Source organism: Melopsittacus undulatus, chromosome 1 (assembly GCF_012275295.1).
Source record: "Melopsittacus undulatus isolate bMelUnd1 chromosome 1, bMelUnd1.mat.Z, whole genome shotgun sequence".
NCBI lineage: Eukaryota > Metazoa > Chordata > Aves > Psittaciformes > Psittaculidae > Melopsittacus > Melopsittacus undulatus.
The window spans coordinates 122,536,793-122,780,585 of record NC_047527.1 but is presented as its reverse complement, the minus strand read 5'-3'; the positions used below and the strand labels follow the sequence as shown (position 1 = coordinate 122,780,585).

At 39.3% G+C, this 243,793-nt stretch overlaps 3 protein-coding genes and 1 non-coding gene across 4 annotated transcripts; 2 read left to right on the top strand and 2 right to left on the bottom strand.

Annotated features, from left to right (window-relative positions):
• Positions 1–22,271: 22,271 nt before the first annotated feature.
• On the top strand, positions 22,272–49,747 carry SGCE (sarcoglycan epsilon). Its single transcript, XM_034070199.1, is given in 12 exon segments — positions 22,272–22,381; positions 22,383–22,507; positions 29,799–29,903; positions 36,561–36,718; positions 39,338–39,410; positions 40,078–40,276; positions 40,896–41,058; positions 43,359–43,570; positions 44,318–44,344; positions 45,048–45,236; positions 46,862–46,905; positions 49,439–49,747. Coding segments are annotated over 12 exon segments (1,422 nt in total). The 3' UTR covers positions 49,456–49,747.
• Positions 49,748–51,728: 1,981 nt separating this feature from the next.
• On the bottom strand, positions 51,729–82,782 carry CASD1 (CAS1 domain containing 1). Its single transcript, XM_034070188.1, has 18 exons — positions 82,462–82,782; positions 74,203–74,299; positions 73,399–73,519; positions 71,826–71,870; positions 69,826–69,888; positions 68,443–68,487; positions 67,440–67,563; positions 65,748–65,962; positions 64,354–64,779; positions 63,846–63,935; positions 63,132–63,251; positions 62,034–62,190; positions 60,493–60,572; positions 59,502–59,603; positions 58,006–58,146; positions 57,333–57,410; positions 56,279–56,371; positions 51,729–55,240 (listed from the first exon to the last, which is right to left on the bottom strand). The coding sequence occupies exons 1-18, from the start codon at positions 82,592–82,594 to the stop codon at positions 54,974–54,976; spliced, it is 2,397 nt and encodes a 798-aa protein (XP_033926079.1). The 5' UTR covers positions 82,595–82,782; the 3' UTR covers positions 51,729–54,973.
• Positions 82,783–90,545: 7,763 nt separating this feature from the next.
• TRNAN-GUU (transfer RNA asparagine (anticodon GUU)) lies at positions 90,546–90,619 on the top strand. Its single transcript has one exon. It is a non-coding gene; the product is annotated as a tRNA-Asn (tRNA).
• Positions 90,620–95,507: 4,888 nt separating this feature from the next.
• On the bottom strand, positions 95,508–134,826 carry COL1A2 (collagen type I alpha 2 chain). The gene is made up of 52 exons (XM_034062147.1): positions 134,606–134,826; positions 132,460–132,470; positions 131,805–131,822; positions 131,097–131,132; positions 129,392–129,475; positions 127,609–127,665; positions 125,296–125,340; positions 125,139–125,192; positions 124,782–124,835; positions 124,341–124,394; positions 123,780–123,833; positions 123,435–123,488; positions 121,736–121,780; positions 121,472–121,525; positions 121,321–121,365; positions 118,843–118,896; positions 117,184–117,282; positions 117,054–117,098; positions 116,847–116,945; positions 116,261–116,314; positions 116,054–116,161; positions 115,148–115,201; positions 114,945–115,043; positions 114,030–114,083; positions 113,551–113,649; positions 112,724–112,777; positions 112,008–112,061; positions 111,839–111,892; positions 111,685–111,738; positions 110,835–110,879; positions 109,675–109,773; positions 108,877–108,984; positions 107,488–107,541; positions 107,086–107,139; positions 106,477–106,530; positions 106,315–106,368; positions 106,115–106,222; positions 105,092–105,145; positions 104,945–104,998; positions 104,637–104,798; positions 103,217–103,324; positions 102,690–102,797; positions 100,969–101,022; positions 100,759–100,866; positions 100,515–100,568; positions 100,067–100,174; positions 99,386–99,439; positions 99,144–99,251; positions 98,448–98,694; positions 97,835–98,025; positions 96,528–96,770; positions 95,508–95,931 (listed from the first exon to the last, which is right to left on the bottom strand). Exons 1-52 carry the CDS (start codon positions 134,673–134,675, stop codon positions 95,785–95,787), a joined length of 4,092 nt encoding a protein of 1,363 aa, XP_033918038.1. The 5' UTR covers positions 134,676–134,826; the 3' UTR covers positions 95,508–95,784.
• Positions 134,827–243,793: the final 108,967 nt, after the last annotated feature.

Genomic DNA, 243,793 nt, shown 5'->3' with positions numbered 1-243,793 from the left:
ACACATTGCAACCTTTAAAGAAACAATTAAAATAATACTGGTTTACACAAGATGACATAAAAAAGTATGCAAAATTTGCTGGCAGACCTGTCTGGGAAGGTCATTAAAATAATTCTACTTTAATGCTTCTACCCTTCATTGGGAATCAGGCTTTTTTGTTTTATTTATTTATTTAAAATGACTACTGTTATTCTTGCAGATAAAAACCTGCCCCAGCTTACTGATGTTAGGCATGAATGTCACAGTAACAACCTTCTTTTAAAGGACTCTTGCAGCATTCTGAGCAGTGCCTTTTCTAACCTAGTTTTCATTTTACAAGCCACAATCTAGTTTTCGCTTTACAATCTTTTCATCTCCTAATGAAGTTCAAATAGTAAAACTGACAATTAAACATATCAGAAAGTAAGCATAGAATAAACAGATTTTTAGGTATTCTAAATTAGTTGATGCTTGTATTTCCTCAAAGAAAAGTTTAGATACTGAGAATGCATTCCTTCCTTGGATGGGCAGGGAAAAAAAATGTGCATCTGCTAGTTTTGCCTCCCGCTTGGACAGTGCACTTTACAAAAGCGTGCATTTTATATTAGTATTGTTCTACCGAGATTTTCAGCAATAAGAACTATATAGTTAACCCTGACTTGTACCACATGAAACTAAGATAAATTCCATCAGTTTAAGAAGAGTGTGGCTGTACATTCAACAGCCAGGATTACACGAGTTCTTCTCTAACCTAGTAGAAATATAGGCTCTCTGGGGGAAAAAGATGCCTGCTGCTTCAGTGAAAGCTTTCCTAAAGCACCTTCATTTGTATAATAAATAGTGAGAACTAAGGGTCCAATGTAGAGAAGACCACAACATATAATCATAGCTGCTAGAGAAAGCCACTGTAAATTTGATGGGATTTCAGGCCAGTTTAGTTAGCAGCACAAAACATTTATTTCGGTGAGCATGACAGCAACATTTACAAAAAATGAGTGTGTCATGCAGGTCTGTAGATTAGTCAAATTAAAATGAATTAACCAACTTAAAGTTTAAGTACAATTTTCAAATGAAGACAAGCCCACTGTCTTGGAGCACTGCCCACAATTATCACACTTGGACATTTTGTTCAGAGCAGACATAACATTTCTGATAATATACAGCATGTAGGATAAAGCTGCAGCAGTTTGTCATGGGTGGGCTGATCCTCGCCCACTTGAGTTAGACAGGTTTTGGAGGACTTGTGAGAACAGCAGAGATCTTCTCTCATGATTAATAAGCACGCAGCATTGTTCAATCTCCCAGGAAACGATGCTTTTTGATTTGGGCACGCTGTGATGAAATGGCAGTTGGATCAGCCCTGTCCTTTGTTCCACTGTCTTCTATCAGATGTTTATCTGCTGTTCTTATATGATTATCATTACCTGCTCACTGCACCATCTAGACCTTCATGACAAGCAACAGCCCCGATGCCTTTTTCTCCAAAAGGATAAATGCTTGAGATTTATGATTCATCAGTGGTAACAGCCTTCAGTTTCTCCTCTAGTAGTCATCCTGCGCAGCGTCTGTGGTCAGCAATTAGGGATCTAGATCAGAGAACAGTAGGGAACACAGTGTTAAGCAGCCTACTAATATTAACATTTGGTGGCTTGTTATATTTCACATCCACAAAGACCCTAGACCATAGGAAAGAGAAGGAAAGGTCTTTCCCAGCATGACTTCAGTTTGGTCAGCTGGTCACAGGAATAAAGAATTCTGCTGATGTTCTTCATGCCTGAAAGTTGAGGCAGCATACTGCAGAGAGCAAATTTAAGAACCAGGTAAACACTTGTCTCAGTCAAGCAGTAAGAAGTGAAGAAACTCTTCTAGGCATTAGAAATACAGAAATATTCTTCACTTGTGTTTACCTTTAAACACCACGCAGGGCAGTAATTTAACACAAAGCCATTTTAAAGCACACGGTAGGAAATATGATACTAGAATTCAGGAACATAGTGAGCACTAGTTTAGACGGTTAAATTGCACACCTCTTGCTTGCGGGGTTTCTGTGCACATGGCTAAGAATGCCAAAACAAGGTCACCCAAACCCAGAGCGTAACAGCTTATCAACCTCATATATTCCCTAAGTGCGCCTCATCTGCCACCCATCTTCCTCCTGTATTAGCTATTCTTTGATACTGGCAGTAATACAATTGGGTTTTTATCTCGTAAACCAAACAAAATACTTCTTAAATGCAGGAAAAGCCTTTTAACAGACTTTTTAATGCATCTTATTTTATTTTAGCTTCATCCACAAGCTAAGAAAAAATATTTTAACATTTGAGTCCTCATTTTCAAATAGTCATTGCCTTCAGTGTTTATAACATATTCATTACTGGTAAGAGACAGAAATGGGATTTCTTAATTTAATCACTGGATTAAATCGCTAATCACATATGTTTGATATATTATACAGTGCAGAAATAAGAACAGCTTTTCTCCCTATGGAACTATTATTTCAACTAACTGGGGGGGGGGGAATGTTTTTCCAAACACTGTAATATGCTCTATATATGCACTTTATTTTGTTCTCTCTTTATGTTTGTGAAATAGAGATCAAAATAATTACAAAGGTGCATATTAAATACTTAAGCTCAAAACCACTGGAAAATCAGATGATGGTAAAAAGTTTAAGAGAAAATGTACTTCTTTAAACCATACCTTGCCATTTGCCCTCTTAGAATTCAAACTTGACTCATATTACATTAAAACTACCAAGGTAACAGTCAAATTTAACTCTCTGTACAGAATACACTTCTGATCTTTTCTGTGCATCAGCATTTACAGAAAACTGGAACTTCGCTGCAACATCAGTGGGATTTGTTTTGCTCCCCTTTTGGAGGTCCTCTTTTCGTTAACAGGTATCACAGACCTAAGAAAGGGCAGACACTGCTCTATCCTCTCCACATTTTTTCTCTACAAGAATGAAACACAGTATCCCATCTCAGTATTTCAGGAAGATAATCCCAATGACTATGTCAACCAAATAACAGCCAGTTTAGCATATCATCTCATTGGACTTCAGCATGACTTTACCCATTACCTAACATCACTCTTGAGGGAGTCTACTCCCTCGCACAGAATCACAATAAACAACCCCCATTACAGCTAATACTGAGTCATGGTAAGATACACTCAATGTTGTGCAAAACCCGGGACAGGTCAATTCTGAACAAAATGCTAGCACCTGGAATGCCATCCCCAAGGCTGTTTCCTGCAGGATCATTCAGTAGCCTCTAAAATGCTGCACTCAGTAGGTGGCTCTATCCACACATGTAATCAACTCATCTCCCCGCGGCCACTGCTCTCTCCTCATCTTCCATGGACTATGAGTATTTAGATTTAACAGGGTTTCCCTTTCTATCATTCAGAAAGTCTACAAACAGAAGAGTATAGTGGTTTTCCCTTTTAATACAGCTAATATAAACCCTACAGGTATACAAAGCAGACTTGGAGCCCTTCCAGATGTCTTTTTTTCCTCTCTCTCCTTCAAAACATAATGAGCTGTATGTAGTACCTCCCATTAAACACCGAAGAAGTAAATCTTTGCCCACTGGTAAAAAGCAAGATTATTATTTGACTGTTTCAAGACTCATCAGTTCTCATTCTCTGGTTCCCATGGAAACAATCCCCAGTGAAGTTTGAGAGGGGCTCTGTGCGCAGCAGAAATGCTGATAATAATGGAGAGAATTAAGTTTCTGCAGGGGAAAATCTTAAGTCATTTTCAACTGTTATGCAGGCTCTGGATGGCAAATCATCGGCTAGTTTCATTTTTGCCAATAAGAAAGTAGAAATGAGTAGTTTGCCATGTTGATTTTTAGTTCATGAGATTTTGGGGGGAAAAAGAGTACTGGAATAAGGAAGTTGTTTTCTCTGAACAGAGACCAATGTAATCAGCATAAAATAAAGAGTACCCTACTAGGCTGATATTAATCTAGTAATAAACAATGTTTTCTGAGAGATTTTGTGTCTAAATTTACAGATGAAATTCTGTCAGCAGAGCTACATCTACAGTCTCCCTTGAAACAGTGAGAATGTTTCACTGAACCTGTACTACAAATTAATTTGATAGATCAAGAAGTAATATATTACAGGTGGAAGTGGCCCAGCATCCTCAACAGAAAAACACAGAGGTAAGGGATACAGTAAAAAAAAATAGGAAAACAAGTATTCACTTCAATACAAAATTTTCTAAAATGTATGAGCACTCTATTAAATTCTGATCCCTAATGAATGAAAAGCAATAGGCTCGATAAGGACAATACTTCACCAAAAAAATCTTATGCTTAAAATTAAATCTATTTATCTTCTGTAGAAAGTTACATAGATTTAAAACAAGGTGGATGATTGAAAGAAGCAGCTATAATGATGAACAATAATGCAGAGACATGATTATCAGGTAAAGTATTACATAAATTATGATTAGCAACTATTTTCTATCTTTCTTACTTTTACAGATTTGGAAATAGAGGACACAAAGAGACAGAAAAAGGAGTTAGGTCCCTAAAATGGGGCCCTAACTCAGTTAAGGCTACACTCAACAGAGGACTGAAAACACCTACATAACTGAATAGCAATTCCAAACCCATAAACCAGGCAGCTGCATGCACCTGCTCCAGGGGCACCTCCCACTTACACAAGGAAGTTTTGTAAGATTTCTGCTGCTGTGCAAGCAGCAAATGAAGCATCTCAGCAGCTGTGTCACTTGTCTGTGCTACCTGAAGACCTAGAGCCCCCAGGTATTACCCTGACCCCAAGGAGCCCAATACCTGTCTTGAGAACATACCCAGCCTACAGCAGGAGCTCAGAGTGCTTCACAAAGAATCGGAACATTTTTGTCTAAAACACAACCAGAGAGGAAGAAATTGTTGCAAGTTTTCATTTTCACACCCTATCCTGCTGGTTACACCATTCACTGGAAAAAAACAGGAGGCACCTGGGTGAAAGGCCTCTTCATCAAGAGGAGGTTCCTCTCCTGCCTCCTCTCCACCTCCTGTCTCAAAACCATGCTGAAATACCAAGCTGGAAGGTAGACTAAGCATGGGGTCGGGAACAGAAGACATGAAGTCCCCTGCGTAGTTAGAGCTGTCATGTGGATTACACTAATAAGACTGCATCCCTCACCCTAGTTTTGCAGTTGCATTTAAAGTGCACGAACAGGTCTGGAAGCTGGAATCCAGAAGTGATCCCTCCCTGCCGGGAGAGCCAGGCCAGAAGTCATTCTCCTCTGGGCCCCAGGGCTCCTGCATTCCTCCCAGCCTACTCACACAGCCTTGGCAACACTGCTCCCTCTCCAGCTCCAGCCTCCTGCCGGGGCAGTCTGCTCTGCTGGGCACTCACCCAGGTCCTGGGACATGCAACTTCAACATGCAACTGCCCAAGAGAGCAGCAAGCCCACATAAACTTCTCAAATTAATGCTTATAAATCACTGATTCATGTATGAGGGGTATGAGAAAGAACCACCATGGGTTTCCTGGGTTTTTCTGTAGTTTTGTTTTTCATAAAATACACAGAATGATAAAAGCATGGACCAGAACTCAGAGAACAAGCCTTTCATGCACTGGCAGGAGAGGCAGTGTGCCAAGGGAAGGAGGTGCCTATTGCCCACGAGAAGCTAAATGCCAAAGCTGCAGAAGGAGGCAGGATCTCAGAGCCGTCCCTGTTCTCATTAATTGGCTCAGAGTGGCTTCCTGCTGAGTGCCGACTCTTTCAGATCACCCTTCTCCATATGCAACATCTATCACTCCAACTGTTTAACAGAGGTAATTAGGGTGCCAAACACTTGAAAGTTATGCACAGGAGTCTATTTTCCATTTCTTCATTCTGTTTCATGTAGCCTTCAGCCTCTGCAGACCACTGCTTTCTGTCTGTTAAAAACAGATAGAAAACAAGCTTTCTGCTGCAGAGGGGTAGCAAGGATAAATATACTGACCATTCTGATGCTCATTACTACAGTAATGAGGGTTGTAGCACAGGATAAACCTCAGAGACAAATTTTCTGTCTGAAATCTTACCTATGCAGGCAGTAAACCTGAGAAGTGTAGTATGCAGCAATACCAAACGATTAGAATATTGAGGTGGTTAAAAAAGACTGACCAACCAACATCTGTGGGAGGAAAATATCCCTACAGGCTATGCTAAAATCACAAGCTTTCTGCACAAAAGCAATAAGCAGCAAAACCACCCTCAAAATTCTGGCCCAGTTCTGCTGCCTACATGAAGGAAAGACAGCAATAGCTTAGGCCGGTACTTATCCCTTCACAGCGGTGCAGCACAAGCAAGGAAGGGGAAATCGTAAAGAACTGGCACAACCAAAATGAGATACAATTTTTCATCTCCTTGGTTTGGGAGGGGAGGAAGCAGATGAACAGTTGCAGAAGTGAAAATCTTTGGCATAAACCAAAATGGGGCTCAGACTTCGACCCTACTGCCTGGAGAGACACATGTCTGCTTCATGAAAGCTGAGATTTCAAAATCTGGCTTTAAGACAAACCAAGATGGAATTTTCCAAGCTAATGGGTTCCAAACATGACTTTTGGAAAATAAGCAAAATGCTTAATTTTCCATCAAGTAATGATCCTGTACAACACAGGATAAGAACACAGAATTTAGACTTCAGTATCAGAATTTTCTATTTTTGTCAATGCAACTTCAGTCAAATCAACATGACTTGATAAACATTCTAAAATAACTGCTTTTTTGATGAAATAGTCTGTGGAGTTTTTGTTCTTACGTACTCACAAGTAAAATTAATGATAAAAACAAAACCACAAAAAAGCAGGAACTGAACACAAAGATCAAGTCAGAAATTAAGTATACTAACAACAAAAAAACAAACCCAAAAGACAGAATTGTGAAGATACAAGAATTAATGTAGGATGAAGAGGCTCTGTACCTTATAATGCCTCAGGTGAAAAAGTATATCTATCCAGTGTTATACAGGGTTTCAAATTGGTAGTCCTTGCCATTTAAAGTACATTGACATGGACAAGATTAGTGGACTCTGCATAAAGCCTTAATCCTTCCGAAAGCCAAGAGCAAACACACTACAGTTTATCAAATTAAATAGTTACTTTCTGATGCTTTTGCTGAGCTGCCTTTGCTTTATCACTGTGCCACAGGCGCATCATTTCAGCACAGATTGATAGCAGAGCCTCCCTCGTGTAGATAACAGAAGTCACAGGCTGAAACCCAGAGATAGTAGATCTAGAGTTTCCTAACCTCCCCTTCCTTCAGGCACAGAAATACATTTGGGAAGCTGCCCATTTTTTAACTGACTCACATAAATTGTTTTGTATGTAGAAAAATATGAAAAATATGATATATGGATAAAAATTAGCTCAATCTGGGATAACCCAGAATTTTCTAACATTCACCATTATGAATGGTTAAGAGCTGCAGAGGTGTTCGGCAGAAGCCCTGGTTTGGAAGCCTAAGGTTGCCATCTTTTGGAATTGCATGTGAAGTGTGCAGCTCTCAAGCAGTGCCATTGCATGAGGTTAGGAAATGGCAGTAGCTTAGTGAAAGAAAGTTTTGATCAGACAAACCATACACATTGCTAAAAAGTTTTTACCTCAAAGTGTTTTAATCAGTAGTAGCATCCTACTTCAGAAGAAATGTCCACACTTTTCCTGTCATCAGTACTTACAACACCTAGGTAAGTTCAATACTGGTTCTACAGCTCAGTGTGAAGGATCCCAAATCAACCTATGCATGGAAATGCAACATTATCTACTTTTTGAAGGGAGCATACATCATGGTTTTCCATTTTCATCTCCATCCAGTTCTCCCACTTGTCCCCATCCTCTAATTCATCTCATCATCATCCTGGAGGCAAGCTGGCCCACTGCTGCTTACTTGGGAGTTTTCCCATCTCCCACTTGGTATAGGGCTCCTGCTACCACTCTTACTCTCTTGTATGTCCCATCCCACACTCCAGTCTTTCCTGACTGTGCAGCTTGTGTTGCTCTTACAGAAGGTGCCATCTTCACTCTCCCTCATCCAGTGTGCAGCAGATGGGATAACAGGCAGCCTGTTTCCTCTTATGGCCAAGAATCCCTTTTTCCAGCTCAGGAGCCATAAACTGTGAGCAGATTAACTAAACTATTTTCCAGAATCATGAGATTCAGTTCTGCTCCTCAATTTCAACCACAGTTGTTCCTAAACCCAATGAAATTTTGATTTGAAGATACTATGTGAAGGTCATATGCACAACTCCAGTGATGGAAATAATGTCTGTATAAAGGAATTCCATCATTTCAGATACTCAGAACTGGACACAGCCTAAGCATCCTGCTCTAGATGACCCTGCTCTAAACCAGGGTCTAAACTTCCCATCAGTTCACAGTGCCACGTATTTGCTTTCCAAGCATATGTCTCCATGTTTTTTCCCCCTCAAAGGCACTGCTCTGAAACATCCACAAACTTACAGTCCTCTCCAACCTTCAATTCACTCTGAAAAGCCCTTTTGTTATGATGTCTGCAAAACTTGATGGTTCATGGGTTGTTGATGTGTTGTGACCCAGGCACTCTCACTACCCTTTTTAATCTTTCTGTGCTTCTGCAGTCTTCTGTCATCTTGTTTTATACTTTGGGTATAAACTCTTGGAACAGGACTGTCTTTTTGCTCTATGATTATATAACCTCAAGCACTTTATGCATACATATGTACTACAGTAAAAGCAAACAGCAGTAAAACTGATCTGATGCAAGTTTAAGAAAGTACATTATCACTCTTATTTTTAAGTACATTAACACTCTTGTTTTATCACTTTTTTTTTTTTTGTTCAAGTAGGTTTTCATTATGGAAGACATTAATTTCACTTAAGTTTAGACGTTTAACTGCCAGAGACCTCACGGAAAGTCAGATAAGTATCATCAGCAAGGCATTCATCTCACTTATCTCAAGAGACTTATCTCAGCCTAGTATGATGAATCTCTCTCTCTCATTTGTTACAAAAGGAGCATAAAGACATAAAATCTAGCCAGCTGAGATTATGCAAAAGAACAACCTTTTGACTAGACATGACCCATCAGTAAGCATGTAGCTTTGACAATTTTTATTTAGATGGCCTGGACAAAATCCTATCTTTTATTTTTCCCCAAAGGATGGCATAGAAAAAGGTCAGACCTCTTATAATATATCACTGATGCAATTTAGCTACAAGTTTATGTTTTACTATTTGCAGTCTTTCTTCAGAGAAGCGGAGAGGAGATTCCAGTGTGCATCTACTTGTTGTTGTGCATTGACCCTGCTTTTTGGGAAAACAACCATTTTTCTCATCACAGACTGTAAAGCTGCCATGAAACAGAAAAAGCAACTCAACTGAGCTATTTAAGTTTCAGTTAAACATGTTTAAGATCTGGCTTAGGCATTCCTAAAAGATACTTAAATACTTTGTAACTTAGACAATATTGGAACAGCACCAGTAACCTAAAATTCTGTTGAGGACTGAGAGAGTACTACTAGAGTAACTCCAAAAGTTCTGGTAATGAAGTTTTCCTGTAAATGGCATTCAGTATTCTGACATTTATATTTGGGTGAGGAAACAGTCTGTTAGAAGTAATAATGGGTAACTGTTGTGATACAGAAAATACGGAACTCTAATGGTCTGTGATTAACAACTTATACAGCCATGCAGTTAATATCCTGCCTTTTCAATATAACAAAGTTACACAATGACAGTGAGAAAAACGAGTTTTTTTCCCAACAAGCTGACCAAAGCTGTGCAGTGTCGTGCACAATTGGCAACTAATATTGAGTAAAAGAGATTGAGAGAACTTTTTGTTTCTTTGTTGTGAAACTCAGTCATGCAGAGAGAGAACAAGTGTTTACTATTCTCTCAGAAAAAAAGAAGCATCTGTGATGATTGCCAAGAAGGACTTGCTCACTTAATGATGTGCAAAATTTTGATCAAAGGCTGGAAATACTTTAAGTTGCATTTGAATTTCAGTAGGAACAGTAATAAAACCCATTTGTGGATATACAGTGGTCATCTCCAGGGCTACTCAAAGGAGACAGAACTCATTCTGGAGCTTGCTATGCTTTGTAAGTTTATCATAATGTAACTGCACCACTGACAAAGATTAGAGCTCATAATTATTTTTTGAATGGGTGGAGGAGGGGGAAGGAGGCAGGTGGGATTTAGTTTCAGTTTCAGCAACTTTAACTCATATCTAAGCATGATGTTACTCATTATATAGTCTTAGTGATCCTAATATTGAAGTAGTTACAAAAAGTAGCATTCTTCATAAATAAATGTAGAGGCAAAAAAGCCCCAAACCAACAAACAGGCTTTCAAACATAAATATCAATTCAAGATTTAATGGCATCTTAAAATCAAAGGACAACTTTGCTGGCAGGACACTGCTCAAGATTATTCTAAAGAATCTCATTTTTAAAAAAATTTATGTACTTTTTATTGATATGAACTCATCAAGCTAAAGCTTTTCTGAACTGTTTCAAGGCTGAGTTCAAGTTAAAGACATTAAAAAGAAGATGGTGATACAAAGTCTTCAGTCACTGGCAAAGATGATAGAATAGAATCATAGAATCACTTAGGTTGGAAAAGACCTTTAAGACCATCGAGTCCAACATTACCCTAGCACTGCCAAGTCCACCACTAAACCATGCCCCCAAGTGCCACAGTTGCATGTCTTTTAAGTACCTCCAGGGATGGTGACTTCACCACTTCTCTGGGCAGCCTATTCCAATGCTTCACAAACCTTTTGGTGAACAAACTTTTCCTAATATCCAATCTAAACCTCCCTTTGGGTAACTTAGGGACACTTCCTCTCATCCTATTGCTTGTTATTTGTAAAAAGATACTGGCACCCCCCTCACTACAACCTCCTTTCAGGTAGTTATAGAGAGTGATACGGTCTCCCTTCATCCTCCTCTTGTGCAGGCTAAAAAACCCCAGTTCCCTCAGCTGCTCCTCATAAGATGTGTGCTCTAGAAAATGCTAAATGTTCTCATGAATAATGGCTCACTGAACTCAAGGTAGGCAGCTGAAGCAAAACCGAATATAGCTTCCTTGGTTTTGTTTCTTTAGTAATTACAGATCAGTGAGATCTTTTAGAGATCTGTATTCTGTGAATGCTCCTATTCCAACATTTGAAGCTTTAAGACAAAGCTCAGCCATACTGTGGCAGTCACACTACCATCACTTGAAGTTAGGTGTTACTATTACTCAGTCTGTGAATATGTGAGCTCTTGCTGCAAGCTAGGGCCTGTATTGTCATACTTAGGCAAATATGCTACATTTTCTGCTTGAACAAAATCTATGCACTTGGTCTGTACAAACCAAACACTTTTGTTACATGATTATTGAAGGTTCTTTGTACCTAGATCCAAAGCATAAGCAATAGAGAAAGGTACAGAAACGCCAGTTAAAAGCCATCATTTCCTATGCCACACCTACTTAAATATCAGATCTTCAGTCTGGCAATTCCAATGAGAACATTCAGCTCTGTTCAACTATACTTTCCACCTGACTATGTTTATAATCTCACAGCAGTGTCCCCATTCAAAAACATTCTTCTGTGCTTTTACAGCTCCAGCATCCTCCTGTTTTTCAGAACAACACATCTATCATTTGTAATTGTTCCTCTCTCCCACCACTCTGAGTATTTTGCCAAGTTCTACTGATTCCCACTTTATAACATGTCCTTGAAAAATAAGCAAGTCCTTTCATGCCTTGTGGTTGGAACCTTTCTCTGAGCTCTGACAGTCTTTATTCTCAAGTTCCTAAGCTACTGCTAACTCCTCTGTTGCTTTTTCTAATTCCTACTTGGTACTCCCACAGCTGCTATAAACCCTTCCCACAAAAGCATTCACTCTCACAAACCATGAATCACCTCACTAGCTTCCTCCATTCTAGCAAGCAAATATTTCCAGTTTTGCTTATCCTATTCTTTCTGATACTGCCAATTTGCCTTTCGATCCTATATTCAATTGTCTTCACACTTCCAACCTGACTCCATTCTGGCACTAGTAATGCAAAGTCACTTCCTCCCCCCTGCAGCAAACTTCCAATATCTCCTTCCCAAAATATATCAATACCAAACATATAATTATTCTACATAAATTCTTCTAGGAATATTTTTTTCCCAAGAAAAGTTGGGTTTGAGTATTCCTTAACCAAACAACAGGAACTTCCACACACAGCTTTCTACACAGCCTGTGTGACAGGTTCACATTAGAACTTCACAGTGAATTAAATACTGTAATTTCTAGCTTAATGCAGCTGATCTACTACATAAAGGTCCTCCTACACAGTAAGTTCTCTCATGCAGAGATTTTGTCTTTGTTCTGACAATTTACTGAGAACATGTACGTCCTTAGTTCATATAATATAGGATGTCTATTCCTTGTAAAAGCAAAATAACTCCCTGCCTTTTCCTTCCTTCCAAAAATACAAACTATCCTCCCTCTCCCTGCACCCCCCCAAAGAAAAGCTAATCAACAAACCTCTAATTAAACTGAAGGACTTAGCTTGCCTGGTGGCAGGATATTACAGCTCAGGGGATAGTACATGCTTAAAATGAAATGTTAGTTTCACAGGGAAAACATTCACATTTCTTCTTCAGATTGACAATGTGAAGTGGTGTAGCCTTTATAAAATCGTGTCTCCACAACAAAATAAAAACTGATCTTCCTGTATTCTAACTAAGCTTCTAGTTTCAAATTAAACTTGTGCCTTACTGGAAAACAAAACCAAAAAACTAAAACAAACCAACAACAGTCTTCTGTATATGATACTGCCCCAAACCTCCCATGATTGGGAAGGCTGGCAAGGCTCTGACAAGTTTAAAATACAAGGTTGACAAGAGTGTTCCCCTGCATTATGGCAAAAAAACCACCCCAGAATCTTTCAGCAATTGCCTACTTGTGGCAGGCATTCATTAAAGGTCAGAGTTAGCACAGTGTTCACAAAAGGTCTCTCCTCAACAAGACAGCACAATGACAAGCCCAAGAAACTTCAGTCTTGCTGTGAAATCTTGATGTGGCAAGATGGTTTGGTTACCTCTAAGAGAAGGGGGAACAGAGAGGGGGACCAAGAGCAAGGAATAAAAAAGCACCAAGCAAACAAGCTTTTAAAAGCAGCCTGGAGGGAAGTCATTCACAGATAGGAAAGGCAGGCTGGGGTGTCAGACTGTGATCTGGGAAACATTTTATAGAGGAAAAAAACCAAACAAATAAACAAAAAATGAAGGAAAAAAGCAGCTTCTCCTTCTCTCCTCTGCCTTTGGAATTTTGCAAACTGGAGGCAGGTATACCATCACCAATTCAAAAGTCACCTGGGCTGGCCTCTGAAGTATGGTGAGAGAGAGACACCCCAAATCACATCCTGACTGTGACCAAGTAACTGTGAAGGGTCAAACACTACCAGGTGTATGCATGTCTGTAACACTGACCTGTAGGCACACTGAAGATGGTCAGCATGGTCCAACCCAGCCTGAATGCTGAGGTGCTTATTGTGCAGACTCCAGTTGCATTGCCTGCCCCAGAGTGGGTATTCAGTCGGTTACACAGAAGCAAGATTTAAACCCAGAAGCACCTAAGAATTCATCACACAGTAGAATGTAGCTAGAATGTAGTAAGTTTTTACAGTACCATGTTGATTTCCCTTCAGTGGACAGCATTAACATACTACAAATCAGAGAAATGCACAGACAAATGCAATAATGTTCCTTTAAAATGAAAGCAGAGTAGTGGCAAGAAAAAGCAAGAGAGATTTCAAACAGACAAGCAGAGAGGTCTAAATACTGTTCTGCACTCTTTGCAAATCTATACATGAAAGAGCAAAACAATTTCTGCAGGAACATGTTGAAGAGAGCATGGTATATTTAATACATTTTAGGAAATACAGTGCATGCATTATCTTTCAGAGTTAAAGAAGGAAGAGATTGACAAAGAACCTATAATTAAAAATTAGAACATTATTCTGAAACTTTCTGTACTAAAATTTTATGCACAAAATAAAGTGGAGTTTTAAATATTTGAAGAGAAGCAACTGAGAGATTTAATGGTAAAAGTTCTAATCAGATGGGAGAGGAAGATATGTGTGTGCTAAACACAGATTTAAAACAAATTTCAAAATAATTCAGAGCTACTGTGGGAAATGGAGGTCTTACTGTACAGTTAAAACATGCAAAATATTCAGAATGTCAGCAAAACCAACCTCTAATACTAAATCAAGAAGCTTTATATCTATCATCTGTGTTTGGCATGGAATTTGTTTTGCAGGAGGAAATGGCACCGATCAAGATTTCCTTGTGCAGAACAACACTTCTGAATAATGAAGCTCAACCTCACTTAAAATCCAGGTTTGCTAACAATGCAAAACTATGGAAATGACAGATCATGACCATAATTTGACTTATAAGTCTGTAATAATGCTGTGCTAAAGTTCAGTCTCTTGAAAATTACTTCAAAACAAGAGACAGCTATGGTCTACTGGAAAATAATATGATAATGCTTACAAGAATTCTTATAGAAATCTGAGGAATCCATTACAGACCTTGTTTGGAATTACTGCATGACAAGACTGTCAGGTAGGTACTAATGATGTTTTGTGCTCAGATTTATTAGCCTGATGTTGTTGCAATAACATACAATACTCAGCTTTTTGCACTAAAAAAAATCTAGAAAGATTATAATAATATGGTTTGCATAATCCAAAACATCTGCATGTGTATGAAGGCAAAAACAGACGGCTGCAACCAACCTGTCCAAGATGGGCAAGTAAAAATATTGAAATGTGAATGCCCAGGAAAAGACTAATACATTAACTGTTTGGGTCCCCAAATTTGAAATTACCTAACTTTCCAGGGTGCTAGATTCTAAATTACTACTAAAGTCAATAAGAGTATTGAAGCACAAGACCCTGTGTAGGCTGTTCCTTCTTAGATTCTATCTTCTCTGATCATCTGCTGTCAGCTGGCTTGTCCTCCACCTCTCCAGATGAAATCCTGCATTTCAATAACTCTTTATTATTTTCCCCTCATAAAATCACAGAATAGTTAAGGTTGGAAAGGACCTTAAGATCATCTAGTTCCAAAACCCCTGCCACGGGCAGGAACACCTCACACTAAACCATATCACCCAAGGCTCTGTCCAGCCTGGCCTTGAACACCGTCAGAGATGGGGCATTCACAACCTCCCTGGGCAACCCATTCCAGTGCCTCACCACCCTAACAGTAAAGAACTTCCTCCTTATATCCAATCTAAACTTCCCCTGTTTAAGTTTTAACCCATTACCCTTCTCCTGTCACTACAGTCTCTAATGAAGAGTCCCTCTCCAGCATCCTTATAGGCCCCCTTCAGATACTGGAAGGCTGCTATGAGGTCTCCATGCAGCCTTCTCTTCTCCAGGCTGAACAGCCCCAACTTTCTCAGCCTGTCTTCATATGGGAGGTGCTCCAGTCCCCTGATCATCCTTGTGGTCCTCCTCTGCACTTGTTCCAAAAGTTCCATGTCCTTTTTATATTGAGGACACCAGAACTGCACACAATACTCCAAGTGAGGTTTCATGAGAGCAGAGTAGAGGGGCAGAATCACCTCCTTTGACCTGCTGGTCACACTCCTTTTGATGCAGCCCAGGATACAGTTGGCTTTCTGGGCTGCGAGCGCACACTGAAGCTGGCTCATGTTCATTTTCTCATTGACCAACACCCCCAAGTCCTTCTCCGCAGGGCTGCTCTGAATCTATTCTCTGTCCAACCTGTAGCTGTGCCTGGGATTGCTCCGACCCAGGTGTAGGACCTTGCACATGATCTGTGATATTTCATAAGCTGAGAGGTTTGGCAAGTCTTAGTTACCTACTTTGCCAGTCAGACATCACCACAACACAGTGATACATGATTAGTTTCTCCTAAATGAGATAGGGCTTATTTGCCGAAAGATATAAGCACTCCATGTGCAAAGATATGGCAGTTAACCAACAGTCACCTGAGCACAGTCTTGTCTGCATGTGGCATTTCTCCTGAAAACTAAACACATCTGGCTCCTATGGTGCTTATTCTCTGGGGAATAAATGTTAATGTTTGCTGCTCTCAAGTCAATAAACATCTCATAAACCCACATCTATACAAGACACAAGAGAAGTCTGAGATCCTGGCTATGAAGTGCACACTCATCAAAACTAGTTCAGATATGTTTAGATAAGGCACGCCTTTGGATCTCAGTTTAGACAGAAGCATATTCAACAGTCCTGAAACTACAGCCTCCACATTTTTCTTGCTATATACCTGATTATTGTGCTATGTGGCATGCTCTTTATTTTTTTAGTCTGTCTTAACTGCAACCCTTAAACAGCTACTTTTGACCTGGGTCTCTCCACATAAAGTAATACCTCACACAAACACACTGGAGAGCACATGATACTTATTTAAAATAAAACATGAAAGTATTTCACTGTTCCTCAAAGCAAAGCTTGTTCTGGAACAGAAAGAAAACTTGTTCTTTAGTCTCTGAAAATCTTGGCCTTTTTTCCTAGCATCACTTTAAATTTCATGCCTTCAGGCTGAAAGCATTCAATTTTTCATCAAAACATTTTCTTAAATGTGCACATAACACATCTGTCACAAGTATTTGCTCTGCTCCTTTGAGGTGTTTCTGAAACACCCACACTCTTGGCAAGAACTGACTCCAGGTACAAATCCAACACCCTTCTTTATTCATCATCTAGGATGTACTATTAACTTGCTTTTTTTCAAACTTGTTGCCTTAAGCCCTGGGTGTTGACAACCCCTTCTGAGGAGCCACATCTTGTTCAGTGTTGGCCCGTGTTTCCACTTCTCTGGGCTGAGAATTCATAATGAAGCTGGATCTGTGTGTTGCATAACCTGGCCAAGAGTTCTGGTTAGGTGTGTTCCATTAGCCAATTTATTCATAGACTCCATCTTGACATGGAAGCTACTTCTCCGAAGCACTGATGATTTATTGCATCAAACACAACAAAGGATTTAAGTTCACAGACATATAAGTCTCACTGATGTACGACAATGCACATGAAACTCCTAAATAGAACATTGAACATTCAGTCTAGATTACATATCCAAGGGGCTAAATTACATTTGCTACAAGTGCTGGTTCTAGGATAATGTCAGCCCTTTGCATTAAATTTTGTAATAAATTATTTGGTCAAGGGAGAAGAGATGGATGTTCATGCAATGAAAAAATAAAATAAAATAAATCTTATTGCCAAATATTAGGATTTACTCACTCAACTTGCATGTGCCAATGTGCTCATCTAGCCCATTGTTTTCTCTAATAATTCTTTTTGAGCTACTTCTGTGCACCCAGGGAGTGCATCATTATGCTGCTGCACTCCACGGCCTATGCTCTGCTAAAAAGAGGGGAAAAATAATAAAATTAAATAATTCAAAGTATAAATATTCTCATTTCCGCAAGCAGGAATCCGAAGTACAGAGGACCTTATTCATTACAATATCCACAAAAGGTACATAGCTTTGGGCAGCCACATGTTAGCAGAATTTAGAAGCTCTAATTTTTCAGCCATTAACTCTGCAAACTGTATTTCACATATGCTTTTGAACAGACACCCACTCTTACCTTCCCAGGTGGGGGAGGTTTGCCTTGATGTGGATTACAAGAAAAGCTGAAACAAGGAACTCTTGTGGATAACTTCAGAATTGATGAACAATGAAAATCAGAGAGTTAGTTCAGAATTTTTAACTAATTTAGTCATCAGACTAACTTCTCTATGTAGAATTTACAAGAAATTATGCCAAGTTAAAACCTAGAGATTTAGAAATGGCAGAATTCCCTGGAAGATGAAATAAAAAATAATTTAGTGATACTTACAGTGGACTAAGTAGTCTAATCCGAGAAAGACAGGCAGACATTTTAAGAGATTCAGACAATGGTTCTGGTATTCTGGTACTATTTTTTGCCCAATGACAAATATGTAAATTATTTATCCTCTGTGCCATTCTACAAAAAAAAAAAAATGCAGCCTTTCTCAAACAGAGCAAGGAGAGAAAAATCAAACTTGGTCACTGTCTAGTGGCATTTGTACTTTTCCAGAATAGCAGCTAGAAGTACAGAAATATTAATTCTTTGAACCAACATGTTCTCTAAAAGCACTGACTACAGGAAAAAAAGTGTGACAGAAATCACAGTCAATACTTCTCTTTTAAACTAAGGTATGAGCCATCAGTGATCACTCAGAAGCAAGTATGTCTGAAATATAAGTCTCTCATAAAAGTACACCTCAATACTGTTTCACACTTTGATGCCCAAAAGTACCCTGAAGAGGGAGGCAAACATGGCCCATGTGTACATATGAAGAGAGTGCAAGCTCTCCTATAATGTTGACAAGAACCAGTGTTTCAGGTGCAGTAGTGCATGTCTAAAAAGCCACAAGAACTCTCAGACATGCGAAACCATACTCTCTATAATAAGGCTGAAGTATCAACATAGAAGGCTACTGACTATACAAGTGTTGGTTCAGCAAACTGAAGTCACCTGTGGTCTGTTTTAACTTAGAGTGCATTTCTAATTTCTTCCAAGTTCTTGTTTTTTTAATTTGTTCTTATTTATCACTTCCATATTTGGCCATATATAACCTTCTTTCTCCAAAGACATGGTATTTTCCAAAATACATGCCAATTTCGAGAGAAAAGTACTACATTACATAATTCAATCTTCTGAGCTCCTCCTAACCATTTAAAATTCCAGGAAAAGGATAAAATACATGGGCTAAATCAGTTAAAAACACAGCTCATAAAAATCTATCTCTGTTCAACTCTAGAAGTTAATTTTGAATACTGTGCTTTGTTTTACTAAGCATCTGTTGGGTGTTTATAAAAATTCTTAAACCCCTCATTTTTGAAGATTTTTTTGTTGTATATAGTGTCCTGTAGCACAGTTGCACATAAAACATGTAGTTAAACATTGCATTAAAAACTAGTAATATATTGCAGGCACAAATTACCAGCATATGTACTAATATGCCAGAAGTCTTCCAGTAAACATGAGAAAGACAAAAGTACAAAATAAAAATGTAAGAATCCTTGGAATGTAATGAAAGGTGTTGTTATGAACTCCTAAGGTCTTGCAAACTGGAACACGAATTGTAGTTGTTCTTTTTATGTCTTACATAATAACCTGGCATACTAGTCATTACCCTTACTAAAGCTATATACAGATACACAAATATTTTCCCTGCAAGAGTGCCTAAAAATCAAAAAGGAAGAAAAAACACCAATTGTGCTTCCTTCTTTTAAACAAAAAATCATGTGGGCTCATCTCTGAAGCACTGAACTGCAAGCACTGAGTAGCTATAAAGATCAAGCTGGACACACCTGTACGCTAAAAGACAAATGTACAAATGGATTAGGTTGTATTGCTTCTGCATGAGTGTGTGAAGAATAAAATAAAACTTCAAACCCAGTCTGCAGAATGCATGGGGAAACAGCAACTGTCATTGCATCCCTAGAAAAATTAGGGGTTTATACTCTGGATTTAAAAAGTTTTAGCTAAAAATTACTGCCAGCTCTTCTACTCACTTTCTGTAAAAATGTCTCATCACTACATTCCTTTCCATTAATTTCTGTTACAGTCTGTTAAATTATAGCATAAAGAGAAAGAAATACTTATAGAGGGAGTATTTCTAACCAATATCAAGTCAGTGGTGGCTGACTTAAACAAGTTGCTTTGCCCATATAATTTTATTTTATGAATGCAAGGGTAGAATTTTTAAGAAGTGCATAGCATTACCCAAAGTTTCTCAGGTAAATCAAAGTCTGTCGTGCAGGGCTGGGTCAGTTCTGTATGCTTTGGAATCCCAGCCTCAAGATATGACTAACAAAAAAAAGACATAGACCCTCACTCATGTGCAATGGCTGCTGTGAAGGAAGCAGTGGAACAAGCCAGGCTTTTGTGGCACTTCTCTATGGATCAGTAACATGTCTTCTCAGGCAGTGCATCTCACAAGCACACTTTAGACAAATGTAGCCTTCTTTCTACACAGAGGTGGCAGAGCACTGAACACTGGTACACTGCTGATACTGTATTAAAAAATGATGGTGGCAGTTTTAGAGTGTCTATAGAAATAACATCTCAACATGACATTACTTGGAAAGAAAATGGTAATTAATAAGCTGGTAACAGATGCTCACTCAAGACACTTCACTAGCATAAAAATTGTTGGAAAACTACCAGCATTCTCACTTGTTAGTCTAAACATTACCATCACAGGATGAGCTAGCTACCTGAGATCATTATGGCACAGCTGCCCCTCAGTGGCTTTGTATGCTTCCATAAGGGAAGGAATCAAAAACTCACATATAACTTCAGAGTGGAAGTAGGCCTACACAAAATTATAAAGTGTCATGAAACAGAAGAGTAATTCTAGACAGAGGTAAATGAAAGAGTGTGATTTCTGCTCCTAAATATCTATGTAGTCAAATTAAAATGTGTATATATTCTGAAAGTCACAGTGGAAAGAGAATAAAAAAAAATCCTTTATCTGGGATAAGGAGCTGGCTAAAACTCCAGGGTATTCTGCACCTTAATATCTGGCAGAACTGTGCTGAAGAGCCTCTTACTACGTAAAGTTCCCTTTCTTGAGATGGATTATTGGAAATTTAGAGCTGTAACAAGCCTAAAGCCAGACAAGGTAAAGTCTTCTACAGTGTCTTTTTTCCCCCTCCTTATAAAGAGTTCAACATGGTCAATATAATTTGAGCAAGACAGATTATATTTCTTCCTTTCAAACCTCAAAACCAATCGTTATTTTTCGCAAATGCATTTGGTTCACAAGAGTGGAAACGCTTATGAAATTTCATGAGAATCAAAATCCGTATGCAGAACAAAAAAGGGAAGGTAATTTCCACAGATAACAGAAGACTAAATGCAATTTGCAAATATCAAACATGACAATCCACAAGAAGCAGAAAATAAAAGGAGCAACATCTATTTGTTGAGCTGGGGCTTTATTTGTGGAAGATAAAAGATCTTCAACTGCATTCTATGCAATTAGAAGCAAGTATTTCACAGAAACTCTCCATGCAAGTCTTGTCCCTATTTAAAAGGTACTTCTACACTAAGCCATACAGCAAAACTCACAAATTATTGATTAAAAAAACTACCCTCCCATGCATAACTAAGAAATATCAAGTTTAAATAATGTGCTAATCAAACTTACTAAATAATGAATAATACAGGCATGGGTCTAGATGTGGTTTTATATGTATTTCTAGTACAGAGATTACTCTGATATGTAACATACACAAAACTGAGAGGGTGTAGCTCCCTAAAATAAATTGCTGTATTTACAGAGCGCTGTGTCCTACTGAAGTGGTTATATATGACATACACATTCACCCACACACAAAATACATCACTTTTGCCAAGAACTGCTTTTGACAATATTCTTCCTTCCAACGTAGAGCTTTGCTTCCACAATGGGAAAATACTGTCAGCTTTTAGGCTGTGCTACAGACATGAAATGGCAGTTAAAAAACAGCAATTAGTCCAGAAACCATAATGTGTGAAGTGAGACAGCACAGGATGATCAGACTTGACTTAGGAGATTTGGTACAACCTTTAACAGGGGACACAAAGCTGCAAGACAGCAATGTGAGTGACAAACCTCCACACTCACTTGGAGCCTGGATCTTTGGACCCTTGGTCATCCCCTCCCCAGCTCTGACAGATGCAGCTGCTGAACACTGACAAGCAAACCACTCTGGACTTACATGAAGGATAGCGATATAGAATTAAAAAGGGATAAGATGTTCAGAAAACTGATGTTGCAATGACCTTAACCATGATGTCCCTGAGGTGCACACCACGCCTGCCTGCACCAGCCAAGCTTCCAAGGTATCCTGCCCTGCCGCTTGTGTCCTGGCTTCAAGGGAGGGAGCCGGGCTGCAAGAAGCGAGCAGCAAGGTATCACAGCTGCTGCCTCCCCTTCCCCATCGGGGGCGCCAACAGCGCCTCGCTTCACCTCGACTTCCGTCCCCGCCACATCTACACCGCTGGCCTGAGGCGAGAGCAGCGGGACCCGCCTCTTCGCACAGATAGTGCCAGGGTAGGGAAGGCCCCGAACCCTGCCACAGACCCACAAGCCAGCCTGTTCCCACCCCTAGGGGAAAAGGGTCCTACCGACCCCGCTCTACAAGAACCCTCCACCGAGCTACCCAGCTCCCCCGCACCCATCCTGCTCCCCCCAACATGGCCGCCGTACCCAGGGCGTGGAGGGAGACTCCTCCCGACATGCCCCGCGGGGCAGCGGCGCTGCCTGGAGACCGTCGGCGGGGCGGGGCGGGGAGGATGCTCCGGCCGCCGCGGGGTGAGGCGGCAGCAGGGCAGGGTGCGGCGCTGCGCGGTCCGGAGGATGTGGCGGCAGCGCTGGCGGCAGCAGCGGCAGGAGGAGCGGGGAGCGATGCGGTACTGCGCGCCGGGGCCCTGGCCGCACGGCGGGGGCGCGCTCACCACCCTCCTGCTGACAGGTCGGTCACCGCGGCGTTTCACCGCGGCAAGTGGCCACGGGCCTCGCCGGCAGCAGCCGGCCTGCTCCGCGGTGTCCCTCTCTCCTGCAGGCTGCGTGTCTCCTCCCGGTGGCGGCGCTCCCTCCCCGCCTTGCCCTCAGATTGCGGCTCGCTGTGCCCCCTTTTCCGCCCACGCCGTGTCTGCTGTCGGTGCGGGGTTCGAGCCGCCCCAGCATCCCCCTCTCCGCTACCGCGGCTCCGGTGGCTTCCCGGCGAGGCGTAGAACACCCATAGGCGGTGCGGGGATGTCGGCCTGCTCCCCCTTCGCCTCTGCCCCTGCAGAGAGGACCGCTGCGGTTGCCCTTCCCAGGGCGGTGCGGCGGGGGAAGCGCCCCGAATCCAGCTGGGGGCCGTGAGCTGAGAGAGCCCGGCCGGGGCGGGTGACGAGGAAGGCCTCGCGGTGTGTGAACGGGTTTGACGGCGGGGCGCGGAGCGAGACCTGGCTGAGAGCCGCGGGATGGCGGGGCCGGCTCCGCGCCCGGGGCAGGGCAGAGCCGGGCGGCAGCCGCTGCTGCTCTCCTCCTTTCTCTCGACTTGACAGGGGTGGTGCGCGTCCCACAGGGCAGGGCTGTTTTGGGAATGGGGGGATTTTTCATATCCCCTCCGAAAATTATTTCCCCGTTTGACCACTTGCTCCAGTTCTGTCAGAATTAAGACCAAAGAAAATCCTCCTCCTTAATGCATATAAACAACAGATGTCATGCAGTGGGTAGGTTTCACACCCCACAAGGTTCTTCACAGTGAAGTACTACTAACGGGAAAGGCTTCATAGCAGTCCATCCACAGGGATGCCTTTCTGAGGCTGTTGTTGCTACCCCAGGAACAAGTTAACAGCAAGAAATGTATTTCTTTAGGTTATTTTGTGGTCTGAGAGTTTGGTGGTGTGTCGTCTGAAAGCCAGCAGTTTGCTCAGTATCTTCTCAAACAATGTCTAGGTATACTTGTAATACTCCTTAAGTGCATAGCCTTATTTGTCATAGGTTACATATATGGTAATAAGATAGTGATTCAGAAGTGACATTAGGCATTGGGTACACTAAAGATGCAGTTAGCGCCTAAGTGTTAAGTTGCTCAGTGTGAGGATAAAGGTTTGCATTTGTTAGATGCAGTATACTGCTTTGTCCTTATGTGGAAATTCTTCCTGCCTGTTCTGCCTCCCTCTCCTATATATGTCTGTTGAGACCAGTTGTGGGATAGCAGCCGAGAAGGAACTAGGGCAGTCAAGAGTTTGTACTAATCTGATCCAGATTAAAGAATAAAATATATTGTCAACAGTACTTGCTTGAGTGTAAATAGTTATAGGAGGGAAAAGCTAGCTCTGAAGGGGGCCTACAGGGATGCTGGGGAGGGACTATTCATTAGGGACTGTAGTGATAGGACAAGGGGTAGTGGGTTGAAACTTAAACAGCAGCAGTTTAGGCTGGATATAAGGAAGAAATTCTTCACTGTTAAGTTGGTGAGGTACTGGAATGGGTTGCCCAGGGAAGTTGTGAATGCTCCATCTCTGGCAGTGTTCAAGGCCAGGTTGGATGAAGCCTTGGGTGATATGGTTTAGTGTGAGGTGTCCCTGCCCATGGCAGGGGGGTTGGAACTAGATGATCTTAAGGTCCTTTCCAATCCTAACTATTCTATGATTCTATTCTATTAGCATACTTTTAATTAGCATACTAACAGAGTAGCATACAGAAGCACATTATTTATAGGTGGTATAGCTTACATGGAGGCATTTTAGAGGTCCTAAAGCCAGACATTAAGAAATCAGCTTTACAGCAGAAATCTATCTTCTAGACATAACTTCCAGCATGTAAAAAGAGGCTTATTTTTGCTCCTTAGGTTTTCAGAGTTGTTAGAAATCCATTAACATACTTCAGGAGTTACAGTCACCAAAGTTAAACCCTTTCTCTAGAAGAAAGATTGTTTCCAATGAAACTAAGAAAAAAACCTCTCAAACCTAAACAAGAGTATCTATTTTGGTACAGCTTTTGGACTTTTCTCAATTAGGTATTGATATATTTACAGCAGACACTATCATTGTAGAGTTCCTTTTTTTTTTTTGGCAGAGCTCTAGAGATAAGGAGGGAGTTGCTAATTTGTAATACTTCCAAAGGAATTTGCAAGAAACAGAAGAGCCAAGAAACCAGAGAACACATATTAGTTTCCCTCCTAATCAGTTCAAATGCTTTTTAAGCAAGCAGTAGCAAGAAATAGTAGATCACCTAAGAAGTGCTCTAGCTTGAGAAGAGTTTTATGTGACTATCTTGCTGTAACGTTTTCAGTGTGACACAGGGTACTACAGTCTGAGAGCTGAAGGTGTGGATTTCAGTATTCACTGACAAGTGTTTCTGTATTGGAATTAGCATGAACATGTTACATAGATCAAAAGTATACATTGTTTTGTTAACAGTGTAGTTATGGTGCTCATTCCCTAATACTGAAAAGAAAATGTTGTTTATGTAAACGTTGTCTTAATGCTGTTACTGTTGCAACACAAACCACCAAAATGCCTTTTAAATGCAGCTTTTAGTGGCAGTCTAAGCCATGAAGGTGAGACTTTAGAAAAAACAATCTAGTGATCAGACAGAAATCTCAGTGCCTTGAAATATATGACTTCTGAATTCCTTTAGTCTTTGAAATCAGTTGCCACCTCAGAAATTTGGAATATAATTACAGGGGTACTCTGATAATTCATATCAAGAGATTACAGAAATATAGGGGGCATCACAGAATAGCAGGTTTACAGGGTGACTTGGGCGTATCCTTTCTTTACACAGGGTGAGCTTGAGCTGGATTGCAGGAACTAGCACTCTTTTCCTCACCTTTTCATGGAGAAGCTAATCTAATTTGGTTCTCTTCTCAGGCCTGCAGTAGAAGGGAGAATGGTGGTGGGTAAATGTTGCTATTAATAACACATGAGGTTTTTTGTTCTCCCAGTACTTAATTTGCAGCATTCCTAGGAAAGCAAATGGTGAAGTTTCACAGTAAGACTGACAAAATGCCTTATTCAGTTACTTGTCTTAAATGATCTCAGAGAAATATTCAGATGTTACAATAGCCAATGGGTAGCACAGAAACAGGTAGAAAAACATTACCTACTGAACAAATATGAGTAAGTATAGAGTATAGAAACATTTCTCAATTTGGTTTTAACTTTTAGCTGGTTATAATAAATGAAGTGCAGAGGAACCTCAGCAATCCACAGTGGAGAACTAACATGAATTATTTCTTACCTAGTAGCTATCATTGAAGAGGATTTAATCTTTTAGAAAATACCTAATTTTTATGTGAATTTCCACTGAGAGGATTCACTTTAATTCATAGTAAATTTCTACAGTTATGGTTACTTAAGTACTGCATATTAGGTAAGAGGAAGGGGTATGGAGGTTGCAAAAGGAGGGAGAGTAGGTGGTGGTACAGCTTCTGCCTCCTCAAGTTGATGATGTGACCAGTGAGGCAGGTATCTCAGTGCTGATACCAGTTAGTGGATCCTCAGTAACAGTGGGTGCAAGCTCTGGTTTCAGCTGTGGGCTAAGCACATTGATGCAGATGGTTCCCTCTTGATAGATGTTTTGTTTCAACTTGGTGGCATCTGGTTCTAATAGTTCTGCTCTGCAGTTATCAGTAGCCCATCAGAAATCTGTGCTTCAAGCTCAGGATGCAGGAAGGAATCTGAGCCAGATGGGATATGTGGTAGAGGAGTGCAAGGGTATTTTTTTGGAGCAGGGTTGTACATTAAGAGAGTAAGGGATAGTGGAAGAATGGTCCAAGGTCCTGGTCTGTGTCATAAAAGTAACAAGCATGTGTTTAGGTCAGGTGCCAGGTGGAGGTATAGGTGTGAGAGAGAAGGGAAATACTGGATTTTGGGAGCTGGAGCTGTGTGCTGCATTAGTAGTGGAAGAGACAAGCTTGAGAGTCTACTTCAAAGAAGCTATTAGGAGGATAGGTAAAGGGTGCAGGATGGTATATGGATGTTAGAGGGCAATAAGGGAATGGGGAAAGTGAAATTGGTTCTTAATCTGTGGGTCCTTTTTTTGATTGTGAGGTGGCAGAAATTGTGAGTATCTTCTCTGTTAAATATTTTGTTAAAAATTAATGCTTAAAACCTTTTTACATAAAACCTATGCCATACAGTTAGGGAAAAATAATATTAAATGATATAAATATGATGTATAGTTATAATGAAAATATAATTAAAGAAAAATATAAAGGAAAATAAATCTACTAATTAAAGAAAAATATAATTAAATAAAAACAAACAACCAGCAACACTGTAGCTGTACTTCATCTGGGCACCTTTAAGTCCCTGGCACAGTGCTATGAGTTGCTCCTGCTGTTATAAGCAGCAATGGGTGCTTCAGTAACTGCAGTTACATGTGTAACAAGCTGAGGAGCCTGACACTATTAAGATTTTTTTTCAGCATGAGAACAAGGCTGATCAAATGAATTCTAAACTGTCGCTTTGATAAAATGCATAGTTTGGTTCCCTGTATTCTGTAGTATAAGGCCTTTCTTGTCATTCTTTAATCATATTCACAGATCTTCCCTGAGCTTTCTTCATGTCACTGTGCTTTTTGAAGGCTCATTGTAAGTACTAGACGGCATTTGAACAGTGATCATATCTGTGTCAAGCACAAAAATAAAATCTCCCTTCTCCTTGATGTTGCTGTTTGCGTATCAGCCATTCTAACCCGTCTTCTGCTGAAAGCTTCTGTTCAAGCAGTTATTACCTGATGTGTGTCTCTATTTTTTTATCAAAGTCTAGCATCCCTGAGATGAATGCTCTGTAGTGTGCATATGGCACACTGCCTTTGTTGCTGGATATGCGACTACATTTTATTCTGTTGAAGTTCATATCACTGATCACCTTTTTACCAAACAATGCAGACTGTTCTATGTTAGCAGCATGTCATTTCCATTATCTATCAATCTCCTAGCTTTTGTTTTTACCTGCAGATTTTATCAGTATATATTATGCATCCAGGTAATTATATACATATGCACATACATATATGTGTCTGATTGCATAAGGTCATTGCTAGAACCTTGTGAGGCCCTTTAGAAATCTCCTATAATAAATTAACTATCCAGTAGTCCGGTACTCTTGCTTGAGACTGCGAGTCAATGGGCAGTGTGCCTCTGGATTGTTTCGTTTCACACATGTTATTTGAAATTAAATAAATGGTGGCATATATTTATATGAAAACATTACACTGTAAACTCTAAGATGTGAAAACAAGAATACTGGTTGCTTTTCCAGTTCCCCTGTGAAATGCAGTGTGTAGGATAGAGGTGGACAGGTAACCTCGTTAATCCCCACAGCTAAACCTAGTACAACTTGTGAACCCAAATCAAAGACATTGATCATTTATATTAAAAAATATATTTTGGAACTTTTTTTTCCCTTTTTTTAAAATGCCATTTAAATATGCTAGAATGATTTTGTATCTAGTTTCTCGGTGCAAGTGATGCACCGTGTTTCAAAGGGTAACATGTCATGCTGCTTATCTTCATTAGAAAAAATTGTGGGCTCATGAAAAGTGTCTGAAAACATGTATTAAATCCTTGTTGACTGTGATAATACTCTTCTCCATTTAATTCAGTAATCAACTTCTCTACTAATTGTTTTGTTTGGTGCTGGTTTGTAGCTGACAGCCTTCTGATTGCACAGCTCATTCTGTTGGAATATTGGAACAACGTTATTTTACCTTTTGGGAATTTCTTGATTCTTCCAAGAATTACAGAAAATTTACACTAATGGTCACAAGTAGTACGTAGTTGGATAATCCGTAGGATGGTATGATATTAAGACTTGCAATGTATGCATATCAATTAATCAGGGAGAAAGTTGTCCATCTCACAAGGCAGACATGAATCACTGGATGTGAATAGAACTTTTTGTCATGTCGTATCCTTTGTGTGTATTGAAAATGTAAAGAAACTTAAATATTAATAATTTATAAACATTATGGTGTTGGTATGGTAATTTGAACACACAATTTTTTTATTACATTTCATCCTCAATTCGATTTTGTATTTTTTTGTGTATATTACCATTAACAAATGGCTCACTCATACATAGATTATTTGTGTATCTTGACTATTGCTTAAGCCAGATCTGTTGGGCTTCCTAAATTCTGTTCGGAGAATGCAGTATCAGTAATGTAGTAGCTGACTGGTGCAACTATGCCAGCAGAAGTTTCCACAGATGTTTACATTTCTAATATAAGCAATATTTGCATACTTTGAGTGTTTCCAGTAAGTGTTTATTTCTTCCTGCAAACTGGTGTATCTGTAGGCTAGTACTGCTATTTGATGTTTCAGTGTTTATATTTTTACCAGGAAGATGCTACTGATAACATCTTTTAAGTGGGGTTTGACATGAGTTCTCACTCCCAAACTATTTCAGAAGAAAGGCTATTTATTATGGCTACTTTCCTTTTCCCAGCATCTGACTGCAGTTCCTCCCCTGTGCACTTTCAGTTGGCATGTAACTATACAAACAGCTAATATGTACATTAGTCATCACAGAAGAAAGGGAATAAAAGAACAAAAAGTGGGAAGTAAGGAGTTTTGCTACTGATGAAATGGAGTCATTCTGTCAGCTCCACAGCTGCTTTCTGTCTCCTGTAATCATTTGCTCCTCACCACATTTAAACCTTCTGGCACCTTCAGCTGCACTTCAGCTGTTTTCAGGCTGAGTTCTGGCTGTGTGGGTTGAAGACAAACATTTTTAACTGGATCTTTTTTCAAAATTGGTGTTTGGTTATGCCTGCAAGGCAGTCCATCCCATGTGTCTTTAGATGAACAAAGCATCTTTATATAAACAAAATGGTGCTCTTGGTTATATTACTTTCCATACTTTGGCCAAAATATACTATGCCAGTGAAAGTAACTTTAGCTATCTCTTTGGCTGTATATGCGATTTTTGCCAGTGCAAATATATTTATCAGAAAACGCTTTTCTTCATCTTTAGTATCAGTATAATTATGTCAGCAGAAGTGTCTGCAGAGGTTGAAGCATTTCAAGTGAACTTGGCTTATTTCGAAAAGTGAGTGTCAAAAAGTGACTGTCAGGAAGATTATAAGATGTTTGTATATACAAATGAAGCCCTACCATTTTTTTTTTAATCTGAGGTTCTAAACTCTGACTTAAACCAAACCCTGGTTTAGAAAGCATCTGGTCCCATCTGATATTTTCTTTGTGGGAGTCTGTTGATCTGACTAATTTGTTTTTGCATTTGTTTTATTCTGAAAAGCGTTTTTGTTAAGCTCTGCTGATGGCAATAGCGGAACAGTTAACTGGACGACTAAGCAAGCCCACAGTTATATTATCAGCAGAATAAAGGCTGTTGAGAAGAATGGTGAGTTTAGGTTGCAAATTTAAATCCCATGTTGGTTCAGTCAAATCTGCTTTTAATATTAATCTTGCTTTTTCAGTCATGTCCTTGTTTTAGGAATAGATTGGTGTTAGTTCGAGGTAAGTCATTTGGGAATTTTTACGTTTCTTCAGTCTTTTAAACATTCACAGACCTCTGTGTCTTTGTGAGTCTTCCCCAGCTTTTCCTGTTCCTATAACTTTGCTTGAAATACTGGCTGTGTGTATACCTAATATTGCACATTTTCTTATCATGGCTGGTTGCTTGGAGGTATCTCTGCAGTTTGCATAATACAATAACTTGTCTGTAACCATAAAAAAAATTTTTAATGTATCTATGTAAAAAGACTGTTTTACCGTCATTTGTGCAAGTACACGTAGAATATTGTAGCTAGTTACACTAGCTGAGAAAAGGCTTTGCACTGATTGCCCATCCAGGCAGGCTATCTGGACTGGTCCCCAAATGAAGTTATTTCTGGGATTGTGCTTCATCTGCTAAAACTCAATGGGGAGAGAGCCCATTGAAATTGCAAGAAAAAAATTCCAGGTGGATTTTTTTTTTCTGAAGATCATCAATATACAGGCTTCAGCTAACATGGCAAATCTGAAATTTCTGCAAACTGGGATCACCTGTATCTGATAACAGGTTCTGGGCTGGAGGCTGATATAGTCGTGGCTGAATTCCTGGCTCTGCCCATGTTCAAGACCTACAGGAAGAACAACTGGGACAGTTTCTGTACATGTGTCAAAAAGAGTGATGTGTGTTTTCCAGCCTTCAGTTGCCACTTAATGTACCTCCTTTCCAGTCTCTGGAACTTCAGTCTTTCTGCATCAATATATCCTATGATCTACAGAAAGTCCTCCAAGTGATCTGAAAACAAGAAAGAAGAATGTGCTGTCAAGTAGCTGGTAACTTTTTTCTTTTTTCCTCTTTTCCCTAGCAGGGATCTGTTGTGATCTTATATAGTGAAGATTTTTAATTTACCACGGTTAGTTTTTGGCCAGGCAATTCACATCTCGCAGTCTGCTGTATTAGTATCTAGAAGCTGGTAAGTATATTCCTTTTCATCCCCAGATCACCTAAATTGGTTACATGTTCATCTCCAGTCTCAGGCAGTGCTATGAAAATAATTGAGGGATTTAAAAGCTTTTGAGGAAAATAACATTTCACTCACTTCATTATTGAAAAGCAGAGATTACTGTAGTGGGCTGAAGACTTGTCATTTTCCTTCTGACTTTGAAGTAACTTCATAGGGAAAAAAGAAGAGGGCTTCTCTGACAAGGAGGGTGAGAACTTTTGTATTCTTAATCTCGCAGCTGGTGTCATGACAATGTGTTTGTCGTGATAAGATAAAATAGGTTTGTGGGGTTTTTACTCCTGAGAGGCATTTTTAGACTTTCACCAAGATTGCTGTTTTCTACCTACGTTAAATCCTTATTCGTATGCTTATTTCAGCAACAGGGAACATCTCATTACTAGGAATAGGCATTTAGTAGTGGCAGTAGTTCCTCTAACACACAATAAAAATGTGTTACGTTTTTTTCTTTTGGTAACTGCTGATTCTCTTATTTTCCCTCCTTTCTAAAAATATTGCTTATGGAGAAAATAGATATTACTTTTTTTCACCCTTCCTCCTGTTTGAAATAGATTTTCATAGTAGAGTCAAAGCATTAGAAATGGAAAAATGGATTTTTCTAGATATGTGTCACATTTTCAGCCAGCCGCCATGGTTTTTTGTCAGCTTTTCCACTTTGAACTGTTATAAATTACTTTTTTAGCTTTGCATGAAAGTATTTTAAAGGAAATTAATTAGTTTCCATGCTCTACTTATAGCTTATTCACAGAAGTGAGTACAAAAGTTTTTTGGGTCATCAATTAACTCATTTTAATTATACAAATTGAGTAGTTATGTTACGGTACTTAAGTCTACATAACTAAAATTAGAGTAACTGTGTTATTAACCACACAATATTGTAATAAACTGTTTAAATTTTAGGATCCATTTTAATTTTTGTCTTTGAGGTAAAATTATTAGAAATATATTCTGTTCAGTACTGTGTTAAAAGTAGTTTCCAAAAGTGGGAAAAAGTAACTGCTGTGGAATCTGATCAATAATATATTCAGAACTTGAGATTATTAATTCTGCAATAGCAGGCTTGAAGACTGGGAAGTATGTAACTAAATGTGGAGGTCTATGTTACAGATGTCTGCGTCTCCTCGTAGCTGCCTCTGCAGTCGGTGGAGATCTAGTCAGTGTAGTCAGGAATCTAGGATATGACTCATCTCATTTACAGAAGAAATTAAATTAATCAAGCCCTTGAAGTGTCTGTTTCTTCTCCACTGACTATAAAAGGAGCCTGACTAACTCAGCAGTGGATGTTGTTTCTGTAGGCATCTAAAATTAGGTGAGATAGATTCCACACAGTGCGTGGTGCGAGGGATGGAATGTCTGTGATTAATGCCTAATTAGCAGTAGCTTTTTAAGCAAATCTTGAATAAGAAGGTTGGTATAATAAGGCTGGAGAAATTATACAAGGATTGGATGAGGTTGATCCACGTTTCAAATGTATCTTGCTTATTGAAATTAGCACTTTTATCTTCTAGGAGGCAAGAGTTTGTTCCTGTGAGTTTCTTATGATGACTCTGAGGTCTTTCTTGGAGTTGCTCTTCTCTGTGACAGTACCCCTTTATTTTATGGCCTATAATCTTTGCAGATATGATTTATCATCAAGTTTCTTTCAGTTTAGCAAGCAAGGCAGGTAGCTGTGTGTCTCTTTATTTACTGCTTGTGTAATCCTCATCTCATTGACAAAATTTATCAACAATGATTGATTCTTTCAGGGCATTAGCTTAAAATGCAGTAGGGATATGGAATAGTAATATCACCTACAATCAGTCCTGTTGAGACATGATGAGAAATACCTATTAGATCAGTATTCTCCATTTGCATTTAAAATTTGAAACTTGTTGATAAAGTTTCTTATCCATTTGATATATCCTAATGATTTTTTAATTCTTCTAATTCATTAGATGTGTATATAATACTTGTCAAGTGTGTTATAGCTAAATAAGATTTGCCTTTATGAACTAAATTTGTACCTACATAAAGAACAGCATATTGTTTTTACATATGCTGGTTGTTCCAAATTAGATTGCTTTGAGCTTTTTAATTCTGAGTCTTGTAAAATGTTTCTTCATTTTTTTGTTTGGCATCAGTGACACCTGACTGGCCTATATTACTCATGTCCTTCTGTTTTATCCTACAATAGAAGTAATGAGCTTTCTAACCAGATTATTAGATGCATGTTATCTGAACGTGCTGGGCTAAGAAAGTCTAGCTTTAAGAACTAGAAATCCTCAACTGAAGTGAATTGCTTTGTCTCCCACTGCACAAGAATTGAAAAATCTGACATTTCTGTTCAGTGAGGAATCAGTAGCATTGATTGGTGAGGTTCCTCTGTATTCCTCATTTTTGTGTAAAGTATCAAGAAAACACGTTTGTATCATTCACTTAATGTATTTTTATTCATGTAATATTACAAATAAACCAACTATAACATTACAATAGCTCTCATTGGTGTTTTTTTTTCATTGCCTTAAAAATAAAAACTTCTGAAATCCTAACATAGCCAATTTTGTTTATTTCAGTCCTGTTGGGCAAAGAGAGGGCTTGCTCTGCATTCTGTTCTTAAATCTCTGCAACCTTTTAAAAGCCTTATTAACAGGTATCTAATATTTGTTGCTTTCCTTCTCCCAGATACCCGCATTGCTGTTGAAATATGCATGCTGTATTATCTCGAGCATGTCTCATTTTTGCTTTTTTCTGTCTCTTCTCTTTCCTTCTGCTTTTCAGTGTACACGATTCTGTCTAAGGTGCACTCTGATCGGAATGTATACCCTTCTGCTGGAGTTCTTTTTGTTCATGTTTTGGAGAGAGAGTACTTTAAGGGGGAATTTCCTCCTTACCCAAAGCCTGGTATGGGATGCTAAGATCTTCCATATTATATAAAAATGGAGTGGGGTTGGGGGTTAAGTTTTAAAAATTTCAAATCTATTTAGCATACCTTATGGTTCAGCATATAATGTACAAAAAAATAAGTTTTTAGTTTCTATTGAAATACATTAAAATGAAAGTGTTTGGTCCTACAAGTTTAAAATGTTCTGGTTTGTCATCATCATTTGTGAAAAGATGCATATAATGTGTATAGTGAAAAATGTACTTAATTTGGGAAGGCAAAATAACAAATTCTATAACTAAGATTAGGAGGTATACCTTCCCTTCACTTTTGCATTATATATAAAATTGTGGAAGTTTAATAATTATGTCTCTTAAAAATGTTATTTATTTGGTCACTATTTGAGACTTAGTGTGTATCAGGCTATAGGAAGCAGCACTTTGCAAATGTATGGTAATTTTGAGACAAAATAGAAGATTAAATCAAGTATGTGATTATGCAATGATGTTTTCTTTAATTTAAAACAAATATATCTTTGGATTCAGCTGCCTTATATTTAAGAACAGTTTAAGGTTAGTAAGCAGTGTGATTTCCTAGGTATGGTTTTTTAATGTATACTAAGGTAAAGCTAAAGGATTGATCATTGGCAGGTTAGAATATGTATAAGCAATTTAGGGGGTGGGAACAGCGTTCTGCCTCACATGCTTATCAACAATGAAAAGGAATAATAAAAATGAAATTCTTTAATAAGCTTTTAAATTTATTTAGAATCACAGAATAGTTAGGGTTGGAAAGGACCTTAAGATCATCAAGTTCCAATCCCCCTGCCATGGGCAGGGACACCTCACACTAAACCATATCACCCAAGGCTTCATCCAGCCTGGTCTTGAACACTGCCAGAGATGGAGCATTCACAACCTCCCTGGGCAACCCATTCCAGTACCTCATCACTCTTACAGGAAAGAATTTCTTCCTTAGATCCAATTTGAGAGTACTATTTTCAAAACTCACTATTTTTTTTTTAAGAAAAGAAAAGCTTCTGTTAGCATTGGTTAAATTTTGTTATGGATAAACTCAAATGTTTGAAAAACTTCATCTCCTTGAAAACTGGAAGTTTTTCCTAACACTTACTCTGGAGTCTTCAGTTCATGTAACAGCAACTGGCAGATTGAAGTTTGCCTCTGTCCCAGTTTTCTCACAGTTTTTTCATGTGGATATAAGGAACCTGGAAGTTTTACTGATGGATTGTCTTTTGAATCTTTAGAGCCCCAGGCTGTCTCAACATCCATGGGATTCAAAGGCTGTATGAATCTGATTTCAGATACTGCTGAATTTTCTGTACCCATAGAAGAATGTGATCCTATCAGAAATTCACTGTAAGGCCAAATGTTACCATGGTTCTTTTATTTTTGTCAGCTGTGCTGGATCATTAATGTGGCCTGCTTTGGTGAAGGGTAAACCAGAATATGTCCCAGGTGGTTTTCACAGTTCCCCAAATCATTTGTACTGCTGGAAATTTTAATTATGAATGAAATAGGGTAGGTTGCTGGGATGTCCCATTAGAACTGCAAGGGAAGTTGTATGGCACCCTGGTGATGGTTTTATGTGGTGGTCCCTCTTACCCACAGCCCAGTGTGTAAACATGTACCTGAAAACTAGTTACCCTTTGGCAGCAGGTCACAGTCTCTTTGCTCCTCTCTAGAGGTGACAGACATTCCTTTCTTCATTGGGCTCAATTTCTGCCTTCTGTGCCAGCCTGCCTGTTACGTTCTCTTGTCAGTTGACCTATGATGGCTGCTGTTTCCTTTTCTAAGCTAATTTGGAGGAGCACAGACACTTGCACTGCGCAGGCTCAGAACGCATTTGCTGAATTCTGTGCCTCAGCTGGACAGTGCTTATGCCTCAATGGTGAGGATCTGGTAGCACTTAGGCATGTTTGACTTCACTTCCAAAGCTAAAATAAACTGAAGACATAGCCAGACATTTGTAAGAATATCGTTAAGAACCACAAGACCTGTTGTACTAGTTTGATCCAAGGGGCTTTTAGAGGTTGCATCTGGACCATTGTATTTAGTAGCCATCAGTGGATCAATTTTGCAGGTCCTTTTTTGAATTTATTTCTTCTCTGAAGAAAAACTGCTGTCAGGCTGTTAGTGCTGAAGACCTGTGTGTATGTCCTGATGCTAACGGAAGCTTTTGGGCACTGATGATTACACAACTGCTTTTTACATTAAGCCCTCCCAGGTACGTTGGGTCCCTGGAGCCATCATTAAAAACATAAATAAAAGAAAGTTTGGGCAGTTAAAGTACTGAGACCTTTGGGCTTTTGTCAGTAAGGAGGGTAGATGCTTCAATTCTAGGTGAGAACTGAACTCTGAAAATCAGACCTACTAGTTAATAAAAATGAGCATTAAGTTAGCCAAGACTATGAAGTACCAGTACATTCATCTCTGCAGTTGGTTACACTTCTCAGATATTAATTTCATATTACTAACAAGTGCTAAGTAGGAGTTCACAAATTTCTGACATGGTAAATGTTAGTAATTTTCTTTCCTTTTTTTTTAATTCTTTTTTTTTGTTTTGGAAAGGTTTAGAAAACATAGGATAAGACTTTCTAGTGGAAACATCAAAATCAAAGCATATTGCATTTTCTATTAAATATTCTAATACATCTTTTTTTATCTAGGTGAAATAAGTAATGATCCTATAACATTTAATACCAATTTAATGGGTTACCCTGACAGACCTGGATGGCTACGCTATATACAGAGGACACCATACAGTGATGGAGTGCTGTATGGCTCACCAACTGTAGAAAATGTGGGCAAACCAACCATCATTGAGGTATTTTCTTTCAAAATTTCAACCAGATGTATTTTGGTTTAGAGTGTAAGGTTCAGAAGTGCCAACAAGTGTTGCCTCTTAGTTTTGATAAGCTAATTACAATAATTGAAAAAATATAGAGCAGGGACTTGTGATGTTAACATTTTCTTTTAAATACCATTATTAGTGGGTACCAATAGGTGCCATTACTGAGAGGAAGCCAAGTTGTGTGACATTTCATGTTTTAAGGTATAACTAGCAAATAGCAATGACCAGTTAAGCTTAATATTCCTAAATGCAATACCTTTTGATTCATAGAATGGTTTGAGTAGGAAGGGCCTTTAAAGAGCACCTGATTGCAGCTCCCTGCCATGGGCAGCAGCACCTTCCACTAGACCAGGTTGCTCAAAGACCTAACCAACCTGGCCTTGAGTGCTGCCAGGGATGGGGTGGACACAGCTTCTCTGGACAACCTGTTGTTCAGCACCCTCACAGTAAAGAACTTCTTCCTTATATCTAATCTAAACCTTGATTCTTGCCCTTCACTTTCTAAGAGGCAGTTCATTTCAGTAAATTCTGAATATATTAAAGTTTTATACAAAATACAGGGCAAAAAACTTTGCAAACCACTGTGCTTGAAGAGTAATAGAATTCTGAACTTTGTAACATTCTATCCTAAATATCGTTTAGACTTTTCCCCAGTGAAAAAATAGTATTCAGTCAATAAGCAGGTGTTTGTTTGTTCTTTCAGTAAATGATTTTCTAATCAAATATTCCCTTGTTCATTATTCATGTTTACTGACAAATTTTAATTAGCACTTACAGGTATGTACTTCTGTTCTTAAAATCATAACGATAACAAAACCTGCTATTTTATTTTTTACTATTAGCTATCCCTGTATTTAAAAGCACTGATTATTAATTGAGCAGCAATTGCAAGAGATAAGGAACTGCATTTTCTGCCATGTATGTTAAAGCAGACGAATCAGACACTGTATGGTTCACAGTGTTAAGGAGAAACCTGCACATTAACTTTCTTTAGCCATTTTGCTGCTTCAGCAATACATTTGTCTTAAACCCTTCATGAGTTTGTGGGGATTTTTTCCTAAATGGCCTTTGATATATTTTTTTTCCTCAAGAATGACATCTCTAAATGTTGAGTTATACTGTAGGTAATGTCACCTATGCTTAATTTTATATACATGATTCAGTTTTGATTTCAGCAGGGCTAATCACATCTGTATAATTAATCATGTGCAGAAGTACTTGCAGACTCTGCTTAGAGAAAACTATTATTTAAAATTGCCCTTTTTTAAATGGCATTTGGTTTCAGATTCTAAGATCTTTAGAACTCCATTCCAAGCGTGACCCAAAGTCTATATTTGAACTAAATTTTGCCTAGCATCTAAATTAATTCTTTGTGGTCCCACTCTTGGATGTGGCTTTTGAATTTTTTTAATTAATTGTATAGTATGTGAGGAGGGCAGATTGCATTTGATCCGCTTCCTTATAGGAATGGTTGTAAATTCCTAGCCTAATTCCTAAGGTGATGTTATGGGTAGGTCAGTTAATTGGAGGAAGCCTCATAATTAGAAAAGCCTAAGATGATGCATAGCACTGCAGTAGAGCAGGTAATGTTCCTGAGCACAGGCTTTTTTGAGATCTGCATGAAGTTGGTTTGTGTCTGCCTCTGTACTGAATATTCATTCACTCTCCACCACTGTCACTAGGTACGTGTGCATGGGCCACAGTGGCAACTTTTGGAGTGCAGATGCCAAGGGGGTACTGCTGCATTCCTGTATAGAGCTTGTACAACCAGAGAGTTAGGTTTTCTAAGTAGTAAGGTTTAAACTTCTGTTGAAACAAGCTTTTGAAAAATTAATAGAATCCAGGATTGGAAAAAAATATTTTTAAATAATTTTCAGGAATTTATTTTCTATTAATTTTATAAGAAAAATGTTACATTATGTAAGATGTAATTGTGTGATGTAAGCTTTTCTTTCTACACTTAAAATGAATCTGCAGAAGATATTCCAGGGCATTTTTCCTTTTCATTTAAATTTCTTAGAAGATTTAAACATCTATAACAATAAACATCTATTTTTGTTTGGAGCAACATAGTTCTGTCACTGGCCACTTCTCTGCCTCTCCTTTGTCCTTGGAATAAATGAACTAAAGCCTAAAATAAGGCAGAAAGTTAAGTCTCTTTCAGTTTGTTTTATGAAGGGTTTACCACCTTTCAGGGAAATCATAGAATAATTAGGGTTGGAAAGGACCTTAAGATCATCTAGTTTCAGCATTGCTGTTTATGATTGCTTTTAAAGACAGCGGAAAAGAAAGAATACATGTGTATATCAGAATACATTATCTTCACATTTATGCCTTGCATAACTGTATTTGGCTATAGACTGAGAAAATTCCAGTGTCCTGACTTGAAGGTAGTACTGCATCAAATAAATTGATCTTACCTCTCAAATTCTATATTAATGAATGAATGAATGCTTATACATTTCAGTATAAGGGGGCAAAGCATTTAAAAGGTGGTATTTCTAAATTATCAATGTATTTTTCATTGATGTTTCATTTAGCTGATTTTCATACCTGTATTGTTGTTTTGCAATTGTATCTTTTCCACTCTAGATCACTGCATATAACAGGCGTACCTTTGAGACAGCAAGGCATAATTTGATCATTAATATAATGTCAGCAGAAGGTATGTACAGAAGACAGCTTGTTGTGTTTTGAACTGAATGAGTGAATCCATCTCATGGGCTCATGTTCTTTTAAGATAAAAAATCCTGTGAAATAGTTGTTTTGTGTTCAAGCCAAATGTGGGGCACAAAAGGGGAGTAAAGGGTTTCCCCTGTTTTGATTCAATTTGTTACTTTTATCCAGATTATTTCTGTCAGGTAGGACTGTTATTCCTCAGTCAGTATTGAAGTCCATTTGCCTTTTATAAATTTGATTCTCCCCCTTTCATCATGTTTCTATATTTACAGTCTGGAGTATTGCAGGTTGGACTCCATTGTTGCTGCAGATCAATTTTGACCCCCCAGTTAGCATGAGTAATAATAGTAATGCTATTAAAAATAGTAATGTTACCTGTGTAATAAAGATTTGCCAGCTGAGACTCCTCCTCTAGCCTGCTCCTTCATCTCGCAGGTGTTTTAGAAATAGCCAATGGTTTTTACCTTATGTAATAGCTAATTGTAGTGTTTAATTAACTGCAATCACATCAGGTTCAGAATGAGCTAGTTCAAATAGAAGATTTTTGGAAACATTAATCAGTCTTAAGATGGTATTATGTTAATCATGACTTCAAATTCTTTGTTATGGAGCCTTTGTTTAAGGCAAAACTCTTCCTTTTTCATCACAACTAGATTTTCCTTTACCATATCAAGCGGAGTTCTTCATACGGAATATGAATGTAGAAGAAATGTTAGCAAGTGAAGTTCTTGGTGACTTTCTTGGAGCAGTGAAAAATGTATGGCAGCCAGAACGTTTGAATGCCATAAACATTACTTCAGCCCTCGACAGAGGAGGGAGAGTTCCACTTCCCATTAATGACATGAAAGAGGGGTAAGCACATGTGTCAATGTAATGCTTTTCCTTTACTCTTTTTTTTTCTTTTCTTTTGTTTTTTCGTACTGAAAAGCTTAATATTTCTACCAGGTTTTCTAGAAACTTTGCAATTACTGTTTTATGCTTTGGAATTAGATACGAAAAATTTACTGATGTTCTGAGCCCCTGATATATCATGGGTTTATTGTGTTAGATACCATTTCAGCAGTTCCTATATATTGATTTTACAATCCAAGGAATACTAATAAATTCCATTAATTATCAAACAGTTGGTAGTAAATATGCTTATTTCTAATTCCAGTCTTATTTCTGAGCAGTTGTTTGGCATGCTTTTCAAAACAAAGGTGTGATAAAGCATAGATTACAAAGAGAGATTTCTAAGAGCATTTAACGTGTAACAGTGTCATTTGTAGCTGTGCTCTTACCTAGTGAAATTTAGTTACGTGTTTCAGGAGCACTGTGGAAAGTGCTAAGCTGAGGTATTGGAGGAATTTTGGTCACTGAGTGTAAACTGCAGGAATGCACTATTTCCAGTTGTGATTTGTAACAATGAACAACTCCTCTGGGGAGTTGTGAGAGGTATCCTGACAGCTTGTCCTTTCATCTCTCTCTGCAGTGTGTATGTTATGGTTGGGGCAGATGTTCCATTCTCCTCATGCTTACGAGAAGTGGAAAACCCACAAAATCAGCTGAGATGCAGTCAAGAAATGGAGCCTGTAATAACCTGTGATAAAAAATTTCGTACTCAATTCCATATTGACTGGTGTAAAATCTCTCTGGTGAGTTATTTTATTATTGCATGAAAATTATATTTATAGGAGTGCAATATTTTATGTGACTATAATTAAGGTAAGAGTTTTGCCAGCCTGGCCAGAAAACCCTGCCAAATTATTCTTCATTATGACTGACATTATTTTCAATCTAGCAGACACTCTTGAAATAGTGACAGGATTCTGCTATGTAGGCTAAATTCTATTAGACTTGAGCACCAGTGCAACTGCCATATTAGTTTTCGCTAATAGTGATTTATATAAATGGCCAGAGAACGCTAGAGTTTACAGAAGTGAATCATTTAGGTAGGTGTAGTTCATTAATTCAGTGTGCTAATACTGTAGTTACACTTGCATTGCTAAAAAGTGTGTGTCTATATGTGTATATATATATATATATTGTTTTCTCAAATACTGAGTCTACAGCACTGACCACTTAAATAGCATTTCTATGCTGTTAAAAAAATCTCTCTGAAATATTGTCTAAATGTGTTTAATGTTAAAAATGAAGCAGGAAAAGGAAAGAAAATACTGTTGACTAATGAAATCAAAATAAATGGTGACATTCTTCTTGGTCAAATACAAGAAAAATGATAACGGAACACTAGGCTATTTGCCATGGGAGGAGTATAACACCCAGAGAGGCTTTTTAAGGTTATTTTCCTTTAGTTCTGGTGAGGAAGATCAAAACATTTTACAGTATTGGAAGAGAACATTGCAGATAAGTTTGAGCAAAGATGGGGAAAGTACATAAAGTAGACTTAGATGATTGCTGAGCTGCTTCAGACATTACCCAAGAGGAACCTGAAAGGGAGGCTTTTGTACAACTGAAAAAACATACTGAGTATGAGAAAAAGTATTTATACATAAAATTTATCAGATAACTTCCAGCCCTTTCTTTTCTATTCACTTTTAAATAGGAAAGCTGCTAGAAAGTTGGAAAATACTTGTTAAAAAAAAAATCAATTTTTTTGCTGTTTACTGGTTTTCTGTTGGGAAATTGCAAAAGGTACCTGTAGACTCAGCAGTACTTCCCAGCACCTGAAAAGTAATAGAAGGCAGTCAGTCTTTGTCAGGAGCAAACTGTGTCAAGTCTTTGATTTCCTCCTACAAGAGAGAAGTAGGACAGAGGTGCAGCAGCAGATGTAGCTTCTTTTTGATGAGGTTTTTTGATACTGTCTCATAAGCAAACTCAGGAACATGGCCTAGCTTCATGCTAGGATCTAGTGGAGATCTGGTTGCGTAGCCATAATCATAGTAGAATTATTAGGAATTCCTTGCCATTCTTCATTAGTATGGAATGCACTTATTAGATGGAATGCACTTATTACATTTGTAGCCCCCATGAAACTGGAAGGATTTGCAGGTACGTTAAAGGACAGGACAGAATTCAGAAAGGTCCTCAGAAATTGGAGAAACAGCCATAGATAACAGAAACAGACTCTCGGAGAACCATCGTTTTCTGCAGCAGCCTATAACCCATTCTTCTTGAACTTGTTACTTGTTTAGGTGCCATGTCATACTGACATGAAGATAACAAGAAAATGAAGGTAGAAAATTGAAAAGTCATGTATGAAAGGCAGTAAATTAAATGCCCAAATATGGGAAATTCAGTAGCAAAAAAAAAGGGTTGTATTTCTAGGAACATTAGATATAAAAAATAAATCAAAAATTATTTGTGACCCCAAATGCAGCTTCCTTTGGAAGTTAGTTTAATTAGGAGGTAGAAAAACCTTGGAACTCTGGCTCTTCCATTGTGGTGCTTCCTGCATCAGGTGGGTGGGTGAGGCAATGGAGCTGCTCAGTCCTCAGCACTCAGTTCAGGCCTCTTCCTTCTTTTGAGCTCTGGATGTGAGGGAAGGAGGAAGAAAATCATAGGTACTCCACTCTTCATCTCTACCACCTTCATACAAAAGAGGGCAGTATTGTTATTAAGGAAGACTAGTCAGAATGGTTGAAGTAATCAAAAAGAAATCCATATCAAATAATCAATTTACAATAAAAATGTTTACTGAATTTTTACTCAAGTACTATTTGTAGTTTATCTTTAAAACCAGCATATTTGGTAGGCAAAAAATAAAGTAGTAATATTACAGTGTTACTGCATTGGTGAGAAGCTTTCAGCAAAATGTAAGCTTTTATTGTTTAAAAAGAAATTGTTGGATGAAATTGTATAGAATTTGTCCAGTGTGTAATACAGATTCTTTTTTATTGGATGGTTGGTTAAACACTGTCTGCTTTTACCTTCTCTTACTTTGTTACCTAATTGCATTTTTTTTTCCTTCTTTTTTTTTTCTCCTGGTTATCAGGTTGACAATACAAAGCAAGTTTCCACCTTTCAGGAAGTGATTCGTGGAGAAGGGATATTGCCTGATGGTGGAGAATACAAGCCACCTTCTGATACACTGAAAAGCAGAGACTATTACTCGGATTTCCTAATTACACTGGCAGTGCCCTCGGCAATAGCACTGGTGCTTTTCCTAATACTGGCCTATATCATGTGCTGCCGACGGGAAGGAGTGTGAGTACTTTAACAGACTAATAAGTAATTATGGATTTTTCTAAGGTTATAATGCACAGAAGTTTGTTAGAAGAATTCCATTCAGTTCATTAAAAACATTTAAAACAGGCCAAGAGATACCTACCTGAAATACTGAACTATTCCTCATCTAAACACGTACAGTAATTTCCACGAGAGTGGATATAGGGCCTTTAGTTGTTTAGTTGAAAGGGTTAAAAATCTCAACATACACACAAAACTCCCCAGAATCGTGCACAACTCTCCAAAATGCCCCAAACAAATAAAATACTAATAAAGGATTGTTGGTTCAGGACAATATTAAGTAATTTCTAAAATGCTAACTTCTATAAAATAGATTTGGTTGAGGAAATGAACTGAATTTAGACATATTCTAAAAGAAAAACACATAAAAGGAAAGCAGCAAATAACGTAATTCTTGCCATTTCTTACACAAACTACAATTTCATTTTGTCACACAATTTATTTTAGCCAGAAGCTTGTTCTTTAACTTGCATTTTCATTTCTCTGTGTATACGTCTGTGTGTGTCTGTCTGTCACCAGTATTGCATCTCTCTATGTATGTTCATCAAGGCCTCACCATAAACCCAGCTGCAAATGCTGCCAAGTTGCATTTAGCAATAACCTTGTCAGCATTTCTATATCATGTACTATTTTCATCATCAGACAGATTTAATGTTCCAACTATCAATGCTATTATTTAATTCATAAATTTTGTTTTGTTTTTAGGGAAAAGAGAAACATGCAAACACCAGAGTAAGTGTCTTCTTTCCTGTTATTTTTCTTTTACCATTTAATTTCCATTCTCAGTAGCTTGTCATGCTTCATACATGTGTGTCATAATCTTCTTCCATTCTCTCTAATCCATGGTTTAATTCATAAATGTGAAAGCTGCTTTTAAAACAGTCTTGGCAAGAGTAGAAGACCAGAATAAAAAGGGTTTGAAATTAACTGTCAATTCAAAAGTAAATAGTGCTGTTAGAATAAATATGATAATACATAATTTATACTTCTGGTCATTGGACTTCCCAGCCTATATCTTAAAGGCAGTGGACAGGAGGACAAATAGCCTGGAAGGTATCCAGTGCCTATACTATGAAGTGTTTTAAAACTAATCTATGAGTTACAAATCTACCACAATAATCAGGAGTTAACCAAAACTTATTTTAACTGCAGCAAATAAATGGAACATTAGCCATAAATTGCACAGTCTTGGATTCTATAAAAATACCTATCCAGACAGTGAAATCTAATGGAATAATTACTGCTTTAAAAATTAAATAAATCCAATATTGATTAAATTAACTGTGTAAGGGTTTACTGTAATTGCTGCACTAGAGAGTCTGTAGCATGCATCAAAGTCCTTGTATTTTTAACAAAAATAATAATTGTAAAAGTCTGTCCATTTTGATAGAGCACTTACAATATGTATTTAATGTTTTATTTCCTTTTGACATAGCATCCAGTTGGTCCACCATAGTGCTATACAGAAATCAACCAAAGAGCTTCGTGACATGTCTAAAAATAGAGAGATAGCATGGCCTCTTTCCACGCTTCCAGTGTTCCACCCAGTTACTGGTGAGATTGTACCCCCCCTTCACACAGACAGCTATGATAACACCAGTATGCCACTGATGCAAACACAGCAGTAAGTATTTAGGGTTATTTTATTCCTTAATACTATGTTCCATGATTTAACTATGGATTCCAGTGCTTGTCATCTGAAATGTGTTTATTATGGAAGTATCAGTAATGACTCTCTAGTTCAAGATTGCTCTGATATTTGCATTTCAAGCAGAAAGAAAGGCCTTCTGTTATAAAATTAAACAGCTGGGTTTCAGTCTGCAGACTTGGCAAGAAGTTTTGTGTGGAACAGTTATATTTCTGCATATTTTGGAGGAAAACTACTTTTGACAGAGGAATCAATTAAAACTGTTTTATTTTAGACACTGCTTCTTAACCCGTGTCTCTGTAGTCCTAGTATAAAACTACCACTGGGTTGGTGGTAGTTTCATACCTGAAAATGGATCCAGACTTTGTAAGTAGTTAGTCATGTACCTGTCACCCAGGATTTATGTTTGCAATGTTAGCATTGAACAGAAGAGCATATTCCATTACACAGATAATAAATACAGACTTGCCAGTGAAAACGCTCAGAGCTCTCAGCTGTTTCCATCGTTGCCAGCCTTTCTCCAAGACAGAAACCAGAAACACTCATTTCAATTCCTTAAAGTCCATTTATCAGCAACTGAAGAGAACTATTGAGACAGACCCCCTAGAGCTCTGCATGTGCTCTAATCCAGACAGGTTGGTGGTGCTGTAATTAAAAAAAAAAGAATTTCTAGAAAGGTTTGGTTTGGAAAGGAAATGTTTGGTGTTTGGATTTGAGCAGATGTGAGGCAATAGTCTCAGATGTAGTTGGCGTTGCTTTCCAGTGCTGTGCTATGGCACCAGCTCTGGTCGGTAGCTCCTCAGCTGGCAGGCCTGCACAGCCTCAGTGATACTTGTCCAGTGCCAGCACTAACTTAGTGCTAGTTTACACGTGCTTGCCCTGAATTCTCTTCATAATATAGGTGCGTGCTAGAAGAATATTTTCCTCTCCCTGTCCCAAAGCTAAATGCTACGGGAAGGGGAAGTACAGCTGTGTAAATGATCCTTTGTACCACTGCTGTGAAGTGCTCTACCCTGTCTTTTACAGTTTCCTCTCTATTCAGAATGGCAATTTTTTTATGACCGGGATTCCAAAGGCTTTCTTGAGTAAAGTATTTATCTGCTTCACCCATAATTCCTACCCCTAATTCCTTTCTGTACAAACAATATCTGGTAGCTGTTAAAATAGACACTTCGGCGGGACACAAAAATGTAACTTTGCCTTGATGAGTGAAGTGGTCCAGTGTGTAAAACTAGCTGACCATTCATTCATTCCACAGGTAGTAATTAAGTTGCAAATACTCTCACCTTTTCTGTGACCATCACTTACAGAAAACAACCTTTGCATAATGTCAGAAACCTGCAGTGACTCATTACCTCTATTTCACCAAGTCTGAGCCTTTGAACCTAGTTGTCAAGTGGAATAATAGGAACTACCCCATAACACTAGTTCTTTTGCTGTCATTGACTTGGCTGGCCTTTTGACAACTCTCTTTAGGTAGTGAAAATGAGTTATTGCTTCATAAACAAAAAATGAAGTTTAAATACTAAACTTTCATGTATAATATACTTCAGACTTTGTGCAGAAGCATTAAAGATATTCAATTGTGTTTTTTTCTGTAGGAACCTGCCACATCAGACTCAGATTCCACAGCAGCAGAGTGCAGGTCAGTACTGAGAAAATACTGTAATTATTCAGTGTCTGGTATGAAAGAATCACAAATGCATACAGTGTATGGACAATGGAAACCATTTTCAAATACAGTAAAGTGTAACAGCATTGTCATTCCAGTTGTTGGGTTTTTTTTGATACATCAGGAAAAATTCTGGGATGTGATTGATGGAACAAGTAGGGGAAATGGTACATTAGGGCTCAGCATGAGACCCTGGAATCTAATATGGTTAAGTTAGAAACCTCCTCTTATAAGTAATTTTCTATTAAAACATGAAGCTACAACCAGGTTCCCAAATGCAGTTACACTGCTCAGATTCTCTAGAACTTGATAGGAAGTCAGAAATTCTAATCCTTGCCAATACTAGTTAAGCTCTGAAGAAGGAGCTCTTTATTGTTGTTATTAAGCATAAAGAGTCGATACTGGTGAACCTGTGGTGAGGCATATATCCATGCTGGAGGTTTCCCTGTCTTAGTCATCGCTTTTACAGCATTTCTCCAAATCCTGATGACTGAGATTGTGAATGATCCTATCAGAGTATTGACTAGGGCTGATTGCTCTTTGTAGCTGGTGTATCAGGTATGAGAAGAAGCAAAGCCAAAGCCATGTAAAAGGGGATAAGAATCATACAAGGAAAATATAGAGGCCAAAGTGTAAGTTTTAGTATTGAAAGAGGTATTTAGGCAAAACTCGAGCAATATTTACATACTGAGCATAATACAGGAACTACAGCTCCAAGAGGAAGACTTGTTTTAACTTAGGAGTTACATAAACAGCTCTTTCTTTTCATTCAAAATCCTTCTTCTTCATTACTGCTTTCGGGGATTAAAGGAGAATTTCGTATGACAACATTTCAAAGATTTGAGGCAAGTATATAATAGATGTGTCTGCCCATGTGGGGTTTATTTTGTGGTTATCTGGAAATTAGAAACACATTTATAACAACCAAACCTGACTGCAGTTCTGCTAGCTTTGCTATTTGTATGCTTTATTATTACATGTGCTGGAAATGGTGGATGACGCTGGCAGTCAAAGCCTCCAGCAGTGGTTTGGGTTGACATTTAGCACAGCTCTTAACACTCGCTACTGCAGGCATTTAGAAGGCAGAATAAGAAAGTTGCACAGTTCAGCTCTAATGTTACAACTGGGTTTGTACAAGAATTCCATTCTGTCTTGCAGTAGGAAAGGTGTGAAATCAGCAGGTAGTGCTGTTTATGCTGACAGCAGTGAGATGTTTTAAGAGGTGTGAAGTACAAGCTAGCATGGGGTTATCACAATTCGCACTGAAGAACTGCTGTAAAAATAGGTCTTCAAAACCCTGCTGTGTCTGTATTTTCTGTAGTACGTTATTTTGGTAGAATCCACCTGTTCTTTCACATTCATCACAGCTGCTGCCTGAGACAAGCTCTCAGAAACTGGGGCAGATGGGGAATGTATTTGGGACAATGTTTCCTCCTTTTAGTTTACAGTGATAACTTCCTTTGTAACTCAGGTGCAGATGAGCACTTCCATGCCATGATGGCATGTTCCACTTGTAGTTTGTCTTCTAAAGGGTGTCTATGACTAGTGTGTCAGCAAGTTAGAGTTTTAGAAAGTTACAATTTAAAACAAAATTCAGGTGCTCCTAAGATTATTTTTTTTAGTAGCATCAGTACAAACATAGCCATCAGTTTTACTGATCTGTTCAAATAAGAAACTTACAAAACTGAAACACTTCAGGCCAAAAAAACCCTGTAGAATTAGACATTCATTGTTTAATTTTCTTCCTTTCCTACAGAAAATTCCCAATAATATACTCAGGATTATTAACATACTAATAGTCACCACTATGAATAAGAAGGTATTTCTATCTTAAAGCTTCAGTAGACCATATTTAGTCATTTGAAGAGCAAACCATCTCTAATAACCACTGTTGTCTTCAGGGACTATCTGAATCCCCGATAAGAAACACTTTTTTTCACTTCATATAAAACTGTAGACTTAATAGCTGACATACTCTCACAAAGTTAAAACCGAATTGGGAAATGATTGTATGAAAGATGATGACTCACAGCTAACGTTCCTATTGCACTGCTGAATATTGTTGCTGGTCTCCAGTATGAACAGGTACATTAAGTTTTATGATTGTCTTTCTGTCAATTAGCAAAATTCATGAGGACTATTTTAAGGGAATTAAATGAAAAAATTCATAGCATATTCCTACAATGCAAAAGACTTAAAGAGTGCATGTGCACTGTGCACTGCGTTTTCCATTTGGAGCTACAGAGTCCCTTGTGAAGTCCGCTAGATGCCAAATAGAAAGAAAAATTCCAAGTTAACAGATCTGTCCCTTCCCAGAAGAGTGCAAACAAAGCTTTTTCATGTCTGTGTTGTCTTTTGGTCCAGGTTATACTTGTGTTTCTCCAATGTGGTTGTTGATAAGGGACTAATAAATACTATTTATGTGCTGTGTGACCAGTGAGCAGTTCAGTATTGTTGAAGCACCATCTGCTACTAATGGATTACATAAAATCTTATCTACTTGCAGGTAAATGGTATTCCTGAGGAAAGAAAACTAACAGAAGCAATGAATTTGTAATTGGAGAAGGCAGCACATTGTCTTACTTTCTTATTTGTTCTGATTGATGCATGAGTTTTTCTGGTGTACATTGTGCATGCCCACAGTATTGAGATGATTTCAGTGCCAGAGAGTACAATCACTTCCACACAACTAATGTACTGTATCCTTTTGTACTTTGGATGTTTTTGACAATTTGTAAACACTGATAACTTTTTATATTTGTTACATTCAGAAAAGAATCTTTCAAATATATGTATTAATAAATATCAGACTTTATTTTGTCTTATGAGCTCTCCTGAAAGATTTAACAGGGAAAGCAAAGCTTTGAAATAAGCACCAGGTTTGAAGGATTGCAGGTTCTGTTGGATGGGATGATATAATTGCCTTACATTTGCACACAAAAAGCACTCGTGTGTAAGCATGAAAACTTGTGCGTTATGCTGAGGCTCAGAATTGTATTCCAGATTTTTAGAAATCATCAAAATTTAATGAGCAAAATTATTTTTGGAGGAAAAAAGAAAATACCTAACAAAAAACCCCAAACAAAACCCTAAAACTATTCCTGTTGAAAACTGGATTTCTGTTCCTTTACCAGATCTTTACCCTATTTGAAAGCAATAAAATATTTAAAATCTGTCCATTCATTCATTTGGTTATGTTAGAAAAGACTGTTACAAACTACTGTAGGCAGAAATTAATGACTGCAGCCAAGCAAGAGAAACTTTTGTTTACGGACTTTCAACTTTTTAAACATACCCTTTACATTTCTGTGGGTGTGATGTTGCTGATGCCCCGATGCAATTTATTTTTTAGATCATCTTTCACATTCTTTATTCTTTCTGGAGCAAAAAGAGTTGTGGGGGAACGAGTGATCCAATAAACCGGGGTTATTTTCTAGCATCTTAAAAAGGAGTTGATTAAACACACACCTTCCTGGAGGTGCTGGTTTTGAGAGGCATTTGTCTGTGCAGCCAAAAGCTTAATAATCCCAGTAAAAGGATCTGAACCAAGGTTGCCTCATTTTTCAGTAGCAGGTGATAATTTATCTCCTGACGCTTTTCTGTGTATTTTAAGTGTATTTTACTGATGCTTCTTTAAATCCTCAAATACAGCATAGCACAGGACTTCAGGGTCTCCAGCTCACACCAACTTGGGGTTTGAACTTGCAGCACTGTACTGGTTTGAGCTGACACTGTCTTTTCTCTGCAGTGCTCTCTCTTTCAGAAGCTGTATGTTCATCAGGACATTGCCATGTTATGGTTGTGACCCCATTTATTCAAAACACAAAACCTTATGTTAATTTTTAAGCAAACAATGATGTGTTAATAGGCTTAGACCTGAACGCAACACCTCAGTGGGTAGTTAAAACAAGTCCTGAGCTGCTTTTTACCTTTTCAGACACATTTTGTGCGATGAGTATGACTATTGCAGCAAGGTGTAGTCAGCACTCCAAACATTGTAGGCACTTGTCTATTGTCAAGCCTTAAAAATCAAGAGTTTACAAGGCTGCCCTAAATGCCAAGCATGACCTACAGAATGTGTTAACAAATGCTCTTAGCCACAGACATAATGCTGATGGTTGTTATGCTACAAGAGGTAGCTCAGCTACAGCTGCAGAAGTTGAAAACCAAGTTAGTTATTGAAACAGTCAGAATAAAGAGCCATTCCTACTCACCTCCAAAGCAGCATGCATCATGCCCACCTACCTCATCCAGAAGGGACCAGGGAAGGGGTTTCATCATTCACCCAGCCTCTTAAGAAAGCCCCCCTTTTTCCAGCAGCTGGAATTGGTGAAAAGTGAACTGGGGACCTGCACACTGAGATATACAGCAAATGTACAGCTTTTATCCCTGCTGTGAGGAATCTGAGTCCAATAAACATTTGTTTTTCCCTTGGTTCGATTAGTTTCTATGACTATTTTCAATCCATGAACTGTCAGTGCTTTCAAACAGAAATGAATGGAATGGATTTTAAATAATGATTTTTAATGCAATGTAAGATGAAACTTTGTAAATAGTATTGGGTCTAGAGCATAACAACTTCTGATAACTTGAGGACGATGTGACAATCAGTTACCTACCAGTTGAGCTGCTCCCATCTTACCTGTAGTAATATGTAACAGTGCCAATATATTTAAGGAAATTTCTGAAGCTGTTATGTCCATGTATAAGGAATCAGTGTGTGCCGGGCGGGCTCCACCTGTTCTGAAAAGAATCTCCTGGTGTAGGTGACTTGGGTATTAAGCACACCTGAACTATTTCATGATTGAAAAGTTCATTTATTTGAGGTAAGTTTAATAACAAAATATTTATTTTTACTTTTTAAAACAATTACTATGGAAGCATAGATTTATAAAGCTGGCTAAAGACACTTAATGGTTAAAGAATTAGTAACAGTTAAAAGTGCTGATGGTTAAACCAGTACATTCCCATCCTCTTTTAATGATGTACGATGACTGTATGAAACTGATATTGTGCTGATGAAGTGACAGTTGCAACCAAATCAAATAGAAAGCACTACAGATGTCTTTGTAAATATATGAAATGTAAAATCTAATAAATAGAAAAACATGAAGTAGTGATGTTGTTGCCGCCTCGTTATTTTACATGATGATGCCTGAACAACTTTGTGGCACAGCTGTTAAAAGTCTGGACAGTGATAGTGGTGGTAGGTGTCCAGGAGTTGAGGTGGAACAAACTGGGGCAATGGTGGAAGCAGAGAGAGTATTTGCACCACTTGGCTCAGGTGCCCATGTGAGTTGTTATTTTCCTGATCATACAAGGAGCTGTATCCTTTGCTTAAGGAGCCCCTTGTTCTATGTAGTGTGGGACTCAAGTAGCTAAATTAAAAGATACATTTTTTAAGATAAATCTTAAGGATGGGTTTCTTTACATTGCCAGACTGAAGAAAAGCTGAGTCCATTCGTCTGCTTTCATGCAGAGTGCTGCATCAGCTTCCAGCTTGTAATCCAGCAGGAAAAAGTACCCGACCCCTCCACTGCAGCATTCTGCTGCTGTCCCCCGAACTCCAGGGGCAGTTTTGGCTACTGGAGCTGGAATTTCATCAGATCCAGGACACTGTGATTTACTGCAGAAGAATCTTTCTTCCTGCACTGTGTTAGCTGAAATAATTTGTGATATAAGCAAATATCTGCCCTTCAGTTGAAGTAATTGAATCTAAAATACCACTCTGGGGAAACCACAGTACTAATCTGTAATTTAAGGCAGGCAGGAGAATGAACTGTAGCCCAGCTGGAGTCAAGCGATAGAGTCTGTACTTAATTGAGGCTGCTCCCGTTACAAAAATAAGCATCCACAGCACGTTTATTTAATGTTTAAATTACTTCATATTTTTACATGACCTGAAAAGAAAATATATTTACCCCACATACAGTAATAGTAAACAAGTGCATTATTTCAAACATTAAAAATAAATCTTTTAACCAAGTCTGTACAGAAGATAAATAAAATTATATCTACAATACTTAAGTTGTGAAGAACAAAACAGAAAGTCTCTCTCAAACTCACAGTTTCCCCGTTGCTCCTAATACTGGCATAGATGGAGGTTACGTATCCTGCCCCCACTGCAGCTTTTGCCAGCACCATTTCTTGCAGCCAGTTAAGTAGGTTGACTTTCCAAGTGTTGAAAGTTATGCATGCGAAGAACAAATAGCTGAGTCTCTTTCCCATAGCTTCAAACTAGCTGGCAGTAAAACTGCTGTATTTGGGGGAAGCAAATGATTTCTTTTTTTATGATGAGCTGGTCAATCTTTAAAAGAAACTGTTCCCAATCAAAAAATTTGAAGCTATTCTTTTCACACTTTTTTAACACCCATTGGTAGCTGAAAGTTTGAATTCAGTTTTTAAACTGGGCTAAGATCAAAGCCATGTACATGACATGGTGAGACATTGGTACAGGTTGCCCAGAGAAGCTGTGGCTGCCCTGTCCCTGGCAGTGTTCGAGACCAGGTTGGACAGGGCTTGGAGCAACCTGGTCTAGTGGAAGGTGTCCCTGCCCATGGCGGGGGTGGAACTAGGTGATCCTTTCCAACCCAAACCTGTTCTATGATAGTACATAAGGTACAAATTAGGATTCATATTGTTTATAATCATACGTAATTGCACAAATGCTTAGAACATAATATTGTGTTTGTGTTTTTGACTGATAACAAGTGATCAGTAGAAGAATAAAATGAAAAAGCAACCAGAGGTCAAGCTGTGACATGAACCAAAACCACAAACACTAAAGAAACGACCATAACTTCACTAAGTGGAACATAAATTGCAGCTTGTCACTGCCACACTGAAGGGCCATTCTTTCAGTTTTAGTTTTTATGCTAAAGCAAAGAATTTGTAAGAAAGATGGACACTCTTAAAAGGGGTGGGGAAAAGGTTCTTCCAAATAGCTCCAGTCTCATTTCATTTGTAATTCAGAGGCTCAGCCATCTGCATGCAACAAGATGACCACAGTCCCTCTTCCTCATGGTATCAAGAGACTGACTTGCATTCTTGAAAGTTAAAATACTATTACAGGATAAAATATGGCACCAGTTCCCCAATGAGACCTAGTTCAAGGTCACCCACAACTCAGGGGTTCAAAGATCACCATTCCCCTGTTCTCCCTTAAGATCTGTTGGAGTGGTTATGACGGGATTCTCTCTGACCAGAAAACAATGGAAAAAATTCTCCATCTTGAACCGAGTCTCTGAAAACTATTTATCTGTTTGTTCACTGGGATTTTATAAAGAACTGCACACAGTTAAAGGAGTTAGTGGAAAATGTATAAAAACGAACAATTTTAGGGGAAAAAATCACCTCATAATTCACCGTATTTGCTGAAAACATCTCAAATTTAAAAAAAACAAAAAGAAACCCCCATAAACTGTTACGTAAACTTGTATATAATCTTAAATTGCTGAACTGGTGATGACTTTTTATTCCTGCGTATAAAGGGTTTCACATAACATACACTATCTCCACCCAAGATACTTATTTCTACATTACCATTTCGTTCAGAAAAATGCCCTGGTTTACCAGTAACTTCATGTTTCACATCAGCTAAAGGTGTCTGTTACCGAAGCATCACACATTTTCTCTTCTTTATTCCTTGAGAATGATTCCGGCATGTGTCACACATGAGGGCGGTTCTCCAGTAACATCCACTCTTTGTTTGGCTGACCCACGTTAAAGGTAATTCCATGATATGCCCATAGTATTGCTCAACCATTTAACTTCACTTCTTCGTGTCACGTTTAAACATGTATGTAAACAGGAACGTAGATCCAGTAGAAAAGACTCATTTTCACATGCAATTCTGTACAGTGCATTCTTGGTTCTCAGATTGTTTGAGAAGGCTGTTTCCACACAAAATATGTACACTTGCACTATATACATTTATTTTCCACACACTTAATTTAAATGTCTTCTTGTATCTCCAGTTGAGAATGTTTGTTCAGGCAGACACAAAACAAACCTGAATAAAGTTTCCAAGAATCTTTTCAAGTCAATGTCTTGACTGATCTTGCATTGCTGAGAAGAGGTGTAGTCCAGAGAAAAATCCAGCTACACATAGCAACCTTTTCAGCAGAGTTGAGTTGTCTTTAGGAACCACAATCTGTGCCAGATCATTGGTGATCTGAGAAATTTCATGTGCCACACACACAAATATGAAAGTGCTGACAAGAACATTAAACATTGGATATCCAGGAATGAGCACCAAGATCCCCTTTGTGTCTGCTGCCAGCCAAATATGGTATTGACAAATGAAAAGCTGAAAGAAAAAAAGAGTGTGCTTAATAATACTTGTATGTTTTCTTACATAAAAACATGACTATTATTATCACATCAACTGACACACTATACTACTGCTTAAGTCAGATTAAACATACTTTGAGAAGCTGTTTTCCACATGCCTTTCTTTGCTCTTAAGACAAAACTATTAGTCTCTCACAGTACATAGTAAAATGGGTTTGCCTAGTCCTTAACCAAATACAGCACAGGGCAGCATCACCTACACTATGTCAGGAGAGATGATGAATACAACTCTGCTCAGCTACTCTGGCAAGGAACTGAACTCATATGCTTGCAAATAGAAGACAATACTGCAACTGCTGATGAATGTAACAGCTCCTAGAGTTGGTCATGGTCAGCACCTTCAAGTTCACTGGGAATCACAACAGTGAAAATGTCATCCTTTAAAAAACAATTCAAAGTCATGTACTACATAAATATAATACACAACAAGTTTGTCCTGTAAATTCATTTCCCTTTGTAAAATGTATTTTAGTAAATACAATAAAATGAAACATTTAATATTAGGCAACAAATCAAATGGAAAGCAAGGTAATTCCTACTGTTTCAAAATACACGCTCAATGGAACAAGATAACATTTGCACTAAGGGTTTTACTTGTAATGTTACATTTGTTTATTAATGCAGGAAAGCGTTAAGTGTACTTGTATTAGTAAGTGTACTTGTATTAGTCAGATCCATGATGATTCCTCAACTGGCTTAAACTTTTATCTACCAACTGCATACACACCACATCTTACTCCGGCATTAAATCCCCATTCTCACAACCCTAAACTCCCCTCTACAAACATAAGAAATAGCTTTGCTACAGTGAGATATTTCAGCTATGATTTTTAAATGTAGACAGAAGCCACAGTGCAGGAAGAGGTCAAACACAGCAGCATGGTATTAAATAAGCCAATAAAAGTTTTCACTATTTATGTGTTATACCATAGTTAATAAAACCACCTTACATTTCTAAGTTTCAATTTACCGTAGTTCTGATTGTTCTACTCACCTCTAGAGAAATTTTGCCAAACCAGGCAAAGAAAGAACTATACACAGATCGGACGTAGCCAGGGATGTTCCTGATGAGGATGAAAGCTAAAATCTATTTTTAAAGAATTAAAAGAAGAAAAAGTGTCTGTGGATGACAAGCAGGTTACAGACACACACACACACACAAAATGTTTATCCCTTTTCACTGTGTAAAATGAAGTGCATCATGCATTAAATTGTCTTTAAAATCTGATAGGTATAGAAACCAAACAAAAATCCATGCCGTTTATACTTAAAGTCAGTCTTGAAACTGCAAATCTCACACATACATTCTTATAGCACAGCAAATCATATTTACATTTTCAGTACAATCACAGTCTTGATGTTGATAGGTATTACTATACACCTACAAAGCATGGTCACAAAACATGCCAGCCCAAAATTAAGGTGGTCACAAATCTGAGTTAACCCTCAATTTTTAAAGAGAGTGTGTCAAGACGGACAAATCCATATTAAAAATAATTAAGCCATACATGCTGCCCCCTCAAGAGGGCAGGACACAGTGCTAAGCAAAGGGAACAGAGAGGGAAGAGAGTCAGATGGCTGTGGTATAGTGGGGCAGGAGTCAAGGTAAGAAGAAAATCTAAGTTTCAGAAAACCACACTCATGCCCCTGTGGCCAACCTCTTCCCTGCCTAAAAGCAACAAAAGAGTCCCATAGGTGTTTCCTACACTAATACCTCACACTTTTTCTTCCCCACAGCTGTCTTTCCACTGCTATGCAATTACTCAGAAGTTTGGTCTGGACTTAAACAGTGCCTATGCAAGCTACACTAAGGACATCAAGGTTAATCAAAAGCGTAATAACAGTATATGATTTCAGCGCTTAGAGGCAATGAAAACCAGCAAGCAACACAGTTAAACCCTTTTTCACTTGCAGACATTTGAATGAAGCTCAGTATCTGACATTCCATGCTAAAGTGAAAATATACTTAAAAACAACTTCTAAAAGAGCTCAAACAGTAACAGAGTAGATTCTATCACTGTAAGGAAAAGGACTGTAATTATAATTACCTGTACCACAGAAACAGAAGGATGTAGCTCATTGCACTCTGTCTTGTTTTTACAGCTACTAGCCCAAATAGAGTAGGCCTAAAAGACACAAACATCAGTCTGGGCAGCAATTCTATGCCATGTTTAAAAATTAAGCAAGAGGCAAGCTATTTTGAAATGTTTCAGCACTAAGTAGTTGGTTCACTAATACGTGAGACAGTAATATAAAAAACTACATTTTGCTTAGTAGGAAAAGGCAAAATATTAATATTAGAAAATATTTTTATAGAAAAAAATACATTGCACATCATTTTGTGTTTCTCCCAAATTTTTCTTTGTAAGTGACAAATACTGAACTTAGTCATACCCTAAAATACAGGCATACTGTTGACAATTTTTTTATCACAAATAGACAAGCAATCAAGAGTGGAGGTAAGTGCTGCATCATCTACCATATCACTTTTATGGTCCAATTTTCTTGTAACCTTTGCAATGAACTGAAAAGAGTGATGACGTTTTCATCTGCAGCTGACTGAAAGGAAAACTATTTCAGTGAGTAAATAGGTCAGGCTGTGCAAAAAAACCACATCAAGATCTGACTTTTTAAATCAATGTATTTTCTAAAGAAGAACTTCAGAAAACCTGTTGTTTAGAGGTTTACAAACCTGACCATGCTAGTTGAACTGGTACGTACCAAAAAGGATAGAACTGAAATAAATAATAAAACATTTGAAACTCTGTTGGAGAAAAGAGGATCTCCTTTTCCTTCTGATATCATCTGACGCTTCTGCAATGCCAGATAAATAAAAGCGAACAGCATCCCATGAAAAACCACCTGTAAAAGACAAACAGACTGCAGTGAATAGTTCATGGCTTTTACAAGGACTTCAGGTACAAACTCCTAACAGAAATGCTACAGGATAAATGATACGTAATACCAAAGCTTAGGTTTCAAAAGATCCTTTGCCAGATTTACTGAAGCAACCAAAAATGGGCTTTCTAAAATAGGTCGTCATAAACTGCATTTTTAACTCAAAAACTACAAACAGAAGTACTGCTACTAATGCTTCACAGAGCATTAAAGACACGACAATGAAATTTCAAGCTTTCAAGTACCTACTATGCCCTCTGCAATCTATGCTAGCATTGAAAAGAGCTTTCTCTGGGGAAAAACCACAAGTCTCTGGCCTTCTCCCAAGTTGGCAGGTGAAAACATCCAAGAAGCATTACAAGTGCTTTCCTGTCTCACAGATGCAGTTCTTCAGAGTGTTTTACGATCTTATGCCAAGTTCTCATTAGCTAGCTACACAACACTGTTTCAGGCCCATGTGGTGCTTGTCTTCTCTATTTTTATTTTTCTTGAGACTTCCTCTTGATGCTGCTGCACCACAGAATACACACTGATCACAACAGCAAAGCTCCAGGGCTGAAACATCTTAACGCAGTGTGCGCTGCTGATGGGAGCAGCCAGGGACGTGACAAAAGTGTGTGCTCCACAAATGAAGAATGCCAGAGGAGAAGTGTGCAAGCAATTCCAGTAAGGATAAGGTTAGCAGATAAATGCTCCCATCTTAGGAACTCCACTTACTTTACCAAGAAGGCAAAAAAGAAGACCAGTGTCTCCCTGTTCTGTCCTCCCATATTTTAGGGTCACTAACTGGAAACAAAGTACTTTTTCACTGGAAAACCATTTTAAAATATCATAGAATCACAGAATGGTTTGGGTTGGAAAGATCACATAGCTCCAACCCCTTGCAATGGGCTAGAGATCTTTCACTGCACAAGAATAGTCTGGTTTGGGCATCAAGACCCTGATTTTAAAAGTGTTTTGAAGGTTACCTTAAAAAACACCATATCCTTAATTGATACAACTTGCAAAAAATACTATTAGGAAAGCCTTGTATCCCAATAGCCTGAAGTGCTACAGGTGTTACATTTTCACAGTCAGATTTTTGCGAAAAGCCAAATCTAGGTCACTTTATGACTTTTAAAAGCAGGATCCAACAGCAAATAAATCAACATCCCTCTTTTAAGCAAGGCTTTGACAGACATTTGCGGAAGATGGATGCAGCTTAGCCTTCTGTTAAACAATCCACTGGGACAAACTCCTGCTTTCCCTCACCTCTCCATCCCCCTAGATTAAAAAATACATGTAAAACAGCAGTTTAACTTTATACAAATGTTACATACATAGCGATCCAACTTCCACCTAAACCACCATTCATAGACATTCCCATTCAGTTCAAAACACATGGACAGTGGCCAAAAGGAAAATATCTTCTCGAATGCACCCTGTAAAAATAAACAGGGCAAAAGCATTAACACTGATGTTACCTATATTTACTACATTTAAATCTATATGCTTTCTTTTAGTATTACCACGTATGTGTTTCACTAGCTGACCGACATTACTGAAGTAACAGGCTTCTTAAAAGGTACTTCCCCCAAAAAAGAAAAAAACCCAACCAACCAAAACCAGAAATACTTCTTCAGATGAGAAAGAGTTTCAGTTTTGCTTCCTATAAAGGTCTTCCCATGAAGACCTTCCATTTTGTCCTTGCAGGCTTAAAGGGAGAGATCGACTGATGTGCTGGAGTAACAACTGCATACTGTACCAAAGACTACAGTTCAACAGGCTTAAAAAAAAATGAGGGATTAAAACCACACTACCCCCCCTGTAACATCGTGGAGTGACGAACTCTGTCTTTATTTCTGTCAGCTACACTTGCGGCATGCAGTAAATCACTAAATTGATTTAGCATGAGAAGCAGTCTTTTGACAAGCTATTAAAGCCAAAACCCAGTCTCTAAGAGACACAGATCTTCATATCACCAGATCACCATGTGTTTCACCATATGCTAGCAAATGCCAGTAACTTTAAGCACATGAAAAAAAAACCAACCCACCCCAAACCCAAAGCATAGACCTTTGTATTTATTACGTTTGTAGTAGTATACTGAAAACATGTCAAGCATTACAAATGAGTAAGATAGATACAAAACTGTGGTTCTTCCAGCATCCGCACCAATTCAAATATGAAAAGAAACAGACAGGTTCCATATTTTTTTCTTCTATCTTTATGATAGAGGATCAAATATACAAGATATGAGCACATTAAAGAGATGGGATAGGCAATATACTCTAAGGTTATTAAGTACAAAAATAGTAAAAATTTACAAACCTGAGAATATGACAGAAAATATATACATGTCAGTAAGCAAATCAGTTTCAGCAGTAAACCAAAGTGCCACAAGCAGTTTCCTGATGAAGAAATAAATTAATCAGTATATAGTCATCAATTTTTCAACGGCAAACCCCAGGACACATTAAATAATCAATGTTCAAATATTACATGCAATATTTTAGCACTAACCTCATTTACATATTAAATTTTGCTTAAATGTTGCAATTAAAAACCTATTAATCCTACATTAAGTCTCGTGTCTCAAACGGACAACATACATACAGAAAGGAGAGAATTTGGATGTTCAACCAGAAACACTATTTTAAGGCATGCTTGCACAAACACTGCACAGCAATCCTTCTTCCAGGATAATGTAAATAAATAAATAAATAAAACAAAATGCCCGACAGCTTTTGTAATGTGAGATAAGTAGAGCATACATTATTAAACTCTGAGGTACCAGCTGTATTCCAAAGCTCAACTGCAGGTCATTAGGGCCAAGTATCTTGTGAAAGGAAGTCTGAAAAACTGCTCCTCAAAGCTATTGACTGATATTAAGCTCTATCAAGCCTCAACATTGCAAGAGGGATCATCTCTCCCTCTCTCACCATATAAATTGGCAGCTGTAAATTGGGATATAAACAAGTGAAAGTTGTCACTGAAAGATTTTCTAGTTTTGCGAGACGCTGTTAATCTGAAGTACACAACAGTAATTTGTATTTGGAACAGAAGCGCCTTTGTAGAAAATAAACCCAAAACATTAAAGCTATTTGCCTTTGAAGTATCTTGCAAAACTACTCTCTCATTATATATTCACATCTATTCCTAGCATGCACTTATTGTATTTTATTGTCATACCTGCAGACTATAAAATTTGGATATTACTCCTCCAACACAGAAGGAGGACCTAAGCCTCTGAAGGTTTTATTTCTAATTTAGGTGAATTAAATAAGCATTTACCAATTGATGGCAGCTTTTCAATGACTGCAATGCATAAAATAAACCAGGATTTCACTTTGATTTTTACTCAAAATACCCATATCACAAGTCAGACTGCTCATAGTTCACTTAATCTAAGATAACAAACCCCACATTCTTATTTGGCAGGATGTGGCAGAATTGGTGCTCAAGATGGATGAGACATATTGATGATGCAGAGTGGGAAATTCTAAACTCTCACTGCTCATGCTGTACCCATCAGTACATTACAGCAACAATGGACAGCTCAGCTAACATGGACAGGGTAACCTATGCTTTTAGCTTGCATTCAGTATCAAACACATTTCTGATGTTCAAAACCTATTAAAAAGTATTCTAATATGACTGTAGTTTGTCAGAGTTTATTTATCAGCTGTTATATTTTCCAACTGACACATAGTTCATCTATGACAAACTGTACTTCTGTGAATAGCTGGATTAGCATGTTTTGACTATGTTACAAAGAGACTGAGATCCAACAATACCATTTTTTCTATGGTTATCGTTGCAATAACATGCAAATGTTTTATAGCAGAAATAAATAAAAAAAATAATCTTACCATTTGCTTTTTTCTGGACTATCTGAGGCCATATAGCTAAGGTAGCATAAATGATCATAAACCAGACAGTGACTAATGGCACAAAATAGTAGAATTGGTAAGGTCGGTCCATCACTATGCACAGGACCACAACCAAGAAATTGAGACGAAATAAAACCTGGAGAGTGTCAGAGGAGAGAAGACAGAATATATAAGCTGAGAGGCAAAGCTGAGAGAGATGGGGGACATGTTTTTTTAGCACTGTATGAATATACCTATGTGTTTTACATCTCACATGCTGATTATATTTCAGCTGAAATGTGGCTAAATATCTCAGGCAATATCAACAATGCAAGGTAAGACTGCAGCTGACTATGTAGTAGTGGACCTCCTGTGCTACACTGGCTCACTTGGGTAGAGAGAGCAGTGAAAACAAGGTAAACCAGAACTGATTATTCTCCAGGCTGGGGACTGAGTATTCCAGTTGCTGGATGTGTTTAAAGCCTCTGTGCTTTCACTCCCACAGCTGCCCATCTAGAGCTGCTAACACATGGGGAATGCCACTATCAGTGCTGCAGTCAGGCTACAGACATATTTTTTATGAGCACAATGACCCAAGTTACATGACAATATAACACTTAAAAGAAATAAAAGATATATTTTTTAAAATAATTTTAAACTGCTACAGCACACACTGGGAAAGAAACCTCAAAAGTAGATTATATTCTTCAGTATCATTATGGTATAAATATTCATTTCCTTTATTAACAAATGCAGGCTCCAACACAGCATGCCTGGATCATTGCTTATATATTGTTATATATTGCAAATTGCTACTGCAATGAAAACTCTATTGCTATATACTGGAAAAAAATTGTCTTTTGATATTTTAAAGCTTACATCCTTACATTTTAAGTATCAATTTATATACTACATGTTAGTATGAGATATACATTACCAATTAAACAGGTCAGTTTACACAGCAACAATAACAGTTTTCAATGTGAAAACCTTGGTTAAGTAATCTGACATCAAATTATTTAGGGAGTAAAGATACACTATGGGTATTTTGCTACCTGAACAAATTTCTTTACAAAAGCAGTAAATAGATATTCTTACCTGACAAACTCTGTATACTCCAAAGTCCCCTTTTATCCAAAAATATGAGAAGTGTCCATAACCTGTTTGGAACAGATATGCAGCAACCAAAACTCGAATATGCATGTACACAGGCAAAAACTGTTGAGAAAAACAAAGTACCTTTTATAAGTGTCCACTTAAATGCTTTCGGCTTTCCATTTACCCCCTCTATTTAATGCTTTTTCTACATTGCAGTAAATCAGATTTAACTAAGAAAAGAAACATTATCCCACATTTCCCTATTTCTTACTAGGCTCTGTTGGTGCCCTAACCTCTTCAATGTTAAAACGAATTTGTACATTTATTGCTTTACACTATCCACATTCTATGTCAAGCTAAGTAAGACTCTTAGAAGGGCTCTTTGAAAGCTTACCTTCAGCAGGTTCACGTTCACAACATAAAAAGGAAGTGTTGCCAGCAATTAAAAATAAATCAACGTAATATTCTACATTATTTAGGGTATACTTTTTCTCTGGTCAAGTAATGCACAAAGTGCTCGTATCAATGAAATCTACACTTACATAGAAAGAAAAATGAATCCTGCTGATAGTGTTTTAAAAACTACAGGAACAGCAGCATTAGTTACTCATTCTATTGAATTTTAATACACATTTGCACTGTCTTTCTTTTGAAGTAACATACACAAATTGCATTCCAATTAAAAAAAAAAAAAGAGAAATTCAAATCACTTACAGTGCTTGCTCCAGAGATATGATAAATCAAAATAACAAGTTGCATCCAGCCCTTCCATTCATCAGTCTGCTCTCTATTTAACACTTTAGTCTAATGCAAAACAAAACAAGAGTGTTGCTATTCCAAAAAGTACAAGGAACATCTACAAAATGAGGAGAGAAAGTTCAAAACAATAAACCACTTTATGGTTAAATAGGTCTCAACTTGAAAGTCTTTTGTCTAGTGAACACCCATCTATCAGATTTTAATGTGATATATACTCTCTTGTATCTGAGCTATGCTCAGTCCCAATTTAACTTTGTGACAATGGCTAAAAGCACTCGTATCCATTTGCTTTCAAAAAGCTTTTGCATCTAATTCCATGCAACCGTTACACTGCTTGTGAATGCATTTTTCTGCAGATGAGTTATACTGACTTTGAAAATTTAACTTTCAGTATTTAGCATTTAGTTATTTATACTCAAACTTGGAAACAATGTTATAAGCCGAATGTCAACATGATCATTACCTCTTTAGTATTTTCAGTATAAAACACCCCCAAAACCAAGATATAGACGATTGGTATGAAGAAAGATGAATGTGTATAAAATTTATTTTCCTTCATGAAAAGATTTGCTCTGTCACATAGATAAAAATAGGTCATGATTAGACCAAGTTTGCAGAAGGAGTGTAAGAGTATCTCTAAAGTAGAAACATTAGGAGTGCTGATGGCAGGTTTCTTCTCCTCTCCACTTTCCAAATCAGTGCATGATTTGCTCTTCCGATAATTATTCCGATGAATTAAACTGATAATTAAATATCCAATAATGGACAAAGTAAAGAAACAGAAAGCTAACTTCTGTATCAGAGTGAGAGGAGGCTGAGGCTGGCAGCAGGAGCCATCAATGGGCTTCATTATCTTATTGCAGTAGACATTCATAAGAATCATCGCATTCTGTCAAAGAAATAAGCAGTTTTGTCAATTAATCGCTAATAAAAACATTAACATTTTCATTGTATCTTCATTCTAGGTCTAGAAGACCTGGCATAAAACATATGCAATTCTCCCCTATCATTACACACGTAAAATTTCACTATACCCCCATATACCTAGTTGTATTCAACAGTACAGTCAAAACACCTCTTCCAAAGGAAACCCCTGAGCTTCTTCAGTGAAGAAAGAATATCTAATCCTAATCCTTACAATAACAGGGTTCTCTCTACTGGGTGTAAAGCTATAAAGAGCTAAATGGAGTACAGATGAAAAACAGCTCACAAACATGGGCACTAAAGGGGCACAGTAATGAAACTCTAAAACATGGCAATGAGACTTAAACCTATGGTGAGATGGTATGTAGTTCATCCAATACTTTAAATAAACAGAAATCTGTGAAGGAGTGGGACTAGAAGTGACCCAGTGAGAAAACACTTTCACCAGAACACACTGACAAGGCCCAGACATGCTCACTATGTGCATATAGACATTTGTAAGTTAAAGATAAAATAAAGTCAGTTCCAGTCTACACAATCAGGAAAATGCATGTTTTGTGTTTTCTTATCTTTTTTATACTTCTTACTGAACAAAATTATGTGGGCACATAGGTGAAAAATTAAGACTTAGTACTGCTTTACAAATAATTCTCACCCTGATATATGCAGATGAAGGCCTGAAGTTTGCAGGCAGGATCTAGCCAATTAACAGCTATTCTGAAATAACTACACACTAACACCTTTTCTATTGTGGGGGTTTTTAACATTGTATGCAACTGACTGCCCTTACACCTACTGGGAAATTCTGAACAAAATTTCCTGAAGAATGTGGTCCTCATTCTATTCATATTGCCTGCTATTTCAGAACATTCACTTAAAATCTCATTTTACTTTTACTACTTTTCAATGTTGATAGGTAATAAAAGCACTTACTGTATCTCTGCTTGATTCAGGGAGATGCAGGCCATCTGTAGACTTCATGATAGTTTCTTGTGCTATCAATTTTGATACACTGAACACTTTAACTTTAGCTTTGGAATTTCTGGAGCTGCTGTTCAGAATACGAACAGCTGCTTCATTATAAGCATCTATTTTCTCATTAGTGATCATTTTTCGACTTTCGCTCAGCATATCTTCGTAAACAGGATCTGAATTTGAAAGGACAAAGAATGAGCACATTAGCCTTCTACTTGACAAAAACATTTGCTTAGCTCAAGTTCCACAGGCATTTAGACAGTCACAACTGTTTAATGGCACAGAAAAAAATGTACAGCAAAGAATGGGAGACTGTTACAGTAACTAGTTGTTTACAATGAAATGTTATTATTGCCAGTCCCCAGTCATGCATATGTACTTAGAGATTAGAAAGCTTTGGCCATACATGAATGCCTGTTAATTTTCCCAAACCCATGAAAAGCATATAATGCTGGAGTGCAGAGCTGCTTATGCCTTTGGAGAAGGCATAAGCAGACTCCAAAGCCAAGAGAACAGAAGACAGGCAGCAGAATAGACACATGGAAGAAATAAATAAATCTCTCAAACCCTTCAGTTACTGCTGAAGAAGCCAGCTTCTCCTTTCAAAAACCAGAACACCACTTAACTGGCTGCAGGCTTCAGAAATTATGTAGAGCTTAACACAAAACTATACAGTGTTCTGGATCAAAAGGTCAGCTGGAGATCAATAAATTGCTATGAAAAGCTGCTGATGTTATTACTCTGGTGAAACACGCTCTATGAACTGTAAGGTGATTTACTTCAGCTACCTCATGCCTACTTTTGGACAATCAATGTCTAGGCAACTCTCTGTATGGACACCTCTTCTTACTTATTCCATTAAAGAGCTCAGAGATGACTTAAATGGACTGCCTCTTTATCAACAGAATGGTGGGCCATGCCTGACAGCTAAATGCTTCTATTATAAACAAACACGGTTTTGAAAGGAATGCAAGAATTCTAACTGAGATTATTATAATCTAAAATGCTATGTTTTATAACAGATAAACCAGAAGCACATTCTATCTATGAGCTCACTGTTCAAAATCAGGAATATATTTTGATTTTACTGAAAAAAAGCAGAATAATGTAATCTTGGTGCCCATAATAAAAATTTCAGACTCATTGTGAACCATGATTTCTGGCCCTTAACTCATCAGTGCTCAGAAGCAAGTTTCATGCTAGGGACTTAAACTGTACCTGTTCTCAAGAGTATGTTCATTCCAGACAGAGGATACACTTGCTGAATGTCTCTTACTATTTATGTAATCTGATAATTTAATAGAACACAAAGACAGGAGTACAGCTGGTTTATGCACTGTGTTCTTGACTCCCAGGAGGCAGGTATGGAGCACAGCCCAAGGAGGACAGACCTACCATACTGAGCCTGAGAGTAAGCTAAAAAAAATCAGAGTTCAGAAGGCAAAACATTTTCCTGGGTGAGTTTTAAATCTCCATTACTATGAACAGCTAATTAGGTTCCTGCTAGTTAAGGCTACAAAGCCAGACTGGACTTCAACCAACGCCCTTTTTACTCTGCAAGTAAGCCGTATGGACTAAGTCTCCCATATCCTACAAGACAATGATTCAACAGATGTGACAGTACAAATTACCTACTGTTCATTACTTTACCTTGTAAGACCCAGTAAACATCACTAGTTTTCGCTAATTTTTCCAAAAGAGGTGCAACTGAAGTGATATTGATTTTATACTGTGCAAGGGCTTCATTGCTGCCATTATGAATCTTGATAGACCACTGGAGAAATAGAGAAAGAGATTCAGTACCTGTATGTCTGAGGACCCTTAATTAACTGATTCCTTTGTTCTTTAGTAGCTATTTTTCATTATTTTTATAAAGCTAGATTATTTTTCTTACTCTTCACTTTTGAAGTGCTAAATATTTCTTCTGGACTAAGCAGCTGTTTAGACAGATAATTACATTTAAAGAGACCATTCAAATGCAGGGTATATAATATTCAACTTAATGTATATTTGTTTTTCATAAATCAAATGAGCAGTCATTCAACTCTAGACTCCCAGTACCAGCCAACTTTTAGAATAGATGACTTAGGGGAGCTGTTGAGATCTGTCCCTGGAAGTTTTAAAGAATTGGTTGACTCTTAGTAAGTGCAATGTAGGTATAACTGATCCTGCCTTGTGTCACACTGATGGGTTAGGAGACCTCTTAAGTCCATGTCAGCCTTGTTTTCTGTGATGCTGCAGCCCATATAAGTGTAAAAGAATTATGTATGCTCAAAAAGAGCATCCCAGATTGGACCATGCCTCAAAGCAGTATTCTGTGACTGGAAAGTGTCTGTCAAAATTTATTCTCAGTGAGCAAGTACTTGCATTTAACTTTTTAAAAACGAACAATGTTACATTGTTAGCTAGGTTCAAGCTAATCAATGTTATCAACCAGTATTGCTGCCAAAAAGCAAGTACTGTACATTGCACAGCTATAATAAAATATACCTGATATTTTAGAACTACTTGTTGTAACAGCAAATTCACTGAGAGTATATTTTTATTATAAAATGAGCTTAAAAACTTTATTATGTAATCAACTTGACAGCATTAAAGTCATCCTAATAGCACTTTCTTATTTATTAAAATGCCCGATATATGTGTAACTTACCGTGGCAGCTCCTGCTACAATTATATGAGGTTTTGCCACAGAACTCTAAGACACAAAGTAAAAAGGAATTAGTTTTAAAATAGTCACAAATTATTATTATACTCAGCAGGTTAATTAAGACTCATCTCTTAATTAACTGTGACTCAACTTGTCCATCAGTTGATTGTTATAAAAGAATAGATTACAGATACGACAGAGAACATCAACTTGTGATAAACTAGAATTTTCACATAACAAAATGTGCAAAAGGGCAAAGGATCACTAACCACTCACAATCATTATCAATTTAGCAGCAAAATTAACTTCAAAAGCTATCTAAACAATATCTCCTACTGTCAAATAAACTGTAGATCATACTATTCAAGTACTTTTTCTCTCAGTATCTTGCACCATTGTCAAACATCTGTTTGTGCTGTTGTACTGATTGAGGTGACCAGTTATTGCTCCAGAGATCTGAAAGTTAAGTCTAGGACAAGAAACAGAATACGTCCTCAAACAAAGGAGTATAAGGGAACAACAGCGCTGATCACCTTAGTACGAGTTTTGCCTTGGCATTTAGCAGCTCTTCATTTTTTGTAGTAATCACAGAAAAAGAAAAATGAAATTATAAGTCCAGCCATCTTGATAGCAGCTGTTGCGCAAGAATGACCAACAGAGTAGCAAAAGAATCACTGGGGACCATTATAAAAGAGCTCTAGGCTATTTAAACGTCAACAAAGGAAGAAACAAGAAAAATTTACTTGCCAATCTGTAAACATATTACTTGTTATCAGAATTACATGCATAATTTTATGCTGAATAACATGAGAAGCTGAATTATAACTGAAACATAAAATAACTAGTACATAATTTTAAGGAAATATTAAGGAAAGATAAATGAAGGCATTTTTGACTTTCCAAATTGCCTTTGTCCTTCAATTTGGACCTTTGAAATTAACATACAAAATCATAAAATATCTTGAGTTGGAAGGGACCCACAAGGATCAGAAATGTTTGGTCACATAAGGACAGAGCCATCATAGACAAATAAGCAGTGAAATGCCAGATCTGAATAAAATTCTTTCAGCTATTAATGGGATGAATCCACTTGCCCAGGAAGTAGGGTTTTACTGGTTTGGTTTGGGTTTTTTTTGGGCCAAGTGAAGCCATCTTGGGAGACTAGGAGATGCCCAGAAACATATACACTAGTAAACATCCCCTTTTCACTATTTTGATGTCAAATTTCAGATGTCTAGGACGTAACTGACTGAATGTATGCGATATGCTACAGCTGCTGGACTCCTGGTAATAATAGCTGTGTTTGTAAAAAAAAACCAAAACGAGAAGGTACTAGTCCTCAGACCATTGCTGTATCTTCCTGAACCACAGTTTTTTAAGACAAACCTCAGTCCAAGATTTGATACGTTGTCTCATAGAGCCATTAACTTCTGGATACCACAGGAAATCCTGTAAAACAAATGCAGGTGTACTCTGTAAGCTTAAAGACAAGCAGTAGAACAATTGCAAATATTAAAAAAACACAAACTAATTGCCATCAATTCAACTGTGAAGGAAAAATCATTTCGCCTAGTCAGATTTCCTATATAGTTAGCATGAAAAGTCAGACATCCCCCTCTAGCATGCAAAACAAAAAGCAAAGGGAAAAAAAAACACAGGGGAGGAGAGGCAAGGAATGGGATGATGACAAAAAAAAACCCACAAACCACAAAACTTTGCTCCCATATAAAAAAAAAGAATTTTTCATTTGTAGTTCAAGAGTTGGGATTTCACCAAGAAAATTATTTTCAGTTTCTGCCAAATGGGATGTCCTTGGACTTCTAACATGATCAGGGATAAAACCAAGCTCACAACTGTAACGTATTTGTTAGAACTTGCCTTTTGCTCAATTTCGCACAGTTTTTACTAACAAGTTTTCTTTGTTCCAGAACTTACTATAATTGACAGCATGAAATAATAATTTTTGAACAGAAAGGAAACTTAACAATTTGCTTTACACTTCAGAAATTATCAGCTGACACTTTTTAGATGTCAGGAGTAGTGCCCAACCTTCACCTTGATGGACAGGCAAAACTGATCTCCCCGCTTGTTCCCAGTGGTTTTCTCTTTTCTTGGTCAAGTATTTTCCACATTTAGATTATTGAGTCACAGCCATTGGGATTGTGAAAATTCAGCTACCATGCCAATAATGTCAACAGCAATACAGAATCAAAACGAGGAAGCAGCAGACTAGGAATATATTCATAAATATCCAGATATCTCCCAAAAGCCCAAGCCTGACAAACTCAAATCTTGCTGGTTAGATACCTGTCAAGGCTTAAGGAGCTTTGAAGATGTAGTTACGTGTCAGCCTAAGCCAACATAAATCACACTGCATCAGGCCCTTTGTCCTGGTTTGTGTTCTGCCCCCTCTTTCTAGCATTCAGGTAACCATATTATGAGACACATCAAGACCTGACCTAAAAGGAAACCTATTAGGTAAGTTTTGGGCTGAACTGCTTCCTAAAACAGCAGACTCCACACCTGTACCAGGGTTAGTCACACCACGAACACAGGAGCATGCTCTGAAGGGCAGCAGTGGGACAGCAGAGGCCTAAGTTGCAACAAACTCACACCCTAAAATGTTATTCCGTACCCTAAATCTTAACCACATACACAAACACATACTGAAAGCTCACTTGCAGACAACTCAGCAAATACACTGCTTCTTTGGTTTTCATGAATAGAGAATGAGTTGTCTCCAGGGCATAAACAAAAACATGACTAGCAGAATCCCAGTGCGGCTGACAGCTGTCATGGGAAGCAAAGAAAGCTATTGAGGACACCGCTTTCATTGCCAAGGCAGAGAACAGAATCCTTCACAAAACCTACCCTCAAGTACTCTGTTTGTTTTCTCTTAAAATATCCACATTATAATTAACATTGTGGTTATTTCTCCATGTAAAAACAGTGGAAGGAATACTTGATGGGATAGCACAGAGAACTCTACAGCAGTTATGACAATTAACACTCCAAGTAAGTTAGGCGCAGATATATATTGTTACAGCAGTGGAAGAGTAAACTTCCTGGCAAAAGCTATTCTTGGGAAGGCCAAATTATAATATCTGACAAAAAGAAAAATTATAAATGCTTCCATGGCTTACACGAAACTAACACAGAAGTACTGAAAGCCAAAATATCTCAAACCATCTTATTCAAAATATAGTATGTTAAGATACTCTCTGATATATTTTGTGGAAAATTTATAGTGTTGATGGTCTAAAGCTTCTTTTGATTTTAACAGCACTTGTGAAAATTTGAAAGATCCAGTTCTGACTGTAACTTGGAATACACTGTATGAAATAATATGATGATGACATGCAATTTCACACTAGATAAAAACTTACCACTTTAATTGAAGCAGATTTATCTTCAAATGGGATATTTCCATGCTGTCAAAAAACCAAAACAACGAAACCAAAGTGAGATTAAACTCTTGGAATGAAAAAGAAAAAAAAATATTTACATTTGTATGTTAAATTGCTCTCACCCCGAGGTTTATTTATCCTCAGCAGAAAGGATTTTTCTTGTATAAACTTGTCAGTATACTCATGAAAAATATTTATGTTACTTTCTTGATAAAACAAGGTACTGGAGTGAAGGGTTATTTTTCCTGTAAGAAATCTATCCAACAAAGTCTGAAATGTTTTGTATTCACTCTGTTAAAAAGGCATAAAATATTTATCTATATTTAGCCTCCCAAAATGAGAAACAGACTTTTTTTTTCCTCTTTCTTTTCTTACACTGCCTTTCCTCTAGCCTTCCTTTTCAGCTGCCCAACTTCTTTACACAAAACAATCAACACAGTTTTAATTAAAAAATAAAACCATTTCAGGCAGAAATAAAGTCTGGAATGCATTATTAAATTTGCTGAGTGTTATTGTAAGAAATCAGAAAGGAAGCAGTAAGATGCTGCATATACATTTGTCCTTTAAAATCTTACTAAAATACAAAACTAGTTTCAGTCCTGATCCAGAAGAACATGTGCATTTCTCTTCCACAAACTGAGATCTTGATTTCCTAAATACTTGACAAAATGTATGCCTCAACTCAAAATACATTATAGCACTCTTATCATCTCACCATCACTTTTGGGCAGCAGCTGTGACCTAACCAACAGATGAGGAAGACTGAAATTATTCGGTCAATCAAACATCCTGTTTTGACAATAAGTGACTGCATGCTGTCTGCTGGACAAGGTACCAGCTTGCACTTCTAAATGACAGCATTACTAAATGACAAATCTGATGTCCAGTTAAAAGTGAACTGTATCTTTTCCCTTACATATGTGCTTAAATCCATGAAGGCATATGCCTAAGCATGATACAGCAATAAAAATCAATTTCTGTTCAACAAATGATACAGCTAAATCCTTTCTTACTGCTTCCACCAAACAAGCTTACATTCTTCACCTTATAAAATTCAGACACCTCTTCAGCAGTGATTAAAAGGAAGGCAAGACCAAAAGTTTTTTTTAGTTTCAGCTTCAAGTTAGACTTGGAAATCTGTCATTGCCCTAAGGATTTTTATGAACAGATTAGATCAGCAATTCACTGACATTTACAATGACAAATGATAACCCATGAATTACCACTATTTAAAAACACACACACAAGCAATCATTTTTTCATCAAGAAGCCAAATATGAAGCATAAGTTGTGATGGGACAAGTCGGTTTCATTAATTTATTCCCTCACTGCCACAAATTTTCACTCAAGCTTCCTAGTTCACTTATCATCTGTACCAAACAATTATCTTGGTCTAATCTTGTTCTCTTCCAAAAGGCCTTTTTGAGGGTCTTCTTCCTGATGGCTAGGCCAACAAATGGTATAATTTCCTGTTTGGTTGGGGTTTTTTTAATTCAGAGGTAATTCAGGAAGACAGAAACAAAGACATCATCAAAACAAACTACTGCCTCACCTTATTTCCTTCTTCTTTGACTTGAGGATTTATGAGTTTTATAAATGCATAGAACAGCTGTCGAATTCTAGAATCTCCTATAAACACAACATGTTTGTCTACGAGGCAATTTTTTGCTTCACTGTAAAACAAAATAGCAACATTCATGTTACAGGAAATTTATATTTTAGGAAAAAGTCTTTAGAAAATCTACAGAGCAATACAGATCATTCTAAGCATTACATCCAGCTCTAAGGAATGGTAAATCTTTTTTTTTAAAGTGTGCTGAATTAATAAAAAGTTTAGCACAATTTGCATAGAAATGAAAATGAACTCTCCTGCTAATAGGCAAACAGTAAAGCAGGCTTTTCTACTCTGTGATGCTACAAACACAGTGGGTTCCAAATGGTAATAAAAGGATAATTCTAAAAAATAAAAGTCTCCTACTAGTAGGTGAAAAAAAGTGAATGGTGATTTTATGTAGGATTTTTTCACTCCTGATTCTACACATCAGATCAGCATTTTCCCTTTCAGCAATCTGAAAATGACACATGAAGCTAGGCAGGCTCTCCATAACATGTATCAGTACTAACATCACCAACATTTACTTGCATTCTTATATAAAAATCTAACTATGGTAAACACTGTAGACACAGAGGTGATCTACAAGGAAAAAGGCTTTCTTCTGACAAATGCTGCACATTTTTGAAAGCCTAGAGAATCAGCTATAAAGAGAAAAATATATGACACCACGCTCACTACAGCTGCAGTCAAACAGTGACTCTTCTTTCCAAGCAGAAAACTGGAAGACATGAGTTTTCTTACCTATTTTTATACTTATGCATCATACAACTGTGGGGTTGCCATACTTTTTCTCCAAGAAATCTCCCACTGGACAGAAGATACTCACACGTATCGGCACCTTTAAAATGTTATGTCAAGATCAGATTTCAGACACACGAAAGTTAAAACATAGCCCCACTGCCATTAAAAACAATCATAATTTGTCAATATTTGAACCATAGGACTTGAAACAATCAATAGCAGCAATAAAACCAAACTCATTGTAAAAACTTGTTGCACAAGTTTCTGCAAATTGTCTTCTCACTTATCACACCACACTTCTCTGTAAATCATGTTTCTATCCACAAAAGGTTAGTGATCCCATTTCTGTTGTCAGAAAGATGTGGTGACCTGGAACGGCATTTCCAACAACAGGTGCCAATCCACTGTGCTATCTACTATCCAGAATACGCTAATATGAAATTAAAGAATACAGTAGTTCAATATCATAATCTTCTACACAGGATCACCATATACAGCATCTCTTACAGAACATGAATGTCAACATAAGATTTTCAAGAAAGCCTATTCTATCTCCTCGTTCAAGACATAGCAGTCACGTCAGAAGAGGTGACATTACATGCTGGGTTAATATGCAAAACAAAACCCATTTACACCAGAATTTGCTGATCATTCTCAACTGCAGGTACCTTTTCTAGTCAAGAAGTTTTACAGTAATTCGGATTAATCACTTTACAGGTGGTGGTGTTCCAGGTCATTTTAAGTTCATATAAATAAAATACTTCAGTTACGATATCAGTGACTGTTATCTCCCAGCAAACTCCATGTTAGATTCTATTGGCTTATAAATGAATACAGCTGAACACGGTTCACTGCAAAAGAAGTTGCCCACCAACATTTTTGTCATACTTGTCATCACACAAACAGAGGAACAGTTGTGAATGAAAAGGCAGGTACCTGTGCTAGCTTGTTCAGGAACAATGTACCACAGCCCACACTTGATGCATTCTGTGAAACCTTGACTTCCTTAAACTCAACTAAGAACTGCTCTTTTACTCCACCAAAACTTGCACTAATCCTAAAGAACAGGGCATTTTCCACCTGCCCTTTTCAGGGCTGCTGAAAGCCATGTACTGTAATGAGACAGACTTTCTGCTTCAACTACTATGAGGAAATCTGAAGTATTACCCAGAACTGTAAATTAGATGAGGTGAACAGAATGAGATGCAATACCATGAGGTGTGTAAGAATGGGAATTTACAAGGTACCGCTGCCTCTACCAAGACCCAGGCTCACAGTCCTCAAAGATCCTCAAAGATCAGTACAACAGTAAAAAGCTTTTAGTAAAAAGAGACACAGCCATGGTATCACTTCCCTTGTGCTGAAACAAAGGCTCCCAAAAGACCACAGTCAAATCTATCAATAAATAAAGATATAAAAAGTGCATCAGGTAAAGAAAGACTTTGTGTAACATTCTGATAAGAAAATATATCCTAAGTTATGGTCCTAAGATCACAGTGAAAGCTAATTAATTATTACAGGCACTGAAGCAACTCTTCTTTTTGGCTGCTTGGTTTTCAGATTTTTTGAGTTGGACATAAGATAATCGGGAAAATTACTATTTCCGTAGTTTTCCAAAGTGCCCCTGCCATGGCGGTAGGTTGGGAACTAGAAGAGCTTTAAGGACCCCTCCAACCCAACCCATTCTATGATTCTATGACACAGAAGTTCAGACAATGCAGCTCACATATGTTGCTTGAAAAACACTATAAAATTAGCCTGGAAGAAAGAAGTGGCAGCTGAAGACACTGTCTAGCCCTACCTTCCTCTCTGAAATTCCTCCTACCTGTTTTCATGAAAATCTGAAAAAGGCAATATAGAACAGACTGTATTGTAACTGACACTCCTTGGCTCACTTTTCCACCCAAACCCAGCAGTAGTAACACAATCAAGTTATTATTTACACCCATCTAAGGCTACTCATTCCAAAATGTGACTTTAACAACCAAACTTGCTTTCTCTCCTGCAACTTTAATTACTTTTCACTGCTATTGCATTTTGACTTTTAAAAAAGCTGGAATAACATGAAGAATTACAACAGTCTCGAAAAAGGTCATTGCTCTGGGCTTGGGTTGGCTGTCTGTGAGCAACCCACATGACATACTCCTAATATGCAAGATAAACTGTTTTTTATTAAAATTGTCATCCCTTACTCCTACGTCTGTTTTTGGAGGCAGATTTTGACACATGGAAGAAAAATGTGTTAAAAATTTAAATAAAATATATACATAGTGATAAACTCCTATTTTTATCATCAGTAAGAGTCTACCAATCACCCCAGGGTAGTTCAGGAATTCTCTCAAATTGGCTGAACCTTTCAAGCAAATGCTTGAGACACCACAAATCAGATCAACACTTGTACTGTTCATGTCAAACTGATTGTTACACAGCAGCAATGAGATTTGGCAAATGGCCAGTTGCAGAAGGCCACTTGCTTCTGAACATTTAAAGAAGCTCTCATGGAAGTATGCTGAGACCACAGATGAATGGTGAACTCCAGGGGTTTCCAGAAAGGTAGTCTCTGTAACTCTCCTGTTTTTCAACCAGCATAGATCACTCCAGGTCAGCAACATCATCTTTCTTTTTCCAGTCTGTGCCTGTTTCATTGTTCAGTTACGTACCATTTCTGAACAGATTACAGATCTTCCAGAAGCAGTTTTTCAATGCCTTTCTGCTCTTCTTGCAACTACTGCTACTTACAAGAAAGCTGCTGATACTGCTGCCAAGATTTCTGCAGAAATAATGCAGAACGCAGCAGACGGCATGGAAAGCGGACTCTTTACTTTTTAAATGTGTTGGCATTGTTCAGATTTGCTGGACAGGCATCTTTCTAGTAGGAATAATAAATTCAAAATTACCGTATTTTCCTTTATTCTTAATAATTTAAAATAAAATCCTTTTTCAATACTCTGGCTTTCAAGAAACGTAATTTCCTCAATCCTCAAACATACACACTTATGTCAAGTATCATTCTGAGTAAACTGCATAAAAATCAAATTGTCAGAAATAATAAAAAGCGTCAAACTCATTTTGCTTGTGATCAGATTATGAGACTATGTGACTTACAATTATTACAGCTACTGCTACAAAGCCCTCCACCACGCAGATGATGAAGAGTAATGTAAGACTGAACTATGTAAAAGAAAATCCTCTACTAACTCAAATCCCTCTGAAATCCATTAATTTGCTGAGGAAGTTGAATAACAAAGTAAGAACAGTCATGCACAGTCAGACCATGACCTAGGTCATTCTAGCCTGATAATTCTGCCTTCAACAGGGGCCAAAAGCAGATGCCTGGGGACTAGTAAGAAGAGGGCAAGTAAACACTAAGTTCTTGTCTAATATTCTTCCATGTTCAGTCCAGGGACTTCCTGAGCTGGATGTGGTTTCTCATATTTTGCAGAAACTTCCACAGATTTTTTCTGACAAAGTCATGCAGCCTTCTCTTTGATTTTTTAGCATCCGCAGCATTCTTCTACAAGAGGTTTTCATACCCACAGCTGCTGCTTGAAGAATCACTTGCATTTATTTTAAATATGGTTTTGACTGCATTTACTTGGTTCACCCTAGTTCTTCCGTACAGAAAGTTCACACTCACATCTATCATGATTTTTAGATCACTACCAATCCTTCCCCAGTCTAGTTTTCAAGACTGAAGAATTGTGTTTTACTAATTCTTCATAGGAGTGTATGTTCCATATCTTGAGTTCATAACCCAAGCTTGGCAGCTCTGAACTCCATGGCACTCCCATCATGATTACCAACAAATAAAACAATCCTCCATTCTACAATACGTTTACAGAAATAACATTCCAAATATCACACACGGCACACATCGTAAACATAAAGGTAATATTATAGGTGAAGGAATTTTACCTTCTTTCCCAACTCCAGCTACTGAGTATCTTACTATTTCCCTGAGCAGTATCAGAAAGCTCCTGAAACTCATCAGGAGCATTACTGATGTCTGATATCTTAAGTCTTTTGTCTTTCTTTAAACATAATAGTAGCAGGTTTTTGGGGGCAGGAAATGAGGGAGGAGAATAAAACAAGACTGAAACAGCAGCCCAAGTCTTACTTAGAAGATTAAATACACAGCAGCCAAAGAACCACTCTCATTTTAATATACCGCTCCTTCTTCTTAACCCTTAATGAGATCTTAAAAGAAGAAAAAAGGGAAAAAAAAACAAACTACCACAACAAAATATAACCCAGTACCTGAGGAAATCTATTCTATACACAAGTGCTATTCTAAACACAAAACACAGAACATTCTTCTTAAGTTCTCTTTTCATGTTTTGTGTAAATAATCCTACCAACATATTACCTTTTATTTTCATCACTTTACACTTAGATACACTATGATATAGTTATACACAAAGACCATACTTCCTCTATTTTTATTATGTTCATTATTCTAATTTATCATTCTTCAAAATCGTGGGTTTCCACTGAAATTCTGAAATCTCAGTCTCTTCATTCAGTGGGAGAACAGCCTGTGCTTCACAATGCTTTCTCTAAAAGGCACACCATTTCGAAGAAATAGTGACTCAATTGTTCTCTATTTTTCAAAATAAAAATGTAGTTTTAAACAGGATCTATCAGTGCTGATTTTAAGAATGTAAAATTTTAAATAAAAACTCATTTCCAGCAAGGTTTGAGACTTTACTTTTTGAAATGTGATAACTGGAAAACACACAGCATTAACTTCACTGGGTAGCTCATAAACATTTAGTCCAGTTAACTCCTCACTGAGTATGCAGTTTAAAGGCAGTCTTTAACGTCTCCTAATTAATTTTAAGTTTTGCAAAGCATGTAGGCAACCCTTAAATATGACAGTCTCCCTGAACATGAATTTGACCTTCCACAACCCCAGTTCAGGATTTCTCCATACAAGTAACTTTTATACAAGCAGGTTTTATTGGGAAGCGCACTAATCCATTCCCACCTCCAACATGTATTTGCATGACTGAGGCCAAAATTAGCTGAAACTTTTATATGTGAAGACAGGCAAAACAAGGGAGTTCTAATTAAAGTCTCAATCACCCAAAAGCTCCCAAAGGAAGCCAAGACAAAACCAACCACTTTATAAAACATATGCATATTCTAAACATTAATTGATGCCTTTTGAACTTTTCAATATTGCAGTTGAAGAAGAAAAATAGATGGCAATCTGGAATTCTAAACTGGGTGGGATAAACTAGGCTAACTACCAAAAAGTTAAATCATCTAACTGCCACTCATTTGAAACCTTATAAGTACAGATACTCTGAAAACATAGAACATCTATATATTAAAACTCTCATTCCTATCCAAGGATAGTATGAAAAAAGGTACAAAAGCAGCAGCCTTTATGTGCCTTTATCACTTTCAGAATGTCTTCCTCACAAAAAACCAAACCCCAAAGCAACAAAGCAAAGAAAAACAAACCTCAAACCAAACAAAAAAACAAACCCAAACCCAAGCCCCACAAAAATGCTAAAAGCAACTGCTCTCACTCATGTAGTCTCTGCATACCCATGCTGGTCCCACAGAAAGAAGGATTCACTGATGAACTTTCTTCACATGTACCATTCTCTGCCTGGTTATATACGTTCTCTCTGGCGTTTTACTTCTGGCTGAATTGTCCAAGGGAAAAAACTGCAGTAAGACAGGCTAGAACATCATCAGTGTGCTTCTGTGGTATAAGCCTGATTTTGTAAATAATAAAGCACATGAAATAACAGAGTAGTTTGACTTAATACATTATTTTTCTGCAAAGACAGCTGTGGTCTTTGCCACCTTTTATATGCCTTACGGGACACCAGGATCTTGTATGTGCCATTAGACATGCCTAACTCTATGAATGACATGCCTATTTTCAATCTCATTTTCTCCATTATTCAAGCAGTTGCTGTTTCAACTAATGAAAAATTTCAGTTATCATGTTTAAAGATCCAATTTTTGGTGGAAGGGGAAAACCCCACACAACCCACAAAACAGATTTCAGCCCTTTTTGTTCATCTGCAGCTCTCTTTTATTTTGTCCAGATTCCTGGACATCTGTGAATGAGAGACAGTACCCACATGGGTGGTTAATTCATTGTTAAATTTCTTGTTTGCCCCACTGTGGAGGAACACATGTCCACCTGAGAGAGTCTGTCTTGTCTGCTCTCCTATTCCTGACAGCAGCTAAGGACAGATATTCAAAGACAAAGCACAAAAGCATGACAAATAGAGAGCAATTCATTCCCTGGAATTGCAGGGGTTTCATAGCCTGGCAACGTCAAGCCACAAGTGCAGCACATTTACATCCCCATCTGATCCACATTCTGCAAATCAGAATAACCCTTTTCATGGTATTTTTGGTATAAAATCTTGGCAACATGTTTCAAAATGCCTTGCATGAGGAATAACAGTGGTTTCTTCTGATAATTTTAAAAGTACTGAATGTTAATTTAATTTTCAGTTGATACTTTCTGTGTTATGGCACAATCACTATGAATTTATCTTCCCCGAATAATTCATAATATTTGAAATCTTCTGGGTTTTTTTGTATAATTGCCAAAAATACACTGACATTTATAGAATTTCAGATATTTGAGGTCACTGAAGGGTTGTAGAATGATCTCTCAAGCACCTCTCCTTTTTTGTTTCCTGAAAACTTTTGCCTGTTATAAATACCCCACTCTCCTTTTCTAAACCATTTGTCTTTTGAATGTTATTCAAAGCAGCTGAAGATGGTAACTGTGTTCACTCCTACTCTATGTCCTATCTTTTAAAGGGTTACAGGAAAGCCTGTTACTCTGTAACAGCTTACAGAAACTAAAAGCCTTAGGCAAAGGAACTTGTTGAAAGCGTTGTGAAAATCCATATATACCATATCAGCTTACATAAAGGCCTGCAGCTTCTCAGTTTTGCAATTTGTGACTCACCCCTCTCATTAAATCTCCCATAATATATAGCATTTATGCGTATTATGGCTTCCTTGTAATCTGCTTGATGTGGCAATCCCAACTTTCTTACACCACTGTCGCAATCCCTCTTTAAAAAGAATCACATTTGTCACCATTCTTCCATCTAGTTTTGTCACTGTGCCTTAAGGAATACAGCACAACAGGCAAATTCAACTACTTCATGCTTGACCTCCTCTAGAATTCGGTAAACGCTTCCATATCTTGCAACTTAGCACTAGTCAGTTTATCAGACTTACTGACATGCCAGTCAGGGATGAGTCTAGAGAACTGTCTCCATAAAGATCCCTACCCCCTTTCCCATTTCCACAATAAATCTCTGCAGCCTTGTCTTCTGTGGACTCTGGCAGCAAGTGTTAGAACACCAGTTGTCCTACAGTAAACACATCCGCAGTGATCTGTCTTTGGACCAACTTTCTGATTCACCCAAAAAGACATACCACATTTTTTAGCATTAATCAGAAGGAAGCAAGAAAGTATTTCTTTTAAGCAGTTCCACTGCATTTACAGATCATGGCAAGGTTCACAGCTTCAGGGTCAAAACAACCCGAAGAAAGAGGGTTAGCAAAGCTCCCAGCACGCCTGTTACTAACATGCACCCATATGTAGCCCTGTCACGTTCTCCAGCTGCGGTCTCCAGATCCTGGTTACTGGCTCGGCCACACAATCACACGTGAAACCAAACGACTCTTTATTTTGCTTCATACACCAAAGAGTCTGGATTTCGTTATGAACGGTTCAAACAATAAAATAAGATATACCGAGCCTTACACCAATTTTAATCATTGAGTGCCATGTCAAGGCCGTTAATGATCCTGTAGGGAAACAAGTGACAGGGCAGTCACCCCCTGGCCGCCGGCAAGGCCCCAGGTATGGAGCTACGCTCACAGTCAGAGCCCAGCGCCACCACCGACCCCGCCAGTCATGCACGCCCGAGCCGCGGACACTCGCCCGGCCGGCGGGAAGCCCTGCAGGCTGGGCCCCGCAGTGGGGGCACCGCTCTCCTCCCGCCGCCGGCTCCCCTTCGCCTCCGTTCCCAGGCTCGCCTCCCTCAGCAGCCGCACCAAGCTGCACCCCCCGCCGCAGCCCGCGGGGCAGCGTTACGAGCGTCCGCCCCACCGCCCCTCGGCGCCGCTGCGGCTATCCCGGGCAGGCGAGACACCGCCGTCCTGCCTGCACGGCCGCAGTCCCCGGGCTCCACCGGGGCTCCGCCTCCCGCTGCCCGCCAGCCGCGGCCCCCCGCGGAGCTCCCGCGGCCGCCGCCTCACCTCGGTAGCGGCGAGAGGCAGCGTGGCAGGCGGTGAGGAGCAGGACGGCGCCCAGCGCCAGCACCTTGGCGCTCCTCACGCTGAAGTAGTAGTTGATCTCCCGCTTGCCCCCGGTGTAGGCCAGCGCCGCCATCTTGGTTCCTCCATGACAACAGTGTGCGATGGAACGGGCGGGCGCTGCGGGGCAGCACTGGGTCCCCGCTGGCGGCGAAGGGAGACCCCGCCGCTACTGCCGGCTGCCACCGTCCCCACCGGAGCGGCGGACAGCAGCCCCACCGCCCGCTGCTGGGGCGGAGCCGCCGCACTCCTCCTGGCGCAGCTTCTTCCCCTCGCCCTCCAGCGGGCGGCTCCAGCGCTCAGCTTCCCGCCCCGCGGCGGATAGCCCCGGGCCAGCGGCTGAGGGGCGGTGGCGAGGCGGGCATCTCTTCTCGCCAGGGGCCATTGGAACTGCGCTCCATAAGGAGTATCGAGGTGAGGGGTTATACCTGACCCGGTACGTGGCTGCTAGCACTGGGCACTGCTGGCTTTTCTCCAAGTGATGCCGAAATGTTACCGAAGGGAAATCCTGTTCCTCCACAGGGAGTTACTCGAGTCGTAACTGGGGAAAGGTGCAGAGCAGCAAATCTGCTCTGCGAGACCTAGCCCTTATGGTGGTTATGGTGAGAAGCTGCCCATCTGACCCTCGGGCCTGGAACAGGGCAGATGGCCACACTAACCACACTGCCATAAAATAAGGTGACCGTATATAAACCATATATACACAAACATAAAACTCGGAAAAGGTGTTCAGTGTGTATTCGCATAAACATGGGAAACAAGCAGTGAGCAGTCGTCTCTGGTTTTTGTTTCACCATTCTCCAATTTCCCTGTCACCCAGAAAAAACACTGTTCTGAATGTTCTGCAAATCACTGAATTTGATTATTCATTGAATAATACATGAAAAAATAAACACGGGGGGAAAAAGTGAAACTTTTGAAACAAAACAAGTTTAAACACTACAACCAAAGTTTTATTTTCAAATACCTGAAAACCATAAGAACTTAAGGCATTATGCAAACACAATGTAATGTAAACACAAAACTTGGGTTCTTCTACTGTGTGCGGTTACTAAATATTCTATGTATACCCCATTTCCACCCAGCCAATGTTTTTACTATCATCCGATATACAATCTGTACTTTTCAATTCAGTCTTTTAATTAATTTACTTTCTCAGCAGTGTTTCTAAATAATAAAAACACTTTAGAGTTTTAAAGTGTTCAGGTGTATTCTTTCAGGGAGAGAAGGAAAAAGGTACCAGGTAAACTCCCCAGTGCAGATTTGGAGTTACTGGGTCATTATTTTTCTAATTCCCCCCCATCAAACCAAAACAATGACAAGACCAACAGAAACACCACCCCCTCCCCCCCAGTATGGTCCTAATATGGATATTTTTACCCTATAAATGAAAAATCCCCATTAATGTCTTATTTTTTTGGTCACACATCATTCAAAAAGTCAGGAATTTTCAAAGCCTTCTTACTGTGAACAAACTTTATTATTTGTTAAAATATTCCTGTTGGTGCTTAGCTTGTTTTGTCCTCATTTCACGTGTTCAAGTGACAGCTACAAGTTTTTACACTTTAAGAAACAACTTAAATATTAGCGGCTTCTCTAACTGAAAGTATTCATGGCAATATATTTTGGAGCTTTTTGCACTGTTGCTCATTTATGATTCTGAGCAGTCTTATGAAATGTGAATTTCCTGCAGTCGTTGGAGACCACAGACACTCTTCTTCATTTGCTTTTATAACATGGATACATGAATGAGTAAAACTTCTTGTCTGACCAAAACATATTTACTTCATCCTGGCTCATTCTGCAATATAGATGTGTTAAGTTTGCAGGCTGTGTTGCAAGTTCGCAAGGTGAATTTATGGCTGTGAGTCTAGCACTTCAAAACTTACCCTAATTAATTCTGTTACTATAAGCTGTGTAGATGCAGAAAGCATGGAGTTCAGCTGGATCTCCCAGAGTGTTGACTCAGTTCCTCAGTTAGGTGCAGTGCTTGAACAGAGAAATATAACTTTTCCTCTCAGAAAGAATTCAGCTCTCTAGTGCAAGGTCTCTCTGAAGAATTTCAGGGGTCATAATTTGAATCAGCTTCTTCCAATGAAAGAACAGCAGAAATTAAAAAGTTAACAAAAACAACCATATTACAGATATCTCAGAAAATTACAACATCCAGAAATATTCACTCCATCTCACAGCCTTCATAAGGCTCTTTTAAATCTGCTGCCTACCACTGGAAGTCCCTGGGAAATCCTCATTTGCCAAGAAGCACTAACATTTGCCTTCAGTGATGCTTGAAAATGATGTGTTGGTTACATGTCTGTTATTTTAGGACTGTTCAAATGCAAACTGTTGCAGGTTGAATATCTTAGTAAGAACAATCCATCTGTGTATATTAAATATTTACATGGATATAAGACATCTGCTTTTGCTTCATCGCCCCTTTGGAGACATTGCTCAGGTGTTCAGCAAGAGAGATCTCTCTCAATTCAGTCAGAAGCTTTTGGCTGAAGTGCCATGAGTTAGGAAGTGTTCTGCATGCAAGCAGTCTTGCTTCTTACAGGTACCTCCTTGTTTTTCACAGGCTAATTGGATTTGGCACCATGTAACTAAGTAACTCACACCAAAGTCACTATATATAACAGAGCTGATATAAAAGGCTAATTAGGGATTGCAAAGTATCCTATGAAACCAACTCCAGACATGAACTCCTATTAGCTAGAAGTAGCTCTGTAAATTATGTGCCTAACCTGTTTTCCTGTCTGCTGATAAACTCAGAGTGCTGGAAGTAAACCAGAAGTCTGCCAGCTCTTCTGATCTGTCAAACCTCAGCTTTTGGTTTGCAAATGCTAAAACTTCCCATTAGCTTTCTGCTTGCACTGCTGGAAGCACAAAAGGCTGTCAGTGGGAAGAGAATACCTACAGCAGCCACCGAGAGAAGACCCAGCAAAAAGAGAAGCAGTTCCTTTGGGAGGCAGAGGAGATAAAACACTACTGTGTGCATGGGATAACATCCATGAATATTAACATCTGTGAATATTAAGAATGAAAAGCATCAGGAGGCATTTCATGTTTGTTTTCTACAGACATAGCCTTGGCTTAACTGAATTCACTGTTTTCATAAGAGTGTGGTATTATATATGGTCAGTAATAACAGAAGCTAAAAAGATTATTGCGGGGTTTGGCTGCACTACTTCCCCTATGTGTCAATGCAATAAAGCAGTCAGGAAAGGTGGGGTTCATCTCACGTAACTCCACCACTTAGAGGAAACCAAGACATTTTAAACTAATCATTGATCTGCCTCTGTAGAACTGGTGCAAGTAAGGTGCCAGTAATTTACTCATTAAGTTAGAATTAATGTGGATGACTTACCATCAGGAATGGTGACTCTGTTGAATTTAGATATTAAGTTTAAATTGAACAGATGCTACTTACACAGGTCTAATTTAGGTGAGATAATTCTTCCTCTGCTGCTTCTTCACTTTGTTTGTCAAGCTCAGTGTAAACAGAAGGAGAGCTTTGTGCTGTGGATCAAACCTGTCTCACATATACAAGTATGCTGATCAGTTTAGTTCACAGTAGATCCCCTTCTCTTGACTTTCCTGCTTTCAGCATAACAGTCACATGTAGCTTAGATTTAGTTAGACTTACTGTCTTCGGTCAAAGGCGCATGGCAATCCCAAGGACTGAGAATGTAGAAACAGATAAAGTGACTACTACAGTATAAAGTCAGAGAAATTATATTTAAACAGTATCAGTCAAATGAATACTAGGACATTCTTATGCTATATTTTCCCTTTAGAATTTTTATATCTGTATAGAAATGGGATTATTTTTGCACAAGTATATCTAGCAAGGAATATAGGCTAATCTTCCTTTTTTTTTTTTTAGAAAGAGCTGGAATTAAAATTATAGCTTACTTCTAACTGTAAATTCAGTAAAGAAAATGTTCATATATTTATAAGGAACATACTACTTGTTATACACTAGCTGGAATATCCCCTACTTTACCTTAGAGGTTAAGTGTTAAACAATTAATCAGTAGCAACAGCCATATCCCAAACCATTATCACGTCCTAATTTAATTTCTGCAGCATTGTCAGCTTGCTGTGGTCATATTCTAATTCCAGAAGTAAAGCTGTGTCTCCAACAGATTCCTGGGAAGAGTAATATTCTCAGTACTGCAGCTTTTGCTCCAACAGCTTTTGTGTACTTGCCAAATGATGGCATCTAGCATTTTAATTGCAGAGTTTTCAGCTTTACAGGGACAATCAACCCATAAGCATGAAGTTTCCCTGTGGTATGTGCATACATGGTAGCCATCTATTGCAAATACTTGCTTGCATTAATGAAGAGGTTGTACAGAGAGTAAGAAGATTTATTCTCAGTGGACCTATTCAATCAAGCAGCATACCCTGAGTACTGTCTCAGTCAAATAATGAAACTAAAATGCCACCAAACCCATAAGATCTTAGGAATTCTGACACAAATTGCTGCTTTTGCAGATTTCTAATTTTGTAACAGTTATAAAAATGGTTTCTCAATAGTCTGTACTAAAATCAATCTCATATTAAATGAAGTAGTTTTGAAATCTCATCTACAAAGGCTATATTTAACTTCATCAGTACTAGATAAATACATCTGTGGTTCTATAACACGAGTCTTAATAGTGTTTCCATTTCAGGTTTCTGTGGATCTAAAATAGAGGTGGATTGAAGGAACAGAGACAGGGAAGGGAAATAACCAGATTGCAAATGTTTAAGTCATCTGTGCTCTTCCATTAAGGACAGTGGAAAGGTTGCATCTTTCTGCATCATGGGGTATAGTCAACATGGTGCAGGTAATGCAGTCTTCAGTCCAGAGTGGGTCTCTGCATGGCTCATTGGTGAAAATCTATTGGTTTTGCTTAGATTCTTATCCTCAAAGTTTCATATTCATCAATGTAAAGGGTTAAAAATTTTCCATTTAAGTGAGTTTCTTAGTTTGCAGGTACTATTTTTTTTCTATTTCCCACCTCTCTTTCTTTGAGTCTTCGTTGAGAGAAAATGGCAGTCACTGTTAGCTCGTTGTTAAATTGAGTTACTCATTTCATCAACATCTATTTTCATATTGTTCCTCTTCCTGATTCCCCCTTATGTTCCCAGATGTGTCTCTTTAAAATTCAGAATACTTTATGGGACAGTCTTTGAAAACCTGCACAGCCACTGTCCAAGCTATGTCATAGAATCATAAAATAGTTATGGTTGGAAAGGACCTTAAGGTCATTAGAAGTCTTCTCCAATATGTATTTCATCCTGTAATTACCATGTCCTTTTTAAAACAGAGGGGAAAAAAAAATAGAAATACAATTTCCATTTTTATCAGTGTAATATCTAGAAAAAGTCATTAACTCTAATCATCATTAACATTGTGTGCTGTCAATTAGTAGTCTATCTGATACTGGTCCATTAAAAAATACTTAGACTTGAGTTCAGAAAGTCCTACATCAATGTCTCAGGCAGCTTATGTTTCGTGTGCAGCTAAAACATATCCTGCATCAATGGTCACCTTTGTCCACTGAGGATGTTAGGTAGGTGTACTCTGATAAAAAAGCCAGATACCTGTATGAGTAAGAGTTTCTTTTCATTTATTCATTACCCTATTTTCATTTATTAATTACCCTGACCTGAAGCTAAGAAGCAAGGAAGTTCCAGGAAGAACTTTACAGAAAACACTAATTAGGGACTATAGCAAATGAACTAAAACAATGTAATAGAAGACTGAATGAAATACATGGGCAGTAACTAAATGAAATACATGGGCAGGATAGTTTTTATAGATGTAATAGAATGAAAAACAACTTAGTACTGATTCTTTCTAAATTTTAAAATGTTAAAGAACATTAGCTAAAGGAATGTTTAAAAAAACCCCACAGGTAGATGGTCCAACTGCTCAGGAAGGATTCAGTGCATCTTGAAGTGCAACCACCCAAACAAGCGTGAGATTCATCCCAGAGGAGCAATGCCTGAGTGCACATCCTTTCTAGGGGTTAATATCAAATCACTAATATAAAGCTCAATTACTACAGATTTAACATGAAAATATAACTGAATATTCATCCTGTCTATAGGCCAGCTAGATCCAGTCTTTAGTCTAATTTTTATACTTTGTGCTACTGAAACAAACATGCTTTTTCCTGTGATGCCATCTGGAAATAGTTAGGTCTAAATATGTAGTATTTAAAACATGATTTATAAGATAATAGAACACTTATTAAAAGCTCTTTAAAAGTCTTTTCACACACATACTTGCCTGCTAGCACTGCTTGGACAGGCTTTACTCTTGTTTCAACTCTAGGAGGAATCTTTTCATTGTGTGCTTGCATAGAACCTACTCTTTCAGCTTTGTTCATGACTTGTGGCTGTTGATGATTTTCAGTTTTCAAAGCCTGAAGTCTGTAATGGGGTCATCAATCAATATAGAGCAAAACACAGCAAAGAAAAAAGTAAAGGAAAACAGGCAGAACCTTGATTGTGATCAAAAGAGCATCACAAAGAGGCTCAGATAATGAGAAAAGTTGGATTTCCTTGCAAAACAGTGTTCACAAGAATAAAAGCAGTATAAGGAAGGAGTGACATTTTGAGAGTTGAAGATAGGTAAAAAAATAGAACAAAAAGGCATAGCTTTTCTGTTAGAAATTAAGGTGATTAGTGAAGCAGCCATTACTCCCTGCAGTAATGCTGGAACAGTGGGATAGGATAGTCCTTGATGTCACGATAGACGTTTGGCTAAATAAAGAATAAGTACAACATAAGTATGAATGATTAATGAAATGACATCTCGTACTGCCTATGAGAAACTGGAAGAATGTTCCACTGTGTTTCAGACCCCAAAGCTGACTGACATGTTTATGCTTATGTATGATTGCACCATGTTTTTGTGCACTTTGGTGTTTCAGAAAGTCTCCAAAATAGGAAATGAAATATTAAATATACCCAAGTCAATTGGCAAATACTTGACTAGGCTATTTAATGCTGCTAGGGAGAGGATGCACTGCAATTCCTTCATCTGGCCACTGAGAATACCCCAGCTCTGCAGAGCAATTTTTAAGCTGTCCTCAATTCAGCAGCCTTCCCTTCATTTTCTCAGCTGCTGTTGCTTCTCCAGCAGTATTTCAGGCAGGGAAACTGGGTGATTGTAAAAGCAGCACATATTTCACTGTGGAACCAGCTATGAACAAACTATGGAATTTAAAACTTAAAAGCAAATATAAAAATGGGAAAGTGTGAATAATTTATGGGACAAAAGCTAAAATGGAAGAGTCAAAGCATGAGAAACTTTATTTGTGCATGAAAAATTGTAGGTGACCATTAGGGGTGCCTGTGCAAAAATGTACTTTTTGGAAATTATTAAATGTCAACTCTGATTTTTTTTCAGGCAACTGATACTTATATACTTGGTTCTATAATATTGTTTCAGGAGTGAAACCCAAGCTATATTAGAAATAGAATAAGACAGGTTTTATAAAGATATCTCCAGAAGGTCATTTCTCACTGAAATGGATATAACTCTGGCTCTTTCGAGTTATGCTAATTTCCCAACTTTCTTTAGATGAGTTTGAAATTAGGTGGAACCGGACATGCTTGACTGAGCGAGGAAACTGTCCTTTTCTGTTGATTTTGGAAAAATACCCCTATCTGTTGATTTCAATAGTGAGAGATCAAGCCTTTGGAGGAGGGCTTTTTTCTCTATACAGGGAAAATCTGCCCTATTTCTCCAATAATAACAGCATTATTTATTTTCTATTGTAAATTCTTACTGGAGTTTGCAGGGTGCTGTTGAGTATTTCTTGCATTTGAGCACTGAATTACTTAGATCTCATATGGCATGACCAACTACAGAGAAACATTGCATTTTAAGTTCTTTTCAGCTTGAAAGATATGGCAGGATTTAGTGCAGAGTATCTCAGGTACTCAGAATCGATGTTTTTAGGAAGGTAATTTTATTTGAGGGAGGAAAATTGGTTTTATTACAAATAAGTTGGAAGTAGGGAGTCTCTGTGGCGCAATCGGTTAGCGCGTTTGGCTGTTAACCAAAAGGTTGGTGGTTCGAGCCCACCCGGAGACGGTTGTTCCCTTTCCTCTGTGCATGGCAGGGGGGTTGGAACTAGATGGTCTTTAAAGTCATTTCCAACCCAAATGATTCTATGGAACTTTGGAAAACAATTTCTCTGTTAGCCTCAGGCTCACTGGAACATGAGTTTGCTGAAGTATCAGCAATGAGTTAACAGACTGAAACATTTCCATGCATTATTATTTAAAGATGAAATTGCATAGAGGTAGTTCAATTTAAGAAGAATATCACCGAGTGTTCTTAGGGTTCACACTGTTTTGCCATTTATTTTTGTCTATATGGTGCTCTGTTGTGTTTCTGTGAGCTCTAATGGGTCTATGTAATTTTATGATGTTGAAATGTAAACAAAGATATGCAAACTGCCAACATGGGCTACTGTGCACCTCAAGCTTAGCAAAGATTTGTTATTTAGGAATGAACAGATAGCTGAGTAGTTGTGCCATTTGAAGAAATGTTGTGTTATGAGCCTGGTGAGTTGGAATCTGCAGGACAGCTGTTATTGTTTGTTTCCAGCTTTAAATTTCCTGTGTATGGCACACTTTAATAATTGCTTCTAATTACAAGCATATGGATCTTTGATGTGATGTTCTGCTTATGCTTTAAAAACACTTGCACTGAGAGGCTTAACTGAAAGAATATGACTTTCTCTAGAGCTTAAAACCAGAACAAAACTATATGCAGTGAAATCACTGAAGCCCATGTCATTCAGCAGTTGTCTCTTGTTATCAGTTTAAGTCAACCCTTCTGTCATAGGTTAAGCCCACAGTCTCACAAGGAAAACAGATACAACTCTCTATCCACTGCCCATCTGCCAGTTTTCGCAGTGTGTGGAAGAATTTAATCTTTTTGAGATCTTTTCCTTTCTATAGTGCTGGAGCATAAGGATCTAAATACTAAAAAAGAGGCAATCAAAATGCTATTTTCAAAGCTGAAAGCAAAACCCCTAAGCATACTATCAACATGGAAGCAGAGAATTAGCTGATAAAGAGGTGAGACAAGATCAGAATACATATATGTATAATATATATATGGCCTTGATCTAAGGGAAAAAGAGTACCTAATACAACCAGAAGAGATCTTTACTCTTGTCTATTGGCTTCTGCAAATAAGCCTTAAAAACACCTCCTGTTTTTCAGAAGTGGCTCTATGCCCTCAAGGTGGCAGAAGAGTGCAAAGCAACTTGAAAACGGAAAAGAAATCCCAGCCGTTTTTCAACACAGTGGATCACACCAGATAATCAGTTTAAATTTGTTGGTTTTAGTATCATAGAATCAAAGAACGGTTTGGGTTGGAAGGCACCTTAAACATCATCTGGTTCCACCACCACCACCACCCCCCCGCCATGGGGACCAAGTTGCTCAAAGCCCTGTCCAACCTGGCCTTGAACACTGCCAGGGATGAGGCAGCCACACCTTCTCTAGGCAAGATAATGCTATCATGAGTTTCAGAGCTTCAGACAGTAAAAAGTACTAAATAGTACTGCATGCCTAAAATGACAGAAGTCCATCTAACAGTGGTGTCTTTGCACAGAGGTGGTTGCAGCAGACTGACAGGTGAGTTAAGGACAACATGTTAAAGAACATTTGGTTCATTAGCAAGCTCTTAATCAGATGGATTTGCATCTGTTCTTTCTGATTCATAGAACCTGACAGCTAAAAGTCTAAATCATTGTTGTCTTTTCTACTCTGAGTGAGACTGCAGTTTGCTGCCAGGAGCTGTCCTGGTTTGAATGGGTGTTCTGATAAACTAATGTTTTCAGGATGAGCTGTAATACCCATCCCTTGGTCAGCAGGTCAGAAGATCTGGATAGTAACCATGACAGTGAATTCAGGAAAAAAACCCAACCAAAACTAGAAAAGCTCTCTCCAGGAGCCGGTAATGAGTGGTTAAGTCAATAGGTGGTGCACTATGCGTGTGGAGAGCTGCTTTTGCTGGTCCCCTAAGGGTCTTGAGGATTTGCATTCTAGAAAACTTGGTTCATTTCACCCGACCAACCCATTTCAGTAGCTTGAAAGCAGTAAGAGAAAATAAAATACATGTTTTTAAGACGGTGTTGGTAATTATTGAATTAGTTACATGTATTTCAAATGTTTGTGTTCAAAATGGCATTCAGATGTTTCATTTGTTTTGATACTTATATTTGGCTTAATGAGAACCATCATTTGACGATTGGTTGGAGAGTACATTCAAGCATGGAATCACGTTTAGGAAATTTTGCTCAGGTAATACCTGTAGTCAGTCACCTGTCTTCCAGGAAAGGACAAATTTCTTCTAGCCTAAGAATACTGACATACAGTCATTTCTGTGGAAAATCTTAGTTTATGCACCACCGACTGCTTTATCTGAACTTGCTATTATCTCAATGTTTGAAACGCCTTCCAGATTTCTTCTTGTTCTGAATGCAAACTTTAATCTATTTTCAACCCTGTTGTTTAAACTAATTTATGTTAATTTAAACTGGTTGCATTATTGATGATAAATAGCTGGTCATAATTAAATTCTCCAGAGATAATCTTTTTACGGAGGCAGACTACTCTCAAAGATAATTAAGCTCACTTTACCAGAAGTTATTCAACATTTTATATTCCTGAAATTACATGATATGAAGGCTCCTTGCCCAGTCTGCTATTCATCTCAGTTATTTTCAGCTGTGATCCTGGAGAGAAAACAGTTTCTTGAATATTGTACATATTGTGCAGTAAGTTCTGATGTGCTTCAAACCTGCAAACCGCACTGAGTATCTTCTTGGTGCTAGTAAGTTTAGAAGTTGCGAGGTAGGTGCTATGTATTTTTTGTGGTTTTGTTTCCAAATGAGTCCACTTCTGTGGTGAAGGTGTGAAAACAGAGAAGAATGTGGAAGTTACCAATGGCCTGGTAGAAAGAAAACATTCTCTGCCTCGCAGGACATGCTGTGGAACAGATGGCAGAGCACAAAGGAGAAATCAGATGACAAAAGAGTAGCTTCCTTTCTAAGCTTCATGTGTTACTTTAACTGTTTTATCTTTTCATTCCCAAGCAGCAATGGTCCTCCTCCCAGTCCTAGCAATAACCTTCATATGTCAGTTGATTACACAGTCTGAGGGATGTAGTTTTATATTTTCAGTCATGTAAGAACTTGCTGGCTTGTAAATATTCTACATGAGAAAACAAACTTTTAATACCTTAGTATACTTTCTTTTTAGAACATCAAAGATTGTATTTTTTAAAAAACTAAGACAATGATAAAAACATTAATGCTTTAAGAATCACCATGGTCCAATGAATAAATGCAGGTATTTACCTGCAGTATATTCTACTCAAGAAAAAATGGGGTTTGTCATGGCAATTCCCCTTTTACTAATTCAGCACACAGCTGTGCGCACACAGCAGCTGCATGTAGGGACATGTTTTTATGTTTGCTCCTTTTTTCTTTATACAGTTCATTGCAAGCATGAATGAAAACCTTTCTTTGGAAACAGTTTTTAGTGTTTATACCTTCTTGCACCATTTGGAGCTGCCTTCAGAATCTCAGCTGCTGACTTTTGATGTAACCTTTGGAGTGGTGCTTTCTTCAGGTTACAGGGACCTCCTGGATATTTTCCTCATGCTTCCATTTGGGGGATCCTGCTGACTAAGCCTGTCTTGCTTCTTCCCTTACCTGCTTTTGCTGTTATCTTCATGGTCCTCCATGTGTTCTCCAAGCACCTTCATTGATTCCAGAAACATGGCTGTTGAAACTGCAGTTCATTCAGGGTTTTCAGAAATGCACAGTGTTACAGCAGTCTCTTAACAGGCCTCAGGTTAAGAACAGTCTTTCCTTCTCATGGCGTTTTTGTGGTCGTAAATTATTAAGGTTAGGAACAGCAGATAGTTCCATGTCTCATACAGAATTGATGGAACTGCAAGAGACTAACAAATCCTGATCTTCCTGACAAGGTAACTAAATTTAGAGATTCCTTGCATAGACCTCTGCACATTATTTCAAGAGCACACAGGCACAGTTCTGCTGATTACAGCACAGCAAGCACAGCTCTGTTAACAGCCAGCAGCTTCCTGTCTTCAAATAAGCTTAATTTTTCTTTCTATGCTTAAAGGAGATGATCCTTATTTCAGCCATTAATCCTGCTTAGCATTTTGAAAAAAAGGAAGGGATTATTTCTGCTCCTGAACTTCTCATACTATGAGGCATGGAGTTATTGAGTTCCTTGTGGACTTTTCAAAAGGTGGGTTTGAAACAAAGAGTCAAATAGACAATCACACCTTTAAGGCAGTTGTAGGCAGTCTTCCAGTACTTTAAGCAAATTTTTACAGCAATGGGCCAAGATAGATGCAGTAATGTAAATGTATTGTAAATTCTGGGTATAAATAAATATCTGCATCTAAGCAAGTAACTTTACTCATTAAATAGTTTCTTTTGGAACATTGGACATGCTTTATTTCTTTTTTTTTCACAATTTATTTAAACATCTCACATATACAAAATACATTTTCTTTTTTTTCTTGAGAAATGCTTTTTTTTAACCCATTGTAGGAGATGGAAATGAGATTCAAAAATGGAAACACCTGATTTTGGAGGAAGAGGGCAAAGTTGAGGAAAAATTATCCACATGCTTAAGCTGTGGGTGAGACAGGACATTCTAAGCTTTGAGACAGACTTCAAAAAAACAGAGAAGTGATACTTCAAATGCTACTAGCACCATCAAAGTTCAAGTATTGAAAAGATAGTCTGTAATAATGCAATTAGCACCACTGTATTTTGGGTGGAACTGAAAGTACCTCAGATCACACGGAGAAGTGCCTACAAAAGATATGGATCACACTTGATTTAGTGTATGAGGTAGTTTAAACCTTTGGAAGTCATGGTTTTAAACTTCCTCTGTGGAAGATATTCAAAGGCCACAAGTGGTGCAAACTTTCATGATTTTTTTATTTTGGTTTTTTTTTAATTTACAAAGGTTGACATTTCCCAAAGCAAGGTGTTAAATCTTGAAAGACTTCCAAGTCCTTTTGGGGCTGTATTAAATTTCATTGCACAATGCTCCAATCAATTCTTCTCCTTCTCTTTCGCCCAGAGTTTAAGCAAGTAGATGAACAGAAGAAATGGAAGGAGTCAGCTTTCATTATAAAAAGAAATGACAAGAGAATAATTTGGAAGAGGCTTTAAGTTAATTTTAGTTCATTCATTTGAAACAGACTGGGCCAATGTCCAAACCGAATTCTTGGTCAGCGCCGCCAATATCCAAAGGTGCAATGTCAAGGATGGGCAAGCGGGATGGCTTATTTGTTCTGTATTCAATGATTGTTTTGCCCCACTGGTTGTTCTTTCTCTGCAAGAGAAGATTCATTGCAATTGTTATTGTATTAGTATTGTATAGTATTGAGAATTGCTTCATCTGAATGGATAATTTCTGAAAGAACTTCATACTAGTTTTGCTGCCATTGTTTGCAAACTAGATACCCATATCCAAGTATTTAGAGCACTGATACAGAGAAAATGTTTACTTTAATCTTCTGAACTCATATTTGTGATGGTCTGCATGAACTACCATATTATTCATTGGTGTTAAATACTCAGAAAAACCTGCCTCAGTTTTTCAAGACTTAAAGATCCTGCCCCTCCTTCAGCTTGTGCACTATTTTCTTATCAATCTTCAGCTTACACAGAATTTGGGTCTAGTCCATCTGAAAAGCTTTTTCTTTTTTGCCACACTGCACAGTAGAAGGCACGATTTGTTTGTACCCCAGTCCTTCCCACTTTTTAACTATCTGGCATAGCTGTTTTTTTCAGATATTTATCTTCACTGGGTAAAATTTTGTTGGTCTGATTGATGCTCTAATTCAAATAAATCAAAGCCCGACTCTGTCCCCAGCTATGTGCTTAAGTGTGGGCAATCATAGTGTCCATGGTTTCTACATTACTTACAGAGCAGCCATCCTCAAGAACACTGAAAGTGAATCTGCTGTTGCCTTCAGCTCGTAGTTCAACATCATTGGATCCCTGCAGTATGACAGCCTTTTTAAGGTTGCCAGTTTCCTCATCCATATAAGCAATGCTGTTCTTGCAGTGGTAGGTGATGTTCTGGGAGGCATGGTTGGCCAGCAGACGCATGAAGGCAAGTTGCGTGGCCATATCCTTTGAGGTCACTCCTTCACCATTGTATTCAAACTGAAAAACAGAAAGGAACCCAGTCAGTGATACTGCTGTGGAACACTGGATGGCTGTAATGGAAGTATGTGATATTTGCTCTAGGAACATTAAAAAATAATCACGTAAGTCTGCAATTGCTTGTCTATTGCAACTCCAAGAGCTAAAGTGCATCAAATAAAACTAGCAGGAACAGGCTGAAAACCAGAGACGAGTGGACATTACTGTAGAACTCTGTTCTGAGATAGGGTGTTAACAGTTTTCAAAGATAAGATCAGACAAGGTCGAGGAAGAGAAAATACTGTTTCCATAGAAGTACGGACAATGCCTGTCTCAAGAAAAAACTGAATTTCTGTTTCTAGTCAAATAGAATAGTGTCTATTATGAAAGTTTGCTTCATTCTTGTACAGCATCTACTTTTAGCCACTGTAAGAAACAGGACCCTAGACTTTTTGACCCAGTGAAATCAATCTTACATTCTTCTGTGAAAGATCTTGGACACTGATTTCATCAGAAGATCAAGTCAATTTAATTTAAGAATTCTGTTATTAGATCTCTTTAGCTTTAAAGTAGTTACTTAGTTGCGATTGACTGGTGTGTCTAATGTACCTAATGTGCAAGTAATGTATTTCTTGTTTTTAATTACACTGGCAATTCTGAGGGATATGGTGGGATACACTCAGCATCTGTGATGTGTAATATAATTGTCTCTTCAGGAAGTGTCGTATATAAAAAAATATCTCAACTAAAAGAATAAGCAAAGATGGTTTTTCTTTTTCAGACAGTTTCTGTGCTGTCTTTATGCTAATGTACCATATTCCAGTCCAGGCTTCCCTTAGCAATTAGTCATGCCATATTGATCATTTGCAGACAACAAGAAAAAAAACAGATACTGAGAAATCTTTTTAACAAACTGTGACCCAAATCAGAACTGGAACTCTGCTCCCTTGGGATAAAAGGTAGTTCCCTTTTTCATATTTCCCCTCTAAAAGTTTAATTTATATGTTTTCTTTCTGAGAGTCAGTGAACCAGGAATTCTTCAGACAGCACTGTAGGAAACAATCATCCTCCCATCCATCACTTACTTGGCTGCCACCATTGATAGTTTCACCAAACCATACATGCTTCCTGTCCTTGGGATTCTTGTTGATGTACCAGTTCTTGGCAGGAATATTGTCAGGGTTGGCATGGATACAAGTCTCGCCAGTGGCAAAGTCACAGTATGCTCTAATGGCATCTGCAGAGCAGCCTTGGTTAGGATCAATCCAGTAGAAGCCTGGCATGGAGGAAAGAAGCGCAAACAATAGGTTGCTCAGTTTAGTGTTTGCATTCAGTTTATATTCACTTGTTTGCTATAGTAACTCAGAGAGGTCAAATATCACAACTAGATACAATATTAAGGTGATAACTGGGATAAATGCATATTTTAGACTGTTAATGTCTAAGAAACTGTATTTGAAAGCTAAGGTTAAATATTTTTATATTATTTTGAAAAAATATTGCAATAATCATGCAACAATAGCTATAAAGAGCTTTTCAGAATGTCCTTGTGTCTATTTTCAGTAGAAGCAAAGAAAACTTCTTTGTGGGTCCTTTAGTATTTTCATTGGGTGGCCAAGGATACCGTTCATCAAAGAGAGCTAGTCAGCTGGAAGGAATCCCTGAGCCAGAATGGGCAAGCATCAGGCAAGAACATACCACTGCTCCATTCTGGGTGACTGAGCCTTAGGTCACGGCAGGTGCGAGCTGGGTTCTTTCTGGAGCCTTCTGGGGTCAGCAGGGTCTCAATTTGATTGTTCAATGTTTTCAGAGTGGCATCAACTTCATAATCCTTGGGTCTGAGAGCAGGCTGATCAGCCCGGTAGTATTCTGCATCAAAGCCAACCTCATATCCACCACCATTGGGACCAGGAGGACCAGGGGGACCAGGAGGACCAGGAGGACCCTACAGTTTTTTCAAAAGCAAAAGCCAAGAAGCATTCTATCAGACATATTTTGTCAATTAAATGCTTCCACACCTGAATAGTCCTACTTAACTCCTAGCACCATTAGCTCAAATCTGAGCACATATGGATTTGCCCCATGGTGGCTACAGTGGGTTCAGGCAGTGAAAGATGCACAGTGCAGGACTACAACATCTTATTTGTGTATCTGCTCTCTGGCTATAACAAACAAAAAAGGTCTAAGCCTATTAAGGAAAAGTTTGATGCTAAAAAGCAAAAGACGTTTGGAACTTGATGGTTTGATTGTTTGCTTTTTTTTTAATTTTTAATAATAATTTTGGTTTTAAACAAATAAACCCACATCTTATCCTAAACTGCTAAGTTTTTGAAGTGATTTTCTTGTAAATGTAACATAAATGTGTTAAATCAATAAAAAATACATTATACTTACAGCAGGGCCTTGGCTACCATGAGAGCCGCGTGCACCAGCAGGGCCAATAGGTCCAGGGAGACCATTGCGACCATCTTTACCAGGAGGACCAGAAGGACCAGGTGGACCCTGAAAGGAAACTTGAACAGTTTAATGGCAGTAGAAAACCCTACAGACAGAGCTTCATAAAAATGGCAGTGCACATAAACAATTGCACAAAAGGAATGAGAGAGTTGTTTGAATATGCTTTTAAATTCACATACCCTTGGGCCAGCTGGGCCATTGTTACCAGGAGGACCTTGATCACCATGTTGGCCCTATTGGGAAAGACAGAAGCATAGTAATTAAAAAAAATGCAGTGGCACACATTTGTTTTTGAATGATTCAAAAAGGAGCTGTAGTTTACATGTGTATTTGTGGTCAGAGAATGGGAATCTAGGTCTAATGGCGTTTATTAGTGGAGTTGAGGTATAAAAAGCCTGTTTGGGGAGGGGAGGAGAGAGAACGTAAAGAGGTATTTAAGGTGATAATGTATAAAACACTTTTGTATTGTTTCTTCAGACTTTCAGAGAAAGCTTTAAAATAGAAGTCAAAGATCCTAAAGGGGATACCAGAATTTATGGGGAAGAAAATCTACATATTACTTCTCTGTGATGCACAGGCTTTACAGTTTCTGGCCAAAATAAGAAATAATATTGAAAGAAAGGCAGAGCTTTTTGAATTCTGTGCTAGCCAATTGTAGTTGATCTTCAGGGCAACTAATGGATAGTAAACCAAACTATCAATGGCAATATCAAAATTTCATGTTAAAGAGTGTCTAAAGAGAATCTTAGAGCCTTTGAAAGATGATGCTGAGTGAAGTAAGTGGTATCAAACTGCTGGGTTGTGCATATTTCCTTTTTTTTTGCTCTTTATATTAAAAATCTTGAAAAGCATTTACTTACAGCAAGACCAGGAAGACCCTGCAATCCATTGTGTCCCTTCAAGCCAGGTAGACCTCTATGCCCCTTATCACCAGGTTCACCTTTCTCACCACGTGGACCTTGTGGGCCCTAGGAAAGGATATAGGTGTCAGAGGAATAAAACAGAGCTTCAAGCACATACTACTGTCAAAGCAAGGATTAAGGATGAGCATTCTATGTTATGCCTAGGTCTTCCCCTCATGTATATATATGTACATCCTGTTAACACACCCAGGAAGAGTGTCAATCCCAAAAGCTTTGGGAACAGTCCCATAAATGAATGCCGATTGAGATTCTAGGTCTGTAGATATTTACAGCTCCTTAAGCACTACTTTTTTGGGCCCATATCTTGAGCATAGTTGTGAGTCCTTAGTTAATAAAGCATGTTTTCTTGCATCAGTGTGGTAATGGATTTAGAAATCAGACTTACAGCAAGACCTCTTGGACCAAAAGCACCAGCAGGACCGACAGCGCCAGCGGGACCCTGAAACAGGAATAGAGAATTATGTCACTGCTCTATACTACACCCAATACAGGTTCCATGCTAACACATCTCTGCAGAAAGCAAAGTAATTACCCACATATTGTAGAGGTTTGGTGTATAATGTATACATATATAATAGACAAAGGTTAGTCCTAGGTCAATCAAAAAAATTAAGGTCACATCAACTTACAGGTTCACCACGGTTGCCAGGCTTTCCAGAAGGACCAACTTGGCCATGAGGACCAGGAGCACCCACAGAACCACTGGGACCAGGGTTACCAGGAGCACCACGCTCGCCCTAGGAACAAAGAAATGGAAAAGGAGAGACAGTGTGTTACTGCTGATTGACATGTTGGAATATTTCTTCCATGATTATGAAATAAAGAAAAGACCAAGTTACCTTGAAACCAGGAGCACCATCACGGCCTGGAGGACCATCATTTCCAGGATTGCCCTATTAAAATACCATGAAAAAATACTGAAGTCAATCAACAACCTTCATCTCACAGAGAACTGTGTGTCAGTCTAACCGTCCCAGTGAGAATAAGATGATATTAAGATGGGATAGCATAAATCTTGAAGATAGCTAACTCCTCCTTATAGATGCCAGTCTCAAATCCCTTAAATAATATTAATGTTCTTAGAAAAATATGATGGTATTCAAATATTTCAGGTTTTACAAGTTCAGTATGGAAGAAAATTACTGTGTTTTGCTATATTTCTCTAAAGCAAAAGGTCAGGACAATAGTGATCTTCATCTAGCTTGCACTCTTGTAAAACTGAGACCTACCTTCTGGGTGAAAAATGCCAGTGGTGAGAAAAGGATTTAAACAGTCACAGCCAACCTACTTTGTTGTGGTACTTCATAAGCTTAAATGGCATCCTTTGTGAATGTTAATTTCACTTCAACCATTTCACTGTCTACACTATCAAACCTCTTCCTCCAGAAAATTCCCACAGAACAGAAAGTTTGTTTCTTTTTAATTACTATTTTCTGATCTCTTTGAAATCCTGTAAGTCTCAGGACTTGCAGGAGTCCTCCATAAAGAGTGCTTCAGGTTATCAAATAAGCTTCTTTGATAAGGCTCAGAGAAAGCCTGATACAGTTATCCTAACAGGAGACAAGACAGTGTGTTAATGTTTAACTGTTTGTAAAGTGCAAGTCATGTATAACCACTATTTGGATGCCCTTATTCAAGGTGAACTACTACCTTGGATGGTTCAATTGGATAGATAAATTTATTTGCTGCTCTACGAAGAGCTAAGAGCAGGGCGCTGTTCTCCAAGTAATAAACCATGAGGCAGGGCATTAGATAGAGCCATTTGTTTTGCTCCAGTGTTCCCACATTCCCCCTTCAGCACAGCACAGGTCTTCCACTGTGTCTTAACCTGTAAGGATCTCTGCAGTTCAGCAGTGCCTGCCACACAGGCATGTTTTTAGCCTGAAGACATTACATCTTGTGGTGAGGAAATGCACACTGAGAAACACTATGTAGCTCACCCACAGTGTTAAAGCATCTGTTTTGTTAGCACTCCAAAACAGTGCTAAGTGTTGCACAAATTCAATAACTGAATTGAAACATTTTGTGTAATATTTATATGCCCTTTGAGTGGGCCTTAAATTAAAAACCATTTTGTTTTCAATACCACAATCCACTGTGACTACAAATGTGACTACAATTTTTATATTTACCTGAAAGACATGTATGTTGTATCTAACACGATGTTTAAGAAAATTTGCTGGAAACAAGCTTCCCTGAATTATTATTCGCTATAACCAAAACCTTATCCTCTGGGATGTACTTGTTTTTTCTCCAGCTCCAACAAAGAGTTAATCTAATCATCCTTACTGGCAATTAAGTAAAAATTCAAAAGATTCTGACAGTGACTCCAGGAACTATTTCAGACACAATTTGTTCCTTGAAGAATTTTCCTGGTAGCTGGGGACAGGGAGGGGAATCCATCTCTATAATAATCCTGCTATAACTTTCCCTGAAGACACCACAAAGTACAGGTTTGCTAGCAGAACAGCCTCCAGTTGCATCCATATTTAGTGTGTATTTGTCTTTGGCTCAGAATAAAACAAAAGCAATCCTGAAAAGGAAATAAGACATTGCTTACATCACGACCAGCTTCACCAGGAGCACCATTTGGACCAGGAGAACCCACAGGACCAGAGGGACCACGGGCACCAGGGGGACCAGAAACACCCAGGGGACCAGGTTCACCCTAATAAGGAACAGTGGAAAAAAAATGTGACATTATAACACAACATAAATCAGTCTTACAGAACTTTTGGCCTCTAAGAGAAACATTTATCTGCAATCAATTCTGAAAAAGTGAAAAAGAACCAGGACAAAAGATACCTAAATACACCAAATATTATCTTCATTCTCAATTTTCTACCTTTTCTTTCAGAAACCTCTGATGTCATTTTAAACATATGCTCATCTGCTGACACAAATCTTGTCTGTCTTCAGCAATCAATAATTTCTTCCACTGCCTTGTTAAATCCATATCCTCTGTCTGTAGCGGCAATGGAAACAGCAGAATCTACATCTCCTTTTCTCTGGCTTCCCATAAGAGGACACCTCAACTTTTTTCTTTACATGTGTCTGTTTAAAGCAGTTAACTAGTTGTATACTCACCATTGCTCCAGAGATGCCTGGAAGACCACGTTCTCCCCGAGAGCCTGGCAGACCAAGAATACCAGGAGCACCAAGAATACCCTGAGGACCTGGGGTACCAGGAGGACCCTATGACATGAAGAGAATATTATTTATGTTAATAGAGAAAAAATAGTTTTTATTGCCCTGCATATTTCTTATTTCCATGGATCTCAGTGTGTGTCAGTGATAGTTCCTGCATGGAAGAAGTTGATACCAAACCATAAGACTTTAAACTCCAAGGCTAAAGGTCCATAACAAGGTAACACCAGTTCTACTCCCCATACAACTATTTCCAGTGAAAACGCTGTTTTTGAACAACACTATACACATACTTTTTCCTTTCCTATTCAGTAACAAGGGGTAATGTATGAAAATTGGAATATTCAGCAAGAGAAGATGACTGTGAGGGAACCTCATAGAGATTAATCATCTGAGACTGATCATGAGACAGCCTTATAAGATATCTAGGTGGTATCTGACATCTCCAAACAGCCCTTAGAGCTCCCTAATGACCATTTGAAAGGTAAAGTTTAAGTGACTTTTCCTTGCAATTTGAGCACCAAATGTAATCAGGCTGAGTAATCAGCCTAACACATCGCCCTAAATTATTATCCTAACTTTCAGACCTATTGATTAAGTTTTCATAATTCAAACTGAATTAGAATGTCAAAAAATAGATTACTTTATGCTGGAATTCAAAGGCAAATTTTCAATTGCCACCTACAATATTTTAACATCTGTGTATGACAATGACACTGAGGATTTCATTCTTAGCTGCAACTTCTGCAGATCCCAGAAGAACTTTCTATAATCTCTTATTGAAAATTAATAGAGTGGTAATTCACGCAAGTCCATACTTCCCTAAAACAGGAATGTGTCTGACTTTTCAAACACCAGTACTTCTGGATGTGCAAGCTTGAATACACTAAAAACTAATTAATTATTTGCATGATTATAAGCCAGAAAACTGGGGCCAGACAACTTTAACTTTATGATTTCCACAAATTAAAGCTTCTGATGCAGAAATGACTTGAGATTGCTCTAAATGGATGTTCACATGTTTCTTGTTTTGCTCAATTCAGAACTGGAGATTCAGTTTCCCTTTCACAGACTAAGTAGTAATTTCTTCTGTAGTTATTAGCCTTGATGTTTCCATTTGGGCTACTTGCTGGGAAAGATGCAACAGATTAAAACCTGACCCACAGATCAGGTTCACTTTTTATGGCATGCTTGTCAAACATGTCTATAAACAATTTCTTGAGCCTCAAGGGGAGCTTCTATTTAAAAGTTTTGCTACGTTTGTGGATAAAAGAGAATTCATGAATACCAGAAGCATCTTAGAAGCCATAACACTTATAAGAGACTCATTTTTAACAAGGTGTGATACTCAGTAACTTACAGCAGCACCAGCCTCTCCAGATGGACCTTTCTCACCAGCAAAACCAGGTGGGCCAGCAATACCTTGTTCACCAGTACGGCCGACTGGACCAACATCACCACGTAGACCTCTAGCACCATCTTTGCCAGCTGGGCCAGGAGGACCAGGAGGACCAGTGATGCCCTAGGATTGAGCATGGATATGATATCACTACAATATAGACCCATTAACTGGGGAAAGCAATTTTTTTTAATGTTTATTACCATATTATCCCTAACCATGCAACTTGTGACTTATCTCTCATTAGAACATCTTTATTAGTTACTCACAGCGGGACCAGGAGGACCAACTCTTCCAGCAGCACCAGGGAAACCAGTCATACCCTAAAAATAACAGTTAAAAGGAAGATTTGATTTAAAGGAAACAATGACCTCATGAAAAGCAACAATATCAGTGCCGAAAGCCTGAAGACTTACAGGAGGACCAGCATCACCGCGAGGGCCAGCAGGACCAGCAGCTCCAGCGGGACCCTATGTATGAAGGATTGAAAAGACAGATGAACCAGCCCTAGTGTTAATTTCCCCTATTTAGAATAAGGCCTCAGACTCACTCTCATGAAAGTTAAAGGCAATTTTACTTCTTACTTTAACAAAAGGACTGGGACCAAAACCACAGTTCCTGTCCTGATATTATGGTAGTAAATTCTCACTGACATTTTATATCAGTATTCTAATGTCTGACAAGAGCTGCATAAGGCATTTATGATTCAAGTAAATTCGCCTTGCAGATGTTACATACATCTAAATAGATCTGAAAGTTAAAATGCAAAAGACATACAAAGGCAAAGAGCATCAAGTCCTCTGCACTGCAGGACTAATACAGCTATGTAGTGCAAAGGCCTCTATTCTCTATGGGAATCATACAATAAGAACCCCAAGCCATGTTATCCTGCAACACTTTGAAGTATCTGAAATACCAAGGCCTGACTTTCTGCATCATTGCAACTAGCTCTCCAGTAACAGGCTGCATGCATGTGAAGTAGAACCTTTGTTCTACAAAGGTGTTAGCACATGAAGAGCCTGTGTGCAAGTGGGTGCACAGAAAATTTGCCCATATATTTGAGGATGACTGGATCTGAAAAAAATCAGGGTGTCACACCACTTCATGTCTTTGAGAGGAAGGTATCAACATCCTCAGCTCAAAATTTACCCACAACCATCCCCTGAATGGTCCAAGACAGACTGATTTTGCTGATCTTCAAGACAAGTTGAAAATAACTATTTTTCTCTTCATTTCAGTTCCTGACTCATGATCTGAGCCCACATAAATAGACTGACAAAGTTTATACAATGTGTGAAGATCAGCATGCTGAATTTCCTCACAGACCAGTTTCTGTTTCATCTTTTAATTACCTTTTCAAAATTCAAGGCTTTTACACTAGCATATTACTTGCCTAGTACAGTTAATGACTATGCATTTCATAAAGACAGTTCACTTACTGGTGGTCCAGAGGCACCAATTGGGCCAATAGCACCTGTTGGTCCACTTTCACCCTTAGGTCCTTTAGGCCCACGCTCGCCTTTAGCACCAGGCTGACCAGCTGCACCCTATGGGCAGAATAACACACAGAATGAGAAGTTGCAGAGGAAATAGAGGAATGGCCTGGCATCAATAAGAGTAAAGTGCAAACAATACTCACAGGAGGTCCAGCAAATCCATTAGGTCCTGCGGGACCAGGCTCACCACGTTCACCCTAAAAAGAGAACAAAGAAGAGAGCACTGGTTGGAAAGGGCTTTAAAAAGTAATTTTTCTGAACATCATGTCTTTGATGCAGGAATAGCTGTAGGAACTGTGACTTACAGGGATACCACGGGCACCAGCAGGACCAGCTGGACCAGCAGGACCTCCTTCACCCTAAAAGAGATGGAAGAAAACATTATGACACTGTGGAGGAAGTCCTCACTGCAGTCAGGACAGCAGTGGTCTTGTGGTACAGACACATATAGTGAGTATTTCCCAATGGAGAGGGTGTTACTGAAAATGCTTCCGATTTCACCCACCCTGTATTAATAATTTCTAGTGATGCTCGGACAGAATAAAAGAATTATTCTGAGCTAATGCGTGGTTGTACGTGACTGTATCAAAACTACTTCTCACAGTGTAAGGACTGTGGAGATTAGCCTCAATTGGGAAGAATTCAGACAAAACCTAAATCAGAATCATCTCCCCCACTGCCACATAGATGTGCACCCCTTCCCTGCCCTTTCAGGCAAAGGTTTGATGCTATGGCAAACATCACTGAATAATTCTATAGTCCCAATAACTCTTGCATCCAAAATCTGGAAAGCTTGTAGAATGCCTGCATGCTAGAAAGATGGAATTACTTTTCTGGAACTCTCATCTTAAATATACATGAGTGGATAAACTGTATAAAGACGAGGTACTTTTTCATTCAAAGAGTAGACTTACCCGTTCACCAGCACCACCAGCAGGGCCAGGAGCACCAATAGCACCAGGGAGACCCTATAGATCAAGAGACAGGACACCATTTCTAACAACATGTAATTATGATTTTGTGCTGCTCTGCTGGCTGCCTTTAGAATCAGCTGTCTGGGCTGAGGACAATGTCACACTGAACAACTGTCATTTCTCTGCTTGTGTTAACAAAAAGTGATCACTTTTCTCTCTCTCCCCCCAAATTCAAACATCCCTGTACAAGGAGAAACAAAATCATATTCCATTGTATCAAAAGTGAGCAGACATAAAGAGAAATGTAATACAATGGGAAATTTAAGTCCTGAACATCCCTTTCAGTCACTTAAGTTCGGAGGTGTAGCAAGGCAAACTCAAGCAAAACCAAAAGATACTTACACGGGCACCATCTCTTCCAGTTGCACCAGTATCACCTCTCAGACCTGGGGGACCCTAGGATACACAGAGGAGGAAAAAAAGCCTTATATTGGTAACAAACACAAAAGTTTGCATGAAAGAAGTCTTGAACTGTTTGTTGAGTACCCATGTATCGCTTACATATAATATGAGACGCTTATCATGCTACATTTTTTTTTGAGAATGGACTTCACTGTTTAATTCTTATTGCTGAGCATATACTGACTTGCAAAATGAGAATTTGCAAACAGAGGGGCCTGACATGCTTTCCAGAATTACAAGCATGCTTCCTTCATGGGAAACCTACTTAGCTTCCCCCAGGTAGCAAGCATTTTGAATGCAACAAAAAACTCAAACCCAAGATGATGTATGTTCCAAGTTATGAATGTAAATTCCCACTCAAAAGCCCTTTTCTTTTGGTTAAGAAATAACCATTAGCAAAAATCCTTTTGAGTATTCATGTTACGCTTTCTATTTGAAGCAGGAAAACTACTGTTAAAAATGATGTTGTACGAGTGGTCACATAAAATGTGTAACAAGAAATTATATCCAGGCTATGACTAGCATCAAGAAATCAGACCAGCACTCTGTTCCATCTCTTTTTTTTTTAACACATCCTACTCTTCTGCATTTATCTGCATGTCAGTAAAACAGTGTTTTATGAAAAGTTGCAAACAATTTCCATTTTAATTTCCTTACAACTCCATTTATGCCATGGATTTTTTCAGTCAACACAAATAAAGCAGTTCTAGAAATATCAGTTTAAATAATGAACAGAATATGGGATGAGATGTACATACCAAGATAAAAATCAATTTTATAGATAATGGATTAAGCAGATGTAGCAACAAACTTGCAAACAGACTTCACAGCTTTGTATAAGGGTTTACATTGGCTAATACGATAGAAAACTGATATAATCATGAAAATTTTGTAACTTGTATTTACTTGTTTCATAGTCAAGTTTCATACTTGTTTACTTGCATCATAGTCACTGCACCTACAGCAGTCACAGATCTGATCAGAGACTTGGTCCTTCATGATCAGCAGGCCCATGCCTACTATAAAGCCTGAACTCAAAGACAGCTTTAGTATTTCTTTGGTAAAGATAAGCTCATTGTTAACCAATCCTGTAAGGAAGTAGCTGCCACTTAAACCAACTCCAAATGCTGAGCAAAGGTCAAGCTACAACCTTAGAAAAGACTGTCAGTCTGTTAGACCAACAAACTCTCTACTTACTGACTACTAAGTAATACAATTTCATAGTAAATAAAAGTTGCATTGGGGTAACCTGCAGGGTTTTTAAGCTAATGAAATTCAAGCATCTTCCAAACCTGTGCCTGCAGTAACAAATCAGGTTGCCCACTTTACCTTTTCACCCTTGCCTCCTGGAACACCAGCAACACCTCTCTCTCCAGGGATTCCACCAGGGCCAGCAGGACCAGGACCACCAGCAGCACCGGCATTGCCAGGCTCACCCTAGCAGCAACAGTATATTATATAAATCAGTCAAATCATCCATGTAATTTGGAACAAACTTCTGTCATTACTACTTGGCTCATCATTCTGCTTGCCTGTAAACAGTGAGAGAAGCAGTATTTTGTCTTAAGCTATTATACTTATTTTTTCAGCTAGTGAAGATAGCAGGCACAAAAACTCTCTCTGATTCTGGAGGCTCCTGAGGTTTTAGGGTGTCCCATAATCCAAACTAAACTTCTGTAGGACTACCCATGAAAATCTTTAAAACTAAGACTAATTTAGCTAGCATCAGCCAACATTATTTTATTAGATGACTGCTCATTATTGATCTAATATTTTGGGGAAAATATTGCTTACAAGACACAAGAACTTCTTGTGTATAAGTAGAGGTGGATACACACAGAAGTCAGCATGAATTTTGGCCAAAATCTTGGACCCTATCTCAAAACAGAATAGTATACCCAGCTGACAAGCTGTATTCAAACAGAGTCCAAACTGGAATTCCCCTCCTATCATCTATAGTGTTAAACATAAGAACCTTTAGTATTAGTGTGGACTAGCTGGTATGGGGCTTTGCCACTTGAAGAAATGACCCAGGAGCTATGGTATATAGGTAGCTACCTATTACCAGTTACCATTTATGCTCTTAGGAATTCAACAGTAAGGCAATGGCAGCTGGAAAAGACATACCTTGTTACCATCAGGGCCTGGTGGGCCAGCGGGACCACGGCTTCCAATGGGACCAGCAGGACCAACAGCACCGCTTTCACCAGGAGGACCACGTTCACCCTGCAGGAGACAGTCTGATTTGAGTTCTTCCTTGAACTGTCCTGAGGCTTAGAGGTTTAAAAGCACTGACTAATAGCAATGACAGTGGAATACATTTTTATCTGAACAAACCATTAAGAACTGTATTAGAATTGTGCAGATATTAACTGAACTGGTTATAATAATTGGCTCTGGCTTTAGACACAAACATAGCAAAGTGAAGAATTAAAGTCTTGCAGGGTGATAACAGTATTAAAGTACAAGTACTTCCTGAACATGGATTTTAGCTGCTGTGCTCACTCTGGTAACACTGTCTTGCATTCTATTGTCAAATGGAGTGTCTGATACCAGTTAGAAGGCAGATAACAGATTTTAGTGAAATTAGAGCCATAGTAATTGGCAAATTATTTTTACAGTGGCAAATGCCTGGTGAATACTGGAGAAAAAAGGTGACAGCTAGAGCCTGCTAATGTGACCTATATATTATAATAGGTATAAGGACAAATTCTGAAACAGTGGCCATCTGTAGACATGGAAGTAGCCAGAAATGGGCTTAAATGCACAATGGGTCTATCAAAGATAGAAATATCAGTTTAGATGTCCTTGTTTAGGCTGGGATAGAGTTTATTTTCTTTCTTAACTAAAGACATACCAAATTATCCCAGTGTGATAAAGCTGGACAAGAGTGAATAATCCGATAAGGCATAATGCATATTTTTAGTTATGATGGAGAATCTGGGAATTTGTTTGAGAATCTAAAATGTAGTCAAAGAACTGACTCAAAGAGAGATAGAACACTGCTAAAAACCACAAATGATGCAGGAGGCTCATTTAAAGTGTAGTGATCTCCCCAATTAATAGATCTTTCAATTATTGTTACATACATCTTGTTAATGACAGAGGCAGAAAAGGAAGAAATGTATTTATGAAATATGCAGGTTATCACAAAGGTGCAAGCTCTTGTCATCTGGAAGAAGGGTTGGCATATTTGTTTATCTTGAGAAACATGGAAAAGTACATAGCTACTATTATCATGGAACACATTAAGAAAGTCTGTACTAGATTTTAAATGAGTTACTCACTCTTGGGCCAGCAGGACCAGGGACACCAAATTCACCATGAAGACCCTAGAAGAGAGCAGACATACTGACAAAGCTTATTTCTAAAGCAAACTTCTCAGCTTAAATTGTGCTTTGTTTCCTAGCAGTAAATAGAAATACTTCTCAAATTGCAGTAGCATATTGAAAGGTCTTCAGACTAAACCCAGTCTTTTAGATACACAGAAATAAACCCTTTTCATATAGCTGCACAATATTTCAAAGCACACATGAGATAATTTCTCATCTGAAGAAGGAGTTAGCTATTAAATTTCAAGCTCATTTTTCAGGTTCATGCAATGTAAACTCTTGTACAGGGACACAAAGAGATCTAACTATAAAGGTTAAAGGTGGTTATGACACATAAGATTCACAATTTGCAGATTACATCACACTAAACAGAACTTAGAGCCTAACTTGCCACAAAACTACCTCAGTTGTACACCATTGTCAATTCACTGAACTCAGGTGAGGTGCAAAAGCATACAACTGGAGCAACACAGTTAAATTGAACCTTGAAGATTTCAAAAGAAATTTGAAGTAAAACATTTTTCATGTACTATCTTGTCTTTCAGAGGAGGAGGCATATTTTAGACCTGAAAAGCAAAGGACTGGCTTTGCTCAGTTTCACATCAGAACTTGGAAAAAAAAAGTATGTTGCAAATTCCAATGGACCTTGATAATTTCTGGCTAGCTTTAACAAAAGGGACTATTAAATTTTGCATACAACATGGATTGCTTTGGTAAATGGATACAACAGGCACATATGCAATTGTAAACATAATGCTTATGCAATGCCTGCCCCTACTTGCGGAATGCTGTATCTGTCACTCACCCTTTCGCCTGGTTTACCAGCTTCACCTGCTGGACCTGAGGGACCTGGCAGACCCTAAGTGTGAAGAAACAAGAATAAAGTAAAGTTAAAGCAGAAGCTCTTAAGATGCTTTGTAAACCATAGATAAGATTGAGCAGAGCACATAGTAACTTACCTGGAAGCCAGGAGGGCCAGCGGGACCTTGTTCACCCTTTCCACCTTGGTTGCCCTGGGTGGAATGAAAACGAAGGGATTAACTTGGAAGGAAAACAGATTGTAAAATTGGAAGTCTAATTAATGAAAAGTAACTCACAGATTGGATCTGTGCAGAAGCTGTTACTTACAGTGACTCCAGGAGGACCTTGAGCACCATTGTTTCCCTCTGGACCAGGAGCACCCTAAATGTGTTCAAGTAGAAAGCTGTTATCAAAGTTTTGATTTGTTACTAATAACATCTCTCTAAAGTGATTCTGTGCTGAAACTAAAGGTTTCTGGCTGTGTATTTTTAACATAACCATTTAATTGTAAGAGCTTCACTGTCAAAGGGTACTCAAGATGCTTATAATTTTAAATTCTGGAATTTTTTTTCATTATTGCACCATGTTTGTCCTTAGGGGAACTTCTTTTGGAATTCCGTATTATAGGAACCTTGCTGATAGCATTATTCCTACAACAGACCAATTAATTGGTCCCTTAAATGGAAAAATTGGTAACTATCAACTGTGAGTAAGAAGTTGGAAATTTCAGTTGGAAACAGGATGAATTAGAAACCATACACTGCCCTTACAAATCTGCACAGGGAACGTTATTTTTAACTCTTCATAGGAAGCTAATACCCCATAACTTATTACCCAATTAATACCCAAGAAAGGTAGTTTTCATTTATCCTTAAGTAATTGTTCCAACTGATAGGAAGCTAGACAAATGCATTCCCAAGTCCTTTTCTATTTCATCATCTATTCATGCTCACAGAAGACAATGCTATCTTATTACAGACAGAGGTTTTGAAAATTTACTATTTTCTCTCTGGAGGTTGGCAGATAAAAACATATCCACATACCCTTGGGCCAGCAAGACCAACATTGCCTTTCTCACCAGGTTTGCCAGGTTCACCCTGAAGTTGAAAGCAAAAGATACAAAAGTTAACCAAGACTTCATGTTAGATTCAGTTTAAACTACTGAAGAGACACTGATCCACTCCTTGCCAGGACATTTATTGCAATATTTCTTTAACCCTAATTAAAACACAAGTTCCACAAGTTCCATCTGCCTTTTGGAATAGCTCAGTTTTCAAAACTCCATTCCTTTATTTTTTGATATCATAACTGATGACACTCTGCACAGTACACCATGCAGTACACTATATATGCGTCTGTATGTATGTACATGTATAGCAATACCACAAATCCAGGAGATTATTATTGTTATATGTGGCCTCTGTGTGACACGTCAAGAGCCCCACTGCACAGATAGCCTTTCTTCTAAATTAAGTGAGCTTTGGATTGTGCTCCATACATAACAGTACTCTGGAACTAAACTTAAACTTGGTGGCCGACCTTTACAGAACTTTTACTGAAGTGTATATACAGAAATGATAAAACAGGCATGCAGAAATTATAATACAGATATATATTATTCTAATAATTTCAATGTCAAAATATTCCTAAACTAATTAAATTGGTTGTCATTTGTTGTTTCATTGTTAATCATATTGTAGAAAACTGGCAAATAATGTAAAACAGAACTCTTGAATGCCATCCAGAATGCAGTATAGGAGGACACAAGGGGATGTGTTTGATTGTTACAGCTGGGGACCTATAGATTAGTCTGGAAATAGTAAGTGAAAGTAATCGAAATAGTAATAGACAGTTTTTGTATTGTACTCACAGTGGGACCTTTTGGTCCAGGGAATCCAATGTTGCCAGGCTCACCTCTGTTACCAGCTGGACCAATTGGTCCAACCCTACCATCTGCGCCAGGGAAACCCTAGGAAAAGAAATGATACTATTAAATGGTTGGGGTATTTTAATTAGAGTTCAGTCTAAGGAGAAAGGTGTACTGACAGGAAGCAAATGCCATTTAACTTTTAAACACTGTCTATACATTGCATCCTCATGCAGTTCTCCATTTTTGTCCTTTTTGTAGAACTGTGTATTTCTTCTTCCAGAACACAGGCTTGATTTGAGACCACAGAAATGAATGAAAAGTTTCTCACTGATCTTGTGAGTAATACAATGGTAAAACCTTGCTGGTTTTACAAAGGGTTGTGTTAGAGCTCACTGCTGAGATCTCTGCTTTTTAAAATCTCATTTTATGTCGATGTTTTACATGCAATGGGGAAACAGAATGAAAACCAAAGTACTTACAACAGGACCTTCCTTGCCAGCAGGGCCTGGGCTTCCAGGCTGACCTGGGAGACCCTGAGAAAGGAAAAGTTTCATGTTTTCAGAAGGAAAACAACTCACTCAACAATTAACCAAGTTTTTTTTTCTACATTTGTGCATATACACACACAGACATCAAGTTATCAATATACGCTGTGGAAACAGGGCTCTACATCTCATCAAGTTTACATCTAATCAAGTTTAATTTGGTAGTGTGCTCTGCCATGCCAGTTGAAAATCAGTGTAGGTAAATGCCTTTTTCACTCAGATAAAGTAATTTAGGCTGTACTTTAGCAGAGAATGTGCTTAAATGTTTGTAGATGCCCAATAGTTCACATGTGCATTGAAAACTTTTGCTTCATGAGATGGGGTAGAAGAGAAAGAGTAGATTAAAGAGGATAAAGGGCAATGGCATGGACATAATCTGATTGCAGCCAGCATCACTAAAATTGGGTCATTGTTTTCAGTGAAATAATTTGCAAAATAAAGCTGAAATAATAGAGATCTGCCATCTCACATCATTTTAGTAGGGTTTGCTTTTTTTTTAATTAGTTAAAGAGGACACACACATACTTCAGCTGCGATCTCAGTGATCATACCCTGTAAACAATCACAAGTGGAACCCCTCTCAGAAGTCAACGCAGTATCCAGTACAAGGGATCACTGCTCCATGACAATGCAATCAAATGCCACCACACACAAAAAACTTATTTCAAAAAACATTTTGATGCCTCTTAATCTTTCGTCATGGATGCTTTTTCAATAGAGTGGTGGAAGTGCCCTGTCTTCAGCACAGGCTGAATTTTTACAGTTGGATTTCTGAATAATTTTGCCCCTAAATTGTAAGTAGTTTTCTTTTTGCACAGTTCAAACTTACATCACATAGTTCAAACTTACTCTTGGCCCCATAAGACCAGGCTCACCAGGACGGCCAGCATCACCATTAGGACCCTTAGCACCAACAGGACCACTAGCACCACGGTTACCAGCAGGTCCCTACCAAAATAAATACATGAAATTAGGCAGGGGTAACAAAAAGCATCACACATTGTGTATAAAAGAAGATGATTTAGAAACAGTGACCCAGACAAAAATCTTACCATAACACCAGCTCTGCCATCAGCTCCAGGGAGACCACGAGATCCAGGCACACCCTGCAAGTGAACACAAAACAAATCTAGAAAGGGAAAGAAATAAATCTGTTCCTGTGGAGTGTATAGTGCTTACTAAACTTCAGCCTTCCAAGCAGGTTCATTGAATTTGAAGTAAGTGCAGGCCTAGGCACACACACCTCAGTGTAAAGGTATATTGTGAAAAAATACACTTGCTTTAGATTTCTCCAAGTTCTAATCTGCTTGTATCAGAGCATTTTCAGTGTTCACTGTAATCTAATAATGGCCCTAGCAAGCAGCTAAGATCCCACAACCTGGCCCACAGAGTCTCATGTTCACTTTTCTGTAGAGAGTTACTGCATTCTCTATGACTCTGTAAACCCCACCTGAGGTGCAACACTGAATCTTTATCACTACAAAAAAAAAATCTGGTGGAAACACTGCCATTTTCCCTATTATTTTCCTGTGAATTCTTTCCATGTATGAAACCTCATGCCTCCTGAAGTTCATGGAGTGGTTTCCTCACCAACTGAAAAGGTTGCTAGGCACACTTGAATTGAAATATTTTGCCTCACATTATGTGTGAGCCAATTATCTATTTTCAGCTGTTAAACCCATCACAAAGCTTTAAGAGTAATCAAAGATTATTCAAAGATAATACAGTGGATAAATCAAAGCAACCTCTAATTACTTCAAGGATAAGATAGTAAACATTGTTAATACAAAGCAAAAATAGATTTGGTCCCAAGTAATCCAAATGCTCAAAACTGCAAATGATCTTTGCTTAACACCATTAACATAAATTAAATTACTCTTAACTACTTAATTTGCCTTTGTGACTGTAGCTTTATTTCCTTTTTGCTTCTACTTCTGGAACATAAAAAGAAAACCTACTCTTAGACCAGCAGGGCCCGGGGGACCAGCAGAGCCAGGTTCACCATTGCTGCCTCTCTTGCCTTCCTCACCACTAGGACCAGGAGGGCCAGCGGGTCCAGCAGCACCCTATTTCAGGCAAAGAGTAAAAGAAGAAATCAGATGCTTTGTTACAGATATTATCAGGCTTTTTCATTGAAAAAAACCTTCACATGTTGCCATACTTACAGGCTCACCCTTGTTACCACTTTCTCCCTTGGGACCAGCAGGGCCTGGTTCACCCTAGAGTCCAAAACAAAAAGATCATAGAATTAAGCATAATTTCAAAAAAATCTCTCTTCTACCTCGACAGCTTTTCATGAATCCAACAACTTCTTAATCATCTAATGCCATGTCTTCTACTGTCATACATGGTCAGTGAACATAAACTGTATTTTTAGCTTAATAGACATGAAAAAAGGCATGTTAAAAGATGCTTAGAAATGACAGTAATTCACATGTTCAGGGTTAGTCCCTATACTGAGGATACCCATTGAGGGCCTATTTGTGAGACCACTGTCACATCTCTCTTGATACTACCAACATGGACAGAGCTTAACAAACCTTGCACTCAAAGTGACTGCAAAGTGAACCTCTTCAGTCTCAGCATTTGAAGCAAGCAGCAAGGCACAGAAATGAACTACAATGTTTAATTATAGTGGAGCAAGAAAAAATGCCGGCATTTAATAGAAAAATATATCCAGAGGAAATCTTTTACAATAGAGGACACTGACCAATTTTCCAATGAAGACTTGCAATACACAAAGTAACTTACCACAAGTCCTCTAGCTCCACTAGGACCAGCAGGGCCAGGAGGACCAGGAATACCACGGGGACCAGGCAGACCAGGAGCTCCAGCAACACCGGGAAGACCCTGTCCAGCAGAGGGAAAAAGGGGATTATTAGCCCATTATCTTTGCTATTGCATTAACTGAATTAGATTTTTTTTAGAGCAAACAAATGTGAGTATGGCTGTACTTACAGCTGCACCTTTAGCCCCTGGGAGACCATTAGCACCAGGGTTCCCCTGTTAAGAAAGATAACAGTAATGGTTATTTCAGAGTCTCAAGTGCACCCATCCAACAATAGATGAAGTCTGGCAAGTTACTCACTGGAGGGCCAACAGGACCACTAGAGCCAGGAAGTCCAATCTCTCCTCTTGGGCCAGCAGGACCAGTAGGACCAACGTGACCAGCAGGTCCGATTTCACCCTGTTTGTGAGAATGACAGAGCCTTCTGTCAGTACACACAATATTAGGGGTGTTAAGGCAATAGTGGAACAATCCTGTATTATCCTGACATTAAGAAGATAATCATATACATGTATATGTATTCCCACCTCAGAGGCCAGGAAATCAAGAGGCTGAGAGCTTTTATTGGATTTTAAAGTCACTGAAGCCGAGATGTCTAGCTAGGCTCCAACAAGGCTGATGGCTAACACAGGAACAACAAACGCTCAGCTTATCTGAAAAGCTTCATTATTGCCAAGGTTTACAAAGAAGGTTGATCTAGAAAATCAGAATTAAGATTCTGGTCTTATCTGCAGCCATGTGCCTCCAGCATTGGCCTGCGATGCCTCATAGTGTAGGAGACCTAACTGACCATTGTCCTGAATCTTAGATGCATTGCACTAATGCAAAATCCAAAATGATGCCTGATCAGATAGCTATAGGATGGTGTTCACAGTGCAGTAGATTACAGGAAAAGGCTCTTGGTTTTACTCTTGGAAGCTTGTATTCACTACATCTACTACAAAACTCCTGAATATTATGAAAACTTTTCTTCTGCAATTCTCTAAGTAGTCAGGATTCATCCTATATGTGTAGGCAGCCTTCTCTTGAAATTACATGCTGTAACAACACTCACACCTGCATCAGAGAAAACATCATGCTTTCCAAAAGTCTTGCCTTTTGACAAGAATAACCAGAATGAGATCTCAATTTTCTCATCTTCCCTGCAGTTAATATTAGGAGATCTAGCAAATAACACTATTTTCTTCTACAGGTGGATCAAGGCAAGAGTTTCATCTGCTGTTACATGGAATTCATGTACCTGTGTTAGCGTGAAAAACTGTATCACACTAACTCTACGTGCATTTAGCTCTGAGTTTCCTGGCAAATGGCCAGTGAAATTTGCAAATGCAGTATATAGAATACTCTCACCCCAAATCCTCTGTCCTTCCCCAGACAAAGAAGAATTCAAAATAATGAGACTCTTACCCAGGTAAAAATGCTAAGATCCAGGCAATAAACTGAATTACCTAAGTCACATTCTGTAAGAGCAAAAACAGAATTGCCCTAAACCTGAAAAGTTTCAATGCAATTTCTTCACTTGCAATTTCAAGAACATGGGTTTGAAGGAACCCGATACTCAGCTGCAGCTTCTCGGTCCTCCACTACTTTTCTAAAGTGATGTAAACTGCTACTTTGCTTATTTATTATGATCCATGTCACCCTTCGAAGGTGTATACAACTGCACCACATAGGAAGCAGTAAGAAAAAAGAAGAGGTTATGTGTCTTCCTGAGCCTGCCTGAAGATAATGTTCAGCTGTGAAATAACTGCTGTATTGTAAATTGGCATTCATAGCAGGTCTTCTCCAGGGAGAAGGGAGTGAAGGGATCCCTTCTGCAGGGATTCATCCTCATCCTGATCTGCAACTAATAAGGGAGCATTCCCCTTACAGAGAGGGTGTGTTTTTGCTACCTAGCAATACTAGTTATTATATTTCATCTTCACTACCAAATGTACCAGTAGAATCAGATGTTCATACCTTAGCACCAGGACCACCTGGGAAGCCTGGAGGACCAGCAGCACCAATAGGACCCTAGGAAATTAAAAGGAAGCAGTTAGGTAAAGGCATTCACTGATGACAAACATCTTGCTTGCTGAAGCAAGCATTAAAGATACATTTCCACACATTACCCTCTCAGAATATCAGCTGCCTTTTGCAGCTCCAAACTGACAAATTTGGTTCACTACAAACAGTTAAGAACAGTTTTAAAAAAGTGTGAGTTGAACCACAATTTGTAAAACTTTGCCTGGAGGCCAAACACCTGAGTAAGAATAAACAGAATGGGCAGAGGCAGACAAGGTGTCTTGCTGTACAGTCCCACAATGAATGAAGGGGAGCACTACATCCTGCAGATAGAAGCCTTAGGTGGCTGTTTCCAGCACATTTACTGTGCAGGAGTAACTGTGTATGCTTTCAGATCAGTAGTCGCTCTGGACTACTGGCCACACACAAGAGCCCTGGATTGATGGCAGACTTTGTCCTTCTTCACCCGTGGGCAGAGGGTTGGTAAGATCTCTGCACTACTTTACAAGCCAGTGCTTTGCACAACTTGTATTTAGGTCAGTAATAGGAATTGGATCAGGCTTAACAGCAACTTAGGGCAGGAACTGATTCTAACATGCAAATGGATTAGAAATCTTGATTCATGCCTAGATCATACATTTTGAGGTAGTGAACACACACAACTCCAGTGCTTGTTTGTTATATTGTGTGGGGTTGAGCTTTTTTTAATGTCAAGGGGAATGAATGGCATGTCAGCTTGAACAGAGACTTCTACTGATCCTGCTATATCTAGCTATTGCTGTGAGATATGTAATTATGATGGGACAAGCTTCTAATGTACAGAACCCAGACATCACAAGAGAAGATACACTGGTGGATTCATAGCCTTTGTTATTCTTTAATGTATACAAAGGGATAGTTTTACTCAATTATTAATGAATTATTCAACTCATTCACAGCCATTGGGGATAGGTATCTACTTCTTTGTAAGCTAACATATTTCAATTATAAATACTATTATAAAACTGCTGTGCAAATCCAAGAGAATTTAATGGGTCAGCTGCTACAGCAAAGAGGAATTGGCTTCCAACATTCTATAATCTACTCTTATGAACTGAGTAGCTGGAATTCTCACTGGTTTTGCATAAACAGAGAAAAAAAAGATCAAATGCCCTTTAAGATATGTATGTAAATATATACTACTAGAATTTCCACTGCAGTGACTTTTTTATGTTTTAAATTCCCAGTGGCAAGGAGAATAAAACATTATTTGTTTTATTTTTTTAAAAAGAGTGATAGTAAATGCTATGCAGAATGTTTACAGCATCATAACCTAAGTATGTGTAAAATAACTTTAGCCTGCCATAGGCACTGGGACCCAATGCAACCCCCTGCTCCTGCCCATTCCCAGCAACACCTCTGCAATCAACAGCTCCTGAACATTTTTCCTATAGTAACTCAGTTGCCTTCAAGATAGCTAAAAGGCTTTGGTTCTACTACAAACTGTAACATCAGATCTCAGCTGTAAGGTCTCTGTTTGCCTGCAATTTAAATGCCCAACCACGTATTTTTTAAATATCCCATATGGGAGAAATGAAGTGAAATTAGTATCTATGCTAATATTCTACTGCAGTAAAGTATAACCGATGTTTCAAGTGACAAGGAATTAGCAAAGTTAACAGAACCAAGCACAGCTTCATCACTCATTTAAATTTTGAAAGCAGGAAGAAAAAACTATTCTGGGCTATTGCTGACTTTTATTTTTTTAAGCTCCAAAAATATACCCTTGTACACACATTTATTTCACTGAAACAAATGAAATTTACTGAAGTCAGTGATATCCTATGGTGACAATAATTCCTATTAAAGGGACAAATCTGCATTGGATTAGCACTTATTCATATAGTTACTGTTTACTACTCAGATGAGGACAGTTGGATCTTACTGGCCTTCAACACTAGCTCACCTAATTCAGGTATCAGGTGGTGAATGAAACAGGTTAGCTTCTGTTAGTCAGACAGGACAACGCAGCAAGTGCAAAGCTGAGTCCCGGACTGCTTATAATAGTTTCAGGGTGTATATGATTATAGTCATCTGCAACATGTGCATGGTATATATCTGCTAAAAGGCATAAAGTTTTGGGATAAGAACTGTTCTGTTAGACTGTTGGAAATCAGAATTCTGATCACTGTTTCCCTATGAACTCACCAGTGCGAATGACAAAATATTTGGTTCCCTTGATACAGATGCCTTTTCTATAAATCCTGAAGCTCTCAGGATGTTGTCTGCAAAAGGTTTATGTTTTATCAGTTCTTTTTGGATGAAGCAACAAAGAACTGTGTTAAGAATGTCCACACAGTCAACTTCTCAGAAGCCTGAGAAATACTCTTATCAACAGAAAGAGACATGAGGCCTAATGGAACCAGACTGTCAAAGATCAAGAATGAAACTTACAGCAGGTCCAGTGGGGCCAGCGCTTCCATCACTTCCACGAGCACCCTGTCAGGAGAGAACATCATCAAAGAGTTTGAAGAGAGATTTGAAGATCAGAGAATGCCACAGTAAGTGGCTGGTCATGATGTCAGGCAGACGGAAAGCTACTTACAGCTGGTCCAGGGGCTCCTATTCTTCCTCTCTCACCAGGGAGACCACGAGCACCCTGAAAGAAAAATTAAATTGACTCATTTAATCCATTCACTGAACAGAGATATATAGATTTGCAGCCAGGCAATTCCGTTCTAAAAATACACATGCTATTACATTACAGTATCTAGCTATCTAGAGTGTCACTGATGGCAAAACCTCATCAAATGCTGGCTGAACCATATCTATCAGATTATCATTTTCCGCAGCAGCAGTAAATACTTACAGGTTGTCCTGGGGTACCATTTTCACCAGGGGCACCAGGTTCTCCCTATGAAAAAGAAAGTTTGCAGGCTTGAATTTCTTAAAGGATGCTTTGAACAGACAGCACAACACCATCTAGAGACATTCAACTGCTGGATACTATGTTTTCTGTAGTACCTGAACCACAGTATAAAATGACTGTACACCAAATCCTGAGGATGAAGAGACTGTGACTGTCCCTGCACATACTGGAACATGACCAGCTAGAATCTTCTTAGAAGAGGAGGGCCAGAGCAAGTCACTTCACCTACCTATCTTAGCTTCCTTTACCCCCTTTCTTTATTCTCATATTTACTCTGTAGCACACACTTAGAGATAGGGCCTGGATAGTCAACTACCAATTCAGACCAATCAGCAGCTGTTTTTTAACTAGAGCAGAAGCACATTAATGCTTTACTTTGCCTTAGGTTAGGGTGACAAAGTTTCTGTTAAATGGCTGGAAATTAGGATCTGCCTCAGGTATTTTTAATGTAGGACCAATTATACTGAAGTATAACTGACAGCCATTAAAACATGACTCCTGTCCCTTTAGTACTAAGTGCTCTGAACAAGACTGCAGTTTGTCTAGGCTGGTCTATAGTACAAGATTAGTCTTAAGGCCCTTGAATCCTGAACATATCTGAATACATGTAGTCTTAAATGCTGCAAACAGCACAAGTGTTTGCCTTCATCACTGCTTTCAGCATAGTTACGTTGTGAGTGACCTTCATTGATTATGCTTGTGTTTTGCAGCCAGATTAGCACTCCTACTAATAACAGCTCTTTACTTGTTTTATCTGCCCTTAAACTCCAATACTGGCAGGCTGAACATTTGCTGTCTCTTGACCAAACTTTTTCTGAAGGTTAACAACTTGCAGTGATATTGCAGAATGTTATGTTACAATTAATAACTCTATAAGCAAGTAGTGCTAAGCTCTTAGAAAGAAACAAGAGGGAGGATTAGTATTTGAGATTCTCATTGTTATATCAAAAGCTCTTGAATATAAATCTCCTGTGAATAAGTCAGCAGCATTAAAATTTCCTACAACCCAGTACTGTGGTAGTTTTTAAGAAAACTGCCATTAGTCACTGACAAGGAATGGGAGAAGAAACCAAGAGAGGAAGAGTTTGATAGAGAGGTTTCTAGACCATATTTAGAAACATTTTTTAATGATAGTCTTCAAATGTGCACTAATCCAAAGAAGGTAAAATGGGAAAGAGACTGTGAAGATCAAATAGCTTTAACTCAGAAGAGCACTGCACCCATCCAAATTTTTAGCAGACTGGAGCAGGTCTCTCACATGGCAGAATTTTGTAGAAAAATTAGATATTTTCATTGTAGTGTGCCTTAAACCACCACCAAAATGCAAAACACAATCCATAAAAAGAGATAGCAAAATCAGTCATAAGCACTGCTGGGTAGTCAACCATTAGGAGCTCAGTTCTGCAGCTCTTACTCAACAGGAAGTACAAGCTTTAATAAAGACTCAAGAATAAGGCCCCAGGAATGATTTCTCATGTTAAAGTGCCCATATTTGCTATACATACACCCACTGACATCTAGATTATTGCAGCTGGGCAATATTTAATGATAACATGGAAGAATGATTGGAGGGGACTTTACATGTCTTTTGCTAGGAAAAGCTACAAATGCAGCCTACATTTTCAGATGTCATCTTTACCTTGGTGCCAGGAGTACCAGGTTGTCCCTTTTGACCATCCAGACCATTGTGTCCCTATATTAAGTAGAAAAATAGATATTAATATATATTTTCCCACAAATAACTACACATAAACTCCTAGTCTTGTAAGGCAAAGCCTTCTTACCATACAAAATTATTTTCTAATATAATCTTAAGATTTTAAAAAACCCCAAAATCATATAATCATAGAATCAACCTTTCATATCAGGAGATAGTAAAATCTTCAAAGAGGTTCACACACACTTAACTTTGAGGGTATTTCCAGGGTTTTCAGCATGCTGAAGTGCTGTCAATCATAACTAAGCAGGGAAATTATGCACATACCCTAATTCCCTTAAAGCCAGGCAGACCAGGAGTTCCAGGGAAACCACGAGCACCCTAAAAACACACAATGAATGTATGATTGTCTCTCATATAATGCAGTTAAAGAGAAAGGAAAAGACTAAGTCTTTCAATAAAATTAATTGGTAGATCTGGGCTGTGATACTTCAAATGAGGAACACAGTCCATTCCCTAACCTCCCAGGGCCAGACTTGTTCCAAGACTAACAGTAATCAACTTGATTTTCCTGTTCTGACTCTCAGAAATTTCATGTATTAACATGTGATAGCACAGCTGTTTAAGCTTTCTATACCAAGGTCCCTCCTCATCTGTGCCTATGTAACTCATCACTATGTCAATTCTGTTACTAATTACACTAGCTTCACTTGGGGAGGGGGAACACAAAACAAATACAGAACTATATGATATTCCCAAAGGTACAAACTGAATTTTGATTAATCCATATAAGAAATATTACTAGATAGTTAATGGTGCAATTCAGGAATGCTGTTAGGTTTCACTGATAGAACTGTTTTGCATTGTCTACAGTAGACTGCTACATACCTGAGGGCCAGCAACACCCCTCTCACCAGGTCTTCCAGGTTTGCCAGGGTGGCCCTACAAAAAGGCAGTAAAAATACACTAAGAAGGAAAGCTTATTTAATAAAATAACAACATAAGCCATTCTTAAAAAGAAAAGACATTGTCTAAGTTTCTCACATTTTCGATAATTACAGACAGCTTGTTAGCTTTCATGTTTCCTTCTCCCTGTACTCAGGAAGTTAAATAATTTATTTGAAGAAGTTTTAAAATTATCCATTTTTCTGTACATCTCCAACATACAGCAACTCTTTTGTTGTAAAATAATTCTTTCAAGGAGTTATTCATTCTATTCAAAACAATGTAAACAATTATGGCAAATTGAATGCTTTGCTTAACAATGACTTAATGTTAGAGTTGAATCACAGCCCCAAAAGAAATGAGAAACATTCAGTAACCACTTACATCTTCACCAGCCTTTCCTGGAGGACCAGGGGGACCACGAGGACCCTGGGGACCCTGTTAAAAATACACTGAGGATTACTTCATGCATCAGTTTTTCAGATAAGTTTTTTCACTGGTTTCTGACTTGAGCTGGGGCACAGGTGGAGCATAATTGACTTTGCACTTTATGATTCTAGTCTGAAGGAATCTGAATCTGAGTGTTCAGCTCTGCTTCTGTAACAGGACCAACCAGGATTATCCAATTGAAACATTCAAGGATGTGAATATGGATAGGAGAAAGGGGCTTAAGCATTACAAGCCTACTTTGTTGTCCTATTTCTGATTCTAACATTGTCTGTATGTGAAACCTGTACTTACTGTTTGACCAGGTTCACCAGGCTCACCAGGAACACCTTGAAAACCAGGAGGACCCTACAGAAGGAGAGAGATTTTGTTAGTGTTTGAACAAGCTATTTGTAGTTTTCCAGATATATCAATGTTTATTAATCTGTAGGAGAGCTGAGAATATACTTACAGGGGGTCCAGACGCTCCAGGTGGGCCTCTAGGTCCCATTAAACCCTAGGAGAGAAAAATTGCAGAACACTTTTTTTAAAAAATCACCATTATAGAAACTCATCTATAACCAATTCCTGTTACTCCTAGAATGTTAGCAAGCCTTACAGTTTTCAGTGTGCAATGTCCAAATCAAATTAGAGGAAGTTTAGAGTTCTGCATGAATTTGCACAGGCAGTCCAAGTGCAAATAGATCTTATAATGGATGAATTAGCACAGAGGTGATTAGAAACTACCATTATGGCTGGGAACCCTGTGATCTATTCTAGCTTGTCAGTAAGACTGGTTCATTCTTCTGTGTGCCTTCTCCCTTCCCATAAACTAAATGCAGAGTTTAAAGATGAGGGTCATAACAACAGATTAAGAAAGACTATATTTTTGGCCTGTCAATTTTATCATAATTTTCAAGAAGAGATGTTAGAGAAAAAAGATTAAAATTGTAGAGATGTAAAAGGGAAAAATGAAGATATATAAATGGCAGCATTACCATGAATTGGCAGCTTCACACACAACTTTGGAAAGAACAACTCTTTGACATATTGTGTAATCATCTGTTTCAAATAATGATCCATTTCTATTTAAATATTTCATAGAATCATAGAATAGTTAGGGTTGGAAAGGACCTCAAGATCATCTAGTTCCAACCCCCCTGCCATGGGCAGGGACATCTCACACTAAACCGTATCACCCAAGGCTTCATCCAACCTGGTCTTGAACACCACCAGGGATGGAGCATTCACAACCTCCCTGGGCAGCCCATTCCAGTACCTCACCACCCTAACAGTAAAGAATTTCTTCCTTATATCCAATCTAAACCTCTGCTGTTTATTCTCTTCATTTCACCTACAAAGTCAGTCACTAACATACTCTTCTTGACTGAATTCAGAATTTTCATACATCTTGAAAAAAGGATCAAAAAAATCTCTCATAAAGAAAATTTCCATGGGTTACCGCACTTTCTTAATAGTTGTCTTAAGCTTTACTAAGCAAGCAACTTTTAGTGAAATTTAATTTAGGCTCCTATTGTCCAAATGAATGTTTTATGAGATGTGACAACAGAAATTGCTATAAAAATATGCAGTAATTCTAGGAAAAATAACTAATTCTGAACAGTCTGAATCACATGTGCTGCATAAGCCCTGTGAATCTCTTCACAAATTATATTCCGTAATGATTTTCCCCTCCTTTTCTAAATTCCCAATATCCCATATTTTCTTTATGAAATTTAAAAATTCCTCACAGTAGGTAGACTCTATTGCTGTTCCTACCAGGTGAACCCTAACTGATTCAGAAATTGAAACTTAGGAACTGTGACACCCCAAATAAATCTTCATCTACATTTTCATATTGTCAGACACTGAGAGCAGAACTTGATTAAAGATACTCCCATTTTCCTATATTTAGTATATAAGTGGATGACAAAACATATTCAAAAATTCATTTAATATTACAATATTTTTGAGAAGGGAAACAAGCACTTGACCCAGAATAAACCTGACCAGCCTTCATCTTGCTGCTCACCCATCAGGTGCATTGCCTATGATGTTGGTAAGTGTGGTGAATTTAACCCATATTCTGCTGTCTATGCACACTGAAAATATCTGCTAACATCAGAAAGGGTTAGAAATCCATATAGAGGGGCAATAGACTTCTTAAATATCCATGTGAACATAGCATGCAGTAACTGATAGAGATTTCTCCAGAGAAATTGCTTTGTTGCAACTACGGACATTCGGTTTTGGAGAACCAAATGTGGTGGCCAGTTTTCTACCGAGCCTGTGCAATCCAAGGATATCAAAAGGGTTTAACAGCCATGTGAGAAAAATGGTCATCAACCTGAGGTGAGCTATTGAGTTATTTACTAGACCGATGTCTGCTTTAGACAGCAGCTTTATAATTTACCTCATTCATAAAACACTATCTGTCTCATGGGTAAAGTAATACTGTATCAAAGTACATGTTATCTGACATCAGATTATAAGATTCACTCATTCATAAAAGTGTGGTCAACAGACAGAATTAAAGCACAAGGCCCGTAAGTGCTATATTAAAATTAAATATACAGTCCCAAGACCACATTTCAAGTCCTAGGGCTATATTTCAAACAGTTTACATTGTCCTACCTCAAAGAATCCATTCACAGTTTGACTCGATATATGATCAAAACGCTAATTTTAATACTGTGCTTTACATTCTTACAGCTGGATTAGACTCAAAGGAAAATAGCAAATGTGTGATCTATGCAGGTTATCAAGTGCTAAATCATATACCTACCATAGGTCCAGGGCCAAAATCAGCTGCTTTAGATGGATCATATTGAGCAGCGAAGTTCTGTAGGTGATAAAAAGTTTGAAATTAACATACTACAAATTTTACTTTTAAATGTTGATAATTATCATGCTACATTTAACTACCATCAGTCTTGCTATACAGTATGTTGAAGTAGCACATGTAAAACTCAGTAAACTGTGGAGACAGTGTTCTCACAGGAGAATGGATATTTGGTACATGAGCTCTGAATAACTCCGAGGGATACAGCAAGGCCGTGGGAGGCCCGAGGAAGCTTAAGCAAGCAAGAAAAGAAGAAGCTGTAATTTACTGAGTGATGAGAACTGTGGACTGTTGGCAAGCATTTGAGGTCAAGTTCTCACACCTGTGCTTAACCAATTATATGTGAGTCACTAAGGGTCTTCAAGACAAGTATCCAATCATGATACGCCAAATTGCTGTAGGTGTGTGTAAGCAATAGTATATAAGGAGTTAATGCTTTGCAATAAATGGCTTTTTGTCTGATCATATTGGTCTCTGACTGAGTCCGTTCCACGGCAGTAAACCTGGTCCTATAATTTCTACATTATAGATTTCTACTCATTTTCAAGTTTCCAGAAAAAATGGGATTTTACTAGGAAGGCCCTTTCACGCAGTGGCCTCAAATATCCATGCACTACTGACAGAGAGGCATTGCAATAGTGTAAACTGGAAATTAAGAATGTAAACTCAGTACTCATCTAAAATTGAAAACTTTCTTGAAACCCTCAAATCATTCTACCTAATTTCCAATGAGGAAAGTTGTGTGTATTTTTTCACTGCATTGCTTAAGTGAAATCCTTGTACCAGCCCTGATGGGCTACTGGAAGAGGTGGGGCTTCCACTTTCAAAAAGGTCTGAGGAGCACGCAGCCTCAGAAACTCTGCACTGGATATTTGATCTTCTATTCATGTAAGTTTTGTAGCCAAATATGCATCTAGTACATTTTCTCTCTCCACTAAAATGGAAAAAAGTACTATACAACAGACAAAAATCCTTTTATCATTTTATTAGCATATTAAAACTAGAAATCAGTGAAAGCAGTTTGGGGTCTGCTAATAGGAAAATAAGTTGTTATTCATATTGAAGGCAAGAGAGTACTCTTCCATGCAGGAGGATTTACTAAACTTGAACAATAAGACACTGCCTATGTCTTCATGCTCCCTGTGTGAGCTAATGGCAAGCAAAGAGTTAAAGCCAGCATTCTGCAGAGAATACATGATAGACACTTCTCCAAAAAGTGTGTATGCAACACAGTCCACTTAGGTTTTGCAGCACGAATACAGATAGAAAAATTCTAAAGGAGGATATGCTAATATCCTGAAGGACTTTCAAGTATGAACTTTCAGCTTAAGGGTAGTCTTCAGCCTGTTCCAATACAGTTGCTGTCTCTTGAACCTGCAAAGTGCTGTTTCTTTTCTCTATCTGCTTAACAGCACAGGTTTCACTTACTTGATTTCTAATCCATACACATCATAGCTGTATAAATTTAATGATAATTAACATGGTTGATCTGCTCCTGTGCATAAGTCCCTGGTGAATACAGAACACAGATTTGCCAAGGCAAATATACATTCCAAGGAGACTGGGACCATTGGAACTGGGACCATCAATTTTTTACCGACCATGAGAGAATGTTTCCTCTACTTTCCTCCAATGCAATTTCAGTGTTTTCCAGAAGATGTACATTTACTCATAATCACAAAGCACGAATTATCGGTTTCAGTAATAGAAAGTTTGGATGCCTTACTCCGCCAAGACCTGGAGGACCAGGGGGGCCTGGAGGACCTGGTAGACCATCTTCACCATCCCTGCCTGGTGGACCTGGTGGACCCTAGAGTCAAAAAAAAGGATTATAAAGCCAGTATTAGAAGTGGCTAAAGAAATATTTGAAGTGATAAATTCATTAACAGCCAGGCACCTACAGCACATACTACAGCAGTACTATATAAGCACTTTCAATAGTGAGAAAATGAACATAGCTTGAATTTACATTGTCTTGTCACATCTCAAATCAGGTATTAACTGGAGTTTCGTATTTGAGATTCATGGGGGCAATACAGAATCTATGCTACCAAAGCGTAATCTCCAAATTGGGAAATCTCACTTTAAGCAATCAAATTTTGGACCCATAAACCCCAAGTAACCCACATGGACCCAAACAGCCTATCAGATTCTGCTAGCAAGAGTCTAAAATTTGCTATACCGGTATGAACTAACATTCATCCAGAGTAAGTCGAGAACTAGTTTCTAATGAGTATATGCTATTTGCTGGTAAAATTGCAAATTCAGTGACAGTAAAGCAGTGCTCTTTGGTATATTTTTGATGCTATCACTCTACTACCACTGTCGGAATTTCTTTTACAATAACCTGATATTATATGCATTCAACAATATTTGTCCATACATTCTTTCATCCTTGAAGCCCAAAGATATTCAAGTTTTGCCATTGTGACAATGGAGGCGAGGTATTTTACTTGGTCTGTATTTTGGACCCAGTTCAGTGCTAGATAAAATCCATAATAAAAGTCTTATGGATTTCTAAAGGAGCAAGATCAGCCTTGCTGCCTTCAGGACAAGCCATGTATCTCATTTCATGAAACAAATTTAGCTAGTGATAGACTAAAGCAAATACCCAGTTGACCACATGGATACACCCTTCCAAATAGCTCCCATTATGTTTGTCAGCATATTATGACCTAACAAATCTTGAAAAGCTACCTGTCACTACTATGACATTTTCATTTTCAAGGTACAAAAATGACACATGATAATTACACACTGCCCAGATAAGGATGTGAATTTCAGAATACCACTTAAAAAAAGCAGCAACAATGCAGAAGCAAATCAGAAAAGCAGCCATCAGCAACATGAATGAACATTACAATGAAATTATTAAACTGTCCTTATTTATGGTTACTTTACAGTAGCCTATAACAGTCCAGTATCTGCTTTGACTAACAGAAGGTAGATGACAAACACCTAACTGCCAAGAAAAGAGCTTTTTCAAGCCATCTTAGGAGGCACAGAAAATGAATTATTCTTGAAGCTAGCTTTGTATATTCAGGTTTGATGTAGAGAGCTTATCCACATACCATACTGTTCAAAGACCACATCTTTATGTGTCAACTTTCCTTTCTGCATTTTCATGCACTATTTCCACTGTGGGCAGTGGAAAAAAGTTTTTTAAATCACTTCTTGGAGTTATAGGCTGCTGTGTGAATTCAACCAATCTGCTCAGCCACAATGACCACAACAGTTTAGTGAGGTATTGCCAGGGCAGAATTTGGTACATAGGTAACTTCGTTTCTTTGTAATGAAATTGTACAGGGAAGCTTTTACGGGTACATTTATTTACTCTCACATCAATGCCTAAACTCAGTTTTTTCCTACTGGTCTTCCAACAACTGCTGTTCAAAGATCACAAAGAAATGAATGTCAATCTAATTCCTTACCCTTTCTCCCTGTGGCCCTTTGTCTCCTCTAGGGCCCTGCCAGAAGAAAATAAAACTTAATGAGTTACCACAGAAATTTTCCAGGACAACACAGGGAAACAGATACATTAAAAATAATTAGTGTAGATGGAAAAAGGAAAGCTGACTGCACATACAGGTCCAACTGCCTCTTTCCACAGGCAGTATATTCTTTTTCCACAGTAAGCTACTGGAAATATGCAAGTCACTGTCATTACTACATCAGTTAGAAGTATCACTGCACAGTCCACAGAAGTACTTGCAAAGTTGGTTTTAGTCTCTAATGAGTAATTTGCTCTAATTTAACAGCAAATTTCAGATATAAAATAGAATTTGCTTAGATTTTTAGACCTGTATGGATATTGCTTGTGTTCCATTAATGTAAATTTTTCCAATGGAACTCTAGTTGAACAAGAATGTCACTTTGAAGCAGTTCAGTTCTTGGTAGGCTTAGTTCTGCTCTTGGGTAAAGCAGCTTAAATCCAATATTTGAATTTATTCTGGTGTTAAGATGCTGAGCCTATTGTTCCCTCCTTTTTACTTCATACTCATCTCAGTTCTACTGCTACAGATAACACTGAAAATAAAGTAGTCAGTTTTCCTTTCATCCCATATTCAACCAAATATTAATCTGCCTAAGAATATCTGGTATCATCTCCATTCCCACACAAGAAAAATAAATATGCTTACCTTCCGCCCTGCAGCTCCCTGGAAAAAATAAAGAAGATAGTTAAAAAAGGATACAGTTTCTCTCAATATTTTAAACTAAAATAACATATAAATTTGCACTCATCTTCTTACATATTTTTTCTCTGTATGGTATATTTCAGTATACCCTGTGGTTTTAAATTACTTCTTATAATAGTTTAGGAGTAATTTAGCTAGGAGTTTATCATCTAGCAAAGATACATGTAACTTCATTAGAACATTCTGTTGAAGACTGACAATTTTATATGTATTACAGCCTATAAAACTGGCATTAAAAAAAAGTCACACCTGAGTTCTTTCATAATCCTTCTGTGCAATGAAATTTAGACTGTACGACTGGCTTTAAAGTAGAGCTATCTCCAATCCAAACCGTCAGGTATAATGTCCAAACACCACTGCTCTGTTACTTTCTCCTCATGGTCTTTACACCTATGAAGGCAGTCTCTTAAAAAGGCCGTCCCACTTGAAAAATTGGGGTGGGTACCTTTCCAGGCAGTCCCTTCAGGATTTAATTGGTATCTTTCCATGACCATCTTGGGCATTAACCTTAATAAATAACACTGCCACGAAAGAGAAGTCTAGCTTGTTAGTTGAAGATGAGTGCACATAGCAGATAGAAGAAAATAGTTATACTGACCTCACTCACATCTGGAAAGAGAAGGGAAAGAAAAAAAAAAGATAATTAGAGCATTTACTCAGTTATTTTTGCAAGTTTTACATTTCAATGCTTTTAAGTCAAATGGCAAATTTACATTTATTAATGCAAGGAACATATTCTTGATGTATTTCTCATTTTAAGGTAATTATCTTACACTGTAAAGACTCACAGGTGAGATTGCCAAACTCAAAACAGACTTATTAATGAAATTAGAACAAGTAATATGTTTGATATGGTAAAAAGCCAGACACCTTCTCTAAGCCTGCCCTAAATATGCTTGAATGTACCTCCATGGAAAAAAAATGCACATATGTATTTTCACATGTCTGCGTGCAACAAATGAATGAAGCCAGACAGGTTGACATGCTAAGATAATACATTGTAGAAGTAATATTAAATTTTAATGTAAATGGCTCCATCTCACTTTTTATGGGGCATGGTCCTATCCAAACATACCCATTTCTACAATTTCCTGTAAAACGTCAACATGTGTAACAAAGCAGTTTGAAGGCATTAAACACCAAATAGGAAATAACTTTCTTTCTGCATGCTATTTACTATGAAGTATGCTCTTGTTAATCAGCTGGAGGTTCTGATTTTAAAAAATCTGTTTTCTAAATTTCAAGCAATCTGTTGCTTGAATGAAATTTATATTAAAAATCTATCTTTGCACTGAAACCATGGTATGAATGTCTCACACCACACTTTGTGTGCCAGCAATTCGACTACTAGCTAACAGGTTTTCGGGTGTTTTTCCACAAAGCGTCACTTTGGCTATGTATGATCACACTAAATTCAGATGATTCATGCAGTCCAGCAGACAGGTAACAACACCTGAAGTGCTGAACGCCACAAAGCATTGAAATACCACGGCAGAACACCGATCGCCTCTACTAGCTCCACTTTAAAACCACTACTGCCCCCAGGTGATGGTGACACTGGTGACTACAAGGTCTTATTTCGGGAGAACAGGGGTTGGTGGGTGCGGGGTAATGCCCACGCGAACCGCTTCGTCTCCTCAGCCGTTGCTACCGCTGCCAGTCAGGTGGGGATGGACGAATGTCCCCGGGGGGGGAGCGGCTGCGGTGTGCCGGGGCAGGCCTCAGTCCGGCCGCCCCTTCCGAACGGCCTCAACACGGCCGGCGTGGCACTAAGGGCATCTTCTCGGGAGCCCCCAGGAGAGGGCAGCGCGGGCTGCGCCCTCCCTCCTCCGCCCGGGAACGCAGCCAAACTCCAGGTCAGAGTTAGTCTCTCGGAGGAAGAGCGGCGAGGGGATGCTGCCGGCAGGGAAGACGGGGAACGCTTCGGTTCACCGATCAAACTGACGGAGCGCGGTTCTCCCCCTCCGCAGTGTGTGTGGAGAGCTGCGCTTCCCCTTCATGGAGGAACGGGGACTAAATCCTCTTCCCTGCACTATTCCTTCCCTGCCTCCCTCCTCCTGCCTCATACAGTCTTTTCCTCTCCGGATACCCCCGGGAGGCCGGGCTCAATGTGCGGGAGCCACCAGGGGACTCCCCGACGGCTTTCCCCGCCCGAGCCGGAGGGCGAGCAACCAGGGATCCCGTTGCGCCGCCAGGCGGCGCCGCTGTGAGCGGCGGACCGCAGCGGGGCGGCGGCGGCCGCGGTGGGCGAGGGCCCCGCACCGAGCCTCCCGGCATCCCGCGGAGGAAAGCGGCAAGGCACCTCTCTCCCTCTCCACCCGGCTCCCCGCTTCCGGAGCCGTGCCTCAAGTCTCACAAAAGCGTAGTCTGGAAGCAGCCAGGGCTTTTCCACTCGCCGCACACTCTCCTCCTAGCCCTTAAGCAGCTGCGCTTGGATTACGGCTTTGCATTCTCCTTTGGATACAAGCCCATCTGTCTTTTTGGGGCTTGGGTGAGGATGGGGGTCCTCGTTGGCCTTTTGCCACCTTTTTCTATTTCTGAGGGAAAAATAGCTGGATTCTGATCCGGGACAGAAATGGTGGCAGTTGTAAGAGTTGATCTCTACAGCTTGGGAAGCGGCAGCAACCCGCAGGCGTGGAAAGAGGTCTGGATAGAGCGCAGAGGGTCAGCCCCTCCTGACCCCCCTGTCAGGGACAGCCATCCCCTGACACCCCCCATGCCACGAGCAAGCTGAAAGCACTTACGTTGGCCTGTTGCTAGGTATGAAGTTACTGCAAGCAGCAACACAATCCGCGTATCCACAAAGCTGAGCATGTCTAGTTGCAAGACATGCAGACTCCTTGTGGTGCAGAGCCCCCGGGTCGGTGGTTAGCTATTACCTACGGGGCGCAGGCATACAGTCTTGAGTAACTCCAACCCTAGCGGAAACCTGCTGCCCGGGATGCTAAATTAATCAAGACCCGTTCCGCCCTATTTATACCGCAGGAGGGTCCCGGGGCCGCGAGTCACCGGCGCCCGCGCAGCCAATGGGAGCGCGGGGCCTGCGCGGCTCCCAGGCCGTCACGTGCCCCGTGTCTCCGGCCCGGCGCGGCAGCCTTGGCAGTGGAGGGGATGGGGCGGAGGGGAGGATGGTGGGGGGGGAGAGGCGGCGACCGTAAATTGGTTCCATGCTTTGAGGACGTGGACACTTTGAGGCTTTCGGGAGGAAAATCTGACTCCTTGTCCCGTTTTTTTATTTAAGGGATTTTTTTTCCAGCGTTCCCCGCCCCTCGCCCGGCTTTTCAGGGCTGCGCGGCCTCGAGCCTCGCCGGGCAGCCGGTTGGCAGCGGCCGGGAGGGCGCTCCGACGGCTTTCAAAGCAGGAGCTGTCCAGGGCCTGCGGACCCAACCGTTTCCCTTCCGATGGCGGCGGAGAAGCGCCCTAGGGAACCGGGAGGGAGCTGGGTCCTTTGCTCAGGCTCTCCGCTCAACCGAAGGCAAAAAGACACTCTCGGCCTCCCCGGAGGTGCCGAGGCGCCTCCAGCACCGGGGGTGGGCAGCCTGTCACCCCGGCCCCTCGCATTTCCCGGTGGGAACCAGCGGCCCGTGGGAAGCAGCAGAACCCTCATCGACTGTTCGCAGCCCGGGGGTTCGCTCTCCCTAGGGAAGTCTCTCCCGCCGGAGCAGAGAGTGTTTTCTCTCTACTGCGCTGCCGCTGGGATAGCGTGAAGGTGTGAGGGGCAGCCCGGGGAGTCCCGGCAGCCGGCTGCCCCGCGACCTCCCGGCCCGTTCAGCAGAGCCCCTCTCCGGCGCAGGGAGGAGGAAGGGCACTCATGGCAACTCCCTGTCCCTCCTGCCACCCGCGCACCCCGCCAAGGGGAAAGCTGGAGGGGTTGCTTGCCACGTCTGTCTGGCAACCGGCTTCCCCGTCTCGGGCGGGGGGGGAGTGTGGGGGTGTGGGCCAGGCGCCGGCCGCCCCACGGCACTCAGGGAAGCCGAGGGACGATGCAAGCAGCTGCCCACACCGGGCCCCTGACGCCCGGCAGGCAAGGCGCTCCTTGCGGTGTGCAGCGGGACCCCATCCTTAGCCCCAGGGAGCCTCTGTTCCAGGGACTGGGGTCGGGGGCCGCAGTCACTTGGGGTCGCCCATCTCTGCCCCGCCGGCCTCTGCCCCAAGGCGGCTGAGCGGAGCTGACGTGGTCCCACCGCCCGGGCCAAGCAGCGCCCGCGGCCAACCCGCATCCCCGCCCAGGGGCTCCTCCCGGGCAGGCGGGAGGCCCCCTCCCGGGCCCCCTCTGCTCGCTGAAGGGAGTCCCGGGCAGAGGGAACGGAGAAGACAAATGGGAGCCCCGCCTCAGAGCGGGCCCCCCTCCCCGGGGCGGAAACGGCGAGGAGGGCTCCGCGGAAAGCGGGGCTCGCTCCCCTTCCCTCCCCCAGCTGCGGGGTGTGGGTCTCCGGGCAGGTGGATCCTGCGCGCACACAGCAGTGAGCCCCTGTGAACCTCCGCTGTGCCGGCGGGGGAGCCGCGGCGGAGGCAACGGGAGAGCTCCCGGCAGTGGGGCCGGGGGAGAGCCGACCGCTGCCCACCCCTGGGGGAAGGGGGTCCTCTCTGCCGCTGCCTGTCTTTGGGGAGGTGCGGGGGGTGTATCCAGTCCTCGCTTATAGGGTGTCCCCGTGGGGGGCCGTGTACAGGAAGTATGGAAAAGGTGGGACAGGGGTGTTCCTCTGACGGGAAACCCCACGGACGTGGTGTCCCAAGAGCACTGCCAGCATCAGGCACTGCTGAATGCAGCAGCCCTGTGCCACGCTTTCACGCGTGGCTGGGAGAGCCAGCCTACTAGCCTGTACATCCTGCTTGAAGCCACCTCCCTGTACGGGATCTTCCTTCACTGTGAAGAATGCACATGCAATGGGTAATGTGCATGACCAACACACGGAATTAAACTGCATGTGGAACTAAATCTGCACTTTAGATAAGATAACCCCCAGCATTATGAAAAGACCAGTTTGGATGGGGCTTTGAGCTACCCAATCTAGTGGAAGGTGTCCCTGCCCGTGGCAGGGGGTTGGAACTGGATGAGTTTTAAGGTCTCTTCCAAACCAAACTGTTCCATGACTCTATGGAAAGGTGGTCCAACAAAATATGTCTGACCAAAAAACAGGACCCCAATGGATGATGACACATTGAAACATGGTAATAAAAGTATACAGCATAAACAGTACAAAAGTACTCTCCCAGATTATCTTTCATGTGAATTGTATCAATTTAAATAAAGGGGGATTTAAAATTAATCTGGACAGCAAAGTTAACTACTTTAAAGTTTATACCAGCATACACCTAAAATAGCTCAGTGACCTTCAAACAAGTTGAAATAATAATTAAACTTAGACCCAAAGCAGTAAAGCTCAAGTTTGAGTGTTTCCTGACAGCTCCACTTCCAGTGAGTAGTGTGGGTTGTTTTGGGGTTTTTTTAAACCTCTCCCTTGAAATCAATCATTTGACTCTATAGCCAGAGTTTTTCCTTGTTTTGTCAAATGAATTTTGACTCTGCTGCCTCAGCAGACCGTTTATTGATTGGTAATAATAGTAACTAGATTCTTTTTAGTCTTTTCTAACTGAATACATACAATGTCAGAGAACCATTGCTTGCCTACTTTTATGCATATTTTCAAGAAAAGATAGTCCTTTTCTAATAACAGAGTACTCTGATGGTGCAAGAATGTGGACACATGTATCCTGACCAAACCAAACTCAATCACCATTCCCCTTCACCCTCCCATACGTTTTAAGACAGGAAAGATAAGGAAATCCCCCAGAGAAGGATGCCATCTCTCCCCAAAGATGAGGATTTTCATTTACCACATGTACCATAAAGAAAGGGGCTGAGGGAGACACACAGCCAGAAGCTGAGCAACACATGAAAAGTATTGAGATGACACGGAACTACAGCTCCTAGGCTTCAAAAGAGATACAGGATTGGTGCCTATGGTAGAAAAAAGAGAAAGAGTTACGGAATAATAATTCATTGTCCTGGGTCTTCTTCCATGTCTATGGGTCTTTTTTCAATAAACCATCTTGAAAGAAACATAACTGAAGTTCTCTAGGACCATCAGCTTTAACAAAACAGTCTTTGACCTTTGGGACCTATGGAGCCCTTGGCCATTTTCTTCACTAACATTCATCCTTGGTCTCCATATTTTCAGGAAAGATGAGGAAGGAGAAGGAGGAAACTCTTTTCCCTCTAACATCAGCACTAATTCAAGCAACACCAACAGATTTTAGGTTAAGTGACAAAGGCCTATTAAGTTGATCTTCCTGCAAAGTATCTGTGTCATACAGATACCATCACAGCTTCTGTTGTGAAGGTAAGCTACATTGCTCATCTGCTACATTGCTCATCTGCTCTACCTAAGCATACAAAAGTAATCTTAGAAACTGGGGGAAAAATGAAAGGATTTCCAAAACAAGGGAGTGCTTAGTGAATTTGGTTCTATGGGGTGACCTCAGATTTTTTGTTTTTCCTCAAAAAACAATTACTGCAAATGGTTGCTATTAGGCAAATATCTTTACTAGTGCAGGGACTCCTAATTTAACAGAAGTAACTTGGCAGCTTTTGGAGCCGTTAGAATGCCAGAAGTGATTTGATCATCCAGCTTTAACAAGGAAACATCTAAGAACTCTTTCTCTTTGGATCATATCTATTTAAAGGAACTATTTCACACTGAAGCCAATAATGCCTGTGGCACAATTTAAACTAAAACTGATGATGATCAAAAATAACCTCTAGAAAACTCGCTGTTAGGGCAAGCTTTGAAAGAGATGAGCTTCCAGGTGATGTTGAAGCAGATTTTCTTCTTTTTAGGCTGTCTGTAAACCTCACGCCCCATGGTAGATAACTGGGTATGGTGCGCTCTTAGGTCCCAGTTCTTCTGAGGCTGGTAGGAATAGGAAAGCCACAGTATTTATGGTTGGAGCAAATAGTCATTGATTTCTTTACACCTATTCCAACACAAAGCTTCACACGTTTGTTCAGATAATGAATGCATGCCTAGCCACATAGTAGTAAAGGATGAGCAGCAAAGCTGCATACGGGAAATAGTTTCCTAGTGGGACACCTTTGAGTACTGGAGCTGGCTGAGAGGCACAGTCTGGCTTTAGTCTTTCTTTTGTAGGATATATGGATATAGGAGTGTCTATACAGCATAATTCAATTAAGCACTAGCACTTGGATAGATTATACTAGATGACTGTTGAATAGACATATTGGCTTCATTTGAGCTAGCTTTGATAAAACTGTTTATGATTCTGCACTTCACATATTTGTTTGGTTATAGACAGTATCTTGCTCTGAGTAACAAGGAGACAAGTACCTTGTCAGTGGAGAAAATACAGAAACAGGACAGTGTATCCCCCTCAGCACAATTCAGTGTTTCAGGTTTGTTGGTTTCTTCCTGACTCCTTAGTTAAAAAAGAAAAAAAAAAACCCAACTAAAAAAGCTGTGCAATATACTCTTATAGGAAAATCCTGAGGAAAGACGGACAAGTCACCGCAAGAAACCTGCTCTGCACATGGGGCTGAAGGTCCAGTTATGCTAAGCTCCTGTGGTCAGGACACTGTTCCCATGTAGGACTAAAGGTATACAGAGATCTAAGAGAATGGTACAGGTACGTAAAGAGTCACGACTTGGCTGGTCCATGGATCCTTATTTAGAGGGAGTCTGTAGAGTGCCAGTAAATGGTATGGAAGCAGGAATATTTTCTTTCTGCAAAGAGCTCATAACCATTGACTTTTAATACTTCTTTTGTATTTTAAGACTTTTTTTTTTCAGAATCAATTAAAGTGGCTTTTAAGAAGTAGTCCAGCAAATTGACTTTTAAGGAGAAACAAACAGGTTCTATGTGAACAGCCATGGCAGCTGCTTCCTTTAGTTTCTGTTCCCCAGTGGCTGTCTACACTTGAAATAAATCATCGTTCATTATTCTGAAGAGGTGTAATGGTCATGGATTCTCAAAAAAGAGCAACTGATAGGCTCAGCAGCCCATGGGGGATTGTTGTTGAAGGAAACAACAGGCAAATTTAATGGAAATTTTTTCTCAATTATACATAAGTAAAGACAAAAAGAGGATGGCTCAAGGCTGCTTCACTGAAGCTGGGGTACCTAGCTGTCCTTCTCAAAAGTGGTAAACTTCTGCAGCGGAGTTAGCTTTCTGGGTGATGTTTACATATTCAAAGTACTGTTTCTCATCTCCCTCACCCTCCCCCCTCCCCCCCCCCCCCCCCCCCCCCCCCCCGTTTTTGTTCCTTAAAGTTACATATTTAGGAATTGAAGAGGTCAAAACAAAGGTTTAGTTCACATATTGATGGAAGGCTCAGTTGGTTGTTACTGGAGCCCAACCAACTTACCAAGCTTGAGCAAATTCAGGACACACAGGCTACATTTCAGATCATTATCAACTCAACCTGATGCTCTGTGACACTGAAAATTATCCAGTGAAATAATGCAATTATTAAGATGCTATCTTACTTTACACCTGAAAGCTTATTTTAAAACTAATTTTTTAAGACCATTTGGACTTCACTTCTGTTCCCTTTGGTAAACCTGTAAGTCTGCATGCCTGTCATAAGTAACACTGCACTGCCTCTGACTTGTTCTTACGCAGATGATAGAACAGAAGCTCACATCAAGTTCAGTAATAGCAGAGCCGGAGCAATATTCACTACAGTCTTATATCTCATAAGTATTTCAGTAATATCACAGAATTTTTAACCTCTTTCAGGTTTAACCATCTAATTAGTGTTTTTTTGTTCCATTCTTTCGCCAACCTTAGAATTTTGACTGAAGGCATACAAGATTCTCAACAAAACACAAGGCAAGATAAAACCAAGGCAGGTGGTCCTTTAAAAATTATCATCCATCTCAGTAAATTCTACTAAAAGCAAATGAAAATAATGCTGGGGAGAACACTTTCTTTTTACAAACACAAAAATGAATGGATGTGTGTAGGCTCTAAATAAGTTGGTAATTCTCTGATGTGGCAGTGAAGTCTGGTATACCAAACGTGTACCACAGTTCATCAGCTGAAATAAAGATCCAGTAATAGTATTAAAAAGGTTCCATTGCATCTTTATGGCATAGCAGTGTGAAGGGACAGCAACAGAGCCTCAGCTTCTGGGGATTTTCAGAATTTTTCTTATGAGAAAGAAAAAAATGAAAATGCAGTGAACATCACCTGTAGCAGGTCTGTATAAATCCATTCCTTTGCATTCTCAACAGGCTTAGGAGTGATAGGGTTAAGGACTCAGAAGTACATGAATCAAATAAGCCCAGAAAAATGTAAGAGGTAGTGATCAATGGGATTACTGAAAATAAGCAAACATGATCATGGGTTGTATTTGTTTTGTGTGCAAATGTATTTGCACAGGAGGTTGTGGAAGGTATCATATAAAGCTTTAGTTATTACTTGATACAGTTATTATAGCAATCAAAATCACACAGGCAATATTAGAGGAGACTGCTAAATCACAGGTATGTTGCCTTGAAATTAAGTACTGAAAAAGTTTGCTGCGCAGTTAGAATAATAAAATCCCCAAACCACCAGAGGAAACCACAACTAGCACTATTTACAGCAGGTGGGAAAATAATCAGTCCTCTTGTTATCTTCAGGTTGTGAGTTTCAAGAGCGTAATAACGAATGGTAGTTTTCCATATCAAGCAATAATTTCCATCTACAACAGAGTACATAACTGATGATCTAATGGAAATAAATTTCTCTCAATGAAGGAAGCACCTTCAACCTGAGCCTTCAATATATACACAAAGAAAGCAGCAGTGCAAGTAAAGGCTTGTTTCAGATGGTGCACATCACTAAAGTTAGCTTCTGAAGCAGCAAAATTCCCACAGGCAGTGGGTGTAGTTTTCAAACGCATTTAAATCCTACTTTGAAAAATGAGGCAGCATGCAGATGTTAGACTCAGAAACAACATTGCCTTGTCAGTTCAGGCTTTTCCATCACTTTGAAACGTTTTACCCCTTGTCATCCTGCAGATTCAAAACCCCTTCTGCACAGGCCTGAAATGCTTTCATCTACAGCAGCTATGGATGGCTGTCTGTTCTGCTTCATGTTTAGTTATAACCATTCTGGAGGGAGGATGCAGAGGAAATCATCTGTGTGCTGATTACTTTCGGATGTCCTTCCCACAACTTTCTACTCCCCATTCACTGAAAAGACAAACAAGATCTGCTGCAGACTAGGAAAAAATCTTAGCACATCTGAGTACAAGGACTCACAGTATATGCTCATGTCACACAGAGGCAAATGTGAAATCTCAGTAGATGCACTCACTCGTGTAAGGCTTGGCTGAGTGCAGTATCTTGCTGTGTCCTCGAGTTTTCTGTAGACCACAGTCTTCCCATTTTTAAGAGGTAGAATAAATGAATGGTATGCTGTATGGTGTGGTTTCTCCCTACAAGCATTTTTAAAGCTGAATGTGCTTTCTTAAAAGCATTTTAAACAGTTTAATAGGTCATTATTCATTGCAATAGCATGTAGTTTTGTAAAAAAACCCCATGTGTTTCCATAAGTAGTGAAACCAATAGACCTTACTGGCAGATGTGGCATACATCCTAAAACCCTCAGCTCCTCTGTTCTTCCAGGTTATCCTCTCACACCCTGTATTATCTGCTCTCTCTCACCAGGATCAGCTCCCTCCTGTGCAACTGTCAGCTGGGAAAAAAACAGTCCATGGTGGGGCTAGTCCCAAGCAGGTCAGCATATCTGTACTGGTTAACCTGCTGGTAAGCTAAACAGGACAGGCTCTGACTCCCAGTGCAGCCTTTCCCCTCAGAGTTGCTGATGTTAGTCTTCCCCTCTTCCTGCCTGCCAGTTTCATGAAACTGGAAGAATCTTAGAATCAATGTGGATTCTTCCACCAGTTCCACTGAAGTGGACTACAAGGCTAGGAGTTATGAGGGCAAATAGAGAAAATGCAAGTGTCCCCTGCTGAGGTCTTTCATGCCTTCAGAGCAAAATATGTTTTGCTGAATGTTGTCGGCACTCTTCAGCACAAAATACCTTCTCAGTATTAATTTTCCTTGTTAGTAGGAAATGGTAGCTCTCCATTCTCACTCTACAAAGTTTTCCAGTCTTTGAAAATGGTCACTAATCCTTTGACTTGGTATATTCCTGCACAGTCCTGTGAGAGGATAAGCACCCTTGTTGTGATACTGTACTCCACTTTTTCACAGGGTGATGTTTTCACATATCAAATTTTAAAGACAGATCTGAAGCATTAAGCAATAGATACGTGGACTCCTTGAAACTGCACAGGGTAAATTGGCAGCTGAGAGTTGAGGCTCATTGGTGCTGCACCATAAGAAGCTACTGGCAGTGAGAATATATTAATAAAATTCACTTCTTATTTTTAAAAATGTCTTCTATGATCACAGTCAGAGACAAAGCCCTGCATTAGTGTCCTATGGCCTGACCTGAGAAGGCAACTCTCAGAATCCACAGTACTTGTAAAAGAAAAAGCCACAATACTGGATGGAAGATGGGTTCTTTAAACAGATAGGTCAGTCGTATCCATTTGTTTCCTGTAACTGGTATCAGTATTGAGCCTGTGTATGTAAAATAATTTTTATTTCCAGTATAATTTGCAGACTCAAAAAGTTCACTCTTCTTGATCTTTCTTGGGAAAAGTGTGTAGTTTATATTATGCCTTAAACTGCTGCCAAACATTAAATGGAAAACTAATGTACTTGACAGGTATACCTATGGGTCTCAGAGAAAGTACTTCTGGTGACAGAGTCTGTGTGTTCCTCCTCCAGAATTGGTTTATTCATCTCAGTTTAAATTCTCTTAGGAATTATTGCTTGAAGCTATCTGCATTCAAATAGAGAATATGAAAGTGCTACAGAAGTTCTAGTTCATTATTTCTGTAATAAATACTCATGCTTTTATCTCTTAATTTTCAGTGTTTGTGCTTTGAGACACTTTGTGCTCCCACTGGTATTCAAACTCTAGTTCTTCACTCTCAGCATCAGCTGTGTCAAAGCTCCCAAGACCTTTGAAATCTTTGTGCATATACAGGCACATCAGTACTCAGTCTGGCAAGTTCTAATATTCAGAACTCTAAGAATTTAGTACTTATAGCTTAGGTAGATGAATGGTTCAAAATTCAAGCCTTATCATATATTCTGCATTATCATCTCAGGACAAGATTTGCTTGTTTATATGCAAACTCCAACCTTACTCTACAGATACTTGACCATCCCAGGAGTCTGGGTGGTAACAAAGGGAAAAGCAAAATGCAGCAGAGAATGTGTATCTTAGCTTGTACAGGGGTCCTCCTTTTTTCTTTGCTTTGGGTTAATTTAATTTTCCGTAGCTGCTTCCAAATCAATAACTTACGCAGCAACTCAGTATTGCCACATTCCAGATGATTTCTGACCAGAGTTGCCCAGCTGAACTTTTATTGCTTTGTTTCCAGACTCTCATTTTTCTCAGCTCTTTCCAAGTTGCTGAAACTGCTGCCCCTCTTGAGGAAAAAGCTCTACTGAAGGGGAGCACACACGTTTGCTGTCCCCTTTTTATGCACAAATATGAGTTTCGGATAAAAGGAATTACATTCTTCATGTTTGTGCAGTATCAACTGCAAAGACTGCGTTTGAACAGTGAATTTTGTCATACAACTCATAGTATCTTAGGATTTTCTTAAACAGCAATAGGGAAGCAGTGGGCTTTCTTCTATTTTAAGTCATCAGAGAAAGTGTGTGGAAACTGAACTATTCTGCCTGATGAGCACAAGTTAATTTGATCATGGGTTAACTTGGCTCATGAAAAATTCTCATGATTCACAAATTTGACTTAAAGAAAATTGGTAACCTAAAGAATAGTGTAGTGTTTCCTTTCATCCCCCTTTGAGGAAATACAGAAGGAAAGAGTTCAACAGGAATAGAAGACTCACAATTAGAAAAAAAACCTCAACTTCTTTAGTTAAAAAAAATATGATTATTTCATCCTAGGAGGTGTTTGATTTGCATTTGCTAATCATATCTAGAACAAAAATATTTCTCATCTACCATTGGAGATATGCTGAATTATAGAAAGATTTTATGTAATAAATGGGTAATAAATCCATCATATATCAGGTATCTGATCTGATAGTGCATTCAAGGGAATCAGGGCTACAAAATGTAAGCTAGTCTTTTTTCCCTTGTGAGCCTCTGTCTCTGCAGCCTTCATGCATTGTATTGACTTCTTCCAACAACAGCTAAGACAATGAGGAGAAAAGAGATTTGAGGGCAATGCTTTAGGCTTTTACCAAGAAACCTTGCTCAGTAACTAACATGGAAGAATGGACGTTATAATTTGAGCAATAGTTTTTTTCTTTCTAACCCAAAGTACTTGGGTAATGCCTGGGAAGTATTAAGATTCTAGAATTTCATTTAGTCAAGAAGAAAACTTTTTGTAAATTCATTTCTACACTGTTACACTTCAGTTCTGAAAATGTAAGTGTGCTCTCTTTCTTCCAAGTAAGTTTTTATCAAGAATAGTATCTCAAGAATAGAGGAAAGGTATACTTTGACCTCAAACATGCCAGTTTCTGATGAGTTTTGTATCACAAGCCTCAAAGCAAACTTCTTATCATAAAAAGGTTGCCAAAAAGAAGAGCACTTTTCAAGGGATATCCCGTATTCAGTGAGTGCAATTCTGTCTTGTAATTGCCAGCCTTTGTTCCTGGGCTTATTGATGGGAATATCCAAAGACAGTGAGGTGGGAAACCCTCTTTTCCAGGATGGGCAGTGAAGATGCCAGACAAGCATTAGCCTATGAAAACTATCAGGACACTAAAAGGAGGTAGCAAGTATCTGTGGTAAAAACAGGAACATGTGAGAATAAACAACCATCTCCAGCTACATCCTGGTCTTAATTTGCTTCTCTAGACTGATGACTGGAAAATATTTTTACATAATAGTCCTTACCCCTAATATCTTCATTGTTTCCACACAATTAACCTATTTTTCTACACATACAGTCCTCTTTCTACCAATATTATTTCCACAGTTCTGTTTTCTTTGAGTAAAAAACCCAACAAACTAAACCTATACTTCTAGCTTCTAGGTTATTTGCTTCTATACAGAACTGCATCTGACATTTACAAAGTTGTTTGTTAAAAATAAAACCATCCCAATTTTTACATGAATTTCAGGCTCTCAGTTCTTATTCCACCAAAGTAACAATTGCTTCTAAACTAAGGTAAGAACAGGAGCAGGAACAGGGCTCACTTATTAGAGATCCAGAACTAAATAATGATTGCATTTACACCTGGGGGAAACTATCACAGCACATGAGAGAATTTCACTGGTGCAGAGCTCACACCACTGAAAATGGCAGAACTTTGGCCTCATTCTTGATATCCTTGCCAAAATCAGACTGAGAAAAGTGAAGATTACGTTCACATTCACTCCCTGCAGTATAAGTTTCACAGTTTTCTTCTCTGTTTTTTTAACTAATTTTGTGTTTTATCATCCATGATCTAACTTACCAGTTAACTCACATTTCATTGAGAAATTTAACTAATGAATTACAAGCTAAACATGTTGGGTACACTAATATTCAGTTTTAAGGTCATTGATATAATCAACAGACTCAAACAGGTTGGTTAGAGTCCCTATTTGCCAATTTAGCAGAACTCAGAATCTCATCATTTCAAGAGGCCTTTAAGATTCCAGATGATTTCTTTATTTTCTGCAACAAAGGGAACATTTGCATACAAGTTATATAAAAAGGCAGCATGATGGCATTTGCCACAGAACCAGCAGTCAAGCATTTATCATCACCTGAAGCCACTAGTTAACTTCTGACAATTTACCTCCTGGGTCCTTGTTTCTCCCCCTGCATAAGAGCCTTCATTTACATTACTTACAGATGTGTGATGTGTGCTAATAGTTTCATGCTGGCACAGGTCTTTGAAGATACAAAGTTCAGTGATGGTGCTAAATATGCTTTTTTCAGTCAGCCCTGCCTTAATTTCAACTGACACAGAAATGTTAGTGTCTTGGCACAAGCAGGCCCTGTGGCTGAGCTCTAGTTCCAGTTTGAATCTGTTGTGTTGTATCTATTCACTCAGCTCTAGCTACACCTGGGCATTACACGTCTCCAAGTACTTAATACTTCAAGAACTATCTTTCAGTCATTACCTGTACAATTCTATTAGACTGCTTACCACTGTGGGATGTGATCCTTGAATATTTATACTTCCATCAAGGAAAATGTCAGGCCTTACTTTTTACAGAGTTTTAATGATAAGTAAGGTTGGGAAATTACATTCTTTCTACAGTAATTCAATAGTGGATATAATTCAGCTTTTCAGTCTTCTTCACACTAGGAAGGTGACTGCAGGGGCTGTCTGGCCATTAAAATGCCCCTTGGAGGATGCCATCTTGATAACCAGCTCTATGTTAGTCTGTTCTAAAGAAATTTTGGAAGAAAATTTGTGGACGATTATGGTTCTGAGGACCTGAGAAACTAGCTTTGAACCACAGCAAGCTGATTGTGCTTTAGCTATTTTCTTACGTATACAATTCTTAATGAGTTTACCAGAAATGGATTATATATTGTTGCTTGCAGAAACTTTACCTATCAAGTAAGGGTGTGAAAGAAGCAGAGCAAACAGGAAGCCCTTGTCTTCAAGCTGTAATTTAAACAATATGTGTGTTTACAGAGAGCCAGCTAACAACTATTTCGCTATATGATCATGCTGGTCAGGGATTTGCAGAAGTCTCTTGGGTAGGCAGAATGTAAACACATCTTGCATTTCAACACAGGGATAGAAGACAAAGCACATGAAAAAGATGCAGAGAGGACCTAGAGCAGTTGCAGCCAAGGTCAGGAGATGGCTTAAGGTCATCTTTCTGTCTTCCAAGTATGCCTCTATGTATATGTGATATAATCTGTTCTGAAGGTTCTGTCCTACTCGCATTACCACCTTTCAAAAAAAGCAGCACTTTAGAAGTGTCCATAGTTCCTGGACTTGCCCCACAATAAACAAATGTTCCAGGACTTGTCCCATAATTAGCTGACCTAGGTATGTTTTCTGCATTGTGCATGAATGTATAATAAGCTGGGGTCTGCACGTTGGGGAAAGCAGCTAGGCTCACTCAGGTGGCACTCAGGAAAAGAGACAGAAGGCGAGGAGCTTTATGAAATGCCTGCTGTTCATCTGATACCAAACATCTGCCTCTGCCTTGATGGGCTGGGAGCTTTGAGAGAAGCAGGAGCAGTGTGCTGTGTGGGAAAGACTGCAGTGGGCATGAGAGGAGCTATACTAGAAGACAGAGCTGGCTTTGCAGGGAGTGGGTGCAAGCATTGTAGTGAAATGGGCATCATTTTACAGTTCATTTCTGGGTTGTTCTCTGTGAGCTACTTAACCCAAGTAGGTCTAAACAGCTAATAATAGAGCAGGTCCTGGAGGTGAAGTGGGTTGACTTGCTTCAGCCTATACAGAAGATTCTTCACTTTGTTTTCTGTAGGATCGTGTGTTTCACTACTATGAGGTATTAGAATAGTTTTACTGTGCTTTGTGCCCTTTGATGACAGATGAAGCACACTCAGTTTCTTGGAATATAATACTCTGTAGTTGCACTAATTGGCAAAAGAAACACCGAGCCCTGTCAGTCTTCACAAGTCTTTCTACACACTGTAAACACAAAGATGTGAACTGCTGTGTACGGATGGTTTAACAAATGACTTGGCACCAGCTGAGCTGTGATCAGTGTCACTGAGCATGATGAAGAAATCTATGACAAACGAGAAAATGAGATTACTTTATCTCTGTTTCCTTAAGGGATAAGGTTAATTGTATTAGCTTGCAGATTACTGCAAGTTTCCATGAATGAGTGTGTGCATATAGGCAATAACACAAACAGTTGATATGTAAACAGATCTTGAACCACTAATTTGAATGTGTGTATGCATCTATATCTGTTTACATCTAAAATGCTGTAATTGTGGAAGTTTGTTGTGCTCCTTATAACAGGGAGCATCTGAATCTGTACTTCATGGAACTGTTTGGTAAGTAAAAACATGTTAATTTAAACAAAATTAGTGTTTTGCTTTGGTATCGATAACCAGAAAACTCTCCCTGTTACACTGTAAGTTTTCTGTTGATGTTTATGTGGTGTGGTCAACCTTTTTTTCTGGTTGAAGGCTACTTTTTGATGGATTGTTCCCAAAATTGTTTAAGAAAAAAAGGGAAAAAAAATAAAAATCTGGAATGGTAGGAGTCCTTCACGGTCAGTACTGCATCATTCCGTGTCCCTCTGAGAGTGTAATAAGGAAATCTAGGAAAGAGCCCATGTTCCTCCCTCATGTGTCATATAACAGCCATCACCCAACGTGGTGACTTTGGACTGAGCTCCCTGTGCTTAAGGAACTGAGGAGCTGCCTTTTCCCCCCAGCAGATTAGGTAGAGTGAAACTTTTGACAAGTTGCCTGGTGTTTTAAAGATTCTAAAGAGGCAGAGACATCATGAGTCAGAATAGACCTAAGGAATGTTTTCCAACCCAAATAGTTTATTTAAGAAAAGTGCAGTCTGAAGAATGGGGGCAGGGAGGAAGACGGGACTGAAGCTCAGACATTCTTATGATTTCAGCTGAAGTTTCTTGGGTCCTGGGGAGGAGTTATTTTTCTTAACCCTCTCATTAGAAGTTAAGTATCTGAATAGCTACAGGCAGTGCCACGGACAATCAGTGCATCTTTAGCTTACTACAACAACAAAGTCTATATTTTTGTGGAGAGTAACAGGAGGAGAATAAAGACAGAATAACTGATATCAGTTTTCTAAAAAGGAACAGAAAAGCTACCGTCATTTGCACTAGTTTGAGTCTGCTGTAACTAGTAAGTTATACAAAATTTCTTCAGTGTTACTAGTTTGAGAATCAAAATTAGCTACATCTTTAGATATTCCTTTACATTGGATGCTCTATATATTAGTAGATTAATACTGTACTACTCCATGAATTCTGCACTGAAAACTCAGCATGTAAATCACAGCAAATAGGTAACATCTGATGATGTGTACTCCTGCCAGCTACTTACATATTTACAGCAGTGTATACACAGTGGTATATTGGCACAGTTTTGAGTTTCTTTTTTTGGCTTTCTGTCCCCTTCTTCCTCCTATCCCCCACCATTAAAAAAACTCACCCAGAACAGCCTTGTCTGGCTTTTGTTTCCACTGTGCTCTAGGGAGCTGCTGCAAAACTATTTTGTGGTTTGCCTTGATGCAGTGCAGCTGTTAGGAAGTACAGTATCTCTCCAGCCCTCGGAATGCTCTTTATAGCTGCAGCCTTTCCCCTCCTCCTTCCTCTTTCTAAAACTGCTTGCAATTCCATGATTTCAGTGTGCAGGCAGAGCAAGTTCATGCTAAGTATTCTTATGCTGAAGTGTGCTAAGAGAGGAGAGGGAGAAAAGCTACTATTAATCTCTTGGTGCCATGAGAAAGGAAGTCATCAGTGACTGCAACTAACTGTATGTAAACCACTCTTTTCTTTCATGCAGCCCTTCAGAAGAAGAGAATGGGTGTTAGGGAAAGCCTGAGCTGGCTTGGTCAGCAGTATGCTTGGGCTTAACTGAAAAGTAGGGTGCTTAAAGTAAGACATAAGTTACCTGATTTATTAGAACCCACTTTTGACAATAAAACCTTTCAATTTTCTTCCTCCTGTAACTCTCATTAGTACTGTACAGCATTTCACAGACACTTAGCTTGCAGCATATAAGCATAGACCCCAAAGTTGAAAGCTCAGTGAAGGGCACACCCTTTGGTCGGCATAATGACCATTTATCTTTCACAAAATCCACATGACTCATAGTTTTTTAACCAGACATGTGAAAGAACTAAATATATCTGTTACTCTGAGATATATATGAAAGGCAGCTGGGAAGGACTGGTTCTACCGTAGTGTCTATGTGGCTGTGGCATCTAGTAGTCCTCTCTTATTTAAACACAACGGCCAGTGAAACTTCCATTTCAGCCTTCAGTGGCAATTTATTCAATATAATTGCTTTACGTGCACTGCACTTCTTGGATGTTTAATCGCCTGATTCCAGGACCTGCAACTAAAGAAGTATACAAAGTATCTTTAAAATTAGGATTAAATTATGAAATTGTGAAGTGCCTTGGTTTATGTTTTCTGACAGCCATCAGTCTGACTGAAACTCGTTGGCAGTGACTTTGGGGTAGGGTCACTCCTAGATTTTAACCTTTTTAACTTCCATGCCTTCCTGTTCCTGGAAAGGTCTAACCTCTGTGTGCCAGTTGGACATAGTCCAGATGACCACCTCAATCATCTTGTACATGTGAAAAAAAAAACCCATGTATTTTATATAGTAAAATATCAGAAATGCTTAATTCTGCAGAAAAATGGGTTCTGCACTTTGATAAGGCTGGACATAGCTTTATTTCACAAAGACTGTCTTGTAATACAGCTGAGGGTTTATTGATGAGACGTAAGTTGTTGCAAAATGCTTTGGAAAACTGCTTGAGTGGGTGTCCTCTTTTAATTGCATATCAGATAATACTGCTTCCTTTTCACTCCTTATTAGTCTGGAGTAAATACAGTTGGATTGTAATTACCACAAAACAGGCTGAAAAACTTCCTGAGAATGCTTCAACTTCTAAAAAAGAGCATGGTCAGAAACACTTGTCTGTGGCACATGCACCTGGTGGTACAGATGCTGAAGAGAAATAAGCCTTGGAAAGATTGTTCTGATTCCTGTCAGTATGACCTTGGAGTGCTTTGGCAGGTAGTCTGTAAGAAAAGGGGCTTGGAAATACAAAGTTGGGGAAGGAAAGAATATGAGGAGAAGCTTTCATAAGAAAGCCTACCAATCCTAACAGGACTGTAGGAAAATTTACTCCTGCGTCTGTGAACTGGAGCTCTGATGTGGAGAGCTTATGGCTGAGCCACGTTTGCTTCTATCTTAAGGAGAGGGCTGGAGAGCAACAATATTTGTTCCAGCTAGTTAGCCATGTGGCAGTGCTGCTGTTGCTGCAATAGGATTCCTTCATCATTACGTTTCTTCATTTGGGCTCCATGGGAAGTTCACCTCTAAGATTCTATGCTGAAAATTATGAGGTCTAAGAAAAAAAGGAGAAAAGCCTTCTGCTCTGCCCCCTTGTAGTCTGAACATGAAATATTTGCAGTAGCCACACAGTTCCCATTAAGCAGGCAGGAGACTGTTGCTTTGATTTAAGCATAAAGCAGTCATTGCCCATCCCCAGAATAGTCTGTAAGCACTATGAAGCTGTGTATGCAGTACCCAGAAGACACACAGCCAGCTCTGCGGGTGTGTTTGACCTGGGAAATGAAGTTCCCTTAGGGCCTGAGGAGAGCTGTGTTCTGGGGAAGATTCACAGCTCACAACACGACGAGTGGGGGTTTCCTGCGCTGGCTCACAGGAGAAAGGCTGGAAAAAAGCCTGATTTATTTTCTTTTTTTTTTTTTTTCCTCTCCCATGTGGTAGTGGAATTCATTGACTGAAATCACATCCTGGACTTCATCTCCTACGGCTGTCTCCTCGGGATTGAGTAGTTTGTCCTTTTCTGACATGGGAGCTGCTGATGAATGTGCAGACTGACCCTAGCCATTCCTTCTTATTCCTGGGACCTTTAGACTATGCTGGTTAAATAGAACTCTGTTGTTACTCTGCAATATAGCTCAACTTCTGTTTCAAAACTTCCCTGAACTCCTTATGCAATTAGGTATCTACGTGAATTGCATCATCATAGAATCATAGAATAGTTAGGGTTGGAAAGGATGTTAAGATCATCTAGTTCCAGTCCTATCTAGTAGAGCATATATTCTTTGTATAGTTGCAGGTATCTATCCTGCTGAGGATATAAGGCAAGCACAAAGTCAGAACTTCATACTGTGCAGCTTTGGAATCTACAATATAGATATCTATATTAGAAGTAGTCCTAAAAGCTTCATTTAGATGAAGAAAACAGGCGATCTAAGGATATAACTCACCTGATGTACTTTTTAGACTCTTAGTTTTGGATGAGATGGAAAGTATGAAAGTATTCATCTTTGTTTCTGACTGTAAAGGGAACATGGTAGGGGGGAGTCACTGTGGGAGTGGTAAGCTCAGCTACATTTGGTCTTCATTTGCTCAGATAAATCCCACCCCATTTGGGTTAAGAAAATGCTCCTTTCACACGTTTGTCTAAATTAACTGCAAAAGCTGGCAGAATTCCAGCAAAACAGCAGAAACAATGAAACAATTCTCTTTTTTAAAAAAAAATAATTATTTCTGCTTTTCACTTTACCCCATACTGTCCCAAATAAAATAAAAGGTTTTGTTTAGTTGCAGAGAGCTTAGATATGAGCTCTGTTGTGCCTCTTGCCCACAGACCCAGACAACAGACAACATCTCATTTTATCTACTAGTGTAGATGTTGCTACAGCCAACTGGTAGGAAATATTGGGCATAGGAATATGGCATAAATCTTGCCCCTCTTCTGAAAGTAAGCATATCACATTCTGCTTTAATTAGAAGCCTATATGAAACTGGGATTTTGAGGCCAAAGCTGCTCTCTATATGATGGCACTTTGGTCATCTTTAGTATAATTTCATCATTCTTGCATGCAAATATATGATCGATTGCTGAAGCAGGTACCAGAAGCCAGGATTTGGCTGATGATCCCATATCACAGCTTGAGTTTTGTACTGCATTTTTAAGTGAAGACTGACTTCTGTACCTTGAACTGAGCTAGTATTACTGAAGTAGTGGAGACAAGGTGTTTTTAATGTAACCTTTTTAATTGGTGCCTATCTGGCATTTAGACACAAATATGCATATGAATGAAACCCTTCAAGAATGTGAGTACTGAGTCTCTTACTTCAGCTGAGTGTGTAGGAGGTCCAGCAGCTGCACCTCTGGCTCCTAAATTAGTTTTATTTGGAGAAAACCTGTCAACAGGAGGATGCTCTTGTGCTTATTCACCTGGACATGTTTTTTTATTCTGGGTCTCTAGGACATCAGTGCTTAGTTTGAATTTTAAGAGTTTTGGTAGATCTCACGTTTCATTTCCCTGTGCCTCAGTTCCTCAAGGATTAATTGTGAACAGCAGCAGGTCTTTGTCCATAACCATAGTGTGAAAATAAATTCAATACAATTGTTGTGAAGCACTGAGAGACTGAAAATTGGAGAACATTTTTCTAGTCGAAATTCCTTCATGGAAGTTATATAGAATGCTATATTTTCCATATTTCAGGCTATATAAAACAAGGAAATATGCAAAAGTTAGGCTATATATTTAGCCTATATACTTGTGCTGGCTTTCTTTCCATTAATTCTTAGTTTCAAAAATCCTTTTCATATGAAATCTGAGGTTCCTCAAAAAGAAGTTGTAATATAAAAAGTGTTTAGTTTCTCTCTGAATAGAATTATGGACAATGGAGGCAGTGCATCACTAAAACCCAAGGAAAGGGGACAAGAATCTACAAACCCACTTAATTATTGTGAGATAAAATTCTGAAGCAACCTAAGAGATGATTTTCTCTACTTTCTTTATATACATGCTGTACCATGAGAGCTTACCTACTTAAATGGGAAAGTATAGTTTGTTCTGGTATAGTAGATCATTTACTAGGGAGTTTGCCACTTACTAATTTTTATATGAAATGCTTTTCTCACATGCATGAATACATATCACACAGATATACGCATATGCAAGCACATGCATAAACACATCACATGGTATCCTCATCTATTTATAAATATGTGAATAATGCTCTTAAATAAAAAGCAATCTGTTAGAAACATGAACTGTTTTCTGAATACAACCACGGTTAAGGTCTCTTTTTTGGCATTACAAAGAAGTTCATATACAGTTATAGGACTGAAGCCTATGGCTAAGGTATAGACTTTATTTTCCTACACAGAAGAGTTGATCAGTTACAGTGAAAAGGAAGAAAACTCTAGAAATGCATGTCTCTAGAAACATAGTGCCACATTACTAGCTGACTTAGCTGTAGCTCTGTCAGTGGAACTGCATCCATATACCCCAGTCAAGTCCCAGACCCAGACTCACTTCACTGCTGCTCTTTGAATCCATGCCAGAGCGAGGTATAACTTAAACCAGAAACAGATGTAGGTTACTGTAGCTGAGCTGCAGAATACATACAGGCTCCATACGTGTTAATTTTCCATGTATTTGTAACAGGGTTGCTGAAATAACTCTAAAATCTTGTAGATAATAGACTCTGAATGGTGACAAGGGTTTCTCCTTTGTTTGCTGCAAATTATCTTTCAGTTCTGCCCTCCCTGTTTAGATTGCACTACATTTATTTTGAATTGCTTTCAGCCTTTTCTGCTAAGCATCATGGGAGCCCAGGCTTAAGTGATTGCAAATGTTTCTGTGGTAATCGTTTCCATTAGAGTCGCCAGCTGGATTGTCCCTGTTAACTGGCCGAAACTTCTGCCCTTTGCTTTTCAGAGAATAAACCCACAGTGGGCTAAATGTTTTTTGTTTGTGTAAGTTCGGTCCTAAAAGCATAGGGTGCAGGTATAAAAGAGTGCATAAAGTGAGCGTTCCTTGAAGCAGGGATGCACCATAGTAAAAATTCTTTCTCAGTGCACTGTGGTTTTGGAAGGCAGAGCAGGAGAGAAATGAGGCTTCCAGAGAAAACAGAGTAATGCGCCAAACCAAGCAAAATACTTAGAGTGAGCAAAGCAAAGCAAAAGTCCTTTAACAGTTTGTAGCAAGAAACCGTGTTTTCTTTTCCAGCCTCCCACCCCAGGAGCTTTGTCTTAACATCAAACAAAAAACATAACAGGAATAAACAGATTGCTGGGGATTCATTGGTTGTGCAAAAAAAAAAAGGCTACTCCAAAGCTAAAATGATGTCTACTTTTGGATGTGATTTAAATCTTTTTTATGAAAGGTTCACTCCTGTTGTTCACTTAAAAATCAAGACTAGGTCATTGTACGTTTTCTTGCCTTAACTCTGAAACCTGATTATGTGTTTAGCTTGTTTATGAATGTACTATCAGATTGTGTTTTTTTCAAAAGAAAGAATCTCTATTTAATAAGAAGAGGGTGCAGTTGCATCATTTGCTCTGTGAATTGCAGGAGTGAGAAGAACGTTTAGGAAGATTCAGAGGTCTATTTTTTTTTCCCTGTGATGTTTATGCAGTCTGAAATGAAGGTGGAGAAAGAGAGTCCAGTTTTCCCACTGCAACAATTTCCATGGATACATTTCCAGCTGACTAAGTCCTCACAGTCCACAGTGTCTTCTGCAGCTTTCATTCTAAAATCTTGAAAGACATATTAATTCCATTTCTCCTCATTATTACAGAAGAGAGAAGAGTTTGTCCATGGACAAAGCTTGCAACCGAGATCTCCAGCCTCTCAAGTTACCAACTGATCCTTTAAGTTAAAAGTCACCTCCTGGGCAGGATACCAGCAAAGGGCTCATCTTGCCACGTATGTTGCATCTCTGTGGATCATAGGATTGTGAAGAAGCTGTGTTGGCTCCCTGTGCTTGTGGGAGTGTAACAGTATCATTGACAGTTTGCAGATTGGTTTTGTATCAGAAAAAAGCATTAATCTCTCCATGTTAATTGCCAAAGAAATGGGGAATGGCTCTGAGTTTCAGAAAAATCATTGGAAGAATGTACCATTCTGCAGAGATAACACGTAAAGTGTGTGTTGTGGGAAGGCTGAGATATTTCTGTATTTCCCCCTTACTGGGACTAACCTCATCGTGGGGCTTCCACCCTGACGCATGGGTCCAGGAGCCCCATTTCAGCTCAGCCTTAGACCATCAGCAACTTGTGTCTTGCATGGATTTGGACCCACAATGTAGCCTTGCCTCTGGCCTCTCTCCTGCTGCTTATAAGTGGACACCCCACAAGGAACCCAGACCTGATTCTGTCCATGTGATTGACCCTGTTACCAACACTTGACTCTGCCTGCTGTTTTGCCGTCAGCCACTTTTACCATTCTGGAAACTGTTATTAAACAAACTTTAAATGATTTCCAATTTTTATTTTAATGTGTGAGAAAAAGACTAAGAAAAGCCGGAGTGGCCGGTTTGTGGGACATTTCGGGCTTGAACTCAGGAGGCTTGTCATGTTATGTTATCTCAAAATATTTTACTTTAGTTGGCTAAGGGAGAGAAGAGGTTTCTGTAAGCAGAAAAAGTGGTCATAACTTATTTAGGGAAAGGAAAATTAATTTGCTGACATACTGCATCTCAGATGGGATCTAGAAACAAACACACACACACAAGACTCCTGTGGTACCCTGCACTGGAAAGAAACCATCATTTGTGTTCTGGTGAAATTCAGCACTGACCAACTGTATTCTCATTAGTTAAATTGCACTGTATTTCTGCTCATTATGGAACCTGTGTCATCCTGTTACATTTATCCCTGTGTTTTGTGCAGTTAACTTGAGTATCCTACTTCAGTGAGAAGTACAGAAAGTCCTAATGAAGTCAAGTACTTTAGAAGAATATTGTTAAATCTACTTAGCATCTTGCTAATTTTGAGACTATTCTGAAATCATTGGAAAAAATCAGAAATGCAAGAAATAATATTTTTTTTTGACAGTGAGAAAAGTAACGATTTGTTTTCTTAGCACACATTCTCCCTGGTCATCAGTTGCTCTAAAACTGACATGAAAAATAATTTAAGAAAGATGGATTTTGGGTGAGTTAATTTTGCATACCAACTTGCAGCTGATCATTGAAGACTTCATTGGGTCTGGGTGACAAGAGGAAGTGTGCATGAAAAGTTGTTAAGCATGAGCTACTAGAATTGAATTGACAAGTCCTCAGGTAGTGCAGTTCAATGCTGACAGCTAAGTAAAGCTGTATCAGCTGAGCCCTTCACAACCTCTAAGGCACTCCACCTTCAGAGCAAAACTAAAGACTCTGGAATGAAGAATCCTCTTCATTGGTGAGGAGTCACTCCAGGCAAATCTCCATTCATACTGAAATAAATATTCACGATGCTTCACAGTACACCTGACTACTCAGTCACAAGCAGCTTCACATTATGAATTCATGGCATTGCATAGCTTCCAGCTGTGAAAAGTAAATACAAACATGGGACCCCCCTCATCTACATTTTGTAGCCATAAGAGCAGCAGTCACATGTTAGAGATGGAGTTTGTTCAAGGCCTTTCTCATTAACCTGGAAATTGTAGCCAACTGAATGCCCCAGCCTGAGAGATATGCCTCAATGTATAAACAAAACACTATGGAAAAAATGCACATGTTGCAGTCTGCCTTAGTTTAGCTTAGTGTCATTTTATTTAAACAAAAAGATTTCATTCTCATTTGCAAGTCCTCATGCTGCTATTAACTTCTCTACCTTAGATAGGGTGAAAGAAAAATATGTAAGCTGCTTTTAATGTTGTTACTACTAGTTTGCCCTAGAAGGAAAAAGACCAAGCTAGAAACTAGACAAAAACATTTTAGCCTGGCAACTTAAGGGTGAACTATGATATCAGCAGTAGCCAGATTCAGGCTTCCTTAGATAAACTGTGTCTCCAAGAAAGCAGAGCAGGTGCGACCACTCTGCCTCCCTCCAAGAGTTCTGAGCTTACTTTGCCTCCAGTCTGGGGCTGGTGTTTTTGTCAAACATGAAAATCACCAAGTCCCAGCTCCAGCTCCAGTAATGACCCTGGCACCAGCAGTGAAGGGACTTCCCCCCTCGGCAGACTAGGGCTGTGCCCAGAGGAAGAGGTGCTGAGAGGACAGCAGTGCTCTTGACCCTATGGCCAGGAGCTGGGATGGAAAGGTCTGAATTAACATGGACCAAAGCAGATTTTACACTCTAAAAGGCAGGTCTAGATTGGCGGCTCTTATTCAGAGAGAATAAGAACTTTCAGGGGCTGGCCCACAGTGAATTTTTGCTGAAATCTGCCTATTTATCTTTCTTTGCATGAAGAGGTTGCCATATACTAGTTTCCATAGTAGACAGCTCTATGACAGATGTAACTCAGCTGGCAAGTATATAAGCTGAAACTGTCCAAGGCTTTTCTCAGCTGCATGGTTCCAAAAGGTTGATATGTATTGAAGTGGTATTTTGGGTCTAGAAGGCTTTTACACCTGACTCCAGCCCTTTCTTTAGAAAATGCTGTCCTCTTCTCATGCACACAGAATGCAGAATAGGTTTGGCCCATGGCAGAGAAATTAAACCCTATGGATCTCACATGAGATTTTGTGTGTTTTTGTTTTAAAACTCATTTACTGAAATCACCAAGTGATAAACCCACTGTAAAAGCCTTTATCCAAAAAGCAGTGTAAATTATATTAAGACTGTATCACACATTACCAACCCAACTGTAGTTATTTAGGGTAGGATGCATATCACTTTGTGTATTGTTGAATCTCCAGGGAGATTCTAAACCTCTATCAGGACAGAGATACAACATTTTCTCCTCCCTATGAAGTATGTATTCAGTAGCTGACCTCTCAGAACTGAAGAAGTAACTCAGTGGTAGCTCTAATGGACTGGTTTTTCAAGTCCTGGAATGGTCATTAGCTTCTTATAGCAAAAATGGGTCTTCAAAGGAGAAGGCTGGAATCAAAGTATCTGCTGCTGGAGGCTTGCTGTAGGATCATGGTTGCTGCTAACCCCTTATTCGTCCAGGTGATACTCACTATATTAAGTAGGACCCATGACTCTGTTCCTCTTCTGTGCATTTCATGTGAACATGTGTCCCCCAGTTAGCCAAAGTCCCTAGTGATTTAGGCATGTATATCTGCAGTATTGTCATAATTTATTGAACATAGTCCTATTCAGGACTTCTGTCATGAACACCTCTGATAAAAATTTACACTGTGATTGAGTAAAATATTTCTGTGTGTAGACTGCAACTGTGCAGTTACATGAACCAGCTGTAAAGTAATTATGAAACCTGTTGTATTGTTAAGCCATTAGTTTAGTCTTCAACTTAATCAAGCTAAAAAACAAGTGTTTGCATAATTTGAGATCTGATTTCCTGACATTCTTTGTTTACTATACAAAAAATATCTAGAAGAAGTTTATGGTATGGATATTTGGGAGCAGGTAAAATAAATGGATGAATAGATAGAGAAGTTTTCACCCTGTACTGGGACATGGCTTGTGTCTAGTCTATCTAATTCAGCAGTGAGTATTCAAATGTCTGGGTACAACACTGCTCCAGTGAAGCGGGAGGATAATTTGGCCTCAAAGACACAGGAACACTCCAAGACAACATCCCTACATTCAAAAAACTTTCAGGATTTTGTATAACCTGCATCATACTAACTTCCACTAGTTTTGTATTCATTACAGGCACAGATCATCACCGTGTTTCTGTTGTGTGTCATGCTGCCAGATGTGTTCTTCAGAACATGAGAAGCTATTTTAATGCATTAGTAATCCTTATGCTTAGTGGAGCATATACCTTTAAATCTAATTGATGTAATGTTTGAAGCAGGTAAACTACATACAGATTGTGCAGTAAGTTCAAAATATGCAGGTAAGTTAGAATATTGGGTGAGTTCTGCTGAAATTGGAAATTGGGAATTATTTTGTATGGAAGTGAAAAGAAACAACTAACAGGGAAAGTTATCAGTGTGTCCTTGTCAAGTATGGGTGGATCAATACTTCCCATGGTATGCCTTTACAGAACTAACTTAAATAAATGCATCAGCTGTGTTTTCTCCTTGCTAATAGCAGCTGGTTCCTCAACTGACATAAAGTTAAGCACTACAGGTGAAAGTCAAATCCTAGATTTTGTGGCATGCTATGAGTAAAAGGATTTAAGCATCTGTAATAGAATTATCCAGTGCTGTCATTCAGGACTCAAGCTAACAGAGTTCATTCCACCATTCCTCACAAGTCTCTTCAGGGTATGAACAATTTCTGTGAAACTCATGATACACTTTAGCTTTGTCTTTGAAAGATGACTTCAGTGATAACATGGCATTTTGATCCTTATTTGATTATGGAGTCTGAGGACTCCATGGACTCTATTACATGCCCATGGCAAAGCTTCTGGACTGAAATCCTGGGCCCTAGTGAAGCCAGTTGTTTACCCCTAAATATAGCCGAACCTTGCCTCTTCCAGCTTGGACCCTCTCTGCTAACAGGTACAGTGCTGGAGAGTAAATTCCCTGAGCATTAGCAGAAGGGAGAGCAAAAGGCTTTTCTGCTTATGTAAAAATTTCTCTGTATGCTGCCATGCCAGTGTACCTAACAGGTGGATGTGGTGCAGACTGCCTCTTCAACACTTTAATTCTTTGATCCAATTTCCCAAACTAACAAGGTTTAAGCAATTGTAGTGTCTTTCTGCTCCCATCCTAATAATACTTCAATTTTCTGACCATTTTTAGCTACATATGAGAGGTGGTTAGAGGCCTTGGAAATGTCACAATTTTATACATTTCATGCAATAGGATGTTGAGTGGAAGAGAGAAACCTGAGTTAGAGCTTCTTCACTCTGCTCTGGAAAAGCAGCACTTGATAGCACAGTTATGCTATTGGACACCAGGTAATTTTGCAGAGGCAGAGCAAACCAGGCTTCATTTCTTTTGCTGCTCATGAAGTTGCTTGGTTTTAATTCTCATTTTTGTCTTTTCTTTACTTTTTTTTCCTTTTCTTCAATCACCTGACCTGCGAGTTAAAGCTGCCCTTGGGAGGCCAAGGGCACAGGCTAGAACCAGCTCTGTAACTTCTAATTCACAGCATTACTTTCAGCATGAAATCTCCCAGTAGCTGCCTCTCTGACCTTTTTCATCAATTTGGCCAAAACTGACCCAGAAACAGAGCAAAAACCTGGTTCTTTGATCTCTGCTATCTCAGTGCAATTATTAATGTCCTTTATCTTCCTCACTGTGTAGGTAAGAAGCTGGAAAGCAGTAAAGAGCTGTGAGTTTTTTGTATCCCAATGTTTTTAAACCTCCAGTGAAAAGTAGGAAGTGTGAACAAATGCATTGCTAACAATAGGCTATTACGAGGGGAACACTGAAAATTATCTGAAGCAATATTGTAGTAGCAAATCAAAATTTCAGTTACCTATAGAAAATTGCAGCCAGTCTAAAACAATCTGGCTAAGAGATGTGTCAAGTGTCCAAATATATTTCTGATAAGAAAAGAATAATGTGTCCTTTTTACCAGTTTGAATCTGAACATTTTCTCCACAGTTTTACTTCTTGATTTTTATTTTTTTTGTATTTGGGTGCTTGACTCCGTAGCCTTAAAATAACCTTTTAATTTAGGTGTGTAATATTTTATTTCATAGTATATTTAATTTCCTTATTAAGGACAAAAAATATTATCATTTGGTTAAACTGTTTCAGAAAGACTGGTCAGATGGTGGTTTACATGTGCTAAACTTTATGTACACAAACATACCATCCCTTTTTCCGGTCTGAACTGTAGGTGCTTTTAAGCACCTACTTCAGGAGAGGCTTTAGTGGGGTTATACAGATCCCACAGTATCACCGGGTCCAACAAAAATAGTTCAGGCTGAATGAACCAGTCATTGACATGATGGGCTTTTAAAGCTATCTACACAGAGCTCTAACCACATAAAAGACTAGAAACCACCAACATAGCAACCTGTGGAGTTCACTAAAGAGACAGATGTTGTTTCATAAAAACAAATACTTCCTCCAGCATGGCATCTAAATCCTAAAGTTCTCTTTCAGAGGGGGGGTATTAATGTAACAGAGTTGGATGGCAACCGGCTGCTATCCTTCCATGACGCTTCAGTCACTTCATGCCACTTTGATTTTTACTGTAATATAGACATTAGGGGTACAGTTGTGAAGTTCATAGCAGTGTTCATCATGTACACAGGAATGTCTTTACAAAGGGATTAGACATCAGAGGGACTTGTGCACACATTTCATTTCTGATTTCACACAATTATGTAATTTATATAGTAAATAATGTGTAAATTATTCAGTTCTCTCCATCCTGGAAAATGAGATACTGCCTCTGTTCCCCACACCAGGAACCAGGAATGTTCAGGCTGTTCAATAAGGCACTGAGGTTAGGCAAAAGAGACGATCCTATGTACCAGTACAGGCTGGGGGTTGACCTGCTGGAAAGGAGTGAAGGGGAAAGGGACCTGGGGGTCCTGGTGGATAGGAGGATGACCATGAGCCAGCAATGTGCCCTTGTGGCCAAGAAGGCAAATGGCATCCTAGGGTTCATTAGAAAGGATGTGGTTAGTAGGGCAAGAGAGGTTCTCCTCCACCTCTACTCTGCCTTGGTGAGGCCGCATCTGGAATATTGCGTCCAGTTCTGGGCCCCTCTGTTCAAGAAGGACAGGGAATTGCTTGAAAGAGTCCAGCGCAGAGTCACAAAGATGATGAAGGGAGTGGAACACCTCCCTTATGAGGAGAGGCTGAGGGAGCTGGGTCTCTTTAGCTTGGAGGAGAGGAGACTGAGGGGTGACCTCATCAGTGTTTACAAATATGTAAAGGGTGGGTGTCAGGATGATGGAGCTAGGCTTTTTTCAGTGATGTCCAGTGATAGGACAAGGGGCAATGGGTGTAAACTGGAGCATAGGAGGTTCCACGTTAACATCAGGAAGAACTTCTTTACTGTAAGAGTGACAGAGCACTGGAACAGGTTGCCCAGGGAGGTTGTGGAGTCTCCTACATTGGAGATATTCAAGGCCCACCTGGACAAGTTCCTGTGTGATGTACTCTAGGTTACCCTGCTCTTGCAGGGGGGTTGGACTAGATGATCTTTGAGGTCACTTCCAACCCTTGGGATTCTGTGATTCTGTGACTGAACATCAGTAATTAGCTGAGGAAAGTCCACAATTGCATTTACTTTCTAGGTGATCTAAGACTCATCTGTGTGGTTTTCTTCAGGATTTCTTTGAACTTTTGCAAACTATTGGAAAAATAGTACTTGGATACGTTAATGCCCGACTTTAAAATGTCCATATCAACTTACTCCTGTTTACATAAGACATGGCTTTTGGGAAAACCTTGCTTATTTATTTCATTTTCTCTGAATTCTGGTATTAATTTTTCCTTATTGCTCCCAACATGAGCTTTTTATGAGCACTTTCAAGTCTCTGTATATTTTTCTGCATGTTTTGACATCTCAGAACAAGTATGGATCTTAATAGTTCTTAATAATCAAGCAAAGGATGCCAGCCCTGATAAAGCAAGGGATGTTTTTTACAGCAGGCACTTCAGTGGGTTCTTCTGTCCTCAGACTCATCATGTCTGAAATAGAAAGAGCCATGAACACCCGCTGTGTTATTTTCTGAGAACACCTGCAGCAAAGTGCTATGTGGGAGCTCAAAAACAGGCATGCTGGGCTCTAAGGAAGGAGCAACTGAGCAACCTTAACTAAACTCTTCCAGAAACTCTTCTAAGGCAGGCACACAGCTGCCCTAATAGCAATCCTAATGGTTAGCATTTGACCAAACTATGTGCCAAACACAAGCTGTATTAGTAGAAAATACGGTACGGCTTTAGCTATGTATCAAATAACCTAAACTAGAGATGTTTATCACAGTACAGTTACACCACATTAGAGCACTGCACCAATTTTATTCCAGCTGTAAGTTAAATACATGTAAGAAGGCACATGAATAAAAGGTTTTCTCTAATTAATACTTTACTACTTTTCAGAGATGAGCAAACAAATTGGGTGCCCATGTTTGTGCTGGGTTTGCTACAGGGGGAGCATCCATACAGGTAGTCACTGTTTGGCCTTGCCAACGCAGTCCCTGCAACAGCTTTTCTTAGTTCATAGAACTGCAAATACACTTCAGTGTTTATAAATGCAGGGGTTTGGGGGTTTAGTGCATTGAAAAACTACCGAATGGGCTCAAACCCAGCTAAGGTATCTCATACAGGTGGCTCAAAGCCCCCCTCCAAACCTCTAGACAAAAAAAGCTTGAGTTTTCATAAGGTGGGTGTTCAGAATGGGAGCATAGTGCTACCAAAGTCAGCTGAGAATGACATTTATGTCTACATGGGAATTGCAACATCATCCACACATGCCTGAATTAGTTCTAGTACCAGAAGCCATGGGAACCTGAAGCTTTACATTAGGGTAGGAGCAACATTGGTTGCTGTCTTTCTGTTAGGCTTTGACAGCTGACCCAGCTCAGGTATTTGTACATAGGATTGCTCTACATGGTGTTGATATACCCGCAGTCTCTCTGTGCCTCAGTTCTTCCCTAATTCACAGAGAAGCAGATTGGCCTTTGGATACAGAAATCAGGAATTCCTCATTTCTGAAATGGAATTATGCAATTTATTTCAAACAGTGAGGTAAACAGTGAGGTCTGAAGTGTGTAATATCACATATCAAGCCCGGCTGAGATGTGAGGGACAGAAGGGCAGAAATCAGCAGGCATTAGGGATGAGCTTTGTGCCTTAAGTGACTTCTGCGGTGCATTTCACTTCTGCAGCGACTGGAAAGTGCCGTGCTGGGATATGCTCCTGCTGATGTGGCACCAGAATTTCCAAGTTTGTCAAGCAGAAGGTATTCTTGTTACCTCCGCCTCCTTTTGTGTGCTGCAGCCCTACAGACGTGGCAGCTTCCCGAACCGCTTCCCAATTATACGGTATGCATGCTGTATATCCCTGGTGAGGGTCAGGACAAGAAGAGAGTCAACAATTCCAAATTAAGAGCCACACAGCACAAAAAAATAAAAAAGGGAAAAAGTGATCAGTCTGTAGTAAAAACGAAAGCATTCAGTTTTTCAGCTTTCCACAGAAGAGTTTGGTAGTGGCACAGCCTGATAACACTGCGAGTTGCTAGGTCTCAGGACCTGAGCTTTATCTGTTGTGTTGCAGTTCCTCAGTAATGTAAAATATTTATTGTTAAGATTTTACTAAAGTTAGAAAGATGGAAATATTTGCAAGGGAAATCTTCATCCTCTTTTGCCTGCCCCTTCTGAAAGGGGGAAGCTGGAATGCAAGATGACTCAGTCCCTGGGACTTTTAATTTTAAGTGTCTAGAGCTGCTGTGAGTGAGGCCAGGCCATGCTGCACCCGGAGCCTCGCAGGGTTTTATTACCCCCCTTCCACGTCATCCTGCAGTTCTCAAATCCCTGGAAGAACTATTCAAGCAGAGCAGGGGGAAGGGAATCCTCTGCTTTTTGACCTGCAAGTTTTCTTGTGCTCCATTAAAACATTTTCATCTTTAACCCAGAAGCGTTTGTTTTGCCAAAATTCATTCCGAGTGTATTTCTCCTTCCCCTGGGTTTGGAACACCAAGAAGTGAGCATTTTCCTTTTCACCATGGAAAAGGGTATTTTGCCCCTCTCCTCTGTGTCTGTTCTGTGAGTTAGAAGTAAGTTCTACCACCTCTGAAGCTTTCCATTCTTAAATGCAAAGGTACTTGGTTGTAAAAAGCATGCTAAGGCACTAGCAGGATTTCTGAAAAACCACAAAGTAACATAAAGCTAGAGGACACTTCTCAGTTCTATGCCTCCGATAGGATATAGTTTGTCACGGAGCTAGCAGAGTAAATCACTAGCAATTTGCAGCTCGGTGTAAAGTGCTTCCATTTCTTTTAGAAAAGCACACAGGCATGAGCTATATTCTCCTTGGCAGCACTAGGAAGAGTAGTTTCAATGAATGGCAAATGTCTGAACTTCCCTGCTCTCCCCACCCACCCAGAAGTTTTGCTGCTCCTTGCCACAACATATACCCTGTATGTGGCATTATTTTTTAACTCAATCTGAGCTGATTCACATAGCTGTGCAACAAAAGGGGGAAAAATGATCTGGAAAACACATGCTGGATGGAGGCAGGGCTTCAAACAGTCTGTGCGGAGCAAGATAAAAGGAATCTCATGGAGAAACTCTGCTGGGAGAAGCTGGCTTGTTTCACTTTGTGACGTGTCAGGAAAATACAAACGATAGACCATATTCAGGCGAAGCACAAAGCCTGTGCAAAATCACGGAATAGCCTTTCTTAAACTGCCCCCTGGATCTTGAGGAGGAGACGCACCAGAGCTCAGGATCGCACAAATTAAGGAGGAATCTGTAGTGTTTTCTAATACAAGTGCCTTAAAATAATGAGATTTTAGACAATGAGTTCACCAATGAGAAATGGTAAAATAAGAATTCAAGAATGCTGTGAATCTTTCTACTTTTTAAAAGTTTGGAAAATGTCAATTTTACATTGCTTGAAAACTTTTTCATATTGCTTTTCAATTGTTTCTGATAGTTTTGGTGATCAGCATTTATACTAGAAACTCCCTTTTACTTAAAAAGTATATAAAAAAGCTTTAAATAAACTACTAAATCATCAATATTTAGTATAATACATGGGGTATGTGTGTGATTAACAACAATTTTATTTAATTCTTAAGTAAAAACATACTGAAAGGTTCACAAATAACCAACATTAGAGGAAAACTGATTGATCTTCAGGGAAATGTTCTGATTTGCAAGACCTTAATTAAAAAGATAAAAAGGATGAAAGATATTGAAAAACTCATTCCATCCCCAGCAAGTACCCACTTCACAGAATCATGGGAATGTTTGCTGATTGGGATCTTTGGAAGTCAATTAATTCAGCTTCCTTCTTGAAACTGAGGAGTTTCAAGCACTGTGTCAGGTCAGCTGTGAGTGAAAAGGTAATTCATCTCCTGGGGCTGTTACCCTTTTTTGTCTCTGTGACAAGATTTCTCATTAGGCCTTTCCCGAAGAAAGGGCAAATGAACAGAGAGCTAAGACATTAAGAAGAATTTTGCAAGAACATCTGCACAAAATAGGGGATGAAATGAATTAGTCTCCCTCATGACTAAGCCACTGGGGGCATTCCCTGTTTCCTGCTGTGATATCAGAAGCTCCCATCTACATTACAGCTTTAGCCTACATTACATCACTGCACTTATGGTTTTAGGGAGGGGGAATCACACTTGTTCATGAGAAATCACTGAAGGAAGAATTTGTAAAGAATGAAGCAAACCAGCAGCTGGAGACACGTTTTAGAACTCAGATTGAGATAAGTCTTTCAGTGGGACTGCCTTAGAAAATATCATCAAATATCTTCCATTATAGATGACTGATTCAGGGCATTTCATTATTGTCTGAAGAACTATATATGAGTTGTGCTCCACACAGTATTCTCAGTACTTATTTAAACATCTGAAACACCTGAATGTGACACCACAGTGAGGGTGGGTGGTGAAAGACTTTCAGATTGGGATTCAGAATGATCTTGAAAAACTGGAGAAAAGGAGCAAAACAACACAGTGCATTTCAATAAAAACAAACTCAAGCAAATTAAGTTTAGGAGGGAAAAGGAAGAGATGTACAAATAGACAGTGAATAGGAGGGTGATAACACTCCAGAGATGGATCTGGGGAATATGGAGAAAGCTAAACTGAATGTGAATCAATGGTACAGCCTCTCTCCAGCATTGCCTCTGTCATTTAGAAGTATGTTAATAAGAACATCGTATGTAAGCAGTTACATTGCATTTTTCAACACTGATGAAGTCTCAGTATTTTTTACTCTTGGAAAGCATGTGGGACAAATTGAAGAGACCAAAAGAGAGTGAAAGATTGAATAGACATATAATCCATATTTTCCAGCATGTGAAAGGTTGCTACATTTCATTTGAGGCAAGCAGGTAACTTTCTTATTCTTTAAATGCCAAAAGACTTGGATTAGCTGATAGAAAACTTCCCCGTAATGCTACTGACCTACTGACACTTTTCAGAGATGGCAGAAATAACTTCCTTAGAAGTCTTAAAAATGCATCAAATATGTGTCAGAACTTGTCTGGAGATATTTACCCCTGCTTAGAGATAGATTAAGCTGACTTACTGACTTCTCAGCCCTGCATTTCTAATATAGTTAATAGACTCAGTTTCTTGGGCTTGCTGTTAAAAATCTAATTTCAATGTCTGCCTACAGAGCCCAGCTTTGCAAAGCCTTGTCAGGAGATGGGAACTTTCGTGACAATAGCAATGCTGGTGACCAAGGACTAAAAATCTGGCAAAGATCAGTGACTCTCAGAACCACCTGTCCGAAAGGATATCTTTTGCACATCAAAAGATGTGGTATGCATTTTCTGATATGAAACCTCTGATTTTGCTTCAAGTCTGTCTAAAACTTTCCTGCCAAGTATTGCATTGGACACGAGCAAAATTTCTGCATCCCTCTTTATGTCCAGGCCAAGCTGGCTATGGCTACAGTGCTAAATTACACAGTGCCTGAGGGCCTTCCTGGGCAGTATAAATGATCTATACTGTCAGAATGGTCCCTGGGCTGCTTTTGGCACATTCCAGTTCACAGTCTGCCAAACAATTCTGTAGTACTGTGCCTACTCCAGCCCCCAAATTGTCTTTGTATGCAGCCTAGCAGTGAGAAAAGGTTTGCTGGCCTAGGTGTGTGCCAGTACCTGAGTGCTTGATTCTGGGCACAAAACATTTCTGGGCATGTCTGGTGTACCAGTATAGAGGTGGACACTTTGTCTTCATTATGAGTCTGAAGTTGCATCCTCATTTATGTTTCTAAAAAGGGCAAAAAGAACATTTTCACTGCATAGATGTTGAGATTTTTTAAGAGATGATAAAATACAAGTTTGAAGTCATACAGTTTGAATATGAGAAAGAATATATTTTACTAGGTTTCAGGAATTATTAAACCACTTCCTCAAGAGAGGTCTGTGCCTATCACCAGGATTTCCTTTCAAATCCAGATTAGTGTTGTCAGTCACAGAAGAAGGAAATATTATTTTCTTACAGATTAGAATTTGTAAAGTTCCTGTTCCATGTAATATACTCTCATGGCAGTGAAATCCAAGTGATTTTAATATTAATTTATTGGTAAAGGTTTTACTTAACAAAGAAATGTCATAGATCTCATGTCTAGAATAAACTCTAAATGACTAAGCAGAAGAGCTAAATCAAAATTGCTTTCCTTATAATTGACATTATTGTTCTGCTGAGAGTTACTTGCCTTTGGTTTGCACTTTGTCAGTGTGCTGAATTAAAGCATCCCTGAAATGGAAAGGAATTAGTCTTAGGGTAATGTAGTCTAGAAGCAGGGTCATGTGAACCTCATGAGGTTCAACAAGGTCAAGTGCAAGCCTCTGTGTCAATACAGGCTGGGTGATGAAGGGATTGAGAGCAGCCAAGAATGACATCTTGGGTGTATTGGTGGATGAAAAGCTGCACATGAGCCAGCAGTGTGTGCTCACAGCCCAGAAAGCCAACCGTATCCTGAGCTGCATCAAAAGGAGCATGACCAGCAGGTCAAAGGAGATGATCCTGCCCCTCTACTCTGCTCCTGTGAGACCCCACTTGGAGTACCGCCTTCAGCTCTTGAGTCCTCAGCACAGGAAAAGGTCCAGAAGTCAGAGCATCTCTCCTATGTGGAAAGGCTGAGAGAGTTGGTCTTGTTCACCCTGAAGAAGAGAAGGCTCAGGGGAGACCTTATTGTGGCCTTTCAATATATAAAGGGGACTTAAAGATGGGGACAAACTTTTTAGCAGGTCCCATTTTAATAGGACAAGGGGAGATGGTTTTATATTAAAGGAAGGCAGATATAGACTGTAGGTAAGGAAGAATTTTTTTTACGATGAGTATGGTGAAACACTGGAACAGGTTGTCCAGAGGGGTGATAGACGCCCATCCCTGGAGACATTCAAGGCCAGGCTGGATGTGGTTCTGGGCAGCCTGGTCTAGTTGAAGATGTTTGTGCTCATTGCAGGATACTTGAACTGAGTGTTCTTTAAAGGTCCCTTTCCACCCAAACTATTCTATGATTCTATGATCTTTTCTGGTCAAAGTGAAATCCACTTTGCTACTCCAAGCAAAGACCCACTGGCACAGAATGATGGGAGATGACAATGTTATACTTGCTATTAGTTAACTGTGATGGTGCCTTCCTCCAAAATACCCACCTATCTATACATACGTGCAGATGAAGCCTGATGCCTTCTTAGCTGAAAGCTTCCAGTTGGCCCAAGAAATCAAAGTGGAGTTGACTGCCTTACAAACTTTTAGCAAGGCCTGCCTGTTCTTGCATCCACACTAGCATCTCACATTTATTTTTCTTGTCAAGGTAACTGTCTGCTTGTAATGCTAAGTTATGTAGCTTGAGTAAAATCATAAAATCAATTTATTTTAGTGGCCAGAAATATTAGCATTGTAATAGCAGGAAGAAACCTAAGTCTCTTCCATGGCCATAATTTACATTTCCTTCTTTCTCAGATTAGAGTGAAGCAAATGGCAAAATTCTTTTTTGATGCATAATTGAATTCATATTAGAGGTAACCTTATGGATAGAACCATCTCAGGCACCTAAGATATAAATGTTTGTATTTAACCCCCCTTTATTGTCTGGGGGCAGTTTTAGGGCCCAGTTCATTTTGCCTTTGACTGCAGTGATGTTTTTGTCCGTTTCTCCAAGTATTTTGAGGGAGATAAAGTAGCAGCTCAAATGTAGGAGTCTCCATACTGTGACTGGCTCCCATAGATACACCATGGCTGGAGAAAACCAAATGTTAATGTATGGTTTGTAAGCACCAGAGTCTCCCAAAGCTTCTCCTGAAAGGCCCCTTCTTTCATGTGTCCATACTAATGATATGCTCAGCATGTGGCGTGACAGAAAAAACCCACCATTGATGGAAGACTGAACCAACCACTTGATGTGTGTGCCACGTTTTCTAATCGTGGTCCTCCCTGATGGATGCTTGGTAGCACCAGCTTGTCACCCATAGGCAAAATTTCACTATTAGGAATATTTCTGGCAGCAATATGAAAGTATAGATGGGGGGCACAAGCTGTGCTGTGGTGAACTAGTGAACAAAGCAAAGAGTTAAAATCTGCATATATTTAAGACAAAAGTGGTTTAACATCTTTACTGACGTTATCAGAAACTCCATGGGTTTTTGGCCAGGGGATAGCCAATGAAAGTCTGTTTTGTGCAGAAGGTGCTGGCATCTGAAAATCAGACTTCTTGAGGCAGTCTAGGACTTCTGGAAGGGCATCTTCTGCATAGGCTGTAACACCAACTTTTCTCCCCTTGTCATGGACTGGAAGGCTGGAAGACACAGGAACCATGGAGGCAGACATTTTGATGTGGACATCAATGTCAGGGGAAGAAAGAAAATCTGAATAGAGGAATGATAGGATTCCCTCAAATGACATAGAAGAATAGGCCTGAATAGGTCTGAGTTTTATCCTCTGAAAAGGTAGGGTTGGTGGGGTGCCTAAGGAGGAGGAAGGTCTTAGAGATTTGCTGTCTTTCAAAGACAGCAGTACTTAGCACTAATACATTATTTTGTTCAGAAGGGATTAGAGTAACTTACAAATACAATACATGGCAGCTTTGTATGGGCATCAAATACACCACTGCAGAGGGGATTGCTCTTTTGCACCCCAGTGTAGCAAACACAATTGTTCTGTCAAACCCTATGTGCATTAGGAGCTGTTTTGATTCTACCCTGCAAAGTGTTTTTCATCTGAAGCTCATGGAAGTTGTTCATACTGTGACTGAGAACCATTGTCTCCACGTCACTCAGGGGAAACTGAGGCATTAAGAAGCACAATGATTTGCTTTAGATAGCTCAACATGTCAGTTACACATACAGCAGCATGAAAATTACTTTGTGGTAGAGTTTTAGGTTTGTAGAGTAAGTGAGCTTTTGTTTATATTCATGCTATTTTATATAAATATGAATAGATTGCTCAGAATCTGCTTTCACCTCTTCCCCTACAAGGAATATAAGTGAATATTTTTCCTTTTCTTTGTATCAGAAGGTTTCCTGGAGATTGAAGAGAGACAACAGCAGGCATTTTATTTCTCTAGCTCATCACACGTTTATATAACCAGAGTGAAATCTGTTTTCTGTTAGCAGAGAGAGGAGGCAGAGTAAGGGTTTTTCATTTTTTTCTTCTTTCTCTTTTTTTTTCTTATATTAACAGACCCAGAAATTGTCTGGAAACTGTGCCAAAACAATAGTATAAAACGAATGCATCTGGAAGTCATTAGAGAAGCTTGGAGTGGGCAGTGATTAAAGCAGGATGGAATTTCTAGGGTTTTTTTTTTTCCTTTACAGTTTCTAAGCCAATCAAATGCAACTTTAAATTCAGTGAAAACCCCCCACTTTTTAAACCTTATGAATATGCAAGAAAAAAAATTCTCCCTCCATTTCCTTCCTGGAGGCAATTCTAACTATTGTTTCTGTAATACCCCCCAGCACAGCTCTCTTCACTATCTGGGAGACTTCAAATAGCTTTATGTTCTGCTTTTTTTTTCCTCATAGTAGTCACTGGAAAATTCTAGCTTCTTACTTAAAAAAAATCCAACAGCTAGAACCTTGTACTGGCATTGAAAAATAAAGGGCTATAATTTGGATTTAAAGCCAAATCCCTGCAGAGGATTACAAGAATAAGATTATGAATGAAGAACTGTCTTTTATTCAACTTCTTTTGCTGCCAGATCTGTCTGTGTGTAGCCATTTTCCTCCTGTAGCCATCAGTACTGTGGGCCAGGCAGTTGCAGTCTCCTCCCAATAGCTCTTGCCAATTTATGCCTTGAATGCAGCAGTCATAGCCAGCTAAATAATGCCTAGGTCCTCCTTTCCTAACTACTCCAAACCCCCCATAGGACCTCCTTCTGCTTAGCATAACTGGTGATGCAAAGGTCTGAAAACATAATCTTTATTATTCTGCTAAAGTCCAAGTTGTTTTCATTCCATCTCCAACTGTCTGCAGCAGGAAATCAAATCTGCTGTAAAGTCAGAATCAGCTGCAGTCAAAAATTTGAGAACCCACTTGTCTCAGCTGATTTTAAAGATAAATGGCATCATACAGAAACATCCATTGATCACATTTCATCACCACAAAAAGGGTGATATCTGCTAAATTAATAGCCACTGTTGCTGGTACCTGCCAAGACGATAAGGAAGTGGTCTCTCTCTTTACATTTTCATACACAGTGTTTGCACTGCATTCCACTGTTGAGGATGTCATGCTTGCAAGCTTGTGATGCTCCACTTTGTAAAAGAGAGGTGGTATTTGTGCACTGCTCTTGGGTCTAAAAGTTGAAAACCAGTTCAAAACTGGAAAGACTGGTATATTGACTGGTGTTAGCAGTGGTTGTCTTCTGCCGTCAGAGTGCCCTGTGGACTTGACCAGACATTGAGTCCCTTATTCTGCAATTGTCTGTGGTCAGGCAAGCACCTAGCTAAGTACAAAGCTATTGTGAAGATTCCTTAGTTTACACTTGGATGAGGCTTACACAAAATGAAGTGTTGCACATGTGGAAATATAAGTATTATAGCTATGACAGTTCTATGACTCTAAAACATCTGCTGCCTGAAATGACTGCAGAACTTTAATCATGAGCAAATAAATACAGGTCTAACTCTGCAACTGAAATGCATCAGTCACCAAAAAAAATTTATTATGGAATAATCCATTTTCCTGTACTCTGTAGCACCATAAAGATATGGTAAGAAAATAAAAGATCATATGCAGACATCCCATATCTGCCATTTCACCGGCAGGCACCCTAGAGAGTGAAGAAGAAATGGAGGCTATGGCCTGTACCTGCAGCAACCCATAGAGTCCACGGGGATGAGCTGTGAAGGTTGTCTGAGTACAGGTGACCATTTTCCATGGCTTCTTGAACTGACTTTTCAGCTTGTTTCTCCTCAAGGATTATGGGAAAATCATATACAGGGATTTTGCCTGGCATTTCTGTTAGAGAAATATATAGGTTTTCTACCTCCTACTGCCTTAACACAAATCGCTAAGGCACAGCTAACAGGAATTAGCCTGTTTTTATTTGGCCTTGGGATCTCCATATGCATGTATACATTTAGTCTAAATATATACAATCAATGCTCTCCATTTAACAATCCCCAACATCTTTTCTTATTTGAACTTTGGAGCTGCTTATGATATGGTTTCATTTTTGACCCTTAGTATTTTCTTTCAGCAGTTCTCATTTTTATCCAGAAACAGTGATGGGACCAATGGGTCATCTCTCAAGCTATTGCTTCCTGCTGTGAACACCATTAAATGTTGACCATCTGGGACTGAGGAGATTTTTCTCTAGGCCAGGTGCAGATGCAGCATGAAAATCAACACAGACTGCAATAGCACTGAGAAAACTTTTGTAAGAGATTGTTTCCTCTATGTTTTTCTTAATTTGCTAACAAAGAGTACAAAACAAGTGAAAGAATCCAAATGGGAGACATGAAAGGTATGACAGTGTGACAGCCTGAAAACAAAGGGAGGAAATTTGAGTAACACTGACAGCATGGGACTGACTCCAGATGTCTTTTTTACATGGCAGAGTATTGGAGTCCTCTCTCCCATGAGTAACTCCACTGAAATCAGTAAAGCTACTTACATGAGTAGAGCATGAAACATTAGCCCTTCAGGCAGAGATGAGGTTAATCTGTGAACAGGGGCAGCATTTTGGGTGCTCAGTCCCTGTTTCAGACAAATGAGCTGTAGTCAGATTTGGAGCAAAATAGGGATGCAAGAAGAAATATGTGTGACTGAAAGTGTGATCATGAACAGTGGAGCCTGGAGGCTTTGTGAAGGTGCAAGGCAAGATTAATTTCTGCATGCTCCAATAACAGACTGCAGAAACCATTGAAGAATTAGGAACAGGAAGAATTCTTCCTATACAGACTCATGGAGTATCATAATACAGTGACTTTCTTTTTCCAATCCTTCTTCTCTCATGACATCTCTGTTGTTAAATATAGAAGTGAAATTCCCTGTGAAATTTATGTATTTCTGTCAGCATACCCAAAGAAGATAGAGCAAACATGTAATTAATATTAATGGTGGCCCCAGGAAGCTTATTAGCATACTGCTTATTTATTCCCCGATTCTTCATGGTTTGACCTTTGCCAAAGTAGATCGAATATGTTCTGAGTAAATAAAAACATCTTGCAAGCAGCTTTGTGTGAGTTACCTTGATGGTATCACACTGACCTTTGTAATCAGGTATTGGTTATCATATAAACAAATAATTACCCACACATGATTACTCCTACATTTGAGTTATCCAGCTCCTCAGGGACAGACATGAATACCACAAGTAACAGTGGCCATTTGCCAACAGAATCATCAGTCCTACCACCATTTCAGAAATTAATCACCCTAGGTTACCAAATCTTTTGCAGAAGTGAGATTTTCCTGTCAGGAATGAGGCAGGCAGGGTGTAAGGACTGTTTTTCCAGTGCTGAGGAATCAGGGGGTTTCAATCTTCAAGCCTGTCAAGTGAGGATGTTTGACAAGGTGAGTTATTGTTTCCCTCTCAATGTCACTGAAGAACCTGGGAAATGGGGGGGGGGAGAAAGGGAAGAAATTGCTACAAGAATAGATGTACACTACAGACTAATTCTGTGGAGTTGGATGCTTAGCTGTGATGTGGGATACACAGATCCAAATTCTTGCTCAGGGTAAAAGAAAGACTTAGGTGTTGGAATTCAGCACCCCAAATTCTTGGTTTTATCTGTTAAATCACCCCTTTTCAGAAGGAAATGGCAGAATGGGGAACCAGCTGGTGGACAGCCACTAATATTCCCTGCTGTCACAGGGTACAGAAAATAAGGAAAAAAGGGGGAAAGAAAATCAAGGTGTTGCGACAAAGTGATAGAAATTGTTCTTATTCTGTGCATGTTTCTATTACAAAGGACCCCCTAAATTTCTGAGCAAAAATGTTTTTACAGAAAGACGTTGGGAGAGATTATTTACAGTATGAAATAAGATGCTGGATGCACAAGAGAAAGTATCTCTTCCTAGGTACTGGTAAGGCACCGCGTGGATAGTTAAAATGAAATTAATTACAGAAAAGTCATGCAAAATCAACATTTGTCATGTAAAGAAGGTGAAGGGAAGTGGAATGGGCAAAAATGAATACTTGGGCTTCCATATACTGGGAAAAAAATTCCCTAAGAGATTTCTAAAGAATCTTTAAGTTAGAGAACTTTGTTTAAAACCACAAGGTGTCACAGAGCTTCTAATTTGAACCTCAAAGATGACCTCAAAGACCTGAGATCAGTGCAGTAGGAGGAGAAAGAGAAAATGAGCTGGAAAATTATTTTTTAAGACCCTAAAAAATGGTAAAATGGTCTCCAACTGTATAAATGAAAGAGCAGCAGGAAAGAAGAAATGGGTCAGTAAGCAGTGAGAAAGAAGTGAAAGATGAAAGAGAATCTAGTTAAGTACTTTGATTTATTCTTCATTACGAAGGATATGGTTGTTTGTTTCCTGAGAATTCAGAAAAATTTTATGTTGATACTAAAACAAAAAACAAAGCAAAAACACCCCCCAGAAAAGTCCAAATGAATACAATCCAGGCTACATGTACTGTTCGTCTTTCTGGGCCTACCTTGTCATGACACCTAATCTCATACTGAAACTTCCCAGATCTATAGAGACCATGCTGTAAAAGTGATTGTTGCCGTATTTTCTCTGAATTGAATGTAACCCAGCACTTGGTAAGGGGAAATATTCACAGTGCATATTTTAGGAACTTTGGAGAAAGAGAATAAAGATCATTTTTTTATCTGCTATAGAAAACTGTGGAGTGCATTTCTGTGATCATGTTGGTAACTGAGTGGCTAGTGGGACACAAACTTACTTCAGTGTAGTTAATGTAGGCACCTGCACTCTCTGATGAAGAATATTTGCTGAGACTGACCTTACTGATCATATCAGACCTATATCCTGGAATAAGCATTGCTGGCAAAGGTACAGGAGCAGTGAGATACAAATAAGTGCACCTGATAAAACATAACCTGGGTCTGTTAACAAAGTTTTGAGACTTCTGCCCAAAAGTCAGGCACTTAATATAAAGGAGGCATAGAAACAGAAAGCACAACAGAAACCTTATCCTTTCACATAATCTTATCACAGCCCTGAAGGTCCCCACTTGTTTAAAACAAACCACCCCAAACCACAGAACCTGGTTTCAAATGTGGACTTTAGCACCTAGTCTGTGAGCAATTCTGATGAACAGGTGTAAGAAGAGGCCTTGTCACTAATAATTTGTTTCCTCTATGGCAATGTTCTCTCTTTGAAGGTAGCTTTTTGTTTAGTTTCAAGCAATATCTTCCTGTCTTGATAGTAAATGTAGTCTGTTCTTTTTGGAGACGACCTGCTGTTGTTCACACTACGCAATATATATACAAGATATCTTGGATAAGTCTTGGTGGTCAAAACAAAGGGCATGCCTTGTTCAGAGTATTGCAAATGATCATGGTAGCGTGCTGATTTTGGCTCACTCATTTCCTATTCCACCCTAACATTTGTAAATCAAACTCCTATTTTCAGATTTCCAAATACTGTTCCAAAGTTATGCGATTCCTTTAATTATGGCTTGAAGTAGAGGCAAATGCGTTCCAAGAAACCAACAATTACCTGCACCGTGTTATTACAGTGAGACTTATGGAGACCTGCAGCTTTTGTGAAACTGTATAACATAGAAGAAGAATCTGTTGAGGACGGATCCAGCAACATTGCAATAAAGAAGTCTGAAAATACTATGGAGTCTTCTTTCAGTATCATAGTTGGTATAAGAGAATTACAGCGCAGATAGAACTGCTGCTTGAAAGCCTCACAAGGTGAATAAGGAGAATTTTTCATCAGTGAAAAAAATCTGAGTCATAAATTTATTTATTTTTAAGACTATAATATACATATTTGTCAGCAATATTGCTTTTGTCATACTGAAAGTTATCTTCAGCACAGATACTGCAGACAAAAGCCCCTGAAAATTCAATAGGACATACTTTCCTTAACAGGATCATGTGGAGTGGGTGTTCTGCAGATGTTGCTGGAATAGACATCTATTACACTGCAATTTATGTTTTGGCAACTGTGCTTGTTGAACCTGTTGATCCCTCCCTGTCCTGTATTTTCTTATATAAATTCAGCACATTTGCTGGTTTGCTGATCTGGGTAGAGTTCATTTCTCCAAAGTTAAATGTTAGCAGCAAAGGAATTTATATCTGAAATAAGCATCCTTGTCTGATAAGGAAAAGAGATCTAGTCAGTTATCCGGGGGTGTTATTCTGACATTGCACTACAGCATGATATCAGTACATTATCACTCTGAATCAAAGTATGAACTATGACAGGATTATACAGTGGTTTTGAAATTGTCTACATGTTGGCAAGACAGTAAAGTGAACGGGATAGCTGGCAAAACCAGCAACAACAAAAAAGCTAGAAAAATCTTACAGTGTTCATCCCAGAACATCAGAGAAGGAATCTAGACAGGAAAGCTCCTTAAGCAAAAGTTGTAGAGACAGAAGAAAGAAAGATATATCAACAGGTTGCCATGTTAGCTGAGGTGGTTCTAGCTTGTTTTTTTGCCTTTTTAGCACACTTATTCACTTTGCTGAGTAGATGTAACTATTAATATATTTTTAAACCCCAGCTGATTTTTAATATTGGCCTAAATAACAAAAAGCTACGGACACAAGACTAGGTTTCTAAATCAGCAGAAGTATGAAGAAAGGAATTTTGTTTAGGGACTATTTCCTGAAGGTACCTACTGTAACAGTTCTACTGTTGTAGATTCGCCATGATAGAAGTGATCTTTCTTCTGTAGCACTTCAAATGTGCTCCAAGACATTTAGACTTAGGCTGTAGATCCGTGTAGATCACACCTTCTCTCATCCCCATGGACAGATGGGTCTGCTGACCTAGTGGAGCACATTTTAAAGACATTAGGTTTGGCACATGGCTGGGAGCTTTCTGCTGCTGGCTGGCAAAACTGCCTCATTAATCCTCCTTAAAAAGAAGTATGGACATTGTCAGAATTTGCTGACAGACATCTGGGAGTTTTGAATTTGATTATTAGCATCCTGCTGTGTGGATTGGCTTCCTTCCTTTGTCAGACTGCAGTAAAGAGTGGTGGAAACACGGCTGTGCATTTACCATACCTGAGTGCTGCAAAGGAGAGGAGAGTTGTGGCTCTGTGCCAGTAACAAATGGAAATATGGCACACATTAAATGTCTTTGATGGCAAGCCTATGGCTGAGACACATGCATTTCCTGAGGTTTATGTACTTTGTCTAGTGCCCTAAATATCCTTACAGATCATTGTCCTGGACACCAGGCAATCGCTGTACACCAAAGAGCATGAACTCACTCAGAAAACCATGGAAAAGAACATCCAGCAGCCAGTGGGAGAATGTTTTTTAAAAAATAGGTGCTCTACCTTTCACCTATCAGCTCTGATCATTGAGAGGAGCTGGCGGGGAGGTTTACAAAAATATCATAGAATCATAGAATAGTTAGGGTTGGAAAGGACCTTAAGATCATCCAGTTCCAACCCCCTGTCACAGGCAGGGACACCTCACACTAAACTATACCACCCAAGGCTTCATCCAACCTGGTCTTGAACACCGCCAAGGATGGAGCATTCACAACCTCCCTGGACAACCCATTCCAGTGCCTCACCACCCTCACAGTAAAGAATTTCTTCCTTATATCCAATCTAAACTTCTGCTGTTTAAGTTTCAACCCATTACCTCTTGTCCTGTCACTACAGTTCCTAAGGAATAGTCCCTCTCCAGCATCCCTGTAGGCCCCCTTCAGATACTGGAAGGCTGCTATGAGGTCTCCATGCAGCCTTCTCTTCTCCAGGCTGAACAGCCCCAACTTTCTCAGCCTGTCTTCATATGGGAGGTGCTCCAGTCCCTGATCATCCTCGTGGCCCTCCTCTGGACTTGTTCTAACAGTTCCATGTCCTTTTTATGTTGAGGACACCAAAACTGCACACAGTACTCCAAGTGAGGTCTCATGAGAGCAGAGTAGGGGGGCAGGATCACCTCCTTTGACCTGCTGGTCACTTGAAATACATGCTTTGGAACTACAGTCCATTAAGCCGCTGTGTGTTATATTCAAGGAATTGATAGAGATACTGACTTTGTAGCACATTATCTTTTTTTCTTATCTTTCACATGTATTTAACTCCTCACTGAACAACTCTATATAGGTAAAAGACTGTGTTAGTTCTCCCCCTGCTAACATCCCTCTTTCTCCATAGGTAGCAGTTATGCTTTACTTCAATTGTCTAATTGGTGAATTTACATTTCTCAGCCTGTATTTATCCTGGCATTTCCTGGTCTATTGCAGGTCTGAAAGGGGATTAAGACTGCAGAAGATCCCATGATTTTTGAGTTCTGCCACCTGGCCTAGTAGAAGATATTAACTCCTCTCTACACCTTGCATCATAGATGGATACATAACAATGCTTTCGGTTCTAAGGAATCACAATAAAGCTGTCAGTCTCTTTTAAAATTTTGAAGAGTAAAAACACTGGAAAAAAAACTTAAAGAGAAAGAAATATCAAGGATATCTTGAATTCCCTCCATCCCACCTGATTGACATGAGATTTTTTTAGGAACATTCACATTTCTCGCAAGACTAACTGTAATTCCTTCAGGAGACTTACAGTAGTTGTGTAACTGAATTCTGTGAACACTTTGCAAAGCTTTAAGTTTTATTCTGCAGCTTCCTCAAGATTAATAGTATTTAGGTTTATTCTTGTTCTCTCATGCCCAATTAATGGTCATTGTTTCTAAGAATAAAAATATACCTGCCATTTGCACACCAATCACAACACAAAGTTTATCGTTCATCAGTTTAAATTTAAATTTTAAAAATTAAGAGGAAGGGAACTTGTCGATACTACCACTCAATTATTTTTTTTTTTTCTGTGAATAAAAGGTAATTGAATAATGGTATCCTGCTGTCAGGTGAGATGAAGCCCTTTCCTGCAATACTATTTATCTCAGGCTACAGGGTTGCTGGTGAGGGACTATTCATTAGGGACTGTAGTGATAGGACAAGGGGTAACAGGTTGAAACTTAAACAGCAGAAGTTTAGATTGAATATAAGGAAGAAATTCTTTACTGTTAGGGTGGTGAGGTGCATCCTTAGTTACAATAATACTGCTGTTATGCTACTTAATGATAAATAAAAGCAGTTGATATTTGTTTAATGAACCTTAGAGAGAAAATGGTAAAAGAAATGCTAAGGATAGTTAACAGTAGAATCTGTTTTAGGTGACAGTAGTCATCTGAGAAGTCATATTATTTTCTTTAATGACAGGAAAAGATTCAAACATTAAAATTCTGACAGTTTGAAAATATATATTTTTATATTTACAGCTACCTGCAGCCTGACAACAGAAGCTTTTTTTTTTGCTATTATAAGGTGGGAAACATTTTAATTCCTATCTGAAAGCTGAGGAAAGAGAACTTGTTTGTCAGCTTGTCCCCTATGCATTAGCTTAAATATTCTAAGTTATAAGAAAATTACATTAGAGATCATATTTTAGTGCCTAATTCATTCAAAGTGTTCATTATTATGTTTCCATTATAGTGTCATAATTTACAGTCCAATCCTGTACACTTTGCTATTCCACTTCACTACAAGAATGATTAACCTTTTCTTTTCTCTGATACCTCTGCATTTTATGTGCATGTAATGGCTCCCAAATATACAGTAGATTTCCTGTCACTACTTTTCCTAAAGGTACCAAAATCCTGTCTACTGTTAAGCTTTTGCTGCTGTAAAGCACTCCCACATCTGCTGATATTAGTGCTCAGTGATTTTCTTCTACTACTTCAGTCACATTAAGTAAGTTCTCACAGGAAGAAGTGATGGTAACATTACACCAAAGGCAATACTTTTACTGCTTCAAGGAGACTAAAATTTGCCAGGCTTCCTGCAGAGTGACTGAGTTGCACTCTAGTATGAATTGCAGTCACAGTTTAGCTGGCTAATTTAAGTCCATCTAAAATCTAAGTTAAGACATTAGCACTTCACTGTTTGTATTGACTTGCTACTTAGTATAATTGATCCATGATAAATATAACTCAAACCACCAGTGAAAATCATATTTTTAAATGTTTTCAGTCTCACTTATTTTCAATGAAATTAGGAATGATAAAGAAGTATGATCTGTCCTACTCTAAATCCACAGAGAAATACATTTTTCATTAGGATTTTCTTCATCAAATAACAATTCTTTAGAGTACTAGTACTGCAAATGAAATAAAATTGAATTAAACTACTTCTGTTTACCTTTTCCCCTTCCCTGGAAGTAACTGCTGTGTCACTGTATGTGTCAAGCACAGGAGAAAACTGAAAACTAATAAAAAGGCAGAAACTCAGCTATAGGACAGGCTGTGAACACAGATATGAGGAGGCTTGTAAGCATTATGCAATTAGATACTTTTTCAGGACATGAATATATCCTCTATGTCAATTTTCCTGTAGATCTCAAACCAGCGTGTTCTGTACTGCGATACTTTTCATTGTGCAGGGATCTTCCATGAATAAATACAATTCAATATATATATAAAATAGCAAGGACTGATGTCCGCACAAAATATGGTAGTACTGGGGCATATTCTCATACTGTGGAACTATGCCAGAGCAGCAGAGGACAAAAAGGAGTCTACAAAAATATGACCTTAACAGAAAGAAGTTGCAAGGAGCTTCTCTGTTAGGTGCTAGGAGTGTGACTGTGAAGCTCTGCACAAGGCATCCCATGGTCTGAAGAGAAGGGAAATGAGTTGATCAGTTGGTGTTTGCATTAAGAATGAATGAGCGAGATACCTCCTCTTAGTGCTCCTTGCACAAAACTGCTGTCAGAGACGCTGTGGGAGTGTGGATGCAGTTCACTCTTGTTGCTTTCGAAAACTTTTTTTCTCCCAGAGTGACTTCCCCTCTTGCAGCATGGGAGGGACCACTGAGTTCACTGTTAGATAGACAGAGGAGTTTATGTTTGTCAGCTACAATCTTGCATTTTTCAGGAACGCTAAAATTCATTTGAAGCAAAGTATGAAAGAAATGAAACCTAGAGGCAACTGTGCAAATCTCTATGTTTAAAACTTCTCCGCATCCTCTCTGTAGACCAGTGTTCCCACATTTGCTTCATTTTATATGAAACGGATGAAATTCATATGTTGCTCCTCCAGTTAGGTAAGTATTTCCATAAATGCAACAGTAATTAAATTCAGCTATTGGCAGAAATGTAGAAAGTGAAATGATGCCAAAATACCTGACTTTGCTGTACTGTAAGTTTAGCCTTTCACAAAGGAATAGAGTTTGAAAGCCTATGCAATAGCTTCATATTTCACATCTTTAAAAGCACTTTAATTTTAACCTGAGAAGATCATTTGCCTCCTGTTTTATGTACATTCATTGTGCGTATCAGTGCTCCCTATAGCAGTTCCAGAACTGGCTGTCTTCAGTGCTAGCCTAGCATACACTATGGCTTGTTTAGTATAGAAGTTACTGAAGTGCCTGTAAAGCAAACACAACCACAAAATCAAACAGTTGAATTTAGAGATATAACCTTTGCCTAAGGCAAACAGACCTACATGGAAAATATTTCCTAAGTGCTTTGCTGAAGCAAGGCAATGATCTGTGGGATGAAGATGACAGGGAACTATCTGAAACTAAAAAAATGCAAGCTGAGGTAAGAGAAGTGATGTGGCTGTTGGTAACAACAGCTATTTAGGATCAACCAGAGGAGGTCAAGCCTCAGGCTCAGCATGCCAAAGAAAGTTCTTCTAAATCATAGAGTGGGAACTGCAAATAGATGCTGGTCAGTCTGCTCAGATCTCACTGGACCGCAGTGCAAGGCACAGCAATTAAGTTGGCAAAAAAGTGTCAGTGGGGTGGAGCTCCCTCTTGTTCAAACCTTTCTTCTTCCATGTTTGGGTAAAGGGCCTGTTTCACTCACTTAAACCATCTCCATATATACATTGCTTAGCTCATGCAACAAGGTGGAACTATTCATGTGTATGCAGTGCCTGTATCATACCAGTCTCCAGTGACAGGAAACGAGACAGAAGAACTGATTTTTCCTTCAACATGAGCAAGGGTGGGCATTATGTCCCTGGACTCTGATTATAAGGATATAGGACTTAATATGCCATCCTTGAACTTTACTTATAGATTATATATGAAAATTACTTCCCTTTTCTTTTTATGGCACATAATCCAGTACGTGCTGTCAATCAGAATTACCTTTGCCTGAAGTGCTAAAAGCAAACAACTGAGAAATATGGTTTTTATGGGAGCGTGTCCTAAGCATTTACACAGTCCTATAAATACATTCATGTCCATACCTATAATTATGTGGATGCATGTCTGGTTTGTGCTGGTCCCTACTGAACGGACTATAGAATGGTTCCTTTTCTGCAGGTGACAGTGTTTAAAGATGTCAGGAAAAGAAATGCATCTTTGATAGCAAACACAACCATCACAGGACAAATTGTGAACTTGTTTCTTGTACTTGCAAAATCAATTGACTAGGCAAGAAACAGGAAGGTCGTGAAGTCTAAATAAACTGTTCAGGGCTGAAATAATGACTGCACCAAAAACAGGTCAATTGATGGTCCAGATTTCCTGTGCTGTAATACCGTCTAGAATCAGAGTAGAACATTAAATTACAAATCGTTTTGCTGTTAATTATTGCAATTTACGACATTTTGAGTATGTGGTTAGTCTTTTCCTTCCAAGGCTCCCCACATGCTCCTTCCTTAGCCATTCATATTTTCTTTTCATCATTCCCTAGAAAGAGGCACATAGCAGAGATTGCTGAGAGCTACTTTGGGGCAAGCTACAATGGCAAGCGAATTGCAGAGGGAGCAAGTGCCACATGCACTCCCCTCTGAGCTCCAACAGTCTCTGCACTGCAGTTTCTACTGCGAAAATGTTGCTGAATGCAAATAGTTTTGACTTTCATAGAAAAGAGCTTTCAGATGAGAAGAGGACTGGAGGGAAATCTTGGTTACAACCACCTTCCCTCCTGAACCCGGTCAGTTCCACCTTCATGATATCTGCTCCAGTTTCTGTTGTTTCAGGCCTGTAGCAGGACAAAGTATTTTAGAGTTTCCTCCTTACTAGACTGCTGGATTTGGCATTTATTCAAAGGGTAAGGGCCCACCCTCAGCCTGCTGGGACCTTTCCCAATGAAAACACCTCTCTGCTGCAAGCCTGTAGTCACTTGCAAGTGAGTAGATGGCTGAGGAAGCAGGGGGAGAAAGGAATTCCTCCAGATTTTCCCTGTTACAGCTTTAAATTAAACTACACCTGTAGTGTGGTTTGTAGAAGCTCCACTTCTTCAAATATTTGTGTTTCATGCAGTTAAAGGGCTGTGTGTCTGTGGAAGTAGTTTGCCACAACAGCAGCATGCAGTCTTTCTTTTTGCACCTTTTATTAACAGAAAAATCATTACTCTCTTCGTGGTCCTCATCAGAGGCAGAAATGTGTGGATGAGAAGCTAATCCAGAAGCAGGAGCTGTATGGCCAGCACGTTCCTCCAGGGCACAATGTGGCTGAGGATAAGGCACCAACAGGGCTCCAGCTAGAAAAATAGGAAAGAAACAAACAAATCTGGCAGAGTTCTGCAGACAGAATTTGGAGCTATTTTCCCAGCTACACACATCAGTATTTCTCCCCTACTTCCAGGCTATCTTGTTCCTGGGGTCTGGGATGCTCAGCAGAGGCCATGGCCATGCCGGTGCTGGCATCTGGCCCACTGCTAGAACCATGCCTGAAGGGAAGCGGGGATCGCCGAGAGGAGTTGTCTTGCCTCACGCAGCTTTTCCTGCATTTCTTTCCTTGTCCTTAGAAAGGGGTGAGGAAAAGTGGTGCAGCTCAGTAACTGCCTAGCTGGGCTCCTCCCTCTGTCCGTCCTCCCCCTCTTTTTTTGGTGTACAGCCCACTGACGACGTGGACACCGTGTGGAGGAGAGCCAGGGCAAGGGACACAGAAAAGCACATCCTATGTCAGACCTTTTCTCCCTTTTCACAAAGCTGTCTCAGCTCTAGTGGTTCTTCTCACAGTTCTGCATTTACCAGGGAAAGACAGAGAATTTAAGGAATAAAGCTGCAAATGAGCATTTTGACACTAAAGATGTAGTGATTTCCCCCACCTTCAGCCTCAAATAATACCAGCTTGACTGTGTGGCAGCACCATTTCACATTTCTCCTTCAGCCCCTAATCTCTTAGACAATATCTTTGGAAAACTCAGGTCATATCTCAGTGCTGATAAACCTTGCTTATTAATTGAGACACAGCATGATATAGTTCAGTTTACCCAAGGTGAGAGATGCCCCGGGGAATCAGCCTGGCCCTTAACCATAAACACACACAAATCTCCATGAAAGTTTTCATGTAGAGGTCATTTTGCAGTAAAAGCCTGTTTAATTGTTACTGTCTGTTCTTTTGGCTTAGTCTCACCACCAAAGAATGTATGTACTGCATGCTGAAGTGGGAAATGCTTGTAACGTGCATAGGAATCTGAGAGTGTTAGAAATTGCAGTTGGAAAATCAGAGTATGGGTGGGAGTGGGCTGTGGATGACTGTAGGGCATGAATTGGAGAGGAGAGGATTATGCCATGAGTTTATTGGTGTGGTGTGGAAGCACAACACTGCCCTTGAGCCTGATGAAGCTTTATCAGAACGGAGGTTATTATCTTCTGGATGTTTGGTGAAATATTTAAGGGATTTAAGAAGGTGCCAAGAAAGAAGAACAGTGTAATTGTTTGGCAAGTATCACAGAGAGGATTGATAATGTGCCATCAGATGCAGGGGCCTTTTGGTGTTACTCTGGGAGTATCATCAGGCTCTGGGGAAAAAAGGTGATTTCCAAATAACACCATCACTATCCCATGTCACAGGTCTTTGCAGGTGGGATAAGCTGCCTCAGGGAGCACTCATATATGAAGAGGCTGATGCCCTTTCCACTACAGAAGCAGGACACTCGTACCAAATGGGACAGCCCTTGAAGAGGTCCTACCCACCTTAGGCTTCTAAAGAGGAGGAGGAAGTTTGGATGAAAATCCTTGGCAGCTGATAAATACAGACTATAACTAAATAAATGACTGAAGAAAGCAAGAAAGTGAGAGAGCACATAATAGAGATAGCAGAGCTCAAACTGAGAAGAGTAGGCAGTGGAGGGGAAGGGAAGAGAAAATGCTGGAAAAATGCAGAGGCCAGTATTGGGGGAGTCAGCTACATTACAGAGCTGCTCCTGGGAAGTCAGCCAGAGTATCTCTGTAGGAGTCTTCATCTCTCTGACTGTAAAACAGTGCTAAGGCCTCACACAGTATCCAGTTAATGAGCTTAACTGATGGGTAAGGGGAACATTGACCCTGATACCATCAGATATCATCAAATCAGTTCCTCTAGACTGTTAGAATGGAAGTTACTAAATGAAGATTCAGAGGTCTCAAACTCCTTCCCTGGAAAGCGTGACGGCTTCCATTAACCCCAAATTATCCCTATCATTTTGTAAAACTGGTGAAATGATACAGAGTTTGTGGGCATCTGAGTTACACACTGCAAATAGAGCTTGTAGCTTGAAGACCTTTGCTTTAATTACCAGTATGAGTTTTGGGGCAAGCCAGGATACATAAGCAGATTAAGTCTAGATTCAAGAATAGGGCACCAAATTTACTGGGCTTAACTTTTCTTAACTTATAAAAAGAGGGACATATTCATAAAGCATTTTGGTATCTCTAGCATACTGCTGCAAAATATAAATATTACTGTTAGAGTGAGTTTTAAGTTAATCCTTTGCCACAAATCAGAAAATAGTAATTTGCCTTTTATTTATTTTATGTATAGTGAAACTTCTGCTGATTTTCAACCTATCAGCTGATTAATGGATTTTTTTTTAATTTATTTATAAATACTGTTCACTTATTTCAGAATCACAGAATCACAGACTGGTTAGGGTTGGAAAGGACCTTAAGGTCATCTAGTTCCAACCCCCCTCCCATGGGCAGGGACTCCTTACCCTAGACCCTGTTGCCCAAGGCTCTGTCCAACCTGGCCTTTTAAAACCATATCATCACAAGGTAGTCCATCTGCTAGGACCAGCAAAAAATGAACAGATTTGGATGGTCAAGAATAACCTTTAGCAACGTACAATTAAGAGAAGGAAGGTGTGACACACAGCTCATCAGCAAAGGAGGATAATGAGCTGACAGAAAGCATGAGGAGTGTGCAGAGAAGAGCACTCTTCTGCTGAAGAGGGTATCAGGTAATGTGAGAGGAAATAATCAAAGGAATAGTGACGCAGGCAGAGGAAGAAACAGGTCAGAGCTTCAGAGTTGAAACATAAAAAAATACCATATGTAATATGATCAAAACCATCATCTGATCTCCTAGATGTAGGTTATTCTTAGTGACTGCTTTTCATGAAGACAGATCATACAAGGGGTGGCAGGGTATGTCCTGTAGTCTCCAATTCTCCAGAGGCAGAGACATGATACAGACTAAGTGCAGAGGGACCTCCCTGTCTGTGAGGAAATACCAGCTGTCATTGATACATATCCTGTTCAAGATGCCCAGCACCTTTGGAGAGGTGTGCAATGCAGGCATCCCAGCTGGGATCACTGTGCTGACTGTCAGCAAGGCTAGGGATGCTGTGGCAAAATGCTGCAGCTCCTTCCAGGAGAGGCTTTCCTCTGTGGCACTCACGTCAAACTCATCCACATTGGCCACAGCCTGCACCAGACGAAATCCAAAGCTTTGGAGCCAGTTCTCGTAGCTGGTGCCCAGTCTTCCTCCCTTTCAGACGGAGCACCAGCGTGTCCAGGGGGCTGGTTTCACACAGGAAGGACGCAGGCAGATGGGGAGGCAGGGAAGCAGGGGAGGGACAGTCTGCAGGGACTGACAGCAGTGCTCACCCTGTGCTGAGGTCTTGATGGAAAGAAAAGTATTTCACTTCATTCCCTGAATCCCCTCAGTCCCAAGGAAGCAAAGGAGGGGATCTGTTGCTTTCATAGCCTTTTTTTTTTTTTTTTACTGATAACATCAGCCTGATCCTTGTATGATTTACAGCTTCTGGCTCCCTTACTGCCAGTAGCAAGGCAGCAGGCTTCTTTCCACCTCTTTCCAGGCTCCTCCTACTTGACATTTTTCCTTTAATTTTGACAGTGACCCATTTAGCTTTGACAGGACTCACTTTGGTATATCCAGAAAACTTCAGGAAGGGTTGACTTAGGAATCCTATTCTTTATTAACCCTTTAAAGACATTTAAAGTGTCTGCAATATATAATTCAACTGAGATCAAGCATGGATTTGAATGGAAAATGTGTCTGATCATTGTAAGAACTATAGTTTTAAAAAATAACAATATTTTCTAATTTCTTACATGGCAAAAAAATGGTGATATCAGAAAAAATGTGTTTTAAACTTTGAGTGGGACCTTTGCAAATAAATCTGACTTGAAAACATGAAACAAAGACTGTTTGTACAATAAATTAGGCTCAATGGATTTTTTCCATGAATTCCAGGTTTTAATTTTAAAAGTAAGATGGGGAACTGCTTCTTTCTTTAATAAACCCTTACTTTGTACAACACAGCCTCAAATGTATTCATCTGAGAGTGGAAAAAAACCTTCCAACATACCATTACTTTCCAAAGCTCTCTTTTTATATTCTCTTTTTCATCTAGTCTTTCTTCAGTATAACAACCACTCTGTATTACAGGGTGTATCCAAATTCAGAGAAAAGCTTCTGGCCAGTTGTTTTTGAGAAACTTTCCAAAGGACTCTGCTGCTCTGTCCTGGAGACTGAGAGTGCCACGTTGCTCCCTAGTTCTAAAGGCTGAGAAAACCATCACGGTTACTTCTGCAGTTCTTGATGTGGTTCTGAGTGGTAACTTCCGATGGCCAGCATTGTTTTTTTTCCCCTTGGCTGCAAGGGCATGCCATACTTGTACTTGCTGTGTAAACTGCAGAGTGCTCCAAAGCATAAAACTGGATCGCAGGGACCATCTAGTGTTCTCAGCTTGCACCTGCCATGGCAGCAGCGCCTTTTATCTGCATAATGAAATTGTCAATATTCGGCAGTCTGATAGCTAAGACATCTTCATTTCTTCTCTTTTTTTTTTCCTTTTTTTTTGGGGGGGGGGGGATTAAAAGTATTTCAGAGGAAGAAATCCAATACTGCTTGAATGCTATAGGTCAGTGCAGGCAGTTTTCAGATGTTCTGTTTGATAAAATGACAAAGGTATTTTTGAATGGTCTTTTTAGGTGTTCTGCTCCAAAGAAAATGAAAGCTGTGATTTTCACCATATTCACAGAGAATCTGTCACTACTTTTCAGCTGGTATTTTTTTTTTTTTTTAAAGCAAAGTGGAAAAGCTGTGGAATGTGGCAAGAACAGAAGAATTTGACTTCAGAAGGTCCAAAGTTTCCATCTTCAGTAAATGTATCTTCAAGCCTCTCTGAGACCATCCAGTGGCTGCAGTGCAGCTGCCCGTGCTCCTCTCTGCACTAGTTGCTTGGGGGGCAGCAGCTGAGATGCCTGGACAGGAGGATCCTGTCACCAGGTAGCTGAGCTGAGGTCAGCGGGAGAGACATGGGGTTGCTCAGACATTTCAGAGTGACAAAGTGGAGAATTAGAATGCTCTCAGAGCAGCCAAGGGATGGAGGAGAGAGAGGATTTCCAACTGGCTGGAGGAGAGATGGAGGGGAGCATAGCACAGCTGCTAGCTGGGCTCCAGCTGAGCTCACAGAAGGCAAAATGAGGGTGAGAATTGGAGCTATGAGGTATGGCTGAGGATGTCAAAGCTGTGCTTGCCACCTACCTCATTCCTGCCCACACATCTGTAACAGGAACCCTTGGCTAGGATACAAGCATCTACTGCTCCCTTTTTTGCAGCCAGAAATTTGGCCCATATGAGGGTTAGGCTTCTGCAACGCATAGCAGGTGTGGGAGAACAGCTCTTCTAAGGATGTGGTCAGCATTTATAGTTTGATCTCAGGAAGAAGTAGTGTCTCTTTCCTTGTTTGGATACTTCTGATTATATCTGGAATTTGAAAGGTAAATGGGACAGAAGTGCTAACATGCCAGAGTCCCAGGGCTATTTCATCCCACTTGAAAAGAAAAATAAAAGAGGTGGAAATCTAGGTGTAGACTGTGCAGATAAGAAACTCCTTAAAAGAACATCTAACACAATGGAGGGAAGAAGGGAGGAAAAAGAGGAACATACTCCCCACAAGTCTGATGGATGGGGATTCTGCTGCACGGAATGTAACTGGGTGATTTTTGCTCTGAAACAAGAAGCCTTTGCATGATCATAACAGTTTGTGAAAGTGTTTTGATTCACCAGATGGTTCAGCTTGCCAAAAAAGGAAGAAAGAGCTGGCAAAATATCTGAAAAAAGATAAAATAATCATTCATTACTTCAAAGTGAAATGCATTTCGAACTGTACATCAAGATTTCAATTTAAAGGGGTTTAAAAAATGTCAAAAACCTAAATCAAAAATTTCATTTCATAGCAATCCGAACATTTGTCCAAATTAAGAGGAATTCTATGTAGTATTTTTAATTTTATATATCTGTCCCTGCACTTTGTCTTCCAAGAGTAGATGTAAGCCCTGCTCATATGCTGATTCACTGGTAGAATGAAAACCTGCACATACCCTACCGACTCACAGCTGATGGGGAGGACTAAGGCAGTCAGAAATCTGCCATTTACTCTAAAAGAGTCACTAATTTATTACCAGGACAGTAAGGCATAACTTCTGTCCTGTATGGGATGGAACAAACAGTGTGAGGGATAGTTTTAAGCAATATTTTTCTAAAGGGTTAAAATCATGCAAAAGTGTTCAAAATCGGTTGGTTTTGGTTTTTTTTCAGTTTTGTGAAATAGAACTTTTTTAACCCTTCAACATACCAGTACCAGTTAACCAAGAAACTTACTCTAATTAATTAAGATTAAGAGACAGCTTTCATTCCAAGTCAAAATGTTTATGTTCCATGATCATCTTTATACCAGGGTAATGTATTGTACTATGCTTAGCAGCAAATGCATTAAGATGTGATATAGTGTTATTGCTGTGCTTTAACACACACAACTTTCCTACTAGCACAGCTGCTTTTGGGATGTATGTATGCCCTGGTTTCAGCTGTAACAGGTTTTTTTTTCTTCCCAGTAGCTGGTGCAGTGCTGTATTTTGTCTTCAGTCTGAGAACAATGCTGATAACATGCTGATATTTTAGCTGTTGCTCAGTAGTGCTTTGATCAAGGACTTTTCAGTCTCTCATGCTCTGCCAGTGAGGAGGGGCACAAGAAGTCGGGAGGGAAGAGAGACAGACACCTGACCCAAACTAGCCAAAGGGATATTCCATACCACAGCATATCATGCCCAGTATATAAACTTGGCAGTTGTCTGGAAGGGATCGATCACTGCTCAGGTTGGGCTGGGTATCAGTCAGCAGGTGGTGAGCAATTGTATTGTGCATCACTTGTGTTTTCTGAGCTTTAATTTCTTCTCTTGTTTCCTACTGTCATTGATTTGTTGGTACTCTTTTTGTATCACTATATTTTACTTTATTTTAGTTATTGACCTGTTCATATCTCAACCCATAGGGTTTACATTCTTCTGATTCTCCTCCCCATCCTGCCCTGGGGAAGGCAGAAGAGGGAGGAAGGCAAACAGCTGTATGGTGCTGAATTACCAGCTGGATCAAAACCATGACAATGTACTTCAAGATTGCATTTTAAAAACAAATGCAATGTTTTGTAGCTGTGACAGCTTATGGCTTAAGGTACTTTCAAAGGCAAGTCTGTCTCTTTTCAAGAAGAAAAAACTGTCACACGCACATAAAGGACTTTACTAATGTTTGGGTTTCTGCTATTTCCCATAAATATGGTAATTTTCCTCCTTTTCATAATGTAAAATTTTGATAAATGTGAATGAAGTATGCGGTTTTCTTTTGCATATGAAGAATGTTAACAAAAATAAATTACAAAGCATCAATCTCATAGGTAATGGACTAGTGAAAATCATATGAATTAAATAAGGAACTTATTATGGCAGAAATCACAGTCTGAAATATTTTCCTGTTTACCTCCAGGCATGAGTAACTTAGTACAAACCACTGGAGCTCTTCCAGGTTTTAACATGTGTGATGAAGATCCAGGTGTCATCTTGCATCAAGATAGAAACACACAGTTATAAACATTTTCAGTAATGAAAAATACAGGTTACTCTTTTGTTGTAAAAATACCTAGACTTCCTCTGTGACTAGTGAGGGTTCTTTGCAAAACAAGGATAGTGCTGCACTTTAAATCTTTTGTGGATAAATCATTAGTGATAATTGTTTAATAAATAAATAAAAACTAATCCATTAAAATTATACAGCTTCAAATCTTGTGCAGTCTTTACTGCATATGAACATCATATAAATTAATGAAAAAAGTGTGAAAATGTGTGATACACAAAACAATATTTCTGCAGTAACACCACACTATTCATATTTAGTATGTTAGAAAAAAATGAAGTCATCATTGAACTAACTAACACATCTTTTGCTGAAAATTCAGGAATCCTATATGGAATTGTGTGTAAGAGATCAAACACTTGGTGCTGTTATGGTTTCTTCATTTTGAAAGAACTGTCAAGTCAGCTGCTTTGACTAATAAAGGACATGATTTAAGGAAATCATTTAGGCCATAATCTGATGGCTTTAGAGCTTAAATGTCAGTGTAAAATGAATATTGTGAAAGAACAGACTGACTGAACATATTGAAGTTTCAGCTGTCATTGCAGCCCTTTCAAAGGCCAGAGTAACCTTGAACTGTACAAATTTAGCTTTCCTGGCAAATACAATGATTTCTACCTTTGATTCAGTTCCATCTTACATGGCTGCTGGAAGGATTCCCCTTCCTGACATGCAGAGATGTACAGAAAATACATACCTGCACGGCTTCACTAGTATTAATCCTGCCTATGGCATTCCCAACAGCAGTCCTACCAGAGACTGTGTAGTTATCAGAAGCACCACATGGTGTCTGTAGTGCAAAAGAAAAGAAGTCATATGAAATATAACTATTTTTTTAAAAGAGGATTTTCTTGAAAACCTGACCACACTTGCACAGTGGGAAAGAGGGAGGAAGCATAGTGATTACAAGTACTGAAAAAAGTAAGACATTTGCTGCTTTCCAATAAGTACTTTAAAGGAAAAAGTCAGGGTCTGAGAACTTGGAAGCATGGGAAGATAAGGCTGGGAGGGAATCTCAAAGGGTTACCAAGTTCTGCAGCTGTCTCCATGTCATTTCTTGACAAAGTTTAGAGAAAAATGCATGAGAAATGAGACAAGGCACAGAACTAAGATTTTGAATCATAGGATCATTTAGGTTGGAAAGCACCTTTAGGATCATTGAGTCCTACCATTACCTTAGCACTGCAAAGTCCACCATTAAACCATGTCCATAAATGTTGCTCCTATAGGTCTTTTATACACTTCCAGGAATGATGACTCCACCACTTCCCAGGACCAATGTTTCACAATGTTCCAATGTTTAATAAGCCTTTCAGAGAAGAAATAATTCCCAATATCTAAACTAAACTTCCCCTGGCACAATCTGAGGCTATATCCTCTTGCCCTATCACTTGTGACTTGGGAGACCTATACCCACCTCACTGCAGCCTCATTTCAAGTAGCTATAGAGAGCAATAAGGCCCCCCTTGAGATTCCTTTCCTCCAGGCTGAAAAATCCCAGTTCCCTCAGCTGCTCCTAATAAGCCAATGAGAGAGAGACCAGCTGTCATGTTGCATTTCATGATTTAGACAAATGTGCTGAGGGAATTGCTTCCAGTTGCTCAATGCAATTGACCTGAAACCAAAAAACCTGTAAACAAGATTAAAGTCATAGTATTTCAGGAAAGTTTCTATTGGTGAAATCACAGTTATATAAAGGAAGCCTCTTTGCATAACTAAGAAATCATACTTTTATTAAGTAATTAGATTTGGCTTCTGTGAGCAGAGTTGCAGTTTGGGGTTTCAGTTAGTTTCCATTGATTTTGTTTATTGACATGAACAGACATATATATGTGAAATAAGTTTTTCTGTAAAGGACCATGGGTACAGGGCTGACAATGGGGCCCATGAATGGATGTGCTAGCCTGTGGCCAAGCACACTAGCCCTTTGCCCGGCAGAGCAAAACTCATCAGTACTTCCCTTTACCAAGCATGCAGTGTGTTTCTGTAACACAGAGAAGAGATTTCAATCCATCGCCTCCTTTCCCCTATGGTCCTGCTCTTCCCCCATCTACGGAGGGAGGTCACTATTTCTTGATCCTTTCCTTCCAGAGCCCACCCTTGTCTTCCAGTACCAACTCAGGACACTGGGTAAATTGCCATCAAGCTGCCCCTGCACAGCTTCTCCTGTTTCCTGCCTTCGTTTATGAAAGCTCTTGCAACAGCATCGCTGCTGCAGTTCCCTGCATCTTGCCTCCCTCTGCCTTGGCTGCAGCTCTGGTGCTTCACGCTGCTGTCCTCAGCATATGCTCTCTGTTGCACTGACCAGTACTGATGTGAAGTGAGCACTTATTTGCACTAACCCAGGAGACGGGTAGAGAGAGATAGTGGTGTAGATACAGATGCAGAGATACAGAGATGATAGAAATAGAAGAGTGTGTTTCTGGTTGTGTACGTTGGTTTTTCCTTGTTGTTTCTGAGAGGTGGTTATGCTCACTTTCTATCAGAACTGGGCAGAGGCAGTGGCATTTTCTGCTCTTGTATGTGAAAAACATATGTGCTTTGTTCCCTAAAAGAAGAGTTTGTTCAGACAGACACAAACATTTCCTCATTTCAGATAGGAAGCCAGACGCGGCTGTCTTCTGCAGCCTACATCAACATCTCCAGTAACAAACTTGGTGACTGTCCCTTTCCCTGCAGATAGACAATGCAAGAAATAAGCCTATGTGAGACAGACCAGTGGGCATTCCACATTTCAAGGATCTGGACAAATGCGCTGGGGGGATTTGTTGACAATCTGTCAATCTCTGCTGTCTCTACAGTACCTGTATGCGAAATTTAGCTGAGGTTACTAAACCTGTTCTATACAACTGAGTCAGTTCCTTGTTTTTCTTGAGTGTTGCAGGGAAAAGCTGCTCAGACCACGCGGTTTAAACTGAATTGGGATCAAAACACTTTATTGACCTATCAAGAACATGGAATTAGGCAGCAGCCAGTGAACTGATGCACTGAAGTAGCAATACAAGAGGTAAGCCCCAAACTAGACACGACTGTTAATAAACACAAGAAAATGTCTACACATCCTGTGTAACAAATGCAGATTTCTGAAACTCTTTTTTCTTCCCAAGAAGAAGACCTCACCATAAGCAGCATAGTAGCAACTGCCACTTGGTGTATTGGTAAGGAATGGTGAGGAAATCCTGTATGTGCTCTATGTTTCATGCAGAGGGAACCAAAACCCTGTCCTTTCTTTCTTTCACCTCTGGGATCGCCACACTCCAATGACTGTATGGGGTATAAAAGCCTTTATTGATACAGTCTGGACAAAGGCATTAATGTAGAGAGACAGCCAGCAGCAGTGCCCAGTGTGTGGCCGCTGTGGGCAGGGACATCCCCCTGGGCCTCCTAGGCACAGGCACTGCCTCAGGGCCAGCACCCCAAAGGCCTTTCTCCAGGGCATGCAGGGCCAAGGGGCAGCAGCAGCAGCAGGGCTGCGGTGGGCAAGGCTGCGGGGGCCCCGTCACCCCTGTGCCAGCACCCGGCAACGCAGCATCACAGTGCTCTGGGGCACTATAAAGCCCAGTGCCCTCTGCCAGTGCTTTGGAGCTCCAGTGCCAGGCACTGGAAGGGTTGTGGCTCCCAGGCTAGATCAGGACAGTGGCATTTTGCTCTTCTTGGGAGCCCCTGAGATGGCTCCAGGTGGAGGCAGAACAGGCAGTGCCAGCATCCCCTTGTCCCCTCAGAGGCATAACCAGCCCATGGATCGGGAGCAGGTCTTGTTCACGTGCTCAGGGAGTAGCCGCCAGCGCTGGGGTCAGGAAGGAATTTTCCCCCAGGGCAGATTGGCACCAGTCCCCAGGGGTTTTTTGCCTTCCTCTGAGCACTGAGCATGACCACTTGTCAGGGCTCCTCTGGTCCTGGTGCTCTGCGTTATTGCCTGGTGCTCATGCACCACGAAGCTGGCCTCTCCTGTCCTGCAGCTGGGCGGAGGAAGGCTTTTTTGCCCCCAGATGGACTAGCAAATGTCCCCTGGTTTTTTGTCACCTCCGCAGCCGAGCACAGCCCCTCCATGGGGCTCCTTTGGGCTATTGTAGCCCTAATGCAGCTGCTCGTGCTCCATGCAGGTGGCCCTCGTGCCCTGCATCCGGGGGGAGGAAGCCTTCTGCACTCCCAGGGTGGCCCCAGCGTGGCCTTGGGACTTGCTGCTTCTCTCTGTAGCATTGAGCACCCCCCTTGCCAGGTCTTCCCCAGCCCATTCTGGCTGGGTTCTTTCTTGCACTGCTCTTGCACCACCACAGCACCGCTCCTGCCCCGGCTTTGTTCTTTTGTCAGGCTGCAAGGGAGGTTTTCTCAAGCTAGACTGAAGGATGGGTCAGCTGCTGCTGGCTATGCATGGGCATTGGGTTAGTGCTTGTGGGTATCAGCTCTGCAAGATCTAGAAAAAGAAAACATTATCTAGACTAAATGAAAATTAACTGAAATAAAATAAGGTTAATAAAATAGTCTCATTTATAAATAAATAAAATGTTCTTTACACCTGTAACCTGATTTGTGTCTGATTTATGTCTTTGAAAGTGGTTTTGGTGCTGAAAACCTCTTGGCATTTCAGGTAAATAATGGTCACATAATTACACAACACATCGTGCATGCAGGGAATGGAATGGAACGGAATGGAATAGAATGGAACGGAATTGAACAGAACTTCTATGAGATGTTATGCATATAGTTCTGCATGACAAGCTCTGATGTAGGTCTGAGGGGCCACTTCCAGTGCAGGTCCCAGGGGAGGGTGGTCCGAGGCTTTGAGGCCCATGAACAGCCTCTGGACCCTGACAGAAGTGCACCTGCAGTTCTCATATACTCTCCTTTAGACCTGGACGAGGTGCCACTGGAGAGAGAGGATCAGGCCAGATGGAGTCCTGATGGAGTGTGGCTGTACTCAGGCTCTTGTGTTTGGTTCTGTTTGTCCAAATACAACAACTCGGGCATTTTTAAAAGCTAGTATCTGGGGGAGGGCTGGGGTTGGGAGTGGGGGGAAATCATAAGGAAATGAGCAGATATTGCCCTTGTACAAAAGATTTGCAACCACAGTCCAGGAGCACATCTGGTTTCAGGCTGAGGCCTTGATCTTTGAGCCTCGCTGCTGTCAGGGATGTGCTCTTTTGCTATCCTGTGAAACCCAAATAAACCAGATGAACACAGAAGAGTTTCACAAACCAGTTCACACGTGTTTTTCACAACTCTGCTCCAATGCTCAAATTACCCTGATTCAATCAACATCTCTCACCCCCATCAGAAGGCAGAGGCCTCCTTCCCACAAAGTGACAGAGCCAATGCCTGTGTTGGGACATGGTTACCCATTCAGTCCTTTCCGCTAGTGCAGGGCTGGGAAGAAGCGTCATCCAGTATTTCCTCAGCAGGAAGTAGGGAGAAAAAAAATGGAAGTCTAAAGAGACCTACAGTGATCATCAAGTCCAACTGCTCAACCACATTGGGGCTGGCCAGAAGATGAAGCATGTTATGGAAGGTGTTGTCCAAATGCTTCTGAAGCACTGATAATCGTAGGGCATTGGTCAGCTCTCTAGGAAGCCTGTTGCAGTTCCTGGCCACTCTCTAGGTAAAGAAATGCTTCCTAATTGTCATTAGCAAATCCTCTGGGCATGGCAGCAGCCAATATACCTCACCCTGGAAGGTATATTGGCTCTGATGGGAGTCTGACTTAGTTGTAAGCATCTACTACTAGGGCTTACTTGGAGTTCACTCCAGAAAAGCCTGCAATTTTTGACAGTAAGAGCGAAGACCATCTGGTTTATACATAGTAGTGGTCTATCAGGCTGTTTGTGCCCAATGATACCACAGTACTGAACAGGCAGAAATGTCAAAGACAAAGCCTCCTGCAGACTCCCCTCACTGCCTCTGAGAATAAGTATGCTGGGGACACCCTTCTGCTTCTAGAAAGCCATGGTGCTCTCAATGGACTCAGCTCAGCAGAGATGCATGTCTCTGTTTAACTCTGTATTTTAAAGTCACACACTGCCTGCTCAAAATTCAGCTGTTCTAAAAGCTTGCTTTTAGAGGCTGGGAGACACAGGTCTGGTTGTAGGATGGGAGAAGGGAAGGAAATCCACCAGGCGCAGAATGCACTGTGGAAGGCCACCCTGCTCCTTGAGCAGCAGATAATATGGCAGGTCAGCTCTGAGGGTTTGAGGCCCTCTTGGTGGCTCTCTCTGCTCAGAACTGAGGCTCCTGGATGCAGTGTTTCCCCTCCCTCTGGTGTTGAAGGCTCCTCTCTGGAGCCACTCACCTTGGCAAATGAGCTTTTCTTTCACTTCTATCCTAATGATGATGGACATTTAATGCCCATCTCAGTTACCTTCTACTTTGAGAGAGGCATATTCTGCTCTTTATCAGAATCATATGTGGAATACATTCCATCCATTCTAACTGCTCTCCCCACCTACTGTATTGCAGATTATTACTGGTACATTTCAAAGGTTTGATTTTGTCCTCCATGTCTAGGGTGTATCTAGATATTTAAAATCTCCATTAATGACAACATCTACATTAGGGATGTTTCTGTAAGAGCTTATGAAACCTTCATGTATGTTCATCAACATTATGAAGTGACTCTATTTTCCTCTTTAATTATCACTGAAAAGTGTTAAGCAGAATGCAATACCATCTAAATCAAAGCATTTCAATGTATGTTTGACTTTAAGTGCAAAGTCTCTTTTTGCCTTGCCTCTACGTTCTGAACAAGCTATATCCTTTTGTTCACATAAGCTGTCCCACCAAGTTTTTATTATAAGAGCAATGACAAGCCATGGCCATGTGCAAGAAAAGGCACAAACAAATAAACTCACATGAAAGAAGAAATGGCTAAAACTGGCTGAAGGCCAGCTACAAAATGTATATCTTGAGTCCCACATTAGAGTGACTCAGTCTCTGTTCCAAGTCATGGTTTGGCATCCAGACTCTCCACTATGTTGCTGGCTTGTGTTGGCACTTTAACCATGTTTACACACTTGCACCATTTAACAGTACTCTTGGTATAACTGATCTTCGGGAAGGAATTTATTCCTTGTTTGGAAATACACTTGTCCTAAATGAACAAATTATTTTAATAGATAGTTTGCACATTAAGACCTGTGCAAGACTATTTAAGATGCGCAATCATTTAAAAAATAAGTAAGGAATAAAAGGGAAGTGGAACCTGATCCTCTCATCCTTAATTCCTGTAAATAGCGTGTGTATCCTTTCTGATCCACGATAAGACATCTGCAGGATCTGCAGATTTGCAGCAGGATTTTTTGTCCTCCATGAATAATAATAAAATTATTACTTTTATTAGTGAGCTGATGGTTGAACAATTTTCTTGCTGATTGCTTTTAAGATACACATTTTCTTAATGCTCTTCTGTCTTTTAGGGGTTCCTCTCTGATACCTGGAACATAAAGATTCAAGACTTATTATCAAAATTTTGCTAAAAATAGATTATTTAATCAGCCACCCACATTGTATTCACAACTGAAAGCTTGATTTTGGAGTGGCATGAAGATATTAATGAGGAGAATTATAATAAAAAAAGAAAGCACTGAAGATAAATCTAAACTAAAACTATCCAGAGAAATCAAGGTACTAAGTTCTTTCTGTTAAATCCTCTACCTTTACAAGGCAACTTCTACTCTTTGAAGTTTTGTTCAGAGTTGAAATAAAAGAGAGGGCCAGCATTGTTAACCACGACTTTCCTGGCTTCAGCAGTAGTAGTCATTTTTCTCCTTCTTAGTAGCTGGTGCAGTGCTGTGGTTTTGACTTTCAGCCTGGGAACAGCGCTGATAACACTAACGTTTTTAGTTGTTGCTCAGTAATGCTTACTCTAACCAAGGACTTTCTGAGTCTCATGCTCTGCCAGGAAGGAGGGGCAGCCAGGAGGAAGCAGAGACAGGACACCTGACCCAACTAACCAAAGAGGTATTCCATACCCCAGCACATCATGCCCAGTATATAAACTGGGGGCAGTTACCCAGAAGGGTTAGATCACTGCTCTGTCAGGCTGGGTATCAGCCGGAGGGTGGTGAGCGGTTGTATTATCTTCCTTGTTATTTCCTTTATCATTATTATTGGTGGTGGTAGCAGTAGTGGTTTGTGTTACACCTTAGTACTGGACTGTTCTTATCTCAACTCGTGGGAGTTACATTCTTTTGATGCTCCTCCCCATTACTCCAGGAGTGGGGGGGAGGAAGGGAGGGGGGAGTGAGAGAGTGGCTGAATGATTCTGAATTACCAGCTGGGCTTAAACCAGAGCACAATAAGTACCAAGCCATTGGCTGACTGCAGCACTTGCTGGGGACAGGAGCTGTGTGTAGTAGTGACTTCCAAGCTCTGCAGGTTTTGAAGAAGCACTGCAATCACCTGGAGGTGTGTGAATATGTCATTGACATCTTTGAGAGATGTTAGCACATCGCATAGCTTTCAATTACATCAGTGTGCAGTGCTTATTGTAGTTTATCACAGTTTATTGTACAGTTTTACCCATAGGCTACAGTGACAAATTCCACATTGCAGCATTTGAGCTAAACAGATTTAAAGACTTTCCTTCGCTGAACCTCACAAAAATATTACCCAGCAAGTCCCACCAGTTTTGACTTTAGAAATCCAGAATAATCACAGAGTGGGACTCACACTCTAAAAGTACCACTAAGGCCAGAGATAAGCTTCTTTTAGTATCTGTGGTGGCCATGGATCCAGCCCTCACTGCTCCAAAGCAGCCTACCAAAGGTTCATCAACAGATCTCCCTGCTGATGTCCTCACCATCTTCACCATAGCTGTCCTTAACATATAAGAGGTGAAACACAGAGGTACAGTGCCTGTCTTTTTCCTGTTGCAGTGAATTGCCACAGTGAAAACAACTGTCCTAGTATTAATGGTGACTTCTGGGAAGCAAAAAATACACAAAAATTGTTCAGTCATAAAAATCTGTCCTCTTTGCCCTTGGTGAAGTCCTATGGGCACACATCAGATGTGCAACTGGTACCATCTGCTGAGAATAGGTTGGCCTGGCAGCAGCAGGATGCATGGAGATGATTCCTATAATGGTTATGGCATGAAGTGAATGGGCTTGACTACTTTAAAACTAGTTTCATATGCTTGTTTATGTCTGAACTGAGGCTCTGGAAGACTGAAGACTATTGAGCAAGCACTATTGTTTTATGTCTTTGTATACCCTACACTACATTAAGAATAGTGCTTTCCCATAAATTCATATGCTTCCACATTGTTGAATTAAATGAAATTTTATATAAAACAGCACAGTTGCAAAATAGTAGCAGAAGTTTTCCAAGTTTCATATTTTATTAACATTTCTCTCACATTTCTGCTTGGATGGTATCACTCTATTTTCTAAAGGCAGATATATAGAATCACAGAATCATAGAATGGTTTGGGTTGGAAAGGACCTCAAGATCATCTAGTTCCAACCCCCCTACCATAGGCAGGGACATCTCCCACTAAACCATGTCACCCAAGGCTCTGTCCAACCCGGCCTTGAACAGTGCCAGGGATGAAGCATTCACTACTTCTTTAGGCAACCCATTCCAGTGCCACACCACCCTCACAGTAAAGAACTTCTTCCTTATATCTAGCCTGAACTTCCTCTGTTTAAGTTTAAATCCATTACCTCTTGTCCTGTCATTACAGTCCTTAATGAAGAGTCTCTCTCCAACATCCTTATAGGCCCCCTTCAGGTACCAGAAGGCTGTTATGAGGTCTATATGTACTCCAGGAGCTTTGGTTGAGACAGTCTTCACAAAGCTTGAATGGAAAGAGATCACACTCTGCTGGCAGTAATCTTTCCAGGATTTTAAAGTAATGCTGTGAGGACCAAAGTGCTTTCAAAATTAGAAGGCCTGTTCAAAATTAATTGCTCACTGGCACCATTATCATGTTTCAAAACTTGTTTATAACTAATTTTTAAATTTGTAAATTGGACTAATTTTAAAGTAAAATATATATTTAAAACACTTTGCATTTAATATGCATGGCTGATGCGTACAGTTTTACTTATAATGACAGATCTCTCAAGATTTTAGGGGAATACAATGCAGTCAGAAAGACTCCTGTTAGTGTTACAATGCTCAAAAACTGACTCACTCAAGAAATTTAACTCCAAAGTGACTGGAGTGTAACTCATGTAGTTTTATGAGACCTTTAACATTTAACTGCCTTCCCGAGGCTGAGAAGATACTAAGGTGCTCTGTTCTTTCGGAGTCACAATAAACTAAAAATAGAGCCACCGGCACTAAAGAATGCTTCAGATTAAAGGTTTGCTCAATTAAAAAGAGAATTAGTCCAATAATTTAAACTCTGTGAGCCAATCTAAAAATGAGTACACTAGGAAGAGTTCAAGGTAATCCAGTTAGCAGTTTGTTCTGCTATAACTCATAACTGATTCCATTTGTTTTAGCTGCACACATTCCATGTATTCACAATCTTTTCCAGTTCCTAGTAAATCTAAACTGTTTTTCCAGAGATTGCTTTCTCAACTGTGCATTGGTCTGTGCTCCATCTTTCTTCAGCCTGAGCTCATACTTGGATATGGGAGCATTTCAGTGATGCTGTCATAGAAGTGTTAATCCCAAACCCTACTGAAGAACTCACATTTTGCCTCAGGAACCTCACACTCTTCCCTGTCTTTGTCATTGCAATCTGTATGAACCCTGACAACCAGCTTTAGCCTGAGATGCTTTGGAAGGCATCTCAAGGAGCATGTCCACCAGTTTTGTCCACAGACATCACAAATTTACCTACAAGTGTCTGAAAAGTGAATCTTCTGCCACCATTGGCTGTGTGTTCCTATCATCAGTGATCATGTGCCTCAAAAGGGTGTTTTCATTGCAAAAGGCTCATAAGCCTTTTTGGGGAGGGGAGGAATTTTTGCCTGCTCTCCATCTTGTTGTTTTTCTTTCCAGAAGATACACTTTTCCCCAGAAGCCTTTGAAGGTAAATGAGCTGGGGATGGAACTATTCTACAGTGCATCTTTGTGTCTCCTGAGGCCTTCCAGTTCAGCATTTTGGCCATGAGATGGTGATTTGTCCCTCAGGATGAAAAGGTGCCATCTCCAGATACATATGTGTGTATTGCTTCCTTACAAAAACCTTAACTGACCATCTGAGATCTTGTGCAGTAAACTGGAGGATCCCACCTTGTAATCCCTCATTGTGGATTTCAAACTCTGTTCTGGTTTCCTGGTGGGTTTTTTTATGTCTGGAATGTATCACTTACTTAAAATCTGCTTCAGATTAGTTACCATGTCATACCCCTTTAAACACCCTCAATTCCCAAATTATCACTTTCCTTCCAACTTTTCATGTTTGCAGATGAAACTATTGAGATCAGTTTATAGCAGCTGCAATTAATGCCGGACATAAAAAACCCCAACCATAGATATAATCATTCATTGTAATACATGATATTAAATGACAAAATATCACTCTGCTATGAAATAAATATTCAAAAGAAAGGTCTGTGATTTGAAATTAAAATTGATATTTTGCTCTTGAATTTTTAATCTTTCCTAAATTTTGCTTATTTTTTCAGTCTTCTCAATGCAGCAGCACGGGGAACTTGTCAGACTCTAGGTTGCGCTGCTGCATTTAAATATTTCTGAAGTTTTTGTGTTTTGTTCTAGGATGTCTTAAGTCTCATTTTGAGTTGATGACTTTTCCTTGCCCTAAAAGCATAACAGAATAAATTTTATTCATAATTAAAATGTTAACTTCTCAGGCCATCTTCAAGTTCAAATCTATGTCCCAGGAAACTTCACAGTAGACATATGCCATCTAGTTAAATGAACTCCTGATATTGCATGACAGAAATACCAACACATCTATTCTGTTTAACGATGCATAGTTGTTCTTTGAAATATTTGTAGTATTTGTGTTTGCTCCAGGTTTTCCCCCCCCGAGATTATTTATATTATAAACACCACTAACTTATATTGGTTTCCTGGGTAATTGCCATGTGTTTTGATGTGAGCTTTCTCTACTGTTGCCACAGAAATGTTTTCCTTCTCAACACAAGTCCCAGACAAGTTCTGTGAGAAGCAAATAAGTGGCACTGGCTTGATTTAATAAGATGCTTATTGGGCACTTGATTTCAACGAGTACTGCAAGCCATTACCTCTCTGGAAGCATGAAAAAGCAGTTTCCATAGGGCAGACTTTGGCTTGTTTAGGAGGCTGTTTGACAGAGTCTCTAGTGAGGCAGTCCTGAGGGCAAAGGACTCCAGGAAGGCTGGACATTCTCCAAGACGGAAATCTTCAAGGCACAGGAGTAGGCTGTCCCCATGTTCCCAATGAGGCCAATTGAATGAAGTTCAACAAGACTAAAGGTCTAGTCTTGTACTAGGGCCACAATAACCCCATGCAACACTACAGGCTTGGGGAAGAGTGGCTGGAAAGCAGACCCATGCTCATTGAAAAAGGACCTGGGGTGCTGATTGATGGCTGCTGATCATGAGCAGCTTGTACCCAGGCAACCAAGGCCAACAGCATCCTGTCCTGTATCAGCAATAGTGTGGCCAGCAGGGCCAGGACAGTGTTCAACCCTCTGTATTTGACACTGATGGGGCTGCACCTCAAATCCTGTGTTCAATTCTGAGCCCCTCACTACAAGATAGACACAGAGGTGCTGGAGCGGGTCCTGAGAAGGGCAACAAAACCAGTGAAGGGTCTGGAGCACAGGTGTATTGGAGAGCGGCTGAGGGAACTGGGGGTGTTTAGCCTGGACAAAAGGAGGCTGAGGGGAGACCTTATCACTCTCTACCTGAAAGGAGGTTGTAGTGAGGTGAGGATCAGTCTTTCTCCCTGGTAACAAGCAGCAGAGCAAGAGGACATGGCATCCAGTTGTGCCAGGGGAGGTTTAGATTGGATATTAGGAAAAATTTCTTCACTGAAAGACCCATCAAGTAGTAGAACAGTCTGCCTGGGGATATGGTTGTCATCATCACAGGAGGTGTGCTGCTTAAGGACATGGTTTAATGGTGGACTTTGCAGTGCAAGGTTAACAGTTGGATTTGATGATCTTAAAGGTCTTTTCCAACCTAAATGATTCTATAATTCTATGATTATACTTTGATCTGCCACTAGCTGAAATACATAAGACATTTTAATATGAAAGGAACAAATTATGCAGGTTGAGAGATGTTAGACAAGTTAATTGCATCCTTCAGCTCGTAAAATACATGTAGGTCCTAATTAAGCAAACAACCTTCTTTTTGGAGGTTATGTTGTGAGGGCTGCTCTCACGTGATGTTTTCAGTTGACTGCTAAAATGATTTGAAATCTTTCATATGAGTAGTTGAAGCTCACCCCATTTTCATGTGCAGATCTCACTGCTAAATATAAGGGCAACTGAAGTATCTGAGGTGACAACAGTTTTCACAATGATATTCAAATATGGATATTTAATAAGGCCTCAGGCATACTTAACAAGAATCACAGCAGAAGCAAGGATGTACTATCTTTCTTTCCAGAGGATAGTGATACCATCTAGAAGAGACCCCATGCAGTGAGAGTGCCTCACCTATGTGTTTAACTAACTCTGGAAGGTGACCTTGTTAAACATTAGCTTTTCCTCCACAGTCTCAGTTGTCACTTTCCTTTCCTGACATGTTTAAACAAAATTTATGCGCTAAGTCTTTTTGCACTGGAAGTTGCTGTTACTTAGCTCTCATTAGAAATGTAATGGAAGTTGAATATGTTTTATTGATTTCTGTAAGTCTCCTGTGCATAGCATATTTAATGCTCCATACCATACCAATCTGAGTTTTATCATACACTGAGGTAAACCAAAAATCACAAAAGCTCTGTATTGCTTCTATCTCCAGCAATGTATGCACAGACCATTCTTGAGGAATTCTGCTGTCCAGTGTGATTCACTTGATCTTCCTATAGGACAAGATGAAACCAAGAGACACTAATTATGCCTGTTGCTGAGAAAATCATAGGGCTTGTTAAAATGAAGGTTTCAATGCAGGAATCATCAATTCTACCTTCTGATATGCAATCAGCAGAACAAGGGTGATATATTTAAAAACATATTTTATATGTGAATGAATAAATTAATTACTGTGATGACAGTGATTTAAGGCAAAAGCTTTTGAGATTTCCTTAACTACAGCTAATAAATAGATGGTGTCTTGCTGCCTTTTCTTCTCTTTTCATTTTTACTGCCAAAAGCTTATGCTCTACTTTGAGCTATCAGCTGAGGTCTCATCCCAACACAGCTGTGTTGCCACACTGGATATTTTGGGTTTGATATGTATTTGCAAAATCAAGTAATTGCTTTGAAGGAAGCATGCAGCAGTCTCACACTCACCTTCTCCTCATCCTTTCCATCTAGAGTCAGAACACAATTTTTAGGAACTATGAGCCCAGACGTTTCACTGAACTCAGATCCTGGGTACACTGACAAAGCATCTGACAAAATGCTCTCAAAGCTCAGGACTGGAAGCATTTGCGATTTACAGGATAAGCTATGAGGCTGTCATGTCTCTGATGAACTGACTCTATGGAACTTAGGGGGAAGAAGTGCCCCAGCCCCCTGAGCCCTGTTCTCTCTCCAGCCTCCTATCTGCTACTTGCCCTGGGGGATTTTATTTTAGATCTGTAAAGCCAGAATTAAAAATTTGTCTGTGGTTGCAGGATAGAAAAGGAACTTTTAAATGGTCTTCACTGCTGTTGCTTACATCCACTTTACAGTAGTCACCTTTTCTTAAATGGTGAACAATCTAAGCAGGTGGAAAAACATCTTCAGAATCAATGAATCACCTCAAACATCTGTGATCTTCTCCTCTGTGTTTTTGACTTTTTCACTAACACAGAGGAACCTGAAGTTATTCATTTGTAAAAAACAACTTATTAAAATGTAACACTGCAAATGAAATTTGCCACTCAGGAGAAAATTGAAAATAAATGAAACTAAGTATAGAGTGACATAAAACTGTGATGTAACTTTTGAGCCATTAAAACCAGCTGTCTGAAAGTGCTTACACTGTTAAATATCTTCCTTTTTGGTACTAATTTCCCACAGAGATAATGAGGTATAAGACCCTTTAGGGACACTTACATACTGGGATGGGCTCACAGAAGGATGGTGACCAGCAGGATGAGGGAAATGATCATCCTGCTCTGCTTAGCATGGTGGGCTACGTCCGTGTCTGGCTTTGGACACCCAGTTCAAGAGGAAGTGGTGAAGAAGCAGAAGCCTCCAGCAGGTCACTACTGAGATCGTCACAGGCTGAGAGCCCATGACCTGCAAGGAGAAGCTGGAGAAGATGGGCTTCTTTGGTCTGATGAAGAGGAGACAAACTGGTAACTCAATAGCCATCTACAACTACTGGAAATAGTCCTGCTTCAAGCAGAAGTTTGAACTAGATAAAATTCTCTTCAATCAATACTTCTGTGATTCTATGTCTATATTCACATACACCCTTGTGCTGCCATAGCTTCACCAAACCTAGCTGGAATGGTTGTGAATGCAAAACACTTGACTGTAATGCATGCATGTTTTCACAAGCTGGCTTTTAATATCAGATTTTCATAGAATCTGAATTTTTAATCACAAAATACATTTTGCAGCAAAATTCTGTGTCTATTTTGTTCTAAACTCAATGCAGAATAAAAAGTGAGTTTGAAAAGCTGATATGGAATGAAATCAACATCCTCTGATTAAAGTTCATCCTTCTGCCTTAGTAGTAGCTCTAGAATACTGGATTTCAGTATTTGACTGCTGTATTAATGTCTGTGTTTTATTCCCTCTTTCCTTTGCATCATATTACTTAGTCTGCAAGATTTTTGTAGTAAACGTTACTGGTTTACAAATCATGAAGCAAATTTATGTTGCTATAGAGATGTTTGCTACAATGGTATTACCTTGCTATGTATTAAGACAATAGAATATTGTACTCCCTGAGAGAGAGACACATAAAAATCTTGACAAATGCAAAGTGCGGTGCAATATGAATATTTAAACAGAGGGATAAAACACACAAAATATCCAGCAACTTCTGTTAGAGAAAAAATTTAGACACATAAAGTGTTACAGTGAACGTACAAAAGCCCATATTATTGTAGATGTTATTTGAAAAGTTTTGTATGACATACATTGATATTATGGTCATGGTTGTGTGAAAGAAAAAAGTGAAAAAAAAGGAAAATTCAATAGATTTATCAATAACCAGCATTTGCAGTGAGGCTCAGAATTTAGGGAGTCTCTACAGGGGGGTGAGCACCTATCCATAAAAAAAAACTTGATGCTGAAAAACTTGGATATTCTAAACTGCATGATTAGGGACATGTGATGAAATGTCAGGTAGCTATATGGAATCAAAGACCTAGCGCTGATACAGCAAAGGGTAGAGGGGACAAAACCCATCTTCCTTTAATCTAAATCTGCTCCAAGATAAGCAGTTCCTCACAGCTGAGATTGTCAGCTTCAGTTGTCACCATGTCTATAATATCCTGACCTGCTTAAAGACTTGTTCTAGAAAGGAGAGCACAGTGGCAGTGTTAGGAAGCCTTACCCAAATCATCGTGCCAATATGCCGCACCATCCTGCCTCACTGAATTTATCAGGCTCACCCAAATGTTAGAAGAGTAAAATCTCCAGAACATGCACACATCTGTGGAGCAGAAAATCCTGTTTTCATTTTCCTGGAGTGCAGCATTTGGAATAAAACTATGTTTTACCAGGTCACTGTTATGGCTTTTGGACCATCACAGAACATGTGAACTTGGGAAATATTCCTCTATTTTTGAAAACTGGGTTTTTTGCAGCACAAGACATAATCAGTTTAAAAATTAGCTTCACATGAACTGTCCCTTTCCGAAGGAGTAGAAAAAAAACCAACAAACAAAACAAAACCAACCTGATAATATTTTAGGTACAAATAGGTACATATAATTTTAACTATAATTATGTATTTGTGTGGATCCTCCAAAACACAAAATTATTGGCTTTCTCAGTGACCACAGTCAGGAACAAAAGTCATTTTCACAGTCACCCCTGAGGAATCTCAGGTATCTGGCTCTTCATCATACCCTTTTACCTGCTAGCTGAGGTGATTTAGGCTGGGAAGCACCAGAGCAACACCCCCTGTAAATTATAGTGAAGGTTGGAGCCAGAAAGCTCTTGTCCCCAGAGTGTAGCAGTCTCCCTGTTAGTGATGGTTTATTGCCTTCCCTATTCACCAGACTAGTTCTGTTCAGTAGGTCTGTAAAAAGGTCTGTGTGAAAGGACATAATTTCTTGATAAAAGTCAAGAAGCATGGGGTCAGTCCACAAGCTCTTCAAGGTGAGGCCTTGGTCATACAGTGGAATGGTGATTCTGGCTGGGGACATGCCTCTTACTGTAGTACAAATAATGAAAATACAAAACGTATGGTGCTGCCCAAATGGAGAGAGGAAGCACAATACAGATGCATTTTCACTTTCCAGATGAATGAGCTCTCTGTGCAAGAATCTCTCAGTGCAAAAATCCAAACTGGGTATGGATCCTACTTTTCTTCCTGGGATCTTTGGGGTTATTGGGAGCTCATCATACACATAACCAATGTAATTGCATAGCATATATCCCCTGCTTCTAGTAATGCCATGTAAAAAAAAATGGTTGGCATTGCTTTAAGTAATGATCAGCTTAGGTTCTCTTCCATATAACTGCACATGAAGCAAATAGCTGAATGGTAAATTGGCTCCTGTTCAAAAGTTTCCTAGCAACAAAACTGGTAATGCAGCAAGCATCACATCAAGCTGTACACTGCCAGTATCTGAAATAGTGAGTTATACATGAAAAAGCTCTCTTTATATAACAGATACTTGCTCTAGGACTGAATGATGCCTGCAGGACTACTCTGTGAAAGTGAAGTCAGGAATTAAAAAAGCTATGGCCCTCAGCACTCTCTTATTGCATTGTTATCCTCTCTAGTGAATAGTTTGCAATTTTGGGATAAGAAAATAGGGGAAATTCAAACCATGAGGGGTGACAGCTGTTTGGTCCTTTGTTAATGTTTTTGCTGTGAAGAGGTTTAGCCATATTGTTAATGGGGCCTGAAGGACAAGTAAGTGTTATGAATATCTCTTTAAGGTCTAGCAAATACCATGCCAAGAAATTACCATTAAATCATGACCACAATGAATGCTCTGTGGTGCTGACTCAAATATAATAACTAAATAACTAACTAACTAACTAACTAAATCAGCTTTACTTGGGTGCTCCAAATGAGCATTTTTGCCTCCCAACCAGCAGCACTCTAGGAACAGGACTACTTGTGGGTTTTAGTTTATACAACATCAGCCCAAGAGGGGCACTCTGGTCTAGGCTTGGCATGTGTTTGAGTCACCTAGCTGCTTTGGAAGTGCAGATTGCAAGAGGTTCCCCTATAGTCACCTCCTGCCTCCTTCCAGCATTTTTCCCCAGCTGCAGGTTGCCTTCTGCTCCTCTGTGTGTAGCTATGAGCTCATGTGCCTGCTTGGCTCTCTGAAATACAATCCATACATTTTCCTTCTATTTAAACAGTATCACAGGAAAGTTCATTTAAAGGAGGTGGCCATAAAGAGAGGTGAGTGGATGTAATTGAGCAGACAGTAAGGGTCTGGGAACAAGTGCCTTCAAATAAAGCAGGAAGGGTCTTAAACTGGCTGTGCAACTGCAAAGTGCACCCGAGCGGGAGTTGACCTGTCTCCATGAGCAGGAGCAGGATGTCTCCTGCAGACGGCAGTGGGAATGTTTTACCCTTGCTGTCTGCCCCTCATGGACTCCAGAGCTGTGTTCACCAGGCCTCACTCTGCAGCAGTGGAGGCTGGCTGCTGCCCAGGGGGCTTGCTATGTGGTCACCCTGTCAACCCCACAGCTCTTCCTCTTAATGTCTAGTTTTTAGCTCACCTCACCAACATCAGTTGATCATCAACAGACAGTACTTTAGGAAAACCAGACCTGAAGCAGTCCTGTGAAATGAGAAGGGAGTTCCCATGGCTATTAATCACCTTTTCTGACCACCTCACATAACTACTTTGGAGAAGTCACAGAACTTTGTGATTTAACTTTCAATATTATGCAGTGCCTCCTGCTTTTCCTTGTTTCATGTTTGAGATTAATTTTATATTGAATTTCCCAATGTATTATTCACCTTCTAAACCTCAGAGCAATCATGTTTCATTTTATTAATCTCCATCCAACACTATTCATCACCCTTGAGCCAAGCATTTTGAGTTTCATAATGATTCCACCATAAATAAATCAGTTCTTTAGTCATGCTGAAGTCATGTTTTGTTCCTGTCATGTTTTGCTGTACTTCAACAAAGTAGGTGCACTTCTTTGTACCCTTATCTTTCTTGAGGTATTTTGTTTTCAGCATTCTCTGCTCAAGTTGTTAGGAAAGCTGGGCATGTTCAGGCTGGAGAAGAGGAGGCTCTGGGAAGAGCTCTCTACTACCTCAAGGGACCCACAAAAAGTCTGAAGAGGGACTTTTTACAAGGTCAGGTAGAGATAGGACAAGAAGGAATGGCTTTAAACTGAAAGAGGGCAGATTAAATCAGACATTAGGAAAAAATTCTTTACTATGAGAGTGGTGAGGCACTGGCACAGGGTGCCCAGAGAAGCTGTGCCTGCCGTGTCCCTGGCAGTGTTCAAGGCAAGGTTGGATGGGGCTTTGAGCAACCTGGTCTAGCGGAAGTTGTCTCTGCCTGTGGCAGGGGTTGGAACTAGGTGGTCTTTTCCATGATTCTATGATTCTATGTTTTAACAATACCATTTAGGAAGGAGAAGATGATTTTGCAAACTATTTTAATGGCAAGGGAAAAGAACCAAAAAGTTTCAGTGAAACAGAAAAACAATGGTGGGACTTTGGGTTACTTATTAAGGGAGGAAGATGCTGAGGCCTGGGGATTCTGTGTGTGTGTTGGATATGTCAAGGACTTTCTAGCTATTCATTATGCAGGACAAGCAGGGACACTAAGGCAACAGTTTTTTTGTGCCTCATATGTGGATACCTCTCTCCTTGCTGATAAAGACATTGATTTGATGCTTAATCACACAAGTAATTAACATTGTCCACTCATGCTCAAGAAAACGACATGTTTTCTTGACATGACATATAGCACGACATGTTGCCCGGGTGACTTGTCTCCTGGTGAGACTCCTCAATGAAAGGGGAGTCCTGGTCTTCCATCTTGTAGCCCAGTCCTCCATACTGTTCTCCTTTGTGTAACCAGATGGGCTAAGCACTCCCATAGAAAGTTGAGAGATTTGTAATGACTTTAGAAATAAACAACTGTGTTCGCTAACTTTCAATTTCAGATGGTGAGTTTGTGGGTGCAATGAGCTTTGGCCTCAGGGTTTCTATGAAAATTGTGTTATATGAGCTAGAAACCTAGATCCAGACATCAGCAAAAATATCAGGGTTTCTAGCTGCAGCAGAAATAGTCCTGCCCAATCAAGGAAAAAAATAACAATCAGAAATGCAACTGCTTCCTAAAAATGGCATAATGAAATCGCAGCATCAAAGAAAAACCCTTTAGCAGCTTTAAATGCTACTGAGCGCTGAAACGGCAATTCCTAGCTGACAGTGATACTGATTTGGAAATATAAGCACATTGTAAACCAAAGGATTTTGACTATGGAATGAAAGTCAGCTGTATTCTAATGGCATTTTGTCCCTTATTCTTCAAATCAACTAGCATTCACACATGTGCCCTGAGGACACAGCAAGCAATTTCAGACTTCAAATCTCTGCAAATTTTGCACACACAGGGAAAGAGGGGTCATGCTTTAAGCCATTCATATTGAAAATGTTGAATACACACGCAGCATCTAATACTACAGTTATTAGGTTTGGGAAGGCTCAGGTATTTAACATTGGAAAATATGGGTCTTGTGAATGTCTCTGATTCTGCAGCAGTTTATTTTATTTTTGTGTCAATACACATAAATAGTAAGAAAATATAAAAATTCCTATATTTTTCAGGGTCCCTCCTACATGTTCAACAAGAATGGTCACAGTGAAGGTCTGGCCTCACCAGGAGGATGAAATAAGCTGGTGGGCATAGTGCATTTTGGGGAAAGGTGGGAAGGGTTAGGTCAGTCAGTGATCTTTAGGTGTTTGCTGAGGTAGACTGAAATCAGGGCACATTCCCAAGACAGACCTATGAGCTTGCTCTGTGTTGCAACTACTACCACCAGTACTCTTACTACTCTCACCTCCTTCCATATCTGAAACTTTCTCAGATAGTGTCTGGGCTACAGGTATCTGTGGTGCAGCTCCATGATATCTACCAGTGAAGAGAAGAAAATACAGTTCCGTCTTGCAGCCCAGGGGAAAAAACAGCTTTTCAAGTCTGTGGTTCACATGCATGTAAATATTACTTAGAAGACAGAGTTGCATTGTCCAGTGATTCTATAGCTAAACTTGAAAACTAATCAAAATCCAAAAAGTCACTGTTGTCCCTGTTGAGGTCAAATAAAGAGGGGTGGTGGTAGCGGAGTGAGTGTAAAGTCAAGCCACTAAAAATTCAGGAGTACTCTGTAATCCAAGCACAGGATGGCAATGTCCAGACATGGCACTCACACTGAGGACAACATCAGCTTTTGCACAGTAATGAAATTGTGATTACACATTAAACACACCAAAGGTGACTTGAAGTGTAAGGATATGAAATGGCTGCTAAAAAGAGGATTTGCCACTTAGCAGTGTTTGAGGTTCATCATCAGAAAAAAGAAAATAAAAATCTAAAACCTATTCTTGAGGTGAACATCTTTCAGTTCAATAAAGCTGGGTTTAAGCCAAATCATTGGTTTGAACATATCAAAACCTGTTTCAATTTTAATGGCTTTTAAAGGGTAGCTTTTATACAATCATCCACTGTTCTGCATAAACAAGTCATTCTCAAATGGAAAGTAAAACATTTCCTTTGAGAAAGGGTCAATACATTGTAGTCTGACATTTTCTTAGGTCACAAGTTTCTTGTGAACTATTTAGGTTTTGGTAAATGTACATTTTGCTATGAAAAAAACCCTAGTTGATAAATTGCTAGTCACATCCAGAGACAATTATATAACCATCATATCAAAACATGACATGTTAACATTTTATGAAAGAAATTAAAAGCCAGAGGCAAACAGACAGTATCAGATTGTAATGTAGGAATATTAGCATTAGAAGGCAGGGTGGGACCCTTTTCGACATATTGATGAAGATCAGGGTATGTTAGTCATATACTAGATCCATAGAGATGGAATGCGGACTGATATTCAAGCCTCTATAACCTGCCAGATACAAGATTCACTCTCATCTTAGAAAAGACTTCATGGCTGATTAAATTTAAGCTGCAGTGCAGAGGGTTAGCAGGTGAAGAGGGCTGGTGAACTGGAAGAAGAGAATGTATGAAGCTAAATGCCACAGCTTCTTACCTACCCTGACAGATGGGATCAGATTTGTAATTTTGAGGATAAACATCAAGGGTGAAAAGCTGTCAATAAAATGATCATCTGGATATTGTATAATCTATAATGAAGTTATTTTCAGGGCCATTGCTCAGGAGGAAATTGCATCCATTTGATAACACACCATCTTAGTTCACTTTATTATATATACATGCTGTATTTTACCATATTTACACTTATGTATTGAAGCTACATATATTTGAAATGAATGCTGACTTCAAAGAAGTACATAGAATCATAGAATAGTTAGGGTTGGAAAGGACCTTAAGATCATCTAGTTCCAACCCCCCTGCCGTGGGCAGGGACACCTACCTCCCACTAAACCATGTCACCCAAGGCTCTGTCCAACCCGGCCTTGAACACCGCCAGGGATGGAGCATTCACAGCTTCCCTGCAGTGAGGTCTAAATGATTTCAAAATAATCAATAAGCTGAAATGAAAGCCTTAGAACTTACTGTAATGGATAAAGAAGTCCTCCACATATTATACCTCCTCTGACAATTATCTTCAACTTTCTTCTAGGAGGACTGAATCCGCAATTCAATTCACTTACAGTGGTAATTCAATTTAGTTTCTGTGGCATTTCAGAAAACTGAAAACTAAAAAATAAAAAGACGGATTCAATATATTAACACAAATTTGGCACAAACGTATCTGGAAAATCACCGTGTTTGTTTTACACCATCTTGTTCTTTAAATATTGTTTGCAGTTCAGCATGGTGTGAGTAGCAACACTCCATTCCCCTTTCTATCTCTTTATGTTTTCTTTCTTCTCCTCACTGAAAAAGAAAAAAGTGAGGTGAAAGGCAGCAGCAGATCTTTTCCCTTCACAATTTCGGAGAATTTCAAGTTTCATGTAGGTTTTGGTTTGGTTTGGGGTTTTTTTTTTTTTGCCTTTTTTGGGTTTTGTTTGTTTATTTGTTTGCATTTTTTTGAAATAGAAATATTAAACACAAACTAAAATTCTGTCTACTGGTCCTGGGAAGATGCCTTCATGTTCTAATTAGTTTCAACTGAATGGTCCTATCATAGCATAAGGTTATTTCTTTAGAAACATTAATACTTGATAGTACCTGTTTAAGGCTTTCCTAATACATTAATAGCTAATTCATTAGGTTAATTTTCTGCCTCCATTCTGCCTTTGTTGTTTAATCTTTTCTGGCCTAAGAAAACAAAAATATAATTGACATTTTGTAAACTGTGCTTTTAAGGTGAATGATATTTTTATTAAATACCCCCTTGACCATCTGTTTTCCAGTTCATAGAACACAGCTGTCTCTGAATGTGCATGTAAATACCATTAGCACTTAAAGGAACTATTATGTACGTCAGAGAAAAATACATTCTTTCCTGCATTTTTTTTTCTGAGCATTACTGCTATATTTTGTTGAAAATGCAGAAATCTGTAATATGCAAAAGGTTTTCCTAGACAAGTGAGTGTCCCATCTTCCAACCAATGTTTTACTATTTCGAATTTCAGCATTTCATCATCTAGTCAAGACACTTTGTGACATTAACAATACAGACATCTTTGCAGAGAATTTGGCACTTCAAAACGAGCGTGTTTATACTGTGTTCAGGACCTCATTAGGACAATGATGCCTACAGAGCTGAATTAAAACAGAAATCATTGCCACGTTCAAGAGATGGTCTCATCAGGACAGAACTCTGTCCACCCTTGGCCCCTAAAGTGCTATGGGTAAGATGCAATAAGACAGCTATACAAACAAAATGATCTAAAATGATAACAATGAATGAACCTGAGGAAGTGACTCCCTGAATTATTTGAAAAGTTACTAAAGTAGAATGATCTTTCAGAGTAACCTTGTTTATTTCTTCTGTTGTGAATACCTCATTTTCTGTACTTTTTCAAAAATACCTATTTTCCTTACTGATATCGTTCTGTAGTGGCATTTGGCTCTGCATATCCTTGCTGTCACCATATTGTCTGGCTGAACCAGCTGCTGGCAGCAGTTGAACCCATCTGGCAAGTTCCAGCAGATGCAGAAGATTATTCACTCCAGAGGATACATAGAGCATGTGTGACCTCCAGAGTCACACATGGGATTTAAAAGGCTGGGCTTGCCTTTCAGAAATATGTTGCATACAGAAGGAGGTTTTCACAGGAAAGCCCCTGAGGGATGCAAAGTTTGATATAAGGAACAGCAACAACAAAGAGACTATCAGATTTACTATGTCTTCCAGAATTAAGAAAACACATATAGGATACAGGTGGTGAATTAACGAAACTCTCCCAAGAGGCAGAATTCCCACAGGAACACTGGATCTAAATCAAGACAGGTTTGTCTCATTAATTCTTATTAGTGGCTTGTTACAGACAGTGATTGAAGAGGAAAATATTAATGCTAACAATGGTTGAATTTGCAGTAGATGTAATTGAAAGTTGATGCTGCTTAGGGAACTGGTTCATGCGCTAAAACAAGACTATCTTTAAATCAGGTGAGATAATTTCTTCTGGTAGACTTTAGCTCTTTTACAACTTAACTGAGTAATTCTAATTAAAAGGGTGCTTCTTTTGCTGAAAGAAAGCATTCTTTGTCTACTGACTTGAAATTACATCATTATTTCCCCTTGGCTAATCTGACTGTTCTTTAACTAATTTGTATGTCCATTTATTCCTGCACCTTTTTTGTAGAATCTTTTGAACCTGGTGGCCACTGTCAACTATCTGTGGCATCAGGATAGATTACTGTCACTGAATTAGGTTATCCAAAAGTAGAGTGAAATATGGTAGGAGTGTATAACAGCTAGCAGCAAATAAGACCAAAAGAACTTGGATTTAGGGGTTTCTTGGTGAAACAGTAAAGCTAGTCAGAATCACAGAAGAAGACTTCATAGAAATCTCCTTTAATTTCAGAGATAATGTTTTATTTAACTATTTTCTATAAAACATGCAGTATCATGAGAAAAGTGAACATTTAACCATATTTTCATGATGTAAGTTCAGGAAATTCAACTTCAATAGTGGTTGGTGCTAAAATCTCCTCAGCTGTTGAACAAAGAGCATAGAAAATACTGATGGTCATCAGCTCTCAGAGGCTTCTTCCTTGCACAGCTGATTAGAGATCAGAAACAGAACTAGAACCCGATTTGGATTCAGGGAGTTTCCTCTTATCCTCAACCCTTTACACTCAAAGACAGGATCTGAAGGTCTATTTCGAGCTCTTTTCTCATTTTTCAAGCTTGAAAAGATGATAGCTGAATCTGGGCCCACTGGAACTCTGCCCACTTCATGGTTTAATTGCCTCACATGTAATTAGTTCCTTCTGAAACCCTTGTCTATTTTTAAAAATAGTTAAGAGTATGATCCAACTCCTTTTAAATACAGTTATATGAATCAAACTATATTAACAAATTAACTTCACTGTGTAGGAGAGCTGTGGTTTACATATTGTGATTCTTTTCCCTTTCTCAGAAGATACAACTGATTACTTTTCAATTGCATGGCATGCTTTATTTTGGGATTTTCTTTTTCCTGTGTCAGTCACATTCTCTTGGTCTACCAGCAGAGCGTGCTGGCTCACAAGACCAGTATTTTTCAAGTCAAGGAAGGGCTGAAAGAAGTTTTGAAACAGAAAAGATATTTTTTTGGGGGGGGGAAAGCCTGTCTTTAAGATGGTGCATTTTTTTTTCCCCACTTTCTTACCTCCGATGGCCTTAGTAATTCTATTTTTATGAGTCACCCAGACTGACTGGATGATGATAAAACTCAGAGTTGATCACTGTAACTTTTAAATCTGAATTTAAGTTTTAGCTGAAATGGAAATGAAATAAGCCTGAGATATTTGGAACTCACTCCAAGCACTTCTCAAGTTTTGTTCCCTAGAAGCATTTTATTCCAAAGATTCTAAATTCTGCTTCAGAACTATTTGGAAATGACCCATTTGTTCTTTATTCCACGATGTGATGATACATGTTTACAGTTCAAACACAAACCACTAATAATTTTGGTTTCTAATGCTAATTGAAATCAGTTACTTCCTGCTTTCAGATAGCCACCTCTTGGCTGAGTTTCACCTTACATCTCTGTGGCAGCCTTAGGACTTCATGTGGTAAGGCAGACCTCTGTAGAGAGCTCTAAAGTGCAGCAAAGCACAGCTAGCATTGCTGTATGTGAGATTTGTGAGGCTGGGCAGCAGCTAGTTAGAGATGTTACCTTGGTGACAAACCTGCAGCTGGAAATATTGTACACTGACTAGCCAGTGCAGAACTGGATGCAGGGACAACCTCCAGCTACAACAGCAACAAGGTAGAAATCATACCTGCCTTGCACTATAAGCTGAGGGTTTTATTCTGCTTTATGGGGGTTCTTTCAGCATAGCTCGAAGTTTGAAAGTGCTTCCTAAGTTTAGAGCTTTCTAAATGTATCCATGGAAGTTTCCTAATATTTTCTGGAACCAGTAAATGAGAATAGCACCTGCAGACAATTCTGATTTTATGGAGCTGTTTTCTCTTGACTGTTTCTACCTACCTGGGTACTGGAATCTTCTTGGTCCTAGGTGGAAAGGGTGTGGGGTTGTCTTCTCCAGCTAAGCAGCTTCAACCTTAACTACCAATGCTTTCTCCTCTACTGCTTCTAAGCAACAACTTACTCCAAACTATAGTCAGCAGAGCTACAGCCCACACAATGCACACACCCACACACCAATATGAGAAGCTTGCTTGAGGGTTTTCAAAACATGGAACAGAAAGCAAACTGACTTGGGAAAGAATTTGAATTGCATATTACCTGAGCTTATTGACTGATTCAAGCAATTTTCTCTTCCTGAATATCTGAACACGGGCTGTGAATAATAAATTTCAGAGTACCAGCTCAAGATGAATAATTAAACTTTTAAATATCTGAAAATAGAATTGAAGTATCAAAGACACTTTTCACAAGCATGTACGAACCAATGAACTTCTTTAGGCTCTGTGTTATCATTGAACAAGCAGCCCAGATGTTAGCAGTTGACATCTGCTTACATGGGACAAGACTTCTTCCATCTAACTCAATAACAGTGGCACCCCAGGGTTTTTTAATCATTAGGTATTGTAAGTCACACTCATGTGTATGTTACACAGGGGCCAAAGTTAAGTTTCAATTTCTAAAGCAGCTTGCCCTTGATCCAACAGGCCCTTTGCCTGACCATAGATTGACCTTAGCACAAGCACTGAGTCAAGCTACTTTATACAAACAGCTACATTAATATAAGAATGGTCAGCCTTATTTTATCTGAAGATTGCGCCTGGCACATTCTGGGCTGCTTTTGCTATGAGCTTTCCCAGATTCTCTACTAAACTCATTTGTTCTTGGGCAATATTCAGTTCTGCATATCACCAGTACACTTTCGAAGTTGTTAAATGATTATGCAAGCAGGAAGACGTAAATTAGTAACCAGAAGTTCCCTTAAGGTTATGCAAAGTGCAAAATGTTAAGGAATACCAAAGGACAGTTTGCTAGTTGCCATTCCTTAGCTGCAGCTGGTGATATAACCAGAACATTACTAGCTTAATCGTGACCCTCTGACTCAGGAATCAGTTAGGTAGCAGAAAGAATGCCTAGATGACACAGCTGCTCCCCATCCTAACTTATTTATTAGATTGATATTGACTGATTCATCAGAAGTAGGTTTGCTAACTCACAATTTCTGTATGAAAGCTAAGACATCATACACAAAATTACCTCTAAGGGTCATACAAAAACCATGAACAAACCCATGTGGAACTCATGGACTGGATGTGTTCCAAACTTACCTTGGAATATCTAGAGCTTGGATGGGCTGAAATCCCCTTTACACATACATGTTTCTCTCTATCAACTATAGAGGTGAATAGGTTTATAACTTAAGTATCCTGACTAGGTGCATATAGTTGTGAGGACTGAATAAAGATAGAATCTAGGTGGTCTTCCCCTTCCAAATGCAAAGCATTCACTGGCATTTCTGCATGGGGGTTAGCTAAGAGATGTATTATAACTCAATTTCAAACACCACCAGTACTGTATTACTCATGTGTGTCTGTATAACTTTTGTCTAATGTTCAGGCTAACTCGAAAGCAATAACCAGATTAAGAACAGCACCTTTAATGATATGTTATGAACATTTGAAAATATGAATATTTGTTAGAACATCGCACATAACAGAATCTGTCAGCACCCTGAGGGCACCAATAGGCCTTAATGGCTCTGACCAGGGACGTCCACCAGGGACATCCACCCTTACTTTCTGCTCACTGCTCCAAGAACTCCTTTTAGGTGTACCTGGAGCCCTTACATTAGGTTAGCTAAGGGTCCCTCAGTACAAGTATTTTATCTTTGTAGTGAGGGAAATTTCACCACTTCTTCAGCAACCTCTTCCAATGTTTAATTGCTTTCATGCTGAAGAATATTTTTTCCTTATATCTCACATGAGAGAACAGTAGAACAGTAGTATCCAAACTCTAAATAAATTGACATTTTAGCAGTTCATGTTTGCTTGTTACTAGGTGTTCTACAATGGCTGCAGCTGTGTAGTTTAGATGTTGAACCAGGAGCATAAAGGATGAAATCCTGACTCATGTGGGATCAATCCTCTGTATTTTCCCCCTTTGCCCCCTGCAACTGGAGCTTTCATTTCCTACAGCAAAGATATTTGCTGTTCAAGATGTGCCTAAGCTTCTGGGGAGGAAACCATTAACAAATGTTACATTACATTTCTGTAGGAAAACACTAAAGAAAGCCATCAGGCTATAGCCACTGCTACTATGGCTCATCATCCTTGTCAAGTGATGGAGAGCAGGTGAAAACAAGTTCAGTCTTTCCATCTGGGTACTGCTTACAACAAACCCTGTTTGAAACAACACTTATTCTTCAGAACCTGGGAACACACATGAAAACGCATTATTATTGCTTAGGTGACTGAGAAGTTATTTGTATTCACCCCTTGTTTTGCAATTGTTCTCTTCCTTTTATTTTTGTTGTGTCTTTTGATTTTATTTTTATTTTAAATGAGTGCTAACATCACACAAAAGAAATCACTTCTGACAATTTTTTCACACTACTCATGTCACACTGTGCTGATTTTATGTGCTAAACCCAAAATCGGTGTAATTAGTCAGACCTTACTTTTTGGCACATTTCCTGGTAGACTAGGTTAAAAGCATCCACTTAGTACAGCCTAATTCACAAAACTTGAAGTGTTGCAGACAGTGATCTCAAGACATCTTCCTTTTCCATATCTCAAACTATTTAACTAATGCCTATTGAACAGATTAGAAAAGAGAAAGAATCTCTTGTTTGCTTTCATTTATAGAATTCTTTTTTGCCATAGTACTTTAGATCCATTTGGTAGTCAGAGAGATTATTTAAAGACAAACCTTTGTTTAAAATGATAATGTTAAAAAGATTTGCTATAGTTGCCAACTATGAAGTAACTCACAAGCCATTTTGTCTCTTCAAATCAAAAGATAATTAAATAAAAAGGGTGTTCCAGAATCAGATCTTTCCTATACTCAGCCTATGAGTGAAGCAAGTAGAAATACATAAACTGACAAGAATTCAGTTAACCCACTGAATTTTTAAATATATCCTAGGGGAAGAATTGATTCAGTCAGCAGCTCTACATTCGAAGGAGCTCTGCAGTCGAAGTCTGTTTTAGAGCATCAGAGTTCCTTCTTGTTTGGAAACCAGTAAAAAAAATGCAGTGGTGCTGAGAGATATTAGTTATTTAGCTTAAATAAGTTTTGAATAGTTTGAGTTACTCAGAGTTATAATATTGTGTGTTTTAGTATGCTATTCACTTAACTTACTGCTTAGCATGAGTAGCTAGGTTTGCTGATGTCTGAGGCTGCAAGCTGTCACCTTCACCTGGATATGTTGCTTTTGGCTGGAAAAAAGTTTTCTTAGTGATTTTCCTAGAAGATGGTACAGTGCTGTGTTTTGTCTTTAGTGTGAGAAGGATGCTGATAACACACTGATGTTTTAGTAGTTGCTAAGTAATGTCTATCTTTGATCTAGGACATTTTTAGTGTCCTGTGTTCTGCTGACAAGCTAGTGCACAAGAAGCACAAACCAGAAGATGGGGAGGCTACCACCATCAGCAGAAGCTGTAACTCAACAAGGTAAGAACAGTTAAATGCCTGCCTGTATGGAGATGGAGAAAGAATTCAATGAGGTGTTAGAAGACCCCAGACCAAAAAATCACCATTGGACTAAAAGGACACGTGAGGGGTGGATGCATAAATCATAAGGATATAATTGCTCAGAGATTTCTTTCTTTGGGGTCCCTCTCTGGAGTCACCCAGCTTGAGATATCCCTTTTGCTGTACCACTCAATTATTAAATTTTCTTTTCCTGGAATCAAATGCCTGAGGCTCTGCTGCAGAATCAAGCCTAAAGGAGGAGGAAGCACACCTGGGATTGTGTGTTTGAGTGACAATTCGAAAGGGGCACACATCAGCTCATTGGTGCTGCCTACTATGAACAGACTTTGGTCCTAGCAGTTTAAGTTTTGGATGGTGTGCATGTGACTCCAGAATGGTGTGTGAAAAAAGAAATGCAAAACCTAAAGAAGGGATGAACGTAACCAACCAGTGTACTCATGCTGACGTGAAATAGAGTAGAGGACGAATTAACTCAAAAGGGAGCAGTATAGATAGTAACACTAAGGGCACAACAATCCTCAGAAAATGTGTTTTTTTGACAGGAGTGTGATAGCAATGGTTGGAAAACTTCACAGCTGGTAACAAGAAGCAAGCAGGTTCTAGATGGGAGGTCTTGGAAGGTAGTGTAGAAGCCTTTACATGGTCTCACTTTAAAACATCAGTGAGTGTGAAACTGCAACATAGAGATAGCCCCCATGAGTGTGAAAATAGGCAAAGCAAGCAGGCTGCCACTAAGAAGCTAATTCTAAGCATGAGCTTTATCAAAGAGTACGGATCTTTGCAAACTTCTGTGATATCTAGCAGATTTGTCCACTTGAAGCTGTTAATCAATGAATACTGAGCTACAGTTTAGCTGGAAAGCTGAAACAGAAAATGTCGATTGTAAGATATGTAAATTTAGTTCTCTTTTGTCTGTCTCCTTTCTCCCAAAGTGATAGTTTTGTGCAAAATTTTCAGTAAACCTATCCATTTTTGTCTATAAGGAAGAGCTCAGATGATTTCTTCTGTTCAGTCCCTCCTATTTTATCTTTCTTACTATGTTGATTCAGCCACATTGTTCTGCTGTTTTTCCCTTTCTGTCTTAAAAATTTTGTTCTTCTCTTCCTTAGCCCCACTAGCCACTTTCTTCTTAGCTTAGTATTGCTGTGCCCAAGACTATTCAAACCTCACACCATTTCCCTGTTTTTTTTATGTCCTATAAAAATCTTTCCTATTTATACAGCACTTGTATGAGACAAGATTTCTCCAAGCCTACTCTGAGTCTGAAAATATCAAAAGGGCAATATAAAAAAAAATGGTAATTTTAAAAGAATAAGTGAAATATTACCCACCTTGTTACTCTTTAGTTTGGATGGCTGAAAGATCTGTCAGATTCACCTAAAATCCTTTGGCAGGAATCCCAAAGAACAGCCTCCCAGTCCGAAGTCTCGTGGCTTTTGTGGGAAAGAATCAGTGAAACCAAAATAGGACTGTTGATATCAGTGCCATAAATACACAGCAGTAATGTGCACATACTGAACGCTGGGCATGCCAACCCTTGATGTCTTAAATCTGAGCTTTCTAGCAGTGCACTGTGGGGAAGTTATGGATAGCTCCTCTTACAGAGCAAAGGTAGGGTTGGGAGCATTCCTCTGAGAAGGTTGTTTTGTGAGGCTTCTGAAGTATTTTTAAGGCGTGAATGGGTTATCTTTGGAAACAACTGGATTCTCTCAGGTGGCAGATTGAAAAGATAATATTCTCCTACGGAACAGAGGCTAGCATAAATCTGGCAGGCAGCAAAGATGTGTTCTCCCACCTGGAAAGGCCCATATCTCCCCCTCTAGAAGCCAGCACAGAGGGTCCTTACTCAACATTTGTTCTCTAAAGTGGCCAAATCGCTTCAAAGCCCAGTTTCTCTACAAACATTACAACTTTGCACAAACTGAAAGAGCATTTACAGCTTGGCCAGTAATGAGTTTGACTGAATGTATATATGCAATGTTCATCTACAGATTTTCCTCAAAATGCTGATGCTACAAAATTCCAAATACTTGCAAGTCCTATTAGCAGTATTGCCTTTGAATTAAAAAAAAAAAAAGTCTCAAAAGTGCTTGCTACGCAATCTGGGGGCAATTTTTCTGGAGAAAATGAACATCTTTGGACACAAAACTGAATTCTGATGGGTAGAGTCAGGACAGTCTTGGGAAATAAGAATTGTATCCATAAATGAAACATTAGAACATTGAAAATGAGAATGATGCCTCACTTTGATGAGTGATCTTGTGGCTTTTATAGGTAATCAGTTTTCCTACCTTTCCACCAATTCCATTTCTTTGAATTCAAAACAGGACTGAAGCTTTTTCTCTCTCAATTTCTCTGCTCAACAAGCACGAAAAATACAAGAAGCAGTGGTCTGCTGTTCTGGGATGTGAGCTCGCCAGCATACAAATTAGCTGAGAAATGAAACAGCCAATGTGCAACACTAAAGGCCTTTAGCTGACGTTAGTTGCCAGGTAAGTGTTAATTCTTTTAAGAGAAAGCATACCCAGAATAATTAGTGACAGAGCCTGGCTATGTGAATGGATCCTTTCCTCCTTCATCGTTTTTAGTTTGCTAGGAATTGGCATACTTTATAAAAAGACAAGGCTGGGAACTGCATTACTAATACATTAAGGATAAAGAAGGCAGCCCTTTATCTGTTAACTTATGTCTTTCAGTTGTACCTGTGCTGATTTTGGCTAGTGGAGATTTGATTTTCTTCCCTGTAGCTAGTATGGGACTGTGTTTTGGATTTGTGCTGAAGATACTGTTGATAAATGAAGGATATTTTATTTACTGCTGAGCAGTCCTTACGCAGAGTCAAGGCCTTTTATGCTCCTCATATCTCATCAGTGCGTATGTTGGGAGTGCAAAAGAAGTTGGAGGGGACACAGCCAGGACAGCTGACACCAGCTGACACAAAGGATATGCCACACAGCCTCATGCTCAGCATATAAACCTGGAGGAAGAAGGAGGAAGGGGGGACGTTCAGAATTTCAGCACTTGCCTTCCTAGGTAATCATTACATGTGATGGAGCCCTGCTTTCCTAGAGATGGCTGAACACCTGCCTTCCTATAGGAGGTAATGAATGAATTCCTTGTTTTGCTTTGCTTGTATGTGCAACTTTTGCTTTACCTATTCAACTGTCTTCATCTCAACCTACAAGTTTTCTCACTTTTACCCTTCTGATTCTCTCCCCCATCCCAACAGGGACTGAGGAAGCAGCTGTGTGGGGCTTACTTGCCAGCTGAGATTAAACCACTAGAGTATCTCCACCATTATGGAATAGATGGCCTAGTTTTCCTTCATACTCAAGATGCTAATAATGAATAGAAGTCTCTTGATACGAGGAGTTCACAATATGAACAATATGAATATCAAAATATGTAAGAGAGATTGACAAAACGAATGTTATTATTTTCTCCATTTCATCAGAAGGATGTAAAGTGTCTCCTCAAAAATGGCACCCACATCATTTGCAGCCTGTATTGAGATCAACTAAATTTGAAGCTCCCCATGTTCCAGCAGATGCAAGCTATAGCCTCTCCCCAAAGGCAGGTGCCAGTTGTGTCACCACAATATGGGAAAACAAAGAAGCTTTTTCAGATGAAATTACAAGAGCTTATTTTTTTCTAAATCAGGTATCTGAAACCAAGATGCCAATACTGCAAATAGTTCAGAAATATGTCTGTAATAAGTATATTACGTACTTGAAAAATAGATGAGGCTGGAATTTTTCTTGATACTTATCTCTGTTACATTATTACTTCCAGTTTTAAATGTTCGTAGTGGACTTCTTCCCAATACACAAGCTGTCAAGCAGCCAAAACCATACTTATCAATAAGTGGCAACATTCTGTGCCACGTTTCTTCCTAATTTAATGTCTCCTTGACTCCACATGCTCTATCCAGTTTACATGAGCTCTTGCATAACTTCACAAAACAGCTACACATTCCTTGCTTCATTCTCTTGGGCTGATAGTTTTCTTATTTTTCAGTAATCATTGAGGCTAAATTATGACAACTTGTTTGGTTTATTTTAGGTTACTGGTTTTTTCATATGTACTTGTTTGGTTTTCTCTTCAGTGGTCAGACCTTGCCACTCTATTGTAAAGGAAATAGGAAAACACACATATTTCTCCCTCCTTCCTAGAAACTTGATTCCAGCTACTTTGTAATTATAAAGTTTTTTGGTAGGAAGATGCTAGAAATACTGTAAGTTATTAGCAGTGGAAAGACATGACCTTCAAGTAACAGATAAGGATATTTCACAGTATTCTTTGAAATGAAAATACTGAGTATTCAACGGGAAACTGCAATGCCCAGATTCCTACCAAAAAGTAATGTGACCATTTCCAGATTTATTTTCACTCCACTACCAAGCAACTGTCATATCTTGTACTGCATCCTGTTAAATTTATATTTAAGACTGTAAACAGCAATTTCACATTTGGAATACCTTGGGTATTAGATGAACTTTAGATTAAATGGCAGCAGCAGCAATATAGGTAAGATTGGAGACACAGTGCATGCTTATTGGACTGGCGCACTGGGAATCTTTCCCCAGGATGCCCCCATCAACACAGTGCAATCATATCTCAGAGGTCAGTTAATAAAAGCCTTCAGTCTTAATTAAAGGGGGGCAGGTCTGGCGTCCTTCAGTCTTATAAATGTAGACTTTAATGAACTCTCTTGGAGGAATGAATACGCTTCTGAGAACACTTTGTCTTCAGTATGTAAGGAAGGATATTCCGAGGCACTACATTTTGGACTTCATAATGACAGGTGAGAAAGTTACAATAACTACACTGATGAGAGCTACACAGCATAATAATTACCCATCTGAAAATAAGCAGCACATTCTCAGTAGCTGAGGAGAGATCCACTAAATGTGCCCTACTCTTAATTTTTATTAGCACATTCTGGGAAAGATTTATTTTGAATCTTACTTCAAGAGGCTTATAGGTGAAAATGAGTGTCTGGAATCACACAGGGAATATACTGCAACACAGAATCAAGTTAGATACCAAGTTTAGTACTACTCAAAGCTCCCAAACTATATTTTGGAGTGTAACGGAAGACTGATGATTCTTGACTACTGGTGCTCTGTGATAGGCAACCTATACTTCAATCTGCCAGATAGGAAAATTAGTCCTGCAAACCCCTGTTTTTATTAGTATCTAAGATGAGAACAGTCAGAAGGAGGAAGTTCTGTCCCTCTTACACAGCTACCTTTGTTTAGCCATTTCTTGGTTTAGTGATTAACACTGCAGTTCTTTTATCTCCCACTTTCCCTGCTATTGATCAGTTCTTGTGAAGTTTTGTGGGTTGAGAATTAGGCTCTGGCAGTGAAACAGCTCCTCAACTAATTCAGATTTTCCTATTTATTCTCAGCAGCTATAACTGATGTCTGATAGTGAGTAACATTGACTAATCTGAGCCTATACAGGCTCAGTCTTAGACCATTGCCAACCATTATGTCTGTATTACAGTATTTGCTGTGCACAAGGAAAGGTTAGAGACTGGAATTCCTCATCACTGTTAAGAGACATTTAGGATAACACATGGTACATATCTACAGGCCATACATAGTGTATATGAATATGACTAGGGAACAGTTGTGTTTTGTCCATCACAATATATGAGCTAAGTAGCCTCAAATAAAAATAGCAGGCGTCAGGCACAAAACAGAGTTTTTCACAGAAGGTATAAACTGTGGATCACTTCATGAATTCCACACATTGACTGAATTAAAACCAAGACATAATCATGGAGGAGCAACCTGCCAATGACAGTTAAATTCAATGATATAATTTCTACTTTAGAAATCATGTTTGCAGGGAGGCTATATCAGTGAAGTATCACTGCAGGGTTGCTTTGTTTTTACTGTCTTCCCTGGGTATCAAATTCGACTACATTCCAAGTTTTTATTAATTTCATTTATTTTCATTTCTGCATGGAAATATTTTGAGAAGTAAGTTTTAAAGAAGCATCAATGCCTTTATTATAATTATTAATAAGAGCTAAAGTTGCAGAACACCCTTCAAGTAAGCTCTTCAGTCACCTTTCCTTTCATTACAGGATTTATACAAGGAGTTTGTGAAAAAATGAGGGTTTTTAGATTGAAAAGATGGTCAATTATCATGTCAATGGCCATGTTGTAATATGATGTTCAAGGAATATCAAAATTATTTACTCTAAATTCTTTATTATGTATTTGAATAAAAAAGAATATTTGTTTATTGTAATTGTGCAGCTATCTATGAATGGTAATGTCTTTGCTTCTTTGGTGGATGTAACAAAAAACAAGGCAGATTTTTCTGTAGTTTTTGATTCTGATCTGTTATTCATGGTTTACAGTCAGGCAGCAGAAGTCAGAAATTATCGTCTATTTTTGCTCTTATTATTAAGCACAATGCAAAGATCAACAGCCAGCTTTTATTGACTGAATGATTCAAGAGTCTAAATATTATAAGCAGATGTTAGCTTTTGTTCAAGACAAGGGTTAGGGTTAGGGTTTGTTCAAGACAAAAGGTAAAGACCTCTTTTTAACATTTGAGATAATGAAGAGTGAGTTAATGTCTTTCTGAAGTGTGGGGATTTTATTCTTGAGTTATCCTTATAAGTTGATTTAATTGACCTTTACCTTTAGGAGAAACTTACGCTTCAAGCATTTCCAGTAGTGGCTGGAATTGCTTGCTCTAAAACCACCATCTAAAATGGGTACATGTAAAAGGACTGAAACTTTAAAAGAAAGATTTTAATTCCCTTAAGATGGCTCTGTTTCAGTCTTTCTGTCTTTAATAATGTTTTAGTGGCACTAGATTGTCTAACTGTGTTAGACTTTTTACAAGAGTCATGTCAATAAAGTAAAAATTGCAAGCTATTTTTCATTACTACTATTTCCTCAAATTCTATTTCTGCAGTACAGGAATATACACAATATAAACAAAATATGATCTGGTATTTTGTTTGCTGAATGACAGTTAATTATACTAACATATTTTTGCAGGTGTTATACATTTCCGTGTATCACCTCTGACATTAATGTTCAGAAAACCCTTTTTGGGGCTCAGAAACATGGGGTTGTTCATGCGCTCTGTTCTCTCTTCCATTACTCTAAAAGCCTTATCTGAACTCTATCACAATCTCCAGTTGCATCTCCACCTGCTGGTAGATGTCGCTTCTCTATCCAAATTGTTTCCATCAGATTCTACCCATAAGTAACACCTTGTACAGCTGCAGTATCCAGTTGTCTCCAGTGTCTCCAGTTTTGGTCTTCTTTCCTGTTGCTTTAGGCATGATCACTGTCCAGTTCTTCTTGCTTCTAGGAACTTTCTTCTCCAAATTCTCTACAAATGGATGTTTTACTGATCTCTGTTGCCTCCGCTGTCAAGATGACATTTTTACTCACCACTTGAGTATTGGATCTGTTTGTCTTAGGAACACTAAGATTCAGGACTATGTATTGTTTGCTCACCAATTCCTATCTGAATATTCCTTATGTCCCTTAAATCTGATGGATTAAATCTGATGGATTAAATCTGATGGTATTCGTACACTGGCTGTTTTGGGGTTTTTTTTCAGTGGTGCCAGCAGATGCTAGATTTATAGTTATTCGCAGAAAGAGCATTTCGTTCGCCTTTAGCAGAGTAGAAACTCACATTCTTTTTCCTTTAGCTGCATTAAGACAGCTATGAAAATAGCTTTCTTGTACCTCTTATCAAGGCATAAGTGTAAGTGTAGGCATGAATGATACCATTATGTAAAACAGAAACATGGAAACCGCATTAACAAATTTTCAGCATGAAAGTCTGCCTTCTGAGGGGAATGCTTTTTAATGTTGAATAAGCAAAGCTGTGATCGGCAGACTAGGGGATCTTGTGGTCAACTATAAAAATATTCTTTCTGTTATTTTACCAATAGAAAGAGCTATTGAAAAAGGCTTGAGTATGTATAGTCTTTCTTGATCATTTTCATTGTAGACTCTGTCCACATTAATCACGCACGAATTTTATGCCTTCGGCACCAACTGACAGAGTAATTTCAAAAGTGTTGTTGCTGTTATACTTCAGAAACACTGCTCTTTCCAAACAGCTGGTCATATTTATATAGATGACTAATGGTGACCATGTACCTTTTATGCTATATAGCACTGTGCATATAGCTGTGCCATGATACCCTCCACATGGGGTGATGAGCTAGCATTTGGTTTCTCAGAAACAAATCAAAATCATAGATGTCCAATGTGCTTGAGGAACTCAAAGTAAGGACCTTCTGATGTGGCCCACAACGTACAAGCTGGCCAATGTCTGAAAGTCAGTCTTGTAAGTTCTAAGAACCCATGCCTACTTTCTAACAAAATACTTGTTGTCTTTCTACTACTTCTTTTGAAGAAAAAACAAAAAGAAGGAATTGGCAGACTAGGGGATCTTGTGGTCAACTATAAAAATATTCTTCCTGTTATTTTACCAGTAGAAAAAGCTATTGGTAAATATCAGAACATAAAAGGAAAATGTTGCTCCAGGCAATGAACAATGTTCCCATTGCTTTCTGTATGATTCAAAGAGAAGGGTGGATGACAAAGACTGCAAGACATATTTATATCTCCAGCTATTAATGGATGTTGGTGACATATTGGTCTCTGGAATAATTTAGAGCACTTTGAGAAGAGAGTTTCAAAAAGGTAAGCCTTACCTGCTGCATTAAGCCATTTCTTTCTATATGATTGTACATGAAACTTGACTGACTATTCTGTACCTCAGGTGAAACAACACACCTTTAGTAAGGAAATTCAATTTAGATAGAAAGGACTGGCTTCTGCTGTCATGGAAAGCATATAATTCCCATAAAGCCAGAGGAGTAGCCCTGCGAAAAAAACCAACAAAAAGAAATGAGACACTAAAGAAGAAAAGAATTTGTCAAAATACTACTGGGTATATTTGAAACAGTTGGCAGAAAGCAATTATCATGTATATATTACTGAAATAAGTAGATAGGTTTGATTCAGAGTAACAATACTTTTGAACATGATTGCTAACTTTGCTGAAAAAAAACAGAGGTTTCAATTTTCACATTTCAGTACAATTTTATTTTTTGCTCTTGAAGATTTATGAGTTGTATCTGAATTTTATCTAACTTCCTTGAATGCATGACTTACCCTAAGAATAAGTTTGAAATTTAATGACTAAAAAAAGAAAAGAGAGAAAGAGAATATTTTAGCTATCAAATATTCACTTACTTGTGTTTAGAGCCCCTATTTTACAGCTATGTTTTTTCCAGAAGGTGTGTGACTCTCCAGCATAATTACAACTTTTGGTCACCTGTGAAATTAACAAAACCCCTTGACCTCAAAGGGTATTGGAATTTCTTGATTTTCTGAAGAAAGAAACTCCACTTACATTTTATGTCAATATAAGACCAGCCCACTGTTTGCTATTTTATATAGAGTTTTTATAAGATATATCTTGATTTAAACTGAGGGAATATTACTGTGGTCTTCCTAGCATGTCCAAGAAACTGCGATGTGTTTTCTTATGTTGATACCTTCTTAAGTACTGTGACCTCTTTTCCATTCTTCATTGTAATATATTGCTTAATGACTTGAGTTAAAGCGGAAAAAAAATATCTTTGAAAATTGTTTTATACATCTAGCAAAACATGCATTGACCATAATTTTACCTTAATTGTAGACAGGCTTTGCTCAAAAAAGCAAGATACATATATCACAATATTCCTCTGAAGAAATAATGTACAATGATATGCCAATACAGATATCTGATAAGGTCTCATAGTCCAAAAAACATGAGTGTTTATATAATAGTATCTGTAATTAACATAGTGCCTATCTTAAATTTGTGACCAGGTTACAAAGGCACTTGCTTTTCAATGTCATGATCCAAGCTGTTCTCAAAAGTCATTAGGCTTCACAGTACATGTAGTAAAAAATGTATTAAGTCACTGCTGTAATGATAGTTGAAGAACCATTCTTGTTGTCTTTGTTAACTACCCTTACATAACCCATGTATGACTTTCCCAAAATGGCCAGTAATACTGAATATTGCATATGGGAGCTGTTTAGTGATGCCATGCATGTCACATACCATAGTATCTCATAAGATATCAGCAGAAGGCATTTCAAGAGGGCATGCACTTCCAAATCACAGTTTTCCCCCCTCATTCTACACACATAAAAAAGAGCCCTGTTCATTTTTGCTGCTTCCAATGCAAGTGAGTATTCTATTAATGAAGTGAGGTACACATAGGACCGAGTCAGTCAGAAATCAGTGACAAGAAACTTTTACAATAATATCTGTGTTCAGTTTAATTCAGAAATTGTATGTGATCAGGTAGAAACCTGCAGATTCATAGAGATCATCCTAAATGTGCCACAGAACACTAGAGATAGAAGAGAATGATTCATTCCCCATCACAGAGGAGGCTCTTGCTGAACCTTATTTTGACCTTCATCTTCCATAACAATCTCTTACCTTTTCAGAGGTCAGAAGCCTCAAGTCCTGCCTGAAACTTTTAACACTTAGTTTTGTTATATATAACAACAAATTCCTGTTTGAATTGTTTACCAAGGAAAAAAAAACCAGATGCATTTAGCAACTCTATAGCTTACAGATAAGACTAACTACATATTCTATTACATTTAGTTATTTTGAGCAAAAGACACCAGTATTTCTCTGAGTATATAAAAAATCATATGGAGCACAAATGTTTAAGAGATTTACCTATCCATTCATTTGTAGAATCTCCACAGTATATATATATCAGCTAATTCTTAGGTGTTCCTGCATAGTTTTACAATGTTCTGCATAAGGGGTATGTGGAGCAATGGAAATGGTTTCTTAGAGACACATATGGGCCTTCTGCAGTAACTGGAGTTGAAGAGAAGTCTCTTCTTTTGGGTGACAAAAGCACATACCACCTTTAATGGTATTAATATGTGGGAGGGTGATGTTGCTGTAGCTTTCCTTCCCAGCATGGGTTGCTTTCTGACATTTTTACAAGGACAGTTTGTGGCTGGATAGTTGCTGGCTGAGCTGCCCTGGCCCTGGTGCATGGATGCTGGGAACATTATGTACCCCTGCCGAGAGACTTCCCTGTTACGGCAGAGGGCACAATGCTATCTCATAGCCTGCAAACATCAAAAGCTGCCAGGTTTTAGAATTGGCATTTCCATTCCTCTAAAAGTTAGAGAACTAACAGACTGGAAAATAACCATGTTTCCTTTAAAGGCCTGATAATATTAGAGCCATAGATTTGCATTTTAAAATTGCCTTCAAAGCCTAGTGCCTACATCTATTTTTGGTGTCTAAGAGGCACTTTTGCAGAGGTATTGAGCACAAAGTCCCAGTGAATGACCGAGTACAATGATAGGAATCCTGACAGTATGTACGTGCTAGCAATATTTTATCTGCATTAATAAGTAGAATAAAGCAGCCTCATCTTTTTCAGACTTAAACACAAATGACTATAATGATACTGAATATTTCAGAACCTACCTTAAAATACATAGTAAAAACACCCCACAATGAGGTTGTGGTTGAGGCAGCAAAGTAAAAGTAAAAGTAAATTGTGAATGTGTTAAGTCATCCTCTTTCCCTGGACATAAAAGAGTAACACAATTGCGATGTCAATGTTAGTGCTTTGAGTTTTGGCCTGCCTTTGGTGAACAAACATTGGATTAGATTTAAAAGCATTATATTCTTCAGTGCTCAGACATGTGCTTCACATTATCAGTCTATAATGATTTTTTTTCAAATTAACTTTTATATTACAGTAGGACAAGATATTTCATGTATTTAGCATATGTTCTGCTCAGTACAACTAAATACTGCAGATGGGAAACATTTTCCAAAGAAAATTCTAAACTATAAAGGTTCAAAACGTCAAATCAAATTACTCATAATAATTGGGGTTGTCATTTCTCAGTTTACATACCTGTTAATCTGTTGCAAATTCCCCTTAATTTTCTTGGTGAGTAGCTAGTCAGACTTCTCTGTGATGAATTTGAGACACTAATTATTTTGCAGGGTAATTGTAATTTGATTCTTACAGGATTTGTTAAGGCTACATTGATATAAAATGGCAAAGGTGCAAGTAAAATTGCAAATTGGCGCATAAATTATTCTCTGATACCAAAGCCTGCAGAAAAGTTGACTGCAATTAGTTAGCATCAGACTAGCCAATTGTAATCGTTATAATTTTTCTGAAGCAAATCACTGCTATTAGCAAGGTACATTAAGACGTAATTTGTTAGCTAGTTTGTATTCTGAAATCACCGTACATTAACAGCTACAATAATCCATGCAGTTAGTCATGCTAATAAGCCTGTACTAGTCTGTTGTTTCAGTTCAATAGTACTCTACTGATCTAATTCAGATGTCTTGGGAGCTGTTCCTTGTTCTAGAAATGTCAAGAAATATTTGCTAATTTGATATTTAATCGGGTACTTGCTAAATGTCTCCATAATGTAACTCTTTCATTGTTTCTATTTAGAAAAATGAAAGGGACTGATAATGAGAAGGGCTAGTCATTTGTAATAATGAAGTAAAATGGTCTTTTGCCTTCTGTCCTTCCTCTGCAATGGAATGGAAGAACAGCAGTTTGGCATTCGGAAGAGCAGTAGGATTTCACTTATGAACCTCAGGTAAATTAGAAGCACCTTGTTAAACATCTTGCTCAGGCATTATAACTCACTGTAGTTTTTACCAGAAGCTAGCTTTACAGTCATATTTTCTCTCTTATACCATGATGTTCTTTTTTCTTTTGGCTTTAAGTTTGCACCTTAAAGCTCCTTAAAAATGTTGTAAACATGCACAGACTGTAACTACCACAGACAGCTATTAAGCTTCGTCATTTTGCTGAAAAAGTGTTTAGAGCAGAGTTTACGAGATGTACAGTGATAAGTGTGAACCATATCTAGACCGATCTGGCATGCTAATTACCATGCAGGTCTCATTGCCACATCTTCATCCTTACACCAGTGGTGGACAATAACTAGCATATATTCTGTTGTAAGTATACTAATGTCTATTATTTCTTTTTATTGTTCTCACTTCACAACTTATTTGTAGGTACCCCCAATATGACATCTTCCAGTGACATAATTTTATCCTCTTTGTCCATAAATCTACAGACAATGTGTGTGGTGCTGCCAGGGTCATTGAGAACTCTGGGTCTCTGCCTATAAGCTCACCTCTTAATGTGCTTAATTTTTTTAAAATTTTCCTCATGTTCGTGCTATTCTGTTTTTCTGCTGTTTCTTGTACAAAGGTCCACTAGGAGGCATCATTTAAACACTGGATTTAGAAAGTGCTTTCTGCTATTAGCATCTTCTGAAATTCATATATGCTTCACAATTTGCCTGCGCAACTTTTATCCAACTCCACAGCTAAGGAAAAGCTCATAAAGATGACTGGAATATATGAAGAAAATATAAGTTCTTTAAAGCAATCATTAATAAAAGTCTTTGCTGGACAGAACAGGATGAGAAATTAATAAGTTTGTAATCACTCTGTCATGCCTCCATTTTCATGTTAACTGCCTGAACTGGAAAATTTGGATTTCTCTTCTCTGGGTTCATCCTTTCTTCCCATAAGGCAAGTGTCAAGAAGGTACTGTGTCCCTCTCGCCACTCCCCATACCTCATCCTTCTCAGATATCACAGAATCACAAAATCCATAGTTCCAGAGCATGGTGCTATGAAGACAACACCAAATAGCCAGTGGGATTTCTGATCATGGCGGGGACTAAATTTATCATTAAATCTTAATAGTATTTCGAAAGTAGTACCGTGCCCATGAAATGAATGGTTTCATTATATTTTTCACCCTTCTTTCTAATACATTTGCAATTTTAGTGTGCTCCAGTGCACTGAATAGACTTAAAACTGAAAGAGTTGAATGATCCCTGTCCTTAACAAACTATGTGGGGATGTTACTACAGAGTGAGACCTCAGCTCATTATTTACTCTGGAGTTTCCCTCAGCCCCCATCACCTCCCACATCAGTGAGCACAGTGGACTGGGACACTGACTTTTGGCAGTTCCCCCAGGAGGTCTCAAAATTTTGGTGGAGGCTTTCTCTTTGTCCTTATCCTCCTGAGCATCGAGGACTGAGCACAGCTGTCAGGGGAGCTCCTCACCAGCCCAGTCTGCACTCAATGGGGATGCAGCAACATCCACAGTGAGTGCAAGGTTTGCTTACACTGCTCCTCCATCAATTTCTTTATCTCTGTTTTCTCATTGCTTCAATAGTGGCAGGCTTTGAGGTATGGTTTCCGCAGCACATTATCCAATAAATGCTGCAAAGCATATGAACTATTTGAAGCTATTATGCATGAAAGAGTACATCAGACTTTCTGAAAAGGGGAGAATTAAATCACCTTATTCAGAATTGTAACAAGATTTTACAGTAGTATAATCACTTGATCTTTGTGCTCTTTATGGACCCTTTCTGTTTACTATGTTCAATGTATTATAAAATGTAAAAGCTGTTTACACATAAATTATGCTACTGACACTATTCAAACCAAACACAATATCATTATTGTTACTAAGAGACCAAATATGTCTTTGATCATTTCAGATGGCTCTCCTGGAAATTAAGTTATAAAGCTACTTAGTAATGGCATTAAAAGAAGGATAATTATTCTTTTGCAAATGTATGAAAAAATCTGGTTTGAACTGGAAATGTTATAGTAGATTTAAATTAGAATGTCTGGATGCTGCTCAGAGTGTTCCTGGCTAATGAGAAGAATTACAAGTGCCAAAACAGGTGATGTTTTAAGTATTGATAGCAAATCTATGGGAGAGAAAATGATATATACTTTTATTTTATGTCTGAAGTAATTTATGAGAGGTCTCTGAAGAACTTTATAAATTCAATTTAATAGCAACAAAATGAAAGGAAGAAAAATAAACATCAGTTACAAAATTGTTTGTTATTCTTACTGACATTTGGAATATCACCTAACAGCTTTATTGCATTTGACAGCAGTTTGGCGTTCATTTGATTCCTACCTGAAGGACTGATATTTTCAGAGGGAAATGGCTGTGTGCATCTTTGTGGTAGATTGTATGCCCAGCTATCCTTTCACCAGTGGGAAGGCTTGGCTTGCTCAAGTGTTCTGGTGCTCTGTGCTGAGTGCACAGGGAGACCTTTTCTGTTTTGATTAGACAGTCTTATTCACACCTCTCCTGACAGATGGACTAAGCTAATCTACGCTTACAATAAAAAACTTGGGACAAAATCAAGTATCAACCAAGCAATAATAAATTTCTGGATTTTTATGGCATGTGAACAGAATTCAGAGGACACAGAAAGTCTCCCAACTCAGTTTTTAGAGGGATTGACTTACCCAAAGCCTAGACATGTCCAGTAACAACCTACAGCAACAGGTGCTCTCTTTCAACAGTAAGGAGCAAGTCTTCCTACATAGTCTAGATAAAGCTGGGTATGCCCAGCTCTACTTCATAGAATCATAGGATAGTTAGGGTTGGAAAGGACCTTAAGATCATCTAGTTCCAACCCCCCTGCTATGGGCAGGGACACCTCACACTAAACCATGGCACCCAAGGCTCCACCCAACCTGGTCTTGAACACTGCCAGGGATGGAGCATTCACAACCTCCCTGGGCAACCCATTCCAGCATCTCACCACCCTCACAGTAAAGAACTTCCTTATATCCAATCTAAACTTCCCCTGTTTAAGTTTTAACCTGCTACCCCTTGTCCTGTCACTACAGTCCCTAATGAAGGGTCCCTCCTCGGCATCCTTATAGCCCCACTTCAGATACTGGAAAGCTGTTATGAGGTCTCCACTCAGCCTTCTCTTCTCCAGGCTGAACAGCCCCAACTTTCTCAGCCTGTCTTCATATGGGAGGTGCTCCAGTCCCCTGATCATCCTCGTGGCCCTCCTCTGGACTTGTTCCAACAGTTCCATGTCCTTTTTATGTTGAGGACACCAGAACTGCACACAATACTCCAAGTGAGGTCTCACGAGAGCAGAGTAGAGGGGCAGGATCACCTCCTTCTACCTGCTGGTCATGCTCCTTTTGATGCAGCCCAGGATTTCCTACTCTGTTCTATTCAGTTCTTATATTATAATATACCCAATTTTGCCCCCAGGAAGACCACACAATACAAAAAATGAAGCAACATTATGGAAATCCTGACTCACTTAGATGTTAAGCTTTAGGATCTGGTCAGGGAATACTTAAGCAAACTGCACATACATAAGTCCAGTCTTTCAATTTAATTTAGCAGATAATGAGAGGGTTATTTCCCTCCCCAAGAATTTACCATCAGTACCCTAACAGGCTGCTACAGCAACTTCAGAAGCTTCCCTTGCTTCCAGGATGTTCATCTCCAGCTTTTGTGCTGAGGTTAGAATCATTATGAAACTCTGGCATAATACAAACTAGTTACATCACCATGTGGTGCAAACACTGTTCTTGATATTTGCTTCTTTTAACTGTGGGAAAACATGCTGCTTATAATCCAACTTTAGGCATACGTCCTGTGATTTGAGCCTTGCTGCTTTCAGGTGCAGTAGAAATAAAGGTAAACTTCTGTTCTAACTCCCTGTACACCTTCTGATACTGCTGCAAATGGAGCTGATTAAGCTGGGAATAAAAATAATTGCAGAAAGCATGAGAAAATAACATTACTATAATTTGTGTTTTCTCTATTTCAATTTCTCTGTTGGTAATGGTTATCACTCTGCTATCTGAAAGCTTCAGGCCATTTTTTCAAAATGAGCTGAAATTCTATTCCAGGCACTGGAATGTATTTTAAGGTAATTCTTCTGAATGATTGAAGCTACATTTTAGCATGGATAGGTAATAAAGTGCCCTTTGGCAGTACCTGAAATCAATATCTTTATCTAGTGTCCCTACAGTATTTTTACAGTTTGTCATCTGTTGCCATCTACTTGTTAAGGTTTTAGCTATCAGTTTTCCATCTATTCAAGAAATTTTAACAGCACTTAGGAACAGTTTGTTCCATCAGAGACTCCATCCTTCGTGAGATGGCTATTTGGCCTTGCCAGAACAGAGATAAATATCTCAACTGCCTTCTTACTAAAACCAGTCCTCTTACCCCACAAATCTCTTAAGTTATGAATGCAAAGGTTTATTACTGATTTTATTGCTAACTAGCTTTAAGGTTTGTACTGCAGACTTTAAAGAATCACAGTGATTAAGAGTTAGAAAGTTCTTTACCTCCATACTTGCTTGTACTCTGGAAACTTTATGGTCACCAGGCCTTCAGGATCACAAAGGGACAGAAATCTTTCCTTGAGTTGCTATTATGAGGTTAAACATAAATCCAAAATCCAACAATATGTCTTAATACTGCTTTCTTTTATCACCCTTAGTAAAGGAAATCTACAGAACTGTGCCAAAATACTAGAACGTAAGCCCATGACAGTCAGATTCTCCCAGTAAAAGAAAAAAGCTATAAGATCTTTGTTATGCCCTAGCTCATTAAAATGGACCTTTGTCCATCTTCAACAGACTTTGGCTCTCATTTGCCTGTTGTGGTCACAAAAAAATCTCCGGCAAAACCAAGTCTCAAAAAAACCCCACCTAATGTTTCAGGTGCAAAACCTCTTTTTAAAGTAGTTTACATCAACCCTGTGTGCATTGATGTTAAATGCTAAAAGGACAACAACAATAAAACATTAAGAAATGCTTTTCTAAAAAGTAAAGCTTTGTTTTTCATGTGTTCTGATGAAACAGTCTGTTCAAACTGTATTTGACTACAGGAAAAGAGGTAAGTCACTGAACTACAGAATCACAGAATTGTTAGGGTTGGAAGGGATTCCTGGAGATGATCTAGTCTAATCCCTGTAACAAATTGTTTTATACAGTATGGTTATCTTCTATCAAGGATTTGTATATCTTTGCCTTCTGGAGCAGAGACCAGACAACCCTATCACTGAATGAGCCAGATGGTTTCTGCTTGATCAGTGATTATATCTCCATGGCAGAACGCCAAGAAGCAAATACATGAGTTTTTCTTCAAGAAAGCTCTCACTAACACCAGTAGGAGGTTTGCCAGGTGAAGTATCATATTTTGGCTACACGCACACATACCTGCATGCACACACACACTTCTATACATAATCTGACTGAAAGCCCACTCAGATGAGAAAAGTTTTTACTGGTGCCACTGGCCTGTGTTCCTGCCTCTCCCAGAAGTCTTGCTTTTTGTATTTAATTGCTATGAACTGAAAGACTTCAATTAAGCATTTGATTTCCTCCATCACCAAGCAAAAATAGTCAATAAACTTCTTGTTGCTTATAGAGACTGCACTTGGTATTTTCTATGAAATTCTGTAGAAAATCTAACCTACATAATAAGGCACTTTGTAAGTCATCGATATCACTTCTGAGGCTAAAACTCTACGAATAGAGTAGTTTTCAATTAATTTCAATCTCTGCCCCAGTTTTCAATTTTAAGTATTAATTTAGTTTAGAATTGCTGAAACAAGACACTTCAGCAGCTTCTGAAAATCAGTCATGTCCGAACAGTCCTTAGTCTACCTGTTCAAAGTGGCAATATGTCAGGTAGCAAAAAGCTTGGTTTTAAAATTAAATAAAGCCACAAATTCATTTTATGGATGGCTATTACCTCCTAACTGTAACTTAGACTTAACCACCATTTTAGCTGTGACCTGAAGGGTAGTCTCTTTGGCGCTGTGTGTATTCCTGAACTACTACTGTGGGTGCCTTAAAGATGCTGAATATTTATCCAGTGTTGCTGCATAATGACTTTCACTCCTCTGCTGTCAAAAGACCAAGATCTTCTGCAAATCTCCAGCTGCTAGAGAACAGGATTCTACATCAAACTTTCTTGGTGGTTGCTTTTCATAATAGTGCCCTGGATATGCTATATTTCACAGAGATGGCACTTCGCAGGCCTTTGTCAGTAGTACTGCTTCCAAGAATTCAATAGTTTGTGTGTTCTGGTGACTCCTAGCTCTCCTAGTCACAGTGTTAAGCAAACTGCTTACACTGATTATATTTATTGTAGACCATGACCACAATGCCCTTTTCACAGCCAACTATGATCTACATTATTTTGTTGTAGTGGTGTGACTTTGGCTATAATTAAACACATTTAACAGTGCTCTGTTTACTAACTGATCCACAGCATTATTTACTACTCTATCAATCTGTATCATCTGTAAATTTTCCCAGCAACAATGTCATAGTGTTTTCATGGTTACTGAGAAAATCTGATTAGCATTTGGCT

What these genes read in the sequence shown, in the direction of transcription:
- COL1A2 (XM_034062147.1), bottom strand. Translation starts at nt 134,675, where the DNA reads ATGCTCAGCTTTGTGGATACGCGGATTGTGTTGCTGCTTGCAGTAACT. An exon ending in CTGGTCTTATGGGGCCAAGA is followed by an intron (nt 114,084 to 114,944) that starts GTAAGTTTGAAC and finishes TTCCTTTCTCAG; the next exon opens with GGTCTCCCAGGTCAGCCTGG. An exon ending in TTCTTGAGGATGGCTGCTCT is followed by an intron (nt 95,932 to 96,527) that starts GTAAGTAATGTA and finishes CTTCTCTTGCAG; the next exon opens with AGAAAGAACAACCAGTGGGG.
- CASD1 (XM_034070188.1), bottom strand. Translation starts at nt 82,594, where the DNA reads ATGGCGGCGCTGGCCTACACCGGGGGCAAGCGGGAGATCAACTACTAC. An exon ending in TCAAAGAAGAAGGAAATAAG is followed by an intron (nt 71,871 to 73,398) that starts GTGAGGCAGTAG and finishes GTTTTTTGACAG; the next exon opens with CATGGAAATATCCCATTTGA. An exon ending in ATTTTCTGTCATATTCTCAG is followed by an intron (nt 59,604 to 60,492) that starts GTTTGTAAATTT and finishes TTATTTTTACAG; the next exon opens with GGTGCATTCGAGAAGATATT.